This window comes from Hypomesus nipponensis, chromosome 20 (assembly GCF_054491055.1).
Source record: "Hypomesus nipponensis isolate SF chromosome 20, ASM5449105v1, whole genome shotgun sequence".
In the NCBI taxonomy this organism is placed as follows: Eukaryota; Metazoa; Chordata; class Actinopteri; order Osmeriformes; family Osmeridae; genus Hypomesus; species Hypomesus nipponensis.
Window position 1 is genome coordinate 2,479,257 of NC_140380.1, and position 285,130 is coordinate 2,764,386.

At 45.1% G+C, this 285,130-nt stretch overlaps 16 protein-coding genes, 3 long non-coding RNA genes and 2 pseudogenes across 36 annotated transcripts; 11 read left to right on the top strand and 10 right to left on the bottom strand.

Moving 5' to 3' along the window:
- Positions 1-4,912: 4,912 nt before the first annotated feature.
- Positions 4,913-5,836, bottom strand: LOC146245132 (uncharacterized). Its single transcript, XR_014734597.1, has 3 exons — positions 5,707-5,836; positions 5,487-5,611; positions 4,913-5,366 (listed from the first exon to the last, which is right to left on the bottom strand). It is a non-coding gene; the product is annotated as an uncharacterized LOC146245132 (long non-coding RNA).
- A 10,111-nt stretch (positions 5,837-15,947) lies between these two features.
- LOC146245133 (uncharacterized) lies at positions 15,948-17,041 on the top strand. The gene is made up of 3 exons (XM_084683427.1): positions 15,948-16,487; positions 16,570-16,852; positions 17,038-17,041. The coding sequence occupies exons 1-3, from the start codon at positions 16,061-16,063 to the stop codon at positions 17,039-17,041; spliced, it is 714 nt and encodes a 237-aa protein (XP_084539553.1). The 5' UTR covers positions 15,948-16,060.
- A 31-nt stretch (positions 17,042-17,072) lies between these two features.
- LOC146245134 (uncharacterized) lies at positions 17,073-23,410 on the top strand. Its single transcript, XR_014734596.1, has 4 exons — positions 17,073-17,105; positions 17,265-17,324; positions 22,325-22,444; positions 23,350-23,410. It is a non-coding gene; the product is annotated as an uncharacterized LOC146245134 (long non-coding RNA).
- Positions 23,411-26,673: 3,263 nt separating this feature from the next.
- Positions 26,674-29,642, bottom strand: LOC146245135 (uncharacterized; annotated as a pseudogene).
- A 3,341-nt stretch (positions 29,643-32,983) lies between these two features.
- Positions 32,984-35,101, bottom strand: LOC146245136 (CD209 antigen-like protein A; annotated as a pseudogene).
- A 25,223-nt stretch (positions 35,102-60,324) lies between these two features.
- Positions 60,325-75,517, bottom strand: LOC146245137 (uncharacterized). The gene is made up of 2 exons (XR_014734542.1): positions 74,973-75,517; positions 60,325-60,602 (listed from the first exon to the last, which is right to left on the bottom strand). It is a non-coding gene; the product is annotated as an uncharacterized LOC146245137 (long non-coding RNA).
- Positions 68,548-72,331, top strand: LOC146245138 (zinc finger MYM-type protein 1-like). Its single transcript, XM_084684105.1, has 4 exons — positions 68,548-68,634; positions 69,013-71,801; positions 71,944-72,110; positions 72,197-72,331. The coding sequence occupies exon 2, from the start codon at positions 69,337-69,339 to the stop codon at positions 71,116-71,118; it is 1,782 nt and encodes a 593-aa protein (XP_084540231.1). The 5' UTR covers positions 68,548-68,634; positions 69,013-69,336; the 3' UTR covers positions 71,119-71,801; positions 71,944-72,110; positions 72,197-72,331.
- Positions 74,180-77,870, top strand: ttc1 (tetratricopeptide repeat domain 1). 3 transcript variants are annotated; one of them, XM_084683611.1, is made up of 8 exons: positions 74,180-74,306; positions 74,989-75,528; positions 75,770-75,830; positions 75,984-76,096; positions 76,388-76,424; positions 76,722-76,870; positions 77,035-77,089; positions 77,314-77,870. In XM_084683611.1, the coding sequence occupies exons 2-8, from the start codon at positions 75,004-75,006 to the stop codon at positions 77,448-77,450; spliced, it is 1,077 nt and encodes a 358-aa protein (XP_084539737.1). In that variant the 5' UTR covers positions 74,180-74,306; positions 74,989-75,003; the 3' UTR covers positions 77,451-77,870. The 3 variants fall into 3 exon arrangements, with proteins under 3 accessions (XP_084539737.1, XP_084539738.1, XP_084539739.1); XM_084683612.1 differs by having other exon boundaries at positions 74,288-74,306; positions 74,986-75,528; XM_084683613.1 differs by lacking the exon at positions 74,180-74,306 and adding an exon at positions 74,319-74,337.
- Positions 77,871-77,978: 108 nt separating this feature from the next.
- Positions 77,979-100,708, bottom strand: pwwp2a (PWWP domain containing 2A). Of its 3 annotated transcripts, none has more exons than XM_084683610.1 (3): positions 99,559-100,708; positions 82,815-85,065; positions 77,979-79,312 (listed from the first exon to the last, which is right to left on the bottom strand). In XM_084683610.1, exons 1-3 carry the CDS (start codon positions 100,647-100,649, stop codon positions 79,223-79,225), a joined length of 3,432 nt encoding a protein of 1,143 aa, XP_084539736.1. In that variant the 5' UTR covers positions 100,650-100,708; the 3' UTR covers positions 77,979-79,222. The 3 variants fall into 3 exon arrangements, with proteins under 3 accessions (XP_084539736.1, XP_084539734.1, XP_084539735.1); XM_084683608.1 differs by having other exon boundaries at positions 82,786-85,065; positions 99,559-100,706; XM_084683609.1 differs by lacking the exon at positions 77,979-79,312 and having other exon boundaries at positions 79,337-85,065; positions 99,559-100,705.
- A 4,272-nt stretch (positions 100,709-104,980) lies between these two features.
- Positions 104,981-106,483, top strand: fabp6 (fatty acid binding protein 6, ileal (gastrotropin)). The gene is made up of 4 exons (XM_084683614.1): positions 104,981-105,104; positions 105,410-105,585; positions 105,865-105,954; positions 106,343-106,483. Exons 1-4 carry the CDS (start codon positions 105,038-105,040, stop codon positions 106,391-106,393), a joined length of 384 nt encoding a protein of 127 aa, XP_084539740.1. The 5' UTR covers positions 104,981-105,037; the 3' UTR covers positions 106,394-106,483.
- Positions 106,484-107,650: 1,167 nt separating this feature from the next.
- ccnjl (cyclin J-like) lies at positions 107,651-113,673 on the bottom strand. 2 transcript variants are annotated; one of them, XM_084683898.1, is made up of 6 exons: positions 113,450-113,673; positions 113,021-113,130; positions 112,185-112,395; positions 111,374-111,673; positions 110,873-111,032; positions 107,651-109,376 (listed from the first exon to the last, which is right to left on the bottom strand). In XM_084683898.1, exons 1-6 carry the CDS (start codon positions 113,454-113,456, stop codon positions 108,974-108,976), a joined length of 1,191 nt encoding a protein of 396 aa, XP_084540024.1. In that variant the 5' UTR covers positions 113,457-113,673; the 3' UTR covers positions 107,651-108,973. The 2 variants fall into 2 exon arrangements, with proteins under 2 accessions (XP_084540024.1, XP_084540026.1); XM_084683900.1 differs by lacking the exon at positions 113,021-113,130.
- Positions 113,674-116,644: 2,971 nt separating this feature from the next.
- LOC146245143 (uncharacterized) lies at positions 116,645-123,848 on the top strand. Of its 2 annotated transcripts, XM_084683857.1 has the most exons (5): positions 116,645-116,731; positions 116,945-117,051; positions 117,212-117,271; positions 118,040-118,083; positions 118,167-123,848. In XM_084683857.1, exons 4-5 carry the CDS (start codon positions 118,054-118,056, stop codon positions 123,165-123,167), a joined length of 5,031 nt encoding a protein of 1,676 aa, XP_084539983.1. In that variant the 5' UTR covers positions 116,645-116,731; positions 116,945-117,051; positions 117,212-117,271; positions 118,040-118,053; the 3' UTR covers positions 123,168-123,848. The 2 variants fall into 2 exon arrangements, with proteins under 2 accessions (XP_084539983.1, XP_084539982.1); XM_084683856.1 differs by lacking the exon at positions 116,645-116,731 and having other exon boundaries at positions 116,739-117,051.
- slc23a1 (solute carrier family 23 member 1) lies at positions 123,710-137,926 on the bottom strand. The gene is made up of 14 exons (XM_084683858.1): positions 137,847-137,926; positions 130,038-130,184; positions 129,723-129,880; positions 129,343-129,431; positions 128,919-128,986; positions 127,873-128,054; positions 127,570-127,690; positions 127,199-127,355; positions 126,902-127,049; positions 126,633-126,738; positions 126,207-126,336; positions 125,369-125,512; positions 125,088-125,183; positions 123,710-124,478 (listed from the first exon to the last, which is right to left on the bottom strand). The coding sequence occupies exons 1-14, from the start codon at positions 137,868-137,870 to the stop codon at positions 124,195-124,197; spliced, it is 1,854 nt and encodes a 617-aa protein (XP_084539984.1). The 5' UTR covers positions 137,871-137,926; the 3' UTR covers positions 123,710-124,194.
- A 5,805-nt stretch (positions 137,927-143,731) lies between these two features.
- pfdn1 (prefoldin subunit 1) lies at positions 143,732-145,357 on the bottom strand. Its single transcript, XM_084683909.1, has 4 exons — positions 145,243-145,357; positions 144,629-144,795; positions 144,398-144,482; positions 143,732-144,015 (listed from the first exon to the last, which is right to left on the bottom strand). The coding sequence occupies exons 1-4, from the start codon at positions 145,273-145,275 to the stop codon at positions 143,932-143,934; spliced, it is 369 nt and encodes a 122-aa protein (XP_084540035.1). The 5' UTR covers positions 145,276-145,357; the 3' UTR covers positions 143,732-143,931.
- A 4,349-nt stretch (positions 145,358-149,706) lies between these two features.
- On the bottom strand, positions 149,707-158,493 carry hnrnph1l (heterogeneous nuclear ribonucleoprotein H1, like). Of its 6 annotated transcripts, none has more exons than XR_014734537.1 (11): positions 158,337-158,493; positions 157,652-157,748; positions 157,375-157,530; positions 157,131-157,274; positions 156,435-156,573; positions 154,904-155,100; positions 154,548-154,657; positions 154,174-154,309; positions 153,609-153,692; positions 153,413-153,500; positions 149,707-150,421 (listed from the first exon to the last, which is right to left on the bottom strand). XR_014734537.1 is itself a non-coding variant. In XM_084683584.1 (11 exons), exons 2-11 carry the CDS (start codon positions 157,734-157,736, stop codon positions 150,324-150,326), a joined length of 1,236 nt encoding a protein of 411 aa, XP_084539710.1. In that variant the 5' UTR covers positions 157,737-157,748; positions 158,337-158,493; the 3' UTR covers positions 149,707-150,323. The 6 variants fall into 6 exon arrangements, 5 of the variants coding, with proteins under 5 accessions (XP_084539710.1, XP_084539711.1, XP_084539708.1 ...); XM_084683584.1 differs by having other exon boundaries at positions 153,413-153,508; positions 154,913-155,100; XM_084683585.1 differs by having other exon boundaries at positions 153,413-153,508; positions 153,630-153,692.
- Positions 158,494-158,659: 166 nt separating this feature from the next.
- On the top strand, positions 158,660-167,379 carry LOC146245147 (deoxycytidine kinase 2). Of its 2 annotated transcripts, XM_084683588.1 has the most exons (7): positions 158,664-158,851; positions 159,475-159,590; positions 160,578-160,771; positions 164,020-164,167; positions 164,730-164,845; positions 166,316-166,415; positions 166,704-167,379. In XM_084683588.1, the coding sequence occupies exons 1-7, from the start codon at positions 158,764-158,766 to the stop codon at positions 166,728-166,730; spliced, it is 789 nt and encodes a 262-aa protein (XP_084539714.1). In that variant the 5' UTR covers positions 158,664-158,763; the 3' UTR covers positions 166,731-167,379. The 2 variants fall into 2 exon arrangements, with proteins under 2 accessions (XP_084539715.1, XP_084539714.1); XM_084683589.1 differs by lacking the exons at positions 166,316-166,415; positions 166,704-167,379 and adding an exon at positions 164,980-165,215 and having other exon boundaries at positions 158,660-158,851.
- A 569-nt stretch (positions 167,380-167,948) lies between these two features.
- Positions 167,949-201,695, top strand: ankhd1 (ankyrin repeat and KH domain containing 1). Its single transcript, XM_084684287.1, is given in 37 exon segments — positions 167,949-168,393; positions 171,850-172,003; positions 173,368-173,524; positions 174,753-174,915; positions 175,115-175,262; positions 177,646-177,879; positions 178,103-178,197; positions 180,967-181,204; positions 181,574-181,765; positions 182,008-182,117; positions 182,255-182,342; positions 182,529-182,656; positions 183,039-183,182; positions 184,117-184,219; positions 184,351-184,607; positions 184,865-185,558; positions 185,671-185,733; positions 185,736-185,797; positions 185,932-186,043; positions 186,163-186,308; positions 186,508-186,650; positions 186,939-187,152; positions 187,272-187,447; positions 187,631-187,793; positions 190,294-190,389; positions 190,600-190,716; positions 191,310-191,714; positions 191,999-192,330; positions 192,444-192,599; positions 192,823-192,972; positions 193,111-194,090; positions 194,093-194,695; positions 195,375-195,551; positions 195,661-195,915; positions 200,517-200,722; positions 200,830-200,991; positions 201,122-201,695. Coding segments are annotated over 37 exon segments (7,959 nt in total). The 5' UTR covers positions 167,949-168,117; the 3' UTR covers positions 201,182-201,695.
- A 287-nt stretch (positions 201,696-201,982) lies between these two features.
- eif4ebp3 (eukaryotic translation initiation factor 4E binding protein 3) lies at positions 201,983-205,013 on the top strand. Of its 5 annotated transcripts, none has more exons than XM_084684291.1 (4): positions 201,983-202,364; positions 203,531-203,686; positions 204,017-204,095; positions 204,550-205,013. In XM_084684291.1, the coding sequence occupies exons 1-4, from the start codon at positions 202,235-202,237 to the stop codon at positions 204,551-204,553; spliced, it is 369 nt and encodes a 122-aa protein (XP_084540417.1). In that variant the 5' UTR covers positions 201,983-202,234; the 3' UTR covers positions 204,554-205,013. The 5 variants fall into 5 exon arrangements, with proteins under 5 accessions (XP_084540417.1, XP_084540414.1, XP_084540416.1 ...); XM_084684288.1 differs by having other exon boundaries at positions 202,032-202,364; positions 204,017-204,156; positions 204,547-205,013; XM_084684290.1 differs by having other exon boundaries at positions 202,034-202,364; positions 204,547-205,013.
- Positions 205,014-206,811: 1,798 nt separating this feature from the next.
- On the top strand, positions 206,812-215,339 carry mat2b (methionine adenosyltransferase 2 non-catalytic beta subunit methionine). Of its 2 annotated transcripts, none has more exons than XM_084684178.1 (7): positions 206,812-206,982; positions 208,484-208,678; positions 208,856-208,970; positions 209,814-209,969; positions 213,945-214,138; positions 214,326-214,439; positions 214,602-215,339. In XM_084684178.1, exons 1-7 carry the CDS (start codon positions 206,953-206,955, stop codon positions 214,776-214,778), a joined length of 981 nt encoding a protein of 326 aa, XP_084540304.1. In that variant the 5' UTR covers positions 206,812-206,952; the 3' UTR covers positions 214,779-215,339. The 2 variants fall into 2 exon arrangements, with proteins under 2 accessions (XP_084540304.1, XP_084540302.1); XM_084684176.1 differs by lacking the exon at positions 206,812-206,982 and adding an exon at positions 207,181-207,382.
- An 804-nt stretch (positions 215,340-216,143) lies between these two features.
- LOC146245151 (uncharacterized) lies at positions 216,144-219,904 on the top strand. Its single transcript, XM_084683443.1, has 3 exons — positions 216,144-216,536; positions 218,596-218,923; positions 219,299-219,904. Exons 2-3 carry the CDS (start codon positions 218,596-218,598, stop codon positions 219,415-219,417), a joined length of 447 nt encoding a protein of 148 aa, XP_084539569.1. The 5' UTR covers positions 216,144-216,536; the 3' UTR covers positions 219,418-219,904.
- A 3,137-nt stretch (positions 219,905-223,041) lies between these two features.
- On the bottom strand, positions 223,042-244,101 carry LOC146245152 (teneurin-2-like). The gene is made up of 26 exons (XM_084683429.1): positions 244,092-244,101; positions 243,294-243,494; positions 243,024-243,209; positions 239,352-239,498; positions 238,786-238,996; positions 238,525-238,644; positions 237,572-237,833; positions 236,793-237,060; positions 236,001-236,141; positions 234,492-234,744; positions 233,033-233,280; positions 232,501-232,655; positions 231,839-232,114; positions 231,170-231,571; positions 230,832-231,028; positions 229,646-229,821; positions 228,417-228,652; positions 227,918-228,214; positions 227,287-227,534; positions 226,888-227,026; positions 226,410-226,694; positions 224,916-225,485; positions 224,416-224,794; positions 223,944-224,071; positions 223,225-223,782; positions 223,042-223,110 (listed from the first exon to the last, which is right to left on the bottom strand). Exons 1-26 carry the CDS (start codon positions 244,099-244,101, stop codon positions 223,042-223,044), a joined length of 6,162 nt encoding a protein of 2,053 aa, XP_084539555.1.
- Between the last annotated feature and the right edge of the window lie 41,029 nt (positions 244,102-285,130).

Genomic DNA, 285,130 nt, shown 5'->3' on the forward strand with positions numbered 1-285,130 from the left:
ATCAAGAAGCACATGGGCCTTTGCTAAAGACCAAGGAATGAGTGGGGGCTTGGTCAGCCCACACTCTCCTGAAATGTTGCGTGTGCGTCTTGGCCGCGCGTGTGTCAAGGGAAGGCTGAGTGTGTGTGAGATTTTGGAACACGCAGGGGGAGGAGCAGGGGAGACATTCATTGGAAATTTGCCTAGAAATTAGCCAAGCAAGCATGTTTCAAATATTCACCAAAAATCGACCTTTCATCTTACAGTCAACTTTTTCACAGATTTGTGTTATGAACATTCTCAAGAGTCTTCATATGAACTTGTGATTGAATCAAAGTATCAGTTTTTGACTGGCTGATGTGTAAAGCATTATTTTAGCGTTAGCGATAAGTTCAATTTGCTTTATATCAATCATTTTTTGAGATATGAATTTGCCTTTGCACATGGTAACATGTTGTAGTGTCTTCCTCCGATCTACCAAGTTTAGTGTTGATATCTCAAAGATTTGCTGAGACATGACTTCACATCCTGTTTGGCGGCTTTTCTGATTAATTTGATTGGCTGTACCGGACAGACGGTTATGAGGATCAAAATTCCTTTGAAAAATTTTGTGAGGCTTGGTTTGAAGATCATCTCTGGTGATTTTGAAGAAGATATGACAAAAATTGTAGGAGGAGTAGGCTTTCAAAGGTTTTTGATAAAACCGGAAATGGCGGGAAATCTATATAAACGGAAATTAACGCCATGGTGTGCGTTGAACTCGGCTTGATCCAGGGAATCCAATGCTACCTCATTTTTGAAAATGAGTCATACGGTTCAAAAGTTGCGTGTGTAAACACAAGTCCAACTTTGACCCATTGGTGGCGCTAGAGTGGTCTAATGGGAGACATGAAACTTGGTGTAGGTATAGAAGAAACTGTCCTTAATGAGTGTGCCAAATTTCACAAAAAGTTGTCGATGGGGTCTAGGGGCTGCCATTGACTCCCATGGTACAAGAATTACAAATAATAAAACCACCAATAACAATAGGTTTCCTCCTTACGGAGGAATCCTAATAATAAAACCACCAATAACAATAGGTTTCCTACTTACGGAGGAATCCTAATAATACTACCAATTACAATAGGTGCCTCGCAGCTTCGCTGCTTGGCCCCTAATAAACAAAACTTCCTCTGCAAACAGCGATATCTGCCCCTCCCCCAAGCGTTTACCGTTTCCATAGAGATCTGTTTTACTCGCAGATTAAAGTTGCTCTCATTGGCTAGCAGAGTACTGGGCACACGGATGCACGCTAGTAGCCTGTGCTTGTGCCTCGGCCATTAATTATATATGGTGGGACAAGTTATCCCTGACTTCTTAGCGTGAAAAATACAAAGTTTTGCCTGAAATATAGTTGAAATGTTTCAGTCCTGTTTCCCTGTTCTGCAAAATGTGTAGAATAAGTAGCAGCTTTGTGACAGGGGTTCGTACGTAATACTTTTGTTTATTTCTCAGTGGATAAAAGGGTGTCCAGGGTAAATACTGCAACAATTACAACCATCACTTTACCAATAGAATTCATTAGAGTTAAACCTACATGAGCAGGAATATAAAGATGTTATATTTCTACAACATGCTGCACTGAGAGCTCTGAGATAGTCAGCTGCTAATAAGAAAACTGCATGAGGAAGTGTTTGGACATGTTGCTGACCTGAGATCAAAATAGATCAGGGCCCGTTCGTCGTAAGGGTTTAAGCTAAGTTAATCAATTGTCCCTTTAGCCCGTTAACATTAGCGAGCTAACTGAGAACCGCAAATATCGGTTCGTCGACGGCTGATCCGCATCCAAATCATCTGGCTAATTTCAATCAGGCTAAATTTATCAGGGCAAGTGCACGAGCACGTCCTACTTCAAAAGGCAGGAAAGGTCGATCACCAAAACCGTGATATTGTAACGGTATAATGGCGGAAAAGACGAAAGTTAGAGCGGTGATATTCTCGCCATCTGAGCAAACTATTATAATGAGTCTCTACGAAGACAATAAGCATATTATCATGGCTAAGTCAAACACCGCCACCGCTGCCAGAGCAAGACAGGCAGCGTGGCAAAAAAAAATACCGATAAACTAAATGCGTATTTTGGTAAAATGTATAGGCTCATCTTTAGTGCCTTATTACCCCAATCAATCAGATCACATTTCTTTAAATGTGCCTGCTGGCAGTAGGCTTAATGGAAATTAATCATCGATTGAGATCTTGCTAGCGAAAATAATGATATCAACTCTTTCAGAATAAGTATAAAAACAAGGCCAAAGAGTATCTAATTGATACGAATTCATAGACACTTATGAGGATATATGTAGGGTGATATCAGGTAAAATGGGCCACTTTTTGGTAAATCTTTGGGACAACAATACAATACCATATACCTTTTCCATGTGTTTTTATTATTACTTATGACTGTTTTTGATAATTTTTTGTTGAAATGATGTAATAAAATATAATTATTTAGGCCCTACAGTTCTTGAAACATCAGCTGTGCCAACTTTTTTTGCATGAGCAGTTTCAGGTAAAATGGACCAGCTGTTCAGGTAAAATGGGCCAGTGAAACTGCAAAGGGAAATTGTAATTTATCATAAATTTTAATTTTAAAACACAGTTGCTTATACAGCCACATAACATTTAAACTGCATTAAACAAACATATTCATATGTGCCATAATTTAAAAAAAATGATCCTGAAGCCCGACTCGTCACAGTTCCATATATATGTGACGGTGGGCCCTCAATACCCAGCTCGACCAAAAGGCTCTCATACTGGTTAAACCACTGGCTAACCACCTCTTTGTTGAGTCCAGCAGCCCGTGCTGCAGACAGGACCTCTGGGTTGCGCATCCCAAGCTCTGGATTGTGCTTTAGGAAGTTCTTAAACCAGTAAAATCCGGCCCTCCCTGCTGTCTTGAAGAAACCAGATATGTTGTTCTTGGCTGCAAAATCAAAGGCCACTTGCTGGACATCACGTTTTGTGAAGGGAAACCCCCTCTGCGCCAATGTGTTGAGGGTGGCAGCAAGCTACCTTTCCGCCTCCTGTGGAAGGTAGGGCTTCCGCCCTGACACATGTTCACTGCCAGTCACCTTTCCACTGATGCGTCTTTGCAGTGTGGATCGCGGCACACCCCATGCTCTTGATAAGAGGTGCACACTCACTGTAATTCCTTTCTTCTCTCCCTCCATGTATTCATCTAAGGCCCCCTTCATCCTCTCCTCTTTCCACAGATTGTAATTGTTTGGCCTTCCTTTCCATCCCTGTTTTATCTTTGTATCTTTTCCTCTCTGGTCCTTGCTCCTCCTCTCTTTTCTCTCCCTTTCCTTCTCCCTCTCTCCTCTCCTCTCGCTTCCTTCTCGTTCGCCATACTCACTGTACATAAAATATCTACTACCATTATTACTGTTGGGGGGTCATGGTGTGACACACACACCCTCACACCCTCACACACACTCCAACACATGTGTATGTGTGTTTGTGAGGGACACAGATGATGGCCCATTTTAGCTGAAACCATGTTGCCCATTTTACCTCAGTGGGTTAAGGTAAATTGGGCCACCAAAAAAAACATAACTTTTTCAAAAAATATGTTCATATCCCAAACTAACAACATTATTTCTGATTGATGCAATCAAGACAGATATTAGCATTTTTTTTTATCATCCTTATAATAGTTTAGTTAGATTTGGTATGCCAGGCTACTTACCATGCAGCTTTCTGGTGCAGTCTTGTTTGAATCATTGGCCCGCCCACCATAGCAACCATAAAGCAATCAAATCCCCTGTTACTTGTCAGGGCTGGGACCCTCAAACCTTAAATGGCCCATTTTACCTGATATCACCCTATATGTATATGCATGTAGGCCTATGTGTAAATCCGTCTTTGATTTCATTGACTGGGACATGCCAGCTGGTTAAGCGCCAAGTAGGCCTACACTTTTCTTACAGCAACGCATACTGCGGCTTTGCCAATGTTTTCTGCATCGCCTATACTGTATAAAAATGTAGCCTACCTGACGCGAAAAACCTCAAGGCTATGCAGAGAGTCTGAAGCACAGTAAAAGTTTCAAGTAGCTTTATTGTCAACTTCTTCACGTCAAGACATAAAAAGGAATCAATATGACGTTTCCCACTCTCCCACAGTGAAACATAAAAAGCACAGGCACAACAGATAAGACATTTCTTAAAACATAGCGTTACATATTCACATACAGCAGCATAAGCTCATAAATCATAGCTTGCTGCGGCGTGTGATATTTGCAATGTACGGCCCGAAAAGGTCTTGCAAATAAATGAGTCCTTGTCGGCTGAATCGATATCGCTCAAACAAGAACTAATCCGTGTGAAATAAAGGATTGGCGATCGCGAAGAACTCTATTGGTATGGAAAGCTAATCGAATTATATATCTCCTTGGTCAGCTGGGTCTCTCAAAAAGGGAGCTGCCAATTATTTTCCAGGGGTGTGGCAAGCTTATCCAGCTACACTTACGTTAGCCTGCTCTCGAGCAGGTTAGTGCTAATTGATATGTTACTATGGTGATTTATCTAAACTTGCTTCCACGAACCAAAAAGAGGGGCGTGTTTTATCTTAGCCTGAAAGTTAGCTCGCTAAACTGCTTAGCGAGCTACGACGAATACCCCCCAGGGGAAATACCCCACACACACCCTGTGGGGCGGAGCTACAGCACACACCCTGTGGGGCGGAGCTACAGCACACATCCTGTGGGGCGGAGCTACAGAACTACAGATACCTGCCAGGTGTACGGGGAAGAGACAAGGTTGACAAACAAACAAAGTCAGCTTGTTTAATAGCATGTGAATAGTTTCAATTATTACAATGTGATCATTGTTAATTGATAATTGATAGTTTGATTGGATAAAAGAAGCTAATATGAATCAAATGTGCTTAACCTAACTATGTCACAGTCACGATTCTCTGTTTTGCAACAATGTAACAAATTACTCAAATTTGTAAATACATTGTGAATAAAGAAAATACTTCTGTTGACCAGTAAGAATACAGAATAAAATGTATTGATATATTGTACACAGTATTCACTGTGAGACAAAGATCATGTAAGCAGGACCTAAAATCAAATACAAATTTAACCAAAGAGCATGAAGGATGTTTGATTGAAACAGAGCCATCAAGGAAACCTAGACAAGACTGAACTGCTGATTAACTGCGCGAGGAAGAATAGTGACCTGAAATGTATTACAGGTCACATCTCACACACATAGTAGAAGTTCCAGTGGCATGGGGTGTCAGCCAGGCTTCTGTCAGCCGGCTGATCAGGTAACCATCGCTCTACACAGCTGGGACCATAGTAGGAAGGGATATTGGGTTCTCCTGCTGCCCAGTATCTGCAATCAGAACAGGCTCAAAACACTTAATACACAATTAGTTTGAGTTGCTGTCGTGTTCCGCTGAGTTTAGGTAGAACTCTAACTTATAGAGACAACCAGACAGGATGGGGTTCTTACGTTCTGGCCGGATCCAGACGTGTTCCGTCCACCCAGGTCCACTGACGGTAGAACGTTGGTGGAACGTTATCAGTCAGACCCAACCAGACACTGCCTAGGTTTCTGGTTGTAATGTGAACAAATTCCTGATGGCAGAATGAATAATGTCAACATATTTTACTTGATATCACAATGTCACTCCTCCCCTGACACACACACACCCTCTTTCTTCCTGTCTCACCATCTCCTCTCTGCTGTTAATGATCACCAGGTATGCCCCTCTTCTGATACAGTCCGTTCTGCTCTCCTCCCAGCTTTTCATCTCCGTGGAAATGTAGTAACAGCTGCTGTTAAATCTGCTCCATCCGTATTCACCGCTCTCTGTTTCCAAACACACAAGCGCATGACGCAGCAATGTTGCCTACATTAGTTTTCATTTAAGTTTTAAGTTTTGTAAGAACTTTGGTGTTTTTTAATATCAAACATTATAATGCTTTATAAAACACAATAAATAAATGCAATTAAAGACGATGCAATTAAAGATTTCTTTCAGTGTTGATTAAATTCTATAACTGACAGCTGCACCTCCTCTTACGGTAACTGTGTCACAAATACCACAGCACATTCTTAATTTTGTCCACATTATACATTTTGTCCACTTTAGTTATAATTTCAGTGAAATTAGTGTTTGTTTTGTACCTTATCGTCACAATCCATTTTCAGTAACAAACTATCTCAAGCCTTTTACAGCACATAGTTTCTGCTGGTTAAGTGTTGATGATCTTAAACTTACCACACAGCCTCCTCTTAAGCTCATCTCTCTCTCTCTGATCAGGTTGGTGTTACTGGTCTGTAGTTAGTCTCTCTCTCTGGTCAGGAGGGTGTTACTGGTCTGTAACTGGTCTCTCTCTCTGGTCAGGTTGGTGTAACTGGTCTGTAACTGGTATCTCTCTCTTGATAGATTGGTGTAACTGGTGTTCAGCTGGTCTCTCTCTCTGGTCAGGTTGGTGTAACTGGTTTGTAGTTGGTCTCTCTCCATAGTCTTTATAGTTTTGTCTTCATTAACTCTGGTGACTGTTATGGAATGAGAGAGAATCATTCCTAATGTTACAGTCATCTACACATAAATAAATATATAATTGGGTGTGCCTGCAGCCGGTAAGAGCACAACCAAACCAAATATATATATCTCACATATATATTATTGTTTCTCTTCACACCCCTAAAACTTTGTCAATATTTGGACTACATAGACAACCTAGGTGTCAAAAGTTTCGTCTTGGTAGCGATTGAGTTGCTTGCATTGGGATTTACGTTCCGTTGCACGGTTTAGTAGGAATTACGTTTTTGTGGCGAAAAGTGAAGCTAACGGTGGCTAACTTGCCAGCCACAGTCACTGACGCCACTAACATCACTAACGTCACGAAAACTTGCGTGACTATCTCTAGCAGAACATTAGTTTAGCAGCTTGTTAACTTCTGGGAGATGGCTAGGCTAACTGCTTTACTGCAAGGCAGCTGCAGAAACGCCACAAGCAAAGAGGCCTGGGGCCGGTTGCACAAAGCACCTTAAGTTAAGATTTTCCTTAAAGACAGAGTTAAGGTTTCCTTAAAATATAATCGGTTGCACAAAGCACCTTAAGTATTTTCCTTAAGGTTTCCTTAAATGTTCCCTTAAGTATTTAAGGTTTTCTCCTTAACTTCGTATTATACTTAAGGAATCCCTTAAGGAGCTTTGCACGAAAGACCTTAGCAAACAAAGTAAGGAAGAAAACTTAAGGTACCTCAGACTTATTCTTTACTGCAACATGGCTGCGTTTATGGAGATACATTACCCATCCCACACCTATGGCACTCTGTTAAGCTACTGTGCTGCAGTCTAAACATGAATAGCTACTATTTATGCGTCGGCTACTGCTGTAAATAAAGTAGCTATAATATAAATATAGTATAGACTCACGCCGGTAAATGCAGTGTAACTGTTGATCTTATTTTGATCTAGTTTGATCTAGCTACCTATACTGTAGCCTAGCGCTCACTTTTAAAAAACGTTAGGCTACTGAGTAGCAACAAGACCTATGCTATCAGTAAAGTTGAAATCTCCTGTTATATTGGACTCCCTCCTGAAATTGGTTATCTCTTATTTGGACATAACAGTCAAGTTATCATAGCTAGCTCTAGCATATATTTTTTATTTCTTGAATTGACCGCTTCACCAAACTTCATGAGGTTTATTTTTGATGCAATTTCGATGCAATTTCGTCCTGTAATCGTACGTTTTGAAAAAACAACGTTGTTTTTTGTTTGCAGTTATTTGTGGATCAAATTTACGTTTTAGTGTGTGCTTTCTTTTTTGTATTCCTGTAGAAGCACAATATTTTCCTCCTCTGACCAATTTGGTTTTCTTGCCTTCTTTTCGTAGGTCTATAAGCTAGCTACTAGCTAGCTCTAGCTACGAAGGTGATGCACTAGATGTGACAGGTGGGAGGGGGATAAACCAGGGAGCCATTTGGTTCACCTGGTTCTGTCACATGACCACCTTAATTTCAATTAAATGCAGGTAGATGGCATACCACAGTTAGTGTTGTTTTCAATCAGAGCTGGCCGGCGGTGATAAATTGGAAGCGGGTAAGGACAAGCGTCACCACGTAACCCATGTTTACAAATGTTTGTGTTTTAATTGAGATTTTAAGACGGTAAATGTGAGGTGAATTAAACAGTAAATTGTGGAAGTAAATGAGTAAATGAGTAATGTTTATACTGTTGTATTGATTATGCATTGATTGTTGTTGTAGTGTCCTGTGCTAGAAACGCATGGTTCCCATCTGAAATCTGACCTCAGCACAGACGTAAAGGTATTAATTGACCAGTGTAATTATGTAAAATCAGTATGTTTTGATACACAAGTGGCTAAAATAATGTCTTCTATTTTCAGGGATCATTAGTAGCCACTGTTTTTCCCACCGTAGAATTTCACTAACACAAACTAGTTAAAACATTCGCTGTTCCCCAGCCTAATAGCCTATTACAGGACAGCAGTTCAGGGCTTGCAGTTTGCCGTTGAGTGCCTTTGTTATGTAAACCACCTCCAAGTTTTGTGTGTCATTTATTTTATTGGACGGGCGTTATTCTGTCCTTTAGTTTCTTTGCAGTGAGAGTGCCCCCCTTGTGTTTGGATTGATTTAATTATATTAGTTTGATTTGACTATGTAACAGGCAACGTAATAAGATCGCAGCCTTGGTGCAGCTTGTTGTGCTAGTGGCTCGAGGGAACACCAACTGTACCATAAATAAAGTGCATTATTTTTGTACGCCGCCTCCTCCCCTTTTCATTTAATTGAACACACCTTCGTGATAACTACTGTTCTAGCTTACCGCTGGCTCTTGGTGAAGAGCCAGTAGGGTGTAGGTTACATTTGGCGCTTGCGAGTAGGGTTGGAGGTGGTGTGAAATTTTGCCTGGCTACTTGTGTATATTTTGTTGTTTGTTAGATACATATATTTATTTTCTTTGTGGAGGTGGTTATTTTAAAAGGCATTAGATTGGTGGGGAAAACAGTGGTTACCACGAGGAAGATTCATCACACTTCGCTCTCAAGGTTGGCTTCTCATCATCAACATGTCTGATACCTTGGAGGAACAGGTTAGACAGGCTTTGACAGAGCTGGTTAAACAGCTTCAAGCTGATAACCAGCAACTTAGAGGACAGGCAGGTCCTTCAAATATATCAGACTCTGACCAGGATTCTCTCAACAATCCTACTAGGCGAACCTCTGTTGAGCGTCTGTTATGTCTACCTAGAGAAAGAAAATGTCCAAGGTTTTCTGGTAAAATGTCTGTTGACAATATGTCTGTAGAAGACTGGATGGAGGAGGCAAAGCGGTCATTGGCGGTCCGTCCTATGCCTGGACTTGAGCAGGCTTTGTTTCTGTATGATTTATTGGATGGAGAGGCTAAGCGGGAGATTAACTTTAGTCCAGCAGCTGATCGCAATGACCCACAGAGAATTTTTGCCATTTTGAAAAATAACTTTCGTTGCTCCAAGTCTCTTAATGCTTTACACCGCCAGTTTTATCACCGCCGGCAGTTTGAAAGTGAATCTGTGAGGGAATATTCCCATGTTTTAATGGAGTTAGTGGAACAGATTAAGGAGAGGGATGATGATTTAGAGCAGGGGTGTCAAAGTCAAATGGACGGAGGGCCAAATAAAAAATTTAGCTACAAGCCGAGGGCCGGACTGTTCGAATGTTCATTGAAAATTTTTTAAATGACGCATATAGTCTAGTGAACCTAATTGAACCTACTGAAAACCTAACAAATATATTCCAATATGATCAGATAAATAAAGCAATATTTTCTTATGGCTCTGTCAGTAATCTTTAATTTTCAACAGACACAAAAGACAAATTTCCTTTATATAAAAATCCCCATAACATGAACATTAAATGAAAGAAACCGGTATTCAAGGCACCATCAGTAGCCTATATTTTCTATTTTAGCAAAAGTGGGCTAAATTTACTTCAAAGAAAAAAACAATAATAGCAATTTTCTATCATCCACTCAACTGAAATATTTTTAAAATATAATTGGATTGAAATACAATAAAATAAAGTGCAAAAATCTATTAATCAAAAACAACACTTTGTTTAAGGAGAAGTAACATGCAGTGAAAACAAATATTAAACTTTAACTTTTAAACTTGAACTGAGTAAAAACTCTAAATATGTGATTGCACAGTAATGTTCACTTGTTTGAGGTTGAGGGTGATACTTGGTGGTGTCCCATCTTTTCCACAAGTTCATCAATGTTCGGGGTAAGGCTCTGAGCTGAGGAAATCCTCAGAATTGAGTGGAGGTGTTCAGCAGTAAGTCGACTTCTGTGTGATGTTTTGTTCAAGTTCATCAAAGAAAACAGTTGTTCACACAGGTATGTGCTGCCAAACATAGACAACGTTTGAGCAGCATGGATGCGCAGCTGGGGCATTGTGTCCGGGAGGAAACGGGCGAACTCCGCAGCACCCACTGCCGCATATTTTGCCCTCAGTGCATCATTGCATTGGAGGTCAATCAACTCCATTTGGAGGTTTGGTGGTGAGCTTTCCACGTCAACAGCAAATGGGTTACCGAGCAGTTCCAACCTGCTTTTTTGTGCTTCAAAGTCAGCAAATCGGCGTCGAAAGTCAGCGGCAAGCATACCTATTTTATCAGCCAACTGTGCGCTCGGGAACGCACTGGTATAGAGAGCTTCTCTTTCATGGTCTGGCAGCTGGGAAAGTGGCTCAAATTTTCTTTCCGCATCTGCGTCTCCCACAGAGTCAGTTTGGTTTTAAATGCCTTCACTGTACTGTACATATCAGAGATGACACGATCCCGACCCTGCAGCTGCAAGTTCATTGCATTCAGATGACTCGTAATGTCACACAAAACTCCGTCAGAAATGCCTTGAACTGGCGGTGATTCAAACCTTTGGCTCTGATAAAGTTAACTGTGCGCGTGATGATGCTCATTACCATGCTCCATTTTCAAGGCTTTACCGCACAACGCTTCCTGGTGTATGATACAATGATAAGCTGTCAGCTCACCTGTCGCGTTTTCCTCTTGCATCTTTTCCCGTATCTTCGCCACCAGTCCGCTCCTGTGTCCACACATCGCAGGTGCTCCGTCGGTTGTCAAACCCACGAGTTTTTCCCAAGGCAGCTCCATCTCATTTACACATCTTGACACCTCTTCATACAAATCATGCCCCGTAGTTGTGCCATGCATAGGACGTAAAGCCAAAAACTCCTCTGTCACGCTTAGGCTGGAGTCCACTCCGCGGATGAAAATGGACAACTGGGCAATGTCAGAAATGTCGGTGCTCTCATCCACAGCCAAGGAATATGCAATGAAATCTTTTCCCTTTTTCACAAGCTGCTCTTTTAGATTGATGGACAACTGGTCTACTCTCTCGGCAATGGTGTTTCTGCTCAGACTCACATTTAAAAAGAGTTGCCTTTTTTCTGGGCAAACTTCGTCACAAACTTTAATCATGCAGTTTTTGATGAAATCCCCCTCCGTAAATGGCCGGGCTGATTTAGCGATCTCTTCTGCCAAAATAAAACTGGCCTTGACAGCAGCCTGGCCTTGTGATTTGGCTTTTTTGAACAGAGCCTGTCGAGATTTGAGGCCTCGATTTAATTCCTCTGCCTTTTGTAGCCTTTGTTCCATGTCCATATTCTTGTTTTTGTCTGCGTGTTTCGTTTCATAATGTCGTCTCAGATTATACTCTTTCAGTACCGCCACACTTTCTCCACACAGAAGACACACAGGTTTTCCAGCTACCTCCGTGAACAAATACTCCGACTCCCATCTTGTTTCAAACCCCCGGTTCTCAGTGTCCACCTTCCGTTTTGCCATTTTTGATGGGTATCTGAAAGTTAATTTTACTGTGATGCTGACAACTGCTGTGCCAATAAATATTGAAATGAAGCAGCCTACTGCTCGGTGCGTCACCGTTGCATTGTGGGAAATGTAGTATTGGTGCGTGTAAAAGATCTGCGGGCTGCCGGCTTGCTGCGGTCTGCGGGCCGGTTCTAATAATAAATCAAGATCATCCCAGGGGCCGTAAAAAACCTTCTCGCGGGCCGGATGTGGCCCGCGGGCCTTGACTCTGACATATGTGATTTAGAGCATTCGGATCGCGTCCTCCGTGACCAGTTTGTCGAAGGTCTCCGTAATGATAAACTGCAGGGTGACTTGCTGGATAAAATCTCAGCTAACCAGCGGTTACTTTTTAGGGATATACGAAATGAAGCCCTCGATTGGCTTAATAGGCGTACACAAACCACCCCCCGAGCCCGTGCATATTCCTGCAATTCCTATGAGGCAGACACTAATGCCGTTACAGCCAGTCCCTCCTCTGAGTTTACAGAACTGAAGGAGTGTTTTCGCAAACAACAGTCTCAGCTTGATGTAATTTTAGCCCAACTAGGACAGTCACGCAGTCTTACCAGTTCCACTCACAGACCGGCAGCAGCTCAGCCTAGGCCCTACAAGTTTCAGGCAGATGGGAAGCCCATATGCTTACGTTGTAACCAAGCTGGCCATATAGCTAGAATGTGCAGGGTTTTCATTCCAGGAGGTCAGGGGGTAGCAACACGGAGTGACTACCCTGGCGGGGTGCAGACTACGGTAACCACCAACAGTGTGATGCAGCCGGAAAACTAGCGCCCTCTGGTGTTGGGAGCTTGACACCGGGGGGGGGTTTGATGGGCTCAAAACAGAAGACTTCATCTACTAACACCCGTCTTATCGGAAGTTGTCCAGTCATTGACATTCGTCTTGGGGGTGTACTTACACGCTGCCTCCTCGATACTGGCTCCATGGTAACAACGGTGACTGAGAGTTTTTTTCGGCAGCATGTACAACCTCAGACCACTGAAGCGATGCAGCCATGTGATTGGCTACAGCTTAAAGCAGCTAATGGGATAGCCATTCCCTACCTGGGTTATCTTGAGCTTGACTTAGAGGTGCTGGGCAAAGCCCTCCCAAAAATAGGAGTGTTGGTGGTTAGAGATGCACTGGACCCCACCACGCGGCAACAGAAGTTGGCTGTACCAGGCTTGCTGGGAATGAACGCTATTAGTCCCTGCTACCAAGAACTGTTCAAGGAACATGGGCAGGATCTCTTCCACTGCCCGCCAGTACAGGCCGCGGAGAATGGATGGAAACAAGCGTTATCTGAATGCCAAAGCTTGGAGCGCATCTCTGGCTCTGGGTGCATTGGGAAGGCAGTAGTACAGCCAGGTCCCACTCTTCGTATACCGGCTGGGTGCCTTAAGTTTGTGCAGGCCACTTGCTCGCTTGTCCCAGGCTCTATTGTGTCATGCTTCCTCGAGCCCCTACCCTATGGAGAAGGGCAGTTGCCTGTGCATCTCCTTATCTCGTCTGCCTTATTGCCCATTACTCAGGGCAAAGTGAATGTACCAGTGGTTAACGTAAGGATAGAAGACCAGTGGCTCCAACCCCGCAGTATACTGGGAACCCTTCACATAGTAGACTCCACCTCTGGTGATGGTACAGGTAACGAGCAGGTAGCTCTTGTTCAAGCAGCAGGGGCTAGCACCATAGCCCCGGTAGATTTCGGGGGGGGTACCTTGGCCAAACCTTTCATGTTCACAACAGCAGGAAGCTAGGGCCCTTCTAGAGCAGTACCGAAGGGTATTCAGTGAACACGACGGGGACTTGGGTTGTACAGCACTAGTCCAACATGAGATACACTTAGTAGAAACAACCCCAGTACGGCAACGTTACCGGCGTCTGCCTCCATCTCAGTTTGCACAAGTCAAGGCTCATGTACATGAACTGGTAGGGAAGGGGATAGTTCAACCTAGTTGTAGTCCATACGCTTCACCTATCGTAGTGGTCCAAAAGAAAGATGGTACAATCCGCCTTTGTGTGGACTATAGACAACTTAATGCCAAAACAAGAAAGGACGCATACCCTTTTCCAAAAATAGAGGAATCCTTGGATGCTCTAACGGGGGCCACACTGTTTTCGACTCTAGATCTGGCCTCTGGATACCATCAAGTTCCCATGGCTGAAAAGGATAAAGATAAGACTGCCTTCTGTACACCCTTTGGGTTATTTGAATTTATCGCATGCCCTTTGGCCTATGTAATGCCCCGAGTACATTCCAGCGCCTGATGGAAAGAATCTTTGGCGACCAAAGTTTCCACTCGTTGTTGTACTTGGATGATATTGTGATTTTTTCATCCTCGTTTCAACAGCATTTACAACGATTACAAGTGGTATTGGGTAGACTCAAGGAACACAACTTAAAACTTAAATTGAGCAAATGCCATTTTTTCCAAGAGGAAGTACAATATTTAGGACATGTTATATCAGCTCGTGGAGTGGCAACTGACCCAGATAAGATCCGGACTGTCCTGCAGTGGAAACGCCCTTCCACCCTGACTGACCTGCGTTCATTTTTGGGGTTTGCCTCTTATTACCGCAGGTTCGTGGCAGGCTTTGCCAGGCATGCAGGGCCTTTACACAAGCTCGTTGCAGCAGTCCAAGGGAAAGGAAAGATAAGGGGTGGATCTAACGCTATGCTGGGGAATCTCTGGAATGACCACTGTGAACAAGCATTCGAAACACTGAAACAGAAACTTGTAAGTGCCCCAGTTCTCAAGTATGCAGACTTCTCAAAGCCATTTATCCTTGAGATTGATGCCAGTCACCAGGGCCTGGGTGGGGTCCTGTCTCAGGAAGTGGACGGAAAGAGACGTCCCATTGCCTTTGCCAGTAGAACCTTGCGACCATCTGAAAGAAACATGTCGAACTACAGTTCGATGAAGCTAGAGTTTCTGGCATTGAAATGGGCGGTGACGGAGAGGTTCAGGGAATATTTGCTCGGGGCCAAATTTATTGTCTATACAGACAACAATCCCTTAAGCCACCTGCAGACTGCCAAGTTAGCTGCAGTTGAACAGAGGTGGGCCTCCCAGTTGGCAAGTTTTGACTTTCAGCTGAAATATCGCCCTGGTACAGCAAACCAGAATGCCGACGCCCTGTCACGTCAAAATCGTGATTTGTCTCCACAGCTTGTCACAGCAGTCGTCTCTGGCATCACGGTCCCAATGGAGTTGAGGGTGCCCGAGGTACTAACGGAACACCTGGCACGACAAGCAGTGATCGCCACCATCGATGCAGCTCCCATCCGCTTGCCAGCAGACCTACGAGCACTCCAGGCAAAAGACGTAGTGATTGGGGCCTTTTTGGCGTACTGGAGGAGGGCCCGGCCGCCAAATAGACAGGAGAGACCACAGGAAGCCACGATGGTACTGGAGCTAGCTCGTCAGTGGTGCAGAATCCGAGAGCAGGATGGCATCTTGTATCGTGAGATTCAACGACCCCCAGCGCGGAACCTTAAACTACAGCTACTACTACCAAAAGTTCTGCTCAAGGAGCTATTAACAAGCTTGCATGACAATCATGGCCACCAAGGGGTGAAAAGAACTACTGAACTAGTCCGTCAGAGGTGTTACTGGCCTAGGATGCGTCGGGACATTGAACAGTGGTGCAAAGAATGTGAGCGGTGTTCTCTAGCCAAGGGAGTGGTTCCTACTGCACGCACCTATGCAGGCCACCTGTTGGCCACCAAACCACTGGAAGTTGTCGCTATTGACTTCTCAACCATGGAAAAAGCAAGTAATGGCTATGAAAATGTTCTAATTGTTACAGATGTGTTTTCCAAATTCACCCAAGCTTATCCAACTGCTAATCAGCAGGCAAAGACTGTGGCCAAGGTCCTTACGGAAAAGTGGTTCTACTCCTTTGGGGTGCCAAAAAGAATCCACTCAGACCAAGGCCGGTCCTTTGAGGGAGAATTGCTGAAGCGTTTGTGCAAGTTGTATGGGATCAACAAAAGCAGAACCACTCCCTATCATCCGCAGGGAAACGGGCAATGTGAACGTTTTAATCGCACACTCCATGACCTTTTGCGGACCCTGCCCCCTGAGAAGAAGAAAAGGTGGCCCCAAGCCCTCCCACACTTGCTGTTTGCATACAACACATCTGTGCATCAGACCACGGGTCATTCCCCATACGAACTCATGTTTGGGCAGAAGCCCCAACTTCCGGTGGATTTCTTGCTGGGGCTGGGAGCAGCAGATCCAGATGATACACCCCCAGCCGATTGGGTCACTACCCACCAAGAACACCTTGCTGAAATTTACGCTGACGCCAAGAGCCGTCTGGAGGCAGCAGCGGCCACTAGAGAACGTTACAGTCACCCCCCACCCCTTCTCCCAGTGAATACCAGGGTGTATCGTAGAAGCCATCCACTCGGCCGGTACAAAATCCAAGATTTGTGGGATCCAAGAATATACCGAGTGGTGAAATGCCGGGACGACAAGGGTCTTGTGTACCATCTTACACCTGAAGATGGGTTGGGTCCAGACATGAATGTCCACCGCTCCGAGTTGCAAGCTCTGCCAAGCCAGGATAAACCACCGGTGGATGCTCCTTGGGACATGCTATGTGGCACACCAGAAAATGAGACAAAAAATTAATGAAGAGGATGAGGATGAGGTGTGGTTTCAAGCTCTACCTAATCTGCCAGATGCAAGGCCAGGCTGCAAAGTTGGACAAGATGGGACAGTGACTGGACCACAACTGGACAACAACTGCCCGCCACAAGTTGACCAGGCAACCCCAATGACAACAGTAGTTGGCACAGGTAGCTCCTCTCCAGAGGTGGAGTCAGACCCACCCCAAGAAATGATGCAGTTGGGAGAAGACCCAGTGAGACGCCCAAGACGGGCACGAGCAGGCCAACACTCCAACCCCTTCCGGTTGCCACAGTCAGTTACCCAACACCTAGAAGCCCAACAAAACGCCATTCGGTCAGTAAACCTTACCCCCAGCTACTATTTTAGGCCATGGCATTAGAAAGAATAGATCAACGGCACCGGGACAGTGACCTTTTAAAGTGGGGGAAATATGTGACAGGTGGGAGGGGGATAAACCAGGGAGCCATTTGGTTCACCTGGTTCTGTCACATGACCACCTTAATTTCAATTAAATGCAGGTAGATGGCATACCACAGTTAGTGTTGTTTTCAATCAGAGCTGGCCGGCGGTGATAAATTGATAGCGGGTAAGGACAAGCGTCACCACGTAACCCATGTTTACAAATGTTTGTGTTTTAATTGAGATTTTAAGACGGTAAATGTGAGGTGAATTAAACAGTAAATTGTGGGAGTAAATGAGTAATGTTTATACTGTTGTATTGATTATGCATTGATTGTTGTTGTAGTGTCCTGTGCTAGAAACGCATGGTTCCCATCTGAAATCTGACCTCAGCACAGACGTAAAGGTATTAATTGACCAGTGTAATTATGTAAAATCAGTATGTTTTGATACACAAGTGGCTAAAATAATGTCTTCTATTTTCAGGGATCATTAGTAGCCACAGTTTTTCCCACCGTAGAATTTCACTAACACAAACTAGTTAAAACATTCGCTGTTCCCCAGCCTAATAGCCTATTACAGGACAGCAGTTCAGGGCTTGCAGTTTGCCGTTGAGTGCCTTTGTTATGTAAACCACCTCCAAGTTTTGTGTGTCATTTATTTTATTGGACGGGCGTTATTCTGTCCTTTCGTTTCTTTGCAGTGAGAGTGCCCCCCTTGTGTTTGGATTGATTTAATTATATTAGTTTGATTTGACTATGTAACAGGCAACGTAATAAGATCGCAGCCTTGGTGCAGCTTGTTGTGCTAGTGGCTCGAGGGAACACCAACTGTACCATAAATAAAGTGCATTATTTTTGTACGCCGCCTCCTCCCCTTTTCATTTAATTGAACACACCTTCGTGATAACTACTGTTCTAGCTTACCGCTGGCTCTTGGTGAAGAGCCAGTAGGGTGTAGGTTACATAGATACAACCAAACAACGCGGTCACCGTGGAAACGGTCGAATTTTACTGCTGTAAAATCACGTTAAATGTAGTAAATCCCTTAACGTTTCACCTTAGCTAAGGAAATCATTTAAGGGATTCTGTGCAACCCCCTTAAGTAAATCCCTTAGCTAAGGAGATATGTACCCTTAAGTGTCATACTTAAGGAAAAAACTTAAGGTGTTTTGTGCAACCGGCCCCTGGGTCATAACTATTTGCTCATTTTACTTTGTGATATGACACACAATTGTGATGTGTAATGTACAATATAAGGTAATATTACTTTTTATAAGGTAATATTAAGGAAGTACATCTACTTTCGGAAACAGTAGTCTACTATATAGTAATATATATTTCATTACGTTAAATCAAATTCAACCAACGCAATCGCTACAGTACCAAGACGAACAGTCTATATGTAAAACAATTTACCGGGGCAGCTTCTCCACACAGCAGGGCTATATCGCATTTTGCCTTGTTACTGACAATGATCGCTACCACTGACATTTTTATGAATGAGGGATTTTCCCCTAAATAAATGTCAAGCTTATTTACGTTTTTGAGGGCATATTTTCAGTTAGCAGATGGTATTCTAACGTCACTGTGTCCAATCCCGACCGGTTTTTAGCTAACATTCTGATAAAATGCCACTTCAAATATTGATAAAAATGATTGTATCACGTTTTCAGCTGATTTACTGATTTCACGTTAAGCTTTAACTTCTTACCTTTCGAACTAAATATTGTTAAAAAAAAATTAGTTAGCTTGTCCTTTACTAGAGCCGGTAAAAAGACGCTGGCGCCGGTGTTGTATCACCCGATGCATGACTCTCTGTATTGGCAGCCCCTCGCGGGAGCGTGCGCGATTCAAAGAGTGAAGGATTTCGTCTTGATATCGCATCTAAAAGAAGCGGAGACAGAAGTCTCACATTATACCGTCTTGTTGTTGAATTCAAGAGAAGGATGTCTGTTATCTGTGTAAATATCAGATGCTATTTTCATCACAAAATCCTTAAAATTAGTCATTCAAACGGTATTGTAACTTACGGGAACCAACATTCTTGCTCCACGACATCGCATTCTGAGGAAATATACCAAAAGTATTTCACATGGCATGGCTCTTCATACTAATGTATAGGTTCAAAAGCATGCGATTTTAATGCAGTTAGCCTGTGCGGAGGGTGGGTTACTCAGACAGGTCGAAAACAACAGCCTTCTGATCCAGAATAGGCTATCAGCTGTCCTGAAAAGGGACCAAAGGTTCACATGCCTAACCTACAAAAGACAAGTACTAAAAACAATGTATCAACCATGTATCAACATCAAAAGAACCATCAAATCCTTTTTTAAGATAGGAAATATTATTCTTATTGTTTAAGTCAATGAAATAAATGAAAAAATAAAACATAATAATCCCTCACCGACCATGGACTATTCTGTTTTCAGACCTGTCCACCCTACACATACACATGTATTGGCATTCAATTTATGCTATTAAATGTACATAATGCTGGCGTAGAAGGTTAGAAACGTATGCGGGGGGAGAGCATTTCATGGGAGGTTTTCCATTAGATGTAAGTGCAATGCACCCCCTGCTAACACTGACTAGGAAAGTGTCACATGCCTGAAACTTACTGTGGTTACTCATACTAGTGCCCTCAGTGTACAGTAAGAATCATTTGATGCTGGGATATACAGAACAGACAATAGAGGGGGGGTGCATCTCACGACAGGCTTGTTGTAGTCCTTCTTGTCACTAAATGCACCCCCCGCTAACCCTGACTAGGAAAGTGTCACATGCTTTAGACTTACTGTGCTTACTCATACTAGTGCCCTCAGTATACAGTAAGAATCATTTGATGCTGGGATATACAGAACAGACAATAGAGGGGGGGTGCATCTCACAACAGGCTTGTTGTAGTCCTTCTTGTCACGAAATGCACCCCCCGCTAACCCTGACTAGGAAAGTGTCACATGCCTGAAATTTACTGTGCTTACTCATACTAGTGCCCTCAGTGTACAGTAACAATCATTTGATGCTGGGATATACAGAACAGACAATAGAGGGGGGGTGCATCTCACGACAGGCTTGTTGTAGTCCTTCTTGTCACTAAATGCACCCCCGCTAACCCTGACTAGGAAAGTGTTACATGCCTGAAACTTACTGTGCTTATTCATACTAGTGCCCTCAGTGTACAGTAAGAATCATTTGATGCTGGGATATACAGAACAGACAATAGAGGGGGGGTGCATCTCACGACAGGCTTAATGCACCCCCTGCTAACACTGACTAGGAAAGTGTTACATGCCTGAAACTTGCTGTGCTTATTCATACTAGTGCCCTCAGTGTACAGTAAGAATCATTTGATGCTGGGATATACAGAACTGCCTTGAGATGAAGAAGTACTTTGTGAAGATGTACCTCAATAAACATTAGTAACAAAGAAAATAACACAAAAAGGAGTCACGTATTTATGATACACTAGATTGTATTGGTTATGCATATAACTACAACAGGACGGTGGTTGTCCTGTCAGCTCATTTGTATTGTTTCCCAAAATCAAAATACCTACCAGCAGGTAATATGGGACTGCAACTGCATTGCAAATAATAAAAGGTTTTTATTATTTAATTTTATTCAATATCTTTAATTTTATAGTGTCTGTTATTCACAGAGTGTGTGCATTGCACAAGATGGGGCTAGTATGAGTAAGCACAGTAAGTTTCAGGCATGTAACACTTTCCTAGTCAGGGTTAGCAGGGGGTGCATTAAGCCTGTCGTGAAATGCACCCCCCCCCCTATTGTCTGTTCTGTATATCCCAGCATCAAATAATTTTTACTGTACACTGAGGGCACTAGTATGAGTAAGCACAGTAAGTTTCAGGCATGTGACACTTTCCTGGTCAGGGTTAGCGGGGGGTGCATTTCGTGACAAGAAGGAATACAACAAGCCTGTCGTGAGATGCACCCCCCCTTTACTGTCTGTTTTGTATATCCCAGCATCAAATGATTCTTACTGTACACTGAGGGCACTAGTATGAGTAACCACAGTAAGTTTCAGGCATGTGACACTTTCCTAGTCAGTGTTAGCAGGGCGTGCATTGCATTTACATCTAATGGAAAACCTGCCATGAAATGCTCTCCCCCCGCATACATTTCTATCCTTCTACGCCAGCATTATGTACATTTAATAGCATAAATTGAATACCAATACATGTGTATGTATAGGGTGGACAGGTCTAAATACAGAATAGTCCATGGTAGGTGAGGGATTATTATGTTTTATTTTTTCATTTATTTCATTGACTTAAACAATAAGAATATTTCCTATCTTTAAAAAGGATTTGATGGTTCTTTTGATGTTGATACATGGTTGATACATTGTTTTTAGTAGTTGTCTTTTGTAGGCTAGGCATGTAAACCTTTGGTCCCCTTTCAGGACAGCTGATAGTCTATTCTGGATCAGAAGGCTGTTGTTTTCGACCTGTCTGAATAACCCACCCTACGCACAGGCTAACTGCATTAAAATCGCATGCCTTTGAACCTATACATTAGTATGAAGAGCCAAGCCATGTGAAATACTTTGAACCTGCTACACAAAATACATTTTGTGTAGGAATAATCATGATCATACTGGGGTATATTTCCTCAGAATGCAATGTCGTGAAGCAAGAATGTTGGTTCGCGTTCGTTACTATACCGTTTGAATGACGAATTTTAAGGATTTTGTGTTGAAAATAGCACCTGATATTTACACAGATAACACACATCCTTCTCTTGAATTCAACAACAAAGACGGTATAATGTGAGACTTCTGTCTCCCCTTCTTTTGGATGCGATATCAAGACGAAATCCTTCACTCTTTGAATCGCGAGCGCTCCCGCGAGGGGGTGCCAATCCAGGGAGTCATGCATCGGGTGATACAACACCTGTTTTCCCAGATTCGTTAAGAAGCTCTTAACGCTAAGAGCTTCTTAAGAACGTTCTAAGAGCGTTCTAGAGCGCTTTTCGAACGTTCTTAAGAAGCTCTTCGCGTTAATAGCTTCTTAACGAATCTGGGAAACCCGGCCAGACGTTTAAATCATAGAGATTAGGTCAATTTTTACACCGGTCTGCCACATGTATTCGTTCTGATCCAAGGTTGCTGATCACCATTCCCTCTTGCACGGGAAATGAGAAGACAACTATTTCATTCTACTCTTCACTCTTAATATTTTGAGTTGTAAATGAGCAGAAAAAATTATGCTTTTAAATCTATGTAATCTTTATAAATAATAAGTAGGCTATGCATTTTTATATAAAATATACAGAAATATCAGTTGTAAAATGTAATGTGCAACCAAAATAAGCAAGCACACCCTACAATTTCCCCAGAAATTTTACCCTCTCTAGTTACAATTAATAATGTGTTTTTTACTAGAAGTACTCACAGATGACTCCCAGTGCTATGATCCCAGCCAGTAGGAGAGCACACAGCAGCCCCAGACACACTGCTGCAGCTCTCCACGATGAACTCAAAGGAACAACTGAAAACCACAAGGTTCATGTTTTGCTCTTAAAGTAGGATGCAGCTGATTCATTTATGTTCACAATCAAAATGTCACCTTAAATATAATGTCCACCAGTAACTAACCTGTACTGTACTATAAGCTACTGAGGAGGGTAAGTTAGTGCCACTAGTACACTAGGAATCTGTCTCATCACCATGTACAGTGTAAGAGAAAATAATGACCTCTCATATCATAGCTATATATAAAATACATAACTCAATGTAAATTCAGTTATCCATTAATATATGCAATATGTGGGTAATAATCTATCTACATACAGATATTATACAAACAATGTTTCATTATAGATAGTGAATATAAAGTAGTAGAAACAATGTGGGGGACATTTAAACATTTACATTTAGTCATTTAGCAGACGCTCTTATCCAGAGCGACTTACAGTAAGTACAGGGACATTCCCCCCGAGGCAAGTAGGGTGAATTGCCTTGCCCAAGGACACAACATCATTTGGCTCGGCCGGGAATCGAACTGGCGACCTTCAGATTACCAGCCTAATTCCCTCACCGTTCAGCCACCTGACTCCCCCTGAAACATAGCTTTGTAACGATATGTATATGGTCCATGTAAAATAATTGATGTATTTAAAACATGGGCTGTGAAAACATTAATATGGTTGGTTTGTTTGTTATGAGTATGTCATGTATGTAAGTTAAGTTTATAAGAAACACATCTTAGATCTAGTAAAAAATACATCTTGGATCTTAGCTATACTGTTATGTAAGTGTTTGTTAGGAGTGTGTGTGTGGGTTACCTGCCCCTGGTCCTGGTCCTGGTCTTGACATTTCCTTGGTGGTCATGCTCACTACTTTATGTTCAGGGGCATAATAACTGTCATTATCATATTTCTTGTCCTGTATTGTCTTGTCCCCCACAGGTAAATGGGGATTCAGACACCAAGTCTTCACTGGAGTACATCACGATTCCAGACATGTCCATGTTGTGAGTGTCTCTGATCTTACCTGAGAGGCTATCTCTGTGTCTGCACACTTATATTGAAAAGCAGTTTTTCTAATAGTCTTCTTCCTCATGGCAGTGTCACCTGATTTTTGTGTGTGACCAGGTTGGTGACCAGCATGAGGAGGTGCCAAGCTGTTGTGGCTGTGCATGGACCTTCCACACGCTACTGAGGTCCCTGACAGTGTAAAATGAATAAATTGAAAAAAGGCCAATATGTGTTGTTTTTTCCTTATTACTGTGGGAGAGTTCAATTATCCAATCCACCAAGCTACTCAAAACGAGAGTGAATACCAACAGAAGAATATTGCAGGGGATTTTGGAGATTTGTTTTGGGCCGCTACCCACATGGTTAGCTGTGTTGCTCATTCCACGAATGCACGATCCTTACAAGTTGTACCTCGTTGTAAAGGTGACTAATCAGGCTTTCCAATTATATGAAATACAATACCAATTGGTATTATTGAAGGGGTGAAATAATCGACCGAAAAACGTTTCCAAACCTTTTTTGAGGGGTTTATTTTCATTTGATATCCCAATGTCACTCTTCCCCTGACACACACACTGTCTGATCTTACCTGAGAGGCTATCTGTGTCTGCAGACTTATATTGAGAAGCAGTTTTTCTAATAGTCTTCTTCCTCATGGCAGTGTCACCTGATTTTTGCTCAGAGCCCTTTAGAACAACATTTTTGTGCACATTTTTCTTTAGGGATTGGTGTACCAAATGCCATCTCAGAGATTTGACAGAAAAAAGGACAAACATTTGGCAGGAAAAATGTCATAAATCTACTTCCTAGCCATGGGTCATCTAGGGATAAACACTGCAGCACAGGTCCAAGCTGCTTCCTAGTTTCTTATGGTTACTTTAAGTGGAAAACATGTAATACAAATATAAAAGATACATCTTGGGCTCATTACTGTTATGTGAGTGTTTTAGTATTTATAACAGTATGGTGTTATAATGTTAAAACATTCATACTGTCTATGTACTGTATGCATATATATATATATATATATATATATATATATATATATATATATATATATATATATATATATATATATATATATATATATATATATATATATATATATATATATATATATACATACATATATATATATATATATACATACATATATATATATATATATATATATATATATATATATATACATATACATATATATATATATATACATATAAAAGGACTGATATGCAATCATACAATAAATAGAAATACAGTGTAAATGGTTGGTACAGTACAAGATGTACAATAATGAAAGTGTCAGTGTGGCATTAATGTGTTAATGTTTGTCAGTGTCAAGGTGTCCGGGACAATGTCGTTGGGATAGCACATGTGTAGCAGCTAAGGTGTTTGATGTTTCACAGCCTCTGGAAGGGGCTTTCTCTTGAGACTAGATAGGGGTGTATGTGTGAAATTCCTTCCCGTGACACAGTCCTAGGGGGGGAGTCACTCAGCCGGAGTGACAGCGTAATTCTTGTCCCCCGCTTCAAAGTGAGCCTGTAGTTTCCTCATAGTTTGTGAGTAAAAAAAAACAAACAAACAAAAAACAAAACAAAACAAGGACAGGAGCCCATAAAGGAACCCATCAAACCAGCACAGGAGCAGGAAGATGTAGATGCTAAATATCTACAACATGCTGTACTGAGAGCTCTAAGATAGTCAATCAGAAAAGTCATGAAATGCATGAGGGAGTGTTTGGACCTGTGTTGGGATTGCTGGTCTGAGATCAAATTAGATTTAAGGAAATACCCCCCACACGCACGACTGAGTGTGGTGACACTGAGTATTTAGGAAGTTTGTGCAAGCTACAATCAAGTACAGAACTTTACGAGATTTAATCATTTCTTACTGTGCCAAATTAGGAGGGAAATATATCAAAGAATCAAACTAAAGCTGTAGCTTTTATTACACTCACCACTGGACCCTCACAATGTATTTGTAACTAATTTAGTATCTACTTTAAATGTTTTTTTTGTGCTTATTGTAGGTACTTTTAGATGTTTATATTTTAAATTCCCTTAATTATAAAGAATCTCTAATCAGAATGTTGTTAATCCCCCCCAAAACCGCTCACTTTTTAGCTTTGTCATGTTTTTGAAACATTCTTCCTGTGCACTTTGTGTGAACTCACGACAAAGTTCCAGGTTTGGTGAAGTGTCACTTGATTTTGATACTAGAATTCGGTCTGCAGACAAGTGTTTCCTCATGTTTCATATGCAGCTAAATGAAAACAGAAACTCCACACTCACTGTCCCTAAACCTGTAAAAATGGCACCTGGTGAGGTTACATGACAGGAAAGGTTTAAACAAATCAAAATTGTCCAGTGTATCTCCACGCAGTCCACATCAATTAATTATCAGGTTGTTGTTTCAATGCTGTGGCAAAGAGGGTGAAATAACAAACTAAAATAGAAAAAAGTACATGATGGTGTTGTGTCCACTCAGGTGCAGCTCGCTTCTCTCTCTGTCAGTCGAAATAATCCATGCTTTCTTGTTCAACGCAACTCTCACCTGTTCTTCCATGCTGTTTGTGATTACCTCTCCCTCTACACACTTCATGCAATCCAATATTTGTGAGCTCTACTCTGACACAGATGAACTCAGACAACAGACATATGACACACTGAAAGCACCAGTAGCTAAATGACTCTTCTCTCAAATCTCTTCAGCTCTTGTTTATCCTGATTAAGTTTCCTATTGAACTCTATGATCAAATCAACAAGTAGAAATTACTCTACCATGATCCATAGCTAGCACTAAGCTCAGTAGCAGCAGTGTAACAAGCTAATGCTGGTGTGCTACCTCAGAGCTGGATGACTTGCAGTCAGGTAGTCAGTATTTCCCACACTGCCCCAGAGTCACTGAGCAGGGGCTGGTACACGGCTGATGTCATAGAGACAAACTGAAATGCAGGGTCAATTAGGATTCCAGACAACATGACCGAAGGACTGTTTTATTTAAGAAATAACATATTTTCTAAGTAGGAAAACCAAGCTAAGTGGTAAATACAACTAAACAGTAATAACATGTTTGAGTCTATGTAATTCATTCTTACATCATGTACTTCATGTTAGCCATAGGAAGGGAATGCTCATGATCACAGTTCTTTCATTCATGCAGCTATGACAGGTATTATTCACAAGACAATAATGTAGCTGGAAAATAAAATGCATAGGGAAAAAATATACACATAGAAAACCCACAGTAGATCTGTTAGATACCTCTCTCACAGACCCAGGAATTATTAAAATCACATCTGTTATCATTCCATGTCTTGGGAAGAACAACATGTGTATCAGAAGGAGACGGGTAGTATATCTCAGCACAGTCCTCACTAACGTTGCCTTTGTAAAGGTGATTATCAGGCTGAGGTTTGTACCAGTACCTACAGGGTTAAATAACAACACACAACCAGTCACACACTGAGGTCCACGTCTGGGTCATACAGTATGAGAAACCATTCTGTATCAGAGTTGTTGTATATGTAGGTACGATATATTTCTCATCTAGCTTAATGTTGATGTTAATGTGATTGGTTGAGTCTATCTGAAAGGATTTAATAGGGCGATGCTGCTGGTTCTAAGCAAAACAAAATTGAAATGTATAACATTTACAAATGGTTTGTTTTGAGTAAGGAGAATACAGAAAGTGTAGTTTTCTCTTACAGTGTGGTCAATGGAGTTCCATCCACCCAGGTAAAGCTCCCTTCTGTCACTGTGTCAGTCAGACCGATCCACACTCTGTTGATGAGGTTATTGAGGAAAACCTGTCAGGATTAAGAACAGTTTTAGTACCCTGATCAAATTAGACCCTGTACATTTATGTTGTTCTCAGTCTCTTACTTCCCATCCATCCACCTCTCTCTCTCTCTCTCTCTCTCTCTCTCTCCCTCTCTCTCTCTCTCTCTCTCTCTCTCTCTCTCTCTCTCTCCCTCTCTGTCTCTCTCCCTCTCTGTCTCTCTCCGTCTCTCACCTGTTCCTCTGGGCTGTTTATGATCACCAGATCTGCTCCTCTGTCTCTACAGTCCTATCTGCTGTCAGGCCAGGTTTTTTCCTCAGTAGAGACGTAGTAACAGCTGCAGCCAAACCTCCTCCATCCATCTAGACCCTCTGTTGGAGACAATTATTTAATTTGAAATATTTCCAGTAGTAACAGCTACAACTAAACAGCAGCCAGCGATCAGGACATGAAGTAACCTCTGGAAAGACAACAGTTAGATATTGTTTCTTCTTGACTTGTATCAGACCCACGGTAACAGCTGCAAGATAAATGGCTCAATCCCTTGGTCTCTCCAGAATCAGAATCAGAATCCGAATGGGATTTATTCGCCATGAATGTTTGCACAGACAAGGAATTTGCTTTGGCAGGAAGGTGCATACAGTAAACATATAGGAATCTTAAATTTAAATTTAAATATGTGGTCTAACTATACTAAGGATACATAAACTAGCAATACTAAGTGGAATACAGTTAAAATAAAATATACAATAAAGTAAAAATATAAGTTGCCATTTTACAATATAAAATACAATATAAAATACAAATAAATTACTCCACTACTACTACTACTACTCCACTACTTTATGTTTAAAAGTAAATGCTTTAAATTGCAAACTTCCTCAAGTGTTTACAATAGCAATACTTCTGAGTTCAGCACACTACATTAACAAAAGATGATCTAGACATTACTTTATTAATTAATTAACTCCCTCTATTCCCACATTGCCTGTCCTCTCCAAAACACACACTATTTTGATCATAAATAATAAAAGAAGAAATCTCACCAAAAGTACATCTTAAAATATATATATATATTGTAACACCATGAGAGGCTGTTCCTCGATATGTCAGGCGTTAGTAGTGTCACGTGGTTGCCAAGGAGAACACAAGGTTTCCAAAAAAGAAAAAAAGTTTTAATATCCACAGTGTAACTCAGGGTTCTTTGGTACACAAATATTACTCAATAAACAGGTGAAAAATAGGAGAAAGGTTTTTTAAATGGTTCTACTTTTCCCCCAGTGTGCTGCTATCAGACCACAGATGTACTCTTCTCACCGCTCCTCTCTTGCCTCCCCTCTGGAGCCTATGTAGCCCTCCTGTGTGGCATCATGTCTTGATTCTCCTCAGGTGTGCTAATGCTCACCCATCTTGGGGATTGTAGTTTGGTCAGCGGCCACCATTGGAATTTGTAGTCCCGCATGACCTCAGGCACTGGAGGGGGACATGTCTGCCTTCTAGCACCCAGCCTCTCATGGTGTCACAATATGAATTAAAATGGTCATTAAACTTACCGCACAGCCTCCTCTTAAGGTCATCTCTCTCTCTGGTTAGGTTTGTGTTATTGGTCTGTAACTGGTCTCTCTCTCTGGTCAGGTTGGTGTAACTGGTCTGTAACTGGTCAATCTCTCTGGTCAGGATGGTGTTACTGGTCTGTAAATGGTCTCTCTCCATAGTCTTTAAGGTTTTGTCTTCATTAACTCTGGAGACTGTTATGGAATGAAAGAATCATTCCTGGTGTTACAGTCATCTATATAAATACATATATAATTACAATTAATTACGTGTTTTTTTAGTAGAAGCACTCACAGATGACTCCCAGTGCTATGACCCCAGCCAGTAGGAGAGCACACAGCAGCCCCAGACACACTGCTGCAGCTCTCCACGATGAACTCAAAGGAACAACTGAAAACCACAAGGTTCATGTTTTGCTCTTAAAGTAGGATGCAGCTGATTCATATGTTCACAATCAAAATGTCACCTTAAATATAATGTCTCCAGACATGACTAACTTGTACTGTACTATAAGCTACTGAGGAGGGTAAGTTAGTGTCACTAGTACACTAAGCATCTGACCTATTGTGTTGAAAACTGTTTGCGGGTAAATTAAAAAAGTAGCTGTGTAATGATAAAGAGTTATCCATGTAAAATAAAGGACTTATTTAGAAACATGGGATGTGGAAACATGTATATGGTTTGTGTGATTGTGTTTTTATGTTGAACTTAAGTCAATAATAACAAACTAATCTTAGATTAGTTATACTCCTATTTGAGTGTTTGTTAGGAGTGTGTGTGTGTGTGTTACCTGCCCCTGGTCCGGGTCCTGGTCCTTTTTGGATGGTCTTGATCGCTACTTTATCATTACGGTAATTAACGCTATCATTTACATACATATCTTCTCCCATATTGTCTAGTCCCCCACTGCTAAATGGGTTTTCATACATAGAGTCTTCATTGGAGTACGTAGCGTTTCCAGACGTGTCCATGCTGTCAGTGTCTCTGATATTAGATTACCAGTTAGCCTGTAGTTTTCTCATTCTTTATATTTGCTTTCAAAAATGGGAACTGGTCTAATTAAGTAGCCCATCAACCTTTAACATGTAGATTTTTTTTAAGATATTTGAATGTGGCGTGACAACACTTGTGCTGTGTAGACTCCATGTTCCTCTTGATTCATCAGGTTACAGAGCCCTGTTTCGCTCTTCTGCAAAATATGTAAAATATGTAGCAGTTTTGTGACAGGAGTTTGTATGTAACACTTTTGTTTATTCCTCAGTGGATAAAAGGGTGTCTAGAGTAAATAATGCAACAATAACAACCATCACTTCACCTATACATTACCATGGGGAGTTAAACCTACATGAGCAGTATAATAAAGATGCTAAATAGCTACAACATGCTGCACTGAGAGCTCTAAGATAGACAGCTGCCAATCAGAAAACTCATGAAATGCATGAGGAAGTGCAATCATGTCACTTGTAGAGACAGTAATGACAAACACTTGCTGTTGCCTTTGTTGTTGTTGTGCAAAGAGGTGTTCCTGTAACACAAATCTGTACAACAATCAGAAAAAAAGATATTAAAGAATCATGGAGAAGCTGTATCTCTGTTTAGTTATGAACTGTTTAAACATTTAATTCCCTTAATTAGAAAGAATTGTTAATCATAATTTTGTCAATCCCCCCCCCCAAAAAAACTCACCTATTTTGGGGAGAATTCACTCACTATTATTTTGGTGAAACATTCTTGCTGTGCACTTTGTGTCAACTCACTACAAAGCTTAAGGTTTGGTGGTGTCACTCATCTACGTTGACGTAACGTGCCTTAGGCCTCTTTGTCTGGATACTGGGTCATACGTACAGTCTGACTTCATCTGTGTCAGAATAGAACAAATATCGGATCTTAAGAAGCATAATTAAGGTCCTAATTGTAGTGTGTGTCGGTGTGTGTGTAGTGTGTGTGTGTGTGTGTGTGTGTAGTGTGTGTCGGTGTGTGTGTAGTGTGTGTGTGTGTGTAGTGTGTTTGTGTGTGTAGTGTGTGTGTGTGTGTAGTGTGTTTGTGTGTGTAGTGTGTGTGTGTGTAGTGTGTGTGTGTGTAGTGTGTTCGTGTGTGTGTGTGTAGTGTGTGTGTGTGTGTGTAGTGTGTGTGTGTGTGTTACTTTAACATCTGGTTTCAACTTGCAACAGAGTACACACAACCCCTTCCCCTTGCCACCACACCACCATTACAACACAATTATCTTCCAATTGAAAAATATTGATACTTCACTTAGGTTCTTGGTACTCCCCCCGCCACCCTAACTCCCTCCCACCCTACCTCCCCCTCCCCCCACCCTCCCTCCCGCCAATCATTCTGGCAATGCTGATCCCACAGGGTGTTGCAGCCTGCAGCCTGGGAGGCTGGAGCCTTGGAGAGTGAGACTAAGCCAAAAGGAGAACTACACACACTACGTAGTGAGGCTGATGATGCCAAAGGGAAGTTGTTGGTAAACAATCATTGAAATAGAGGGAAATGCAAACAAAAGATTAAAACTAAAGCGGAACATTTATAGGTTATTGGGAAAAAAACCTGCCCAGTTTAAACTAGCACACTGATTAATACATGTAAATTAGGTCACGCGTGAATTAAGGTCACACCAAAGCAGCATCATGTTCATGTTTGTTGTCTGTGGCCTTATTAGGTGTTGAACAGCACATGGGTGTACGTTCTTTAAAGGCACAGCACTGTCAAAAAAGTTTAAGATGTAACTTTTTATCCTGTATAAGAATAATACTGTGTTCAGCATTCTTTGTGTGCAAAGAGAGGCCTACCCCCAAATCTGAACTCTGGGTACACTAGGCTTACGTAAACAAGGTGACCTGGGCTGACCAGTATCTTACTGGAGAGTTAATCATATGGTCAAGCTTAGAGGGGTCAGAGAGCGCACACACGCACACACTCAAACACGCACACACACGCGCAAGGTCTATGCAAGGGAGCCAATGAAAGGAGAGCCAGGTGACAGTATGAACCAATGTCTGTGATTTGTCGTGGACAGGATCCCAAGTTGAACAATTAGGCCTACCGTAAACGTATCGTTCACTCAAAGTGTCATGTCATGTGTCATGTCATCGTTCATTGTTTATAGAGGGTGTTTATAGAGGGTTTATGGATGATTGTAGTGTTCCATTGATAGACAGTGGTTCTGCATGTCACTGGTAGGTTGTCTGGTAAACTCCTCTCCTTCCTCTCCAACACGCCTCTTTCACCAGTCAACCAGACATCATTAATGATAGAGTCAGTACAATCTTCTGACATTCATCCAGAATCCAGAAAACTGCATGAGGAAGTGTTTGGACATGTTGCTGACCTGAGATCAAAATAGATCTGGGGAAATACCCCACACACACCCTGTGGGGCGGAGCTACAGCACACACCCTGTGGGGCGGAGCTACAGCACACACCCTGTGGGGCGGAGCTACAGCACACATCCTGTGGGGCGGAGCTACAACACACATCCTGTGGGGCGGAGCTACAGCACACACCCTGTGGGGCGGAGCTACAACACACATCCTGTGGGGCGGAGCTACAGCACACACCCTGTGGGGCGGAGCTACAGCACACACCCTGTGGGGCGGAGCTACAGCACACATCCTGTGGGGCGGAGCTACAGCACACACCCTGTGGGGCGGAGCTACAGCACACACCCTGTGGGGCGGAGCTACAGCACACATCCTGTGGGGCGGAGCTACAGCACACATCCTGTGGGGCGGAGCTACAGAACTACAGATACCTGCCAGGTGTACGGGGAAGAGACAAGGTAGACAAACAAACAAAGTCAGCTTGTTTAATAGCATGTGAATAGTTTCAATTATTACAATGTGATCATTGTTAATGGATAATTGATAGTTTGATTGGATGAAAGAAGCTAATATGAATCAAATGTGCTTAACCTAACTATGTCACAGTCGCGATTCTCTGTTTTGCAACAATGTAACAAATTACTCAAATTTGTAAATACATTGTGAATAAAGAAAATAGTTCTGTTGACCAGTAAGAATACAGAATAACATGTATTGATATATTGTACACAGTATTCACTGTGAGACAAAGATCATGTAAGCAGGACTAAAAATCTTTTTTTTTATCAAAGAGCATGAAGGATGTTTGATTGAAACAGAGCCGTCAAGGAAACCTAGACTAGACTGAACTGCTGATTAACTGCACAAGGAAGAATAGTGACCTTGTATCAAAAATGTATTACAGGTCACATCTCTCACACATAGTAGATGTTATGGTGGCATGGGGTGTCAGCCAGGCTTCTGTCTGCCAGCTGATCAGGTAACCATCGCTCTACACAGCTGGGACCATTGTAGGAAAGGATATTGGGTTCTCCTGCTGCCCAGTATCTGCAATCAGAACATGTCCAAACACTTAATACACAATTAGTTTGATAAAGTTGCTGTTGTGTGGTAGAACTTGTATAGAGACAACCAGACAGGATGGGGTTCTTACGTTTTGGTCGGATCCAGTGGTGTTCCGTCCACCCAGGTCCACTGACGGTAGAACGTTGGTGGAACGTTATCTGTCAGACCCAACCAGACACTGCTTAGGTTTCTGGTTGTAGTGTGAACAAATTCCTGATGGCAGAATTACTAATGTCAAAATGTTTGACTTGATATCACAATGTCACTCCTCCCCTGACACACACACACACTCTTCCTTCCTGTCTCACCATCTCCTCTCTGCTGTTAATGATCACCAGGTATGCCCCTCTTCTGATACAGTCCTTTCTGCTCTCCTCCCAGCTTTTCATCTCCGTGGAAATGTAGTAACAGCTGCTGTTAAATCTGCTCCATCCGTATTCACCGTTCTCTGTTCGAAAACACAAAAGGGCATGACGCAGCAACATGGGCGTATCTAGCCCATTTTTGGAGGGGCTGAAGCCCCTCCAAAAAAGTCTCAATAGCCCCCCCCCAAAAAAAATATAATAAAAAAAATATATATATATATATATATTCTGGGGGAACATTCCCCCAGATCCCCTACTTGTGCTGGGTCACAGGAAAAATAATAGGTTTTATCTAGGGGCTTAGCCCACCCAAAAGTGGGAACCTAGATTCGCCCCTACGCAGCAATGTTGCCTACATTAGTGTTCATTTAAGTTTCGCTTTTTGTAAGTACTTTGTTGTTTTGAATATCAAAAATTCTAATGCCTTGAACATATATTGTAGAATTTACAAAACAATAAATACATACAATTAAAGATGATTGCTATTTTATTTCAGTGTTCATAAACTTCTATAACTGACAGCTGGACCTCCTATTAACGGGTCACAAATACCACAACAAATCATTGATTGTCCACATTATTCATTATTTCAGTTTAATGAGTGTTTGTTTTGTGTACCTTATCGGTACAGTCCCTTGTTGTTTTCAGTGGCAAACTATCTCAAGCCTTTCACAGCACATCGTTTTTGCTGGTTAAGTGTTGATGATCTTAAACTTACCACACAGCCTCCTCTTAAGCTCATCTCTCTCTCTGGTCAGGTTGGTGTTACTGGTCTGTAACTGGTCTCTCTCCACAGTCTTTATGGTTTTGTCTTCATTAACTCTGGTGACTGTTATGAAATGAGAAAGAATGATTCCTAATGTTACAGTCATCTACATATATATAAATATATAATAACAATTAATGTTTTAGTAGAAGCACTCACAGATGACTCCAAGTGCTATGATCCCAGCCAGTAGGAGAGCACACAGCAGGCCCAGACACACTGCTGCAGCTCTCCACGATGAACTCAAAGGAACAACTGAAAACCACAAGGTTCATGTTTTGCTCTTAAAACCAAGTAGGATCAGGCTGATTCTTTTCTGTTCACAATCAAAATGTCACCTTAAATATAATGTCCACCAGTGACTAACCTGTACTGTACTATAAGCTACTGAGGAGGGTAAGTTAGTGCCACTAGTAGACTAGGCATCTGACCTTAACACTTATTGTGTTAACAATGGAAAATTTAAAAAGTAGCTGTGTAATGATAAAGAGTTGTCCATGTAAAATAAAGGACTTACTTAGAAACATGGGATGTGGAATCATGTATATGGTTTGTGAGTGTGTATTTATGTTGAACTTAATTAAGTTAATAGTAACAAACATATCTTAGATCTTAGCTATGCTGTTATGTGAGTGTTTGTTAGGAGTGTATGTGTTACCTGGTCCTGGTCCTGGTCCTTTTTGGATTATCGCTACTTTATCATTTGGGTCAATAGAGCTGTCATTTACATGAGTATCGTTTCCCATATTGTCTTGTCCCTGACTGCTAAATGGGTTTTCATACACAGAGTCTCCATTGGAGTACGTAGCGTTTCCAGACGTGTCCATGCTGTCAGTGTCTCTGATATTAGATTACCAGTTAGCCTGTAGTTTTCTCATTCTTTATATTTGCTTTCAAAAATGGGAACTGGTCTGATTAAGTGACCCATCAACCTTTAACATTGAGATTTTTTGAAAAGATATTTGAATGTGGCGTGACAACAATTGTGCTATGTGTAGACTCCATGTCAACTTCATTTTTTTAGGTTCCCGAGCCTTGTTTCCCTGTTCTGTAAAATATGTCAAATAAGTAGCAGCTTTGTGACAGGGTACATTACACTTTTGTTTATTCCTCAGAGGATAGCAATAACAACCATCACTTCACCTATACATTACCATGGAGAGTTAAACCTACATGAGCAGGAATGTAAAGATGCTAAATAGCTACAACATGGTGCACTGAGAGCTCTAAGATAGTCAGCTGCCAATCAGAAAACTGATGAAATGCATGAGGAACAGGGGGACTGAAACCCAGAAACAGCATCACAGGAAACTGTGGGAAGGACTCTCAGTCAATTCAACTACAGCAGCACATCTAGTGACCCATACACAACTTTCCTTCCTCCTTTCTTTGGAAAATAAGCGATTTGATGTGTAATTGTGATTGACATCATTTGTGTAGTGGAGCTCATGGTTGGACTGGAGTTTCAACAAGGAAGGAAGGAAACTCAGAAAGTAGTTTAATAGAACTACTTATTAGAAAACCTAAAAACGAGAAATACGCATTGATGTCACAAACACATATGCCTGTGTGTGTGTGTATGTATGTGTGTGTGTGTGTATGTATGTGTGTGTGTATGTATGTGTGTGTGTATGTATGTGTGTGTGTATGTATGTGTGTGTGTATGTATGTGTAGCTGGCTACCCATCAACGCCCGTATCAGATTCAAGACCCTGGTACTGACCTTCCGAGCAGTGAACGGGACTGCACCCATCTACATCAAGTCTCTCCTGCAACCTTACACCCCCACCCGTCACCTACGGTCTTCTTCAGACAACCCACCGCTCAAGACTGCCCGGTCCCAACACAAGCTCTTCTCCTGCCTGGCGCCCCAATGGTGGAACCAGCTCCCCACCTCCATCAGGGACACTGACTGTCTCCCCACCTTCAAGAAAAGGCTCAAGACGCACTTGTTCCGGGAGTACAACAAGCACTTAAGAATGCTTGGCTGGACTTGTTAGTTTCCTCCAGGATCACTATGACTCTTATTGAGTGACTTGTTGCTCTTGTAGGTTAGATATAACGAAGTTAAGTCTTGTACTTGCTGTGAAATATTTTACTGTTGATTGTTCTTTTACAGGTACAGTCCTGCACTTTTGTGGTTCATGTTGTTTTAATTTGTAACTTGTATAACTACATGCTCTTATGGGTCTTCCCTTTTGGCACTTGTTTAGCTTTTTCACAATGTATGCTTCATGTTTTGGCTGCTTGCAATGTTTGGGACTATCTCGTTGTTATGATCAGTGACCTATGCTCTTTTGTAAAGCTCTCTCTTGGAAGTTGCTTTGGATAAAAGCGTCTGCTAAATGAATAAATGTAAAATGTAAATGTGTGTGTTGCACAATACCATTGCCTGGGCTGCATTGACCCTGGTTGCGCGACACACCCCTGACATTGGCATACAAGTTCTCCTCCTTCCCCATAATCCTTTGCTGTCCACAGCACCACACTGCTCGACCTCCTCACTCTGTCTTGACCAGGTTATATCGCCACAATATGATTTTCCATTCACCTGAGTTACAGGGTCCTACAGTCCACAACCACACTATGTTCCAAGTAGCTCTGTTACAGTATATACTGGACTGCTCTGGTTCTCCTTACGATTATCTACGTTTATATATATATATATATATCTACCAAGCAGGGGGTTGTGGGTAATAGAGGGTGTGGGGTAAAATGAGGTTGGAGCAGGAAGACAATGTCTACCTAACTTCTGAGAGATTGTCTATTGTGGATTGTGTTCCACCAGTGAATAGACTGAGGTACCTGGCTATTTAGTTCATATTATTCTGGTACAGTTGACTGGGCCCGATACTGCAAACTACATTTGGTGGAAGTCTCATTCACTCTTCTGTGAAACTGATGCAAAAATATTTGAGTGTTAGTCATTAAACTTACAGTTATGGATAAGTATTGAACTTATGTGATTATGAATGTTAATGGTAACGAATGTTGGTGGTCGTCGGAGGGGTCGTAGGCGCTGATTGGCAGCCACGCTTCCGTGCCACTACAGGTTTGACTGTGTCTGAATGAATGTTGGACTCTGTAAAGAGACTTTGAGTACCTTGAAAAGCGCTATATATATAAAATGTGTTATTATTATTATGGTTAGGTATTAAACGTGTGTGCTTGGGTTTGATTGTGGTTCTGGTTAATGTAACAAGATGAGGTGTTGAAGACCACAGAAAGTACCAGAGAGGCTCAGGACAAATTATTCCTCTTTATTAAAATGCTGTTTGTTCCAAAAGGTATTTTCAAAACAAAGAATGTTTACAAGAAAAAAAGTACAAAACAAATAATATAACTGCAAGCAGTAATGGCGGATTCCTCCAAACACTGCGAACCATTAAAAAATGTTTATTTTTGACAAATTGTAACTGTATAGAAAGATTTATGCTGCAGAATTACCAATGGCATACCAAATCTGAAATGCAATACCATCAAGATCCACAAGGGCCTTTATTTCAAGCCAGTAAGTGAAGGAAGGGGGCTTGGTGAGCTTATCCATTCCAGAAAGCCTTGTATCTTTATGCATTAAGGCGTGGCCTGTAGCGCCACCTATGGGTAATGGTGGGCCATTTGTGGTGTGGTAGTTACTCTTGGCCTATACTATTAATGTTTCAGGATTTTAAAAACTTTTTACCATTGCATATAAAATCGGAAATGCAATACCAACAGGATCCACATGGGCTTTGGGTAAAGTGTGGTAGTTACTCTTGGCCTGTACTGTCAATGTGTCAGGATTTGGAGACCTTTTTACTATTGCATACAAAGCAGGAAATGCAATGACACCAAGGTCCTCAAGGGCCTATGCTGATATTCAAGGAATGAGTGGGGGCTTGGTCAGCCCACACAGTCCTGATATGTTGCGTGTGTGTCTTGCCAAGCCCGCGCGTGTCAAGGGAAGAATGAGTGTCTGAGAATTTGGAGCATGCAGGAGCAGGGGACACATTTCATTGTAAATTTCCCTAGAAATTAGCCAAGCATGCATGTTTCAAAGATTCACCAAAAATCGACCTTTCATCTTAGAGTCAACTTTTTCTCAGATTTGTGTACTAAACATTCTCAAGAGTCTTCATATGAACTTGTTTGACTGGCTTACGTGTAAAGCATTGCGAACCATTGAAAAATGTATATTCTTGAAAAATTGTAACTGTATAGAAAAATCAATGCTGCAGAATTTCCAATGGGATACCAAATCTGAAATGCAATAACATCAAGATCCACAAGGGCCTTTATTTCAAGCCAAGAAGTGAAGCGCTTTAATCTTCACAAGAAGTGAAGTGCTTTGTGCTTTAGGGCGTTGCCTGTAGCGACACCTATTGGTAATGGTGGGCCATTTGTGGTGTGGTAGTTACTCTTGGCCTATAGTATCAATGTTTCAGGATGTTTTTAACTTTTTACCATTGCGTACAAAATCGGAAATGCAATACCAACAAGATCCACATGGGCTTTTGTTAAAGTGTTGTTGTTACTGTTGGCCTTTACTATCAATGTTTCAGGATTTGGAGAACTTTTTACCATGGCAAACAAAATCTGAAATGCAATACCATCAAGATCCACAAGGCCTTTGCAAAAGACCAAGGAATGAGTGGGGGCTTGGTAAGCCCACACTCTCCTGAAATGTTGCGTGTGCGTCTTGCCAAGCCCGCGCGTGTGTCAAGGGAAGACCTATGGGTAATAGTGGGCCATTTGTGGTGTGGTAGTTACTCTTGATCTATACTATCAATGTTTCAGGATTTTTATAACTTTTTACCATTGTATACAAAATCGGAAAAGCAATACCAACAAGATCCACATGGGCTTTTTGTTAAAGTGTTTCTTTGCCTATACTATCTATGTTTCAGGATTTTGAGACCTTTTTACCATTGCATACAAAATCGGAAATGCAATACCATCAAGATCCACATGGGCCTTTTTTTCAAGCCAATAAGTGAAGGGAGGGGGCTTGGTGAGCCTATCCATTCCAGAAAGCCTTGTATCTTTGTGCTTTTGGGCGTGGCCTGTAGCGCCACTTATGGGTAATGGTGGGCCATTTGTGGTGTGGTAGTTACTCTTGGTCTATACTATCAATGTTTCAGGATTTTTATAACTTTGTACCATTGCATACAAAATCGGAAATGCAATACCAACAAGATCCACATGGGCTTTTGTTAAAGTGTTTCTCGGCCTACACTATCAATGTTTCAGGATTTGAGACCTTTTTACCATTGCACACAAAATCGGAAATGCAATACCATCAAGAAGCACATGGGCCTTTGCTAAAGACCAAGGAATGAGTGGGGGCTTGGTCAGCCCACACTCTCCTGAAATGTTGCGTGTGCGTCTTGGCCGCGCGTGTGTCAAGGGAAGGCTGAGTGTGTGTGAGATTTTGGAGCACGCGCGGGGAGGAGCAGGGGAGACATTCATTGGAAATTTGCCTAGAAATTAGCCAAGCAAGCATGTTTCAAATATTCACCAAAAATCGACCTTTCATCTTACAGTCAACTTTTTCACAGATTTGTGTTATGAACATTCTCAAGAGTCTTCATATGAACTTGTGATTGAATCAAAGTATCAGTTTTTGACTGGCTGATGTGTAAAGCATTATTTTAGCGTTAGCGATAAGTTCAATTTGCTTTATATCAATCATTTTTTGAGATATGAATTTGCCTTTGCACATGGTAACATGTTGTAGTGTCTTCCTCCGATCTACCAAGTTTAGTGTTGATATCTCAAAGATTTGCTGAGACATGACTTCACATCCTGTTTGGCGGCTTTTCTGATTAATTTGATTGGCTGTACCGGACAGACGGTTATGAGGATCAAAATTCCTTTGATAAATTTTGTGAGGCTTGGTCTGAAGATCATCTCTGGTGATTTTGAAGAAGATATGACAAAAATTGTAGGAGGAGTAGGCTTTCAAAGGTTTTTGATAAAACCGGAAATGGCGGGAAATCTATATAAATTGAAATTAACGCCATGGTGTGCGTTGAACTCGGCTTGATCCAGGGAATCCATTGCTACCTCATTTTTGAAAATGAGTCATACGGTTCAAAAGTTGCGTGTGTAAACACAAGTCCAACTTTGACCCATTGGTGGCGCTAGAGTGGTCTAATGGGAGACATGAAACTTGGTGTAGGTATAGAAGAAACTGTCCTTAATGAGTGTGCCAAATTTCACAAAAAGTTGTCGATGGGGTCTAGGGGCTGCCATTGACTCCCATGGTACAAGAATTACAAATAATAAAACCACCAATAACAATAGGTTTCCTCCTTACGGAGGAATCCTAATAATAAAACCACCAATAACAATAGGTTTTCTCCTTACGGAGGAATCCTAATAATAATACTACCAGCTTCGCTGCTTGGCCCCTAATAATACTAACAATAACAATAGGTTTCCTCCTGACGGAGGAATCCTAATAATAAAACTAACAATAACAATAGGTTTCCTCCTGACGGAGGAATCCTAAATATAGCTGCAAGCAGCAATGGAGGGGCCAAGCAGTCCAGAGCAGGACATGGCCTCCATAGCACTTGCGCAACAATTAAGTCACAATAACCTGTTGCACTCATTGCAACACACCAAGTTTGGTTGAAATATCTGTCTGCGTTCAAGAGTACTGAGTGTTCAAACTGTTTTTTTTCTGGTATAACACCACAGGCCTCCTCTGCCCCTCGTGGGAACAATGGAACCCAAGTTTGGTGACAATCGCACAAATGGTTGCTGAGTTACGGTCTCACGTGTCTTTTGCGGCTTCGCTGCCGCCTTTGATCGGCTCTACCGAACAAACGGTTTTGAAAATGGAAAATCCATCTAACACCTTTTTGAAGCTTGGTCTGAATATCATCTGTGCCAAATTTTGTAAACATCGGACAAAATCTGGGGCGTGTAAAAGGTTTTTACACTTTTCCATTAAATCCAAAATGGCGGCCGCGTCAATTCGGTTGTTATGAATATTATCAATGGTCAAGCTTGATAACTCATAAGACATCAACAGACAAAGAAATTACTTTATTAAGGTAAACACTTAAATAGTTATTAGCCAAAACACGTTTATGCTTCCGGCCACGCCCCCTTTTAGTCACATGACACAATATTTGGAGGACATCCTTAGAATAAAGTTCCGAGTAGGCCTAACAACTTTGGTGTCACTGCTTCAAAGAACTGCTGAGATATGGCTTCACTTCCTGTTTGGCGGCTTTTCTGCATAATTTGATTGGCTGTACTGGACAAACGGTTTGGTAAATCAAATATCCTTCGATACATTTTGTGAGGCTTGGTCTGAAGATCATCTGTGGCAATTTTGAAGAAGATTCGACAAGAATTGTAGGAGAAGTAGGCTTTCAAAGGTTTTTGATAAAACCGGAAATAGCGGAAAATCTGTATACCGGAAATTGACGCCATGGTGTGCATTGAACTCGGCGTGATCCAGGGAATCCAGTGGTACCTCATTTTTGAAAATGGGTCATACGGTTCAAGAGTTGCGTGTGTAAACACAACTCAAACTTTGACCCGTTGGTGGCGCTAGAGTGCCAAAGCATGGGACATGAAACTTTGTGAATTGGACCAGGGGACTGTCCCCAATGAGTGTGCCAAATTTCAAAACTTTCGACCAAGCGCTTATGGGGGCTGCCATAGACACCCATGGCGGAAGAATAATAATAATAAAACTAACAATAACAATAGGTGCCTCGCAGCTTCGCTGCTTGGCCCCTAACAATCCTTCCTCCTTACGGAGGAATCCTAATAAGAAAAGGTAGAATCACTTATGTGGCTTCGCCGCTTCGTGGCTTGGCCACCAAATATGGCTGCAAGCAGCGATGCGGGTTCCTCCGCAAAATGGCAAAATATTATAAACATGTACACTGTGGAAGATCGACACTTAAACAACGAGAGCAAAACGACTTCATGTTTGGCCAACAACAATAGGCTGAACGGGGATTTGAACTCATGAGCATAAGGTAACAAGTCAGTCTCTCTAGCCTCTCTACTTTAAACCAACTGCTGAGACTGTATAATATAATTACTGAGGGCTAAGTACTTTCTATAGGATATTGAAACTCTTCTTGAATTGATCTCTTTCCAGACTCTCAGTCAATGCACAACTAACAGTAGTCATGTAGGCAACTGGGCTAGAGCAGCGCTCATACGCTCAACTAACCAACAATAACATTACAAACATCTAACCAAACGAACACAACAATTGAAATCCCTCGCACAGCTTTTGTAACCAAACTATTTTCCACAAGTCTTTGCGTTTTTTGACATGCCGCACTGCATGCTGGGTACTCAAGGGTGCTGACGCTGATTATCTAGCTGTGTTCCGACTGCATGATATGAGTATTAGTTTTTGATTAGCTTTGGGACAAAGGTTAAGAAACGGTTGACATTTCAAGGTGAAATTGCATGAAATTGCGCATGGTATTTCAGAAGGATGTCTGCCTGTTTAACTAAACAAGTAATCAAAATTATGACAGGCCAAAAGACTGTGCCTGGATTCGAACCTGTGACCTCGCGCTGAGTAGAAAAATGAGGCATGCACACCAAGTTTCAGAAGAATTGGAGCAATGGGGTGGAAATACAACCACTCTGAAAAGTGGACATTTGGGCGTCGCCTGTGGCGCCCCCTATGGTCTGATCTGGGCCAGTCTGTGTTTGGGTCGTAGTTGTGGCATGTTGTATCAATAAGCCAAATTTCAAAACTTTTTACCAATGTTTTCATTAGATAAATTACAATAATAATAATAAATATAGCTGCAAGCAGCGATGCGGGTTCCTCCGCAAAATATTATAAACATGTACACTTTAGAAGATCGAGAGTTGGACAACAAAAGAGCAAAACGACTTCATGTTTGGCCAACAACAAGCTGAATGGGGATTTGAACTCATGAGCATAAGGTTACAAGTCAGTCTCTCTATCCTCTCTGCTACACACCAACTGTTGAGATTGTATGAATAGAAAGGGCAGAGTATTAGCTTTGGTCAGCTTTGGGATAAAGGTTAAGAAACGGTTGACATTTCAAGGTGAAATTGCATGAAATTGTGCAGGGTATTTCAGAATGATGTCATCCTATTGAACTAAACAGATAATAAAATGATGACAGGGCAAAAGATAATGACTGGATTCCAACCTACTACCTTATACTTTACAGGTCACCATCCCAGCCCATTGAGCTATTCTCAGTGTTGAATATTGTCATGTTCAGTTCCTGTATTAAAAAGTAAGCTGTTTCTCCTGTGGTAAGCGTTGTTAGATTCAGCCAAAGTTGAAACTGCTTGTACATTTCCTATAAAAATGAGACAACGGGATGACTGGGTTGCTGCTGTAAAGAATAACTTTTAGTTTTTTTAAAAGGTTGTTTGGAGTGCCCTAACTTGTCATGGAAGGGAATTTAAAATCATGCCTAGCATCAGTGGGGATGTGTCCTGGCTTAGGTTACTGAAATGAATTTGTGCAACAGACAAGGGATCCACCTGAACACTCAATTTACTTCATCAGAGATAACCATTAGCGTTATCTCTACCATGCGTAGACTACAAGTAACTAGCTACTGTGGTGAACCTGACTTGTTTTGCAGTGGTTTACATAGTCACGCTAAATAGATGATTGGAGTGTTGTGATGGGCTCAACTAAACACGCATTGCAATGTTTTACAACCGGAGGATTTATCTGAAGACTAGAAACCGTTTTGTCAGAATAAAAAATAAAAAACAATTTCTCTGACTGGTTTTGAACCTACAACCCTTTGCTTACCGCCATAACATCTCAGCCAATTGAGCCATTCCCAGGCATGGAATACACAAAGTTCAATAACTGGATAATTTAATAAAGCTGTTTCTCCAATGGCGAGCATTGGCAGATTTGGTCCAAGTTCAAACAGCTGTAATTCAGTCATATTTTGACATATCAAGGTGAAACTTTGGTACTTCAGAGGCATGTCACCTCTAAGCTTATTAGGTTTGAACCATCCTTCAAAAATACATTTGATTTAGTGACAGATACATATTGAGGCAATGTGGACATTTACATAAATACACCCATTTCAGCCATTTTGTACTTGATTCAATTGCCTTAAGTAACGTTTTTAAATACGTCAATGATACATATATGTACCAAATTTCAAGTCAATTTCACCCTTGGTTCAAGAGAAGAGGAATTTTGAAGGTTTTCCCAAATTATCACAGTACAGGAAAATCCATCATGGCGGACCTTATGGGTCCTTGAAGCTTTTTTGTTCCTCATGAAAAATGAGGCATGCACACCAAGTTTCAGAATAATTGGAGCAATAAAGGGGGAAATGCCATCACTTTGAAAATTGGACTTTTGGGCGCGGCCTATGGCGCCCCCTATGGTCCGATGTGGCCCATATTTGGTGTGGGGGTACCCACTTGGATGTAGTATCAATGTGCCAAATTAAAAAATGTATGACCAGGGACTTTTTGAGATATTGGGGCGCAAGGAGAAGAAAAATAATAATAAGAATACCAACAATAACAATAGGTTCCCTCCTACCGGAACAACCTAATAATACCAACAAACACAATAGGGTCCTCCTGACGGAGGAACCCTCAATATAGCTGCAAGCAGCAATGAAGGGGCCAAGCATTATTCGATATGGAAATTCAGTAGCTAAAGAAGCAAATCATTAAAAAACGTTCATGTCATTTTGAGACAAAATGCACTTGGCTAGATGTAGCAGCGTTATATCTACAAAGCACAATAAATCTGACTCTTCTTGAGTATAAATGTCCTGAGAATGAAACGTTATAGTTACCATTATGATTATACTGCTAGACAGCTACTGTGGCATACCTGGTTTCGCTAAACAGATAATCCAGCGTCACGATATGCTTGACAACTGTGGCTGGATTCGATCCTACGACCTTGCGTTCCAAAGCAGCACATCTTATCCCAGTGAGCTATTCTCCCTGCTGGAAAATGCTGTGTTGGGTTATATTATAAAAAAAAGGAAGCCATTTCTCCTGTGGCGCGCTTTGTCAGAGTTGACCCAAGAATAAACAGCTGTAATTCAGTCATATTTTGACATATCATGGTGATTGTGGTAGGAAGATGATTACATGACATGCTCGTGATGACATTATCAAAGTTTAGTCTCCATACGGTAAACCGTCGCAGAGTCAAGGCCTCATGTCCGCTTTGGCGTCCTCTTTGTCAAAATCGTTTGCGTGTTACTCGTGAACGGTTTGACTCATCGACAACATTTTGATAACTTTTTGTCGGCATGGTCTGAAGATGATCTGTTGCAATTTTCATGAAAATCGGAGCACCGGCCTAGGACTTGTTTGAAAAAGTTGGCATTTCTTAAAATACAAATGACGTAAAAACCATCATGACGACAATGACGTCACAGGGTTCAATCGAATTGTCTGCATCCAAGGAATCCAATGATACCTCAATTAAGAAAAACGGTCTCACAGTTCAAAAGTTGTGGGCGTAAACGCACCTCCAACATTCACGCCTTGGTGGCGCTATAGTGCTTCAGGGATCGACATGAAACTTGGTGACGATAATCAGGAGACCGTTCCAAATCAGTGTGCCAAATTTCAAAACTTCGCACCAATCGGTTCTATGGGCTGCCATAGAATCCTAGTCCTAAGTATAATAATAATAAAACTAACAGTTACAATAGGTGCCACAGCAGCTTCGCTGCTGCTTGGCCCTGCTTGGCCCCTCCTGACGGAAGAACCCTAAATATAGCTGCAAGCAGCAATGTGGTGGCCAAGCAGGTCAGATGACCCAGAAGAAACTTTCAACATGTAGTGACTGCGGTGTACCTGGCTTCATTTGCAGTGGCTTATAGTCTCGCTAAACAGAGAATCAGAGACATGACAAGCTTGTCCGCTTTGGCTGGATTTGAACCTCTGACGTTCCAGGTTGTTGCCAGGTCACCAATTTATCCTAGTGAGCTATTCTCAGTGCTGGAAATCAGATTTCAGAGACTGCGTAAAAATATAAGGAATTGTACCTGTGGCAAGCGGTTGTCGGATTGGGTCCAAGTTTAAACAGCTGCAATTCAGTCCTATTTTAATATGACAATGTGATTGTGGTCTGAAGATAATCTGTGTCAAATTGGTGAATATTTGATACATTGTGATTACATTCAAAATGGCAACCTCATCAATTCATCTGGTATCATGAGTTAACATGGGTCAGACACGGGATCTCCTAAGATATCACGAGACATAGGAATCACTTAAATACAATAAACAAATCAACAGTTATTTGTCAAAACACAATTTTGTCCTATTGTATCGCCCCCTAGCTCAAATGACACTACCTTTTTCGGTTTGGAGTCAATGCATCAAAGATTTGCTAAGATATTACCTCACTTCCCTTTTTCCGGATCAGTTTCTGAATTTGATTGGCTGTAACAAACTAATGCGAAAATCAAAGCTCCAGGGGATAACTTTTGTGAGGCTTGGTCTGAAGGTCATCTGTGGCAATTATGAAAAAAAATTGAAAAGAATTGCAGGAGAAGTACATGCGTAAAAGTATGAGTAAAATGTGGCATATGGTTCAAAGGTAACGTGTGTAAACACACCTTCAACTTTGACCCATTGGTGGCGCTAGAGGGTTGGAATGGGAGACATGAAAATTGGTGAAAGTGATGAGGGGACTGGTCCCAAAGAGTGTGGGGTGTTTGGCTGTTCCAGTCAAAACGTGTAGAAAATCAAAAAAACGTGATGTCTTTTGTGAGGCATGATCTGAAGATAAATGGTGCCAAATTTTTGCCTATTGCAGTGCCACCTAGAGGTGAAATGGCATGACCTAGGTTGGACTTATTTAGAACAGGGTCCCTATACCAAATTTGTTGTCAATGCAGTAAAGAGGTGCTGAGATATGACCTCACTTCTTTTATGGTGGCTTGGTTGATGACTTTGATTGGCTGATGACTTTGATTGGCTGTTCCAGTCAAAAGGTTTAGATAATCAAAAAAAGGTGATGTCTTTTGTGAGGGATCTGAACATCATCTGTGCCAAATTTGGTGAAGATTGGACAAACCTTATAGGACAGGTAGCGAAAAAACGTTATACATCCACATCCATTCAGCCACATAAATTTGATGTGGCTGTAACTAAACGGTTGCGAAAATCAAAGCTCCAGGTAACTTTTGTGAGGCTTGGTCTGAAGATCATCTGTGGCAATTTAGAGGAAGATTCGACAAGAATTGTAGGAGGAGTAGCGAAAAAACACTTTTCCTTTACATTCAAAATGGCGGAGAATCTATATGACTGGGTATGATGTCATAGAGTGCGTTGAACTCGTCTTGATCCAGGGAATCCAAAAATACCTCATTTTGGACAATGGGACATATGGTTCAAAAGTAACATGTGAAAACACACCTTCAACTTTGACCCATTGGTGGCGCTAGATGGATGGAATGCGAGGAATGAAACTTGGTGAAATTGACGAGGGGACTGGTCCCAATGAGTGTGCCAAATTTCACAACTTCTGACAATGTGATTCTAGGGGCTACCATTGACTCCCATGACAGATGTGTAATAATAATAATAAATATAGCTGCAAGCAGCAATGGAGGGGCCAAGCAGTCCAGAGCAGGACATGGCCTCCATAGCACTTGCGCAACAATTAAGTCACAATAACCTGTTGCACTCATTGCAACACACCAAGTTTGGTTGAAATATCTGTCTGCGTTCAAGAGTACTGAGTGTTCAAATGTTTTTTTTCTGGTATAAAACCACAGGCCTCCTCTGCTCCTCGTGGGAACGAAGGAACCGAAGTTTGGTGATGATCGGACACATTTTTGCTGAGTTATGCTCTCACGTGTCTTTGGCGGCTTTGCCGCCGCCTTTGATCAGCTCTACCGAACAAACGGTTTTGAAAATGGAAAATCAATCTGACATCTTTGTGAAGCTTCGTCTGAAGATAATCTGTGCCAAATTTAGTAAACATTGGACACAAATTGGGGCATGCAAAAGGTTTTTACACTTTTCCATTAAATCCAAAATGGCGGCCGCGTCAATTCGGTTGTTATGTAATATTATCGATGGTCAAGCTCGATATCTCACAAGACATCAACAGACAAATAAATTACTTTATTAAGGTAAACACTTCAACATTTATTAGCCAAAACACGTTTATGCTTCCGGCCACGCCCCCTTTTACTCACATGACACAAGTTTTGGAGGACATACTCAGAATAAGGTTCAGAGTAGGCATACCAAATTTGGTGTCACTGTCTCAAAGAACTGCTGAGATATTACTTCATTTCCTGTTTGGTGGCTTTCCTGATGACTTTGATTGGCTGTCAGGGACAAACGGTTGTGGGGATCAAAATGCTCTACCATAAATTTTGTGCGGCTTAGTCTGAAGATCATCTCTGGTAATTTTTAAGAAGATTTGACAAGAATTGTAGGAGGAGTAGGCTTTCAAAGGTTTTTGATAAAACCGGAAATAGCGGAAACTCCAAATAACCGGAAATTGACGCCATGGTGTGCATTGAACTCAGCTTGATCCAGGGAATCCAACGGTATCTCATTTTTGAAAATGGGTCATACGGTTCAAAAGTTACGTGTGTAAACAGAAGTCCAACTTTGACCCGTTGGTGGCGCTAGAGTGCCCGAGTATGGGACATGAAACTTTGTGAATTGGACCAGGGGACTATCCCCAATGAGTGTGCTAAATTTCAAAACTTTCGACCAAGCGCTTATGGGGGCTGCCATAGACACCCAGTCCTAAGAATAATAATAAATATAGCTGCAGGCAGCAATGGCGGGTTCCTCCATAACATTTCAAACCATTACCAAATTGACATGACACTGACATGTATTGAGACGCGGCCTTACCTATGTTTCATCCGTTTCAATTGAAACGGGCCCCGCCCTCCAAGGGGACCCCCAACAGACCGGCAAAAGTCCCGTTCATTCTCTCAGTAAGATATTGATTGTCTGCCACAATGTCTACTCTAAACCATCCAAGGCAGACTGACCACGAACTACGAGGTTGTGAAACGAAAGTTTCTGCTCAAGCCACAAGTCCGTAAATCAACCTTGTTATTTGCGATCTTTTGTTGAAATACTACACTACCCACAATTCTAAGCAAAACAACACTGACTGATATCTCTGATTGGTCGAACTCGTGGTTACCATGGCAACGTTTACCGCCCCCGCGACCAAGGTTAAAATGTTAGTTTGAGCAGGAAAAGAAATGAAACGTACATATGCCAGTGTTGCTGAAAAACTAAAAATATCGGACAAAAAAAAAAAGCTTTATTCAGTTTACAAAAAGTGATCTCTATCTTTGGTTCAGCATCTGTAGATCCTACTACCGGCGACAGCAGCGGTGCGCCCGGTGAGTGCATCGTTGTAGAGCTAGAGCTAGTTTATGATAAGTTCGGATCAGTGTCACGTCAGACTATTTTTCTTCTTTGCTTTTTGTTAAATAATTGAAGTTGACGGGATATTTGAGCTGTTTTTTTTTGCCAAGTCAGCTGAACATATACTGCGCTAGTCAATTAGCAGTGAAGTTGCCGTGCGTGAAAGGGCGAGCCTTATTTCAACTTAAAACCCTGTATAATTAGATATCGTTTTAATCAAATAAGGTTGGATTATTCCGATGTTGAGCTGCCCTGTTCATGAAGCTGAAAGTGCACGTAATAAAATAAGATACCATTGATGGAAACCGACAGGAATCCTTGCCTTTTCTGCTCTATTTTGTTTATGTTTTGGTAGGGCCCCATATTAGTTTTTGAAACGGGCCCCCAGATGCTTAAGGCCGCCCCTGCATGTATTTCATACATGTACACAACATTTCAAGACAACTGGATCAATGGCTGATTTTAAGTCATTTTCTGAAATTCTTCACAAATTGTCACTGTAGAGAAATATCCATGCTGCTGACATTATGGGTTCTTGACACTCTTTTGTTCCCCATGAGCAATATAAGGCATGCGTACCAACTTTTAGACATTTTGGACGAACAGGGTTAAAATGCCACCCTTTTGAAAGTGACAACTTTGAAGCGTGTTCTGTCAGGCCACCTCTGCTCTGGTCAGGCCCATCATGCAGAGATCCATTCTTTAAAAGCTTTGATTACAACAATAACTTTATGAAAGGGAAGATACAATGTAGTAAAGGACGTGTATGTAATGGTAGGCCGACAACTACGTTAAGGCCTATAAGTATAGTTATATATGTATTATATGTAAAGTAGCCCAATATCTGTTGGGTGCACAACAAAGGAGTAACCACTAGTTCCTATAGATGCCTCCATATTTAAAATGTAAAAATGACTGGTGGATTAATATTTTCCTTGTTTTCTGCTGTTTTTGGGGACTTTCCACATCAGCACCCATTTCCCAGTGTCATGTAACTGGAAGTAGTTAATGGCGTAATGTTATGGGCATGGAGATGAGGCTACGACGAGGGGCCGGGGAGCAGGGCGGTAGGATAAAGCAGGGCTAGACGTTATATACTGGACACACACCACGAATAAAAGGAAACTTCTCAAGTTTTATAAAACATGTCACGAAGCATTCATTCCGCAAGCAGAAGCTTGTACACCCAGTTCCTCTATTGTACATTACTACACTTTGACTTTGAAACTTTCATGTAGTCCCATACTCTACCAGTTACAGAAATAAAACACAGATGAGAGTGAATAAGAGATAATGGTAGTGAGATGGTGTTCCACTGTTCTGCTTCTCTTTTTCGCCACTCCTGCGAAACATTTCTGGGCACCACTGCTTTTGTTAGTGCCTGCAATGCTGGGAAAAAAAAATAATTTGACAACAATAATGTTTAATGTAACTGGCCTTTCTAACAGTACAACTGGGCCCAGCTTGGCACCCCAATGATCTAGAACCTCCCATAATTGCATTGCAAATCAAAACAAGAGCCTTTTCATTAGACCCAGTGGCAAACTCATTCTGTTTGAGGTTGTCAAATATCACCAGACATGGACTTCTGCCTAAAATGACATGCACCAACTCAGAGCAATGAATTTCAACAACCATTAGCACAGTTATTCAATTCGTTGACTCTACTTTTAATGCAAGACTACGTTTAAGTTATTGTCTGAAATTCTTTGTCGGCAACAGTTTATGGAGGAACCCTCCCTCACCAAATTGCTTTGGTCATGCTTTCTTAAAAGTCTAGTCCTTAGTTTAAATGTGCCAAAGAAGATGATAACATGACCAAGCTGCGTTTGGTTGATTCAACTGTATAGTTCTGAAGAAGAAGACCTTCTGTTTCTTTTAACAGTAGAATTAGCTGTGGCCAAACTAATCACAGAATGCCTACTAGTCTAAAATGGCTACTAGACTAAGGAGTGAAGGTGGGAGCTTGGTACTGTTGGGGCCATGTACTTTTATGATTTTTGAGTCAAACAACTTGCTAAATGATTGAATGTCTGTTAAATGTCAAATCCAACTTTAAATGTATAAAAGAGAGAATTAAACCTAGAGGTTTAAAAGGCTACGTTCATTTAAACAAATTACAGACAGGATTTGGGGAAAAAGCTCTAGAAATTAGCCAAGCATACATATTTTAAATATTCACAATGAATCTACTTTTCATCTTACATTGAACTATTTTTCAGATTTGTGGGGGTGGTCATTATAGGTTCTAGAGCCTTTTTTGTTCCTCATGGGAAATGAGGCATATATAATGAATTTCAGAATTATGGGACAAATAGGATGCAAATGGAAGCACTTTGAAAATGGACAATGGTGGGATGGCCGTAGCGCCACATATAGATAATGGTGGGTAATTTGTGGTGTGGTAGTTACTCATGGCCTATACCATCAATGTTTCAGGATTTGGAGAACTTGTTACCATTGCATACAAAATCGTAAATGCAATACCAACAAGATCCACATGGGCTTTGTTAAAGTGTTTCTTGGCCTATACTATCTATGTTTCAGGATTTTGAGACCTTTTTACCATTGCATACAAAATCGGAAATGCAATACCATCAATATCCACATGGGCCTTTATTTCAAGCCAAGAAGTGAAGGGAGGGGGCTTGGTGATTCTATCCATTCCAGAAAGCCTTGTATCTTTGTGGTTTAGGGCGTGGCCTGTAGCGCCACCTATGGGTAATGGTGGGCCATTTGTGGTGTGGTAGTTACTCTTGGTCTATATTATCCATGTTTCAGGATTTTTATAACTTTTTACCATTGCATACAAAATCGGAAATGCAATACCAAGAAGATCCACATGGGCTTTTGTTAAAGTGTTTCTCGGCCTATACTATCAATGTTTCAGGATTTTGAGACCTTTTTACCATTGCATACAAAATCGGAAATGCAATACCAAGAAGATCCACATGGGCTTTTGTTAAAGTGTTTCTCGGCCTATACTATTAATGTTTCAGGATTTGAGACCTTTTTATCATTGCATACAAAATTGGAAATGAAATACCATCAAGATCCACATGGGCCTTTGCTAAAGACCAAGGAATGAGTGGGGGCTTGGTCAGCCCACACTCTCCTGAAATGTTGCGTGTGCGTCTTAGTCGCGCGTGTGTCAAGGGAAGGCTGAGTATGTGAGGATTTGGATCAGGCAGGAGGAGCAGGAGGAGGTGAGAGAGGATTTTGCAAAAAAGCTCTGAAATTAGCCAAGCATGCATGTTTCAAATATTCACTAAAAATCGACTTTTCATCTTACATTCAACTTTTTTTCAGATTTGTGTGGGTGCCGTTATAGGTTCTAGAGGCTTTTTTGTTCCTCATGAGAAATAAGGCATATGTTATGAATTTCTGAATTTTGGGACAAATGGGATGCAAATGGCAGCACATTGAAAATGGACAATTGGGGGGTGGCCGTAGCGCCACCTATGGATAATGGTGGGTCATTTGTGGTGTAGTAGTTACTCATGGCCTATACTATCACTGTTTCAGGATATGGAGAACTTTTTACCATTGCATACAAAATCGGAAATGCAATACCAACAAGATCCACATGGGCCTTTATTTCAAGCCAAGAAGTGAAGGGAGGGGGCTTGGTGAGCCTAACCATTCCAGAGAGCCTTGTATCTTTGTGCTTCAGGGCGTGGCCTGTAGCGCCACCTATGGGTAATGTTGGGCCATTTGTGGTGTGGTAGTTACTCTTGGTCTATACTATCAATGTTTCAGGATCCACATGGGCCTTTGCTAAAGACCAAGGAATGAGTGGGGGCTTGGTCAGCCCACACTCTCTGTTGCGTGTGCGTCTTGGCCGCGCGTGTGTCAAGGGAAGGCTGAGTGTGTGTGAGGATCTGGAGCACGCGCGGGCAGGAGGAGGGGAGAGAGGATTCAGCCAAAATAGCTCTGAAATTAGCCAAGCATGCATGTTTCAAATATTCACCAAAAATCTACTTTTCATCTTACATTAAAAAAAATTCAGATTTGAATACTAAACATTCTCAAGAGTCTTCATATGAACTATTGATAGTATCAGAGTATCCGTTTTAGACCGGTGGATGTGTAAAGCATTATTTTAGCGTTAGCGATAAATTTGATTTGATTTATGTCAGTCATTTTTTAAGATATTAAGTCAATTTTTCACATGGGAACATGTTGTATTGTCTTCCACCGATATACCAAGTTTGGTGTTGATATCTCAAAGATTTGCTGAGATTTGACCCAACTTCCTGTTTGGTTCCTTTGTTGATGATTTTGATTGGCTGTACTGGACAAACGGTTTTGAAAATCAAAAATCCTATTGATAACTTTTGTGAGGCTCAGTCTGGAGATCCTCTCTGGCAACTTTGAAGAACATTTTAACCAAAAATGTAGGAGGAGTAACGAAAAAACGTGTTTCCTCAATCTTTATTGTACAGAAAAATCCAATATGGCGGCCGTTATAGGTTCTAGAGGCTTTTTTGTTCCTCATGAGAAATAAGGTATCTGTAATGAATTTCAGCATTTTGGGACTTATGGCCTGCAAATGGCATCACTTTAAAAATTGACATTTTGGGGCGTGGCCTGTAGCGCCACCTATTGTCTCACATGGCCCATGTTTGGTATGGTAGTTACTAATGGTCTGCAGTTTCAACATGCCAAATTTCACAACTTTTTACCATTGTGCTCTAGGGGCTGCCATTGACTCCCATGGGTAAAACATAATAATAAAACCACCAATAACAATAGGGTTCCCTCCTACCGGAGGAACCCTAATAATACCACCAATAACAATAGGGTTCCCTCCTACCGGAGGAACCCTAATAACAATAGGTGCCTCGCAGCCTCGCTGCTTGGCCCCTAATAATAATAATAATACTAACAATAACAATAGGTGCCTCGCAGCTTCGCTGCTTGGCCCCTAAATATAGCTGCAAGCAGCAATGGAGGGGCCAAGCAGTCCAGAGCAGGACATGGCCTCCATAGCACTTGCGCAACAATTAAGTCACAACAACCTGTTGCACTCATGCAACACACCACATTTGGTTGAAATATATCTGTTTGCGTTCCAAAGTAGTGAGTGTTCAAAGTGTTTTTTTTCTGGTATAACACAACAGGCCTCCTCTGCTCCTTGTGGGAACGATGGAACCCAAGTTCGGTGACGTTCGCACAAATGGTTGCTGAGTTACGCTCTCACGTGTCTTTTGCGGCTTCGCCGCCGCCTTTGATCGGCTCTACCGAACAAACGGTTTTGAAAATGGAAAATCCATCTGACATCTTTGTGAAGCTTTGTCTGAAGATAATCTGTGCCAAATTTAGTAAACATTGGACAAAATTTGGGGCGTGTAAAAGGTTTTTACACTTTTCCATGAAATCCAAAATGGCGTACGCGTCAATTTGGTTGTTATGAAAAATTATCGATGGTCAAGCTTGGTATCTCACAAGACATCACCAGACAAAGAAATTACTTCTCGTCTCTCGTCTCGTCTCGTCATCTTCCGCTTGTCCGGGGATTGGGTCGCGGGGGCAACGACCTAAGCAGGGAGGCCCAGGCTTCCCTCTCCCCGGCCACTTCCACCACCTCTTCCTGGGGGACCCCGAGGCGTTCCCAGGCCAGCCGAGTGACATAGTCCCTCCAGCGTGTCCTGGGTCTTCCCCGGGGCCTCTTCCCAGTGGGACGTGCCCGGAACACCTCACCAGGGAGGCGTCCAGGAGGCATCCTAATCAGATGCCCGAGCCACCTCAGCTGGCTCCTCTCGACGCGGAGGAGCAGCGGTTCTACTCTGAGCCCCTCCCGGATGACCGAGCTTCTCACCCTATCTCTAAGGGAGAGCCCGGACACCCTGCGGAGAAAGCTCATTTCGGCCGCTTGTATTCGCGATCTCGTTCTTTCGGTCACTACCCATAGTTCGTGACCATAGGTGAGGGTAGGAACGTAGATCGACTGGTAAATAGAGAGCTTCGCCTTTCGACTCAGCTCCTTCTTCACCACGACGGACCGATGCAGAGCCCGCATCACTGCGGACGCCGCACCGATCCGCCTGTCGACCTCGCGCTCCATTCTTCCCTCACTCGTGAACAAGACCCCGAGATACTTGAACTCCTCCACTTGGTTCAGGATCTCCTCCCCTACCCGGAGATGGCACTCCACCCTTTTCCGGTCGATAACCATGGCCTCAGATTTGGAGGTGCTGATTCGCATCCCAGCCGCTTCACATTCGGTTGCGAACCGCTCCAGTGAGAGCTGAAGGTCACGGCCCGATGAAGCCAACAGGACCACATCATCTGCAAAAAGCAGCGACCCGATCTTGAGGTCACCAAACCGGACCCCCTCAACACCCTGGCTGCGCCTAGAAATCCTGTCCATATAGGTAATGAACAGAATCGGTGACATAGGGCAGCCCTGGCGGAGTTCAACCCTCACCGGAAACAAGTTCGACTTACTACCGGCAATGCGGACCAAACTCTGGCACCGGTCGTACAGGGACCGGACAGCCCCGATCAGGGAATCCGGTACCCCGTACTCTCGGAGCACCCCCCACATGAGCCCCCGAGGGACACGGTCGAACGCCTTTTCCAAATCCACAAAACATGTGTAGACTGGTTGGGCGAACTCCCATGTACCCTCCAGGACTCCGCGGAGGGTATAGAGCTGGTCCACTGTTCCACGGCCAGGACGAAAACCACATTGCTCCTCCTGAATCCGAGGTTCGACAATCCGGCGGACCCTCCTCTCCAGGACCCCCGAATAGACTTTCCCAGGGAGGCTGAGGAGTGTGATCCCCCTAAAGTTGGAGCACACCCTCCGGTCCCCCTTTTTAAAGAGGGGAACCACCACCCCGGTCTGCCAGTCCAGAGGCACTGTCCCCGATGTCCACGCGATGTTGCAGAGTCGTGTCAACCAAGACAGCCCTACAACATCCAGAGCCTTAAGGAACTCCGGGCGGACCTCGTCCACCCCAGGGGCCCTGCCACCGCGGAGCTTTTCAACCACCTCGGCGACCTCGGCCCCAGAGATAGGAGGGCCCCCCCCGATGTCCCCAGACTCTGCCTCCACGTCGGAAAACGTGTTGGTGGAATTAAGGAGGTCTTCAAAGTATTCCTTCCACCGATCCAGGACGTCCCCCGTCGAAGTCAGCAGCGCACCGTCCCCACCGTATACAGTGTTGACAGAGCACTGCTTCCCCCTCCTGAGTCGCCGGATGGTGGTCCAGAACCTTTTTGAAGCCGTTCGGAAGTCATTCTCCATGGCCTCGCCGAACTCCTCCCATGCCCGGGTTTTTGCCTCCGCGACCGCCAGAGCCGCGTTCCGCTTGGCCTGCCGGTACACATCAGCTGCCTCAGGAGTCCTACCAGCCAATAAAGCCCGATAGGCCTCCTTCTTCAGCTTGACGGCATCCCTCACCTCCGGAGTCCACCACCGGGTACGAGGGTTACCGCCGCGACATGCACCGACCGCCTTGCGGCCGCAGCTCCGGTCAGCCGCCTCAACAATGGAGGCCCGGAACACGGCCCATTCGGACTCAATGTCCCCGGCCCCCCCCGAGACATGATCGAAGCTCTCCCGGAGGTGGGAGTTGAAGCTCCTTCTGACAGAGGGTTCCGCCAGCCGTTCCCAGCAGACCCTCACATTACGTTTGGGCCTGCCAGGCCTGACCGGCGTCCTCCCCCACCATCGGAGCCAACTCACCACCAGGTGGTGATCAGTTGACAGCTCCGCCCCTCTCCTCACCCGAGTGTCCAAGACATGCGGCCTCAAGTCCGACGACACGACTACGAAGTCGATCATCGAACTGAGACCTCGGGTGTCCTGGTGCCAGGTGCACATATGGACACCCTTATGCTTGAACATGGTGTTCGTTATGGACAAGCCGTGTTTAGCACAGAAATCCAACAACAGAACACCACTCGGGTTCAGATCGGGGGGGCCGTTCCTCCCAATCACGCCCCTCCAGGTCTCACTGTCATTGCCCACATGAGCATTGAAGTCCCCCAGGAGGACGAGGGAATCCCCGGGAGGAGCGCTTTCCAGCACCCCCTCCAGAGACTCCAAAAAGGGTGGGTACTCTGAGCTGCCGTTTGGTGCATAAGCACAAACGACAGTGAGGACCCGTCCCCCCACCCGAAGGCGGAGGGAGGCTACCCTCTCATCCACCGGGGTGAACCCCAATGTACAGGCACCGAACCGAGGGGAAACAAGTATTCCCACCCCAGCTCGACGCCTCTCACCAAGGGCAACTCCAGAGTGGAAGAGAGTCCAGCCCCTCTCAAGGAGACTGGTTCCGGAGCCCGTGCTGTGCGTCGAGGCGAGGCCGACTATATCTAGCCGGAAACTCTCTACCTCGCGCACCAGCTCAGGCTCCTTTCCCGCCAGCGAGGTGACGTTCCACGTCCCTAAAGCTAGCTTCTGCAGCCGAGGATCAGACCGCCAAGGCCCCCGCCTTCGGCCGCCGCCCGTCTCACACTGCACCCGACCCCCATGACCCCTCCTGCGGATGGTGAGCCCACTGGAAGAGGGTCCCACGTTGTCTCTTCGGGCTGTGCCCGACCGGGCCCCATGGGAAAAGGCCCGGCCACCAGGCGCTCGCCATCGAGCCCCACCCCCGGGCCTGGCTCCAGGGGGGGGCCCCGGTGACCCGCTTCCGGGCAGGGGCAACTGGGAACCATTGTTGTGTTTCTTCATGGTTGGTTTTTTTGAGCCACGCTTTGTCTGGTCTTTCACCTGGAACCTGTTTGCCTTGGGAGACCCTACCAGGGGCATAAAGCCCCCGACAACATAGCTTCCAGGATCACTAGGACACGCAAACCCCTCCACCGCGGTAAGGTGGTGACTCACGGAGGGGCAAGAAATTACTTTATTAAGGTAAACACTTCAACAGTTATTAGCCAAAACACGTTTATGCTTCCAGCCACGCCCCCTTTTAGTCACATGACACCATTTTTGGAGGACATCCTTAGAATAAAGATCCGAGTAGGCGTACCAGCTTTGGTGTCACTGCCTCAAAGAACTGCTGACATATGACTTCACTTCCTGTTTGGCGGCTTTTCTGCAGAATTTGATTGGCTGTACCTGACAAATGGTTGGGAACATCAAAATTATTTTCAAAAACTTTTGTGACGCTTGGTCTGAAGATCATCTCTGGTAATTCTGAAGAAGATTTGCCAAAAATTGTAGGAGGAGTAGGCTTTCAGAGGTTTTTGATAAAACCGGAAATAGCGGAAAATCTATATAACCGGAAACTGACGCCATGGTGTGCATTGAACTCGGCTTGATCCAGGGAATCCAATGGTACCTCATTTTTGAAAATGGGCCATACGGTTCAAAAGTTGCGTGTGTAAACACAACTCCAACTTTGACCCATTGGTGGCGCTAGAGTGCCAAAGTATGGGACATGAAACTTTGTGAATTGGACCAGGGGACTGTCCCTAATGAGTGTGCCAAATTTCACAACTTTCGACCAAGCGCTTCTAGGGCCTGCCATAGGACCCCATGGCGGAAGAAGTATAACAATAATAGAAAAACTAACAAGCTTCGCTGCTTGGCCCCTAATAATAATAATAATAACACCAACAATTACAATATGGTCCTCCTGACGGAGGAACCCTAATAATAATAATAATACCAACAATTACAATAGGGTCCTCCTGACGGAGGAACCCTAATGATGCATGGTGCAGGGTTGCCGACGTCGTCGGTGCTCCTGTGGGTTTTTTGTTCTCTCAGATTCAGTCTCGTCACATTATGTAACTTCATTCTGTGGTAACTAGCTAGCCCGGCTGGGACTCCCTAGTTGTATTGACACATAAGCAGACTTCGAGTACAGTAATATAATAAAACGTTTTTACACATGTCAACGTGTATTAAAAAGTTTTGAGTTGTAGAGTTGTTTTGATTGATATTGCGAGTATGTAAACCCAATTCTGCACACTTTGCCATGAAGTTATACGAACTACAACATTGACTTTACAAAACTACAACTCTGCATTAATCTGTCTGACATGCTCCCAAGCGTGGTGCACTGTGGGAAGGTGAGCGATGGCAAGCGATTCGTGTTGCTGCAGTGTGAATGCATCGTTACGCTGTGAGACCCAAAAAAGTGTTTCCACTGTTGTTTTTTCATAAAAACGTGCTATAAGCTGCATCGAAACATAAAAGCCGATTTATACTACTCCGACTCCGCTACATACAGACAGACGGAGTTGGACGGATTTGTTGAATTTGTTGCGTTTATCGTTCTCTGTAGGCTGTGGGTGCTGAAAACAATTCACCGCCAGAAGAGTAGGTGGCGCAACGTTTTTTTGTCGAAGATGACCTTTAGAGAAACTGTCTTTGTGTGGAAGTCGATGTCGTCGAGTGTTTATTTACCTAGGTTATTGAAAAGTCAGAGCAAATTTAGAAATTACCTGTTTCCTCAATAAAATAAGCGAATTTTCAGCAAGTACACTGCCCATTTCTTGTCATGTTTTAATTCAGATGCTGATTTACATGTACTGTTTAGCTGAAATATGAATTGTAAAAACTTACAGAAATGGCGGTCAAAGGATTCTGTTTGTCTGGTTGGTCATGGCAACTGAAGGATTTAAATTGTTTGTGTCTATTCCAATATGTAATGATGGTATTCAATGACACAAATATGTTTCTAGAAAGAGTGGTCTGGAGTCGCAGAGGTCCGATAATATCAGCTTTAATGCAGCAGTATGGAAATCAACAAGTACAGAGCTCTGGGGCGGTCTACACATCCCTACCCGCAACAGAGTTTGGGTTGGTTCACGAAGTCCAACTGGCTATCTGTCCCTGCCCCAGTATATTATACAGTGCAATTGAAACAGAAATATCAAAAAAGGGTTGAGCTTGTTCTCTCGTGTATCAGGGAGTTTGTTCTTCCCCATGCATCCCACCTGCTCGGGTGCTGTCTCAGCCCGGATTCAAGGTTGCTTCTGAAATGGAAAGATAACAACACAAAATACAGCCTGTTTCCCACACCCTTTGTGAGACACAATGTTTTAAGCCTGAGCACACTTCTAAGTTCATAAGTCATGCATTTAATAAGCACAATACATAATTTTAATACATGCATCCTTTATAAAGTCTTATGAGCATTGTTCCCGTTGCTATATAGTGCACAGTGCCTGTGATGCATTTGGTGATTAAGTTACCACAAATATTAATAACTGGGATTATAGATAGTGCCATGCCTGTGATACAGCTAATGATTATAGTTCTAGAATTGTACTGTAATGTATTATAAAGACTTTACAACCCCGCCCCTGACCCATTTTTTTAAAAGTCGCCTTTCTGTTCTAAAAAGCCTTTGAAAATGTAATTTGACTTCATACACATCGTACAACCAGAGCTACGTCTTGATGGCAAAATCTGGTTACTGCCACTTTTCTCTCGAGGCATCGACAACCAGTGTTGGGTAAGTTACTTCAAAAAAGTAATTAATTATAAATTACTAATTACTTCATCAATATTGTATTTAAAATACTTTTGTAATTACTCTGTCTGAAAAGTAATTTATCACTCAATAAGTAATGTAATGCATTATTTCTTACAATCCCTATAAACCTTGACTGGATAGACAACAGAAAGTAATACTAAAAAAGCTTAGAATTGTATTTTGGATGTCAAGAATTCGAATTTTGGATATCAAGAATTCATTGGTTAAATGATAAAACGGCTTGCCATAACAGACATCCTTGAATTTAAATAATTATAATAATTAACCTTGCTTAGTGTGCACACTGTTAGATCCCGTGGAGAACAATTCCACTGCTCATCTTACTGGTATGATGTTGCACCGATGCACCTGTGCACCGGTTGCTTTTCGCTTGGACATAACTTGCGTTCCTGTTGCTTTCCTAATTGTGTCAATTCTGACTGCACACGTCACTGCTGTTGCGTGCCCTTATAAAGAGCTGTCGGGGTGTGTATGTATGCAAATTCAGGAGCACGAGGACGCGCTTTCAACTTAAGAAAACTCTTCCCGGGGAGCACAGCTCAGCAAACTTCTGATGTGTAGGAACACATTTTCAAGCGTTCATGAATTTGGCGGATGTCTTTTTCTTACGTTGTTTTTCCGAAGCCCGTAAGAAACAATTCAGAAGAAACTTAAGAAAATGTTCGAGAATGTCATTCACCAATATCTTCCGAAGTTATTTCTTAAATTTGTTCTTAAGAAAGTTCCTAAGAAAAATCTACGTGTGATTCATGAAGCGTTCTAAACAGCAGAATTGTTCGCAGGTGTGTTCTTAGAATGATGAATCCCAACATTTCGTAAGTTGAAAGCTCGTGCCCCGTTGCTCCTATTTAGCATAGGTAAACGCCCTGTTAATTCCCATAAAAGGGCATGATATGGCAGGGCCGTGTGCACACCCAGAGAAATGTCAAAACGACGTGGTAAAGACGGTGGAGGACTCGACAAAAGACAGAAAAACTTTATAATAATTCTGAAGTGGAAGTACAGCTGCAAGAAGTTAGCGACAAACGACACATCATATTTACGTAATAGTGTCGGCTGTGGATACAAATCAGTAAATAAAACCGATGCATGGTATGCAATTACTCATGCAGTGAACGCTGTATCTGGAGAAGTGCGCAGAACTGATTAAGTAAAAAAATTAATGGTTTAACTTAAATCTGAATTCTTCAGCAAAAAAACTGAAAAACAAAAAAACTTTTGACTGTTACAAATATCCATGAGGACTGCTCTTGGTAGCCTAAAGCGTTCCAACAGGTAGCCTACTTGTCGCTCTGCAAATAAATCGGTATGGTCAAGGAAGATGTGATCCCTCCTCCGGGAACGATCTGCAACATTTTGCAGCAGCAATAAATACGCCATTGTGTGGTGTAGTCCTAGTGTACGGAATAAGCCTACTTTGGGTCTATAAATACAGTGATAAGTAACTTATTGTTTGATGGCAAAGTTCCCTGTTAACATAATTGATTTGAATTGAAGGCAAAGCAAGGCTAGTTTAAAGTTTTTTGAATGACCCATCTCAGTTTCAGCTTTATAGAATGTACTGTTACTGTATTGAAAAAAAAGACATATCATAATTGCTGCAGTAAAGGCTTCATTTGCAACAGGACAAGAAATATGCAATATAGCTTCCATTTACAGTATTACCTGAGCTCTGGCCCTTCTCTGAGCGCCACCACACATTCTAACTCCTCTCCCTCTCCCTTGTCCCTCTCCCTAGGCCTGGTACTTGTCTTCCTTTCCCTTGTCCTGGTACTTGTCTTCCTCTCCCTTGTCCTGGTACTTGTCTTCCTCTCCCTTGTCCTGGTACTTGTCTTCCTCTCCCTTGTCCTGGTATTTGTCTCCCTCTCCCTTGTCCCACTCCTCTCCCTTGTCCTCCTCTCCCTTGTGCAGGCATTACTGTATTCTTACTTTCTTTTGTTGCTCTATAGTGTTCTTTTCCCACATCAGAACCAAAGAGGTTCTCTTTACTGTCTATACCATATGGTCATGCAATTGAAAGAACCTCAACACTTGAGTGTTTCCTAGTTGGGAATCAGCTGTGATGTACAGTATTTGCATAACTTAAGCTGTTTCTCAGTAGCAATAGAATAAAATACAGGGGATATATTTCTGTTTCAATTCACAATATAAACAGCTGTTCACTTTGACTTTAGCCAATAATTTAGGTTTTGAACATGATGTTATCTGTTTTGCTGACAGTGTGAAAGCATTGGTAAATTGGGCAGTAAAAATCGATTGTTTTGGTCTTGGTTGAGCTTTTGTGTAAAATAAGTTCAAGCATTTAAAATTTGTGTTTACTCTATGCATTTTGTGTATAAGCAACAAGAAATGTGTTCATTGTACAGCCTACACAGACGGATGTTGTGCTCACTGTGTTAAGAGTTTAGGAAACTTATTAAAGGTATTGAAAAAACTTTAATAGCGATTGTAAAATACTGTATTTATATAGGCCTAGCACAATTCATTCACAATGGAAATTCCAAGTGCATTACAAATGAGCAGAAGTGCAAGTGTAGTGTGTATTTATTAAAACAAAAACAAAAAAGAATAAAATTATGAAAATTATTAGTTCGAAAATTATAAAGGAGAAAAAAATATTCAATTTTAAATTAGAACGGACGAAAAAGGTATAACTATTTATTTTGCGCAAACATGTCAGCTCTCAATTGTGCGTAAGAGTGCTCTTGGGTGTGCGTAATTTCTGTTCTTACCTAAGAACAAATCCCAAATAAGAAAACATTGGTGAATGCCAGAATCTTCGTGAAAACTGCGTAAGTGGGGTTTGAGAACAAATTTGTTTGTAAGAGTATTTGTTGAATGAGGCCCAATGTTTTGTTCCTAGAGAATGTAAATGCCCTACACTTTCTGCCAAAAATACTGGTGACACGATGTCTGTTGAGGACTGGATTGAGGTGTTATTGTTAAGATGGGGAAGCAAAAGATGAGATGACATTTTACTCTGTTAAAGACGGCAACACACCCGGATAAAGTGTTTTTAAGGTAGGCCTAATGTGGGACACATTTTGGTAGAGGCTCCAGTAGACTTACAGAAAACAGTTAACTGTTAAGTGGTGTTTCTGTAAATGGTTTTAGGGATTAGGAACATTTTCATGTTGGAATGAAATGGGAATACACAGTATTTTAAGAGCTGCACACTTTCAAACATAACATGACTCCCTCTTTCACTCAGGTAGCATTTTCAGGTAATGTGGGACAGCTTGTGTGCTAAATTGGGACAGTCATCGTCTGTCAGCCTAGTCTGCTAATATTAATAATAATGAGTTTATATACAACAATTCTAGGTGCAAGGGTGTGGCAAGATTCATTGAGTTTTGGAGTTTGACTTTGATAGGGAGGTTTCTGAAGAAGGTAGACCGGAAGGAGTCACGACAACGGAAAGGAGTTAGATTTTTTGGTTTATTAGTCGAGAACCCGGATCAAACAATCAGTTCAAGACAAACTGATGGCATGAGTGACAAACATCTCTCTTCAGAGAGCTTAAATACAGTTGCTGGACATGTTCAGATATAGAATGCACAGAATTGCTTCCTTAACGGGTCTTCAGTGGTCAGTTCACTGATACACTAGAGCATACTGGTGAACTGGTCGTTAATCACATAAGATTTGTTTTGTCCATAATTGGCCTCACAGTCTCCTAACTGTCTGGACTGTGTGCTATATTCTGATCGGTGGGAGTCTCGCTTCACGACCTTTGACCATACAGATACTTAGGCTACACATGTACACAGAAAATCTGCATATCAGACTTATACAATAGGCATAAAGTGTAACTGATGTAAACCTTAGTGATATGCAGTCTATGTGCTAGCTAGCTAGTCACGATCCGTTAGCATTTCGTTGGACTAGCGTTAGTGGTCACGCTTACAAGTCTGAAAGCGCTGGTTCAATGACAGTGAAAGTTGTTATTTAGTTGGGAACTTAAGTGCAGTGTGATGCATTGGTATTAAAAATGTGAGAACTGTCGAATTAAATTAACTTAATTTAAATTCCTTTGCCAGCCTTATGAGGAATAGAATCCCATATGCCGCTGAACTTTCGACGCGTTATTTCTGTACGGACCTCCTGTTAAGCCAGTTCACGCATACTCACGATGATGTCAGACAAATAAAAACCACTGCATAGTGACTAGAAGTGCGAGTCAAGATGACCTCTGGTGATTGGATGTCGGTTTTGCACATAGGCCTATTAAATTATCAAAATGCATAACTGTCCCGCTTTACCTGATGTCCCCCTAGGGCTGGGCAATAAATTGATAAAAATAACCATCGAAGTAATGACTTCCCTTGATAAAGATATCGTAACATTAATTAATTTTCAATAATGTCGATAGAGAATAATTAGGAACATCAGTCCATTTAATTTCTGTGATGCAGCAGGAAGTTGCGCAGAAATGGTAGCCTATGCTCACTAAAATATACTGAGCACCTCGAGTGGAGTGGCTAATGTTAACCGCGGAAAATTAGTCTTATTGCCGAAAACAGTGGCAGCAATAGCCATGGCGAGGGAGCAACTTCCAATGAAGAAATTATTGATAAAAAGGGTTTGTCATTTTCAGTTATTTGGAAGTTGTTTGGCTTTTTGAAATCCAACAAAGAGCAGAGCAATGTTCGGTGCAAATTGGTGTACTGTAGTAAACAAACAGGTGGCTACCAAGTCTGGTAATACAACAAACTGCAAATGTGACTTCTTGTTGACCTCGACCTACGGTCTCGGTTAACAAACGTTTTAACAAATCTATGCTTACAAAGGTGTTGGTTGCTGTTAGATTGTTTTAAAGTCGTCTTTCTGTTTTAAAAAGCTTTTGAAAATGCCATTGACGTCATACATATCGTACGACCAGAGCTACTGCTTTACGGCAAGCTCTGGTCACTTACTTTTTTCTCTCAGGGCATCAACAACACAGCTGACAGGCTGTCCCTGTCAATACACATGCTAGACAGTAGGGATGGAGATTTGAACTGATTTCACTATTCGAATAGTATCCGAAATTATTTTCGAATATCCGGATAATCTATTTTGTTAATGTGGTTCCGTTATGTAATTAGCCTGACGTGACGCAAAGCATACAGTAAACACATGAACCACCACACATTCTGGCAATAATTGGGACTGTTAAACTATTAGATTAAATAAGGGTTGAATAAAGAAAACAAATGAAAGATCAATTTATTAACATGACGAAAAGACAATGAACTTGAAAAAACGCTGCGTCTTCAGACTTAGGCTCTTAATTTGGCGGAAAAGCGATTAGCCTATTATTATGTGAAATAAAAAGTAGGCTACATTGGACTAAATTAAACACATTGGGTAGGCTATCCTCCATAAAAACGAAAGACACACTGAGAAATATTGCATATTAACTTGGATATTAACTTGGAACCGGAATCCTATAGGATACGGTGCGCCACCACACAATGCAAACATAAACAGCCGATTACGCTAGCTCTACATGGCTACTGGTAAGAAAATAAATAAGCCACAACTGCATTAGCCATACGCATTTTTATTCAGGAGAAATAGCATGTAAACATGCTCAGGGGAGAGGCGAGTACGGAGTCGATTTACGAGCAGGCCGGCGTAGAAAAGACTGCAGGAACTGATGTTGCTGCGAGGTACTGCTTGCCAGGACACTATGCTCCTTGTAGCGCCAAATGAAATGAAAGGAGACTCGCAGCAGAACATAGGCGTAGCCTACCTTTTTTGATGGTTTTCATCATTTTCTAACGTCACAACTATTAGAATTCACAACACGACGCAACGGTTTTTCAATAAAACATTTTTTTAAATCAAACTACGCTCATAAGTATTCGAAAAAAGTATTCGAATACTAACTTACTTTAGGATATCCGGATATTCGATTAACCACGCCCATCCCTACTAGACAGAGTTTTGGCTTGCTAATGTTGTTGCGAATGTTGCTAATGCTCTGACATTCTGATTCCGCTTAGGATGCCATCAAGCGTATCAGCTTCTGGTCGTATCAGTCCTTCACTAACCAATCAGCATTCATTAGCAGAATGCTAGCGTGTTATGGGCAACAACGACTCACCCTGTAAGAAATCAAAAGGACATAAGTACTCGTTCGACCTTTCGACCTATAATCCATGTTGAACATGCAAAAACTACAATCAAATCAAAGATTTAACAATGACAATCAGGCGAAAGAAACAAATGTAGCCGTTTAGCTCCATAGACTCCCATTCAACATGCACTCGCTCGCGATCACCCCCAGTGGAACTCTGGTGGAACTGCAGCCAAATTCGGTACAATGGGGCTTAATAGGGAGTGGCAAGGCTCTCCTTAAACAGGCTCTGTTGAAACCTACAAAGCTAGAAATGTTTACCATGGTTCAGGGGTGGACTAGCCATCTGGCATACCGGGCATCGTCCCGGTGGGCCGTTGACCCAATATGGGCCGGTCCGGTCTGCAATGTATTTTTCTTTTATATATATAAAAAAAAAAAGACACTTGGGTGGGACCTCCGGCCCATGCGATGAGGTCCCGGCCCGCCCACCCTAGGCGGACGCTGGTACCTGTCATGGCATGGGCCGGAGTCGCGGGACGGAGCTGAAAATGGAAAACCGTAAGAAACGCCCGGGTGACGCTGAAAAAATGCGACTTAAGAAGCTGAAGTCTCTGGAGGTGGAAGCTGCTAAATGTACTAAATTGACAGACCTATTTGGTGCCGGGGTCACCACCTCAGCATGTGCTGCTGCGCCAGAAGACGAGCGAGTGGAGGCATATATGGTTAGTAACGTTAGCCTGGGGCTAGCTAGGCTACATGTTGAGACATGTCCAAAACTAAATAGAAAACGTTTTTACATTGAATGTGACCTAATTAACTGCATACTTGTGACAACAGGGCTGTGAGTTTTATACCATATCGTTCTTACTGAAGGCATTTAATGGTCAAAATATTATTAATATATATTCAAATATTAATATTAATAAACAAAATAACTTTTAATATGATTTTTGGGCAAAAGTCAAAGCCCTGTTATTGTGGTAGTATTGTATATTTTTTGCCTGATATGCATTGAAACTTGAGTGAGATGGAAATGTTATGAATTTGATCTTAAAATGCACCGTATGTTAATGGCAGACATGTTAAATAAAAGAGACATTGAACTTTAAAGTCTATGATGTCTATTATTCATGGGTTAACTCATCTGCCAAAAATGTTCTTGAATTCAGTTATTTTTAAATGTCAGTATATGATTCATTTAGATTAATTAATCACAGAGCCTGTAATTAATTCGATTATTTTTTTAATCGCTTGACAGCCCTAGTTATTATTGTTCAGATAATTTAGCTAAGCTAGCTAACAGCTGCTAACGTCAGCAGTCTTTTGTTGCCATAGCAACAGTAAACATTACCATGGACTAATGAGCTGTCAATAGAGATGCAGAATCAAGCTGTATTGTAAATACAGATAAGATACTTTGAATATTTAGCACAAAATACAGGTAAACCTATAGGAAATAATTAGTTTAATTTGCAATATTTGCCATTGTATTTATTGTAATCTTTCCATTCATTTATTGTTTACTGAGGTGATAACTATTTCGTAGGTATAATGTGTGTAACTTTAATTTCTGTGTAAATGTGTTACTTTTACTATCGTTTTCAAATGGCTGTGTTTAGTGCTGTCTTAAGCATTTTCAGGTATTGTCACTTTTTTGCATTGGAAAACACTACTGTCATAATGAAAACGTGACACAGCCATTAGTGTTGTTACGCTCGTGAACGTTTAGTTCAATATTAACTAATCTTTTATCTTGTACATTATTCTGTGGTTTTGATTTATTTCCCCATCCAATGATGAATGCTTTCCCTATGTCCAGCCCAGACAGGTTCAGGGCAAGTCCAGCTGGTCAGTTCAGGGAGAGAGCCAGACCAATGCAGGCAGCCCAAAGACTGTACCACCTGTAGAGAGTGAGGAGTGTGTCAGCACAAAGTCAGGATCACCTGAGAGAGAAGCTGTAGGGAGTGAGGAGTGTGCCAGTCAAATAACGGATTTCTTTTCACAACCTAATCAGAAAGATCTCCAGTCATTTTTAAATTTCCATCCTCAACAAAAAAGTAACAATCCAGTGGTGCAGAAAGTGTTCTGTAGCAGAGACGGCACCACCAGTAGAAAGTGGCCGACGTACTGTCCAGAGCGTCAAATGATGTATTGTTTCGTCTGCATGGCATTTGGTAAGAGAACTGATAGCAGTCTGTTCATCAGCGGAATGTCAGATTGGAGGCATATACACCAGCGCACAGAGGAGCATGAGAGAAGCATCGCACACACAAACTGTGCTGAAGCTTACCTCATGAAATCTGCCAGTGCTGATATCAGCAGTGTGTTTGGCGGCAGTCAGATGTCAGCGCACAGAGAGCAGGTAAGAAAGAGAAGGCAGGTTTTGGAGCGCATCATAGATGTCATCAAGGTTCTTGGGAAGAGGGGGCTTGCATACAGGAGGTCAGAAAATGAGGCAGCATATACCTTGGAAGACCACACAGTTGATCATGGTACTTTCTTGGAGCTCATACTTCTACTGGGAAAGTATGATTTCTGTTTAAAAGAGCACCTGGACAGCTGCATTGAGAACAGCAAAAAGTTGCATTTGTCTGGTGGCACAAGAGGCAGAGGCTCCCTTGTAACTTTACTCTCCAAAACCACAGTCAACTCAGTGATTGATGCAATTCACCATCTGATTCAAGAAAACATCTCCCGTGATATCAAGAAAGCAGGAATGTTTTCAGTTCAACTGGACACAACGCAGGACATCACCTCTCAGGATCAATGCTCTATAATTATGAGGTATGTTACTGATGTTGTTCATGAGAGGCTTGTTGCAGTGCTGAAGTGCAATTCATCCACTGGACAGGCCTTTGTTGACATGCTGTCAGAAGTTCTGGACAAAATGGGCCTCAGCAAGACCATGTGCATTGGAAATGCGACTGATGGGGCATCAAACATGCAAGGCAAATACAAAGGATTCTCCTCACTGTTGTCTGCACAATCTCCAAACCAGGTGCATGTATGGTGCTACGCACATGTACTAAATCTGGTGCTTGCAAACACAACCCAGATTGTTATTGAGAGTGGGTCCCTGTTTGCGCTCCTCAATGGCATTGCGGTATTCATCAAAGAGTCCTATCAAAGGATGAATCTGTGGGAAGAGTCAGGCCGAAACAAAAGACGCAGACGCCTTGCTCCTATTGGCGAGACACGCTGGTGGGCCAAGCATGAGGCCCTGAAGAAGGTGTTTGGCTCCTTTGGAAAGCCTGAAGATGGTCTGTACGTTGATGTGCTGTTGACATTATCAGCTATACAGAAACAGGCAACAGTGAAACCAGGTGTCCGTGTCATGGCCAGAGGATATGCAGAGTCATTGCTCAAGCATGAGACGATCTTGACGGCTCAAATCTTCCTCCGCATATTTGAACATACCTCTACATTGTCTAAATACCTTCAGACGGCAGGATTGGACATCCTCTCTGCTCACAGAATGGTGGCATCGACACAGGATACGCTGAAAAGCTTGGGAAGAGATTTTAAATCTGTAAAAAAAGCAGCGGACACATTTGTCAACTGGACAAACACAGAAATCCAAGAGAGAGATGACACAGACATTGAAGTGGAGGCCACACTGCCACAAAAGAGGAGGAGGATGAAGAAAGTCTTGCCTGGAGAGATGGCTCAGGATGAGACCCTGGATGATGCAGAAAAATGCTATGAGGTGAATGTGCATAACCAGATCATGGACACAGCAATTGAAACCATTCATAGGCGCTTTTTAACACACGGCAATCTATATGCTGACTTGGCATGTCTGGATCCCAGAAACTTCCCTCAGCTCTGCACCAGTGCTCTTCCCCCGTCTGCCCTTCAAGACGTAAGCAAGTGCTTGCAAGGATTTGACAGCAGGGCCACCAGGAAAATATGCAGGCTGAGTTGAAAAGCTTTGCACTCCAGTGGAACAGGCTGAAGGCATCCCCATTGGCAGAGTACAAGGCAAGAACGGTAGAAGATGGATCAGGTGGTGATGAGGACAACACAGAGGTTGAGATAACTCCCATAAGCTGTTGCTCCTGCAAAGAATGCCCTCTGTGCTGCTACCAGATACTTCGCTGTTTCAACATGCTAACAGATGCATACCCTGTCCTAGGCCTTGCTTATAAATACCTGCTTACATTATCCCTCACGCAGGTGGCTTGTGAGCGCACATTTTCAATTTTGAAGTTTATTAAAAACAGACTCAGAAGCACCCTCTCATCTGATAAATTGGAGGCATTTATGTTGATGGCCACAGAGAAAGACATTCTCACGGCCTTGGACTCTGACTCTGTGATAGACAGACTTGCAGAGAAGACGAGCTGCTTAAAAAGCTGCTCCACTGATAAGGCGAGAAATATTTACTATTATTGTTATTATCACACATCACACATTATGGATGTAGTAAATAATTATTTGTCATCTTAATGATGCTTTTAGAAGTTTTATTGTGCTTATGTGTTGATCATGTACACTAAATTATCAATTATTCTCCATTACAGGTTGTTCTGATATATGTGAGGAGTCGTTCTCCCTCTGTTCTATATGTTGACTTGTTCTCTCATTTGAGACCACTGTTAGAATTTGGTAAGTTGATCATGTATTTTGGTTATATAAATTCATACTTCATAATTATAATATTTTAAAAAAAGTATTAAAAGAAACGCACATCCAAAACGTTTTCAACTCTAGGTGCAGGACAGAGGAAAACATTTTCTTTATTTTTCAGAATTAATAATGTAGGCCTATCCATGTCCCTCTCTGGTTGACCACTTGACATGCGAGAGCCTGAGGAGTTGTTCCCCCTCCGTCCATGTTCGAGGACTTGCTCTCTCTCTGACTCCACTCTCTGCATTCACTGCACCAAAGTTTGGCTGTTGAGTCTCCTCTAGTCTGGTGAGTTTATCATTTTTTATGTTTTATGAAATCATACTTAATTTGTGATGATTAGAGACTTAATAATGTATCCATTTCCCTCTCAGGTTGACCACTTGACATGTGAGAGCCTGGGGAGTTGTTCCCCCTCCGTCCATGTTCGAGGACTTGCTCACTTTCAGCCGCCACTCTCTGACATGACATAACTCTGTTGTGATTTGACACTAATTAATAAAGAATGATTGATTGATTGATTGATTGCTATAGCTGTCAATTGTTGTCCTTGAGTTCAGTTACGTGCTTTATTTGTTAACTGCTATCAAGGAATATGACTCTCCTTTGTAGTATGCATGAGAGGAGATGCTGCGAGATTTGTGGACTTATATGTAGTGTCTGCTGATAATGTAGTGGGCTGGTCTGGACAGAAAATGCCAGGGCTAAATTTTGGTCCCAGTCCACCCCTGCCATGGTTGCCACGTTACGAGAAACAAGAAACTGAATATTGATCCAATATACCATTTACTTTCTCAAGTGGAGGTCCAAGATGATCTCTGTCTGCCTACTCATTTTGGGGGTACACTTCTGAGTTGTGTTTACCACTTGCAACACAGATGGCGAGAGTGTGTGAATGTGTGGCTGTAATTGAAGTGTCTGTGGTGACTTACTAATGGTGGTGGTCTCAACACAAGACACAAGTCCTTAAAGTGCTCATTTCAAATATGACTCAATTGATTAAATTGCTATGGTGTTAAACTCAGCAGGAATAGGAATGTCTTCCTCCCCCTGAGCGTAGGGCCTCCACTTCAAAGCCAAGACACAAGCTATAAGCAATGAACCTTGTAATAGTCAAATGGACACCTTCAACTTTGACCAAGTGTGCCTTGGAAAGGGACAATGTTCTTTTGTTTCAGGTTGGAGCAGACAATGTGAGGGGCCCTGTATAAAAAAAACCTGGAGCTCGATTATAAGAGGCTTTTAATAATAACGAAACGCTATGCATACAGTCAGTCTGTGGGACTGAGTGCACAGCTTCAATGTGTCGCATTGGCAACATACGGCTCAAGAAGCTGGCAATATACGTAATTCCCTCTGCTAAGAATCTATATCATTCAGAAAGATACTCATGAGGGAATGCGAAAGGGTTTTGTTGGTCTCTAAATGTTCTGGCTCTTCTGAGCGCACCTCTCACTATCCGCGCACGAAGCTGCACAGGATCCACTGTGAACGGTGACGACATTATCGTCAAGAATGAGTTAGTGGGCGGGGTTTTTATACCGGTTGATCTCTGATCTCCAACTTAACCTGCTCCCGACCAGGTTAGCCGTTCAGCATGTTACCATGGCGATCTACCCCGGTAACAAGTTATCCACCGTCGTAGTACAGAAAACCCTGGGTTGAACCTGAAGTTACCTCGCTAACACCAAATCTTGATTCGTAGTACAGGCCCCTGAACTCACCCTACACAAACACATTTCGGATTTGAAACTTGACTGGACCCCTGAGAGAAGTTAGCATTGGTGCAATGTTTTATTGTTTGTATATCATGTTTTTTGGGGTTGTTTATGCATTTCATGTTTACTCACGTACTGTATGTGTAGGCTACCTTGTGTAAAGGTTTATGTTTGCAAAAAAAACATTTTCATAGAAATGAATGGGGACGCCATCTTGGAAGACAGAAGTAGCTGTGTCTATTTATAGTCTGTGGTCCAACCAGAATTCATTGTTTCAAGTCGCTGCATGAAGTCAGTCAGTGTCGAACGCACCTAATGGTTAAGATGGAGCATCCTAGAACTATATAGATAGAAGGGTAGACAGGAATTAAAACTATCAGGCTCATAAGACGTGTAACAATGCGGTTTTCAGGGTATACATTTCATATTTAATTTTTGAAATGAGTAACGAGTAATTAGTTCTATATTATTTGAATCATTCTAAACAGTATTTTCGGAAAAACACCAATACCACCCAAGTAAAGGAAGTCAATAGGTGCGCTCGACTTCATGCAGCGCCGGCGGCGCCGACATTCGGCTGCAGTCGGCTGTTTTGAACCTGAGAATGCCATTGGCTGCTTCAATTCAGCCGGGCTGCAGGCGCCACCGGCGCTGCATGAAGTCGAAGGCACCTAATGACTTCATTACCCAGAAACCCTGAACAGAGTGCTGTTTTCTCATTGGACATATAGGCGGATGAAGTCGACTGTGGAAATTCTGCTAGCAGGTAGGAATTTCTCAGCTAAAAATATTTTTTGGTACGTAAATAAATAACTTTGCATGAACTACAAACCTGATATACTCGTGATAATGATATGAAGTTGACAGCACTGTTCCTCTGATAGGTTATTTTCTGTGTTTAGATAGGTGGCACTGTGCTAGCATGGTAGTAGTAACACTAGTAGTGTCAGCAAGCTCGTCACTGTCTGAAGTGAACAACAACATTAGCTAATGTACCGTAATAACTGCTGTTGAAATAACTATTACGCTAGCTACTATCTTCGTCTGGCAGAAAGCTAGGCTAGAAAGGTTGCGCTACTTGCCAGGGATGTTTCTTTGGCTAGTTAGATAGCATTACGCACCAGGCAAAATTCGTAAGACATCCATACACTGTCTGAGTCAGACGAGGCTGAAGTTGACTTCTAACTTGTCGAGACAGTATATAACAAATAGTAGCAAACAACGACATATTCTGAAAATGGGTCTGGCTTGCTAGCCAAGGTTTGCGTACCAAGTTAGCCTTTTTCTAACGTAGGCTATCCTCATCATTGTAATTATTCCACCATGGCATATTCCTTTCCATGTCAGATAGTTAGCTAACTTTACATGATTGGTCAAGAATTGCATTGTGATGACGCTTAAATTGATTTAGTCTCACATGTGGTCCCATTACCTCCATTGGTAAGCAGTTGGTGCCGTTTCCAATGGACTCCTCAGCTGAAACCGATTTCCTCCAGGACAGAGTGAGGAGCTCCTTGAGAATCTCAGAGGGTCAAAGAGGAGCAGGGGGGGGAGGAACAGGGCTACCCAGGGCCCCAGACCAGGAGGAGGACTGCTTCTACGACTGTGAGGAGAGCCTGGAGTCAGCACTGGGGTCGGTAGATTCAGAAGCCAGGCCAGGCAGTCCACAGGACCCTTTTAGGAGTGCTGAAGCTGGAGGAGTCAGCCAGGTCACAGAGACAGACGGACAGACTGGCACACAGGACCCAGGAACAGGAGCGGGCACCCTGGGGGACGGAGGAGCTGGGCTGGAAGGAGAAGAGTTTGACCAGGAGGAGGAGGAGGAAGAGAAGGAGAGATGGGATGAGTGTGGAGGTGAAGAAGGAGACAAGATGCCGGACGGTGGGAGAGATTCAGACTCAGAGTTAAAAGAGGAGATCACAGCTGCAGAGTTTGATGAAGAACACTTGAGAGAGGTGGAGAAAGACTTGACCGAGGAAGAGAAGGAGGTACATCATTCTTAGCCTCAGTCACTTTTGTAGACAGTATTTCATTATCGGATGTGTTTTGCTACATGAAAACCACTACATTGCTATAGAAAATGTCATACCCACAGACTGTGAAACAATGTCAGATACAGTCTTTCATGTTTTAGCCTTGGTAAGAGGGGTGCCTGTCTGGAGTAAAGTTTTTTCTGTATTCTGTTTTTGTCAGTTCTAACCTTGGCTGTTGTGTGTTTGTGTCTTTCAGAAGCGTAGAGAAGAAAGTCTCACACTGAAGGAGAAGGGCAACAGTCACTTTAAGAATGGAGGTTAGAAGGCCTGCCTTCACGACAACTGTTCCCTGCTGGCCCTGCAAACCAACACATGTTGTTTTCATTGTTATTAACAAGTGTGTTCATGTCTGTCTGTCTGTCTGTGCTGTATGTGTATGTTTCTGCTGTATGTGTGTGTGGTCCTCTCAGAGCATGCTGAGGCAGAGGAGTGGTATACGTCAGCATTGGGGGTGTGTCCTGTGTGTTACAGCAAGGAGAGAGCGGTCCTGTTCTCCAACCGTGCTGCCGCCAGACTACACCTGGTAATGCACTACGCACTGTAACCATGACTATACCTGATAATACAATACGCACAGTAACCATGAGTATGCCTGGTAATGCACGACGCACCGTAACCATGACTACACCTGGTAATGCACTACACACCATAACCATGACTACACCTGGTGATATTCTACATTTTGTAACCATAACTACAGGAGATTTAATGTGTCACTGTAAAATGCCAGGGTTCTGAAGGCTCATGTGACATCTGACCCCAGCAGGAAGTGTTTGTTGTGTTTGTGTTGGTTAACCTCCTGTCCTCTCAACAGGAGAAGAATGACAAAGCCATCGCTGACTGTACCAAAGGTGAGTCACCCCTGTGCGATTGTGTGGGAAAGAGCTTGTGTGTGTGTGCGCATAGATGATTAGGGTGTGTGTGTGTAAGAGAGAGGGAGCTTACGTGTGAGTGTGTGTGGGATGCTGGTACACGCTGCCCTACTTTCCTGCTGTCCTGCTGCACTTGTTTGTCCTGGTTGGGGTTGGAACTCCACACACTCTGAACACCAACCTCCCTCTAGCAAGAAGACATTCACACTAAAACATATGGTGTGTGTGTCTGTGTGTGTGTGTGTGTGTGTGTATGTGTGTGTGTGCGTGCTCAAGCCATTGAGCTGAAGCCGGACTACGTGCGGGCGTTGGTGCGCCGAGCCGAGCTGCATGAGAAGACAGACAAACTGGATGAAGCTCTGGAGGACTACAGGGCTGCCCTGCAGCTGGAGCCTAGCCAGTCTGCAGCCAGGGACGCCTGTCTGGTGAGGACCCCCCTTCAGCACCAAAACACCCTGGGGGCACGGTGGCGCTTGAAACTTTGTTTAAACATTAGCTTTTTATTTGAACAGTTCATTTAAAAACCCAGGTAGTTCTCACTCACTTCCTGACTAGATCTCCTCTCTGTTTCTCCTTCTCTTGCTTCCAGCGGTTACCTCAGCAGATCCATGAGAGGAACGAGAAGCTAAAGGAGGAGATGATGAGTATGTTCTGTACTGTATACTCTTCTGGGTATTATGTTCCGAGAGAGAGAGAGAGAGGGGGAGGGGGGGGGGGAGAGAGAGAGAGGTGTTGGGTTGTCTGTAGGCTGCTGCTGTATTGAACCTCTCCTTATCGACTACACTGCAGCACAGCCTAAAACTGCCTCTACTCTGCTGTTCTAGGCGGGAACAGTTCTAACCTTGTGTGTGTGTGTGTGTGTGTGTAGGTAAACTGAAGGACTTGGGGAACATGTTCCTAAGGCCGTTTGGTCTGTCGACCTCCAACTTCCAGGTCAACCAGGACGAGAACACAGGCTCCTACTCTGTTAACTTTGTCCAGGGCCCCAACAACAACAACAGATAACAACAACATAAACACCAACAGATAACAACAGCAAACAGGACCAACATATTCCATGAACTTAACCATGGATACCCAAACCACAGCTTCACCACTAACAACATGACCACGAACAACTACAAGACTGACCTCCCCCTCTTCTCCCGCTCTTTTTCTCCCTCTCCTCCGTCTCATCCTCTCCTACTTCTCATCTCCTGCTTCTCTTCTGTCATCTGGTCTGACCTGGTCACATCACCTACCTACTCTTATAACCCACACTCGCGGGTGGGTGAGAGCGGTGTGTGTGTACATGAGCATGATGTGTGTGTGCTGGTGGTGGTGTACACAGGCATGTGGGCTGTCTAGAATGTTCTCTCAGACTACATGCTGCTAAGCCTCCTTGTGTTCCCTGAATGTTGAGCCATTAAAGCTTTCCTGACTTCCCTGTAGCTCCCCGTGTGGTCTGTTTGAATCTTGGAATTTAAGACCTGTAAATGCGTGTCCACTCCTTCAAAAGGCAGTGTCACATACACTGTTAAAGAAACACACAAGTACAAAGGCAAGAAGCAGATTTACTGATTGGAAGAGATATACAGAACAGATAGTCTATAACCAAACTGTGCCACCTCAGTCTGCATGGCGAGGAGATTCATTGATTGTTCCAAAACGCACGTATGTACATGAGTTGGGGGCCAGTGTGAGAGACAGAAAGTGAGAATGTAATGTGCACTGCATACTTTCATCTGCTTCACTAGGTGAACCACTGACAGGAAGGGAAATCCAAGGGGAGGTGTCTGGAAAGAGACTGACCTCAAACAATGTTTGTGTGCTGTCCTTTATCTGCCTGTGACTGTACTTCTCTGTGTGACGATTACTGTCTCCACAGCAACAGTCTACCCACTGAAGGTCATGCAGGTCTGGTGACCTCTGGGGGGGGGGGGCCGCTTTGAAAACAGCTTGAATACAATGAAGCCCATTCCTTGACCACTGCTACAGCATAGCACATGCAATCTTTATTGCATTTATAATCTTTTTGTGTACATTAATATATATATATATGTGTGTGTTTTTAATTTATTTAACATCATAGATCAACATACCCTGCTGGGTCCTACATCCTTTGTGTGTGTGTATGTGAGCGCGTTGAGATGTGGCAGATACCATTTGGATGACTGAATTATATCTCCTCACACACTCCCACACCACCTCTGAAGAGCCTACTCCAGATCAGATCCAGCCTCCTAGAACGGTGAGTGGAGACAGTTACCCTAGGATGGGAGTAGGCATGACCTATTGTTACACCCCTTGTCTGGTCGGAGGTCCGTGGAGGAGGGTGTGTGTGTGTGTGTGTGGGGGGGGGGGTTGGACAAGTGAAAGAAGAAAAACAAGCAGGGCGGATCTTCTGGGACGTGCTACCCATTACAACACAAAACCAGACCAATCACACTGTGCTATTCAGCATGATGGACAGTTAGCAAACCCCATCTCCAACTCAAACACTCAGGTACCTGAGGCGCATTTGATTTACTTTAGTTACAACCTAGTTCCACCAATGAATACACTGTTCCTATTGGTTTGTGTGTCCAGGAAACCATATGGAACTCAGTCTGACCGTCTGACAATATATGTTAATGATATTTGAACCAGATGTGGCAGGAGGCCTCTAGGCATTCTGCATTACCTTATAAATATAAAACTCTTCATTCTTCTGTTCTTCTTAAATAAGACTAATTATGTCCATTATATGATCCCTTCCTCCCCCCCCCCCCTTCTCCATGGTGGCCAAAGACGTCCTGTCAGTCATGTTGCACGCATGTCTCTCCACCAGTGGCAGTGTGTGAAACGCAGGGCCCGCCCACCATCAACAGCCTTTCAATGTTGCAGCACTGGGGAGGAGAGAGAGAGGAGAGGGGGTGATGGACAGAAGGAGGGAGAGATTTTGAGAGAAAGGGAAAGAAAATAGAAACAGATTAGAATTCATCTAAAATAGAGAGCAGGTTTCATCGTGTCCCATAGGATGCATCCACCACAAAATAACATGATTTCAACAGTCATAGTGACCATAGAAACACCAGCCAGACTACCCCATCCATCAGACACAGTCCCACTCCCCTCCTTGGACAGCTGTCTGCCTGCAGGATCAACTGGAAACCAGCTAGTATGGGTCCCCCTGGAGGTGTGTTGCCATAATTACAGATTAGCCAAACGCATTTGAGATGAGTGGACATTAACGGAGAAGGATTCTATGGTTCTAGGGTTTAGGGGGTCAGTGCTGTGTTGAAGGTGGCCCTGCAGTCTAGGCTTAGAAACATAACCTTTCTTCCTAGTAATATCTGAACGTGAGCCTCCATGGAAAACGTAAGGGTGCTTTTTCAGCTACTGACATTCATGTGAGCTGTCGGGATCATTTATATCTGTGATCCTCCTGGAAGGAAAGTAACCTTTGTCAGCGGAGTCCAAATTTGTCTTGAGGTGCCTGTGTTGCCTCAGTGATCTATTCATCACAGGTGAGGAAGCACGATCGGAGGTTGGTATTCAGAGTTCCAGTTTTGTCATACGGCCGATGTAAACCCGTGGGCCTTTTGACCTGTTCCAATACTGTGGCTTCCTTCCTTCCTACCTTCCTATGTAATGTATAATTGATGGGACAAGGCTCCACTGGCAGCAGTTATTCAGGGAAGCATCCGCTTTCATCAGTCCACTCACGTTCGATCAGAGGAAGCGAGGAAGGAAGGATGCAAGTTGAGAGTATTCAAACAGGGAAATTGTATCTGTTTGCAGGTGAGAAAATCTGTCCAATAGAAGGATGAATAATCTCCATCTTTGTCTCTTTGTGTTAATACCTATGGCTAATCAATAGCAATGGAACATTAGTAACCAATTGCTGATAAAACCTATAGCAGAGCAACTTCAAAAAGCAACCCTTTTCCCCTTCAATATTCTAAACATAATATGGTCAAACCATGCCCCTTTTAAGAAGACAGGGTTGTTGTCAACTTAAGAGTTCAACTGACTTAAAGACGATTTAGATGATAAAATGAGAGTACGCCCAACCTCCTACTGCCCATGGATTCCTAAACCTCCTGTGATTGGTCAAGACTGAGGCCCTGTCACTGGTCTGGCACTGGGAGTGTTCGAGGAGACATGACCACTAAAATGATGAGGACTTGGTACGGATTTCCTTGAAGTTGACAGTTTTATTTATATACTTCTTAAAACATCAGAAAACATTTACACAAGTATTTCTTCAACTGTTTCGGGTGTTTTTTTTTGTAAATTCTTCTTTTTTTCCTTTTTTTATTGGCAGCGGTTTACTTGTCATCCCCTATAGTACAGCATTTTCTGATCTGCAAACAGACAGGAAGTTCCACCAACAAAAGGCAGAGGAAACAAAGAGCCAACCGCCATCAAGAGAATCATCATCATCATAATAATAAATCAGGATAATACACTTTCTCCCTGTCCCGAGGCCTCCAGACAAGCATGGACGCTCACTCTGTACTCTGGGTGGGTGGGTAGGAGAGAAGGGGTGGGGGGGCTTTTAATTGAACAGCAACATTGTAACAAGAAATGCTGATTGGTCTAATCTGTATTCAAGAACTGTCATCACTGTACAGTAAAGGTAAGGTACCACCAATCTCCTCAATCAAAAAAACTAAACAAAAAAACGTCCTTGTCCATTTCAGCTGTCAATCAAAACGAGTTGTGTGTGAAACAAGGCAGTAGAAACAGACGGAGCAGGGTTGTGACCAACGTTCACAGTCTGAAGGAACAGCCTGGTAGTGAAGTTCTAGAAACAGGACATAAGCCAGTCAGTAAGCCAGACACACACACACTTCTCATATGTCACAGGGACAGCGGAACATTGAAGACCCAGAGACTCAGGAAGTCCGAACAGGTACAGCATGACCAAACCAGGGGTCAAAGATTGGGCTTTAACAGGAAATAAAACACAGCACCCTCTAGTCAGTGTATGGACTGCCACAGAAAGACTGCTAACGTCAACAAAACATTCCTAAAAAGTGAAAAAACAATGTCTTTACACAGACAATATAGAGATTCAAAAAAGCATTTGACCAGCTGACCCATCGTTTTTTAACAGGCCTACTGTACTGGTGGGTCTCTAAACTACTGAAGGAATAGTCTTAGAACAGTCTTACGAAGAGAGGCATTGAGAGAGACTCTCAAGAGAGAGAGCAAAAGAGAGAGAGAGAAGGGAGTGGAGACAGAGCGAGGTAGGGTAGGGTGTCTAGTCTCTCCGGTGAGTACTAAAATAGCTCAGTCAGGACTTTGGAGGTTTAAGAGGAGCACAACGATAGTAGACACTCCACTAGTTCCCTCTGATAGGAATGGGTCTATCCTCACTGTGCTGAGGGGGCTACGGGTCGTTTCTCTACCCCCAAGGATCTCACTGAGCCCTGGAGGTGACCTGGGGTCACCAGACCGCTTTAATAATTACTGCTCTGACTAACACAAAGGCTAAAAGGTTAGGCGGCAGCACTTAACTTGACTGACCTACAAGGCTTATACACTAGCAAGCTAGCTAGCTGGCTAGCTCTGAACTTTACTGACCTGAAGGCTAGCGGGCTAGCTTTGAACTCTCCTGTCCTGAATGCTAGCTGAAAAGTTACCAAGCTCTGAAATCTTGTGTCCCGAAAGCTAGCAGGCTAGCTCTGAACTCCCTGCCAGGTAGGCTGACCAGCGTGAAGGTGTTCTTTCTCAGAACTGCTGGTTGCATAGAGACTGAAGAACATTTCTTCTTTTTTTAAATGGTGATGACAGTTGCCTGGGAAACTAGAGAACTCAAGAATACGAATGAACCCTGGATGTGAAGAGAGGAACTCCTTCTCTAAATAAAGAGTTCAAAGCACTCCCAAAAGGCCTCAAATTCAAAAAATATGGACAACATTGTACAAATATTCAGATATTTAAAATCACAAATGCAGTCAGGTAAAGGAAAAAATTATAAAAATCTCCACCGCTTGGAGGGATATTTTAGGTTAGGTAAAACATAAGGGGAGGATAAAGACACTGTTTTTCTACTGTATAAAGGATGCCCGCTGTGTCTGAGTCTGTCCCCCAGAGTCCTAGCTGCTCCGCTCACCCACTCAGCCGCTCTCCCCCCTCAGAGGAGAGTGGCAGGGGGAACAAGCATAATATGAGGTTAACAGCGTTGCAAGGGAGGGGGGGGTACTGTGGATGAGGGGTTGGCGGCGGGAAGGGCAACAGCAGGGGGCAGGAAGCTAGAGAGGGCGAAGCATTTTGTTTGTGATTTTTCCCTAATTTCCTCAGCCAAAGCGCACGCGCACACACACAGACACACACACACACAAACCCTCTAAAAGGATTGCCTGCTCACGTCTCGAACTGCGTAAGCAAGGCGCGGACCTCCGGGGTGAGTTGCTTGGCGGCGCGGGCCGCCTCGGTGATGGCTTTGCGGTACAGGCCCTTCCTCTTCTTGTCGAAGCGCGACTGGAAGCTCTCCAGGAAGGGAGCCAGCTGGGTAAGGGGGAGGAAGGAGGTGGTGGGAGAGCCGAACCAGGAGACGCGCGCCTCCTGGCGGACCAGGAGCCCTGTGTCCCTGCGGCTGATGCTGATGCCCACCACGCGGGCCGGCCACCAGGGGAAGCCATATATCTTGGCCCACACAATGTCGCCCACGCAGGTGGTACGCCCCTCCACCGAGACACACTTGGAGACGCTCTTGGAGAATACGCCTGCTTTAGACGACTTGCGCCTCTTTTTGGCGTCTCCATCTTTTGGAAGGGAGGCGGGAGGCAGTGGGGTGTCAGCATCCTCTCCGGGCCCGGAGGAGGAGGAAGGGCCCGGGGCGGGAGGAGGAGGTGGGGTGGGGGAGTTGTCCCCAGGGGGAGGGAACTCGAAGGTCTCCGTGGAGCTACACTCGGAGGAGCGGGAGGACTTGAGCTCATCCGCGCTGTCCACGCTGCACCTGGAAGTGGACGAGTCCGGCAGGGGGAGCGGGGGCCGGGAGTCGAGGGTCATGAGGACGACCAGGTTGCCGGACGTCGACACTTTGCTCCCACGCACCCCCCGCCTCTCCTCTGGCCCTTCTTGGTCCTCCGCCCCCACCCCAGGGACGCCAACCTCAGGAGAGGCCTGCGGGAGGAGCTCAACCTGGGGCTCAGGCTCACCAAGGGGGCTCTGGGGCTGAGAAACAGAGGCTTCAGCAGTGCAGCTGGATAAGCAAAGGAAGCTAGTAGTGGAGCAGCGGGCCACATCTGTGGCCAGGACATGGGAAGGAGCAGGGGTAAGAGTTGGGGAAGGGGCTAGGGCTGAACTGAAGCCTGGGGTTGGGTCTAAGGCTAGCAAAGGGTCTGGCAGAGGTGCAGAAGCAGGGTCTATGGTTGGGACTGGAGCTGAAGCCAGGCCTGTACCTGGGGCTACGGCCGAGGCGAGGCCTGGGCCTGGGGTGGCGACTTTAGCCTGGCCGGAGGCAGGCTTAGGGGGGCTTAGGCGGCTGCCTGCCTGGCCTGCCGGACCCTTCTCTGGGCCGGGCACCTTAGGAGGGGACGAGGCCTGGTTCTCCTCGTTACGGTACCTTTGAGGCTTGATCCGCATCCGGGGGGGGAGGGGGGCGGCGCTGACCGGTCCCATTCCACTGATCTGCTGGAGCCGGCGGGTGAAGTGGACCTTCTGGTTCTGGTGGGCCTCCTGTAGAGCTGCAGAGCGCGTCATGGTCTTGGGGTGGGCATTGGTGGAGACAGCGCTGGCCAGGGGGGTGGGGGCGGTGGCGGTTTCCCTCTGCCTCCTCTGTACCCGGGCCAGTTTCAGAACCTCCCGGGCCTTGGTGTGGTCCACAATGGCACTCTTACCCTGCAGAACCTTCTTGGCGTTCAGCTGCGCCCGCGAGCTGCCACTATTGGGCAGCGTGGACGACGATGGTGTGGATGACACGCCCCTCAGGACACGGTTCCCAGAGGCTCCTCCCCTGCCGTGTGCCAGAGAGGAAGAGGAGGAACCGGAGTTGGACGTTCGTACGTTCGAGGACGCCGCCCCATGCCGTTTTGTTTCTGCCCCGCGACCTTTCTCCTCACGGGGGTCGTTCCTGGGGCGTTTGCTAACCGGTGTTGCCATGCTGTCGCTGCGTCTCCGTTTGGCATCGTCCCCCCGGGAGTCAGACACCGGCGCCCTCCTCGGCGCCGTCTCCCGCTTGTCCCCGCCCACCACACCTTTACACTTATCGCACAGCACCTGGCGGGGGCGGAGCTTGATGGCGTTCATGATGGAGGTGGGCTCCTCGCGGTACAGGCGCCTTTTGGGCCGCCTGATCTTGCGAGGGGGGGGCTGAGGTAGGGACTGGTTGTATGTGTCCCTGATGAAGAGAGGAGGGGGATAGGGGGCCCCCTCCTGGAACAGAGGGGGGGGGCGGGAGGTCCAGGGGTGAGGCAGGGCTGGGGGATGGGCGACGTGGGGGGAGGGGTCAGAAGTGGCCCCTGCCGGCTTAGGAGGGGCGGCAGGCTCGGCCTGGGAGGGGGGGCTGTCGTCCTGGCTCTGGGGGCTCTCCTTCTCCGGCTGGGTCGGTTCTGCTGGAGGTTCTGTCATGATCTGCATAGATTCTGGCTTGTCCTTGTACTCCCTCTTGGGGAACACTGTGATGGGGATTCCATAGGGTCCAAACCTGGGGACACACGCAGGTCAGATCAGAGATGGCAGGGTACACATACACAGGTCAGATCAGAGATGGCAGGGTACACACACACACGACAGAGCCCGACAAAAGTCCTATAAAGGTATTTGAAAGTACAAATGTGAAATCAATATAGGGGGATGTTGCAAAACATAGCTGTATGCTATGGTGTCATATCAACGCATACACACTTTCAGTGCAGGTCTATCTGCTGTGCTGGGGGTTGCAGATCTGTCTGTCTGACCTGCAGGATCATGTTTTTTCACTACAGTATTAGTATCACCCTCCTCAAATATCCTGCCTGTCACACAGATAGAGAGAGCGAAAGTCAAAAGGAGAGAAGGGGAAAGAGCAGGAAAGAGAGACAGACAGAGAGAAAAAGAGAAAATCCAGACGTTGATAGAAAATGGTAGTGGTCTTGTGGCTCCCTAGCCCTTAAATCAATGAGAAAGACAGAGCGAGACACAGAAAGACGGAGAGAGGGACATGTGGAAAGACTTCCACCATGAGTTTGGCTAAGCCTGCTCCAAGCCTGCATGGAGAGACAGTGTTGAGATCTGTGCTACTCAGTTATAAAAAAACACTACTGGACAATAGGGCTGGCAGCATATCTGAGGCTTCTGCTGTACAGGGAGGACAACACAATTACACCAGCACTTAGACACAACCTTCATCTCCACAAGAAGGAAGGGCAGAAGGGGGGGGGGGGCATGTTGAAATGAGTAGTTTCTTGAGTCCTTACATAAGCAAGTCCATCATGTTCCAGGCATTATTTGGACAAAAAGCCTCAATCCAGAGTCTGTTCCAGCCCAGCCCAAACAACCCTGTTTCTCTGTCTGTCTCATTGGCACAAGAGGAGAAGCTCCCAACGACAGCTTATGATTCCTCCCCACTGCCAGACTGACTGATTTCACACCCAGTCACTGTCAGTCTGTATCAGTCATGCACATCACTTTCTCTCCCTCTCTCTGAGTTAGTCTCTCTCTGTCTTCCTGTCTGTCTTCCTGTCTGTCTTCCTGTCTGTCTTCCTGTCTGTCTTCCTGTCTGTCTTCCTGTCTGTCTTCCTGTCTGTCTTCCTGTCTGTCTTCCTGTCTGTCTTCCTGTCTGTCTTCCTCTCTGTCTTCCTCTCTGTCTTCCTCTCTGTCTTCCTCTCTGTCTTCCTCTCTGTCTTCCTCTCTGTCTTCCTCTCTGTCTTCCTCTCTGTCTTCCTCTCTGTCTTCCTCTCTGTCTTCCTCTCTGTCTCCCTCTCATCATCCGAAGAACGCAAGTACAATCTTTTGAAGAACGTTCCTGCAAGTGTCCTTGCGAGAATGCAAGAACATTTACGGGTATTTTTGGCTTTCTTGGTGACTTGTGTTCTTTGGATTGGAACCATACTTGGGCAATGAAAGTCAAACGAGTTTGCAAGAACGGAGAAAAACGTGGATCGATAAACAGCCTCTGTCTTCCTCTCTCGGTCTCGACCCAATCTCTGCTTCTCTCTCCCCTTTCTCACTTCTCTGTGGCCCCCCTCTCTGTTTTAACAGACAGTGTGTAACTGCATGTGAAAATGAATACTACAAGATCTACAATACTTAAGCAGTTTATTTAATCTCAAGTCTCCATGAAACACTGACACTTTCTCTTTCTCTCTTATACATACACAAACCATGAACTGATATACATTTCATTAAATGAGTAGGGCAGATTTAACAACAAACTAACATTCTTCCACCCATCCTCCCCACTCCCAGTACAATTTACTTCTGCTCATCAGAATCAGATTCTGGAGTTTCAGAGGTGCTTTCCTGAGCGTTGTTCTTCCACGACAGGGCGAACAGCACCCAATGCGAAGCAGAGGGGTGTAGCTATGCTCTGAAGGGGCTTATTTTCCCGATAATGACAACGGCGTTCTATACATTATCTCGCTTATTACAAGGCTAAGTTACCGGACTACTTGTGGAGGGTTACGAAAGACGTGAATCCGAGGCAAAAGGCCACTTCTCTTGACAGCGGGCAGTAATACATAGCAACGGTCTGTTACTGAAAAATAATTGACCGCAGAACGTTGGGAAGCCCCATTCAAGTGAATAACGATGTGTTCACACTGCAGCGACGCGATGCGAGCGACAACATGTTTTCCATTCATTTTCTATGGAGCCAGGCAAATCGCTTGCGTGGTGCATTGTGGGTAGCGACACGACAGAGTTGAGATTTTCTCAACTTTATGCAAATGAGGAGCGATTTTCGCTAGCGATGACCAATCGAAGTGTTTTCTTGTTTCTCGTAACGTAGCAACCATGGTACACATTTCTAGCTTTCTAGGTTTCAAGGTGGAGGAGAAACTAATAGTTTGTGTGGCTGCTTACCCAGTCCTGTATGATACATAGCTGTATGGGAGTCAGGTGGCTGAGCGGTTAGGGAATCGGGCTAGTAATCTGAAGGTCGCCAGTTCGATTCCCGGGCCACACCAAATGACGTTGTGTCCTTGGGCAAGGCACTTCACCCTACTTGCCTCGGGGGAATGTCCCTGTACTTACTGTAAGTCGCTCTGGATAAGAGCGTCTGCTAAATGACTAAATGTAAATGTATTCGTACAGAGATGTTAATTTTAAAAAAACGAAGCATGGCGCAAGGTTGCCGAAGTTGTTGGTGCTTGTACTTTCTAATTCAGTTAAGTGACATTAGGTAACTTTGTTCTGTAGTAACTAGCTAGCTAGCCCGGCTGGAACTCCCTATCGTATCGACAGATTAGCAGAGACTGAGGAATATAGTAAAACGTTTTTTACACATGTCAACGTATATGTCTATTAAACTGTTTTGTATTTTGTATACAAGTTGTATTTTGATCGATGTTGCGAGTACATAAACCCAAGTCTGTACACTTAGCCATTACAACTACAACAGTGACTTTAGAGAACTACATTCTACATTAATCTGTTTGAAACGCCCCCGAGCGTGGTGAACTGTGGGAAGGCGAGCGATGGCAAGCGATTCGCGTCGCTGCAGTGTGAACGCACCGTAACAGTGCGTGTCCACTGCAGCGACGCGAATCGGTTGCGCCATGCATCGTTTTTTTATTATTAACACCTCTGTACAAATACAGCTATGTATCGTACAGGACTGGGTAAGCAGCCACACAAACGATTAGTTTCTCCTCCACCTTGAAACCTAGAAAGCTAAAAAAAATGTACCATCGTTGCTACGTTACGAGAAACAAGAAAACACTCCGATTGGCCATCGCTAGCGAAAATCGCTCCTCATTTGCATAAAGTTGAGAAAATCTCAACTATGTTGCGTCGCTACCCACAATGCACCACGCAAGCGATTCGTCTGGCTCCATAAAAAAATGAATGGAAAACATGTTGTCGCGTCGCTGCAGTGGACACACTGTAAGGCATTCTACAGCATTAAGAACAGCCGCGTAATAATTGTATTTACCTGCCAATGTGGCCGGTAAGTGAAGCGAGTTTACCCGCCACAACACGAAATCACCCGCATTTGGCTGGTGGCGGGTGTTAATTTCCATCCCTGAAGTGTTAATGATGTCTGAAAATAACACCAGTGGGGTTGATTTGCCGGACGAGGAAGAATTGGTATAAAAAAGGGGGCCTCTTCTGTCGTTTGGAAATGGTTTGGTTTCAAGTTATCTGACATTGATCAACAAACAGTAGCCTACTCTGTCAGTTGTGTCGTTGAATTGTGCTCGCCAAAGATGGAAACACTAGCAATCTTTTTCAGCACCTGAAAGCCATGCATGTGTGCGAATATGAACAATCTACCAGAATGCGTTTAACAAATCAAATGGCGGGTCGGTTAGAATTGTGAAATGTTTATTGTAGGCCAACAGAATCGAGTATTCAGCTATGTAATAATTGTTCATAGCTAACTCACTAAATATTTAATAGACTTTTCATGCAATCCCATAAACGTAGACTACTGTTGAACGCTAAAGTCGCTCTTAGTAAATCGCCAAATTAGCACGCAAACTGTGTCCATATGCTATCAAAATGTGTTCCTACCAGTGTAAGTGCGCATCTTACTGTCATTTGCAATCAGGAATAAAAAATGGACAGCAAATATACCATTGCTAGGAAAAAACTTAAACACTTGTAGTTTGGAAATACATAATCATTGTTAGAAAAAAAAAAAAAAAAAAAAAAACAGTCTGTTAAAAATAGGGATGGGTATCGAGAACCGGTTCTGTAAGGACCTGGTTCCAAATGTCTCAAAACCCGAATATCAATAAGGTCCAAGCTTATCGATACCGCTATCGAGACCAAGTAATATAATGTAACGTTGACTTATGTCTCGAGAAATAAGTAATGTTATTTAAATCAAATCGCTGGTGCACAAACATACAACGTTTGACTAATAAAATGACTAAATTCAATTGAATGGCCTGCCAACCGCTTTAAAACTAAACAAAGAAGAATGTTATTGCCTCACGTGCATCCTCGCTTCATTTATCATTTTGTTCCTAGCTACGATGGCAGAACGCACGAAACGGTCAAAGGCTTGGCATTTTATTAAAGCCAAAGATAAAGACGAAGCAAAGTGCAATATATGTTCTACAGTAATTTCTTGTAAAGGGGGGAAAACAACTGCGATGAAAAAGCACCTCAACGTTGTGCATCAGATAAAGATAAAAAGCAGTACTTCGACTGTCTCCGAGTCGCAACGGTGCAAACTCCAGCTGCCTTTGCAGGACAATCCTCTGGTGAGCGCACCACAACTTCGTAGCGAGTCTCCGTCGTTGACAATAATAAGCCAATTCAGGGCTCAACAGTGCAACTATTTCACTCGCATATGCCCCTAAAATTTGATGTGTGCGCGAACTACAAAAATGATTTACGAGCACAGTGTGTGAGTATAGACTAGCCTCCCCCTCACTGTTGATCATTCAAAACATAGCCACCGCGAGCATGTCTCTGTGAGATGCTTAAACATCGTGTTAAACAAAAACAGAGACAGAAGAAAATAGGGATAAGATAAGGAAGGTTTGGGTTTGGTTAGCTGGTCATTTAGCTGTATCAGGTGCCTTTAGTTGAAACGTGTTCAACTTTTCATAAAGTCGATGAGCTTGACAATGTCACTTCGTCAACCAACCAATCACAGTCTAGTTACTCATCCAGGTTGTGGACAGATTTAGATAAAGCCAGAGTCAGGATCCATTGTGCCTATTTGCTCCTTTTAGCCAGCCTCCTCCTGAGAACAACATGTTCCCCTTGTTCTATTTTACATCTGTTTTACTTAAGAAATAGAAAAGTATCGATAGTGGTATAGATAAAGACTCGAATCGTTAAGCAATCTCGAAAATTGTATTGATATCGATAAAAATTAACAATACCCATCCCTAGTTAAAAATATATGGTAGTACTTTTCTTCAAAAACTTAGTCAACATGACTGCAAGATAACATGAAAACCACTGGAAATACATGAAAACCACTGGAAATACATAGTTATTACAAAGTAAAAAAAGAGGCTGTCTAGTTACAAACATACATGTACTAGTACTATCACTTTTCCTTAAACAGCTTACAGTAAACATGACAGCCACTACCAAAAAAAGCTTTGCTGGTAAAATACTTCATTGCCTGTTGCTTGGAAATATAGTTACTAATCTGTCAAATGACAAACATGCCATGACTACTGGTATACCTCAACAAACTTATAGTAGACACGATTGCCGCGCAGCACAATTGCAGGTGCTATGATATTTCTAATGACATCATCTCGCAGCACCTCATATCCCGCGTCTTGTGCGGCATACAATCGTGAACTTGCACCAGTACTAGTTACACCTTCAAAGTATCTACTGTACTTGAGTTCGCAAATATAAAAAAGTAAATACCCTGGGATTTTTATTTGACGATGAGAGGCTCGTTGTCTATAGGTTGTGGCTGTCATGCTGGTGTGATGAATGGGAACTGTTATGAGAGTGTACAGTAGTTAGAGCTAACATCAGAGCCATAATAAGGCTCTGGCTAACATTTACTAGCTTGCACTGACAACCAGTTGGTAGCTAACGTCTTTAGCTAATGTAAGCTACTTGCCAGTATCTAGCTAGCTAAGGTCCCTAACGTTTTCACAAAGAGTTCAAATTTATCTTTCCTTCCTAAAAAAATGCATGGAATTTTCTAAAATTATGTCTCAATTTTCCCCCAAAAAATAAATGTACCGTCCAAAATAAGAATGTAGCGGGTGGATTTTTCGGGAAAAAAAAAAAAAAAGAGGTACGTTTATTTGGGAGATAATAGTTACCGGTGCAGTGTGGATTGCATTGTCATGACATTTTAAGAATAACCAATATATCGTGATATATACAGTTACCGTCAGTGTTTACGAATTATACCGTGATAAACATTTTAGGCCATACCGCCCAGCCTTAATGTCAACACACAACTTCTCAGAATTAGGGATGGGCGATATACATTGCAGCCTCTTGCAAAAACGATATATATCACAATATATACATTTTAATAGAACCATTTCAGAACACAGGGCTCGACAATAACGATGGCCCGATGGCCAGTAATAAGTAACGTTGGGACAGTTAAACTAGCAACTCACTGGCCCGATTGGACCACTGCAAATTATTGATTGAAAACAAAATTAGCATTGTAAAAGTTAACATCCTTCATATGTTTTGCTATCTGCTAAATGCATAAATAACTTGCATAAATAAAGGAGAGCTACAAGCTCAAACGGAAGCAACTTTTTTTTAATGGAACAAAGATGCACTGTGTCGCCTGTCGTATGTTCCCGTTTAAAGCGGACAAAAATAGGTCGTTTTACACAGGCACCGACAATTTTCGAAAACAATCCCTGACCAGCCGTTCGCCTCATTCCCCCAGCCTACTGAACTGCAGAAGAATGGTGTTGACTTGGGTACTTAGTATCATACTGATGAAATGCTATGTAAGCTTTTATATATTAGCCTTGCGGGACCAGAGGTTTCAGTTTCTGTTGTGCAGAGATGGCTGTCAGCAGGAAAGAGAGCACGTCTTGTTCGAGGTTAAAAGTCAATTGTTTTGCTGACTATTACCTTTTTATTTTTTATCACTAGAAATGTGATTAAATTTTTGTTCTTTTTATATCCAGGATCTGTTTACAGAATAACACAACTAAGAAGTATTTTTGTTGTAACAATGATAAATTACAACTTTTGGAGGGTGGGCCAGTAAAAATTGGGGCCTGTCTTGGGGCCAGTAAGTTTCAATTTTTTTTTAAATGTTGAGCCCTGGAACAGGTTACATAGACCAGCGATTCCCAACCCCTGTGCCGCGGCACACTAGTGTGCTGTGAGATATCGCCAGGTGTGCGGTAAGAAATTATCAAATTTCACTTAAATAATCAAAACAATAATAATAATAATCATCATCATCATTTATTTGGGCTGCAACAACGAATTGATTAAATAGATTAAAATCGATTATTAAAAGCATTGGCAAAAAAACAAAAACACGAAGCGTATTCGTTCAGCTGCATTTCCTTTCCCTGCTCTCCCTCCGTCTCTCTGTCACTTACGCGTCTTTCTCACATACATACAGTCACAACATCTGCACATATTAGCAACGATGCATACATACGCCGTTCTAGTAAGACAGACAGCTATATCAGCGAGCCTTCTGCATTAGATCTAGGAAAGTTGAGGCTACTTTTTGCTTCGTCCCTACGAACATGTCTTAATCGAAAGTTCCCCTTTGTTTTTTGGGTGAGAAGTCTCAGGAGCTAGCTACTTACCGCATCATGGAGCTGACCAGTTAAATAGTTATTTAGCACTAGTGTTGCTACCTGCATAGGCAGAAATTATTTGTTTGTTGTTGATTTTGTGAAGGTGTGAATCATTTTGGATGAATATTTAATTTAATAAAGTTCTGTGTACCGACCCCCCCCCCCCTCCCCCGCTGCCACAAATAGCTTTCTAATCTGTGGGAAACACTGTTCTCTCCTCCCTCTCTCATCCTCATCTTCTCTCCTCCCTCCCTCATTCTCTCCTTCTCTCCCTCACCCAGTACCCCCCCAGTGGCGGCTGCTGGTCTTTCAAAGAGGGGAAGCTCATTGTCGGCCTATCACTCGCATATGCAAGCAAATTTCACGCTAAGCAACTATAAATTATCTTTAATTAGCCAATAGATAGTAAATGTTCGATTTCACTTGCTTGTGACTGAGTTAGAGGCTATGAGAAGTTTAGCGCAGATTTCAATGATGCACCGTCGCTTGACTGTGAGTTAACATGATTGGCTGCTATGACAACAGACGTACAATTAATTATTTTGCTGCTGCTCAACAACGAAAACGGAGATTGCCAAAGTAACGGAAAGTCACTAGATTTGTCACCTGTCGCAGAAAGCCCAGAGCTTCAGCAGTAAGATCCATCATCAGCTGGAGAGGTGGCTGAAGTCAAGTGGCAAGAGAAAGCCATTTGCTAAAGAAATTGTAGATTAAATCCATATGCAACATAAAGAATAATTCAGACATGTACAATGTACTTTTCAGTTGCAATGTTCATGCATTTCACGTAAAAAGTCTTGGTGAGTAAAATAAAAAAAATGTACAACCCAATGGCGACTCAAGCTTCATTGTGTGGGAAACACTGAAAAGTATACCGCAGTTGAAACGGTATAGCCAAATCTCTCCCGGTAGACATTTGTACCGTCGCACATACGCCCAGCCCTACTTCACCCTGTACCCCCCATCCTATCCTTCTCTCCCTCACATTGTAGCCCCCCCTTCCTCCTTCCTCACCCTGTAACCCCCCCTCCCCCATCCTCTCTCTCTCCCTCACCATGTAGCACTCCCCCCTCCACCATCCTCTCCCTCATCCTGTAGCCAACCCCCTCCCCCCACTCGTACAACACGAACCAGGGCTTTAGAGTGCGACCAATTTGGTTGCATATGTGACACATTTCTACGGGTGTGGCAAAAATGTTTCCCAGATCGCACCGGTGCACCTAACCTCCTTGCACCTGCTGCCTCTCCAGGAACAAAGCATATCCACCTCAGACATTCAGCCAGATTTCGATGCACTTGTTGAAGCCCATTGGATTCTTCTCACAGAACAAAATTAATTGGGAAAAAAGTATTGCTTTTTGTATAAAGTTGATCATTTGCATTTCTTTAACATACTGCAAAACAACTTTTCAGTGTTTGTGAAGATTAACTAGTTACAAATAAAATGAAACACTGATGTAATGATTATTTTAGTTGTTACTGTTACTTCGATAGTCTTTTCCTAGTTGACCAACATGTAACATATTTATATAGATATTTACAGAATATCCTTATTCTTCTGATAACCAGTAGTAGCTAATCAAAATATATACTTTTTACAATGGGGGGGAAAATGAATAGTGAGCAGAATTAAGTTCTAGTTATTGTTGATGCAGCCCTCCAACACATTTCAAGTTTTCATGTGGCACCATGTCAAAATTAATTGTCCACCTTTGAGTTACAGAGCTGGGCCATAGAGCTAACCCATGGCGCTAGGATTTTGATACTAGGGAGAGTGTGGCAAGCTGGTTTAGCCAAGGCCAAAGGGCAAGAAAGCCAAATTACAGGTGTTGGCCATCTGAAGGGCATGCAACAGCAATGGGGGACCCGCTATGAGACTTTGAGCCATGGAATGTTAGGTCAGTAGCATGTTCTATTTTGAAATGTTTTATTTTGCTAGCAATGTTTTAGTTTGGCAGCTCAGTGAAGCACTTCAAAGATTGTTATTTTTATATGCAGTTTAATTGTGCTTCAAATAAAACCAAATAAAACCATAACACCTTATTCTTGTTTAAGATCATTTACATAATATATATGAATGTATATGGAGTGTGATAGAAAGGTGACCTTGAAATTGTGGCGACGCAAGAAAAAATTTGGGTGTACCTACATTTTGTGCTGGTGCACTAAATAAAAAGTTAGGCGCACCAGTGCAACCAAGAGAAAAAGTTAGTCTGGAGCCCTGCCAACATATACTGCTAAAAGTTGACACAGTAACAGATATCTAGCAGGGCACAACAGCACGACAATAGTGCAACAACAAAACACACTTTACAGCCATCTTAAACAGGAAACCCAAAGGTGTCCCATTTCCTGTTTATCATCCTAGTCAAGGAGGACTGAGGCCCAATCCCAATGTCCATCCAAACCAGGGATGGAATTTAGCACCCGCCACCAGCCAAATGCGGGTGATTTTGTGCTGTGGCGGGTAAACTCGCTTCATCTACCGGCCACCGTGGGGGGTAAATCAAAATATTACCAGGCTGTTCTTAATGCTGTAGAATGCCACATTCACTTGAATGGGGCTTCCCAACGTTATGCAGGTCAATCATTTTTCAATAACAGACCGTTGCTATGTATTACTGACCATAGACATTTATATGTTACTGCCCGCTGTCAAGAGAAGTGGCCTTTTGCCTCGGATTCACGTCTTTTGTAACACTCCGCAAGTAGTCCGGTAACTTTTTGACCCCAGTGTACTCCGTTGCTTAGTGACGTCAGCTGATTTGAAGCCTTAAGAATGTTCAACGTCTATGAAGTTCAACGTCTTTGGTGAACAATTTTTCTGCTGATCAACACTACGAATGGTAACATATAAATTGTAAAAAGACACTGTGTTCAGTATTTTTTTTGGCAAGGAGCAATGTAATAAGCGGGATAATGTATAGAACGCCGTTGTTATTATCGGGAAAATAAGCCCCTTCTGAGCGAAGCTACACCCCTCTGCTTCGCGTCGGGATGCGGTTCGCCCTGACGTGAACATAAACAAAAAGAAATAAAGGCAAGTACCATTCCAATTTATAGCATTTTGAGCCCTTGCAGGCTCTTGCGCAAAATAACTTACTCGGTGACATCAAGCAAGTCTGTGGGTTCAAGGCTTTGGGTTTAGGGGGGACATTGGGATTGGGCCTGACTGACACCTGAGGCCTAGGGATGCACAATAATATCTGCACGACATTGGTATCGGCAGATAAAAACTTCAAAACTTAATTATCGGCATCCGCAGATATGAAACTTACTGCCGATGTACCTGGCCGATAAGGTGACGTGCAAATTTTGCGCACGCAAAGCAAATGTTTAATGAAGCAATAAGCCCGTCAAGTCGTGCCTAACAACTCCCCTTACCTGTTCTAAAATCAGCGCAAAACACAGACTCGCGGGCCTTATTGCTTTTCTAAAACTGTTATTACAAATATTTGATATGGTTTCATAAATAAAGACAATCAAATTTAAGAAACAAAATAGTTAAATAACAAACCGTCATTCTTCCGCCACTACAAAGTATAGTTTCTACATAAATCGTTGCCACGCAACAGATTGAAAACAGTGGACGGCCCATATCGTCTTTATAGTGCCGGCTACATTCCTTGCTTTTGCTAAAGCTTCGATTTCAGCCTCTGTCTTTTCTGCATGCCTGGTCTTTTTAAACTCTTTCTCCTCCATTCTGTCAATTTTCTCCCACCACTCGTCAAACGTCAGCCCACCCAGCAAATCAAAATTCACAACAAATTCTGCCATTCTCTTTACGACGAGGTTGCTTGCTACAGTGTAACTTTGTAACGTCTTTTTTTATTTGAAATATTCAATGCGCAGTAATATGGAATGTTATGTTATGAGGACAACTTAAGTTTATGCTGGATTTTACGCCATGGAACGAGATATAGCCAATCACAAAGGATTGGAACAATCAGTTTTAGAAGTTACTATGAGCGCCAACAACATGATACATGTCAGCTGTGTGGCAGGACTTCACAGTATCAAAGGAGGATGACAAAATGGCTATTTGCGGAGTTTGTAAAGTGTCAGTGATGCAATACATTTTAAGTTTACAGAGTTACAGCTGCATTCTGTGCATATGTGTCAAGAATGTGTCATTGTCAACAACACAGTTTTAAGGAAACTGTAGTTGTTCAAGTTCAAGGAGGTACTGTTCAAGTATGAAAATTGTGACGTGAAAATATAAATAAATCTTCCATATTTGAAATTATTTCAATGGTTTTCATGAGTGAATGTCTATTTCTAAAATGATACAAATCAAGTTTTTAATGTCCCGTATCTACAGCGAGTACCCCAGAGGTGTATATATCGGTATCGGCAATCGGGCAAAACGAGCTTGTAAATATCGGCATATCGAATATCGGCTAAAATTCAATATCGTGCATCGTGTTAGTCGGACTAATTTCTAGTTCATTCTGTTCCATAAAGCTAGCTCAAGAACTCAGTCACTATGGGAACTTAAGATTCAAAACTAGCCTGGTCTGGGTCAGGCTAATTGTTAGGCTTAGACCGTGTTGTTGTTTAACCAGACGTTCCTGTCACACTGACCCAACGGGAAAACAATGATTTACCACGGACATTCACATTTTCTTACTCTCATTAGTTCAATATGTATGCTAAATTTATAGAAAATCAACTTAAATAGCCTACATAGGCTTCAACATTTAGCCTTAATTATGCATTAAACAATGATGAACAATGATTTGATACACAATATAGCCACGTTAAATGTATGGCTATATGGTAGTTGGGATTTCAAATGTTTAGGCATGAGGCATAGGCCTATCTAAATCTAAATTGTCTGAGTATAATTATCATAGTGATAATTGTTAACAGTAGTCTACCATTGCAAAACGAACCTATATCTATAGGCTACATCTATCCTCCATTTTCACAACCATGTTAAAAATTTAGGCTGCTGGGTATTGATTAATCGTGGGCTATTTATTTAAAACAATGTCAAAAAAAGTCAATTGAGATGTGTTTAGAGGGTGTCTGTTTTTTAATCAACGAAGTAAAGGTCTAAAAAAGGACCTTGACCTGCGTAGCGTATCGTCCAGGTCAATCACGGCGTGTAATTTTAGTTTGATGAAGAGGTGGATGAGGGAGCTGTCATAGTACACAGCTTAAGGCCAATTTATACTGCTGCGTTTTTACAGACACGCACACAGGGAACGCCCTCTCCGTCAAGGAACTCCCTCTCTGTGCCCTCTCCGAGCCCCTCGCAAAGCTCTGCGTGCACGTCCTGATTTTCCTGACTATCCGTCCGTCCGTCATTTTACGGATACCCCTTGACTGTGATTGGTCCGTATTAAAACTGCTTGAGTACAGGGCGGAGGCGGGGTTGCCGTGACCAACAAGAAAGCTGAATCCTTTGACCGCCATTGTTGTAAGTTTTTACAATTCATATTTCAGCTTAACAGTACATGTAAATCAGCATCTGAATTAAAATGTGACAAATAATGGGCAGTGTAGTTGCTGAAAATGTGCTTATTTTATTGATGAAACGGCTCATTTGTAAATTTGCTCTGACTTTTCGATAACCTAGCTAGCATCGCAGTGCAGAGCTATCTACTGTTCTGGCGGTGAATTGCTTTCAGCACACAGAGCCGTCGGAGTAGTATAGATTCAACCAATCCCTCCGACTCCGTGCGTGCGTCTGTCTGTAACGGAGTCAGAGAAGTATAAATCGGCCTTTAAAGGGAATGTTATTTCTGGAAGAAGTCACATGGCTGTGTCCATTGTTTTTGCTGTGGTGGATTGTATAATCCATGTTCTACCTTTCGGGCTGCTTAAGAATAGGGTGCATGTGCAATTAGCTTGACTACTTAAATCTGACTTTAATTAGTAGGATTGAGTGAAATTGGCCTTTATGGATCCGCTTTATCCCCGCTTGACTAATTAAACTGATTCAAGTCTGGTTTGGGACTTTAAGTCCAGCTTTTTTGAGCGGCCTTTATGGAACAGGTCTCTGTTTAGGTTCTGGGTTGTTTATGGGTGGACTTGGGATCCCAAATATAGACTACTAGACTGCACCAGCAGCTGGAGAAGAGGGAGGACCAGGAAATTACAGAAAAGGTGTTGATGAGTCTGAAAGACTATGAGTGAGAGAGTGAGAGTGAGAGAGAGAAAAACAGAGAGGGAGGGAGGGAAAGATACTGACAGAGAGAGAACAAACAGGAGAGAGAATCACCAAGAGAAGAGAAAGTTCAAGTAGAGAAACTAGAAGGGAGGGATTGTTGACAAAGCAGCACAGCAAAAAATTGCTCCAGGTTGTCTTACCCATAATGCTATGCTCTCTGCCATGTTTGGCCTAACAGACAGGCCATGTGACCATCCTGTCTCAGTAAAACACTACCCTGTAGTGTCCCCTCCTCCACTCCCCTTCATGGACTCCATAGGTTGTGCTGATGTTGTGGGCTGCCTAGGTATCAGCCTAGGTAGTATTGGTATGAGAAAGCGTATTCATGCTATAGCTGGCCAAGCTACATCAGATGTGAGTGTTGCACTAATGTGCATCTAACCTTAGTCCCAGAGAAGAGGACTAATGCACAGGAAAGCTAGCAGCCAAACACTGTAGCAGAACTGGACTGCAAAACTGTGTCTGGAGCTGTGTGAAGTGTTATACCAGCCAGGGGTGTCTTACACAGTGATGATAGTATGCCCCACAATGTTAAATAAACACATTACAGTATGGATTAATATCATGACTCCTAAACATATTTGTTTACCTTTTTGACAGGTCCATCAGCACCCCCGAGAATATCTTCTCCCCCAAACGGAAGGACACCACTAACGCGTCATCGATGATGTGGTCCAGACAGACTCGAACCTCGGATCCTGGTGTGAGCTGGTCCACCGACCCGGGCGGAATATCCGTGGTCTCGACATGACACGGCACGGTTGGTTTTGACTCAGCTTGTCTTTCCTGCAGGAAGTTCGTTGGCTCGGCCGGCTCGCCGGAGTTCTGCGGCTCAACGCTTGAAAAGTCACAAATGTAATTCGTTTCCATGGATGTTCCGAGAGACGCCTCGCTCTCCGAAACCGGTTCCGGTTCTAGAGCGTCGTTCATTGGCTGAGGGTGCTCGAGCAGAGCATCCTCAGAGGGCGCATCCTTGTATTCGGAACCGAGATGAACGTCATCACCTGACTCGGGCTCCATCTCCCTGTCCAGAGTCGGCTTTATTAAAGCTCTATAGTCACACTCCAAATCGTGTTGGGCTAGTTCTGGGTTCTGGTAGTAATCGATGGTGGGTTCTGCCGGTTCTGCCGGTTCTGCAAGAGAGAGCTCAACCTCCGTCGCGAGAGGATGCGCAGGGAACAAATGCAAAAAGACAACGGAAGGTTGCGAGTCTGAGATGGAGCCAACGTTAGTCTGGTGGCAGGCGTAGGGCTCGTGCTTGTTACTGACCTCGTTTGCGGCTTCAACCACGGGCGAATATCGGTCTATTAAACGTTCGCCTATGGCTAATGTGTACCCTGTCTCGTAGACCTCGAGGGCGTCGTGTTCGGTAGTCTCTTTCCCTCCGACCCGGAGACATCCTGCCTCGATGTGTTCATCCTCAGCATGAGCTGCAAGCGCGTTTCCCGCTGCTTCTCGGTCTGGCCTGCTCACTAGCTTCATTTGGACCTGGTCGCATTCCTGAACTGCATCTCCATCCTTGAGTTGGTGAACTAGGTCCAAGACTGGCACATACTCCTGCGTTTCGTCGGATACGATGTCTGTCCCCGGCACGGGTGGCACCGGGTCAAGATCTCCCACGTCCCCCGCGGTTGTTGTTGCTGCAGCAGCAGCTCCTGGCTCCGCAGCCACGGCCGCCATTTTCTTTCCGCTTTACTTCTGTAGCCAGGTTCTCTTCTCCCTGCGATAGCGCAAAGGCCCGCCCACCCAGAGACAAGAACACTTGGGATAGGCCAGTGAAGTACAGAGTTGTAGTTGTGCCGTCGTTGTTCACGCCATTCAAGAGAAACCCCTGGAAACACCATTGTAATTGGCTCCTTTTGTCTGCCTTTGTGACCCTTTACCGCAAGGGGCGACATTGTATTGTCTCCAGACCCTCATTGTTAAGACATCAGATAGGTCTTAGAGCTCATACTCATGGTAATGATTGTGCCATAATGAGACGAGGAGGTTGAGTCTTGAACGGGAGTACGTAAATACTACACGACCCAAGGTGCTGCTGCACGGCTCTAGATCTATATGTATGAGGGATGTGGACAATGTTCTATTCTAATCTGGTCTGGTATATTTTCGGAACGTAACTGCACGGCAAAATTGAACTAAGACCAAATCAATAAAATGCTACTGAGCGACCCAGTGTTACGAGTTACACCACGTTACGAGTTACAACACTAAATCGTAATACAGAATACATTTTTTTTTCAATTATTATAAAAAATTTCGCATCGCAACATTCACACTTCATGTCTTCAATCACTTAATTCATCAATAAGATTAACAGTTCGCAACACAGCACTCTTGTCATCTTTTAATCCCATTGACTACAAAACTCTGAAGGAAACCCGTTCAGCAGTTTAAACTAACTACATGCTGTCTGGACCTCTTACCCAGCCACCAGCACGTTTTAGAAAGTCTGTTTGTTAAGCCACTTTTAAACAATTTGGATGCCTCAAGAGTTAATAATTTAAGCATCCTCTGTTATCAAAACCTTCTAGGCAAGATTTGGGGGGGAAATTGTCTAGCCAACTGAGAAGCTTCCTAATTCTATTGTTTGCTGGAGACATTTCAAACAGGTTTCTGTCCACATCACAGCACTGAAACTGTCCTCAGAGGCTCTAAATGGCATGCGCTTGAACATTAAGAAAGGTTCATATGACAAAAAATATCAGTCCTAGTAGCCTATTGCTTGACCTCAGTAATGCTTTGGACACTGTGGTCCATAAAAATCCTCTTTGCATGATCAGAAACATGGGGAGGACTATGAGGGACAGACCTCTGTTGGTTCAGATCTTACTTAAAAGGCAGAGGCTACTTTTTTGGCACTGGCAACCATGAATGTGAGAGGACAGCTATGACCTGTGGGCTCCCTCAGGGCTCAGATCTCACTTCTCTTGAATCTCTACATGCTCCCACTGGGCCAAATCCTACAAAACAACAACATTGCTCATCACAGCATGACAGATGATACCCAGATAGCACTCTTGCCAAACAACTACAGCCCCATAGACTCACTGTACCAGTGCATAGAGGAAATCCACCTCTGGATCAAAATGTACTTTCTCCCTTTGTCAAGGTCATTCTTTTTGGCTAGCCAGAGGAAATTCTTATCTTAACTCCAAAACTATGAAGACTAAATGTCAAGTCACAAACTTTGGTGTTGTCTTGGACTCAGTTCTCTCCCTCAATCGCTATATCAAAGCAGTAGTCAAATCATCATATTACCGTTTTAGAAACATAGTAAGAGTAAGGGTACTCCTTTTCAAAGAAGATTTAGAGAAACTCTTCCAAGAGCAGGTTTTGATGATAGATTATTGCAATAGTCTCCTGACTGGCCTTTCCAGAAAGACTACTAGGCAGTTGCAGCTCATCCTGAATGCAGCAGCTAGAATTTGTACCAAAACCAAGATAACTGACCACACATCTCTTAGAGACCTACACTGGCTTCCAGTTTGCTGCAGATTTGTGTTTAAAGTATTTTTTATTCTATACAAATCACTCCAGGACTCAGGACCAATATAATTTCACATGCTTCTAGAATGTAAGAACTACTTAGATCCTCATTTGGCTCATTTAGTAGTGACGCTTACTAGGCCTTCGCATGGTTGAGGCAGCTTTTAACTACTATGCCACCCACTGCTGGAACTAGCTCCCAGAGACTTCTCTGTTAATCAAGTCTAGAATGAAAACCTACCCGTTTTCCTGTGCCTTGGACTTGTAAATCATTGCAATGCACTTTCACCCTTGCTTAATCTTTTTTGGTCATTTATCTATTTCTTGAAAAGTTTGATTGTTTTTATTTATTTGAAATAGTTTTTGTGGCTGTGTAAAGCACAGTGTGTCTGAAATGTGCTACGCAAATGAACTTGCCTTGCTTGCCCGAGTGCAAAGTCCTCCCCTGTAAGTCAATTTGAATCAAATTAATTCATCGTTATTTTTACGATTATTGATATAGAGGGAAAAAGTATATTTGAGTGCTAGTTGACGTTGAAGCCCACATCACAGCCATGAGAGCATCATTAGCCTATGTATTGTTCTACTTTTCACTATGTGGGGAAAGTACATGGTTATCTGTTTTCCCAAATCTTTTACATAGTAAAAACATATGTCCTTAACAGGTTATGTCATACGTACACTCAGCACATATTCTTACTACTTGACATGAAACAGTAACTGATAGCTACTCATTCTCTATAAAGAACTCTCTATAAAACATGAGCTGTAGCGGGCAAAGGTGGAGCCTGGGCAAATATAATATAATAAGCTGCCAGAGGGTAAAGTCAATAGAGGTTGTTCCAAGGGCCCTGTGGTCGCCTTCATCACCAGCACCATGACGTGTCTTACTCTGTGTTGGCAGGTTGCCCAACACCAATGCCCTGATGCCAACACAGCATACTGTTCAAACCACGGTAACCTAGAAATAAAGTGTTTTATTTGTTGTAAGTCAAATCTGATCTGACTCTGAGTTTCCAATCTGCAAGCACCTCAGCGAAACAGGTGTGTTCCTCTGGTTAGAGTTAGGCCTCACCTGTCCCTGGCCAATACCTCACCAACCTTTATCTCTCTCTGAGGTTGAGCAGTGCATCTGTCCCCAGTCCAGTGGAGGGTGACTATGAGGGTATAACTGTAAAAGTTGATGTTTTACTCTGTTTTACGTTCTGCACATTGATTTAACCTTGAGAGGGAAATAAAATGATTTAGCTGTGACCTGAAGGACACTAGCAGTCATGACACCACAATGTTCATTTGTTCTGGTGGTGTGACAATGACACCTGTGATGAAATCAAAGGCAATTAACAGCATTTTGGCTAGATGAGTAAATGATTAAACCGAGAAATTACTTCATTCATTGATGTACTCTGAGTCCAGAAGATTGATTTGTAGGGGTTTTTCAATGAGACTACTAATTCTGGTTCAACATGTTGAATTTGCTACTTTAAAATAAAAATGCAGTGTGTTACAATCATTTTGATATTACTTTAAATGTAGACGGACAGATAGTCTTCAAACGGCCAAGACCTTCTGTAACACTATTACAGTAACACACAGTTTCATATCAGCTAGGTGTGCATGTGAGAGATTTCTAGTAGCAGTGTTTTTGACTGCATCTTTGGTCTTGATTCATATTGACAGCTGAGCTGGGAAAACTAGCTCAATATGGTGTTAAACTGACATGGGTGGGGGTTTGTGTGTGTGTGTGTGTGTGTGTGTTAGTGCAGTTTAGGGTGTCTTGCTCTGTCAACGTGTCATATCCTCATTCACACTTCCATGCAAAGCAACAGGCTGATCTTGTTAAAACTTTGGTGTATGTGTATGAGTCAGGGAGGGTACTTATTGTGAGGATAATCTAAATATAGGACTTGTGGGATGCTGCAGTAGGTGTACATAAGTGTTTCATGGAAAGCATGTCTTGGAAACAGGTATGTGTGTCATTGTGTGTCCAGGTCTGATCCTATGCGTGGTTTGAAGGGACCACGGCCCAGATACAGGAGTAATACTAGATATCCAGGAACTACAATCCCACACAACCTCCCAGCCTCTCTCTCACTCTCTGGCCCTGTAACACTGCAGCCTCTACACTACCTCTGATTGAACCTCAACACAGTCTCAGTACACAGTCCCTTCAGTCTGTCCAGCCAGCCACTGGACCAGAGACTTCCAAACTCATATTGTGATTGTCAGTTTGACCGTCAGTGAAAGTGATCTAATCCTCTGGATAGATCTCTGGTGGGAATCTTCCAGACCTAACTATAAAGAAAGAGAGGTGAACAACCTCATGGTCACACACGCACACTAACATGACACAACGGCCACTGGTGGTGTCCTCGTAAAGGTTTACAGCCAGTTAGATGCTGCTCTACACAGCAGGAAGGGGAGGGGTGGGGGCGTGTGAGGATGGGAGGGTACACAGGGCCAAGGTGTGTATATAAGTAGGCACAGGTGCATCCATCCATACCTTACTTTTCCCTGTTTGCCCAGGAAGCTCTCTGACTCTCTGTTCCTCTCCTCCATCTATCAGACTTCTCAGCATCATGGCCTTTGCAGGGAAATGGGAAACTGAATCCCAGGTGGGATATGACGAGTTCTGCAAGCTGCTTGGTGAGACCAGCCTTCGTACTCACATTCTGGAACTCTCATTCCAGAACTCTATTCTGAAAACTCACATTCTGGAACTCACATTCTATAACTCTATTCTGACCACTCACAGTCTATAACATCTCTTTCAATATGATTTGTCAAAAGTAAAGAAAAATACTATGTTTTGTAAAGCAATGACATCCCACAGTAGGCTGCGATACTGGTCTGCACATTTATTCATGTTGGAATTCAAGATAGAATGTGAATTCACTTGTTTGCTTGCCTGCCTGCTTGACTTTCTCTGTCCATTTTCTTGCGGCCTACAGGCATCCCTGATGACATCATTGAGAAGGGGCGTGATTACAAGCTGGTCACGGAGGTGACACAGAGTGGCAACGACTTCTCCTGGACCCAGGTGTACCCTACCAACGCCAAGGTCTGCAACAAGTTTACCATTGGCCAGGAATGCGACATGGAGACCATAGGAGGAAAGAAGTTCAAGGTGGGTCGTGTATTCCAAAATATTTCCTTCCTTCTTCCCTACTGCCTGTACTTCCTAACTTAATTCCTTCCCTCTTTCCTCCATACTACCTGTACTCCCAAACTTCCTATCTTCCTTCCTTCTTCCCTACCACATGTACTCCTCAACTTCCTTCCTTGGAGAAATCCCAGATGTGATGCAGTATATGCAGCATAGAGATAAACATAAAAAAGATTGAACGTTCACTGTACAGGTTACAATGTGTACAGTTTAAAGTAAAGGTCCCTCCCTCCCTTCCAGGCCACGGTCACAATGGAAGGAGCCAAGCTGTGTGTCCAGTTCCCCAACTACCACCACATGTCTGAGATCAGCGGAGGAAAGCTGGTGGAGGTGAGCAGCGCCTGCTCTCAGGGCTGGGCAGCAGGGCAGGCTATCGTCCATGGTGCCCACCATCTCCGTACCTCCATAACTAGCGAATCTAACTGTGCCAGCGTTGAGGTTGGGGTTTAGTGATGACATTAGTGTCGGAGTTAGTGTTAGTGTTGTCTTGGGTAAACACATATACTGGGAATAGGCAGGTAAAGCAGGAAATGACATCATCAATCTGCCTCAGGTGTTTGGAACATACAAGAATATTCTATGTTCCTACTTATACCTTCTAATATCAGAGTCAAATTATAAACAACTATCACATTACTCATATGTTGCAGACATTATCTTATGAATATATCGTTATTTCTGTGTATATGTATATTTACTGTGTGTTGTCTTGTCCCAGACTTCCACTGCTGGCTCTGTGACTCTGAAGAGAACCAGTAAGAAGATCTAGATACTCCCATTACAACTCCACAAAAACAACAACCAGTGACCTCAAACTACTGCCAAGTATACAGTTGAATAAACTAAAACTGTACTTCAACCTGTCAGGCTCTCTGTTTTCGTGTGTAAAAAAACAAATTGTGACTTGTGCCAAATCATCCTGGCTACACTAGGGAGCACTCCATCTTAAACCTCACCCAAGATAATATCTTCTCTCTAATTCTTTTCTAGACTAATTCAGTATAGTGTATAATAATAATAATAACTTAACTATAATGGTTCAAAACGTTTCTGTCACTGATGGTAGAATCTGTGATTCAAGTATTTCCTAGATCCCACACACATAAACTCAATCCCTCCCTCCTTTCTGCCTTCCTTCTCTCTTTCTCAGAGCATATCAGAGGAGAAGGCTGTTCACTTTCTGGGAGAGCGTGAACAACTAGGAGTGTCAGAGAATAGCTTGTCCGCTGAGCCAACAGATTTCAGTCAGTCTGCATGAATATTCACTGAGACAGTCTCGTAGAGACAAAACAAGACGCAACTCAATGAAACAATGGAGGAGATGGCTGAGGGGTAGTTTTGGATAGAAAAAAGAGAAGGAAGGGAGGGAGACAGAAAAACTGCATCCTGCCCTACCCCTGGCCCTGTTTCTGTAAACAATGGCAGTTTAAAATGATCTAGTAAGCCGTTCACTGTATTTGTTTAGAGGTAATGTGGGAGAAAGGGGGTGGGGTGTCATTCCTATTGTCTAAAAGGAAGGTGACTAGTTGTCTCTCGTGTGGAGTTAATTGATTAGTTGACTCTCTCTCCCTCCATCTTCGCCTCTCCTCCTCATTGGGGAGCTTTTCATGTGCAGTGACTTGAGACATTTACATCCAACCACTCCTCCCTCGGGAATTTGAATTATCACCTTTATCTTCCAAACAAGCTTTCCACAGCTCGATCCTCTAGCGGTAAACATGCACAGACACACACACAGAGGCTGTAATGCTGGAACATTGAAACACAACAGCCAGGTCAGATAGCTGAGTGGTCCGGGAGTCGGGCTGTTAATCAGAAGGTTGTTGGTTTGATTCCCGGCCCTGCCAAATGACATTGTGTCCTTGGGCAAGGCATTTCACCCTACTTGCCTCCCTGTACTTACTGTAAGTCGCTCTGGATAAGAGAGTCTGCTAAATAACTAAATGTAACAGCACTTTAGAAGGCAAAGAGGATTTATGTGGGATGTGTAAACGAGCAGTAGAGGGACAATGAGTGAAACAGAAACCTTGGTCAACTGTTGGTTTATTCCATTTAATTTCCTGCTCAGATGTTTGTCCTTGGCATGTCCCCCAGAGGGCTTCTGCAGCAGAATCCACTGTAACCCTCACCCTCCACTGCAACCCTCACCTTCCACTGCAGTGGTTCCCAACCCTGGCCCTCAATGCACCCTGCCCATTTTAGATGTTTCCCTGCTCCAACACACCTGATTCGAATGAATGGTCATAAGCAAGCGTCTGCAGAGCTGGATAACGACCCATTCATTTTAAGCAGGTGTGTAGTAGCCGGGGAAAATCTAAACGAGGCAGGACAAGGTGCCCTGAGGATCAGGGTTGGGAACCACTGCTCCACTGTAACCCTCACCCTCCACTGCAACCCTCACCCTCAACTGTAACCCTCACCCTCCACTGCAACCCTCACCCTCCACTGTAATTCTCAACTTCCACTGTAACCCTCACCCTCCACTATAACCCTCAACCTCCACTGTAACCCTCACCATCCACTGTAACCCTCACCCTCCACTCTAACCCTTAACCTCCACTGAAGCCCTCACTGTCCACTATAGCCCCATCTCCCTGTGCCAGCTCTATCAAACAAATGTAATATAAATTATAACCAAAATAAAGTAAACAAACATCAGGAACAAATACCACTACTTGGTCAAAGAACACACAAGAGATTGAGAGAGAGAAAGAGAGAGAGAGAGAGAGAGAGAGAGAGAGAGAGAGAGAGAGAGAGAGAGAAAGAGAGATAGAGAAAGAGGGGAAAAAGAGAGAGGGGGAGTGAGAAAGAAAGAGAGGTAGGTAGAGAGTACATAAGAGAAAGTGGGAGACAAAGTAGCTAGTGCATGACGAGCATCACCCCTTGCCCTTCCATTATCCCTGTTCTAGAACTAGAACACAGCTGTGGTAACTGGTCAGTAGAGCCTGTTCTTCATCCAAAGACGAGAGAGAACCTCAACAGTTGCTATGGCAAATAGCATCACCATTAACCTTATAGGGAAGGAGAAAGCAGCCACCTCACGATAACAACTTTAGTATATGTGTGTGTGTATGTGTGCTGTGTATAAAGGGTTGTGAGTTGATGCATGTGTGTGTATACATGCGTATGAGTATGTGTGTATAGTGTGTGAGTGTGGTTTGTGTACATGTGTGTGCCTGTAACAGCACTTATTAGATCTCACTTATTAGACATCTGAGATCTGATGGTAGTGTAAGTGAAGACAAGCTGTACCAACCAACAGACCTTTTGGAGGGTTCTGATTGGCCAAGAGTCCTCTGATCCTGCTAGCTGATTGGCCCACGGTTCCTAGGTCCCACTTCTGCTGGTGTCACCAGTCAAAGCAGCCGCCCACAAAGGTGTTATGGGAGGAGCTTAGGTAAGCGCCACTATAGGGTAGGCTGAGGCATTGGCCGTGGCGGGACTCAGAGGCCACCTGCAAGCTGATTGGTCCCTGATGAGACTGAGTACCCAATTCTGAGGCCAGGATGGGGAGGAAGGGGAAGGTTGCCTGGGAAGCGGATCCTGAGATGAGTCCACTCTGGCAGGGCTGAACGTGGTAGTGAAACCCAGCAGGCCTCCAAGCCTGGTACTCTCCGAGCACACGTGGCTGGAGCAAGGGGGCAGAGGAAAGGCAGGGAACAGAGGAGAAGGTCCTGGACTGGACAAGGTTCAGACTGGCTCCAGACCTGGGCTTAGACTTATTGGCCTGTTTCACATCACTGTCATGAGCTCTGGAAGAGACAGAGAGACAGACCATGTTTACAGTGCGGTGGTAAGGAATTTCCCCTTGGGGACAATAAAGTATATTATTATTTATTATTAATGAGGGGCCTGTGTGTGTGTGTGTGTGCGTATCTGTTTGTGTGGGTGTGTATGCATATGTGTGTGTCAATATGTGATTGTGTGTGTTTGTGTACATGTGTCTGTGTATTTGTGTGTATTTATGTGTGTGTGTGTGTGAATGCCTTTTGTATGTTGTGTGTGTGTACGTGTGTGCGTGTGTATGTTCAAGTCAAGGAACAGGGGCAGTTCTACACGGGGGCCTACAGTGGCCAGGGCCCCTGTAAAAATGTCTCTGGCCCCCCCTGTGGCCCCCCTGAGCTGACTGGAAAAAATGAAAACTTTTTTTTTTTTACGTTTTTCTTCTTCTAGCTAGTAGTCATCATGAAACGAGGAAGGGACATTGCAGCTTTTTTTGCCCAAGTAAATAAAAAAGTTACAGAAACATCAAGGTATTGAGAGAGCTGAGGAGCTGGAAGAGGGAGAGCCAGAGCTGTTTGTATGATTTTAATGTAAAGCACGTATTTAATGTTTAAATATCATTTGTTTGTTTTTAATGTGCCCCTCTGGCCCCCCCTGTAAAATTTGTCTAGAACCGCCACTGTCTAGGAGGTGTAATACGTGTCACCGGTTCATATGCAAAGCGCACAGTAGCGCCTACACACGCCTGCACGATGATATCAAACCTCTGAACGCACACGAGAACTTGACATTGACTTCCAATGGACACAGGCGTTCACACACACGTCAATTAGGCGTCACGCTGGGGATGTGCACGTGTACACTACACCTGACATACGCCTCAAATATGCAAGACCTACGCCCAACTGTTTGATAAATATCTAGGCGCGCGCACAGGCAGGTGTCATGTGTGCTTTGCATACTCTCACTTTTACATTTTACATTTTAGTCATTTAGCAGACGCTCTTATCCAGAGCGACTTACAGTAAGTACAGTGACTTTCCCCCCGAGGCAAGTAGGGTGAAGTGCTTTGCCCAAGGACACACCGTCATTTTGCACAGCCAGGAATCAAACCAACAACCTTCTGATAACTAGCCTGATTGTAATCAGGCTATATCCCTGTATACTGCTCCCCGTATACTGCTTGTCTTCACTTACACCACCATCAGATCTACACCACACTGATGTCTAATAAGTGAGATCTAATAAGTGCTGTTACAGGCACACACACACACGTACACAAACCACACTCACATACTATACACATATACTCATACGGCCTCCACTTTTGTACAGCGCAGCACAGAAACGCCTGCAAACACCTGCCCACCTAGACGCATTGGCTTGCCTTGGGTCAATATGTTATTCATGTTTGTGTTGCTAGTCGGTGATTATTGCCTACTACAATTTTAGCATGGTGGATGCGAGTCCATACATGTCTGTGTGTGGGAGTGTGTGTTCATGTGTGAGTTCATGTGCGTCTTACAGCAGCATCATCTCTACGCAAGCTGTGAGCTGTCCGTTGGAGTAGCCAGTGAGCGTGTGCAGTAGGGTGGTCCAGTGGGGGCTGATGTCCAGACATATCCGAGACGCGGCGATGCTGGCAGATGCCACGTGGGAAGGGCCGAACTGCAGGAAGAAGTGGTCTGGATGGGGAGGACATTATTGATAACAGATTATTTAATTTACATTTACATTTAGTCATTTACCAGACGCTCTTATCCAGAGCGACTTACAGTGAGTACAGGCCGAGGCAAGTAGGGTGACACAATGTCATTTGTCACAGCTGGGAATCGAACCGGCAACCTTCGGATTACTTGCTTGATTCCCTAACCGCTCAGCCGCCTGACTCCCACTTAATAGTAGAGATAGGTACACTGGGGTATCACACACACCACCACCTCCTCCTCCAATACCTCTTCCAAAACCACCTCCAAAACCACCTTCTCTTCCTCCTCCACCTCTAAAATCACCTCCTCCTCCTCACCTTGTAGGGAGACCTCTAGGAAGTAAAGAGTGTATTTGTCCAGGAACTTCCTGGTCCGGTCCACAGAGGCAAGTGCTCGGCCCCGGTGGCGGTCCCCATCCCCCAGCGCCCCCTTCAAGTAGTAGTCGACAAAGTGGGCTGCCGTGGGCAGACACAGGTTCCAGCCCAGGATGTCTAGGAGCTGGAGCTCCAGCCTCAGCAGGTCAGCTCTGGTCAGGACCACAGCTTGGCTCTGCATGAAGCCTAGGGAGTTGAGCTGGTTCAGCCTGGGAATCCTTTCCTCTTTCTCCTCAAACTTACCTGGGGACAGGGGAGATGGGAGAGGGGGGGGGGGTAGAGAGAAACATTGTTATAAGAGAAAGAGAGGAGGAAGTGAAAGGGGAAAAAAGGGAGTTGGAGTTGAGTGAGGGAGAGGAGGAAGGAAAAGGGAGAAAAGAAAAAAGTTGGTGTGGGGGTGAAGTGGATTAATCTAAAAATAACCAGAGGACTTGTGCTTGAAGGGTGCAAGTCTATTGCGACTGAGAGGAGAGGGGGTTGAAGGGAGTGGGGGTTGGAGGGGCCGGGAGGTAGGGAGGACAGAGGGTCACAGAACGGAGTGAGGCCCGGGGAATGGGACAAAGAATACAAAGGGCAAGGAGCAGGGGGGAAGGGCATGAGGAGAGGGCATATGCTATCCCATACAGCTGTCAACAAGCCAACCCAGAAACTCATTCAGAGATCTCTCCGGGAATCCATGACTTTCCCTTAAAACAAACCTGAACTGACACTAGAACAAAAACTGAAACGTGTGTGAAACAAGAAGTGGACGTACAGGCAAGGAGGAGGCAGGAGAGGGCAGATGCGTAGAGCTGGTGGAGGGACATGTCATAGCGGTCCATGAATAGGTCCAGCAGGTACACAGCCAGGTGATGGGCAGCCAGACACAGGCTGTACTGCTCACTCACAACAGCCAGCAAGTCAGCGAAGTAACGCCGCATCCGGATCTGGGGGGAGGAGGCCTTGTAGGAGGGCAGGGTCATCTCCTAGGAGAGGATGGGAGGGGTAATTATTTAACACATACGTTGTGGAATTCTTGCCGAAAATAGGCAGAGAGAGAGACAGAGGGAAAGAAAGACCAATTTTCTTTTTCTTTTTCAAATGGATCTATGTCTGTCTGACATCACCAGGAATGCAGAGGTAGAAGAAAAGCCAGGCCAGCCACCATGACAACAGATCAGGGTTTGAGTGTAAACCTATGTAACAGACGTGGTATTGCAAGTTCCATCAGAGGTATACGGGCCACTGTTCACTCCACCAGGAGTGGAGCCGAACCGACCACCTCTGACTTCCCAAGCGCCCCCACTACCAACTACGCCAACAAAAAGCCAGAAATTTGTTGACGCGGGTGGCCTGTTACATACTTGAGGAGTGAGTTTCACCACATACCGGCTACACCTACAGGAGGGTATCTCTCCAAGAGCAGGGTTGGAGTGTAAACCTACAGGAGGGTATCTCTCCAAGAGCAGGGTTTGTGTTACCCTACAGGAGGGTATCTCTCCAGGAGCAGGGTCGGATGGCCCAGGAAGTTACGTTGGTCATCCCTGGCTTGTTGAGTGCATGAGGTGTTAAGTGTGAGAAGTGTTTCTGAGATGTTAAAAGTTACTCAACCTTCTTCTTCAGAGTTTGGTGAATGTCCACTGCTAGCTGGCTCTTCCACCACTGTGCCTCTGACTCCATCTCTCTTTCTCTCTCTGCTTGTCCTTGAAAGGCTGTATTCCCTTGTGAACACATTTACATTTTAGATAATAAAATTTGACACAAGTGGGGAATATTGAAGACTGAACTATGTTATTTAGCCTACCGTTTAAATATGGCACAGAGCCTATGATCGTCACTATAATCTTGGATGACAGATAGTCATCTCTCTCTTTAAACATAATTTAGCCATTGCTATCCCTAAAATACCAGAGAATAGTGTACTAGTAGAATGTTAGTAGGCCTACGCTATTCTGACAAAATTGCAACTACAACACCTGTTCCGTATGTGAGAACGTGGCCAGCTGGCCACACGCAGGGCTAGGTTAACGAGTTATTTACCTTTCATCTGCTCATACCCGGAGCTCCCGACTCCTGTCTAATGTTGCATTTCAGCCAAACCAAGAGCATTCTGAGAACATCCTTCACTTTGTTAAACGACTCTTGGCAAAACCTTACATTCAGGCAGCGGTCATGGAACTATTCAACAAATTCTATTGTTCCGCCCTGGAACCTGTGCTAGACAGTCCGGCGTTGTTGTGGCAGCAATGAGTTTACGGGTGGAGATTCGGGGGTAGTGTAGCGTGGACTGTGTGACCGGGACAGCGCCCCCAACAAGCATTGTCAATCTATAAAATTAACACTTTCTGGTCCATATATACACACCACATACTTCAACTATAAATTCTTGTGTTCGAATGATTAAAAACTAACGTAGTTCAGACTGGGCAAGCTGAACTAATTCTTGAAACTTTTACTTATACAAGCAAATAGGCTACATAGTATAGCCGCTTTAGCCAACAACGTAGACCTACATTATTTTGATCAATTGTTTTTCATGTCTGAAGCTAAGCATTTGCTAAATACCATAAACCACTTATTTGGCCAACAGATGGCGCATGAACTCTACATTTGGGATATAGGTTTTGGCTGCCTACACCATTGTGTACGTGAGCACGCGCGTGGTTGTGTGGGTGTCCATACGTGTGTGGGTGAATGGGTTCAAGTTTGTTTTGATATCCACAGCAACAGCAAGGTTTCCATTGCAGAGTAAAATGATGGTATCTGACAGGCAAAACAGACAGAATTCAGTCTCAAGTGCTGCTGAATCTAATCACTGAAACATTATGAAAGTTTGTCCGCCATATTCATTTCCCATGGTGCTTGAAATTCAAACCCTAGTTAACCACAAGACAAGAATGCAGTCATAGCACCCACTGTACAGAACGGCATAACTGAATGGCCCTGCGCTGGTGCCAGAAGCGCGCACACACACTTGCGCACATACACACACAATATAAACATACACACATGCGCACACACACGCACACATTAACACCTGGCAGTTACAGCTGATCCCCATTGATCTGCAGGGACTGAGGCTATACACATTCAGACATACTAAGCACACACACACATACACACATACATACACTAGCAGACCCATACCACACCACCTGTCTCCATCAGCACTGTCTGTAACATGCTGTCAAAGTGGCAAAGCTCTGGTATCTTAATACTGGACCAACTATGTTCTTGTCAACTTGGCGTTCTGGTGTCCCACGAGACATAGAGTGTGTGAATGTTTGTGACAGAGTAAAAGAGTGAGAGAGAGATAGAGAGAGAGAGAGAGAGAGAGAGAGAGAGGGTTGGACATTTGGCCCAGGTTAAAGTTACAGGATCCAGGACACATATACCCCAGGACGGGCCAGGTCAGGGGGCAGGTATACTGTATGGGGTGTCTCCAGAACAGTCAGTGTGCCACAACAGCCAGCCTCTTACAGTAACAACTATAAAACACATCCCTGTCACTGTAACAGTTGTGAAACACCCACTTTTAAATTTAGCTTTACACAATGACATTTTCACACAAATTGTAGCAGGTTGCAAATTGGATGAAACAAAATGTCCATGCAACTTGACAGGAAGGAATTATACATAGACAAGTAAGAGTTTATGTGTGAAGAACTAAGGAAGAAACCATTTTCTGTTTTATTATTTCGTTCAATTTGGCGATAAGCCGTCGTAGAGTTGAAATCAGTTGAAATGACAATCATTTTTGCAACGGTTGTGTCTAAGTTTCAAGTAAGTTTCAAGTGCGTTGCAGAGGGCTTTACTCACCATGCAACTCAGCTGCAACATAATTTCACCTAGTTCCACCAAATAAAGTTGTGTAAAAATGTCACCATGGAAAGCCAGCCTACCTGTAAAAACTATAAAACACTCATCTGTTGCTACAACAGTTTACCTAAACACACTTGTCAGATTCTCCTAGCTGGTCAGAGAAATTAGTCAACAGTTGTAGGAATCAAACCTGGAGCCTCCTGTGCCAACTTAATAAGCTAAAGTCCTAAAGCTGGTTTAGTCATCAAGCAAACATGGCTCAGAACCACATCCTGTGACTGCCAAGGATATGAGTTACGCACACGCAAGCTGATAGCTGCCCTGCAGCCATGACCTGTCCAGTATAGGACCTGTATAGGATAGGACAATATACAGTATAGGGTCTGTCCTCACTGAACACAGTATAGGACCTGTCCTCACTAAACACAGTATAAGGTCTGTCCTCACTGAACACATTATAGGGTGTGTCCTCACTGAACACAGTATAGGGTCTGTCCTCACTTAACACAGTATAAGGTATGTCCTCACTGAACACAGTATGGGTGTGTCCTCACTAAACACAGTATAGGACCTGTCCTCACTGAACACAGTATAGGGTCTGTCCTCACATAACACAGTAAAGGCTCTGTCCTCACTGAACACAGTATAGGGTGTGTCCTCACTGAACACAGTATGGGTGTGTCCTCACTAAACACAGTATAGGACCTGTCCTCACTGAACACAGTATAGGGTCTGTCCTCACATAACACAGTAAAGGCTCTGTCCTCACTGAACACAGTATAAGGGTGTGTCCTCACTGAACACAGTAAAGGGTCTGTCCTCACTGAACACAGTATAGGGTCTGTCCTCACTGAACACAGTATAGGGCCTCAAACACATGTTCCAGAAAAGGAAATAATTGGCATTCAGTTGCTAAAAATCAATGATGAAATTTCGTGGATGTTTGCACTACTTCGTTACCGCAAGTGAGAAATGATGTACTGTAATAATAATGTGTTCAAATAGCAGACACAATTGTCAGTGTGATGAGAGGGATTTGAAACTGCCACCTCTAGATGAGCAGTCAAACGCTCTACCACTAACCTATACTGATCCCAAACACCTCAGGAAAAGTAGGATTCCAATAGTGTGAGATACATCTTAGTAAACATATTGCATTTGACTGTTTATTCCTCCTTAATTAATAGTATATTCATCCTACTTAGTCTTTTTAATCATTTTTATCTTATAACTACACTTAGGCCCAGGCCTACTGTAACCTGCGTGGACACATTCTGTGTGCTGATCAGAGCAAATTTTATCTTCAGCAACATATCTGGACCAGCTAATCTTTCAGGCTGAGCTTGTGTCCGTCCCTCTTTCACCAGCCTCCACTCCCCACACCTTCCCTGTCCTATCAAGTTGGTGATAGGGCTCGGCTGTATCTACCCTGTCGCTATATTTAGCCCAGGGTATGGGACTGGGACTGTCCCAGCAAACGGAGAGAGGTGGATTCCAGAGGTCTGATCCCAGCAGGCAGAGTATTCTCTCTCTCTTTCTCTCTCTTTCTCACCCCCCCTCTCTCACTCTCTCCTTCTCCTCTCTCTGTCTCTCTCTCTCTCTCTCTCTCTCTCTCTCTCCCTCTTTCTCCTTCTCTCTCTCTCGCTCTTTCTTTCAGTCCACACCTGCTGTAGCTGCTAACCACCACCACCTCCGCCATCTTCTCTCCCTCAGGCCCTGGCGCGATCACTATCAATAACATACCTCCAGACCTAGACCCACCCAGAGGCCTGGACCTCGTGCTTCTGCCCGCTGACAGAGCCCTAGAGACGGGGAAGAAGGTCAGATGGTCGGCCTGGCTCATGACACCCATCAGGCACAGTTGTATGCCCAGGGGGAAAGGGCTTGACCTAGATTTCTCCTCTGCTTTCTATTTTCTGCTGTTTGGGATATATAAGCAGTCATTTAAAGGGGTATTCTGTGATGTCTATGTGGTTTCAGGTTCGAGTGCATATGAAGATGTATCAGTCCTGATTGTTATCTGTCTTTGCTGGATATAAGGTAGGTCCTGACAAGCGTTTCCTTTTCAGAAAGTTCTGGGCTCTGAGTCTCAATAATCCCTCCTCACTTCCTCATCTCCTCCCTCCTTGTTTCCTCCCTCTAATGTTGCTGTGGGAGAGGTCTGACAGTGAGGGGTGAGGTGGCGGGGTGGGGGGGGGGTGGGGAGGTGTAGGATTGTTGCAGGGATTGTTGCATACTCTTACAAGATAAACTTGCCTCCTTCCCTTCATTGAATATTAATGGTTAAGATGAGAAAGTAACTGTGTAGCAGAGCACAGAACATCCACCTATAAATCAATATTAGGTCAGAGAATATTTTAAGGAAGAATGGAAGGAAGGAAGCATGTTCAAAGTATTAGGACAGAAGCCTTGTGTCGAGGGCCTCTTCAACATGACATGGAGGTAACAGTAGCTGTCTGTTGGAAGTCCACGGGAGCCTGACTGTCACACACCCTCGAATAACCTCACATATCACCTGAACACACACACGTTTACACAGACACATACATTAGTGCACACACACACAGAATGTCTTCATGTCAGATAATGTGCCTGCACAGGTCTCTTCCACTGACTTGCATAACCACCATTTACACAACACACACTTTCAAAACATCTCACACAACAAATGACAAACATACTTTCACAACCTGTGTAGAAATATAGCATGGAAAAACAAGGAATTGGTTTGAAAACCAAAACATTTGTTATCCATTATTGAATCTTGAGGTTGATATAAAGATGTTTTCTGTAATTGTCTTTCATCAGTTCTGGTCCAGCAAATGAGACGTGAACTCCAGGCCCTGTACTCTGTAAGCATATGATCTCAATCTTTACCCTTGGAGTGGAAACAGTCCTCTCCATAGTGTTTAACCAGCCCTAACTCTGTTGCAAGATGACATTACCAGAAAGGACACCGTGCTCTGAGCAGTTAAAGGATGAGGAAGAGACAGAAGTGACAGTGGGAGATGAAGAGGAGAAGGATGATGATAACTCCTCAGCTTCCTACTACTCAGCCGTTAGCTCTCTGAGTAACCAGGATGACCTGCCAGAGGAGAACAGGATAGACAGAGGGCCTCAAACCCAGGTCTCTACTCCTCAAACCACCCCACCACCCCGGGTCAGAGAGTCTCCTCTCTCACATGTGCCTTTTCCAGGGGCTCTAACCCAGGTTGCCTGGCCTGAAACTACCCCAGCACCTCAAGACAGAGATGCTGGCCTCTCAATTACGCTCTCCTTTGCGCATGAAACCCACGTCTCCCCTCTTCGATGCACCCCACTACACCAGGACAGAGACGCTACCCTTTCTACTTCTCCTCCTTTTGGGTCTCAAACCCAAGTTGCTTCTACTCGAACCACCCTACTACCCCAAATCAGTGCACCTGTACCTTTTCCAGGGGCTCTAACCCAGGTCCCCTCCCCTGGAACAACCCCACTACCCCTCGGTACAAATGCTGTACATTGTCAAGCCCACCAACAGACCAAGGGGGGTATAGATACAGCTGGAGAGGCTTCCAGCTCACTTGCTCTGTATCTCCCCTGCAGGGCCAGGGTGTCTGTGTCTGTCAGTGGGACTCAAAGTAGCCTGGTGGGCCGCCCACACATGCCTCTCTGGTTCACCTCCAGGGCAAACCTCCTGCCCAGAAAAGGCCTGCAGGGAGGGCCAGGGGGAGACAGAGAGACAAGGGACATCCAGGAGACATGCAGAGAGACCAGGGATGACCAGGAAACTAGTCAGGTGCCAACACAGGAGAAGAGATGGCAGAGACATAAAAGACCGGGAGAGTGTCAGGAGAGACAGATAAGACAGGAAGAGAGACAGAAGGAGAGACAGGAGAACAGACAGGAGGAGAAGCCGAAGGATGTAAAGGAGGAGAAGGGGGAAATGAGTCAGATAAGACTGGAGGAGAGAAAGGAGGAGAGGTGCGAGGAGAAGCAGAAGGAGAGACAGGAGGCATGGCATGAGGAGAGGCAGGAGGATAGGCAGGAGGAGAAAGAGATAAAACAGGAAGAAATACAGGAGGAGAGACAGGAGGAGAGGCAGGAAGAGAGAAAGGAGGAGAGGCAGGAAGAGAGGCAAGAGGAGGGACAGGAGGTCAATGTGGAGCAGAGACAGATGGGACTGGAGGCGAGGGAAGAAACAATAGAGAAGAGACGAGTGGAGAGACCAGAGGAAAGACAGGAGGAGGGACATGAGGATGGACAGCAGGTGAGGCAGAAGGAGAGACAGGAGGAGAAACAGGGAAAACAGGAGGAGAGGCAGGAGGAGGCACAGGAGGTAAGGCAGGAGGAGGGACAGGAGGAGAGACAGGAAGATAATGTCGAGCAGAGACAGATTGGACCAGAGAGGAATCAGGAGGAAAGACAGGAGTGGAAGGAAGAGGAGATAGAGATAAGGCAGGAGGTGAGGCAAGAGGAGAAACAGGAAAGACAGGAGGAGAGACAGCAGGGGGAGGAGAAACACAAGGAGAGACAGGGAGAGAGACAGGCAGATAGAGAGACGTTTTTTCAAGGGTTGAAGCGGGAAAGGGTGGAGGAGAAGGAAAGGGAGGGGGCAAAGGAAGGGCCAGGGGAGGGGGCAAAGGATAGGGAAGGGGAGGGGGAGGGCCTGCAGCTCCAGACTGGCTTGTCACTCAGATCCAGGAATAGAAAAGCTTTTGCAAGCTGCAGCTCCACACTCTCAGTCGTCCGACAGCCACAGTCAGGAATCTTACCCTTGCTAACGCAGACGCCGCCGCGCACAACATCGCCCTGCTATTCACAGGGTTCCCTCGCAACTGGACAGCAACACCAGACATACCGGCAGCACCAGGAACACCAGCAGCATCGGACACACAGCCCTAGCCCTCCCGCTTCCATCACCCACATACCGGACTACCGGACGACTTTTTACCCACCCAGACCCAAACTCGGACACAGACCCAGAGTAGTACCCCGTCAAGGACCCGGATCCTTTTGGTTCCCCCGGCAGCCTTGCCTGCCCCCCCAAGAGCCCCACAGAGCAGCCCCCCTGTCCGGCCCACCCCCCAGTATGACCGCCAGGCTGTACCAGCCAGACAGGGAGCTGGGCCAGGGGCGCCACTTCCTCAGCAAGCACCGCTGCCCTGAGGCCGACTACCTGGAGGTGTGTGACAGGGACCATTGTCCGTCCTCCAGCCACTCAGCCCAGCCCTCTCCGCTGCCCTCCCAGGAAGGCAGCGCCTCCCCCTGGTCGGAGGAGGACCTGTCCCTCCACTTGCCCGGCGGCAGCCTGCTTGGCGACGCCACCCCTACCCCCGCCTGCTCGGACACGGGCAGCTTCGAGTGTGTGGATGTAGAGCTGGAGCAGCGGGAGGAAGGGGGGGAAGAGCGGGGGGGCAAGACTGTCCCCAAGCGTCAGATTCAACTGAAGAGGAAGGACCAGGAGGAGGGGGAGGAGGAGGAAGGGGGAGGAGGAGATAAGGAGGTGTTGGCTGAAGCCTCAGCCCCCCCCCGACTGCTCCTGCGCCAGCACTCCACTCCTGCCACTTTCAACCAGCGGTCACATGACCTTCCCACGTCACTGGACCTCCCACTGCCTGGAACCTCCCTGGCCGAGCGGCGCCAGCGGCTGCACAAGTCCCTCTCATTGGATGAGACGGTCTCCCCCAGCAAAACCAAGATGGCGTCCTGCATCATCAAGAGTGTCCTGTCAAAGAAGATGCAGATCGAGCAGACCATGCACAACAGCTCGGGAGATCGTCAGGAGAACATTCAGGAGAACCTTTTCTCACCTGCTGAAGCGCACAACAACAGCTCACAGAACAACAACAGAAACTCTCTCTACCATGGCTCCCTGGCCATTAAGTTCCACGTGGCTGATAAGAACTGCATTACACAGTGTGCCCTGGGCCTTGGAGTGCCTCAGCAGCATCCCAGTGTGAGCACCAGAACCCAGCAGAAGCCTCCTTTCAAACAGAACTGTGTGTCCGTCTCTGCCAGCAGCCTTCCAGGGTGTCGGTATCAGAACACTGGGAGGAGGTGGTCTGAAATAGCCAACACTGCTGGAAAGAAAGAGGGAGAGGGGGAGGGAGAGGGGGAGAGGGAAGATGGGGAGACAGAAGTAGAGGGAGAGAGAGAGAAAGAGGGAGCAGACAGATTGAGACACCATGAGGCAGGAAAGCAGTGTGTTAACTGGAACTCAGGGGCAAGACTATCCTGTGACTCAGCTAAATCCGCCAGCAGGAGCACGTGTGTAGGCCAGGGGACCCGTGGGGCTCCAGAGGGCAGACAGGATGATGGAGAGAGAAACAGAGGAGGAGAGAAGGAGGGGAAATGCCAGAAAGGGCGCCAAGGGAACAGTAAACAGCAACCGCAACCCCTCCTCACTCTTCCTGCAGAGCTGCAGGGGGCAGATGCAGGCTGGAGCAGCAGGAACATAGAGGGGAGGGAGGTAGATAGTGGGACTGGTGCTGGATCTGGGGTAAAGGCTGGGACTGGTGCTGGATCTGGGATAGGGACTGGAGCAGGGCTAGGTTCTGGGCCATTGGCAGGAGCAGGGACAGGGGATCTCAGGTTTATAGGCCAGTGGGCCAGTGTCCAGGGGGCTGCTGGGGTATTTAAAGGTATGGCTCCAGTTCACATGGTCAGAGATATGAGAAGCCTGGTGAAGACCACCTACAACCTTCCCTTCAGAAATACCCCTACAGATGCCGGGATTGGGCGAGAGGACAGCCCCCCGTCGGCCAATCAACAGCCTTTGCGTGACATCCTGGGCGTGAGGAAGGTGTCGCCCCCGGTAACAAAGACGCAGGTCCAAGAACACGTCTCTCACTACAGAGGGTACATCAACAGAACCCCTCTCAACCAATCGCATGACAGGGTTCCAAACACTGGACTTACAAACTCCGCCTTCCAGGTTCTCCCACTGCCTTTTGGGAGGAGAGGCAGCCAGCCAATCGTCAATCAGGGATATGCCGGGTCGACACCCCTGACCCCTGCTCGCCCCCCCAGGAGTGAGGGCACCCCAGCCCCCCAGCGCTGCCAACCGAGCAGAGCCGGGCTTGACACCAACAAACAGATATCACCTCCATCCTACATGTCCTCCTCAGCTCCATCTACAGCTCCATCCTACATCTCCTCCTCAGTAGCATACCAGCACCAGCCAGAGTCTGGGCCAGGGAGCTCTGGCACCAGAGACACCAATAGCCAGGGACTTTACCAGGGACTTGACCAGCCCCCCAGATCCCAGCCTCAGACCACACTTCTGGGATACCTTCCTTCGTCCACTCCTGCCTGTCCCCCCCAGCAGATCCTCTCTTCCTATTTCTACACCCCTAGCCCCCTGGGCTACCAGGCCCTCCAGACTCCCACACCTCTGGGCTACCCAGCCCTGCACACTCACCTGGGGAAAGTCAGCTATATCCAGGCCCCTGTCCTTTTCCAGCCCCATCAACCTCCAGATAGCTACAAAGAAGTTACATTCTCCCCAGCTCAGCCAACAGTAAGTGGAAACAGCGGAGAAAGGGGAGCCAAAATGGCCACTCTGGAGTCCCAGCAGCAGCACTTCCTGTCCAGTGTACAGGGTTTCCCAGCCACAAACTCAGAGCTCCGAGGGCAGGGGAACGTCCCTGAGTTGCCCGCCGCCCATCTTTATGGCCACTCTCCCCGCCACATGCTATTGGACCCAGAGAGTGGTCGGTGCTTCCTTGTGGACACCCCCCCTCAACCTCAGCGTAAGATGTTGTTTGATCCAGAAACGGGTCAGTACATAGAGGTCTTTCTGCCCCAGCATAACATGGCTGCTACTGGCCCTGCAGCTATCTCCATCCCCTTCCCCTCCTACCCCTCCTATCCCTTCCCTGCACTGTTTGCCCCCCAGTGTCTGCCCATCTCCATCCAGACCCATGCCCAGAAGTTGCCCCACAATGCACCCTGAAGCAGAACACAATCGATACCTTCTGTTCTCTTCCTCCTCTCTGACCACCAAGACATCAGTACTGTGGATAACTAGGATCTAGCCTTCATCACACACTCTCCAACAATCTTCCCCAGTCTCTAATTGTCTTCAACGGTCTCCGACAATTGTCCTTAAAGGTCTTCACTAGCATGTAAAACCAAGCTTCATGGTTTCAAATCTCAGCATTACTCCTCCATCTATCACTAGCAGCTTGGGGGCATAGCTGGCTATAGCGGCACGTTGTTTATGAGAGGAGGAGAGCAGCCTGAGTGGGGTCCTGAGACCCCAGAGACAGCTGCTCACCCTCCCACTGCATGACTGTCATACTCTCATACTGCACAGTGCTTCCCCTTCCTCAATAATTTACTGATTCAACTATTTCATATTTTTACTTCACAGTGAAATGTTTTCTAAGGATCCACAACTGTGTTTTTACAAAGACAGGATGTTAGTGTTTGCTTGCTAACATTTTCTTTTTTGCCAACTATATTTAAGTAGTTTGTTCATAATCTAAACAACCATTTACACTGAAAAAAAGTGTTTTTATTACATTTGTTTTGTATCATCAATATCCTCACATTTGAGTACAGATCATCAATAATTAAAACATTTCATTAATTACTTGTTTTTGTACACAATAAAGATATACAGTAACAAAAACATTGTCTTGTGGTTGCATTTACAAATTCATACAGTTTAAATACAGCGTGAAATCTGTAATAAATAGCATGTCATTAAAGTAAAAGGCTGTGAAAATACAGCAGTGTTTAAAAGTAATATAATGACATTTCAACTATGAGTCAAAGTAGAGGCATAGGAGTGCAGAAAGCTAACAGGCTAACACGCTAACATGCTAACTATATCTTGGTGCAGGTCAAGCTGGGCTAGCATGCACACACTAGCTACAGCCTGCCTTACTGCAGGTCAGGCTAGCCTAGCGTGCTAAGGCACTAGCTACAGGTTACCTGGGTGCAGATCAGGCTATGTTAGCATGCAAACATCCAAGCTACACCTTAGTGCATGCCAGGCTAGCTGAGGTGTCTGTGTTTGCTGCTGCCCCCTCCGCAATCCCACCAGCCCCCTTGCTGACCTCCTCTTGGAGGCTGGATCTGTGGCCCCCTCGGCCTCCCCAGCCCTGGAAGCTGGGGCAGATAGGCAGGTAGCGTAGCCAGCCGGTCTTGCGGACACAGCCCATCCCCACGGGAAAGTCGTAGGTGCCCCGGCTGGCAGAGGAGCCCTCTGAGGCAACCGTTGCCTTCCAGTCCAACAGGCCACGCTCCTTCCTCGTTCCTGGCCGACAAACCACATTGGGTCACACCCACTGGGTCACACACACAAACCTACGACTACACTGGTTCACACACACACACACACACACACACACACACACACACACACAGTCCTACAAACACACTGGGTTACACACACAGACCACACAACCACAATGGGTCACACACACACACACACACACACACATAGATCTACAAACACACAGACACCGACACACAAAAGTGTACCATATACTTTATACACTGCCAATAGATATTATGCAAGCACAATCTCCCCCTAACCCCCCCCCCCCCCACACCACACACACATAACACAGACCACCTTGAAAACAAACAGTGGTAGTCAAGGGCAACAGCTGTTGTACTGTGAGTGATTGATGTGTTCCTTGGTGATGTGATAGACAAACACCAACAAACAGACAGAAAGTGATAACTCCTCTCTGATCAGCTCTGCTTCATGTGTGTGTCTTTGTGTGTGTCTTTGTGTGTGTGTACATGGTTAAGTGTGTGAGCACATGCCTCTGCATATCTATGTGTGTGTGTGCATGTGTGTGTGCATGTTGGTCATGTGTTAAGTGGAGCAGCCAGGTCGGTCACATAGCCGTCATACCGGGGATGGTGTTGTCGAGAGCGAAGGCCAGGAAGCCACCTACGAACATCTCCGTGGTCAGAAGCACGGTTAGGATCTGATCCAGCTCTGACACTCCTGTCCACAGGGAACCAAACCATGATGGATTCACTGATTGATTGGTTGTATCTTGATTATTTTATGTTGTATTGTAAATATACACGTCAAGTTCCATCTAACCTTGGCCCAGCCCAGGTATAACACAGGTCAAACCACCTTCTGGGTGCTGCCTTTGTATGAGTGTGTGTGTGCGTGTGACCCACCTGTCTGGATGCTGCCAGGGTGTGTGTCCAGGTAGTTGGGAAGCATGAGGCCAAAGAACAAGGAGAAGCCGAGAACGAAGAGGTTCCTGGAGGAGTTCAGATCCACACTCTGCAGGTTGGACAGTCCCACTGCCGTGATCATACCTGGACACACAAACACACTCAGGACACATACACACAGTCAAGACACACACACACACACGAGTATATGAATACTATATGACAATATTCTGAGACTTCATTTTGAGACTGAGAAGGGAGTTGTCTGTCATGTCACTGCCCCATGGTGGTGGATAGGCAACACTGCAGGCCAGAGCTCCTTTCCATAAACATGCATGGTTCTCTGTGTTTACATGGAGGGGACATGGAGCAACTGTAGGGGGGTACAAGGAGATGAGTAGAGTGCCAGTTCCTTGCTACAAAAAAGATTATTCAAGTGAGGCGAGGTGGATTAAATTATATTTTCAATTTCAAAAGGGTCCGGACTGGAGCAGAGTAATTGTCGACCAGTATGTAACTGGTGCTATGTTCTACCGCCAGGTGTCATGTTCTACCCTCAGATGCTATGTTCTACCCCCAGGTTCTACCCCCAGATGCTATGTTCTACCCCCAGGTGGCATGTTTTACGCCTAGGGGCTATGTTCTAAGAGCAGGTGCTATGTTCTACCCCCAGGTGGCATGTTCTACACCCAGATGCTATGTTTTACCCCCAGGTTCTACCCCCAGGCGCTATGTTCTTCCCCCAGGTTCTACCCCCAGGTGCTATGTTCTACCCCCAGGTGGCATGTTCCAACCCCTCTGGACCAGGGTGTAGCTGTTTTTATGTTCCACCACTCACCAAACAGGGTGCAGAACATGCCCCCCAGGATGGGGTCGGGCAGGGAGGCAAAGAGAGCCGTGAACTTGCCCACGGTGCCCAGGAGGAACATGATGACTGCCCCATACTGGACCACCCTCCTGCTGCCCACCTGGGGCGGAAGGGGAGAAGAGAGAGAGAGAGAGAGAGAGAGAGAGAGGATAAAACCCTGAGGTCAGTAATCACTAGCTGGCTCAGAAAGCAAGGCATGCATCAAGGTCCTCCCATCCTTTGTTCCTCTCTAAAGGTTCTAGTTCCTTCTCTGGCATTGATGTCTAGGCTAAGCCCTCTCAGAACAATACAAAGTGATTTGATTGGTTTTGGTGAAAAAAGCAAGGACATGTGATTGGGTGTATCTGTGGCAGAACTCCACCAATTTTGGACTCCAGAGGGGTGGGGCTTGGTTACCTTGGTAATCCCCAGCACACCTATGTTGGGGCTGGAAGAGGTGGATCCATTACCAGTTCCCAGCAGTCCTGCGATGATGCAGCATACCCCCTCTGTGAAGATACCCCTGCAGCAACAAGAAATGACATACATTACCATGACGCAATGCGACGTAATGTGACAAAATATGAATACACAACACAACAAAACAGACCACACAACAAACTAGTCAAATAAAACCCACCATTACATGGTAAAATAGAATGCAGTGACAAACCAGAAGCTCACACCTGTTGATAGCGTGTACGGGTGGTGGTGGCGCCCCCGAGAGGCGGGCACAGGCATAGTAATCTCCAATCGACTCCACGATGCCCGCCAGGGTAGCACTGAACATTCCCAGCACCCCGGCAACAGTCACTGTCGGCAACCCCCACTGGCCTATCACAAGGACGTAGAAGGGATGTTTGTAATGGATGTGTTTGTAAGGGGTGTGTGTGTAAGGAGTGTGTGTGTAAGATGCATATGTGTATGCGTAAGAGCTGTGTGTGTGTACAAGGTGTGTATGTAGGCGGTGTGTTTGGTCTTACAGGGGTAGGGGACCCGGAACCATGGTGACAAGGTCATGATGTCACCGCGGGCATCTGTGCGAGCTTTGTATCCGTAGTGACTAGGGTCGCTAGGCAGCACATCAGTAAGTGTGAGGATGTAGCACACCAGCCACACCAACATGATCGCCATGATAATCTATCACACACACACAAGCATACATAAACACACATGCATACACAAAACACACACACATTAACACAGATATAAAATCCTATTATTAGCAGTGTCAATTGCTTCACTTGACATTCTTGTTACTGTGACCCAGTAACACTGTTAACTCATTGTGTGAGTGCGTGAGTTTGTTTATGTGCGTGCGTATATGTGTACGTCTGTGTGTGTGAGTCCTTACAGGAAACATTTTGAAGATGTGGACCTTGGTGGTTGAGAAGCCCCTCTTCCTGGTGTAGGTGGGCAGGGGGAGGGGCCAGTTCCTTAGGTACTGGGAAAACAGAACAATGAGGAAGATACACCTGGGGAGGAGAAGAAGAAAACAGACACAAGAAGTTGTTCTGCAAGTGCCACATTTTGAGATGACAAAGAATCTACACTATTTATATGAAGTGTGTGTGTGTTTATGTGTCTGTGTGTGGCCGTGTGTGTGTATGTCTATATTTGTCTGTGTGTGGCCGTGTGTGTGTGTGCGTTTTCCCACAGTGCAGACAGCCCCCAGTGGGAGCCGGCCCGGTCTCCAGCGGTGGTGATAACAGACAGGCCAATGAGGGACACGGTGGGGGTGACGGTGAGCGGGCCGATGTAGTCCAGCACCAGGCCTGGGAGTCCAGCCAAACCCATCAGCACCTCCACCAGGCTGGACACGATGATAGCCCCCTGGATCTGGAGCGGGGAAAGGGTCACTTGGGGGTTTAGGACAAACAGGGGGTTTGGGGGACAGACATGGGGTTTGGAGGACAGACAGGAGGTTTGGGGTTTGGGGGACAGATACAGGGTTTGGGGGACAGACAGGGGGTTTAAGGGGCAGACAGGGGGTTTGGGGGACAGACAGGGGGTTTAACCCATTAATTAGTAGCGTCACATATATGTGATCGTTCGAAAGCGGGCCCCACAGAGTACCGTCACACGTGTGATTCTGAACATTCCAACCGACTATTTTCCGATAGACAAAAACTATATGACAAATGCTATAGTATGGCTTAAAATTTACAATTAGGAGGCTAACAAGTAACACTAGCAGGTAGTAGCATTGCTACGAGTATTATGCTAGGTTGCTAGGTAACGGAAGCTAACTAAAGCTAGCTAGCTTTCGTTTTGAAATGATAACTCACTCTGGTGGCAGCGTCGGTAATATTTAGAACTCACTCCTCTAAAGGTTAAGGGGTAGACAGGGGGTTTGGGGACAGACAGGGGGTTTGGGGGACAGACACAGGGTTTGGGGGACAGACAGGGGGTTTGGGGACAGACAGGGGGGTTTAGGGGGACATTATCTTACAGGGAAATTTGGCAAATCTTGTCATCCCAGTTACCCAAAGTTGGCCCCATATTGGTGTACATGAGCAATTTACTTTATTTACCTACAAAATCTGCAATCCACTGAGCTATCAATGAAAACGTCTTATACTTCATATATTCAACAAGGGTGTAGATGGATATTTCCCTTCCTGGGTATGAGCGTCAGAAAAGACAGGCCGGTGTGAAAGACAGGCCGGCTGTCATTGGCCGGTGTGCTGTGGCCCCACCCACCTCTCTGATCCTGGGGTTCCATATATGGGAGGTGTTCAGGGGAAGACTCCAGTTCCCATAAATCTCCTCTGTGGAACAACATTAGAATTATAAGTTTTATGTAATGAAGACTTATTGGAGAAGCCATCAATGTAGGTTCAGTGAGGAAGCTGGAGAGACAGAGGGATGATGAGATAGAGAGAGGAAGTGATGGAGCAATGTAGCGATGGAGAGAAGAAGGGGTGGACAGAGGGGCAGAGGCACAGTGGTATGGTGGAATGGACAGAGGGGGAAGAGGGAGAGAGAGATGGATGGAGAGAGGGATGGCGGGAGGGAGGGAGGAGTGGAAAGAGGGATGGAAAGAGACAAACGGGTGGAGGGAGAAAGGATGGAGAGAGGGACGGAGGGAGGAAGCAGAGGAGAGAGGGATGGAGCAAGGACTGACCATCAGGGGGGCATTTCCAGCGCTCCAGCCCCAGGATGGCCTGAGCTGGGACGAGAAATGCAAATGCACTGGCCTGGAACAGAGGCAGTCTGGAGGAGAGACGAGGTTACACACACACACACACACACACATGCTGACAGACATACTGACACATCCTCACACATACTGACACACATATTGACACATCCGCACACATAGTGACACACATAGTGACATACACACACACATACTGACACACCGACACATCAACACACACACATTCTGACAAACATACCGACACATACACACACACACACACACCCATGTTGACACATACAGACAAACACATGCTGACACACAGACACATGAACACACCCACATATTGACACACATATTAGTACCTGATTCCGAAGGTGGTCTGTATGAGAGTGGTGATGCCCACACAGGTGAAGATGGTTCCCACCAGCTGGCTGACTGCGTGCTGGTCCTGACCCACACACATGGCTTCCGCAAGGAGGAAGGGCACCGCGATGGTCCCGCTGAAACACGTCAGGTAGTGCTACACACACACACACACAAGCACACACATACACACAAGGTAGTGTGAACGTGTATGAATGTGCAAGAAAATATTTTTATGTGTTTGTGCAAGTGTAATTTGTGTGTGAGTGAGTGAGTGAGTGAGTGAGTGAGTGTGTGTGTGTGTGTGTGTGTACCTGGAGGCCCAGTAGTACACAGAGATACCAAGGCGGGACATCCTCAATAGTGTAGATCATGTCCAGGGCCTTCCTCTCTCCGATTGTCTCCTTAACCCTGCCCGTCTGCTGACCCCACCCCTCTGGGACTTCCAGAACATCATGACTCTGGAGGAGGGGCATCACACGGTGAGGTCACACACAGAAAGCGAATCATACAATGACAATTGGGGGGGGGTCAACTTTATCCAGTACAGAGCCGACACAAGTGTAAAACCAGAGACGCCTGCCTACATTTTTTCCCCGCCTGGAACATTTTTTATTTGATGGCAGGGTGATTGACTTGTTACAGTTTTTTTTCGATTGCTAGACGGTGGGCACAACTGAAGCCACATGTGCAAAACTCAAACTACAGTCTGCCAGCAGCAGTTCATGTGGACCAAACTAGTTCATTTTTCATCGCTTGAACACAGTTTTCAAAACTCTACACACTTATCCCATGGCTTTAACCACAATGTGCACAACACAGTGGATTCACAGCACTTTGTTCAAATACTAACACACTGCTGTCAAAACTGTAACCACACATTCAAAACCGAATGGAATTCAGCCTGGTGCATTTCAAACACTGAAAATCCTGAAATCCTAAGCAGGTGTTTTGTTTACAGTAAGACTTGTTACTGAACACATATATATATAAGTAGAGCTCATAAAGACTTATTTTGGAAATGGAACAAGGAAGACGGGTTGGTAGAAGGAGAAGAGTGGCAGGGAGAGGGCTGCGTGGAGGACGACAAACAAGACAAAGAGCTGTTATTTCAGATGAAATAAAGGCTACACTTATAGACCATGTCGGTGCAACCCAATCTGCAAAGATCCACAATGGCATCTCTAAAGCGAATTTTGTGCTGCAATGGCCAATGATGGTTTGCTTCTCAACACACCACTCATTGGCCCATACAACACAGAAATAGCTTTCCTAGAACAACTCTATGCTGAGCTAGTGCCAGCAGAACAGGGGGAGCCAGTAAGAAACTCCCAAGTTTTTGTCATAGTTTGTGATAATGTTGCTATTCACCGCTTTGCAGCTATCACAGATTGCAGCACATTGCAGATTTCTGGTTTTGTACCTGCCTTCATATTCACCCTTCCTCAACCCAATAGAGGAGTTTTCACCCCCCACCTAATCAAATGTCTCTTTTGGAAGCCATGAGGGCCGGATGTGAGGACACGAGTCCAGAGGACTGCCAGGGATGGATAAGGCACTCCAGAAGGTTCTTCCTCAGGTGCATGGCAAGAGAAAACATTCTTCTTATTTTCATTTACCTCAAAGAATTGTTATGTTCTAAAATTAAAATAAATCATGTGAAAGAATGTCATTTTATATGAAGTCACTCAAATTATTGAAACTGCAAAAATAAGTTCGTATTTTCTGTTTTGGTGTTTGACGCTAGTGTTTTTACACTCAATGTGTTCTGAGTGACAGTGTGTGTTATCTCAGTGAGGATTGTTCGTAGTGTTTATCTGTGCTGAGCCTGTTTTGAGACGTGTGTTAAAAGTTGTGGTGCTTGGGAGTGAGTTTTAGAGGTGATGTGAACTGTTTAACTCAGGTGACTGTTGGTAACGCGGACTGGTTAGAGTTTTGCACATGTGGCTTCAGTTGTGACCACTGTTGTCTAGTAATCGAAAAACTGTAATAACTGCAATGATATGCAGTTGCAAATCATGACCACAAGCTGTCAGTACTAGATTTAAGTTATGAGGTAGTTCTTCAGGAGACAGGAAGTTCTGGTCAGAGACTTGGAAGCATGTGAATAATTAAGCTAGCTGTTAATAAATATTAGATTTCTTAATTGAAACATTAGTGAACATAACAATAACTAACTCTAATTTACAAAAATGTGCATAAACCGTTACCTGTAACCTTGACCGCTAAATGGTCAATGACATGAATCTCGGACGTGGGTCAACCCTAACTAAAAAGAAGTATTCTAAGTATACTTAAGTATAAAAAGTATACTATTATCATGGCACTTGAAGTATACTAGCAGTGTACTTATTTATATACTATTTTTGTACTAAGTAAACTGAATTGGCCCACTTTTTAGGTCATTTAGTACACTTTAAAGTACACTTATAGTGTATTTGAGGTTTTCTTTTGAATACTGTAAAGTAGCCTGTGTAGTGCACTTGCAGTTCATGACGTATACTTCCTAAAGTACTTCAGAGTATACCTTGAAATATTCTAAAGTAACCCGTGTAGTGCACTTTCAGCTCATGAAGAATACTTCCTATAGTACTTCAAAGTATACCTTCGAATACTCTAAAGTTACCTGTATAGTGCACTTTCAGTTCATACGTATACTTCTTAACATACCTAAAAGAATACTTTAGAATACTTTCAAGTGCACTTTCAATTAATGTCAATATTTCAAGAAGTTAACTGAACAATTATCATTAACACGAGGAACTAGATTTCTGAGTATGCACTTATGAAGTGAAAATTGATATTTTCTGATCTAACGTAACAGTTATTTAGTCATCATAGCTATACCTGCTGGGACAAACACCCAACAGAATCTATGCAGAATTCTGCAGATACATCTTACATGTTCACAGAAAGACGCCAACAAATGCATGTAGAGCAGAATTAGGCAGATACCCATTGATAATTAATATCCAAAAGAGAGCACTAAATTTCTTCAATCACCTTAAATCCAGCCCTCTAGACACCCTCCATTCCAAAGCCCTCCAAACCCAAGAGCTGAACCCAGATAAGAGTCCCCTATGTCAGTTGGTGCTGAGACTAACCGCCCCCATTCAGACACACCCTGACCAGTCTCACACCAACACTGCTTTCCAGACACCAATCAGAGTCAACCAAATTATAACACAATGTAAAAAAAACTACCTGGAACATTGGAAAGAAGAAACTAAAAGCCAAAGTAGATTAGAATGTTATCTGGCCTTAGAAAGAGATTAAAAAACTGGCAGAATATCTCTCTACTGTCAGAGATAGAAAGCAGAGACAGATCCTAACCAAGTACAGGCTCAGTGACCACCAATTGGCAATTGAAACAGGACGTCACCAAAAATCATGGCAACCAAAAGAAAACAGAATATGTGGTCACTGTTCGACAGGTGAGGTTGAGACAGAGGTGCACTTCCTCCTACAATGTGAAACATTCAGTGATGTAAGAAATGGTTACTGGAACAAATTCCACTCTGTAACCTCAGATTTCAAAGGTCTTAGTGGCCTCTCAAAGGTAAAAATACTCCTAGGAGAAGGAGACAGAGCATACCTTGCTGCCCAGTATGTATCAGTATGCCACAACCTGAGAGACAGTGAGTGACCTGGACACACAATGCACACACACAAAGCACAAGCACAACATATACCGTGTGTGTGACTGACGTGTATGTGTATATATGTATATATAATAAGGTACTTAAGGTTATGGTAAAGTTTCCTTTAATCTTTCAATTCAATTGAATTTGTCATGTTTGATTGATAGTATACTGACATCAATAGTAACGATATGAATATTGTTTTGTGTTTTAATATTGTGTTCTGTGGTTCCACCGTTGCTTTGGCAATATGAACATTTGTTTCTTAATGCCAATAAAGCCAATTGAATTGAATTGAAAATATTTAACGCATGGTTACAATGGTAAATCAGCACAACAATGACAATTACCATGCAATAAAATACTACATTCTAAGCAGACATATATAAAAAACGAAATTCATGAAGTTACATTTGTATTAAATGAGCCACGCTATCTTCATTTTTTCACGTCGTTTTTTCGTTCTTCAGTCAGTTTGACAGCATAACCTTCAAATGCATAATGCAACTCTACTTGCTGCTTCTTTCTCAAGTAGATTTTTCGTTTGTTCCATTAATACTCCAATTGATAATTATTAGTATAATGGGGCGGCTGTGGCTCAGGGGGTAGAGAAGGTTGTCTGTCGCAAGAATCGCAAGGTTGGCGGTTCGATCTCCAACTTTTCCCAGGCCATGTGCCGAAGTATCATTAAGCAACAATCTGAAACCCAAGTTGCTCGCGATGGGCAGGCCGACGCCCGGCATGGTAGCTCGCTGCAGTCTATAAGTGTGAGTATATGGGTGAATGAGAGGCAAGGTAGAAAAGCGCCATATAAATGCTGTCGATTTAGAATAGGATTATAGGGCTTCAAAATGTTTTGGCAGCTTCAGTACCAAAAAAGATTCAATGTGCAATGCATAATAGATATTTATATACATGAATAATTAGAATATACAAGATGGATCTACATTTTCTTTCTTCTGTAATGTACTTAAAAAGTATTTTGACTTTGGTGTATAATAATAGAAAACATATCTTACTCCAGAAGAAAGTATACAATTTTCTGTTTCTAAGCATACTTTTTAAAAGTGAACTATTTTCTAAGTATACTTCTTGAAAGTATATCAAAAGTGAACTATTTTCAAAGCATACTCCATAAAAGTATATCAATGGTGAACTATTTTCCAAGCATACTTCTTTAAAGTATATCATGGGTGAACTAAAAGTATTCTATCAATATTTGAGTATACTTAAAGTACACTTTAATATACTTATTTTATGTAAGGGAAATCGTATGTTTGATCAGGGCACCGACCTTAAAGTAAGCTTAAACTAATCAGCCGTTTACAGTATCTCTACTATTATGGATATGGACTTAACCACTATCACAGTATGCAAACTGACCCCCAAAGGCTACAATATTATCATCAGCATGGAAAGCTCTACTGTAACTGACCAGGGGGGTGTTCCATCAACGTCGCTAACGAAAGACGCATTTAGTCGTAAAAGTCTCACTTAGGGCAAGAAAGAAGATCTGGCAAAACATTGTTGACCGTTTAAATTCGTAGGACTACCAAATCTACTTAACATAACTAATGCATTTAGGCCTACTGATAATTAGCGTAATTTGATGAGCTGTCTGAAACCGTTCTGACAGTAATCACTGGCCGATATTCCAGTAGCAGTTAGAAACAAAACTGTATCCTGTGGTACGTGCCAGTTGAGCGAATAGTATGTGTCAGTGCCTCCACTGGCACGTGACAGTAGCTAGTGGTACATGCCAGCGCCTCTACTGGCATGTGCCAGTGGAGCTAGTGGTATGTGCCAGTGGAGCTAGTGGTACATGTCTGCGCCTCCACTGGCACATGACAGTTGTTGCTAGTGGTACTACTGCTGCCAGTCGTACCTGACAGTGCCTCCACTGGCACATGACAGTTACCGTTCTGTTGATAGTGGTAGGCAAGTGTCTCGTGGTAGATGCAGTGTATTGCAGCTTTTGTTTACTGTCGTGTAACTGCCCCACTGTCATTTTAGAATAGGAAAACAGACTATAAACTTTTATTTTTGAAATACAAGTTTAACTGTTTGTGCTAACAGACTCCAAACCATACTTTTGACATCTCACTACAAGCTCACCATAAAATTGACTACTTTGTCTGTATAGCCTGTTCTTCTATTCTAAAATGCAAGACACCAAATGCATCTGCCACGGTATACTTGCGTACCACTGTCAAGAGAACAGTAACTGTCATGTGCCAGTGGAGGCACTGTCATGTACGACTGGCAGCAGTGGTACGTACCACTAGCCACTGTCACGTACCACTCGCTCCACTGGCAGTTGCCACTAGCCACTACTGTTGAAGTTTTATGTATGTAGACTATTGTAGTGCTAATATTCGTGGGTTGCTAACTTAATCACTGTTTATTACATATATACACGGAGACGAGGATGCAGTACAAGTCAGTTCTTTACTGGCGGCAAATCACACAACTAGACCTAAAAAACTGTCAATCCTCGAACCCAGTAGTATTGACAGTCCAACACAGTCGAGCACCGAGTGCTCGATCCAATATACCACAACGTACCACTCGCTCCACTGGCACGTACCACTAGCTACAGTACAGTACAGTTTAGGTAACCGCCTCTCCAATAATCTCAACAGGAGGTTGAGAATAATAGCCAAAAAAAGAACATGACACCAATTGAAAATTGTATTTGGAGGTTAAGTATAAATTCAAGACACTGCAGAAGGCCATGGTTTGGACTTGATGTGGGTTAATATTGTTTTTGTGTCCACATCTTGAACAAAAATATTAAATTACTTCAAAGTAACTTTGCCACACACATGTATTAACTGATAAGCTAAATGCTGAGCTTTAAAATAAGAGGGAAAGATAACCATGACTAAAATGGGGATTCACTGAAATACGTATTATTGCACAGATTCAGCACAGACTTTCAGATCCCTTTCAGTGACCCAAACTGTAGCACACTTTGCTTGGCAGAACAGTCATTTAAAATGGCTCCATATTTTCAGATTTCCAATTAACATAGTCTGCCTCCACAGGTCCAGATGGGGCTTGGACAGTGGCAGACTGGCTGTTTGAAGGGTAGGGGCATAAAAATGTAAAGGGGCTGCTACCGCACGACATGGGCTCTCACCCCAAGTGTTGTCACAGCCTCACTTTGGGAAAGCATGCCCTAGTGGGCACATTGTAGGGGAGACTGTTGGGCCCAGCATCTAATTGTCTTCTTTGGAAAGGGCACCATTTAGGACACGTAGGGGCAGCATAAAGGGCACTTCATAACAGCACCCTTTTCCATTGGAAGTAAGGGCACGGGAACAGTCCCATTTAGACCATTGTACGGGCACCTTATAGGGTACTGTGTCACAATTCCAAGGGCCCCAGACTGACAGGGGCCCAAAAAATAGAACAACTAAAATAAATGATTAACCTTTTTTTTTTTTTTTATCCGGCCCAAAATTCCTGGTGGCGCCTGCAACACATTTCTGCTCAAACACAGACCCACACGATGTTGCACCAGAACCACAGACACTATCAACATGCCAAAGAGGTCGACAGATGTGTTACTACTGTAAAGCATCTAGGCCTGTACCTTTCTTAACATTAAAGGCATATGCCATACAATCATCTAAATGTGTCAACTGTTTCAGTAGACCTAGTTGTCCCTATACCAAAATGAAAGGATAACGTAGGACTCAGATTATACTATAGACTTTATATTTTCCAATAATTCAGAAGGGAAAACACTTGCCCCCTATGGAAAAGATCCTGTAAATGTAGAATATGGATTTGTTTTTCTACTACACAATTTTTAAGGTCAGAAAACAGTTGACAAAGCTAGAGTTTTGGGTGGTCTATGCCTGCAGGATAGGCTAATGTTTTGGTCTTCAAAGTTGCTTAATGCAAAATGTTATACATACAAAAAGTTAATATTTAGATTTCTTCATAAATGTGAACTTTTTCCAGTCTGAGGACCACTGGGTTAAGTAATCACCATGCAAAATCACAATTTAATTCGAGAATTGTATCCAGCTAGCCATTTAGGTGCCCTTCGCATAATTCCTTTATGGTGCCCCCACACCCCCCTAATTTGGATTTGGAGCCTTCCATCTTACCCTGCAAGGATTCCCACCCTCAAAGAGTTCAATCTTCTTGTCATCCTTCCATCCCACACCAGCCCAACTCTATTCATCCCTCCATCTCTCAATACCCAAGTTATATTTACATCCTTCCATCATCCATATATCCATCCATATGTCCATCCATCCCACCCCATCAGAAGAATCCTACAGCAGTAATAAAGACCTGGTTCCCCACACAAACAGAGCCTGTTATACATCTGTGAAGCTGCAGTTTTCTGGCAGCTAAGTCTATTTCCGATGAAGAATTTCCACCAAGGTGTCATTCAGCAGGCATGCTGTCAGAACGTGTGGTTGTGTGTCAACAGGTGGGAGTGTGGGTGTGAGGAGAGTTTACCTTGGGTTCCACTGTCGTGTCCATGTGCTTCGGTTGGCCTCCTGACACGCGTGTGAGAGAGTGAGCATGTGTGTGTGAGAGAGAAGGTGAACGAGCGTGTGTGTAACGGGTCAGGCTGTCTCAATGAAACACGTGTGAGGTGATAGTCGGTGCTGTTTTAAGGGGCGCTAGGAGACAGATTACCTTTGGTTAATCATCTGCCCTGTGACGGACTTTACCCCCCCCCCCCCCCTCAGATCAGGAGATCTGGGCTTGGAGGCCTACTGGGACAGGAGACCATATAGAAGGCGGGAGAGCAGATAAGAGAGGAGTTAGGCAAGGAGTTGGAAGGCAGGAGAGGAGATCAGAGGTAGGAGAGGAGGCAGGAGAGGAGGTGGAGGGAAGATGGGAGTGGAGATAGGAGACTGGAGAGAAGATAGGAGAGGAAGCAGGAGAGGAGATAGGAGGCAGGAGATAGATGGCAGACATAAAAGGATATAGGAGACAAGAGTTGAATGCATGAATGCAATCAGAGCAGGGAGGAGTCAGAGTCAGGGTTCAGTCTGGTTAATAAAGAGCTTGATCAGTGACTAATAACTGCTTTATCAATGTAAAAAAACAACAAACAGAATGTGTGGGTGTGTGAGAGTCGATATATTTATGACACAGAGTGCATCCATGTGAGTGTTCTAAGTATATCAGTATGTGTCCTCACATGTGAATGCAGCCAACCGTGTGTGTGTTCCTGGAGAGACAGCACTTGAATAATTTGATGACTCAGCTCTTGTGACACTATCAAAGTCATTGTCATATAACACATACATCTGGGTCACTGCACACAAGCCCCGACATCTCTCTGCTGGTCTGAAGCACACTTAATATAAGGTGTCATGGCTCTGTCCATCCTCTGGAGCCCAACACATGCTGAAGTGACATGAATCAGCACCCCGAGTTTTTGAAAATTCCCACAATGCATACATTAGAGACAGATGGATTGCCAAAAATATAAAGATGATCCTACTCCAAAACAATTTTGTCTGTTTTGTTTAAGAAAGACTGTTGTGTATTGATATTAATTTAAGTTTGTTCCCTCGGGGCATCCGTAATGCCCACTGTCAACCCGCTTTGAAGGCTGGGTATCTTTATCCTTGAAAACGTACACTATAAACACGTTATTTCCATCACGGTCTCCTGTCATTACTTATCATTACTTAGCTGTATGAGTATCGAGTGTGCTACATAACAAACTGGCGACGAGATATTAGATGTTCTCACGTTTGTGTAGATTTTTTTTTCCGGAAAAGTACGAGTTTAAAAGTTTTATTTTCGCGGTAAAAAGACGCGAAGAAAACGAGGAGGTAGCTAGTGATGACTGAAGCTAGCTAGCTTCCAACGGTTTGTCAGCGAGAGTGAAAGGAAAGGGGCAGTGAGTAAAAGTGAGACGATGGCTGCACTGATTGGAAATATAGGACCATTTGAGGAATCTGTGGAACAATGGAGTTTATACACAGATCGTTTTGAGTACTTTGTGTTAGCAAATGGAATCGCAGCAGATGTGGTTGTGCCAACGTTTTTGACGGTCATGGGAGGAAAAACGTTCAATCTACTGCGCAGCCTAGTAACACCTGAAAAACCTGGTGACAGAGGTTATGATGAAATAGTGGCTATCTTAAAAGCACATTATTCTCCCAAACCACTTATCATTGCTGAGAGATTCAGATTCCACAAGAGAAATCAAGAGGAGGGGGAGTCAATCTCGCAGTTTGTGGCTGTACTGAAACAGTTATCTGAACACTGTGAATTTGGACATTCTCTAAATGACACTATACTTGATAGGTTAGTGTGTGGTATGTGCAGTGGGGCAATTCAGAAACGCCTTTTGACTGAGAGTAACTTAACTTTGCAAAAAGCAATAGAAGTGAGTACTTAAATGAAAATGGCAAACAAAGATGCACAGCAGCTAAGTACATCAACCCCTTGTACATAAGGTGTCTACGGATTTTAGACACAAAACTGTAGGTGGCAAGCCATGCTATCGCTGTGGGAAAACAGGTCACCAAGCAGAGGAGTGTTGGTGCAAAGACTTAGACTGCAGAAGTTGTGGCAAAAAGGGTCACATTGAGCGTGTGTGTAAAAACAAAAAGGGACAGTCAACCAGAAATACAGAACTAAGGAAAAGTGATTTCAGGAAGTACAAAAGGGGAGTGCACAAACTGGATCACAGAGAGGAAGACCAAGGTGACACCCCATCTGAAGGGGAAGAGGCTTTGCATGTTTTGTCTTTTTCAGATGATGGGCATGGATACTGGGTTACACCGCTACTGGACGGAAAGGCAGTACGGATGCAAGTGGACACAGGGGCAGCTGTATCCTTGGTGTCTGAGGTTGTATACAAAGAGAAACTACATCACCTCACGCCACGGCCAACAAAGATCACCCTGAAAACGTACACTGGTGAGACTGTACCAGTGAGAGGTATTGTGACTGTCACAGTGAAGTTCAACAAACAGAAGGTAAAGCTACCACTCTACATTGTGAAGGGCAGTCAGCCAGCTTTGCTGGGACGCACGTGGCTGGAAAAGATCAAATTAAACTGGCAGGAAATTCATATGGTTGCAAAAGTTGAGGACATAAACCTACAAGGAATATTGAGAAAACATGCTGAAGTGTTCATGGTAGAACTTGGAAGCATGAAGGACATAACAATTTAATTGACAGTGAAACCAAACAGCAAGCCAAAATGCTTCAAAGCCAGGCCTGTCCCATACGCCATAAAGTCAAAAGTCGAAGCTGAACTAGACAAACTAGTCAAGAGTGAAGTACTGGACCCAGTTAGTGTTAGTGATTGGGCTACACCTGTTGTTCCTGTCATGAAAAAAGACGGATCCATCAGACTTCGTGGCGACTTCAAAGTTACGGTTAATCCAGTCTTGACAGCTGAACAATATCCATTACCCCTCATTGGCGATCTGTTTGCTGGTTTAGCTGGAGGACAGAAATTCAGTAAGATAGACTTATGTCAGGCCTATCTTCAGATGCATGCTGATGAAGAGTCACAAAAACTGCTGACCATAGTGACTCACAAAGGACTGTTCAGGTATCGGAGGCTTCCCTTTGGGATCACCTCAGCCCCGGCCTTGTTCCAGAGAGCTATGGACCAGATACTGAGTGGGCTCACCGGTGTCCAGTGTTACCTCGATGACCTACTCATCACAGGTAAAGACAAACAGGAGCACCTGAGAAACCTTGACGCCGCTCTACAGAGACTGGAGGACTATGGACTGCGGGTCCGGACGGACAAATGTGAGTTTTTCCAGTCTTCAGTTGAGTACCTGGGACACATTATCGACGGTACTGGGCTGCACAACGCACCATCTAAGGTAAAAGCTGTAGAGGAAGCTCCATCCCCACAAAATATGAGTCAGTTGCGATAATTCTTGGGACTACTAACGTACTACGCAAAGTTTGTGCCGAACCTAGCAAACATGCTTAAACCACTGCGGTCATGGGTCATGGACATTGTCACTCATGGGAGAAAAGGAGAGCTGTCAGACAGCCTAAAGCCTTACCTGGTGAAGAGGAACGAGCTCACAGTTCAGGCTGGTTGCTTATTATGGGGTTTTCGAGTCATCATCCCGCCGCCACTGAGAAAGCAGGTGCTTGAGGAACTCCATTCTGGGCACTGTGGCGTGGTGCGAATGAAGAGATTTCCCGCAGCTACTTTTGGTGGCCAGGCTTAGACGCAGCTATCGAAGACAAGGCCAAGTCATGTTCTGCATGTCAAACGATGAGAAACATGCCTCAGCGAGCGCCACTACACCCATTGGGTTTTCCCAGAGGAGCCTTGGCAGAGAGCTCACTGGTGTCTGGAGAGTTCCAGTCATTCATGGAAGCGAACGGAATCCTGCAGATCAAGTCAGCTCCCTATCATCCGGCCACAAATGGCCTAGCGGAAAGATTTGTGCAGACAATGAAGCAAGCTCTAAAATCATCACAAGGAAACGGATCGCTGAACAAGCGCCTGAGCACCTTCCTGTTGACCTACAGAAACACCCCCCATGCTACGACCAAAGTGGCCCCTTCGTCGGCCATGATGAAAAGGCAACTGCGCACACGACTCGACCTTCTGAGACCACTGAAGACGAAGCAGGTCGTACAGACACAACAAAGTGCACAGGTGGAGAGACGGAGCAAAACGAAAGACAAAAGCTTCAGAGCTGGAGAGAGAGTTCTTGCTCGGAACTACTGTAAAGGTCCAAAGTGGATACAAGCAACAGTTGCCGCACAAACAGGCCCTGTGTCCTACACAGTTCCAACACCAGAGAACATCATCTGGAGGAGACACGTGGATCAACTGTTGCCAGGAACCAACCCCAGTGATAACTCAGGTAAAATGGCAGACCCAGAACAGCTACTGGAGCCATTCCATGATTTTGAGCCATCATCTGAACATCCACTGCAGCAACCTGGAAACATGGAAATTGTTCCCTACTCACCTGAAACAGTGGGTGTACCTACTCAGGGTACTGATGCACCCCAGTCTGGGCATACACCATCACCACTCAGACTCATAGACAGTGGGACTGTAGACTTACCTGTACGTCGTTGTTACCCCACAAGAGACGACGGCCCCCAGACAGATTGAACATGTAATCTATAGACTAACCTCCAACAGTGGGGCAGAATACACCCCAAGGTTAAGTCTGGGAATTGAGGCAGTCTACCCTCTTTCCTTAGTTCAGAAAATGTTATGTAGATGTTATCTTGTAACATTGGTACAAGTAAACAGGGACTATTTTATTAAAAGAAGATTGAGTTTCTTAAAAGTTAAGACTGTTAGAAGAGAATAATCAATACAGTGAATATTACTTTTACTTATGGGGATTTAAAAGTAAAGGGGGAGGAATGTTGTGTATTGATATTAATTTAAATTTGTTCCCTCGGGGCATCTGTAATGCCCACTGTTAACGCGCGTTGAAGGCTGGGTATCTTTATCATTGAAAACTTACACTATAAAGTATACACGTTATTTCCATCACGGTCTCCTGTCCGATCATTACTTAGCTGTATGAGCATTGAGTGTGCTACATAACAAAGACAATAAACATTTAACTAGCAATAAACTAGTAATAAACTTGTGAACCATTCCCTTGCAGTATCTGGGATCATGAAACAGAGGACAGATTATGCACCTTGTTAACAGTATTTGTATAATGTGCATGTTTAGCCCACAATGCTCCCTTGAAGATGTGATCAGGTTGCAAGACAGTGACTCAGCCCTTAGTTCTAGAAATTTGAGCTCCCTTCTCCTTTACTATGTTCCCAGGTTCTTTTACTATGCATTTATGTGTGTCTATGATTGGTTATCTGTATTTATTGTATTTGTTTATGATGAGTAGTTTAGTTATTTGCGAGTGGTTTAACGGGACCTCGGTACCTAATTTCGTTCCAGCTCATGTACCATGTTTTTGGAATGACAATAAATTATCCTTATCCTTGAGGATCCAACCTGCTACACAATACATGTTCAAATCCATGCATAAATGCATGTATGAAATGTCCATATCAATGCATAAATCAAAAGAATATGTAATTATGGATTAACAATTATTTTTGTCTTGGCTCCATATTCTCATTCATGTATTTTTATGTGCATTCATTTATTCTATTATTTATTTCCATATGTATACATGGACATGGACATTTATTAATATGGCAGGTTTGGTCTTGTCTTCCATTATCCACTCCTGATCGGAAATGCAACACTTGTGTGCTGCTTAAATAACTAAATGTAAATGTGTGTGAAATAGGCCAAAGGTCATTCCAGAAAATTTTCAGATGATTCTGGATGTCTCGAACCTTTTTCCTGGAACTCCCACATGTTAAACACGCACACACACACACACTTTGCTGTTTCATAACTTTATTACCTGGAAAGACCAACAGGAGAAGAGCTTGCAGAATTGGTTGGTGATTTACAGACACGTGGCCCCTTGGGTAATGTGGGAACACACTTATTACATAGATGTAAAATTGTATGTGGGTGTATGTTAGCCTGCTTGTGTGTGTCTGTCAGCAGGTGTGTGTATGCGTGTGTGTGTGTGTGTTACTGAGCCCTCCTGGACATCAGCATTTCTCTGATATTGTCTTCAGCATCCTTCACACTGCGCTCAAGGTAGGTCTTCTTTTGCTGAGGGAGGAAAGGGGGGACGGGGGGGGACGGAGGTACAGAGGTTAGTGGGAAGAAAATGAGAAAGACATTAACATATACATAACATCTTACTGAAGAAGAGATGGCGAGAGAGAGCCAGCAGATAACTAAGATCTCAACACCAGCATGGAGACATGCAACAAACACTGTGGTCATGATGAACTCAACTGGGATATCATTAGCATCATGTGCACACATTTCTAGTAAGATCGATGTGGAATAAAGTCTATGTAATGTTAAAAGCAAAATGCCCCCCCCCCCAAAAAAAAATCAGTTTTGAACAAATGTATTCGAATGTCAATCAGAGTCCTGGTGTGTGTGTGTAACTGTTGGGGGGCAGACGAGGTGTCTGCATGCCCACCTCCAGCTCTTTAATCTTCTCATCTGCTGTTTTCTGTTTGTCTGTGAGCTGGGTGTTGATCTCCTCTTTAGACTGCAGGATGAACCTAAGAGGAAGTGAGAGGGAGAAGGAGCAGGGAGACAGAAAAAGTTTATTCAGAAAACCAAGCAAGGACAAACTTGCGTGCACACACACAGGTTATAGTGGTTGAGTGTTCCACAGTTGTGTACCAGTCTAGAGAAGGTTACTCACATCCGCCCCACACCCTCGTACATTCGCGTGGTCCCTGGCAATGAGGCGATCTCCGTGTGTGTGAGGTTAGCATGTTTCTTCATCCGGGTCAACTGATCGATCTGCAAGTCAGCTAGCTTAGCCTTCTGTTGTGTGTCAATCATCTTGGCCTGAAGCTCCGCAAAGGCCTGCGCGCAATCAGATAATAACAGCAGTCATTAATGTTGATCATGACCTGTAAGTTATACTAGCACTTTAATCTTCATCAACTTAATAAAAGTAGCTAGGTAGTTAGGATGCCTACATTGATCATAGGCTTTTGTTTAGCACAGTTTGTAATTTTTACTTCGCTGTTTGATGCCTATTCATGAACAGTCTCTACCGTGACATCTACCGCTAGCTTGATACCTCTTACTGCAAGATCAGATGTCAGTTTGCTGCGAGATAATGTTAGCTAACTAACCTGTGGGTACCATGCACGAGCATTTTGTGCCATACCCTCAGTGGCGTTTATTTTTATTTGTACAGCTTCAGAGAATATTAGACAATTAATTTGAGTGATATTTACTATGGGACCTTTAGAATACACCCCATGTGTATCTTTAATCGCGTAGAAAATACAAAATAAGATGTACCTTTTTCAGCTCGAGGTCTATGGGCGCGGCCATGATGGACTCAGCTAGGGCGTCAGTAGCGTCATGCGCACAAACGAGTAACGTTTGTGTACTTCAATGTACTTATTTTCTTTGTTGCAATACCCAAAATCCCCAAACATTAATTCCAATAAATAAACATTGGTATTATATTTAAAATGTAAGAAAATTTGATGTAAAATAAAAGACGAAATCCCCTTTTTTCTTTTTTTTTTAAACGTACAACCATCCTGGCTCAAATTTATATTTTCCCACGTTTGTAACTTAATTGCACAAATGAAACATTTTTTAAAACACATTTACAGTAATGAGTGATTGGCAATTAATTCACTCATTCACTCGCTTGTGCTGTATTCCCTACTGCCAAGTGTTATGTTGTGCTGGGATGATGAGAGCAGTATGTGCTGCAGCATCAGGCTTGGTATATGTGTGACTTATCATGGAGATTAGAGACCAGAGCTCAGTGGTCTCAGCCTCGCAGCTGCAGGAGCAGGATTCACATCAGGGGCGTCGTTAGACTCTTTTTACTGGGGCACGTGCCCCAGTATAAATCTGCTGTGCCTCATTAAAATCTAAGTTTGAGTTTTAACAATTTACTTTATTTGTCAGTGGATTCATTTAGATTGCTAATCCCGTAAAGAGTAAACACAGTATCCCAATCAAAGCTTGTAAAACTGTCTTACCGAAAACACACAACCGATGCACGCAGAATTCCATGTCAACACGCACATCTGAGCTTGCCAAATAGCTGAACCAACGGGAAAATGATGATTTACCACTAATATTCTAATTGTCATGTTCAACATTGATAGAAAATCAACTTAAATAGCCTACATAGGCTACAACATTTAGCCTAATGCATTAAATGAAGATGAACAATAATTTGATGGCCTACACGCCACGTTACGTAGCCTAGTTTGTGATTTCAAATGTTTAGGTATCAGGCATAGACCAATCTCAATCTAAATTATCAGAGTATAATTATCATAGCTATATAGTTGTTAACAGTAGTCTACAATTGCAAAACAAACTTAAATCCATAGGCTACATCCTCCATTTTCCCGACACAACCATGTTAAAAAGTTAGACTACTGGGTTATGTATTGATTAATAGTAGGCTATTTATTTAAAACAATGTCAAAAAAGTAAATTCACGTGTTTAGAGGGTGTCTGTTTTCAAGGAAGATCAAAGAAGTGACTAAAGGTCTAAAAAAGGACCTCGACCTACGTAGCTTGTCGTTCACGTCAATCATGGCGTGTCGTTTCATTTTGATGAAGCGGTGGATGAGGGAGCTGTCATAGTAGCCTTAAAGGGAACATTGTTTCTGGAAGAAGTCACGTGGCCGTGTGCATTGCTTTTGCCGTGGTGGATTGTATGATCCATGTTTTACCTCTTGGGCTACTTAAGAATAGGGTGCACGCGCAATAGCTTGACTACTTAAATCTGACTTGAATTAATAGGACTGCGTGAGCTAAAATTGGCCATTATGGAACCGCTTTAGCCCCGCTTTACATGTTAAGCTAATTCAAGTCTGGCTTGGGACTTTCTGTCCAACTTATTTGAGCGGCCGTCATGGAACAGGCCCCAGGTGCCGGACTCAGCACACAACTCAGAATTGAGGTAGGCTAAGAAAACATTACAAAACTAAAGATAGTTTCTAAATGATAGGCCTACCAATAATCTTATTTTGACTAAAACATTAAAACAATATGACATGAAGCTCAAAAAAACAGTTTTTGCGCCAAATGAATGCCAAAAAAATGTGCCCGCTTGCATTAGCTATTGATGTCCCTGCCAAATCTGATATCAAACTTGCGTCCCTGAACTGTTGTATAGTGGGTTAAGCAAGGGGAGTTTCTATAGCCTAGTAGTACATTGTGTGCATCAAGCTTGAAAGAAAAAAGGGATATGAATAGGGGCCTGTACCCCAGTAGAGTTTTATGTCTAACAACGCCTCTGATACACATCCGAGGGAAATTCCTTGGCGGCAGTAGAAGATTGCTGCCACCGAGGTTAGACCACATTAATATGCTGACACGCAAAATGTTTGCCAGCAATCTACAGCCAAAGCACAACCCCAGATTTTAGTTTGTTTGTGCCAGGATATGAATAGCTTATGGATGTTATTCGTCTCACCCTGTTAACATATAGGCATACAAAACAACAACTGATAAATAGGTGAGACCAATGCTACAAAACACTTCTAGCACAGTGCTATTATACATGCATGTAGGAGTACAAACAGCTTATTTTTGTTTAAGATTGAGGACATCTCTCCCGTTCGGTTACAATGGTTTCACAGACAGACCCTAGGTGGATAGACTTAGGCCTAAATCAAACGTTATTTATATTGCGCATTTCATACCAGAAGGCAACACAATGCACTTCACAGAGGGGGAAAGGATGGTGGGGGGGTTATCCAAATACTTATGTTTGACACAAATTTCCAGAAGGAAGCAAAACACCATTTCACTCATTGGGGCTAATATAGGAGAACTGTACAAATTCCTCCCTGACTTCTCTGAAATGAGAAAATGAAGGACTCCTGGAGAATGTGAAGTGCTAAAATATTTCACACACACAGCATAAACAAATACTACATCATAGGAAACATTACATATTATACAAACAAAAAATAAATTATGTGAATAAATAAAATAAGTACAGCATTTTGCAATGAATGGCAGGCGAATATATTTGCTTTAAGAGTATATACATTTCAAAACACTTAATTTAATTTAAAAGCAACTACTGGAAAACATTGGACTAATCTGCCTAAAAGGATCTATATTACCTGACACCAACAGCAATATACAGTGCTCAGCGTAAATGAGTACACCCTCTTTGAAAGGTAACATTTTAAACAAAATCTCAACGAACGCAGGGCAGTATAGAGTCCCAGTAGTCTTTATCTTTCGACAGATGAAGACTACTGGGACTAATACTCTTGAGTGATGAGACCAAGATAAATGTTTTTGGAACTGATGGCTCCAAAACTGTATGGCGTCGCAAAGGTAAGGAAAACAAAGCATGGTGCCTACAGTGAAACATGGTAGTGGCAGTATCCTTATGTGGGGCTGCATGAGGGCTGCTGGGGTCAGGGAGCTGCATTTCATTGATGTCATCATGAATTCACAGATGTACGGCTCTATACTGAAAGAGAAGATGCTACCATCACTCCGTGCCCTTGGTCGTCGTGCACTTTTCCAACATGACAATGATCCTAAACACACATCTAAGGCCACTGTTGGATTTCTGAAGAAGAACAGGGTAAAAGTGATTCAGTGGCTAAGTATGTCTGATCTGAACCCAATCGAACACCTCCATCCAGCACTCTTCATCCAGCATCCAATTTCTAAAAGAGGTCATTCTTGAAGAATGGAAAAAGATGGATGTTGCAAAATGTCGCCAGCTTGTTCATTCCATGCCTAAAAGACTTGGTGCTGTCATTGTCAATCATGGAGGCCATACAAAGTACTAGATGTAGTCTACTTGTTGTGGGGTGGACTCATTTTTGCATCACCCTAATTTGAGTTAAACTGAAAAATGCACCCAGCTCTTCTGGTTGTTTTTATTTTATTAACTCCAGTCAACATTTACAAAACTATCTCCCCCAATAATTTGTGTTCGATTCTCAAACCTGGTTCATACTACTAGATTTTTCATAGAATAATTTTTCCAGATTTTTGCTCAATTTAAAACCAGTCCGAAATGGGTAAACTAGCACCCCATTTATTTGCTTATGTCAAGAAAAGTTGCATTAGCGGTTAGAACCAAAACTGTACTGTACTGTAGCTAGTGGTATATGCCAGTGGAGAGAGTGGTACGTGTCAGCGCCTCCACTAGTACGTGACAGTAGCTAATAGTACGTGCCAGGGCCTCTTCTGGCAGGCTCAGGCATACTGAGAACTGTCCCAAGTTATACACAGTAAAAAGCCAATCAAATCATCACCAGCACCTCCAATTTCTGCCCAAACGTTGACAGGTATCAGAATCTCGTGCCAAACTTATAAAACTTGATTCCTGCTAATGTTACTTTAACAACTATGAATAAAAAATACATTTGTCAAACTGTCAGGTAGACATTAATATGGTGTTACAAACTCACCATGGACAAAAACAAGCACAAATACATCCATAGCAGCTTTGTTTTGTGTGAAGTGAATGTTGCCAAGTTAATATTAAGAAATATTTCAGGTTCCACCGCGTCTGCCAGCCTCAGACCGCTATATCTGCCTCTTCGCTCGATCTGCATTGTTGGAATAAGCGATTCATCTGTTTTATTTATCCTCCCAGAACCTGATTCACCGCTCTGGCCACACCTCACGGAGACCAGGTAAAAAGGATGTGCACTACTGTTAATTGTTACTCACTAATGCCAAAATATACATGTTTTTGTATTTTAGCATTGGCAGCATCTGTAAATAAACGAAAATTGACAAGAGTTCTGTGAACAAGTTTATTTAGAACACCTGTAAGCAGAATCGAAACGAAGATTGTGGGACAGGGTCATACGACTATTACAACAGGAGATTTTAAAACACTAACAGTTCGTAGTCGGTCAACCAAAACATCCGTTTATTTAAAAAAATGCCTTTTTCCACATGCTCTTTCACATTATAAAAACCCTTCTTCATACCAAGCATACAGAACTTACGGAGCAAAAGAAAAAAAATAAACAAGAAGCTGAAAATGTTCCCTGACTCTGAAGGAGTCTCACAAACTGACATGATATTTACAAAAAGCACCCCTGGCTTATTCTCCAATCCCCATCCAGTCAATCAGGTGCATGAATTCTACCTGTTTAGAAGTGGGAGTTAATAACCCCTGCTGCTTCCTGTAATGTAATGGATTGACAAACAAAAACAAAACAAGTAACATCAACATAACACACTGACTCCAGTGTCAAAGGTCAGGAAACTTGATCACTCCCCTCTCCTCTCAGACCAACCACAGACTGAGACTGGTAACCTTATCCAAACAGAACATCTTACCCCCCTCCCACCAGCCAAAATGCAGTACAGAAGTTGTTTAGCCCCTGTGGCTCCCCCCTTGGTTGCCCCTACATGCCCCACCCCCCTCCCATACTCATGCTGCCGTTCATGCCCACAGAGCCTCTGCTGTTGCCGTAGTAACTGCTGCTCATCCCGCTCTGGTTACCTGACAGGAAAGAGGAATATCAACGTCAGGATCAGCGACACACACACACGCACAAGTGAAAACTGCAGCAAGAGCGCACTCTAGTGGCACAAATGTATTTTTTTTAAAAAAATTCTCTACACCAGGGGGTCCCAACTACAAGGCCTCGGACCGGTGCCGGGTCGCGGGTAGCTGAAAATAAAACTGCTTCCAGAATTGTCTGTTGCCTGATTAAGGAATTTGTGAGTAATCTATAGGAGGTTGTAAACGTTTAATCTGTGTTCGATGCATCCATTACTCTTTAAAATTATACGTACAGACGTAGCAATGACGATGACGTAGCAATGTGAGCATGATTTTGTACCAAGTGGTACTGTGTGGCTAAGCGAAACATTTCTAATATAAAAGCAAACACATTTGATGAGTCCGATTCCAGACACAGCTAAAACATGATTTTATTGGCATAAACTAGTCACTGGAAAGGTTTGACTTAGTTTGGAGCTTTGTTGTAGTAGTCACATTCATTTATTTATTTGCTGACTGGAAAAAGAATAACTATTTGGAACAATACCCCAACTGGAAGCCTACCTGGGCGAGTTAGCTGAATGGACATGCTACCAGGTCGCATACATTTTTCAAACATGCATACCGGTCCATAGTCCAAAAAAGGTTGGGAACCTTTACACAACATGTTGACGTGGGAGCCGGTTATGTCAGGGCTGTACACTAACCTTTTCCACTGGTGGCACTAGGCTACTAACTTTCAGTTACTGGTGCAAAACATGATTTGGTCACACAAATGATTTATAGTAAGCTGTTCTGGATAATAAACAAAAATGAACCTGTATTGCATACAGATGTGGACTCAAGGTCCCGTGGCATGAAAATTTCACTTTTATGAAGTTATTTAACATTAACCCAAGTTCCCCTAGCCTGCATTTGGTCCCCCAGTGTCAGAAATTTTTATAGGTGTAAACCAAGCCCTGGGTATTTTTATTTGCCTTTGAGAATTTAAGCTCAAATGCTAAGATGAAAAAAAATTCTCCTTATGTCATCATAAGGGGAAATATTACCTCCCCTTTCTCCGGTTTGGCTGCACAGAGAATTTGGCCCACCAATGAGAAAATGAGCTACGACCGTGCAAGTGCGATATTGGTTTTCCCTCAAGAGACATCATGGCTTGCAATGGCGGTTAGCCCCACCTCTCTCCTCCTCATAGCCTTTAAAGCTACAGACACAGAAATGGCACGTCCTAAGGAAAGCTCACTGTGGGACCACTCGTAGTGGCTGTACACTGCACACTGTCTCCCCACCTTCAAGAAGACGCACTTGTTCCGGGAGTACAACGGTACCGGGAATAGTTTGCTGGACCCAATGTTAGTTTCCTCAAGGATCACAATGACTCTTGCTTAGACTTGTTGCTCTAGTTGGTTAGTGGTAACCGATTTAAATTGTTATACTCGCTGTGAAATCTCTTTTATTACTGTTGCTTGCTTTTCTACAGGTACACTCGCACTTATAGCGATTCATGTTGTTTAAGTGTAACTTGTTTAACGACATGCTCTTATGGTTCTTCCCTTTGGTACTTTTTTTGGTTGTTCACAATGTGTGCTTCATGTTTTGGCTACCCACAATGTTTTTGGGGCCATCTTGTTATTATCAGTGACCTATGCACTTTGTAAAGCTCTCTTGGAAGTCGCTTTGGATAAAAGAGTCTGCTAAATGAATAAATGTCAATGTAATTCTGCACCAAGGCTGAATTTTGGGAAAAACTTCAGATACAGTATTAGGGGACCACTAAGGCCTATATAAAAGCATCCAAAAACAGCATTCTGTGGGACCTTTGATTACTTGCCATCTTCTAAACCACATGCCTTGTTTTCTTCAATATTGATTGGGATAGATTTACTGCAATAGAAAACAGTAGGCCTACATTATGAAGTGCAAAAATAATTTATTTTAGATTTCCACATGCTATGGTTGGGGCACAGATGGGCAGACTCCTGAACTCTTAAGGAGAAATAATGCAGAAATGCAAATCGGGTGCTGCTGTGCTACGGGATATGTAGGCCCTACCTGTCTCTACACTTTGCGTGCTTCACACCGTCATTGTGAAGCTTCAATGTTTCATGTTTTAATTGTTTTGACGCTGTTACAGATTGAAAGTCCAGCAATTGAAGGCCCACAGAATTTACAGTACACACAGTGCAAATTGCTCCGTCTTGGTAGACTACCTTAACCATTGCCACCGCCGTTTGAAACAAGTATTGCCTCATTTGCCTGGCAATAATACTTTTTTGCAGACCGTATGAGGTTTATTTAATTTGAAAGACTTAAGTAAACTAATGACAACCATATTTTATGTAGTGAGGAATCTGAAGCGATGCAAAAACATTACTTTTCAATAGGCTACACGTTAAGCTGGCGAAAAAGTTTGGCAATACTAATACACTGGTGATGGCACCTATGACTGCTGGTATTCTTCGAGCAACTGGTGTCGAAATTCATATGTCCGTATCATTCTTCTCACATGCTCTGTTTAACATGGCGTATTGTCCGCTTCACTGTAACACGTCAGATTTGAGTAGCCTATATATGCGATTGCTACGTGTGTCTTGACTAGAGGTTGATCGCGGGGCTGAAGCCAACTTGATCTGTTGAATGCTCAGAGCACGTTTTAAAATGTGTTCTTAATACACATTACTGTTTTAATAAATGCTCATAATAAATCATATATTGCTAAAACCTAAAGGTAACCACTAAAATAATCAGTGATACATTTGCGACCCATTAAAATTATGGTCGCAATGGCATTTCATAAGGTCGCAAATGCAACCATTTAGGTTGCAGTGTAGTGCCCTGTATGTGATTATTCAACAGACATCAAATGCAGTGATAAGAGCTGAATGGATGATCACGTGATTCATCACGAGCTCTATGGCCGCAACACCAGTTTGTGGACCACATGAACCAGTGTGGCAAGGGTGACTGGGTGGTAGAGCTGAGACTCACTGTAATCGTTGTAGCCCCCCATGCTGGAGCTGCTGCTGTAGCCTCCAGAGTAGCCCCCGCCCATCTGCTGGCTACCCCCGTACGAAGACTGGTTACCTGGGGAACAGGGAGCACTGTCAGTCACGCTCACTTCACCAGGAAGGGGAATGCCCTTGGGGGCCTGTGTACTTGTGTGGATGGGTGGGTGGGGCCTCACCCATGGACCCCATCATCTGACCTCCGTAGCCGCCGTTGCTGCCTCCCGATGTCGAGTTGAGGAACAGCTCCACGTAGCGGTGCTCTGGAGGGAGAGAAGAGGTGAGTTCAAACAGGTGGTAAGGGCCGTGCTATAGAGCTCCATACTGGCCCGCTCTGAGGTAGAAGAGCTAAGGGACAGAGACAAAGGGAGGCGGACAGACAGACAGAGGCAGACACAGACAGACGGGAGGGGGACGGACAGACGGGAGGGGGACGGACAGACGGGAGGGGGACGGACAGACGGGAGGGGGACGGACAGACGGGAGGGGGACGGACAGACGGGAGGGGGACGGACAGACGGGAGGGGGACGGACAGACGGGAGGGGGACGGACAGACGGGAGGGGGACGGACAGACGGGAGGGGGACAGACAGACGGGAGGGGGACAGACAGACGGGAGGGGGACAGACAGACGGGAGGGGGACAGACAGACGGGAGGGGGACAGACAGACGGGAGGGGACAGACAGACTGTACTCTCTCGACCAGAGAGAATAAGACTGTCGGGGCAGACGTTCAGGACTCACGCATGTTGGCCTTGTCTTTAGACATGGCAGCCACGGCGTCCTCGTGGGTGGCGAACTCCACATCTGCCTCCCCAGTCACTCTGCCGTCCGGCCCCACCTCAATGTGCACACGCACCGGGTTCAAAGGAGAGAAGAACTACGCACACACACACACAGTCAGGTGTATTTCTGGGCAATGCCAGATTGATATTACATTGACTGAAGCATCTATAGTATGTAGATGAGTAATAGTTATTATTATTATTTAGCAGACATTTGTATCCAAAGCGATGCACAATACAGGGGGGTGGATCTGAGCCGGCACCCTCTAAAATCAAATGCTCTACTGCCGAGCTACAGTGTGTGCATGCGCACGCACGTGGGGCAGGACTCACGCTGTAGATGTCGGTCTCTGTGGCACGGTACGGCAGACCCCTCATGTGAACGCAGTGGCCTGTCGTGCTCTGGAAGCTGGAGCCCCCGTCGCCATAGCGATCAGAGCCCCCTGGGGACCAGACAGACACGTCAGCACGGCAGAGAGATGGAGGGAGAGGGAAGAGAGATGTAAGGGGGGGAGGAAGAGAAATGGAGGGAGGAAGAGATAGATGATGGGGGGGGGGGGGGGGGGGAAACAGCAAGAGAGATGGAGATAGAGGGAGGGACAGGCAAAGAGAGGGAGAGAGGCAGATGGAGAGGAGACAAATAGTCACCCAGGGGAGGAGACCGTTCACGGCGGGCTGTCTATCCTCACCGTTCTCACCTCCTCCGTAGCCGCCCCGGCGCATGCGATCGAACGAGCCCCCGCGGCCCCCCATGCCGTTGTAACCGCGGCCCCCGCCGCCCCCGGGCCGGTCGTAGGGCCCCGGGCGCTGCATGCCCATGGGCTTCCTGGGGGGCTCGTAGTTGGTCCTGACCTCCGCACGGCTGCTCTTGAATATCTCTATGTACCTACAGGCACACACACGCGCATCAGACAGGGCCCCGGTATGGCAAGGGTAGACCACTACGGGGGGGACGGGGGGGTCTGTGATGGAGATATGGGCAGGGCTAAGGACAGCTATGACTGTAGCATGGGGGTCCTACAGCCATGCATGGCCATCTGGGTTTCTGCTAGCCTGCTAAGTGCTGCCTCGTGGTGATCATGATGGTAGCTGGGACTGGGAGAGCTTACAGGCCCAACTGCTTGGAGGTTACAGAGCCCCAGGTGTGCTAGGACAACGTGGCCGTAGCTAAGACAACTACACTAAACGATCCAGGCACATACACAGTGCAGGACTGGTGAACAACTTGATTTGTGTGGAGGTTATACTGAGAGGAGCCAGAGATGGGCTGGTTAGGGGGGCCAATGTTGAGCCCAGCCAGAGAGCTTTCCTTGGGTCAGGCAGGCAGACACAGGGGCAGGCAGCTGGTTCCATGGTCCAAGGAAGACTGGTTCTGGGGCTCCTCTATGACAGCCTGCTGGGGTGTAGTGCTGAGTGATGTCTGGTGTTATGGTACCTCCACACTACGGACACTGGTTTTTGCCTTCCACAGGGAATTTTTATAAATAAATGCCCAATTTGCAAAATGTAAGTGCTCGTTTTAGGCGGAATAATGTACAATAGTGTCTGTAAAAGAAACACTTAAAATCTGATCATTTCAGTTATGAAGTTCATAGGCTTTTCTGGACCTCTTTGGACAAGTATACCCATAGCTTCCTTTTACAACCAGGAAGTCCCTCAGCACTACTGCCCACTAAAATAGATATCTGAGGACTCTACCAGGGCTGAAGGCCACAATGATCTGATGTGTGCTTGCTACATGTATAATGCATGTCCTGGTAGCACGTGCTAGCTACATGTATAATGCACGTCCTGGTAGTGTGTTAGTGACATGTATGATGTGTGTCCTGGTAGCTTGTGCCATCTCCATGTGATGCATGTTCTGGTAGTGTGTGCCATCTACATGTATGATGCATGTCCTGGAAGGGTGCGCTAGCTACATGTATAATGCATGTCCTGGAAGGGTGCGCTAGCTACATGTATAATGCATGTCCTGGTAGTTTGCGCTATCTACATGTATGATGCATGTTCTGGTAGTGTGCGATAGCTACATGTATGATGCATGTCCTGGTAGCATGTACAGAGATGGTCAGAGCCTGGCAAACGGTTACCACAGTAACAGATCAGACACTGGCTTTGTGATCATTTGAACGTGGTGAATCAATCAAATCATAAAATCAATCAATCAGTACCAATGATATCTGAAAAGCAGCTTGAAGCCAGCCAACCATCCATCCCCACCTGTGCCCTATTCTTTCCTTGTGTTTCTTTAGAGCCTTTTCAGCTATATCCTGTGAAGAAAACTGCACGAAGGCCTCCCCCGTACTCCTCCCCTGGAAGTCCACCGGCAATGTTATCCCATTTGGCACGATTTCCAACCCTTCAACCCAAGGACAGATAACCCCAGCGGGGGACACATTAAATCACATGCCCACATGATGTCACTTCACGTTACAAACACTCCACTCTTCTCTTTAAAAAAATAATTTAAAAAGGTAAAAAAAAAAAAAATAACAGGTCAAGAGCATGTTTTATAAACAGCGTACCAGAAAAAAAGTGTGGAATGATTTATTTACTGATGTGGGAATATAGCATGATTTTATAAAGATGAATAGAAGCATTAAAGATGCCTAACTGGGTATCTTACAGTAAACCGAGTCAAATCTGTTTAGATTGAGTCAAAAGTAAAAAGTTGGTCTGAATGTTGAACTGATTACCCATTTGTCGATCTGTGTTCCAATAATATTTACAGTTAGAAATAGGACAACTGTTAGCCATCCCTTATAATCAAGAGTTCACAGATAATATACCCTGATACTATTCAAGAGTGGTCTGTGTTGACCTCTCCACCCTACGAACCTGTGTGTCTACGTCTGCTTACAGCAGGGTGGTGTTGAGGAGGAAAGCAAAGGAGCATGGTGAGGAGGGAGAAATTACCTGAGAAGAATTGGACGATTTCCTCCTTGCTGCAGCCGAAGGGCAGGCCTCGCAGGCGGACCAGGCCGTCCCCCTCTGTCTCTGGGCAGTTGGGGCCTGTGTGCTTCATCACCCAGTCCATCTCCACATTGTTGGACTTGAAGACTGTCACACACAGCAAATATGGGATTTTTATATAAACATCAGTGTGTGGGACAAACTTAAAACATGCCCTTCCCTCCCACACAAATACAGTGGTCGGTACCTTCCACATATCTGTGTCCCAGGGTCTCTCTGTCCTTCTTAACTGCGATCTTCAGGTCTTCCTCGGTCTCCAGCTCCACAAACGCCTCCCCACTTGGCCGCCCCTCCCGTGTGTAGGTGAAGTGGATGCTTGTTCCATTGTTCGCAACTTTACAATCTGGAGAACCGAGAGCATTAAACGGTTTACTGCAACTACATCTGAATAGATTAGCAATTTCGCAACAAGACCTCGGCCCGGGTCTCGTGTGATGTGGAGTGTGGAAGCCCTGTCAACCTACCTGAGAAAAACCGTGACACCTCGTCTACGGCGCAGGACCACGGCAGGCCGCGCACTCTCACCACGTATCCTTCACCGTCAGCCATGGTCGGTCAGCCCTAACACACACAGAAACACACACGCTGGTAAGATTGGTTTTTACAAAAAAAATTAGGTGCCTCCTGAGGCTCTTAGGCTATATTTCAACATTCATGGAACACAAACTGGACAGTTAACACGTTTCTGTCGGAACAAAAAAGGCGTGCGTAAAAGCGATGAAGTCTGGCTAACGCAACCAGACCAGGCGCCATTTCAGAGTCTACTAGTACGCATACAGCTAACTAAGCTAGCTAGCAAGCTACTAAAACAAAAAGATCAAATTAAGATCAATACAATCAATTCAAATCCATTTGAAGTTAAACTGCCAAATTAGAATTAATAAAACCGCACTGATATTAGCTGACTTTCTAATATGTCTCATTCATTATTTGTCTGAAATGAATAAGACAGCAGCTGGCTGGCTATCCTGACAAAGCATAGCCGCACGCAGACAAAGGCGCAGGCCTCTCCTGAATACATTACTTCAGACAAAAGAGGTTTGGCTAAAAAACATAAATTCGTGTATGTATTTATTGGATTATGCATCTTTACAATAGCATAAGCCACCAAATTGAATATAACCAAATTGCTTTAAAATATACAATTACCTTTATTTTTCCTTCTCAAATAATCACGTATTCGGCGTGGTTGCTCACGAATTTGTTCCCCCAGGCCGGTTCTTATGAGTGCATGCGCAATGGCGCACTTTAGTTGTAGGGTTGCCAAGTTTTTTTTTACACGGTTTAGCTATTGAGGTGCCTAAAACCCCGTTATGCAATTTTGTAAGACGTCCTGTAGTTCACCGATGTTTTAAAACAATTGATACAATACCATATAAATTATTTGTAAGGCTAAAATCAGGACATTAGAACACTTTTTGACAACTATAGGTTTCAGTATAAAATAACACAGAAAGGGTTGTTCCTCAAAACATGGCAACCCGAGGTATAGTCCTGCCCTCGGGAAAAAAACACTGAAAGTACAATTTTTGATCTCGCGTGCCACTTTCAGATACTTGTCTAACTGTCCGTCAGAATGGCAACCCCCCCTAAAAGAGTATGTTCAAGCTTAAACAACAGCTTTGAAAAGAGAACCAAGAAAATATCAATTGAAGGAAATATTGGTGAGTTTCTTCACAACCATCTGTCTTGTGTCCTATCTAAAGTTGATCAATAAGTTGATCGATATACAGGAAACAGTTCATGTTAACAAGAATTAACAACTAATGTTAACTAGCTGGCTGTCCTCTCCTTCATAGTTGTGTGTAGGTGCTGCTGGAAGGTGTCAAACTTATAGCTAATATCCCTCCATATCAGCTTTGGCGCCAAATCTGTTCCAACCATGTATTTCCGACAGCTGCATCAGTGGCAGATCTGCTATCAATTTTTTTTTTTTTTTTTGGGGGGGGGACGGACAATTATATGACATCTTTTCAAGAGCAATTCCTGAGGGTACACACAAATTACTGCTGTAACACACAGCCTATATTGTAATATGTTAAACGTATATTATTAACATTATTGCAATGTCCTTATGTTTACAGTGATTTCTTGGAGGGGAAAAAGTCATATTTTTCCAAGGATGGGGGGGGGGGGGGGGGTCGTGTCCCCCCTGGGATTTCCGCCTATGAGCTGCACTGAAAACAACCCAAGTGCTTTGATTACTTGTCATTTATGACAAATAACTATTGGGATTGGGAAAGTCTATACACCTAGAAGTATGAATGTGCATTTGTGTGTGTTTTAGCTGCGGGAAAGTCCACCTTCGTGCGGCTGTTAGAGAAAGCCTCCGAGGAGTGGATGGTGATTCCGGAGCCAATTGGAAAATGGTGCAACATTCAGAACACCGAAAACGATTACGAGGTACTAAACTCTGCATCATGCAGACTGCATGTCCTTAAGGATTTTATACATACATATCTGTGTGTGTGTGTGTGTGTGTGTGTGAGGCAGACAATGTGACAGACCCTTGTTCTGAAGACTGCTTATATTTTTTTATTAATTCTGCATGACTATGCATATATTCCAGTGTTTCCCCTATGTTGATTTTGTCGTGGTGGCCCGCCACGGCTAAATTTCTGCCGCCACGGTATCAGAAATAGGGCTGTACAAGATTTTAGGCCGTCTATCAGCAGTGATTGTTAGAGTGCATGTCGGAGAATAGCAAGGACACGCGCTTCACAGCGCAGTTGAGATTGCGTGTGTGCGTCTTTGAGAACTGTAAGTCGTATAACTTGCTTTCAGTTCATTAAAGCATGTTATTGTATTAGTCTACAGTTATTGCAAATTTAATTTAACTGGTGAATAAAACAACTGGCGTTGTTTGTATTCTTCCCCTGCTAGCATAATTGCATGCCTGTTGATTCGATAGCGATTGCTGCCCTTGCTCACGTTTGTATTTTAGGTGCATTATTATGCTGAAGTAGTTTTAATTAATAGGGTATATTGTTATTATTTGCTAAAGAATGCTTAGCCTATCAAGATCAAATGAAGCCGACAGTGTACATGCTTTCGAGTACCTTGATCGATAGGCTAGGCTACTGACCATTTACAATAGGTGGTTAAGTCAATTATTAATTGGCAGCATATTTCTGCCATTTAGAACATACTTTGTAGCCTAACTGTATTCCTTTACGGAAAATAGAACAAACATTGTAGTCTTTGTGTATGAATGCTGTGTTCATGTGTGTGGTGTGCGTGTGTATGTCTGGTGTGCGTGTCTAGTGAGTGTGTGTGTCTGATCTGTGTACCCCTGGCGTGTGTGTGTATGTGTCTGGTTCATGTGTATGTCTGGTGTGTGTATGCTCAAGACCCGGCCCCTGATCACCATGTCTTACTCATCTCACACAGGAACTGAGCACCTCTCAGAAGAGCGGAGGCAACCTGCTCCAGATGCTGTACGACAAGCCTAGCCGCTGGTCCTACACCTTCCAAAGCTACGCCTGCCTCAGCCGGGTCCGCTCCCAACTGCAGGCCCCCTCCTCCAAGCTGCTCCAGGCAGAGAGCCCCGTGCAGTTCTTTGAACGCTCCGTCTACAGCGACAGGTGCGGCCAAATCCGGCAGGGCTGCTCCCATCACCGTACATCACTCTGCAGCTACCTGAGCTGTAGCTGTCACTGCTCTCACTGTTACTCAAGCACGTGTTTGTGTGTGTATATATACAGTTAGGCCCATAAATATTTGGAGAGTGACACTATTGACACATAATTTTGGCTTTGTATGCCACCACAATGGATTTGAGATTAAATAAGAGATGTAATGAAATTACAGACTGTCAGATTTATTTCAGGTCAGAATCAGAATGAAGTTTAATTGCCAAGTAAGTGTACACAAACAAGGAATTTACTTTGGTGGCCAGGTGCATACAGTAAACATATAATAAACATATAAGAATCTTAAATGGGTTGAACAAAAATATTGTATGAACCGTTTAGGAATTGCAACCATTTGTATACACATTGCCCTTATTTCAGGGGCTCAAAAGTCATTGGATAAATGATCTTAACCATGAATACAATTTTGCTTTGTAATACTTTGTTGAGAATCCTTTACAGGTAACAACTGCTTGAAGTGTGGAATGCATGGACATCACCAAACGCGGGGTTTCCTCCTTTGTGAGGCCTTCACTGCTGTCTTCAGTTGTTGTTTGTTTGTGGGTCTTTCTGCCTGAAGCTTTGTCTTCAGCAAGTGAAATGCATGCTTGATCGGGTTGAGATCTGGTGAAAATCACACTACAGTGGAAAAAAAACTAAACAAAGTAAACAAAATCAAAAATGTTCCCCTTCATTTTGACAAGGGTACACAAGTGGGGGAGCAGTTCCCCCCTCAGCCCCCCTTGAAGTCTTCTCTTCATGGTAGACTTGGATGATATGCCTACCTTCTGGGAAGTGTTCTTCACTTGGCTTGATGTTGTGAAGGTTTTTTTTTTCACAATGGAAAGGATCCTGCGATAATCCACCACTGTTGCCTTACTTGGACATCCAGGCCTTTTTAATTGCCAAGCTTGCCAGTGCATTCTTTTTCTCAGAATGTACCAAACTGATGATTTGGCCACTCCTAATGTCCCTGCAATCTCTGAAGGATTTGTATTTTTTTAGCAGCCTAATGATGGCCTGTTTTACTTGCATTAAGTGCTCCTTCGACCGCATGTTGTGAGTTCACAGAAACAGCTTCCAAATGCAAATACCACACCTGGAATCAACTCCAGACCTTTTACCTGCTTAATTGGGTGTGCTCACGCCTTCGGCGAGCACAACCATTGTTCTCTCACATATATATTATTATTATTATTATTGTTTATTTTTGCCCCCCTAAGGATCAGTCAATATTTGGACGTTGCCTGCAAAATGTTTGTCTTAGTCACGATTGCGTTGCTTCTATTGGGATTTACGTTCCGTTGCACGGTTTAGGAGGTTACAACGTTTTTGTGGCAAAAAGTGGCTTTAGTCGACGAAGGGTACTCATTGCTAGCTACGTCACCACGTCAGGACACGTTAGCAACGATGCATGGATACATCGTGCATAGATGTGCGGTTACACAGCCAGTATCATGCCGTCCCTTACAAAAAAGAAGTATACTTCAAGTTTATTTTGTAAGTATACTATTATCATGTTACTTAAAGTATACTAGCAGTGTACTTATTTATATACTATTTTTGTACTAAGTAAACTGAATTGGCCCACTTTTTAGGTCATTTAGTACATTTATAGTGTATTTCAAGGTGCATAAGCATCAATGTTTTACGAATTCAGCTTTTCTGATGAAACGTAACAGTCATTTAACACATGGTTACAATGGTAAACCAGCACAACAATGACAATTACCATGCAACAAAACACTACATTCTAAGCAGACACATTTAAAAACGAAATTCATGAAGTTACATTTGTATTTCAACAAACAGCAAACTTGTCAGCAATTTTTTACACTATTTACCGCCTTGCATCATGTCAATTGACTAGCTAATGAGCCACACTATCTTCATTATTTCACGTTGTTATTTCGTTCTTCAGTCAGTTTGACAGTATAACCTTCAAATTCTCAAGTAGCTTTTTCTTTTTTTTTCATTAATACTCCAATTGATAATTATTAGTATAAGAATATAGGGCTTCAGAATGTTTTGGCAGTAATTAAGGTTACAGCTTCAGTAACAAAAAAAGATTCAATGTGCAATGCATAATAGATTTTCATAGACATCAATAATTAGAATGAGATGGATTTAAAAAATGTAACCTGTAATGTACTTTAAAATTATTTTGACTGCTTTTGCTGTATAATAATAGAAAACGTACTCCAGAAGAAATGTATACCATTTTCCGTTTCTAAGCATACTTCTTTAAAGTATATCAAAAGTGAACTATTTTCTAAGCATACTCCTTAAAAGTATATCAAAAGTGAACTATTTTCAAAGCATACTTAAAAGTATATTAAAAGTAAACTATTTTCTAAGTATACTTCTTAAAAGTATATTAAATGTGAATTATTTTCTAAGCATACTTCTTTAAAGTATATCAAAAGTGAACTAAAAGTGCACTATCCATATTTTAGTATACTTATAGTATACTTTAATATACTTATTTTTTGTAAGGGGTGGAGTACTAGCAGCACATGTAGTCTACATTTAAGCAAATCAAGTATGTACAGTAAGTAATGTCACATTAAATAATGTATTTAAACTCAAGCTTGTGTGGTTTGTCGCTGTTTTCAATGCCACAGCCTAAACTGTCAAAAAAACATTCTCATTTCTGGCGCTTTAAAACAAACGGTTATATGTCTATGAACAATCCGCTCAGTGATGTTTGGCTAGCAACAGCAGCTTGCTCGTAGAAAACTTCTTTTGAATCAGCCATTTCCCCCTAAATTAATGTCAAACTTATCAACGTTTTTGGGGGCAACATAGCTTGTTTCAAAGGGGGTTCGCCTGTTTCAAAGGGAGTTCTTGAATTATGAGTAGACTAAATGCATGAAAATATCATTAGAAGGAAAAAACGTAGGGGACGGACCCACCTGCAAGCGAGCACACCCTACAATTTCCGCAGAAATGGTACCCTCTCTAGTTAATTAAGAAATAACAAAGAAAACCCCAATAGAATATACTAACTTTATAATAACTTTCCATCCAGGATGAAGAGTATTCTTTCTTTGGCATTGCCTTCCATTAAAAGACACGTACAGTATATTGTCCACTCACTAAATACATTATGTTCATTCTGTACATTCACTAACACCTTAAAAGACACAAAATGATCAAATATATCATGTCTGTTGGGGGACTACCTCTTGTCTTCATAGGTATGTGTTTGCCTCCAACCTGTTTGAGTGTGGGGACCTGAATGAGACAGAGTGGGCCGTCTACCAGGACTGGCACGGATGGCTCCTGGCCCAGTTTGAGAGCCAGATCGAGCTGGACGCCATGATCTACCTGAGGGCGGACCCCCAGGTGAGCACCCTGCAGGGACCCCTTCCCCCTGGAGGGTATACGTCCAGGTTGAGACCACAAGAATGTTCTGATTTCAGTGGGAGCCTAAGTGAGCAAAACGCCAACAGTTGTTTCTTAAAATATGTGATTGATCGTAAAACCTAGTTTCACAATTTGTTATAGAAAGGTTTTTATTCTAGTGAAGTTATACATGATGACAACCAGTGATGTTGATCGTTTGCCAGAGCTTGCACCATGTTAGTGTGCATCAGCAGTAATGGGTAATCAGTCGACTTGTCTCCTTGATGTATCGTTCCCATCGCTGTCCTGAGTCAGACATTCTGGACCTCATTCCCTGTCATGCACTTGTGGAGAACTGTCCAGATACAGTGCCTCAGTTGAAGCTGCCATCTTGCTTTGACCTCTCAAAACCACATAACATTTACCAATACGCCTTGTGTGTGACTTCTGTCTCTCCGTTGTCTCAATTGTGTGTCTTTGTTCTTGCACACATGTATGTGTGCGTTTGTGTGTGCGTGTATGTGTGTGTGTGTGTGTGTGCGTGTCTGTACATGTGTATCAGAGGTGCATGCAGAGGCTGCATCTGCGAGGACGAGAAGAGGAGCAGGGGATTCCATTGGAATACCTGGAGCAGCTCCACTACAAACACGAGTGCTGGCTCCACCATCGCACCACACAGTATGTATCCCCAGTGTCTCCACAGTAATAGTTCCTGTCTCCACAGTAATAGTCCCTGTCTCCACAGTAATAGTCCCTGTCTCCATACAGTAAGGGTCCCTGTCTCCACACATTAAGGGTCCCTGTCTCCACAGTAAAGGCCGATTTATACTTCTGCGTCTCCGTTAACGGACAGACGCACGCACGGAGTCGGACGGAGTCGGACGGACTGGTTGAATTTATACTACTCGGACGGCTCTGCGTGCTGAAAGCAATTCACAGCCAGAACAGTAGATGACGCTGCACTGCGATGCTAGCTAGGTTATCGAAAAGTCGGAGCAAATTTACAAATGAACCATTTCATCAATAAAATAAGCACATTTTCAGCAACTACACTGTCCATTTCTCGTCACATTTTAATTCAGATGCTGATTTACATGTATTGTTTAGCTGAAATAAGAGTTGTAAAAACGTACAACAATGGCGGTCAAAGGATTCTGTTCTCTTGTTGGTCAAGGCAACCCCGCCCCCCACCCCTGACGCAATACGGACCAATCATAGCCAAGGGGTATCCGTAAAAAGACAGACGGATAGTCAGGAAAAGCAGGAGGCGCACGCAGAGCTCTGCGAGGGCTCTGCAAAGACACGCAGAGGGCGTTTCTTGAAGGAGAGGGCGTTCCCTGTGTGCGTGTGCGTAAAAACGCAGAAGTATAAATCGGCCTTAATAGTCCCTGTCTCCACACAGTAATAGTCCCTGTCTCCACAGTAATGGTCCCTGTCTCCATACAGTAAGGGTCCCTGTCTCCACACAGTAAGGGTCTCTGTCTCCACAGTATTAGTCCCTGTCACCACACAGTAAGGGTCCCTGTCCACACTGTAAGTCCTTGTCTCCACAGTAAGAGTATCTTACTCCACACAGTAAGAGTCCCTGTCCACACTCTAAGTCCCTGTCTCCATAGTAAGAGTCCCTGTCTCCATAGTAAGAGTCCTTGTCTCCTCAGTAATAGTCCCAGTCTCCTCAGCAAGAGCACCTGTCGCCACAGTAAGAGTCCCTGTCTCCTCAGTAATAGTCCCTGTCTCCACAGTAATAGATCCTGATGTTGCTTCTGCTGTTACAGCTATCATGTACGGGACTTTCATGTACTTTCATGTGTGTGTGTGTGTGGGGGGGGGGGGGTCAGATGGCTGAACGGTTAGGGAATCGGGCTACCAATCAGAAGGTTCGATTCCCAGCCAGGCAAGGCACTTCACCCCACTTGCCTCGGGGGAATGTCCCTGTACTTACTGTAAGTCGCTCTGGATAAGAGCGTCTGCTAAATGACTAAATGTAAATGTGTGGGAGGTTGCACTGAACTGGTCTTTCACCCAGGTAGTCAGGACTGGCTCCCTGGTTAGTGTGACACTGGAGCAGCTAACATGCTACCTCCTCTCTCTGGGTCTGTGTCCAGGGTGGAGCAGCTAACATGTTGCCTCCCCCGTCTGTCTCCCCAGGGTTGACTTTGAGTACCTGAAGGACATCCCCATCCTGATCTTGGATGTGAACGAGGACTTCAAGAACGATCGCATCAAGCAGGAGGCTACTATAGATAAGGTTAGTGGTGGAGGAGGTAGAGGAAGAAGGGGGGGGGGGGGTGGAGGCGGGAAGAGGTTGAGGAGTAGAGAAATAGGAGTGTGGGGGAGGGGAGAGGAGTGTGGAGGTGAGGGAGGTAGGTGGTGAAAGAGGAAGGTGGGGCAGGAGCAGGGTTGTTGGGCTGTGACGTCCAAATGTATAAATGACCAAGGGAGGCCCCAGGTTATTTACTCCATAACCAGCATGTACCAGCTCCTGCTGGGTTGTCAGGTACTCACCACCATGTTGTTTTCCTGTGTCTGTTCACAGGTCAAGGAGTTCCTGAGTACTCTGTGACCTAGGGCAAAGACACGCTATCAAACCCAGTGGGAACGCCACCTCCATCTTCACCTCCACCCAATGAGACTGTTTCATCTTCACCTCCACTTAATAATAACCCTCCATCTTCACCTCCACCCAATGAGACTGCTCCATCTTCACCTCCATACAATGAGACAACACCACCTCATCTGTTGACCTGCTGACCTAACTAAACCTCTCACATTCCAAACTTACAGCACAACCTTGTCTCTCCTCTCAGTCTACCTCCCTCACCCTGCATAAATGTGGAGCAAACTATGTTCGCAGGTCTACTTGAAGTTAAGTGATTTTAGTAGTAGTGAAATGTCAGGTTTAAGTGGGGGATTGCAAAGTTTTCTGACTAGTTATTATAACATGACATTGTATATGTTAGCAATAGAGGTTGGAATTGTACATATTCTTGACTTTTTAGATATAAACATGTAATGTGTTGTTGTTTTTTCGGGTGGGATACAGATTTTTTTTAAATGTAAGCCCAATTGTTTTGATTTTTGTACAGAATTTAACAGTTATGATCTTGTGGGAATGTATGCAGACATGTTCACAGACTGTCCAGCGCAGAAAATCAATGCTTGATATTGAGTCCTGAAAATCTGTTGAACAATAAACCATGGCATTTCATAAACTTGAAGATTCCACATCTATTTCAATGAAGCATTCCTCTACGCACAAGTGGATCATGCCATGTTCTTTCATTACAGCCATACGTTCTTTTGTAATGTCAACCACTTATGTCAAAGTTTTATTTGTCATGTCATGGCCTTGGGGATCTTTTAAATTGCTATTACCACATTGCTTGAAAACTTACCAATTAATCATGGCTCATAATCATAGTGCCAGCATGGAGATATTGTGTATAAGGTATGTTTGCTTGTTTTTTAGTTTAAAAAAACAAACACCAACCCCTAACTTCTATTGATTTTCGACCTAATTCTACATTCTAACATTTTTATTGATAAATACAGGCGTTATTTTAGGGGTGGGACTTCACTTCATGACAGGCAGGCAAGGGCCCAATCATCAACTTGCTAAGCATTAATCGCCAAGCCCTCTCGTAAACCTATCTTGACGTCGCTTGCCTTGCCTTGACACGCATTCATTCAGGCCAACCGTTTTTCACTGTTCGGATGCTCTGGCCAATAGCGTGTATAGAAACCAAATAGAGGTGGGTAAACGGAGAACTGGGACGAAGTAAGTTAGGTTGTTAGAAAGTTAATGGCTTGGGGGAAAGAGAAGCTCTTCTCGCTTCAGGAGAGTTACAGGATTTTTCTGAAGTGTAAATATAATATATAAATACAGTCCAACCTCAAAGAAAGTTAAAGACAACGTTGCGACTATTGGTACACAATTTAGACAGTGAAGTATGCAGGATGCAGTAGCCGGGACAGCAATGCTGACGGACGGCTTCGAGGACGAGATTGACTCGGTGACTCCGCGTTCCCCTGCCGTAGGAATGGGGGTCGGGGCCACATCAGGAGCCGGACTCGGGGGCCTAGGTATCGGTGTCGGTGGAAAGAAAGTCCGCTTGTTCGGCGAGGCTGGTGGACCCGTAGCAGACAGACTCGATTTTAAACTCGCTGCGGCCGCAGTACTTTCCTCCGGACATGGATCTGGTAGCGACGAAGACGAGGTATCTGAGGTGAGCCTTTCAGACAACTAGTAGCTACGACTCGAGCACTACGAGACTAGCCCGTGTAGCTTCATGCTATCTTAGCTAACCACTGCCAACGAGCGGGCTAGCTAGTTCAGCTAACAAATGTTAATATTGCCTAAGATTGTCTCCTTCGACGATAACACTAACTGTTCAAAACAAAATGTTATCAGAATACTAAGTAATTTTCCCATTTGTAACGTTTCCTGTATAGCTGGTAGGCACACCTGGATCTTAAGTAAGGGGTTTATTACGCAATTTGGCTTAAGAACAACAGTATTTTGCAAGCTAGCCAAGTTAGCTTGCTATGCTAGCTCTGTCGGAGGCTTCTATCCCAGGCCTAGCCAGCTAATGTTAGCAATTTAGTAAGCTACCTAGCCTAGCTAAACTAGCAAGTGCACGTCGCAGTTCAACTGATATTTAGTTAGCAAGGAAAGCCACAAGTTTCAGCCGATACATGGCATAGCTGTGAATATCTGAAATATAGATGGATAACGTGGAAAGCAGATGCAATTTATCAAGAAAATACTTAAAATGGTAAGGTGGTTATCAAATTAATGTTCACACTTGGTATGTAAGCGTACTCATTAGTGCCCACGTCCTCATTAAAAGGGGCGTCAGTCCAGTTTGTCAATTCAGCTTCAGCTGTCATTACAGACTCGCCCAGATTAAACGGCTAAGTAGCCAGAAAGCCATCGATGGACTTCACACGCAGTTCATGTAACCAACGGCCAGTAACCCAGTAGCATACAGAGTTCTTTGAGAAAATACGTTTTGTTAAAAATCTAGTTTTTTATTAAATGTAGGTACAGCAGAGATGTCGTGCTTGTTTATGTTGGAGAGAGGAGAGATGTTGACACTTAGAGACCAGCGTGTTTGGGCTTCACACTGACCTGCCTTATTCCTGACCAGACACCAGAGAACTTCCGAGACTGCAGTCTGCCTTCACACCCTCTGCTGCTATACAACTGTGTGTGTGTGTGTGTGTTGGCTGTTTCTGTGGGGATTGTGAGTAAATGTGTGCCTGAGCTGTGTTGGTAAATGTGTGTGTGGGTGTCTGTGTCTAAGGCTTCAGGTGCTCAGGAGACAGTTGCTGCTACTCAATAATAGAAGTGCTGGTGTGTTGGAAACACAGCGGCTTGTGGCTGTCTTCAGGTTCAACCTCATTGTTATTAATGTGGACTCTGACTCTGTTCACCCTCCTAGCCAATCACAGGATACCATGTTGATGTTTTCCTCGGTTAAGTACAGTGGAGGGAAGTGTGCCATTGAGATTAGATGGCACAGGTGAGCACTGGAACAGCAGCAACACCCAAGTGTGACCACACTAGCGCAAGGGTGTGGGAGGCGTGCCAATATTTGGACATTTTGGACAGGGTCTGCAGAGAGCTTTAAACAACCATAGCTAATGAGTAAAGCTGGATGGAAAGGCTCTTTAGGCGTGGAATGCCATTGTTGTTCCATGTGCTCCTCACGGAAAAGAGAGATGTTTTAAAAGGAGCTGCTCCAGGGGCATGGTCTAGTAGAGAACTAACTGGAATATAACAGAACTGTCTTGTTTTAGGTAGTATCTGGTGTAGGGTCAAGTCTATAACTTGAATGTACTCTCCCTCTCTCACGCACACCCACTCTCTCACGCATACACCCATTGAGACACATGGATGAAGTAATGGGAGTCACTTGTTTTCACGTCTGCTGCGCCACATTTACTGTTTCAATCCAGCTTCTGTGTCAAGTCTCCCTCTCCCAGCCTTAACCCCAGCCCTAGTCTCCCTCCTGGCCTCAAGTCTCCCTTCCAGCCCCAGCCTCAGCCCCAGCCTCATTCAATCCCCAGCCCCACTTTCAGCCTCTGCCCCAGCTTCACTCCCAGCCTCCAGCCTGGTTTTCACCCTGCTGTGTGCTCTCCAACAACAATGTTTCAATATGGTTTCAATTACGCTCACCACCGCATTCGTTTCATTCTTTTTTTTCTCCCCAAAGAGATTTGTGAAAGAAAAATGAACATGGGAAAATTGCTGTTGTTGACCACACCCTATGTCTTTCTCTCACTCTCTCCCTCACACTCTTTCTCCTCTCTCATTCCTTCCCTCCCTCCTGTTGTTCCTGGGGTCAGTTCATGATGGGAATACTCGGGGGTGGGGGGGGGGATTAGATCAGTAACATCATCCAGCTGGGGACCAAGACCCGTCTGATCTAATCTGCATTCAAGAACAACTCTCGTGTCGAGATGTGTCTGGAAGTCCTGTGTTTTTGTGCGTGAACAGATTGAGATACTTAAACTCAGGTCTCCTCCTGTGGTCTCACACGCGCGCGCACACACACATTGGTCCTGTCAAGGAGGCTGCTGTCGGTATGTCTTCCGCTGACACGAGCCTCCCCACCCTGAGGAGCTTCAGGGGACCGCCCCCTTATCTTTACCTTCAAGCACTTTAGGTGTGCTCGATTTAGCATCCTGTCGAAGGCAGGGTGGGCAGGGAGGTGAAGGGCTTTCCTCTTGGGAAGCCAGATCCAGTGCACTTAAAGTAAGCCTTTGTAATGTAAAAGCTCTGTCTACTTGTGGTGTGTGCTTGTCCATGTTTGGTGTCCCCATCCAGCAGGAGTAATAGAGGGCTGGACTGCCCTTTCAGCAACAGGTGGATGCAGGTCAAGGTCACACTGGCAGAGGTTGACGGAGGCTGACACTTTTGGAGAGAGAGATTGAAGAAGAGCTGGAGAGGGAAGGACAGGTGGAAAAAGGAGAGATGGGGAGCGATAAGTGAAAAGTGAGGGAGGAGGAAAGACGGAGAGGGGAAAGAGAGAAGGAACAAGAGAGCGAGCGGGTTGAGCTGAGCTCTTGGTGCTTAGTGACTGCAAATCCACCCAGGCTCAGGCCCTAAGCACCAATCCGTCTCCTGGCAACCACCAGGGGGGGCGGGGCAGGGGGTGTGGCACGGGAGCTGTTAGAACTTTGTGGTTGGTGCCCTGGTGGGACAATTCTCACCTCTGGCCTGGTAATGTGCTTGGAGATCCATTCCTCTTATTAGGTTAAGTAAGTTACTTGTCATAGTACAGTAATGTAAGTCCTTGACTGCTGTAACTTTACTGTATTTGGTGTAGAAACAAAACACAAGTGGTTTTGTAACTTGCATGATGATGTTTGTTGAAGAAGTATATGTTTTAATGGGGTACAATTATTAATCAAATGGCATGGTGAGTACTCATTTCTGTAAGTACTGACTTTGAGACAACTGTACTCGTCCACATTTCTGTTACTTCTGTTTCGGGTCCTTACACATGTTGGCTTTCACTGATTACATTTGGTAGTCGGCAGTGCTCTTCTAAATACTAGCTAGCCTGGCACTAGCTGACCAGTTCCTGGTAAAGATAATACACAGGTTTTCAAACATCACCTGACTGTTTTTTTCTATTTCCTTCCTTTCTCATGTTGTTCCTCCCATCCACCAGGTGGAGTCGTTCATCCTGGACCAGGACGACCTGGACAACCCCATGCTGAAGACAGCCTCTGAACTCCTGCTGTCCAGCGCTGCGGATGGAGCCGACCTCAGGACGGTGGATCCAGAAACACAGGCCCGCCTGGATGCCCTGCTGGAGGCCGCCGGTACTGAATGCACACACATACACACACACACACACACACGTGTTGCTAGCACTCCTGTTAGTCGAGGAAGGGAGTGTGTTTAGCCTAGCAGAGCTACAGTGTATAGACTTGGCTGGCATACAGAGTGAAATACCTTTTATATGGAAAGCTTGTGCTCAGAATAGACCCTCAAATTCCTGCTGGCCAGGGTTATTTTTACTGGCCCTACATCCTGTTGTGTTTTGGTGATGGAAGGTCACCTGCTTCCTGGTCTGTCTGTCAGTAGCCCACTGACCAGTAGATAATCAATAACTATCCCAGTTACACTCAGGCCTGGTGACCAGTATAACAGTAGAATTCAGGGCTGGTGACCAGTTTAACGAAAAGACTCAAGGCTGGTGACCAGTATACCAGTCAGAATGATGAGAAGAGTATGGTTTATGCCTGTGTGACATGGTTCATGTGCATGCTGTGGATGCTGGTTTGGTGTGGAACGGCATGGTGAGCTTATGAGTTAGCTAGCCTAGCCATGGCTAGTGTAACACAGCTAACCTGTTGCCTAGCTAAGGGTTAGCAGAGGCTAGGTTAGCATATACATTTGTTAGTGATAGAACACTTACACTTAAATGACACTTATCAGGCTAGCCCATATCAGTATAATGTATATATGTGTGTTCGATAGCTGCTAACACGCTAGCCCTGCCTAATCCACATGATACTGGTGGAAGCTAGCTTGCTAGGGCACCGGCAGGGAGATTAGTATCAACAATGGATTTCCATACAGGATCAGCAGCTCCCATCATGACTCAGCAGTGGCCTTTAGTACACTGTGTGTGTGGCTAACTACCCTGTCTCTGTGTTTACACTGTACGTCTGTATTATTGCCTGCGTGTGCTTTTGTTTAGACTAGTTCTGAGCTAGGAGTGTCACACACTGGCTAATCCTGCCGACTGTCTCCCAAGTTTACCCACCTCTCTCTGTCATGTTCGGAATTATGAAAACAGTCAGTTAACTCTGTTACGTCAGAACTGTCCTCCAATATCTATGTCCACGTTGGGTTTAGCTTTCAGACTGAGGTCAGGAATGGAAGGGGAAGTGGTGTAGTGTGATCATGGCTAATCTATGCTTGCGTGTGTGTTTTCTGTGTGTTTACTGCATGTGTTTACTGTGTGTGTTTACTGTATGTTTCCTCTGGCCTGGTCCTAACTCTGGCACTATAATGTGCCGTGGTACCTGTCTGTCTGCCCACCTGTCTGTCTGCCCACTTGTCTGTCTGCCCACCTGTCTGTCTGTCTGTTTGTCTGCCCGCCTGCCTGGCTGCCTGTTTGCCCACCTGTCTGTCTGTCTGTCGACCCGTGTGTGCGTGTGTGTGTGTGGTGCTGAAGGGATAGGTAAACTGTCCACTGCCGATGGTAAAGCGTTTGCAGACCCCGAGGTCCTCCGCCGCCTCACTTCCTCTGTGAGCTGTGCCCTGGACGAGGCTGCCGCCGCACTCACACGCATGAGGGCCGAGAACACGCTCAACGCCAGCCAGGCCGACAAGTATGTTTCTCTGCTTGCATGCACGCACACACAATCAAACACACACACAGGCGATCTCTGTCAAACACACACACAGGTAATTTCACACACACACACACACACACACACACACACACACACACACACACACACACACACACACACACACACACACACACACATACACACACACAGGGTCTCACACACACACACAGGGTCTCACACAGACACACACACACAGGGTCTCTCTCACACACATTCAGATACTGATACAGTGTTGTGGGTTTGTTAGGTTATGTTGTTTGCCTCTTTCTGTCTTTTCCTCTCTCTCTCGTTCTCTCTCTGTCTCTCTCTCTCTCTCTCTCTCTCTCTCTCTCTCTCTCTCTCTCTCTCTCTCTCTCTCTCTCGTTCACTCTCTCGTTCTCTCTCGGTCTCGTTCTCTCTCCTCTTTCTCCACTTTCTCGTTCTCTCTCCACTTTCTCGTTCTCTCACATTCTCTCTCTCACTTTCTCTCTCCACTTTCTCGTGCTAAATGATGAATGTTTTTTTTCTATTTCCTGGGAATTAACTAATTAGCGTTATTTACCTTTAGACGCGTGAGTTCAAAATGTTTCCAAAGCGCAAGTTATTTTTCAGAAACGGTAGCGTTAGTAAGCTTCCGGGCTAAGTTAGCTAGCATAATACTCGTTGCAATACTACTACCATGCTAGTGTTACTTGTTAGCTTTCTTATTAGTACATTTTGAAGCCATAATAAAGCTTTTATGGCATAGTTTTTTTCCATCGGAAAATATTCTGTTGGAATGTTTGAAATCGCATATATGCGAAGTTACGCAGTGAAACCCGCATTCAACCGATCACATGTGCGACGCTACTCCTTAACAGGTAAAATAGCATTCACAAAAAGTGTTTCCACTGTTGTTCTGTTATAAAAATATGGCATAAGAAGCATTGAAATATAAGCCGCATCACCACAAGAAAAGTTTTTGGTATAACCCGCGGCTTTATTTCCCAAAAATACAGTCCTGCTATTTCTACCCTAACAAGGGTTAAGGATTAATTAAGGATTGATTAAGGATTAATGATTAATATTCCTACTCTGTGTGTGTGTGTACTGCAGGCAGGTGTGTTTGTACTGCAGGCAGTTGTGTGTGTACTGCAGGCAGGTGTGTGTGTGTACTGTAGTTGTGTCCACACTGTGTGTGTGGCTGTGGTGGTCTGTCCTGCTACAATGCCAGTAACTGTAGCAGTCTGGTTGTTTTCAGCCGGAGCTTGGCGGAGGCGTGCTCGGATGGAGACGTGAACGCAGTCAGGAAGCTGCTGGACGAGGGCCGCAGCGTTAACGAGCACACGGAGGAGGGAGAGAGTCTGCTCAGCCTGGCCTGCTCCGCTGGATACTACGAGCTAGCACAGGTAACACACACACACTCATTCAATCAATCAATCACACACGCACACTGTGAGCTAGTATAGGTAACGCATACACACTATGAGATAGTGTGCATGTGTTACCTGTGCTATCTCATAGTGTGTATGCGTTACCTGTGCTATGAACAAGCACAGGAGGAACACAGACACGCACAGCGGTTGAGGGCGTAGTGTTGTCATGCAGGTGCTGCTGGCCATGCACGCTAACGTGGAGGACCGGGGCATCAAGGGTGACATCACGCCTCTGATGGCGGCTGCCAGCGGAGGCTACGTAGACATTGTCAAGCTGCTGCTGGTGCACGGAGCCGACGTCAACGCACAGTCCTCCACAGGTGCTCATACACTCAAACACACGCTCTTCACAGTTCTCCACAGGTAATCACACACTCGTATACACGCACATACAGTCCTCCACAGGTACGCACACTTGTATACACACACAGTCCTCCACAGGTGCTTACACACTCCTCACAGTCCTCCACAGGTGCTCAAACACACACACACAGTCCTCCACAGGTACTGTGGTAATGTTTTTGCCATAATCCTCTGCAATATTCTTCTGTTGGTATTCACTCTCATTTTGAGTTCCTTGGTGGATTGGAAAATTGCATTCTCCCACCGTAATAAGGAAAAAACAACACATATTGGCCATTTTTACACTTTATTAATTTTACACTGTCAAGGACCTCAGTAGCGTGTGGAAGATCCATACGCAGCCACAACAGCTTGGCACCTCCTCATGCTGGTCACCAGCCTGGTCACACACTGCTGTGGTATGACATCCCATTCCTCAACCAGGATTTGTCGCAAGTCAGCCAACATGTTTGCGTTGGTCACTCTGGCACATACAGCACGCCCAAGCTGATCCCCTTTGGAGCTCAAAACGAAAGTGAATACCAACAGAAGAATATTGCAGAATATTTTGGCAATTTTTTTTGGGCCGCTACCCACACGGTTAGCGGTGTTGCTCTTTCCACAAATGCACGATCCTTACAGGTTCTACCTCGTTGTAAAGGTGACTAATCAGGGTTTCCAATGATATGAAATACAATATCAATTGGGAGTATTGAAAGGGAGGAATAATCGACCGAAATAACGTTTTTTTAAGGGAGTTTATATATACACACATACACGTGATGTGTACTTAGGGACACATCTGTGGAAAATGGAAAGGCACCAACCAAGCATAGATGGTCCAAACGTCTTGTGACGTTTGAAACAGCTGCTTTAAAACTGCAATTTCTGTCATCCTTAGATGATGGACAAATGTGTCGTCTTAACACAAACGCTACATTTTTCAAACGCGAGTTTGTTTTATGTAACATAAACATTACATTGGACTCGTAGTGTTATTCTTTTGTCAAACATACAGTTGTACGTTTGTTACATGTCTGGTTTGTTTACTGTGAAATTCAGTGGGAGAGTGATCCTCATCATTAGCCTGGCTGCCAGCCCAACTTCTCCCGCCCACAAAAAAATGTGTTCGGGAAGTTGGGTCTGGAGGGTCTCGTATTGGGGACAACTACAGAAAACCCAGAATCGGGACGGACCAATTAAATTGCCAGGGCGGGCTTTATACGATGATGGACAGATGATCAACAGTAACGTAATCAACAACGTCACGAAAGAGCCCTTGGGTTGAATTCGTTTCCAACAAGTAACATAATACGTTGCTCTGATTGGTTGTAGGTCTATCCAATTGAGCGTAGAGTCATTTGTTTTACGAGTTCGGTTGAAACACGCTCCGTACTCAAAGCCCAACGGAGAGTTTTCAGACTCTTATTCTGACTAGAATTATTGAGCCATGATTAGGCTACCTCATCATGGCTCAAACAACATTTTAGGCTGCGCGGTGTGAGAGAAATGTTTGCGGCCAGGGAGCACGTACCTGGGGTCAAGTAACTTCAGCTTTTTAAAAACTTGCTTTTTATCAATACCTTGGCGCCAACTCACACTTTCTGCATGTTCCAACGAGTGATTTTGCTTCAGGTGGTAAAAAAGGTTTGTCATATTACCAGACTTGGTAGCCATCTGTTTGTTTACTACACAATTTGCACCGAACATTGCTCTGCTCTTTGTCTGATTTCTAAAAGACAAACCACTTCGTAATAACTGAAGACAAACCCTTTTTATCAATAATTTGAGAAGTTGCTCCCTCGCCATGGCTATCGCTGCCACTGTTTTCGGCAATAAGACTCATTTTCTGCGGTTAACATTAGCTACTCCACTTGAAGTGCTAAGTCAGTATATTTTAGTGAGTGTACATAGGCTACCATTTCTCTGCAACTTCCTGCTGCATCACAGAAATTAAATGGACTGCTTTTCCTAATTATTCTCTATTGACATTATTGAAAATGAATTAATGTTATGATATCTTTATTGAGGGAAGTCATTACTTCGATAAATCGATAAAAACAATTATCGCCCAGCCCTAGTTGGCGCATACCTCTTGTGAAATGTGGGACTTAATTTTTTACGGTTCGAATAGATTACGGTAGTTTGTCATCTTTATTCGCACACTGCTCATGAAAAGAAATTCCGGTTCCCACGTATCTATTTTTAAGGGCAAATGTGAGTGAAATACTCTCACTATGGAGCCCTGCATATATACACACAGTCCTCCACAGGTACGCACACTCATGCATGCATACATACACACACCTCACAATCCTCAAAAGGTTTACACTCACATCCGTGTCCGTCCCGATGCTCCAGGTAACACGGCCTTGACGTACGCGTGTGCGGGAGGCTTCCTGGACGTGGTGCGCGTCTTGCTGAAGGAGGGCGCCAATATCGAGGACCACAATGAGAACGGACACACGCCGCTGATGGAGGCGGCGAGCGCCGGCCACGTAGACGTGGCACGCGTGCTGCTCGAGTATGGAGCCGGCATCAACACACACTCCAACGAGTTCAAGGAAAGTGCACTTACCCTGGCCTGCTACAAAGGTATGACCATGCTAGCTTTCATTTGACAGCAATTCATTTACATGACATTTTGTTCCATTTTGTAGATGTATTTATCTAAAGTGACATTGAAAAAGTATGTAAAGAGAACCTTGTGATTGTTAGCTACCCCTGCTAGCATTGTCCCTCAAAGCCCTACTATTATTAGCATGGTAAACCTTGTCCCTTTTAGCATTAGCATGCTAAGCCCTGTTATTCTCCCCAGGGCACCTGGACATGGTGCGCTTCCTGCTAGAGGCCGGGGCCGACCAGGAACACAAGACAGATGAGATGCACACAGCGCTCATGGAGGCCTGTATGGTGAGTAAACTCACACTTAACCACTAGATACCACCACAGGAGCTCCTTTACATAGTGTCTCATTGGTCTTCATAACCGCTTATAGCATCCTCCTTTAGTGTGACCAATTTGGTCGCACATACAACCAAAATTTGTAAGGGTGCGACTAAAAATGTTCCTAGGTCGCACCGGTGTACCTAACGTCCTTGCATCCGCTACCTCTCCACAAACAAAATGTTTGTTCTCCTTTGACGGTACTCACACTCATGGTTGGATCATATCGTGGTCTAAAGTTTAGACTCTAAAGACAGAGAGGGGTGGGTCTTTGCCTCTGATTGGCTGTAGTCCAGATATTTCTGTAGGCCTACACCACTCCGTGCTGTGTGATTGAGATTGCAACCTGAGCACCAGAGAATCAGTTACGGCAATCAGCATCAGCAAAATAAACTAAAGAAAAAACAGATGACGAACAATGAAAATTGTTCAATGGAAATTAGACCCATGGAGTTTTTTTCTTTAAGAAAAATAGGCATGCCTGTTTTCCCCCCCAACACTCTCCCCGGTCAATGATCCGACAACAGCCCAGACATGGAGCTACTTCAGCCACCAGTCTCCCCAGTCCCTGGTAAGATGCCACGCCCTGGTCCTTCGTCGGAGATGGCATCCGACTCTGAGGTAGAGCCTACCAAGCCTGAGCTAGAGAAGGGAAAAACATACATTTTGTAAAGACTGGTTAGACCAGTTTCCCTGGTTAAGGTTTAATAAGAAAGAGAACATAATGCACTGCATTTATTGTTAAGTAGGTGGCCAGAGCATGGCAGGGCATTATGTAATCAGTGGCATGAAATGGACTGAAAATTAAAATTGACGTGTGCGCTATAATATTGTTTATCGCAATACATTTTGGTGCAATATATCGCACAAGAAAAAGTAGTTATCGTGACAGCCCTATTATTTAGCTACTTAAAAGTATCACAAACTTCCTAATGCTGCGGAATACAAATAGATTTGATACATTGCATGAGCTTATCTGGAACCAATAACCCAAACAGGAGTTTACATTTACATTTATTCATTTAGCTTTATTCATGACACTTTTATCCAAAGCTACTTCCAAGAGAGAGCTTTACAAAGTGCATTGTCGGTAGTCAAAACATTAAGCACACATTGTGAACAACCAAAAATAAGTGCCAAAGGGAAGAACCATAAGAGCATGTAGTTAAGTAAGTTACAATTAAACACATGAATCGCTAGAAGTGCATGTGTACCTGTAGAAAAGCAAAAAAAAAGTGGAGAAAAAAAAGCTACATATATTTCGCAGCGAGTACAACAATTTAAATCAGTTACCACTAACCAACAAGAGCAACAAGTCTCTAAGCAAGAGTCAATGTGATCCTTGAGGAAACTAACATTGGGTCCAGCAAACCATTCCTAAGTACTGTTGTACTCCTGGAACAAGTGCATCTTGAGCCTTTTCTTAAAGGTGGAGAGACAGTGTCTCTAATGGAGGTGGGGAGTTGATTCCACCACTGGGGGGCCAGGCAGGAGAAGAGTTTGTGTTGGGACCGGGCGGTCTTGATCGGTGGGACCACCAGGCAGTTGTCTGAAGAAGACCGTAGGTGGCGGGTGGGGTTGTAAGGCTGCAGGAGAGACTTGATGTAGTCGGGTCCAGTCCCGTTTACTGCTTGGAAGGTTAGTACTAGGATCTTGAATCTGATGCGGGCCGTGATGCGTAGCCAGTGGAGGGAGATGAGAAGCAGGGTAACATGGGAGTGTCTGGGTAGATTGTAGACCAGGCGGGCTGCTGCATTCTGAATCTTCTGAAGAGGGCGGGTTGCGCATGCTGGGAGACCGGCGAGCAGCGAGTTGCAGTAGTCCAATTTGGAAGAGGACAAGTGCTGGACTAGCAGCTGGGTGGAGGGCTCAAACAGGTATCTCCTGATCTTCCGGATGTTGTAGAGGGTGAATCTACACAACCGGGAGACTGCAGCAATGTGGGCCGTGAGGGAGAGCTCGTCATCCATGGTAACCCCAAGGTTCCTGGCAGATCGCCTATAACATCGCAAAAGAAGAGCTGCCATTCACAAAATTTAGATAAAAAATTCTTCTGAAGAAAAATGGATTACACTGGAACATGAAGTACAGCTATGATGTTGCATGTACCCAATTTATTGGGGTAATAGCCCAATAAATGTTTTATTTTGCTTAATATGTTTTAGTTTGGCAGCTCAGTGAAGCACTTAAAACATTTTATTTTTGTGCTTCAAATATATATATATTTTTTTATCTTCAACTTATTCTTGTTTAAAATAATTTACATAATATATATGAATGTATATGGAGCGTGATAAAAAGGTGACCTTGAAATTGTGGCGTTAAAGGAAAAATTTGGGTGCACCTAAATTTTGTTCTGGGGCACCCAAATAAAAAAATTAGGCGTACCAGTGCAACCAAAGCAAAAAGTTAGTCTGGATCCCTGATCCTTTAACAGTCCATGACCGATGACTGTTGATACGTTTATGGCTGCCTATCATCTCTTGTAACAACTTATAACAGAACCAGTTCTTAACAGTATATGCTTGCTTATAACAGTTCATGACCGATAAATCAATACGTTTTATAGCTGTCTGTAATGGTTTGAGTGATTGCAGCAGCTTATAACAAACAGCATAACTGTTTCTAACAGCTAATAAGAGCTTTTAAGGGTTCAAGAAAGAAGACAGATAATAATCCTTAACAGTTTAATACAACTATTAGCGTTGCCAGCTGGTAACCCGTGTCCCCCTGCAGGATGGCCATGTGGAGGTGGCACGGTTGCTCCTGGACAGCGGGGCGCAGGTCAACATGCCGGCTGACTCCTTCGAGTCACCACTGACCCTGGCAGCGTGCGGGGGCCATGTGGAACTGGCGGCGCTGCTGATCGAGCGCGGCGCCAACCTGGAGGAGGTGAACGACGAAGGCTACACACCCCTTATGGAGGCCGCCAGGGAGGGACATGAAGAGATGGTGGCCCTGCTGCTGGCACAAGGTAGCGCCGGTCCACATCATGTCTCTCGGTTCTTTTCCTTTTCCACTTCCTGTCTTTTCTCCCTCTTCCTGTCCTGTTGCTCTTCCATGTTTTTTTTCCTTTACTACTGTCTTTCTTCTTCTCCCACTTGCTGTCTCTCTTCCTGTCACTGTATTTATTTACTGGAACTGGGTTGGTCTTGTGGGCAGCAGTACGTTTTGTAAACACTTTAGAGTGTGTACTTTAATTTCTTGTGACCACTGTTACCTTGTCTCTTTCCCCTCTCCTTTTCTCTTCCCCTGCGTCTGTCCCCCCCCCCCCCTTGCTGCTCTTCCTTCTGCTCCTCCTCCTGTCGGCTCCGCCTTCTCTGACCTCCTTCTCCTCCCCCAGGAGCGAATATCAATGCCCAGACCGAGGAGACTCAGGAGACGGCTCTGACACTGGCATGCTGCGGGGGCTTCCTGGAAGTGGCTGACTTCCTGATCAAGGCGGGGGCGGACATCGAGCTGGGATGCTCCACGCCCCTTATGGAGGCGGCCCAGGAGGGCCACCTGGAGCTGGTCAAGTACCTACTGGCTGCAGGTGAGGAGAGAGGTGGGGGGAGAGGGGGTTTGTGGGAAGGGAGAGTGGCGGAGGAGCAAGAGAGGGGAGGACGGAGGAAATGTAGTAGTAGTAGTAGTAGGAGGAGGGGGAGGGGCAGGTACCTGCTACCCATAGTAGAGGAGAGTAGGGGACCAGAGGGTAAAGAAGAGAAGAGGGGGAGGAAGGGAGGAGTAGGGCCACCTGGTTGTGTTAAGGGTTGTTAAACTGTGACCCTCCCCAAGGAGCCAACGTCCACGCTACCACGGCAACCGGGGACACGGCGTTGACGTACGCGTGTGAGAATGGACACACTGACGTAGGAGACGTGCTGCTGCAGACTGGAGCTGACCTGGTGAGAACTGACCCCTGACCCCTGATGGACACAAGCTGTCACTGACACTCTCTCTCTCTCTCTGTGTGTGTGTGTGTGTGTGTGTGTGTGTGTGTGTGTGTGTGTGTGTGTGTGTGTGTGCGCGTGTGCGCGCGCAGGAGCACGAGTCAGAGGGAGGCAGGACTCCTCTGATGAAGGCAGCCAGGGCAGGTCACCTGTGTACCGTCCAGTTCCTCATCAGCAAAGGTACGACCCCACTCTGCTCCCTGGCTGTCCAGTGACTGTGTAGAGAGTAGGACTGGAGGCTGTATAACAACAAGGACTTTGACTCTGTCTCCCTCTCCTCCTCCTGTTTTGTTTCTCCTCTTCCTCCCTCCTCTTTATCCTACGTCCCCTCCTCTTCCTCCATCTCCTCCTCCCTCTCCTTCGCAGGTGCGAACGTGAACAGAGCCACTGCTAACAACGACCACACCGTTGTCTCATTGGCCTGTGCCGGTGGTCACCTGGCAGTGGTGGAGCTCCTATTGGCTCACGGGTCTGACCCAACCCATAGGCTCAAGGTCAGCTCATCTGTCCAGGAAAACACATCCTGATTGGCTAACAAGAGTCAGACCAACATAAAATACAATGTACCAAAAAACTATGTACTGTAGAGTAGAATATCACTTTGTACAGTAAAGCCAAATATTCCACTGTACAAAGTAGAATAGAATGAGTTAATTAAATATTTTCTTCAGTCATGGACCATTATCTTACACACACAAGACAACGTATGAGAATGGAAGGATTTACGAATCGTCTGTTGATCACAATGTGCACCACTCAGCTGACTTATAAAGTGGTACCTAGACAGAAGCCACTCTGTTGGTGAATCATTTAGTTAGTCATGGCTGCAGTTTGTAGTTAGTGAGCCTGACACTGTGTTTACCTGTTCCCCCACAGGACGGCTCAACCATGCTGATAGAGGCAGCCAAGGGGGGGCACACCATTGTGGTGTCCTACCTGCTGGACTACCCCAACAACATCCTGTCAGTGCCCCCCCCCGACTTGGCACAGCTCACCCCCCCTTCGCACGACAACTCCCAGGTTTGGAGCACATGCACGCGCACAAACACACATAGATGTATAGATGGGGACTGAAGCATATCCCCATTTATTGACTTTTTAAATTCATTTAAAGCAGTGTTTCTCAACATTTTTGGGGCCTGCCCCCCACTATCCATTCTCCAGATCCCTTGCCGCCCCCTATCCTTAAAAAACAAACAAACATTTAATTGAATGCCAAATATCAGATTTGATTTAGCTAGACAGTTGGACTATGATTAAAATCCATTTCCCAGGAAGCACAAAATGCCACGTGAATAGAAATTACATTTATTGGTGTTAAACAAATGCAACAATTGCATTGTTGCATTTACATTTAAATTCCAACTTTAATTCTGACTGGCTGCCGTTTCTGACAATAACTAATCTGAAAGCGGTTATATGCTGTCTGTGCCGCGTAAAAAGCAAACGAGAGCAGCCTACCTAGGAAAACGTATTTGCTTACTGGGGGGGAAATGCAAGCCAATTTATCTCAACTTTTGGAGGAAATTAGCTAAATTGCTTTGAATGTTAGTGTGAGCCCTGTACCCATGGTTGTCTGCCAGTTTCTTCACAGTGGGTTGCAGAGAAGTTAGTTTGAGCCTGGAAACTAGGCTTGTATGTGAGATGGATACAAATAAATCTGTGACCATGCTTTACCCGTCTAACAAAACAATATGTAAAGTAAGAATCTGTGATTACGTGAATGAAATTGCAGATCAGTGAAGTCTAATGGTAAAATTATGAAAATGTGTATAAAAAATAAAGTGGTAAGGGAAGAACTCGCCCGGGGTGCCAAATGTACTAGGACCGCCACTGTTGATGTACTCTGAACTACTGCCCCTGTTGAGAAACAATGATTTAAAGGTTCATTAAAAGAATGTTAATTATATGAACATGTTTCACACGTGTGTGTCTGACCCCCCCCCCACTCCAGGCTCCCAGAGTCCCCTTCCAGGCGCTGGCCATGGTGGTGCCCCCCCAGGAGCCAGACAGAGCCCCCTCCAGCCTTGTCGCCCCCCCTCCAGTCACCAGCAAAGGTTTGTTCACCCTGTTCCCACCAGCCTTGACCTGCCTGACTAGCCGGGTCCTCATGTTAAATAGCACCCCAACTAACTATTGAACGTGTGAGTTAGGAACTTGGCTAGCCAGTGTTATACTCCCTACCCAGGTGTGTCCAAGCAGCGCCCTGGCCCCCTGCAGGCCAGCCCCAGTACTGCGGCCAGCCCCGAAGGGGACCCTCTGCCCACCTTCCACCCGTACCAGCCCCTGGAGTGCATCGTGGAGGAGACGGAGGGCAAGTTGAACGAGCTGGGTCAGAGGATCAGCGCCATCGAGAAGGCCCAACTGCAGTCCCTGGAGCTGATCCAGGGGGAGCCACTCACCAAAGACAAGATCGAAGAGCTGAAGAAGAGCAGGGAGGAACAGGTGAGGGTGAGGAACGTCAATCTTAGGGGAGATGGGGGGGGAGGGGGGATACAGGAGGCAGTTCAGACACACAATGTACACATATATGTACACACACACAAATGCTCTTAAACTTAAATCAGACACTTAAGCATGGTTTGGGTGTAATGGGAGTATCGGGGGTTCCATACAGGACTCATGGGATGGGTTTTGTGATCTAAACAGATAAATGGCTAAGTGTGCAGGTAGCTGTAGTGATTGTGCTCCCTACCCCCCAGGTGCAGAAGAAGAAGAAGATCTTGAAAGAGCTGCAGAAGGTGGAGCGGCAGCTGCAGCTGAAGACCCAGCAGCAGTTCACCAAAGAGTACATGGAGGCCAAGGGGCTGAAGGATGACCCGGGGCAGCCCGCAGGGGTGGAGTCACCCGCTGCCGGCCCGGCCAATCACCCGCATGCCGGGCCCCTGCCCAGCGACTGCGAACAGGAGGTGGAGGGCTGTTGTGACGACGAGGACGGCCTTCCCCGCTCTCCAGTGGGGGAGGAAAGGGAAGAGGAGGAGGATTATGATGATGATGATGATGAGGAGGAAGAGCTGGACTTTACTAAGTTGCCCCAGGTGGACACCATCCTACACAGGGAGGCTCAGCTACAACCCCCTCCCCTGCCCCCGCCTTCCCACACCCCCCAGTCCCACCAGAGCCCCCCTCCACCACCCCTCCAGCCCAGCTTCCCCCCCCTCCAGCCCCTCGCCTCCCAGCAGCAGTCTACAGACTTTGGTTCAGCGGGCTACTCCAGCCCTGGGCCAGGGCCCGAGGGCTGCGGTTCCAGCCCCGAGCTGCAGAGGGCACTGTTGAGCCAGCAGCAGATGCTGTGTCAGCAGGCAGGGGGGTTCGTCACGCACACCGCCCCTGCCGGGCTCCTGGTGGCCACGCCCGCGCAGACACTCACAGACACGCTGGACGACATCATGGCAGGTGTGTGTGTCGGAGAGCTTATGTCGATAATCATAGCTCTTTTTTTTTTTCTTGTTGTTCTTGATGTTCTTACTAAAGATGTTTTATGAACTCCTGTATCTCTGGCATACAGCAGTGAGCAGCCGAGTACCCATGATGAACACTACCACGTCCCCCCAGCCCCCCTCCCAGAGTCCCCCACCTCGTCTACACCCCCCTCCATGCTCCCCCTCTACCCCACCGTGGACATCGACGCTCACGTGAGTCTTCTTTACTCTACTCTCCCTTCTACTCTACTCACCTAATTTGCTCTACTTACCCATCTACAGATTAACTAGTGTCCCTGTCTCTGATTAGCTGTGGTTAACATGTCTCCCTGTCTCTGATTGGCCAGACGGAGAGTAACCACGACACAGCGCTGACTCTGGCATGTGCCGGAGGACACGAGGAGCTGGTGTCGGTCCTCATCGCACGAGGAGCCAACATAGAGCACCGTGACAAGAAAGGTAGAGAACAAGACGTACGCGGACACACATACACAGACACACACAGGCAGTGGTATTAGATGGTGATGTAAAGCCTGCCCCTCAACACCACCTCTCTCTCTCCGTTCTGTCCACTCCAGGCTTCACTCCTCTCATCCTGGCTGCCACAGCAGGCCACGTAGGCGTGGTGGAGATCCTATTGGACAAAGGAGGAGACATTGAGGCCCAATCAGAGCGGACCAAAGACACGCCCCTCTCCCTGGCCTGCTCCGGGGGCAGACAGGAGGTGAGTTTAGCTGTGTGTGCGTGTCAGAGTACATGTATGCTTGGGAGTGTGTGCAAGAGCGTGTGTGTGTGTATGTGAGTGCTAGCTCGGCATGACTCCGATTTTAGTGTGAAGTGACAAGGTCAAATGGTGCTCTGTTGTACTGAGGTGTCCTGCTCTACCCTGCTACTCTGAGAGCTGCTGGTCCCTTCCCTTCCAGGTGGTGGAGCTGTTGCTGCTGAGGGGGGCTAACAAGGAGCACCGTAACGTGTCCGACTATACGCCCCTCAGCCTGGCCGCGTCCGGGGGCTACGTCAACATAATTAAGATCCTCCTCAACGCCGGCGCTGAGATCAACTCAAGGTGGCCCCCAATGTCCTAGCTGTCTCCTCAGTGATTTCCCTTGCTGTCTCTCCTCGCTGTGTCTGTTTGCTGTCTCTCCTCGCTGTCCTTTCACTTTGCCTTCCCCCGCTGTCTCTCCTTGATGTGTCTGGTAGCTGTCTCCTCGCTGTGTCTGGTAGCTGTCTCTCCTCGCTGTCTCCCCATTTTGCCTTTCCTCGCTGTCTCTCCCCTTACTTTCTTTCTCCTAGCTAGTGTCTCCTCGCTGTCTCTCTTTGTAACTAATCTCACCCTGCACGTCCTGTCCTCCAGGACTGGCAGTAAGCTGGGGATCTCTCCCCTCATGCTGGCGGCCATGAACGGCCACGTCCCTGCCGTCATGCTCTTGTTGGACATGGGCTCTGACATCAACGCGCAGATAGAGACCAATCGCAACACAGCGCTGACACTGGCGTGCTTCCAGGGGCGTGCCGAGGTGGTTGGTCTACTGCTCAACCGCAGGGCCAATGTGGAGCACCGCGCCAAGGTAACCCCCCCCCCCCCACCCTCTCACACACACACCTACAGAACAATTCCCTTACCAGAGACAGACCCAGTCACACACGCCCGTGTCTCCTGTTTGACATTTGACCCTGTGTGTGTCAGACGGGGCTCACCCCCCTGATGGAGGCGGCGTCTGGGGGCTATGCTGAGGTGGGTCGTGTCCTGATGGACCGCTGTGCCGACGTCAATGCCCCCCCGGTCCCCTCGTCCAGAGACACTGCCCTCACCATCGCTGCCGACAAAGGACACCACAGGTTCTGTGAGCTGCTGATCATCAGGTAGGAGATACTATGTCATAACTGTACCAAGCCTCTGATGCTATAACCGTACCCAAGCTATAATGTCGGAATCATAACTGCAACTTTGCTATAATCTTGCTTACGTTATGATGTTGTACCTGCAACTATGATGTCAGAATTCAACATAATGTCAAACCTACTGTCTGATGTCCTGCACACCAGGGGTGCACACATCGACGTACGGAACAAGAAAGGGAACACGCCACTCTGGCTTGCGGCGAACGGCGGCCATTTCGACGTGGTCCAGCTGCTGGTGCAGGCCGGAGCTGACGTGGATGCTGCTGACAACCGCAAGATCACCCCGCTCATGGCCGCCTTCCGGAAGGTAGGGAAGGTCACTCACTCACTCACGCACACAAACACACTCACTACTCGGGGTGCAAAACCGAACCGCTAAAAGAACAAATTGTTCAAAACACAAACCACTGTTTGTTTTTTACATGTAAACCGCGTTTTTTGGATCTACGAAAAAACACAGCCTAACACCCTTTGTCCATTTTCCGGAGAGTACCTGTCCAATGAACTGTCAGTATATCAATGACGAGTCACGTAGGGAACTGGAGAGCAGTGATGCCAACTTAGTGACTTTTTCGCTATATCTGGTGACTTTCCAAACCTTCCTGGTTACTTTTATTGTCAAAAGCGACTACCGACAAATTTAGCGACTTTTTCCGGTGTTGTTGGAGACGTGCTGGTGTTTTAGAGACTTTGACATGAAAGCACGGATCGTTTTGCAGTACTCTCCTCAACGAGCAGCGGGTGCTGCCGTCCCAAACACTCGCAGGCGGTCATCTCACTAGCCTCGCGCAGCACTGCTACTTTCCTTACTGAGGAGTTGGCAACACTGGAGAGAGGCAAATCATATGAAGCCAGGCACGTGTAAAGTATGCGAACGGTAATACATCTAACACAGTGGTTCTCAAACTTTTTACACCCCGTACCACCTCAAATCTTTGACTCTCCAAGTACCACCATTATGACCAATGTTAAAATACAGAAGCCTACCCTACTGAGCTACACACAGTTCACACAGGATGTTTGCATGTGCCACTACCCAGGAACAAACAGGTAGTAGCACGTGCCAACATTTATATTTGATTTGAAACAAAAATAATATAGGAAAAGCTAAACTTTGTAAATCACATTTTAATGATAACATATTTAAATATTTCTGATCGGTGTACCACTACAAGGGTATAGCCATAGTTTGAGAACCACTGATCTAACACAATCATCTACGCCGGATATACAGAAAATTCACCGAAAATACAGAGAACTGAAATGGTAATGTTTTTTTTTTCTCCCCCCTAATGTTCTAAACAAACCAAACTGAAACCGTGACCCATAAAACCAAACCGTGGGCTTGTTGAATTGTTGCACCCCTACTCACTCACTCAGACTCTTCTCACTCTACTCACTCACTCTCTCACTCTACTCACTAACTCTACTCTCTCACTCACTCTCTTCTCACTCTCTTCTCACTCTCACTCATTCTCTACTCACTCTCTCACACACACACACATACACTCACTCTCTACTTACTCTACATTTACATGTGTTCATTTAGCAGAAGCTTTTATCCGATGCGACTTCCAAGTGAGAACTTTACAAAAGTGCATAAGTCACTGATCATAACAACGAGATAGCCCCAAAACATGAAGCATACATTGTGAAAAGCAAATAAGTGCCAATGGGAAAAACCATAAGGGCATGTACTTGAACCTCAAAAAGTGCAAGACTGTACTTGTAGAAAAAGAAAGCAACAATAATATAATTCATAGCGAGTACAAGAAGTTAAATCAGTTACAACCAACCATCAAGAGCAACAAGTCCCTCAATAAGAGTCATTGTGTTCCTAGGAAACTAACATCAGGTCCAGTAAATCATTCCTAAGTACCCTTGTACTCCCGGAACAAGTGCGTCTTAAGCCTTTTCTTGAAGGTTGGGAGACAGTCAGTGTCGAGGGTGATCGTGCAGACCTGGTTGACGGGACAGAGAGTGTCAAGTGATGCAGTTAATATGGATAACAGGGTGTTTGTGGCTGTGTCAGTGTGGTGGGATGTGAACTCGACAATGGGAGGGAGGATGTTACAATGGAGAAATGGGAGGGTGTAGGGAGTGGAGGTTGCGACAGAAAGTAACGAGGGGTGGGGAGACAGGAGAAGTTGGAGGGAGAGAGACAGAGAACTGGATAAAGAAGTGATCAGAGATGTGTAGTGGGGTTACAGAGGTTAAGTCAGTGATACAGTTACGTGTCAGGATGAGGTCGAGCTGTTTGCCTGCCTTGTGGGTCGCTGGTGTGTTCAGCAGCGTCAGGTCGAAGGAAGTCAGGAGAGACATGAATTTGACGGCCTGTTCCTTCGAGATGGATGTTGAAATCCCCAAGGATTATCAGCCGGGTTCCATCATCCGGGAGGATGCTGAAGAGCATGTCCAGCGCTGGAGATGCTCGGCGCTCGGTGTTCAGATGATTTGGCGGTGACAGAGAGTGGGGCGGATGTGTATTTAATATGTGGGGAAAGAAGCAAACCTGTCCCACTACCTCGCCCGGTTGAGCGAGGTGAGTGAGAGAACGAGTGGTTGACGGACAGAGCAGCTGGAGTTGCAGTGCTCTACTCACTCACTCTACTCACTCACTCACTCACTCACACTCTCACCCTCTCACTCACTCACCCTCTCACACTCTACCACGCTTTCTCTCACTCTACCACGCTTTCTCTCACTCTACCACGCTTTCTCTCACTCTCACACACTTTCTCTCACTCACACACACACTCTCTCACACAGATATGGTCCCAGATTGATCTCTGACCTCTGTTCTCCAGGGTCATGTGAAGGTGGTTCAGTACCTGGTGAAGGAGGTCAACCAGTTTCCCTCTGATATCGAGTGTATGAGATACATTGCCACCATCACTGACAAGGTGAGAACACAAACACATACATCCACCCTTGATCACATTAGGCATTGAAACAGGAAGTCTCTTCAGTGACTGTTATAGGAGTAGATGAGGGTTGCTAGTTATTTAAGCAGCTTATAGGTAGAAAAGAAACCTACTTGCCGATGTCAGAGTTCCAACTGAAGTCTGTTGTATTGAATAACAATCCTCATAATAATAATGTGCTGTCCTCAGGACCTGCTGAAGAAGTGCCACCAGTGCATGGAGACCATCGTCAAGGCTAAGGATCAGCAGGCAGCAGAGGCCAACAAGAATGCCAGTATCCTGCTGAAGGAGCTGGACCTGGAGAAGGTAGGGCTTGCTGTATGGACGTAGGGCTTTCTGTATGGACGTAGGGCTTCCTGTATGGACGTAGGGATTCTTGTATGGACGTAGGGCTTCCTGTATGGACGTAGGGCTTCCTGTATGGACGTAGGGCTTCCTGTATGGACGTAGGGCTTCCTGTATGGACGTAGGGCTTCCTGTATGGACGTAGGGCTTCCTCTATGGACGTAGGGCTTCCTCTATGGACGTAGGGCTTCCTGTATGGACGTAGGGCTTCCTGTATGGACCTAGGGCTTCTTGTATGGACGTAGGGCTTCCTGTATGGACGTAGGGCTTCCTGTATGGACGTAGGGCTTCCTCTATGGACGTAGGGCTTCCTCTATGGACGTAGGGCTTCCTGTATGGACGTAGGGCTTCCTGTATGGACGTAGGGCTTCCTGTATGGACGTAGGGCTTTCCGTATGGACGTAGGGCTTCCTCTATGGCTTAGGGCTTGCTGTATGGACGTAGGGCTTGCTGTATGGACGTAGGGCTTCCTCTATGGACGTAGGGCTTGCTGTATGGACGTAGGGCTTGCTGTATGGGTGAGCCTGGTCCTAAGCCCTCTGTTTGGTCTCCAGTCTAGGGAGGAGAGCAAGAAGCAGGCCCTGGCTGCTAAGAGGGAGAAGAGGAAGGAAAAAAGGAAGAAGAAGAAGGAGGAGCAGAAGAGGAAGCAGGAGGAGGAGGAGGAGGAGGAAGAGGAGGACGAGGCCAAGGGGAAGGAGGTTTCTCCTGAGAGCCAGGAGCAGGATAAGGACTCAGACTCCGAGGGGGAGGAGGACCCCAGCTCAGAGCCGGAGGTTCCCATCGACCCCCCCAGCGCCACCACCACCACCACCATTGGCATTTCAGCCACCTTCACCAACGCCTTCGGCAAGAAACGCCAGGCCGCCGCCGCAAATACACCCAACGCCAACCGCAAGAACAAAAAGAACAAGACCAAGGACCCATCGGTCAGCCAGCCAATAATACTCCAGGATTCCCAGGTAGGCCCACCTGTCGGGTACAGTAATGTTGCTTGTTGGATGTTTTAGTAGTACATTTACATAAGTGCTTTCAATTATTTATTTTCATGAAGCTTCTTCCTCCCTGCCTTTTTCTCCCCTCCTTTCCTCCTTCCTATCTCCCTCCTCTCTCCTCCCTCCTGTCTCTCCTCCTGTCTCTCTCCCTCCTGTCTCTCTCCTGTTTTCCTCTCTCCTGTCTCCCTCCACCCTCCTTCCCTTCCTTCCTCTTCCTAACCCTATCCTGTCTTCCTCCTCCAATCCTGCAGGTGGCACTGGCGCAGCAGCGAGCTGACAAGAACAAGGTCCAGGGAGAGCCCCGGGGTGGGGGGGCCCCTGGAGGGGGCAGCGACTCGGACCCCCTGGACAGCACCGACTGTACCAGCGAGAGCAGCGGGAGCGGGGGTGGGGGAGGCCGAAGCCAGGACCTGGCCTTCCTGCCCGACCTGCCCTGCTTCTCCTCCTCTTCCTCCTCGTCCTCCTCGTCCTCCGCCCCTCAGCCTCTGCAAAAGGCCCCCGTACCGGAGAAGAGGCAGTGCACCTCGCTGCACGGTTTCCGTGACGACAAGCCCCTGGTCAACGTCTCCAAGCCACACCAGAAGTAAGAGGACGTAGAGAGCATGGTTTAGTAGAACAGAGAATGGAGTAAAAGCAAAGCTCTCAAACGGAATGTGTGTGTGTGAACACGTGTGTGTTACTCTCTGCTTCTCCCAGGTTCCATGACATGCTGAGTGAGCGCCCCCCCAGCATGCTGGCGGCACAGCTCAAGGCCATGGCCCTGCCAGGGTGCTCCCCCAGCAGCAAGCCCAGCCTCACCAGCCCCAAGAGGGGCCAGCGCAGGGAGGATGGCTGGAAGGAGGTGGTGCGCAGGTGAGTCCCTGTACTGGCACCCTGGGACATAAGACTTCCGGTATGGATGTACAGCTTCCTGTATGGAAGTACAGCTTCCTATATGGGCGTAGGAATTCCTGTATGGATGTTGGACTTGACACACCAAGGAGATGGGGGGGTGAGACGTGTAAGTGTAAAAATCTGTATGTTCATCAATTTTAATTTTGTGTGTACGTACGTGGTGTGTGTCCACCGCCCCCAGGTCTAAGAAGCTATCCGTCCCGGCCTCCGTGGTGTCCCGTATCATGGGGCGCGGTGGCTGCAACATCACCGCGATCCAGGACGTGACAGGGGCGCACATAGACGTGGACAAGCAGAAGGACAAGAACGGAGAGAGGATGATCACCATCAGGTACACCTCACACTTCCCTAACCCAACACAACACAACACAACCTAGTATAAAATGGGTTGCTGTGACAGGATTTCAGTGTCTCGACTTGTTTCAGAAGTGTTTGAGAACTGGGGTATTAACGTCTTCCCGTCCTGCAGGGGTGGTACCGAGTCGACCCGCCACGCGGTGCAGCTGATCAACGCTCTGATCCAGGACCCGGCCAAGGAGCTTGAGGACCTCATCCCCCGGACTCACATCAGGGCCCCTGGGGGCTCCTCCTGCAAGTTGGGCCCGACCTTCCCTCCTACCGCTGGGGCCCTGGCCTCCACAGCCTCCTTGGGGCCCAAGAGCCTGGCCCCTGCCGGTCCCTCCTCCTCTATCCCCTTCCAGACCTCCAGCAGCCAGCCTGGGATAAAGCCAGGGAAGGGGCCGGGTGCTGGGGTGAGGCCCCCTTTCGTTTCCCTGCCCCTGGCCTACACCAACCCCCATCTGGCCCTCTTAGCGGCCCAAACCATGCACCAGATCCGGCACCCCCGCCTGCCCATGGCTCAGTTTGGAGGCACGTTCTCCCCTTCCTCCAGCACCTGGGGGCCCTTCCCGGTGCGGCCGGTCAGCCCCGGCAGCTCAAACGGCTCCCCCAAACACAACGGCAGCGTGGCTCCCAGACCGTCGCCTGCCTCCTCCACCCCCGCTCTTCAAGATCACATAATCACCACATCCCCGGCCATGCCCTCCTCATCAGGCTCTGCCCCTGGCCCTGCCCCCTCCTCCGCCAGGAAGCAGCTGTTCCCCGAACCAAAGACTACAAACATGGCCACCCTTGTTTCAGTGGTTGGCTCTGGCCCAGCCCCTCAGTCCATCCCAGCCCCCCTTAATGCAGCCCCGCTTACCACTGCCTCCCCACCCCCCCAGGCGCCCCTTGCCCCCCCAGCCCAGCTTCCCGTCTCCAGAACGGACCCCCCCAGCTCCTCTGCTGCCCCTCCATCGAGAGAGAAGCCCTCCCCCGACACTGCCGCCCCTCTTATTGGTGGAGCCAACGAAAGCCCCGCCCCCATGCACTTCTCGGCCCCTCCCCCCACCGCCCCCCCCTCCCAGCCAGATCCCCAAAGAAAGCAACTGCCCCTTCCCTTCCCCCCAGCGCTGACCCCGCCCCCCCTTCTGCCCCGCCCCCCAGCTCCCGGCCACAGCCAGCAGGGGGCAGCCCAGCCAGCACCTCCACACCACACTACCCCCCCTCGCCCCAGGGAGCTGGAGCCCGCATGCCACCCTTCTATCCCCCCATGACACACCCCCAGGACCTCCCGTCTGTGTATGCCCCCCCCTTGCAGGAACACCCTCTCAAACATCAACAACAGCATCACCATCACCACCTTCACCATCATCATCAACAACAGCAGCAACAATCAACACAAGCCCAACAGCACTCAGCGCTACAGATGCCCCCCCCCTCCATGATGAACGGCACCCAGATGCCCCCACATGGGCCCAAACCGCAGATGGCCCCGCCCAACTACGGCCACTCTTCCGCCGCACTCTTCAACCACATCAGCAGCATGTTCGACTCCACCCAGGGGGGCAGTAGCCAGGTGTGGGGCTCCTGCCATATGCCCCCCCGCGCCCCCCCTGAGCAGCCCTACAGTGCCCCCTACCTGGGGGGGCAGGGGGAGAACGGGATGGGCCCAGACGGCTCCAAGGCCCCTGGGTACCGCTGCCCCTCTCAGAGGATGGTCCACAGCCCCATCGGTGAGGACACAAACAATATATTTATTTACATACTTATTTCGTATATCTCATATTATATATACTAGGGGATGGGAATCTTTTGGTACCCCACGATTCGATTCACATCAATTCTTATTGTCACGAATTGATAGAAAATCAATTGACAAAATCGATTCATGATTTTTTTGCTATTTTTAATTATCAAAAAACAAATGTACGAGATAACATTTGTGAATCGATATGAATCGCTAGAAGACTGAATCGTGATTCAAATGTGAATCAATTTTTTACCCAACCACTAATATATACAGTACTGTGCAGAATTCTAAGTCAAGATTTGACATGATATGTCTCTTTACATTTTCGTCTGTGCAGTACTACAAAAGTGCAATTTCATTAAAAAATATTGTTTTTTCTGCTAACATAATTTCAAAAAAGTCATATCAGCACAGGGGAAAGTGTAAACTAGTTCTAGCCAGGTGAAATCACTATCTTTCTTAATGGATTTTAAGAGCAGATTGACTGCTCTAAAAGAGGGGACTATTTGCATAAATTAAAAATGTTCGCCCCAAAAAGCTTTTAAAAATAGGAAATGTCTCATTGTATTCCAGTATTTTATAGAAACATGTGAAAACTTATGGCCACGACTGTACAGACACACACACACATCAGTAACGTCCAGTCCCCTCTGTGTTGCCAGGTTTGCACTCTCTGGACCCCTCTTTGAGCTCCATGTCGTCCTCTGGCCCGTCTCTGACCAGTTTCTCTTCCTCTATACCTGGCAACCCAGTGTACCTGCAAGGACATGCCCCCCTGGGAACACCTGCCTTCAGCAGACAGCACTTCTCCCCCCACCCCTGGAGTGCTGCTTCCTCCTGTAAGCACACACACACAAATACAGCCTCAACACAAACACATCAGATATAGGTTTGCATAATTATAGTTATATTTTCTTCTTCTCCTCATTTCCTCCTCCCATCCCCCAGGTGAGTCTCCAGTTCTTTCCGTGTCATCTGGTAACTCCTCCCCTCTCTGCGCGTCTGCGGTAACTGCAACCATGGGCCAATCCAAGCCCAGTGGAGGTGGGCAGCAGCCCGACCGGAAGGTTCCTCCACCGATTGGGACGGAGCGTCTGGCTCGTATAAGGCAGACAGGTGCAGGCAGCCAGATGATGCACAGCAGCTACACCCCCTCGGTGGGACAGGGGGGCATCTGGTCATTCAGCCTGGGGGCCGGCTCTGGTGAGGACCCTGCTCCACCTGGACACTGTCCATCTTTAGGACAGTTGTAGAGCCTTGCAGAAGTATTCACACCCCTCAGTCGGCTAGGCCTTTTTCCTATTTTACAATTACTAGTGCAGTGCCCGTGATGCAACCTGTGTGATAGTAGATAGTTAGTTGATTTGGTGATATACAGATCAACACACACAGATTCCTGGAATTACAGTATGATGGTGTCAGTGATGCAGCAGGGGATTAATGGGGTGAATAGCATACTCAAGTTTGGTTTGTTTTACAATCAAATATATGTTGCTTCTTCAAAGTTATAGACATGTAAATCAAATAGTACAAACCTCCCCAAAATATACTAAAATTACAGATTTTAGTGCAAACTACAATCTGTGGGGGGGGGGGGGGGGGGGGGGGTTGTGTTTTGCAAAGTTTGATGGTTCAGTATTTAAGGAAAATGTTTTCACGTTTCTATAGAATACTGGAATACAATAAGGCACATAGTAAAAATACATAAAGACAGTAAAGGCACATGCAAATGGTCCCCTCTTTTACAGCAGTCAATCTGCTCTTAAAATCCAATCAGAATGATGGTGATTTCACCTGGCTAGAACTAGTTCACACTGTCCCCTGTGCTGATGATATGACTTAGTGAAATTGTTAGCAGTCATTTTATGCCAAGGCCCAGCAAGCTTTGCAAACACAAAATGTATGTGGCTCCAAAGCCTTGGGTCAACTTGCCCCTTTTATCATTATCAAATGAGGATCATAATTCCTGGAGGGCAAGCGATGCCATCCAATAGCTAACATGATTTGTTACAGAACTTGTAATTGAACATATCTGCAATTATTTCTCCCAGTAGACCTGTAGAAATGGAAATTATGTTTCGTTGTTTTGACATGAATTCACTTTTACAACTATCAGCTGCTTTCAAAGTGAACAGAACGACATTATAAAGTGGATATACTTTCAGAATAGTTCAGTGAATTTTGTTACATACATTAATGTGTTTACTAGGGCTGTCCCCGACTAAAATGTTCTTCGGTTGACCAAGTCTCGACTAAAACGTCTGAAAATTGGCACAAAAAAAACGTACAAACATTTTCGCAATCTGACTCTGTGATTCTTATAATAGTGAAGGACTTTAAATTGTTGTGTCTATTCCAATATGTAATGATAGTATTCAATGACACAAATCTGTGTTCTAGAAAGAGTGGTCTGGAGTCGCAGAAGTCCGATAATATCAGCTTTAATGCAGCAGTTGGAAATCAACAAGTACAGAGCTCTGGGGCTGTCTACGTTTCCCTACCCGCAACAGAGTTTGGGCTGGTTCACGATGTCCAACTGACTATCTGTTCCTACCCCAGCATATATTATACAGTGCTGTAAAACAAAAACATAAGAAGAGGGTTGAGCTTCTCCTGTGCAGTAAGGAGTTGTTCTTGCCTACGTGTCCCACCTGCTCGGGTGCTGTCTCAGCCCGGTTTCAAGGTTGCTTCTGAAATGGAGAGATAACGACACAAAATACAGCCTGTTTCCCACACCCTGTGTGAGACACAATGTTTAAGCCTGAGCACACTTCTAAGTTCATAAGACTTAAATTTAATACGCACAATACAAAACTTTAATACATGCATCCTTTATAAAGTCGTACGAGCATTGTTCCCATTGCTATATTCACTAGTGCACAGTGCCCGTGATGCATTCGCCGATTAAGATGTCACAAATATTAATAACTGTAATTATGGATAGTGCCATGCCCGTGATGCAGCTGGTGATGACAGTTCATGAATTGTAATGTATTATAATAATATAATTAATAGGCATATTCATTTTTCAACCCAGCGCGTTAGCATGAGCGAAGTAGGGCTAGACCAACTTACGTTTTTCAGGTAGTAGGCTACATAATATTCGACGTAGAACTATGAAAAATAAACCTTTGTTGGCAGTGTTTGCATTCAACGTTTTTCGAGTCACCCGGTACTTTGTAAATGTTAAAAAGTAGGCTATGGCAGAGTTTGGAGTTCTGCAGCCAATTGTGCTCGTACCGTGTGCAAAATACCAAACCAAAACAAAGCGCAGATTAACGAAAGGGAAAACAGTAACACCTTTTCTTTTAAATATATATTTTTAGAGTTGGTTTATTTGTCTTAAATAATATAATCTACAATTTCTGTTGAACATTTAGTTAATTCCGCAATGATGACACGAGCGGGAATCAGATCTCACACTGCCATATGGCAACTCAACTAAGAGTATATCGACCAGAAAATCGACTACTCCACTAAGTGGGGACAGCCCTAGTGTTTACTGATGTCAGAACTGCCAGCACATTGCAAATCTACATGCACGTGCTGCATGTTGATTTAGGCCTACAATTAGGACAACTGTCTCAGCCATTATGCATGTAATGACTTCTGTTATAAACTAAATGTTTAGATGTTTGTGGTACCTTTACGCATTTAGCAGACGCTTTTATCCAAAGCGACTTCCAGAAGAGAGCTTTACAAAAGTGCACAGGTCACTGATCATAACAATGAGATAACCCCAAACATTGCCGGTAAACCAAAACATAAAGCATACATTGTGAAAACTAAATAAGTCCCAAACGGAAGAACCATTAGAGCATGTAGTTAAACAAGATACAATTAAACATGATGAGCTACAAAAATATATTACACAGCAAGTATGATAGTTTTAAGTCAGTTACAACTAACCAACAAGAGCAACACGTCTCTCAATAAGAGTCATTATGATCCCGGAGGAAAAATCAGGTCCAGACAAACATTCCTAAGTGCCGTTGTATTCCCGAAACAAATGCGTCTTGAGCCTTTTCTTGAAGGTGGGGAGACAGTCAGTGTCTCTGATGGAGGTGGGGAGGAGGGAGATGAGGAGTGGGGTAACATGGGAGCGTCTGGGTAGATTGAAGACCAGACGGGCTGCCGCATTCTGAATCCTGTGGAGGATGGGTTGCGCATGCTGGGAGACTGGCGAGCAGCGAGTTGCAGTAGTCCAACTTTGAGAGGACAAGTGCTTGGACTAGCCGCTAGGTGGAATGCTCGGACAGGTATCTCCTGAATCTACATTACCGGGAGACCGCAGTAATGTGGGCTGTGAGGGAGAGCTTGTCATACATGGACACCCCGAGGTTCCTGGCAGAGGATGAGGGGGCTCACCGTCGCAGATCCCAGGGTGATTGAGAGATCGTGGGAGATGGAGGGTTTGGCCGGGGTGATGAGGAGTTCTGTTTTGGTAAGGTTCAGCTGAAGGTGGTGCATGGTCATCCAGGCGAAGATGTCTGTGAGGCAGGCCTCAATCCTAGCTGAGATCCCCGGATCAGTCGGAAGGAACGACAGGTACAGCTGCCTGTCGTCAGCGTAGTAGTGGTAGGATAGTCCGTGGGAGGTGATGATTGGTCCAAGCGAGGTGGTGTTCAGGGAGAAGAGGAGGGGCCCTGTGGGACGCCAGTGGAGAGCTGGCCTGACACTTTGCCACCCCAGGAGAAGGATCTTATAGGATCTTAGGATCTTCCCGACGGGTAGGATGAGATCCACTGAAGTGCAGTGCCAGTGATGCCCATCTCAAAGTCTGGCAAGCAGGATTTGATTTTTAACCCTTGAAATTCTGACGCATGACCTCGCAGCCGCTCTGGCAGACTGAAGGGCAGTGGTGACTGACAGGAGGGCGGTTTCTGTGGAGTGGCGAGTCTTGAAGCCCGATTGGTTGGGGTCAAGCAGGTTGTTCTGACAAAGTTTGACAGTTGGTTAGATACAGCACGTTCAGTTGTTTTTGAAAAAAAGGGTAGCATTGATACTGGTCTGTAGTTCTGGAGAACGGCTGGTTTAAGGGAGTTTTTTTTTTTTTTGAAAAGGGTAGTAGGACAATTAAACAGAGAACCAAGTCATAAGCCAAGATCGTACATTTTGATCAACATAACCAAAGCTTTTTATTATGTAGGAAACGGCAGACAAATGAAGGCTACATAATCATTTGCCTGAATGTAGGCTACCACAGCATTGCCAATTTGATCACAGTTGATGTGGAGGTTGGACAAGAACTTCAAGAGAATTTGAATTGAGATCTGAGAGATATAGGTACCAAAATCACCGAGAAGAACTGTCATCACCAGCTGCATCACAGGCACTGCACTATCAATCTATAACTCCAGATGTGTGTGTGTGTGTGTGTGTGGGTGTGTGTGTGTCACCGACATAGTCGTGGGCAAGTTGCACGATCCATAGTCCAAGGAATCTTTAGATGTGTGTTTCACTGACATTGTAATCACCAACTGCATCACCGGCACTATGCACTTGTTTTATTATTTCTACAGATAGTACAGTAGAAGACCAAGGATCATAAGTTTATAGTTACAGTATTACGATGGTCAGAGTCAAGGAACATATACCATCCCTTATTGTGGTATATAATCAGTCTGTTTGTATAGACGCTGTCCTAGTTGTTGCTGTCTTGTGTGTAGACTGTTGTGGGCGTGTAGACTGTTGTGGGTGTGTGTATGTGGTGTGCGTGCATGCGCTGTTCCGTGTTTGAGTGGATACTAACTGGCCTCGGCCCGTCTCAGTCCGCCCCTCCTCTTACCCTCCTCCCCCTCCAGAGTCCATCTCTGGCTGGGCCCCACCCCTCATGGCCGGACACGTCATGCACCCCCACCACCAGCAGGGAGAGCCCTCCGCCTTCTCCCAGCACCAGGCCCTGGAGAGGGACGACAGTGGCATGGTGACCCCGGCTAACAGCTTCCACCAAGGGCAGCACCAGGCCCAGCTCCAGCCCATCCCCTCTGGCTTTATGGACTTCCCCAAGGTGAGGGAGACTGACCATAAAACCAGGGGGAATATTCTAGACAGTACTGTGGAGAGGCCCAGAATAGCTTGTTAACAAACTTTGCTCTGATGTGTGTGTGTGTGCAGGGTCTGCCCATGTCCCTGTACGGGGGTGCGATGCTGCCCCCCCACCCCCCTCTGGGGGACGGTCCTGGGGGGCCGGTGTACAACGGCCTCCACGCTGCTGACCCCTCCTGGAGCCCCGTCCTCAAGGTCGTCTCCAACACAGACAGCACCGACCCCCAGCAGGTAGTGCGTGTGTTTGTTTTCTGTTATTGAGGTGTTCTGGGTGTTTGTCTTTTTGTGTCTGTGATTTGAGTTTGTTGTGTGTGTGTGTGTGTGTGTGTGTATTTGTATTCTAACTCCTCTCTCCCTCCAGGTGTGGCCAGGGACTTGGGCTCCTCATATTGGCAACGTACATCTGAACCACGTCAACTAAACACACACACACACCTGGTGTTGTAGTGGACCGATCACAGCACCAGTAACACAGATAATAATATAGAGATATTAACCTAGACATGTCCCTGACCTGAGAGAGAGAAAGAGAGAGGGGACACCATGCTGATGTGCCTAACACAGGGAGGGATGGAGGGCTGCAGCACTCTGTCCACCTGTTCAACAGGATCCTGTCTGCCTAGCTAGCGTAAGCATAACCATGACGTCTACTTCTAAACCTTCCTCTTAAGTCCTCCTCCCCGGCCCTCTGGGGTCCACAGTAGGGTCTGCTACTGTGCTATTTATCCCAGCCTAGGCACGACTTGGCGATAACCGATACAGAGAGAAATCTGAACCTTTTAGAGTGGTATAAACATGTATAATTGTTTACATACTAAAATAAAAAGGGTTCAAATGAGAGTAAATTTCATGTTGTGTAGTGGCTCTACTTCACGTAGGCTGTATCCATGTGAAATATCTACCTTAATATTCAATAAAAAGATTAAACTATCAAATTGTCCTGTACTTTGTGACTTGTGTAATCACTTTTCTGTCGGGAGTTGTATAGTACACAGCATTTGGCTGGGACACGCTGGTCATATTTGGGGCAATGACGTTTGTTGTTTACAAGTATGACGTTAAACGATGTGAATCCAAACACCTTTGAACGGTTTAAGCCGCTCATCTCTGATAGGCGATGATCTAGTCTGTCATGGTGCTGATTGGTTGGTTTGATGCGCAAAGACGCATGAAGGAAAGTAAACAACTGGAGGACAACCTAGCAGTGCACACGTCAGTGTCTCCAGTTGAGATTGGGATACCAACATGCCACGCCCACCAGCTGCCTGTACATAAACATGTGCACGTGGCTATCAGTATTCGTCGTGCAAGTTCAATCTCGAGGCTGAACGGTCCTCTAGCGATCCTTCCTGCTCCACTTCAGCCTTGGTCTCGGTTTTACGGCAACCATTATAGTAACAGAGCTTGCAAACCTTTCAATTTTTACTAGAGTATTTTATCCGCAAACTAGTCATATTCTGTGCAAATTGCAAGTATGCCTGTTAACTGCCAGCAGAGCAGCAGCTGTCCTATTCCCAGCCGCTTCGGTAACTCAGACTGGCCCCTGATCCCCGACTCCTACAGCCAGACTCCCAATGGAACGCTCTTCTCCACCACGCCCGGAGGTGAGCTACGTTACCGCTACCGCTTCAGTTACGTACAATGCGCCGGTTGTGTTATTGTATTTTACTTGCTGTTAACGAATCCCTCCTTCGGGGCATGGTAAAAAAAAAAAACAGTAGTGGAGTGCATAGCGTACACGTGCGTAATGGCTGTTCCAGCCAGGGTAGGGTGACCATATCCAGGTTTTCCAAAAAGAGGACACTTTCTCTCGTCGAAAGGGGTGGGGGGTGGGGGGGATGATGGGGTTCTAAACGGTGTTACGATAAATATATATATATATATATAGTTTGGGCACTGTTTCCACTCAGCTGTCATTTGCTGCTACTATTAAACAACTATTTGATGCCGAAAACAGATTGCTACAAGCTTCTTATCGACCAATTGGTGTGAGAGAAGGCGAGACTTCTAAAAAGCATTGCAAATATGCGCGCGCACACTGAAATATTAGACCAGATACACATCATAATATAACTAAAACCGAATTCCGAAAAACAGGACAAATGGTCACCGTATTCCAGGTTCTTTGGGTGATGTGTGGGGTAGGAAAGAGGCCATTAAGGGGGGAGACGGTAAAAGCCAGAGGCCAGTCTCGGGGGAGTAAAGGTAGAGCACCAGTTTGGGGGTGAGAGAGGGAAGGAACGGCCTGTCCAATGGTAAGAGGGGGGAGGGTGTCTGGGAATGAGGGTGTTTTCAGTGATGTGAGGAGATGAGGAGGGAGCATGGACATGATAGCTGCTGTAACCTAAGGAAACAGTGGTCTGAACTGCAGAAGTAGGTCAGCCTTGTAGTCCCATGGTGACAACTCCATATAATGTGTTCATTAAACAGACGCCTTCACCTCTTAATCCACAGGTCAAATGCTCTGTCACTGACAACACAGACACAAATTCTCATTCACAAACCCATTCACAGATGTTGCTTTACTTGTTTTTGCTGATTCAAATGGGCGGGTAAAGAAAGTACGTGCCTTGAAGGAAGCTCTAACACACAGCTTTTTGTGCCTCTGAAATACACACAAAACCGTAAGACAATAGTGTCCCTCGTGACTAAAGTTGTCTAAATCCTGCTCTTCATGCCAGGTGCTCACCTGATCTGCTTGCAGCTTGTTTGGTGTGCAGTCCTTTTTACCTCAGTGATATCACAGGAAATCCCCCCTCCTCCGTTCCAGGAACTAAGATCATCTACGAAAGGAAGTTCTTGCTGGAATGTCGTAACTCTCCCATTGCCCGTACCCCCCCCTGCTGCCTCCCCCACATCCCCGGAGTGACTGCGCCCCCCCTGGGAAAGCTGCCTGAGGGGATGGAGAATAGCCCCCATCCGGCAGGTGATTCTTGACCCCTGAGACCTAACACCTGAGTCTGGGTCAAGCGTCTTAACTGTAGCCCTCATGCTGTTTCTCTGTGTCTATATTTCTCTTATTTATAACTTCCCTTCCTCTACACCCCCACCGCCTGCCTGTTTCCCTCTTCCCTTTCCCTCTCTTTATCTTTTTCTGTCTCTCTCTCCCTCCATATCTCCCTTTCACCTACTAACCCAAACACCCAACATTGTTCTCACATGGCTTCAGGTGTTTAGCTTGTCATGTTCAGCTCTTCCTCTCCTCCCCCTCTTTCTCTCTTTCTTCTCTGTATCTCCTACCCTCTACATCGTCCAGGAGTTACCTTTTGCTTTGTCCTGGTCCACCCTGAGGGAGAAACAGCACTGCCAGGGCCGAACCATTCAGGGCTACCCAGGCACGTCCTCGCATTTTCAAGGCAGATGTTCTATGCTGAGCAAGCAAGCTGAAAACAGACAGTATGTTACCAGTTAGCCCAGGGCATAGGATCAGGGACTAGGATAGTACCAAGACTAAGACTAGGAGAAGACTGACCTGCAGATCACATGCTGCATTACTCAGCCCCATCATTGATGATGACTTCTGGAGGTTTAGAATAAAAAAAATGTTTGCTTTTCTTTTTTGGAAAGTAGAAAGCACACTTTAGTGCTCACACACACAAGCGCGCGCACACCTACACACACACAGGAGTGCACACACACAGGCTGGGCAGGTTCAGTGAGTTCAATTTGCTCAAGGGCAAACCCTAAACCTACTGTCTAATCCCCTTCTCTTCCCTCCTTGTTCCCTGTCATTCAACCTTTCCTATCTCCTTGCTTCCTGGGGTATAACATCTCCTCTCCTTTCAGCAGATGATGACCAGTTTATGATTGACATCTGACCCTCCAGACCTTCTCCATGGTCGAGGTTTGGTAAAGGTTGACCACGGCGGTTGACAGTCTCTACATGGCCTGCAGACACCCCTCCACCATTTTAATCCCCATGATTCTAGAATTCACCGTTAGAACCCTCGGACAAACTTGGTTCTCTGAGGTGGGAGGTGGATCAGTGGCAGTTTTCTGTGAGAGCCTAGAGAGTGGGAGGGAGGGAGGGTGATACAGTCTGTTCAGCTGCCTTTATCTTGATGTTCTTTGTCTTTTGTACATTTGGTGCTAGGCCTTGCCCTTTTCCCCAAGAACAAAAAGTATGGTTCGACATTGTGGGTGTTCAGAATGTGTACAAGTTTTTCTATATGTCTAACTGCAGGTTGAGTTCCAGGCCAGTGTCTGTGCCAGTGAGAGAAATACAATGACATAAAGTGACGTTTGTTATTAAAGCTCTCTGTAATGGTCTTCTTTAAAGTGTGTGTGTTTACAGGGTAATCCAATAAGTGTTCCGGTTTAAAGGTCAAAGCCCTATACCATGAAGCAAGTTCAACACGCCCGGGATAAATTTGCTTCACTAGCTTCACTAACCCTAACAACCACAATCATGCTAAACAGTATCACGATGGTGGTTATCAAGTCCTTAACTCAACCCAGGTTTCCCCACTTGAGCGATGAACGTGTTCACATAAAAAGGGGCGTGTTCGCCAAAAATGACCAAATACAAACATGGACATGTCTAGAGGTCTGTACTTCACACAAAAAGAGCAAACATTCATTTTAAACAAATACAAAGAGTTTAAGAGCACAATTCAAGCGAAGAGCAACACTGTTGCTACTGAAAACGTCTTTAAAAAAAGTACCAAGTCAATGAAGGGAGTATTTAAAACAAGTTCAAGATAAAATCAACGTATTTATTACACAAATGTAAGGCGCAGGTGTCTGTGACACTCAAGTTGAGTCCCACAGAAGACTGGACATGAATACAGGAAATCAAGGGAGTATATGGTATCACAATATAGGAGGCTACAAGATGATTAGGATAGCCTTTGCATGCACTGAAAAAGTACACTGTATGCTAAATACGTTGTGTTTAGCTCTTTAGATAGGGCTACTAGAAATGGCCTTGTCACTCCTTTTATTTTCCTCATTCAAAGTTGCTTGGCATTATACACTTTCGCAATATTGTGACCTCTGACTTACATTGATAGGCGTTTCCTAGTCGCACCTTACAAAGAACTAACTTATGGCTCTGCAGGCATAAGAAAACATCATAATGACAGTTAATTAGATTAATATAGCAAGGTATAGATAAAACATTGTTTATTATATTCAGAACATTTCAAACTGTATACGGGAGTACAACGGTACTTAGGAATGATTTGCTGGACCTGATGTTAGTTTCCTCCAGTAAAACAATGACTATTATTGAGGGACTTGTTGCTCTTGTTGGTTAGTTGTAACTGATTTAAATTCTTGTACTCGCTGTGAATTATATTGTTGTTGATTGCTTTCCTACAGGTACACTCTTGTACTTTTGAGGTTCATGTTGTTTAATTGTAACTTGTTTAACTGCATGCTCTTATGTGACACTGAAAATCCAGAATTAAACCTGAAGTTACCTCACAAACCCTAAATCTGGCTTCGTAGTATGGACCCCAGGTCTGGGGTGAAGTTGTTTCTTGCTGAATCAAATCCCTGTTTGTGTATGCACTGCTGTTCTGACACAACTCAGTGTTTGAGCCGTCTGGCGGTGGGGGCTCTGTCTCAGGGTACTGAGATGGCAATCAGGAAATGGGGCCAGAACCAAACCCAGGACCCTGCGGTAAGGCTTTAGCTTTTGTGGTATGTGCTCTAGCCGGTAAGCCTCTTACGATTGCTTTAAGAATATTCAGGTGTATTTTTACTAGTCTGTGTGGAATTATCGTTAGGTTACATTGTCATAGATTAGCTGGGCACTCATCATTGAAACCAGGACAGGAAAGTATTTTCTGCTTAATAATCATAGTCACTAATTCCACATGCTGGCTTACTGAACTGTAACTGACTACGAGAGACACAACATCAGGATTGGTACTCTAAACTGTCACTCAACCCTCCCCCTGACCTATTCTGGAAGAGGTGGACCCAAAAAGCTCTTGTTGATCGAAGCTTTCTGGTTCATCATAGCGCGGGCACTGGCGCCATCTAGTGGCGATGTTTTATAGATTTGAAGTAGCTCAGTAAGGCAACAACCTCCCCTTTAAGAATGTATCTTGTTGATTTGCCAGACAAATATTCAAATAGTATCTTTCAGGACTAGCTGGCTAGTTGCCCCTGGTGGTTATTGTGGTGGTCAGCAAACTAACAGACAATTGTATTTATTTTAACGTTAGTTAATTCCTAAAGAGGATGCCAGGATTTGACTATGGCGATTATGAGGTAAGATATCTTGCTTGTCAAATTAAATAATGTCTGTACGAAGTCCATTGAAGTAGTAGCCTAGTCTTGCGGCATATAATTCGGGAATGAGATGGCATTATTGATGCATTTTGGAGACTAAGATGGTAGACATTTGTGTTTTACTAGTGCATGATTTAGCTTTTTTCCAATTAATTGGCGCTGTAACGATGTTTCATTGTGCGACAATTGTGCATGCTGTACGGCAAGGCTGCATGAACCATCTGCTAATGAAGAACAAACAGAAGTTGCGCATCTAGATCGACAGTTGCAGGGACAGAATGAGCATATTCGACGCATAATCTATATTGGCGTAGAAATGACGTATAGGGAAAAAGGATTTAAAATCAATTTTACTCCAGGACACGTGAAGCTGGTGGAGGTAACTTAAGGAACGAGAACGTGCCTTTTTCAATATCTGAAAGCATCATTTGCTAGACATTTAGCGACTAACATTTTAAGAAAATACACAATATAAGTAAATTCGAGTATAGTCGGATGACTAACACCTGTATGTTGATTATGTATGTTGATAGTTGATTGTTTATTTGTACGATAACTAGTTGACTACCTTTACTGTAAGCGGTTTAGGCTCGCGTTATCGACACCCATTTTGTCTTTGGTCTTTATCACGTATATGCCCAACCCCGCCGTGTTAAAAATACGATTATAACAATCTGATTGACGCATATGTTGCATATTGTACAAAATGATACATGGAACAAGTTGAAAAGCAGTGCAATGCATGTAGACGACAGAATACTCGTGTTTCCTAACCTCTATGCGTTGGTAGGATTACATTTAGCACGTATGATGGAATGATTACAACTACAGATCTTGCATTGACCTGGATTTGACAGGTGTGTGTTGGGATGAATGCATGCTATGTGCACGCCACAAGGCCTGCAGTGTTGCAGGAATAGGTTGAAGATGGTGTTCAATTAACTAACATGGTTTACTCGTCACATTCTGATGTGGCTGTTGTGAATTTCCGGTCAGGAGGTTGACCCAGAGACTTCCGAGAAGGAAGTGATCAGAATGAGGAGGAACTGAATTTGTTGATGGGGAACAGAATATGAGATGATAAGGGGACAATAACCTTGTCCAACTTTACTGCAAGTTTATCTTCTAAGCTTTCAGTACCCCAGCCCCTTTCCTTGATGGATGTATTGATCGACAGGTTTATAGACTTATCTACATTTGTTAATTTAGCAGATGCTTTTAGCAGATGCTTTTATCAAGTGACAAACAAAATGTGCAAATAGAAAAGAGCAGAAAATGACGGATCACAGGTGCATAGTTCTAACCTTATTTTGAACACTGCCTGGTATAGACTGATGTCTATAAAACTGATCTAGGAACAGTCTATACTAGGCAGTGTTCAAAATATAATCTCAGCTACCAGGCATGGTGCAACAGTTATCAACTGATCTACAGAGTGAGAGATTAATTGGTTGCCGGGCATGTTGGGCTGTTCCCCCAGGAGGATGTGTCCATCCCCTACCGGCGGGTTCTGGTGACAGGCGCCACAGGCCTGCTGGGCCGGGCCGTGTATAGAGAGTTCCAGAAGAATGCGTGGCAGGCGCTGGGCTGTGGCTACAACCGCGCCCTTCCTCGCTTCCTCCGCTGTAACCTGCTGGACGAGGACGCCGTCAGGACCGTCATACTGGACTTTCAGGTGGGGTGCAGGCATGTCTAGGGAGCCATGAACTGGATCTGTGGCTAGATCTGCTGTCTCTCCCCAGCCTGATGTGATATGGGTCTCCCCAGCCTGATGTGATGGGTCTCTCCCCAGCTTGATGTGATGGGTCTCTCTCCCCCCTCCAGTCTGATGTGATAGTTCTCTCTCCCTCAGCCTGATGTGATAGTTCACTGTGCAGCGGAGCGGCGACCAGACGTGGTGGAGAGACACACAGAGGCAGCAATCAACCTCAATGTCCACGCCACGGGGAACTTGGCCAAGGAAGCAGGTAGGAGGCCCACACTCTGGTGAAGACATGGAGATGTTACAGTGATACACTCTGGTGAAGACAGGGAGATGGTACAGTGATACACTCTGGTGAAGACAGGGAGATGTTACAGTGATACACTCTGGTGAAGGCAGGGAGATGTTACAGTGATACACTCTGGTGAAGACAGGGAGATGTTACAGTGATACACTCTGGTGAAGACAGGGAGATGTTACAGTGATACACTCTGGTGAAGACAGGGAGATGGTACAGTGATACACTCTGGTGAAGACAGGGAGATGTTACAGTGATACACTCTGGTGAAGACAGGGAGATGTTACAGTGATACACTCTGGTGAAGACAAGGAGATGTTACAGTGATACACTCTGGTGAAGACAGGGAGATGTTACAGTGATACACTCTGGTGAAGACAGGGAGATGTTACAGTGATACACTCTGGTGAAGACAGGGAGATGTTACAGTGATACACTCTGGTGAAGACAGGGAGATGTTACAGTGATACACTCTGGTGAAGACAGGGAGATGTTACAGTGATACACTTTGGTGAAGACAGGGAGATGGTACAGTGATACACTCTGGTGAAGACAGGGAGATGTTACAGTGATACACTCTGGTGAAGACAGGGAGATGTTACAGGTACCCTGGTTAAGACAGAGAGATGTTACAGGTACACTCTGGTGAAGATGGAGATGTTGCAGGTACAAGCTCCAAGGTTACTACAACTACATTTAGTGGTAGTTGTGTGTATTACAGTAAGACTGACTCAAAATGTGAAATGCTGTCTATGGGAACTGTGTGAGTTTGCGTCAATGCTCACTGTGTATGTGTGTTTGCGTGAATAGCATCCAACCAGGGCATCTTCCTGATCTACATCAGCACAGACTATGTGTTTGACGGGAGGAACCCCCCCTACGGAGAGAACGACACCCCTAACCCTCTCAACCTGTACGGCAGGTCCAAGCTGGAGGGAGAGAGGGAGGTTCTCCGACACAACCCAGGTAACACACACACACACCTGTACCTACCTGTACCCAGGCAGGGCTCTACACTAACTTTTTTTGCTGGAGCACATGTGCCCCCAAGTGAAAAACCTTAGGGGCACAAACCAAAATTTAGGGGCACAGTTAGTAGACTTTCTGTTCTTAAAAACTTTAAACATTGCATCATTATTAGACTATTGAACGAATTACACAAAATTGACTGGAAATGGGATAGGTTACTTATTAATTCAATAATATTCATTTATTACTTTTTTCTATTCATTGTAACATTGTGTCAAACGGAATGGCTTGGCCAAGCTTTGTAGCATGGGAGTCAAAAAATGTTTTTTCCCAGCTGACAGGGACATTTACAGGCATCAAAATCAAAAATTTTCAACACATTTACAGGCATCAAAATTTCCGCTGAGGTCGCCTCTGTACTGATCCGAATGAGGTCCTCTGTGGTGGATGGATTCAAACTTCTCATTAATGGAAAATGTAGTTTTTATGTTGTATTTGCACCGGTTTTCATGTAGGGTCGCAACTGCGCTCTTGGTTTTCAGCATGGCTTTCTGTAGGACAGAAGGGGACTCAGCAATCACCCTGCTAATGCATGCAAATTCTGTGCCTGATGTGATGCTAGTTACGGTGTGTTCACACTGCAGCGGAGCGGGCGGCGCGTCGGCTTCCAATTAATTTTCAATGAAACCAGGCGTTGACGCTCGCGTAGGGCATTGTGGGAAGGCAAGCGCTTCTGGATTTTTCTCAACGTTATGTAAATGAGGAGCGTTAAACGCTGGCATTGGCCTATTGACCAATCACTAAGCCCCGCCCCCCTTAGTTACTGTTGCTAACTCGGACAAGCTATCGCAGCTGACTAGAGTTTTAGCCGTCAAAGGGGACTTAATTATGCAATGAATGGAGGGATACGTACATAATTTAAAATAGATGGATGACAAACTTAAATTGGAGGCGAGAATTTACAAATCTCAATTCAAGAGGGAGAAGCTATATCTCACGGTTATTAACGAATCAGGATTTTTTAGGGCTATTTGAGCGAAAATTTGTTTTTGGAGCTTTATGTAAAACAAACAAACAGCTGTTTTTTCAATTGATAAATGTAATTACCTTCACTAGACAATGTTTTAAGTTTCTTTGCCTGGTTTTCCATCTTTATATTGTCTCTACTAGCTAGCTTTCGATCCGTCAGTGTCACTGTTGTGTATAAGCGGCACTAAAGGCTGCATAGACGTTCATTTGGAAGAAGAGACCAACCGTCCTGTGGGAAAGGGGGGCCGGTGGTGTCGCCTAACTGGTTGCCACGCTAACTGGTTCCCCTGCTGTGCGTTCACGTATCAGTCTTCCTCCATAACCAGATTCGTCACAAATTCACCTAGCGAATTGGATAACCATGGACCGGAACAAGATAATCAATATTTTCCTGCAGTAGTGAATGTAGGTTACGGCTCATTAAATTATAACAAGAAGAGGAAGTAGGCTAATGTAGGCTAGCTTGTTTCATAACAAGATGGACGACAATCGGAGTATAAGTAGCTCATTTGAATCACATGTGGTTATGTATCAAACGATTCTAGAGTCTTGAATTGGACAATAAAGTACGGTAAAAAAAACAAAACAGTAGCTAGCTAACTTCAACTGTGCAGTCAAAAGTCCTTCAAAAATTTTCTCTCAAGAGTGGTTGATGGGGTGGAGGGAATAAGAGATGGATGGAGCGATGCAGGTGTTATTTGGTGGATGGATGTGATAGTGCAATTGTTATTGTTTATTATTGTATGTATATTTTAAATATATCCATATCTGAATGATCAAATTCCCAAGTTGTCCTTGTTACTTGCCTCTTTCAAACCATTTAAATAGTCTAATCTTTTTGTAATCTAGTGACACGTACTCAATAGTATATCTCGTCTTCCAATTCGCTAGGTAGCGCTGTTAGATAAACCGAGGGTCCTAGAACTGCAGTCCTGAAACTGCGGTCCGCAGTTTCACCTTTTTTCGGCGCCCATGTTATCAAATGAGACCGACCACACTGGCTGCGAAGCGCTGCGATTGCCTGCGATCTGCAGCGATTGTTTCGGCAGCTGTTTGAATTTTTTCCCAAGGCGCTTCAGAAATCGGCTGCAGGATGATAAAATACACAATATTAGGTGATATATTTGAACAAAAAACGATGTTAAGATTTTACTACATTGGTTGTAGACGTAAGATGGTACGGTGAACATTTGTAAAGTGGTAAACTTTATAATTATTTTTTTAATATTACTTTGGAGGCCTACGTACAATATTCACTCTATAAAACCTAACTATACAATGTTGGTAACGAACGGCCTTTCCATGTACTTACCCTGATAAAAACAAATGAAAATAAACGGATTGATCTGTTGAGCCAGCATGCCCTTAGTTGTTTTGTTTGTTTGAGAGAAACGAGTTGTCACACGTTGCACACAACACACACATGTGCAGACTCATTTTAGTCCAGTCAAGTTTCAGTTGACTAAAAGTCGAGCATTTGTCATTTTGGGCATCAGAATCAGAAAGGGTTTTAATTTCGTTTGCACAGACTTTGGCAGGAGGGTGCATACATTCAACATATAGGGTCAGATGGCTGAGCGGTCAGGGCGTCGGGCTATTAATCAGAAGGTTGCTGGTTCGATTCCTGGCCGTGCCAAATGACGTTGTGTCCTTGGGCAAGGCACTTCACCCTACTTGCCTCAGGGAGAATGTCCCTGTACTTACTGTAATTCGCTCTGGATAAGAGCGTCTGCTGAATGACTAAATGTAAATATAGCAGTAAATCTTAAATAAGTGGTGTAGTTATAAAACACTTCTAACTATACTATACAAAAGGTGCAATATCTAACAAATACTAAAGGGACAGGTATGTACAATAAAATAAATATAAAGTCAGATGGCTGAGCGGTTAGGGAATTGGGCTATTAATTAAAAGGTTGCTGGTTGCTGAGTGTCTGCTTAATGACTAAATGTAAATGTGGGGAGTGGCTGGAACAGAGTGTGTCCAGGGTGGTAGTCGGCGGCAATCTTCCTTGCTCGCTTCAGGATCCTCGAGAGTAGGCAGATTGAAGCCAATCACAGCCAATCACCTTTTCAGCAGTGCGGATGATACGCTGCAGTGTGCTCTTGTCCTTGGGCATAATTATCCATGTCTATTTTAGTCTAGTTTTAGTCAACGAAAACTGATGACATTTTGTCTAGTTTTATTCAATGAAAATTGTATTTTAGTCTATTTTTAATCAAAACAGAAGTAGTCTAAGCAGTGATCCTGGGAGGCATGGTAATGCCAACAGCCTACCATGTGTTTAAATGTATGTATTGGTCTAGAATAAGGTATTCAAAGTCATGTTGTTGATGCCAAATTCAGTTCAGTGTGATTGTTATGTGAATAACAAAATTAGCTACAGTATTCGGCAAACAAGGGATTCTTAGTACACATAGTCAGTCAGATAGAAACTAAGAACCCACTTTACACTCTCACACACAAATACACACACACACACACAGTACACGTCACACATGTTAACCCACTTTACACTCACAAACAAATATACACACGCTAGTCACACACGTTTGTCTCAGTGGTTTTCAGCTCCAGTGGCTAACGTTTAATGATAACGTCTAAAGCTAACGTTAAAATGAGACATTAACCACAGCCTCATGAGTTGGCTAATAATAATAATGCGACTAAACAAGATGAAATAACGTTATAACATTTAATCTCATCTCGTTTTGGTCAACGAAAATGAAGAAATTTTAGCATAGTTTTTATTGTATGAATCCCATTTAGTCTTGTTTTTATTTGTCAACAATATTGCATTATACATTTAGTTATAGTCACATGACCAGCATTTATGTTGCATCTCCTCTCGTTTTTGTCACGTGATAATGGTTCGTTGACAACAATATTTAGTCATAATTTTCGTTGACGAAAGCAACACTAGTGATCACCCCATCCCCCAGATGCTGCAATCCTGCGCGTGCCCATCCTGTTCGGGGAGGTGGAGCGCGTGGACGAGAGTGCCGTGACGGTGCTGTGGGACAAGGTCCAGGAGGGGGCGGAGAGCTGCACCCTGGACCACTGCCAACAGCGCTACCCCACATATGTTAACGACGTGGCCCGCGTCTGCAGAAACATGGCCGAGAGGAGGATGCAGGTGTGTGTGTGTGTGTGGAGGTGTGTGTTGGGTTTGGAGCATAGGAGAATGATACCATCCATTGAAATGTAAAAAACAATAATGTAATTGTGCTGAACTGTTGTGTAGTCCTATTCTGTTGTGGCTAGTGTTCCTAGTCTTTGTTTAAATCCGTTCTGTCCTTTTCTGTTGTCGTGTTCTCCCCCAGGACCCGTCCATACGAGGGATCTTCCACTACTCAGCCAAGGAACAGATGACCAAGTATGAGATGGCGTGTTCCATCGCTGAGGCCTTTATCCTGCCCAGCGGACACCTCATCCCGGTGGGTTCACATGACACGTTGTCACACATTCTGACACTTCCCTCTGCCTCCTAACTCAACCTAACTTTCTTCGTTCCCCTCTGTCATCTCTCTCCTCCCCCCTCCCTCTCTCCTCTTCTACTGCTACTGCTCCCTTCTCTCCTCCCCCCTCCTCCTCTCCAGCTAACAGAGCAGCCTGCAGGTTCGGGGGCCCAGAGGCCCCAAAATGCTCAGCTGGATTGCTCTCGTCTGGAGTTACTAGGCCTCAGCACCGAGCCCCACCCCTTCAAGATCGCCGTCCGAGACTGCCTCTGGCCTTTCCTGTACGACAAGCGCTGGAGGCAGACTGTCTTCCACTGATCACGCCCCCTGAACCCAACCAAGCACCCCACACCAGTGACCAAGCCCCCTGATCCCAGCCAAGCCACACACCCCACACCAGTGACCACACCCCTGATCGTACCTAACCACACCTACAGTACTGACCTAGCTATAAAAACAACATACAAATACACCTGTGTTCTGAACATCACATTCCATGTCATCTGGAATAAACCATGTTGTGTCACCTACTAGACCATCTTCTGGACGATAATTGTCTTGTCCTGGTGGCTTCTGTGTGCACAAAATTGTGATTGCTTGCCACATCAACTTCTGGTTATTTCCTTCCAACATTCCCCTGTTCTGCTGTTTCAGTGGAAAGATTAGTAACCAGTAGTCTGGTTGCCATGACAGTGAGTGAGGTTGCCATGACAGCAAAATTGCATCATTTAATTTCAGTCCAGAACATCCTAAGCTTCATTTGACCTCTTCTTCTCTGGACTGTCCACAGAGGAGGGAATTCCCATTTATTTCTGTCTGAAATGATTGTAAGAAATTGAATTTGATTGTGATAAAACTAATTAATAACAAGATACATAATCTTTTTCATGGTATTTCAATTCCTGGTATTTCAATGACTCTACTACTGAAATTAGTTTATATGTTACGTTAAGTTGGCCTATGTGTGCTCATTTGGGAACTTAAACCTTTTATGCATGTGAAAGGTAAATTAAGAAGCACGTAATTCAACAACTTACATAAAATATCCAGAATTAAAACTTGCACTATAGGCCTATAGAGACTGTTGTAAAGTAGCCTATTTTTTTAAAATTTGTTTTACCTAGCTACCTTTTGTGAAAATCGATGACAAGCATTGCTGGCATAACAATGTTGCCATGTTAATCAGTGACTGTAAAGTTAGAAGAAGATTGAATGCCGTCAACTAGTCTGCAACTGCACCTTGCAACTGCACTTAAATAAAACCTTTGGTCTCCTATCCCTCTGGAAAACTTTGAAACATTTTATGCGATTCCTTATGTGACATTGTGATGTTGTAGTAACTCACCTTTATTACTAAGAACGTGTTATAGCGACGGAAAACCTTCCAATGGAGTTAATGCTGCTGATGATCTGCATTAGATATTCGTCTACGTCCTACAGATCGGAAAATGATCTGGAACGCTTTAGTGAGCGTTATTTTGTTACAAACCGCACATTGTTTTTCCCCACGCAAAGATAGACAGGTATGATAAAGGGATTTAACCACTAATTATGAAACGATTAACAATAATCTCAATATGTTTACACCTATGGTTTAATCATTCGTGAAGGATGAGGGCGTGATGTAGGGAGTCGGGAGTCAAAAGGCCACGAGTTGCAAATTTAAAAAAAGTCAGGTGACAGGACCCCGGCGTCCGGCACATTCACTTCGGTTTTCTCTTCTGTTGAGTTGAGCTAGTCCTCATTATCGTTTGTTTAATTGAAATATAAACTTTACTGTCATTGTAGACCAGTAGACTGGGCTATAATTTACATTTGACCGGTTGAAACGCAAAGAGCAGTGGAAGAAACTTCTTTCGCACCGCCGCGGATCAGCTGTCTCTCCGTAGTCGAGTTACCGATCAGCAAGTTACGGCAACGGAACTCCCCTGAGCGTCTGGGATTAGAAACGCAGTCTGTCAACTGTCGATGGAAATGTTTATTTTTATATAATTCAAATCAAGAAGAATAAAAAAGGTGATCTTGTCTTCAGTCGGAACGAGGGGACACCCCAATTCAGTTCTCCAGCCCCAAAAGGTAAATTGTGATTTATTTATTTATTTAATGCATTATGTAGTTTTCTAGACAACTAAACTGTTGTTTCCAACCTATCGGCCGTGTAGGCTGTGTTTGGCATCGGGAGATGGGGTTAAAGTAATAGGCAATCTCCATCAATGATGATCAGTTCTAATTTATGGCAGTGAACATGAGAACAAGATGCCATTGGAGAGCTACTGAAACAGTCGCAAAATTACCTGTGGAGCCGCTGCTGTAATTTTACACATGTTCCATGTAGCCTATGTTCCCTGCCAACGGTCAAATTAGAAGCAGGAATGTGTTCTGTTTATTCTCCTCTCTCTCGTCCTTTCTCACACATACACTCACAGTGTTGGTCACAAGGCAGAGCAGGCAGTCTCTGTCTTGGCTTCCACAAGGCGTCCATTCAGACCGTTTGCAGCCGTCAGCAGAGGCGCTCAGACGCTCTGTATAGCTTATACACATCCAGCCCAACGACTCCTAGTGACAATAAACCATACAGATTCACTTCTGAACGACTGTGGTGAGCAGATAGAAGATTCCGTCAAGCTCCAGTAGTTATCCCTGTCACCAGATGGAGTAATTCCATTTAAAGGCCTGGTTGTGACCAGTGTTCCAGTCTCATGGTGTTTCTGACACATGACAGATTATGGACACTGTGCCTTGACTCATCACATTTGTCTGCTGTCTGTCTGTATACCTGCTTTCCTCTCTGTCTGCATAGCTCTGGTTCCCAGAACAATATGTTGACGCAAGACTCCTGACGGTGACTCCATGATTGAGAGAGAGAGAGAGAGAGAGAGAGAGAGAGAGAGAGAGAGAGAGAGAGGGCCAGAGAAAGAGGGAGTGAAGGATGCAAACAAAATATTAACATTATGCATTTAGCAGACGCTTTTATCCAAAGCAACTTCCAAGAGAGAACTTTACAAAAGAGCATAGGTCACTGATCATAACAACGAGGTAGTCCCAAACATTGCAAGCAGTCAAAACATGAAGCATACATTGTGAAAAACTAAACAAGTGCCAAAGGGAAGACCCATAAGAGCATGCAGTTATACAAGTTACAAATTAAAACAACATGAACCTCAAAAAGTGCAAGACTGTACCTGTAGAAGAACAATCAATAGTAAAATATTTCACAGTGAGTACAAGAGTTAACTTCGTTATAACTAACCTACAAGAGCAACAAGTCTCTCAATAAGAGTAATTGTGATCCTGGAGGACACTAACATCGGGTCCAGCCAGTGCCGTTGTACTCACGGAAAAAATGCGTCTTGAGCCTTTTGAAGCCTTGAAGGTGGGGAGACAGTCAGTGTCCCTGATGGAGGTGGGAAGCTGGTTCCACCATTGGGGGGCCAGGCAGGAGAAGAGCTTGTGTTGGGATTGGGCGGTCTTGAGCGGAGGGACCACCAGGCGGTTGTCTGAAGAAACACGTAGGTGACGGGTGGGGGTGTAAGGCTGCAGGAGAGACTTGATGTAGTCGGGTGCTGTCCCGTTCACTGCTCGTAAGGTCAGTACCAGGGTCTTGAATCTGATACGGGCTGTGATGGGTAGCCAGTGGAGAGAGATGAGGAGCGGGGTAACATGGGAGCGTCTGGATAGATTGTACACCAGGCGGGCCGCTGCGTTGTGAATCCTCTGAAGAGGGCGGGTTGCACATGCTGGGAGACCAGCGAGCAGCGAGTTGCAGTAGTCCAACTTGGATAGGACAAGTGCTTGGACTAGCAGCTGGGTGGAGTGCTCGGACAGGTATCTCCTGAGCTTCCGGACGTTGTAGAAAGTGAATCTACACGACCAGGAGACTGCAGCAATGTGGGCTGTGAGGGAGACCTTGTCATCCATGGTAACCCCAAGGTTCCTGGCAGAGAATGAAGGGGTCACCGTCGCAGATCCCAGGGTGATTGCGAGATTGTTGGAGATGGAAGGTTTAGCCGGGATGATGAGAAGTTTTGTTTTGGCAAGGTTCAGCTGGTTTACCTGCTTGTTTTATAAATGAAGGCTGAGAAATTCCCCCCTTGTTTCAATTACTCTTCCTCCACATCCCTCCCTCCCTCCCTAGATGAACTACGAGCAGCCCCCCCCCTACGGGGGTGTGCCACCCCCCACCGCCCCGGGCTACCCTGGCCCCATGGCCCCAGCCTACCAAACCCAGCCAGGGTACCCAGACCCAGCCTACGCCCCCCAGCCACAGGCCTACCCCACCCAGGGATACCAGACCCAGGCCTATCCAGCTGGCTCCTTTCCCCCCGGGCCCCCAGGAGTCTACCAGGCCCAGCCGGGGTACCAGGGGTACCAGGTGCCCCCCCCAGGGCCACCCAACCCCCAGTACGGCTGGCAGGATGGCCCCCCTGGGGCTCCCATGTACGGAGACCCTGCTAAGAACACAGGTGAGCAGGATGCTTGGAGGATGAACAAATGAACAGATGCTAGGAGAGATGGCGAAAAAAGAGGTATGGAGTATTAGGAATAAAAAAGACAGGGTAGAGGGAGAGGAGGGAGGGGCAGAGAGAGGAACAGGTAGAGGGAGGGGAGAGTTGAGCCAGGGGCTGGGGAGACGAACAAATGAGAGGACAAGATGTACTGAAGAGAATAAATTAGAGGGGAGGAGAGCGGAGAGAGAGATGGAGTGATAAAAGTAAACAGGAAAGAGGGCAGCAGAGAGAGAGAGCAGGAGCAAGGGAAGAGAGAGGAGGAAGAAAGGAGTACCAGATGTGCGAGGTAGGAAGCAGAAGAATATTCCTGTCCTCCTTTGTGTTCCCCAGTGTATGTGGTGGAGGACAGGCGGTCAGAGGGAAGAGGAGGAGGAGGAGGAGGGGAGGCCTGTCTCACCGCCTGCTGGACAGCCCTCTGCTGCTGCTGTCTCTGGGATATGATGACCTGAGATACCACGACCCCTGACCCCCAACAAGACCCTACCATGACCCCTGAAACCTGACCCCCACCAAGACCCTATACTCTTATCATGAACCCTGGCCCCTACCATGACCCCTGAACCTAGACTTGATCCATTAACCATCACCCTTGAACCCTGACACCATCATGATGCACCATCATGCACCATCATGCACCTTCAATAGTTTACGAGATGGATTTCCTGAATGGTCCCTGACTCCAACCCTCAACAAGCCATCCGTTCTCAAGTGTTCGTTCTTTCCTTTTTATTGTGACTCACATAGAGACCTGTTGACCTTTCAGCCCTGTTGAACGTGTGAGAGCTTACATGCAATAAGGTTAACACATTTTTCATCTAGATATTAACACCTCATATTGATGTATTTCTTTTTTCATGTTAGAGGTGTGTTTGAATTATAACGGTGTGAGATGTTTTATGGTTTTCTGCCAGTAATAAAAAATATTGTTTCTCCCTCCACGGAATCTAGTTTACATTTGTAAGTATAGAGAACTTAACAGTACATGGGCATGTTAAGAGTGGGGTCAGTACTGACAGTGAATTAGACATATCAGTTAGACTGTGAGGTTTGTGCTGAGTTTGTCCAACAGCTAATTTTGGTCTGTAAATTCTGCCCCACTCTTCCTCTCCCTCAGAGCCTAGCTTATACATGAGGGGCCCGGGAAGGGGAGGGGGGGGGGTAGAGAAGAGCGGATAGGGGAGTTGAGTGTGGGAGTTCGGGTGTTTGGTGGTGGGAGGGCCCGGTTTCTATTTCTGAAAGGTCAGATGTGTGTAGCAGCAGCAGATCTACTAGTGGGAAACAGCTGCTGTTCTACCACACCGACAACCACACTCTGCTGACACAAGCCCTGCTAAAACACAGGTAGACAGATAGGTCCTGTGGACACATAGGTTCTGCTAACACAGGTCCTGCTAACACACAGGTAGGCAGACAGCAGGACATGTCTGTCTGTCTGACACACAGGTAGAGACAGGTAGACAGAAACCTTTTTCCTCTCCACCTCCTCTCCTTTTTCCTACTGACACCAGATAAACACATGCTAAAATGTTCCTCCAGTCCTGGACCTTGTTATCCAGGCTGGTTCAAGGTCCTAGGTGGGTACAGCTCTGTGTTAGAGCATTTAACTGCAGATCAAGAGGTTGTACGTTCAAATCCTCCCCTGTACGTCTCTTGGATAAAAAGTGTCTGCTAAATGAATACATTATGAATATATTATTACCCTGCCTCACTTCACACCTCCCCGAGGAACAGGTGTCATAGCCTGCCGTGTGTCTACAGGGGTCAGAGGTCAGAGATGTCGCTAGCAGATGCTAATTACGCTAGTAAAAATAAACCTGGCTGCCATGACGACCCTGTGCATTTATCACAGATAAGATCCTCTGAGCAGATAGGAGAGCACCTCTCAGAGTCTCTCAACACCAGCCCACCCGCAACACGTTCACCACTTGTTTAGGTCAAAATAACAATAAGAATTATTCCCATAGGCTACATAAGTGGTTTGGTTTCATATTTCAGTTGCAGGAGGGGGGGGGGGGGAGAGTAGAGGTTACAATAGAGTAGAGGGCTGGGTGAGAGTTGAGGGCAGGAGGAGAGAGGGCACGAGGAAAGAGTAGAGGGCAGGAGAGGAGAGAGTAGAGGGCAGGAAGAGAAGAGATAGGGCAGGAGGAGAGAGGGCAGGAGGAGAGAGTAGAGGGCAAAAGAAGAGAGACTAGAGGGCAGAAGAGGAGAGAGGGCAGGAGGAGAGAGTAGATGGCAAACAAGAGTAGAGGGCAGAAGAGGAGAGAGGTCAGGAGGAGAGAGGGCAGGGGGAGAGTGTAGAGGGCAAAAGAGTAGAGGGCAGAAGAGGAGAGAGAGCAGGAGGAGAGAGGGAGGGGAGAGTGTAGAGGGCAAAAGGAGAGTAGAGGACAGGAGAGAGGGCAGGAGGAGAGAGGGCAGGGGGAGAGTAGAGGGCAAAAGAGTAGAGGGCAGAAGAAGAGAGAGGGCAGGAGAAGAGAGGGCAGGGGAGGGAGTAGAGAGGCAGAAGAGAGTAGAGGGCAGAAGAGAGTAGAGGGCAGAAGAGGAGAGAGGGCAGGAGGAGAGAAGGCAGGGTGAGAGAGAATAGGGCAGGGGGAGAGGAGAGAGTAGAAGGCAGGAGGAGAGAGGAGAGAGTAGAAGGCAGGAAGAGAAAAGGGAGTGCAGGAGGAGAGAGTAGAGAGGAAAGAATAGCGAGCAGGGGGAAAGAGGAGAGAGTAGAGGGCAGGAGGAGAGAGGGTAGGGGGAGAGAGTAGAGGGCAGGAAGAGAAGAGAGAGGGCAGGAGGAGAGAATCAAGGGTAAAAGAGGAGAGAGGGCAAGCGGAGAGAGTAGAGGGCAAGGGGGAAAGTAGAGGGAGGAGGAAAGAGTGGAGGGAGGAGGAAAGCGTAGAGGGCAGAAGAGGAGAGAGGGCAGTAGAAGAAAATCGCAACCAGAGCATCATGGAAAAAAAGTTTATTCAGAATAATTTTCCCACAAAGTCCTCTTCACCCTAGACTGAAGAATCGTCATGACAACAGTAGGTATCATCATCATTATCATAATGTACATATGGATGCATGGACCGACCGAGGACACTGGACAGACTTTATACACAGTCGAGCAGTTACACCCATACACCACTAGAGGGAGCAAGAGGATCAAACAATGTCCCCTTCACAAGGTTATGAATGAGTGAAGAACGAGTGGTCAGTTACGGATGCCTGATTACAGACGCCCTGGGACCACACAGGTCACAGGAGAAAGGTTAAATCTTTTGAGAAAATTGGACAGTGTTTTACATTTGTAGACAGTGCTTCATGTTTCTGAGTTATGTATGGTGAAGGTTAAAGCCCACATTAGAACTTGGTCTTGAAAGGACCAGGAAATATATAAACAAAATCAAAGCACGACTTACATTGATTTGACATTGGTTTTCAATATCTGTACAGTAAATTCAAGTTAATAAAAAAAACATTGAGATCACTTTTAGAAGAGAGTGTTTTACAAAAAGAAAAGTCATCCTTTATACAAACTGTTCATGATTGTCGTTTAGTGCAAACTAAGAGAACAACTACAATAACCTTGGAGTTCATTCATTAGTTTTTTTCTTCCTTCTAATTAGTCAGAGTTTGTTGGAGTCTTCTGCAGGAACATTATGTACATACTATCCCCACCTTCGCCCACCTGGTCACAGCTGAACAGACACCTGCAGGTCTCCAAAGGAGTTCTAGAACCTTCCAAGGTTCTTTCTGAAGTCATTTGGATTTGAAGGGGAGGGGGTCGCCAAGTTTAAGTGAGGAGGGTGGGTGGCACTTACCTTCACCTTTTTCCAGAATGATCCCTCCGGAACAAAACAGAAAAAACTAGTGAAAAATGATTTTGAAAGTTTTAAAACGCCATATAGTTAATAGTAAATTCAGTAGTAGACAGCAGTAGAGGAATCCCTCCCATAAGAGTTTCCATCTGTCAGGATAGTCGTCCAACATTACATCACGTCTCTGACACGCTCAGCCCTCCCAGGATCCCCTATTCCCCTCCAGGTGTCCCAGTGCTGAGCCCAGAGCCAGCCAGGCCTCAGGGGGTGTTGTGGGTTCTGGCTCTGTTACCTCCTGCCCATCTCGTTCTGCCTGAGGAACTGGATGTTGCTGCTGCTGTCTGCCAGCTCAGGGTACTGTTCCACCGGCAGGATGTAGTAGCCATCGTACCCCGGGACCCTGCCTGTGGCTAGCAGCTGCTGCCTCTCCCCCTCCTCCCACAACCTCCCCCCCTCCCTGCCCTCCCGTGCCTGCGTCTGCTCCCTCCCCCATGCCCCCGCCAGCGCCCTCTGGTGGGCGGCCTCCAGGAGGCGCGCACGCTCCTTCTCTAGCACCTCCCCTGCCAGCCCATAGCGCACGCTTAGTGACATGGCCGGCGTGTGGATCTCCACGGTGACGCCACGGCGGGAGCGGCCGCTCACCGTCACGTTGACGCCATTGTCCAGTGTCTTGCGGCCGCCGCTCAGCCCCAGCGCTTGCAAGTCTCCCTCTGCCGCGCCCAACTTCACCAAATGGTGGCAGTCACGTCCATCCAGCGTGTAGTGTAGCCCTTGCAGGTAGAGAGCGCCGTTGAGCACCTGCGCCAGCTTGCGGCCGTCCTCCCCCGCCAGCGCCGACACGGCCGCATTCACGTGACCCTCTCGGACGGCCAGCTGCTGGCCCTGCCCTATGATGGCGGGGGCCCGGGAGCCGAAGCTGAACCCAGGCTTGTCTCTGCCGGAGGAGAGCTGCTTCTCCAGAACACGGCCCTCCAACGCCATGAAGGCCTGGTTGAGACGCTCTGCAGCATACTGGACCCCCGTCTGGGCCTGCACACACACACACACACACACACACACAGACAAACACACACACCATCCAGGTCAAGACGAGTGTGGGACGTGTGTGTTGTGTGTGTGTGTATGTGTGGTGTCTGTATGAGTGTGTGGTGTATGTGTGTGTATGTGTATGTGGTGTGTGTATGACCTACCTGTACGGTCTCATGCTGGGTGGCCAGCAGCTCGTAGGGAGGGTCGGAGAAGTAGAGCGGTTGCCGTGGGAACCCTGGGATGATGTTGCTCAGCTGAAACCCAAACATCACCAGCCAGCTCTTCACATCTGCAACAGACAAACACAAAATCATGTACATCAACTATGCACAGACAAGCTATGTCATGATGATATGCGATATTGCTTTTTGCTTTATATGCTTTTCATTTCAACATTTGATAATGTTGATATGCTGTTTAAACCAGCTCATGTAACTGACAGAGCAGTAAACAGGAAAAGGCTGGCACAACAGGAAACAGGAAGAGCTACGAGAACGGAAACAAAAAGAGCTGCAAAACAGAAATGCTGGGAAACTGGAAACAGGAAGAGCTGCAAAACAGGAAGTGCTGTGAAACAGGAAAAAGGAAGTGCTGTGAAACAGGAAACAGGAAGTGCTGTGAAACAGAACATACCCGTGACGTAGCTGTGCATGTCCGCTGGGTCACTGAGCGGGTTGTTGTTCTTAAACATGTACAGGTTGAAGGGGGCAGGGTCTCGGCCAACCTTGGGCAGAAGGGTGTGGTCGGGGGCGGTCCAGCGGCCCGCCAGCACATCGTAGTCCCGGTGGGAGAAGTGGACCAGCTTGGTGAGTGGGTCGTACAGGCCGCCATGGAAACCGATGACCAGAGGGAAGTCCGGGTTGGAATCATGGAACAGCTCCCCGTATGCCGTGTACTGCAGCTGCTTTACCATCTGGCCGTTACTGCTGAAGATGGCGAGCGGCGTGCCCGTGTTGTCTGAGGCGATATAGTACTCCTCGCCACCCGTCACCTCCATGGCAAACAGGTGACCCTGGAGGGGGGGGGTGAGGGTGTTAGTTTATACATCTGGATGGGTGGATGCAGAGAGAGAGGGAGAGAGAGAGAGAAATGAAGATAAATAACCAACCAGCTAACCAGCCAGCCTGTCCTACCTGCAAGTCGTAGTAAAAGGCCGTGATCTCCCCTCCAGAATGGTTGTACAGGTGAGTGATGCATGTTGGATAGTTGAGGTCGGCGTAGAAGAACTGCATGTGCTCCCCGTCTGCGGTCCTCCGCGCCACCCTCCTCCCAAGGCCATCGTAGCGGTAGCGGACGCTCCACCCCCCTGCTGCCCGACTGTACGCCCGCTCCAGCAGGCCATTAGAGTTGTACTCAAACACGTCGGCGCCCCGCTGACTCAGCACGCCATCCTCATCCAATCGGTACTGGATGTCGCCCAGCCGCGTGATGCGGTCACGCAGGTCGTAGCGGAGGGGGAGGAGCCTGGCGCTGTTGCCGGGGTTGAGCAGGTGCAGGTTGCCGTTGAGGTCGTAGCTGTAGCGCCAGGTGGACCAATCGTTGACCTTGACGCTGACCAGCTGTCCATCTCCGTCGTACTCGTAGCGGTACTGCGTGGTGTTGGCGTACGGGCCAATCTTCAGCTCCCTCTTGATGACCCGGCCCATGCTGTCATACTGCACCGTCATCCAGTACATCAGAGAACGGAATATCTCATACTGCACCTTTAACGTGGAAGGAGACCATGCAGAGGGGGTTACACAGCAGACCAGGCAACCGGCCTTGATATTTCTTTCTTGCCTAAAGTAAATTTCATTTGTTATTTGTTTAGACGGCTGTTTCGTTTTGTACTCTCCAGTGGGGGTTGACATTTATTGATTCATGGATGGGTTGCTAGGCTACCTACATACTCGTCTATCAGTCATCTTTAATTTCCTTCTGGATTAATAAACTGAATTTAATTGAACATTGAACTGATCTGTCATTGAGACCAGCAGTTGTAGAACACATGGCGTGTGGTAAAGCTTCCATCTAAAGGGAGAGTTTGTCAATAATTACACCATAAATAAATCAAGAGGGACAGCAACACCATGTGGCCAATGATGTCAAGTTTCAAATACAAGGAGCGCAAAAAAATTATATGGTAACAGTGTCTTATATTGTCCTCCTTTCCAGCCACGTCTGTCCTTCCTCTTTTCCTTCTTCTTCATATTCATGTTTATCCTTCCTCTCCTCCATATCCATCCTTGCTTTCTTCTCTCCTCCATGTCTATCATTCCTTCCTTCCTCCATATCTATCCTTCTGCTCATTTCTCTCCTCCATATCTATCCTGCCTTTCTTATATCAATTATTTCCATTTCTCATATCAAGAGTCAGATGGTTGAGCGGTTAGGGAATCGGGCTATTAATCAGAAGGTTGCCGGTTAGATTGCTGGCCGTGCAAAATAATGTTGTGTCCTTGGGCAAGGCACTTCACCCTACTTGCCTCCGGGAGATGTCCCTGTACTTACTGTAAGTCGCTCTGGATAAGAGCGTCTGCTAAATGTAAATGTAATGTAAATATCTATCCTTCTTCTCATTTCTCTCCTCCATGTCTATCCTTCCTCTCCTCCATGTCTATCCTTCCACTACTTTTCTTCTCCCTCACCTCCTTGATCCTCCCGTGGGCGTCAAAGTGTTTGGACAGCGTCATGACGGCCGTGGTGATGATCTGATTGACGTCGTAGTAGATGATGCCAAACTTCCCAAAGTGCTCCACTTTACCGGAGATGTCATCGTAGCGATAGAGGTCGACAGGAAGTGAGGTCTCTCCAATGACGGGCTTGAGGCTGGCCACGCGGAAGCTGCTGTCATGGTAGGTGTAGTCAAAACGAGCGTTCACCATACCCTCCTCTGAGAAGCGATACATCTGTTTGTCCACCAGTGGACCCACCTGACGAGGAGAGCAGGACCTGTTAGTGGTCGGCCAGTCAGCCAGCAAGCCAGTCAGCCATCCAGACTGAAAGTCAGCAGCTAGACAGACAGCCAAACAGCCAGCTAGCCAGCCAGACAGCTTTGTGGTGTATACAGTAACAGTGTGTTAACCCATGGGATATCCATGGTGATGGGTATCCATGGTGACGTACCTTACGATAGCGGATGGTGCAGGAGAAACCCCCACTCTGTAAGTTGACCATCTTTAGCAAGCCTGACGTCTCATCGTAACCAAGGGTGACCGCTGTCCCATCATATAATATCTCTGTAAGCTTCGACAGTTTCCCATACCTGGAGGACAGGAAAGGAGGATGAGAGGAAGATAGGAGAGGATGGAGGGAAAGGAGAGGAGAAAAGAGGGGAGGGATGAGGAAAGGTGGGAGGACGGGAGGAGAAGAGTGAAGGAGAGGGGGAGGGATAGGAGATAAGGAGGAAAAGAGGAGTTGAGGAGAGGGGAAAACAGGACAGGAGAGGAGATGTGGTGTCATACATACACAATTTAATAATATAATTGGATGGATTTTATCCTCCAGATAATCCAGGCATCTCACCTGTAGAGGACCCGTCGACCGGTGCCCAGGTAGAGGGTGGCACAAGGCCGTCCATCCTGGATGAAGTCATGGATGATGGTGGCATTGCTCTCGGGGGGGTTGTAGGTGTTGCGGATGAAGCCCAGAGACACATGTGTGGACATGGTGTGACGCGCCATGCTGGGGACGGTTACGGAGGTGACACGCCCCAACGGGTCAAACTCAAACACGTACTGCCTCTGACTCTGCTGGAGGAGCAGGACCATGGACTGGAGAGAGGGGGGCCAAAGGGGGAGAGAAAGAAAGAGAAATTATGTCACAGTGTTTTGTATTGTTTGTAGATGGCGTTGCTGACATTACTGTTTATTTGTTTAGTCTTTTAGCCAAAGCATAAACCAATAGTGCATTAAGATAGTACAGCTTATAATCAAACATCAAAACTTAGTTGTAAAAGTAGTTCAGGGGTCAGAGTCAGGGAACAGTCTGTATTTACTAGGCACAGTGCAGAATAACCACATCTCAGCTACCAGGCAGAGTACACAAAACATCTCAGCTACAATTGAACAACTAAAGGATGGATTTCCATCCTTGACCCCAGGTGGTTCAGGGTTTGATTGACAGATGAGGCGACCAGTCACAGACTCTATCTCACCTTGTCCAGGTAGCTGAATTTCCAGACCTTTCCGTCTACGAAGGAGCGTGAGACGATGCGTCCGAACGTATCAAACTCGCTTCTCTGGCTCATGCTGCCGCGCTGTAGACCAATCAGACGGCCTGTAGAGGAGTATGACACATTCACCACCGCCAGGCTGCTGCTCGGCAACCAGGTGACGGGGCGCCCCTGGACATCGTAGATGATCCTAAGGGTGAACTTCCTGTGATCGTCATAGATCTTCTCTGTCCTGGTGGTCCGGTCAAAGTCCACTGACAGAAGGTTCCTCCCATGGGCCTGGGGGGGAGGAATGGGAAAGGGGTAGCAATGACAGAAATGATGAACAAACTGCAGATGAGCACAATCTTAGTCTATATATCTCTCCATCCCATCCCATACCTCCCTCCATCCATCCATCCATCCATCCATACACCCACCTCCCCCTCTAAACCCCTCCCCCTTTCCCACTCCCCATCCTCCCCCCTCCCCCCAGCCTCACCCTGAGCTTGCGTCCGAACACGGTGACCTTGTTCTGGACCAGCTCCTTCCGCGTGCGCCACTCCAGGGCGTTGAGGCCACTGTCGGTGGGCAGCGAGATGTTCCGGCGGCCCACGCTGGAGCCCAGCGGCCCTGCCACCACGTGGGGCTCCATGTGGAAGCTCAGACCCATCCCACTGGCGTACGACACACGCACGCTGCCGTTAGAGAACATCTGGTAGGTGTTCCTCACCTGGTCTGGGGGGGGGAGGGTGATAGGAGGCAGAGGGGAGGAAGAGGAGAAAAAAAAGAGTAAAAAAGGAGAAAAAATAAGGTGTATGGGAGAGATTATTATAGGTAAAGAAAGGGAGATTAATAAAGAAAGATTAAGAGAGATGAATAGAGGAGAGAGAGATTGACATAAATTGAGTGAGATAAGAAGGAAGTGAAAGTGTGTCAGAGAGATTATTATAAAGACAGAGTAATAAAAAGCGATTAAGAGCAAGATAAATAAAGAAATAGAGATTGAAAGTGATGGAAGGAGAGGGAGGGGGAGAGAGAAGGAGAGCGATATTGGACAGTTTTCTACACAAGAGAACAACTACAAAGAGATTAAATTAGAACATTCGACCTGATGGAATGTAGCAGTGGATATATGTATTTTGAGACAGTACCAGTTTCCTCGGACAGACTGGGAGAATTAGAGAGCTTTAAACACCGAACAAGAACTTCATATCACATTAGCATCCCATAATGAGATCAGGTACTCCATTCTGAGGGAGAAAGGTATCTCCCAACCAAATAATCAACCAATCTGAATCTCCGTAGAAGGTTCCGGAAGAAATCTAACAAGAGGGGAGTAGTCAGCTCCCCGTTCCTGCGTTTCTCAAACTGGTTTATCTGTATGAAACTGGAGAGGCCAGTCCTGCCAGACAGATTTACTTATAGGGGGGGGGCTTTCTGAGTCAAACCCCCCACATTAGAGGAAATAAAGTGCTCATTTGGAGCAAGCCAAGCTCATTCAGGAGACCCCAGGGCAGCTTTCTAGATAAATCTACCCAATATTCACTTTCACTCCATCCTCTATTCTCCATCCTCCACTGCTTTTCATCCTCTCCTCTCCTGCTTTTCATCCTCCCCTCTCCTCCCCTCTCCTGTATTTCAGATCGGAGGGCGGTTGCTAAGGCACACTCTTGACCATTCACCGCTGGGCGTGGTTGTCACGGCTATCCCTTAGGCCAACGTAGTTACCTTGCACCAGGGTGTAGGAAGACTCGGTGGAGGAGAGGTTGGTGATGAGCGTGATATCATCGTCGCGGCCCGAGCTCTCCATGTCGATGCTGGTTGCCGTGTCAACCTGACGTCGCAGGCTGGTGACCACGCCCGTAGGGTAAGAGACATTAGTCACACGCCCCTCGCCATCGTACCTGGTGAAGGGGATGATTACTGGCTGGTTACTGGCTGCTTATACCATGGTTATTAGATGGTTAAACTCTGTTTACTGACTGGTTATACCCTGGTTACTGACTGGTTATATCCTGGTTATACCCTGGTTACTGGTTGGTTACTGGCTGGTTATACCCTGGTTCCTGACTGGTTATACCCTGATTATTTACTGGTTCCTTAGCCTGACGTTGTCATACTCATAATTCTAGTCAGAATATGAGTCTGATAACTCCGTTGGGCTGTGACTATGGGGCGTGTTTCAACCGAACTCGTAAAACAAATGCCTCGTCGCTCAATTGGATAGACCTCCAACCAATCAGAGCAACGTAATATGTTGTTTGTTGAAAACAAATTCAACCCAAGCACTCTTTCGTGACGTTGTTGATTACGTTACTGTTGATCATCTGTCCATCATCGTATAAAGCCCGCCCTGGCAATTTCATTGGTCTGCCCAGCTCCTGGTTTTATATAGTTTGTCCCCAATATGAGCCCCTCCAGACCCAACTTCCCAACCAATTTTTTTTGTGGGCGGGGCCAAGTTGGGCTGGCAGCCAGGCTACTGGTTCCTGACTGGTTATATCCTGGTTACTTGTGAGTTATACCCTGGTTACTGACTGGGTATACAAGTTATTACTGGCTGGTTACTGACTAGTTTCCAGGGTTGGGCTATGTTATGGTAGGACATACTACTGACTGGTTACAGGATGTCTGAGGGACAGTAACTAAGTACACTCTAAGGGGCGTTAGTGGAGCGTGAATATTATTATCTCTCTAAAATGACTAATTCCTCCATTCATTCTGAATGAGTCATTAACCATTCTTTCCTTTATGACCCAGCATCACACTTCCTTTCCAACCTGTCATCTCTTAGACTCTTAGTCTCTCTCTCTCTCTCTCTCTCTCTCTCTCTCTCTCTCTCTCTCTCTATCTCTCTCTCTCACAAACACACACACTCTCTCTCTTTCTTTCACACACACATACACACACTTACTGGTAGAAGTTGGTCCAGCCTGTCTCGTCAGCCTTGGAGGCCAGCAGGCCTGAGGAGGCGTGGTAGCTCATGAGCGCCACCTGCTGGTTGAGGGCTGAGACAGAGCGGAGCCAGCCTGCAGGGTCCAGCCCCAGAGATAACACCTGGTTCTCAGGTAGAACCACCAGACGCACCTGGCCCGAACCGTCTCTGCGCACCTGCAGCGGAACACACAGCGCAGTCTACACTTTACACACCACGCTGTACACTCAATTTATTCTCTATCACCTAACCATCCCTTCCCTTTACTCCTCCCCCATCTTCCCCTCCTCTGCCCTCCTCCCCTCCCCCCTCCTCACCCTCAGGCTGTTGTTACAGTTGTCGGTGACGGAGGCCAACTCAGTGTCGGTTCCGTATGTGAAGTTGAGCAGCGTGTCCCCGGTGATGAGGCTGACCGTGTGCCGGTGACGCCCCTCGCCGTCAAACACGTACAGCTCCTGATCCCGCGGCGACCCTACCTCGTACCCGCCCCCTGCGGCCGTCAGGGGCCGCTGGGGTCGGACGGCACGCACGCGGATGTTGTTGAGGTCGGAGATGAACAGCGTGCCGTCAGGCGAGGTAGCGAGGGAGGACGGGGCATTGAGGAGGGCGTCGGCCGCATAGCCGTCGTCACCATAGTAACAGTTGCAGTTTACGTCGTTCTTGCAGTCGCAGTCGGAGGGGGCGCCGGCGAGTAGAGAGATCTCTCCAAACGCACTCACCTGGAGGACCAGGGCACCAGTCAATCAATTATTATTATCAATTTATCAAGTTATTCATTAAATTAGTTAATAAACAAACCAATCAACAAACCAATCAACCAACCGATCAACCAATCCATCAATGGATGAATCAATTGGTCAATCAATCATCCAATCCAAAACCAATCACTCAATCAACTGATGACATTGATTATCTGCTGCCTCTAACAGTTTTGTTGAGGGATCCACGATGGCTGACAGTCCTGGCCCCCAGCACCCGACCCTTACCTGTCGCACGCGGTTGATCTTCTTCTCATCGGTCTCGGCGATGAACAGCGTGCCGTGGTGGTCGAGGGCGATGGCGGTGGCGCCCTCCAGGGCGGCGTGGATGGCGAGGGGGCTGAGGGAGTAGTCGATCCCGGGGACCAGGCAGTGCATGGGCCGACCGGCCACGATGCTGACCTGCAGGGTCTGGCTCACCCTCAGGACCACGTTGTTCTCCAGCACGTACAGGGAGCTGTCACTGGGGTCTACCGCCAGGTCTGTGGGCCACTCCAGGCGCACCTGCACACACACACACCACAACAGTTAACACAAACATACACACCCACACTCAGGTACACAAACAGATACACAGACACTCACAGACACACCTGTGTACACACACACAAGTTAACACACACATACACACCCGCACACAGATACACACACACACACAGATATACAGATACACACACGCACACACAAATGCAGGTGTACCCTCCCCCCCCCCACACACACACAGAGACACACACACAGATATACACACACACAGGTCACACATATAGACAGGAAGGTACACACATACAAACAAATGGTTAACAACAGGTCTGGCTTCAGATGTTTAAGACGTGTGTACCAGTGTGTGTATGTGTACTTCTCCTTCCCTGCCTACCCCTCCCACCACCCACCTGGCTGACGTCCATGCTGGTGTCACAGCTGAGGGGTCGTACTGCGGTGAGGTCGTTGGTCCTGATCACCGTGGAGATGATGCCATTCCGGTCCACCTTGCGGATCATGGTGGCGTCTACAAAGTAGAGCAGCCCCTCCTGGTCCACCGCCACGCCTGCTCACAAGGAGGACAGGGAGGGAGGGAGATGTCAGATTATATTTCTGCTCTCCCTACAGTACCCTAGCCTAAGCCTCCTCTCTTACCTCTCCCCCTCCTCTCTTACCCCTCCCTAACCTCTCTTACCCCCCCCCCTCTCTTACCCCTTCCCCTCCTCTCTTACCCCCTGCCCCTCTTATCTTACCCCCTCCCCCTGCCCTCTTGCCCCTCCCCCTCCTATCTTACCCGTCCCCCTCACCCTATCCTCTCTTACCCTCTCATACCTCCTCTCTTACCCCCTCCCCCTCCTCTTACCCCCCCTTCTTTCTAACACCCCCGCCACTCTTACCCTTCCCCCATTCTAACCCTGGTTCTCTTGCCCCCCCCCCCCTCACCCCGGGGGCTCATCAGGGCGGCCTGGGTGGCCTGGCCCCCGTCCCCACAGCGGGCGTCGTCGAAGGGCACACACTGCTCGCCCGTCCCCGCCACCACCGGGGCGTCCTTCAGACGCTGGCGACCGCCCGCTGCGCTCGCTGCGCCCGCTGTGCCCACACGGTAGATTTGCCGGGAGTTGGTGTCGGACAGCAGCAAGTCTCCCGTCACTGGACACACTGCCAGGTAATACTTATGGCTGGGGTTGTTGCTACGGAGACCGGAGGAGAGGGGAGGGTTACAAGTTTGTAAACCATAATGTCCATGATGAAGATGACGGTGATGAGGATTTTTATGATAATGAGGATTTTTATGAAGACAGAGGCTGATGATGAAGATAATGACGTTACCTACCCATGTCTTAGGTCCTTGTTCCTAAAAGAAGAGAAATCCAACGCTGTGAGTTTTCGGTAAAATTGAAATTTTTCTTTTTATTGTGTTTTTTTAGGACAACTTTGGTCTTATTACATTGATTTAAGGAAAAAAATTGGAATATCTGATATGTGAAATAAACAAACTGAGTAAAAACTAAAAAATAACCATAATAACATAAAAATATCAATATACTAGGAGTGTAACAATATATCGCGGTACAATATATTGCATTGCAATATGATAGGATTGTATCATATTAGTTGAGCCACCAACATGCAACCTACTCTGCACCTGCATCAGGCATGCATTCACTGCCTTCACAGATATCGCTTTGCATTAACTATGTTGTATGTACAACACAGAAAGTAAAGATGCACCGAATGTTTGGCAACCAAAATGATTTGGCCGAAAAAAGACTTTCGAAGTTCGTCCAAACAAATGAGACTGAAAACATTTTACCGAACAATTAAGCTACATTTTTTAAGACCCAATCAAATAGCACAGTGTAGAGTGAGGCGCTCGATTTGTAAATATAACAAACATAAGGCCTGGGACACACTGGCTAATAAGTGGCTGGTAAGTGTTTCATTTTGTTCGGTTTCCGTTTTGGCCAAAAATTTTAATTTCAGTGTGTCCCCAAAAGAAAGTTATTGAATGCTGTTAATGTTTTGGAAATAAATCTGTTATTTGAATTTCGGTGAAATGTTTTCATTTTGTTCAAAATATCGAGATACGTATCGTATCATGAACCCAGCATTCTGACGTTTGGAATTGAATCGTGAGCTGAGTGTATCATTACACCCCTATTGTATACTATACAAATACGTACACACACATACATACATACATACACACACTTATTTATCCATATGTTGACAAATATACACACACATAAACATACACACACATATATATATATATGATAATACAAAACTGGACAACAGGGAACAGAGACAAGTAACTGGGGGAGGGGAGGATGGTGCAGAGTGGTTGTGGGAGAGAGGGGAGAGGGGAGGAAGGGTTAGTTAAAAACAGACACACACACACCTCAGCTCTAGGATGGCGGAGGTGTTATTCATGGTGGGGTAGATGCGTCGTACGAAGTTCAGGTCGCCCACGTACAGACTCCCGTCGCCGCCGCAAGCCAACGCCACTGGCGCTAGCAGCTTGTTGCCCTCGGCAACGCCGCTGCAGCTGGGGCAGGAGATGCTCCGCCTCCGGCCATTACCCATAATGCTGCTGATGAGCGGGGGCTGCTGGGACAGGAAGATGTTCTCTCCACTTCCTTTATGCAGGATTCCTGAAGAGAACACCACAGTCACCGTCTACAGGTGTTCAACATGATTAACACTGTCTACAGGTGTTCAACATGATCAAACCTGTCTACAGGGGATCAACATGATTATCAATGTCTACAGGGGGGTATTCCAGAAAGTGGTTTCAACAAACTGTGAACCTAACCCTGAACTCTGATTTGATTTACTCTGAAATGGGAAACCCCGACTTTTCGGTTCCAAAAAAGCTGATTTGAATGAGTTAAATCAATTTGGAGTACGTCCACTCTGAGTTAAGCATGAGAACTTTTAAAAGCCAACATCAATGGAACTCCGATACTAGCATCCACCATGGCACCCAAAAAACGTTGTCCTACTTCACCATACTTCAGATAGAAGTATTAATACGTGTTTATGGCGAATCTGAGCACATATTCCGTAAAAAAGCGATACGGCTGTAGCAGCTTATGGCGTGGGAGACAATTGCTGGCCGAGTCAAAGCATACATTTGAATTCAGTAGCCAGTCCATACATAGGGAGCAGGTTAGGGAAACTTACCAAAGGTTTTCGTTACCTTTCTTTCTGGAACGGATAACCCAGAGTTTGCCTCATTTTACGATTACCCTCAGGGTTTTCACTAAACCTGCTTTCTGGAATACCCACTGGTGTTCAACATGATCAACACTGTCTTCAGGTGATGAACATAATCATCACTATCTACACGTTATCAACATTATCATCACTGTCTACAGGTGATCAACATGATCATCACTGTCTACAGGTTATCAACATTATCATCACTGTCTACAGGTGATCGACATGATCATCACTGTCTACAGGTGATCAACATGATCATCACTGTCTACAGGTGATCAACATTATCATCACTGTCTACAGGTGATCGACATGATCATCACTGTCTACAGGTGATCAACATGATCATCACTGTCTACAGATGATCAATATGTTCACTGGTTATAAGTGATCACCCTCCCTTTCTCTATCTCTCCCTTACTCTCTCTAGCTACCTCTTTCTATCTCCCTCTCTCCCTGGGACACAGAACTGTTATGATATCCAATCCTGCTATTCCTCCTGTTGCTATAGGAATGGCGTGGTGGTGTTATTAACTGCTGTGCAGCAGCTGTCTGTCACTGTTTTAGCAGGGGTAATAGTAAACCCTCAACCTGTTGAACAGGAAAGTGTGTGTGGAGTGTGTGTGCGTGTGTGTGTAAGTCTGTGTGTGGTGTGAGTGTGTGTGTGTGAGTGTAAGTGTGTGCGTACCGCTGCGGGTGTTGAGGGCGTGGTGTTTGTCCAGGGACCAGCCCCCCAGGTTGGAGGGCAGGAGCTCGTACCCCTGCAGCACCACCACCCTCCTCTCCCATAGCACCCTGGGACAACCGTCATACTCGTACCCCACCGACACTGAGGAGGAAGAGAGAGGAGGAAGAGTACGTCAGTCCCAGTAGGAGGCATTATTAAAGAAAGAGAGACAGAGAGAGAGAATGAGTGAGAAAGAAACATGTGAGCCATCTCAGGGTGCAGATAGATGTAATCTATCATACATTCCCACCAGTAATGCATTAAATATATGCTACATTGTCATGCATTGTAACCCCCCTAACCCAGCTCCACTGTTCTTTCTCTTAATCCCACTTGTCTGTGCTGCCCACAAACCCCTTCCCTCACTGTTGTCCCTTAACACCTCCCCCTATGCTGCCCCCCTAACCTCTCCCATCTGTGCTGCCCCCCTAACTCCTCCCCTCTGTGCTGCCCCATAACACGTCCCCTCTCTACTACACTCCTAACCCCTCCCCTCTGTGCTGCCCTCTTAAACCCTCCCCTCTGTGCTGCCCTCTTAATCCCTCCCCTCTGTGCTGCCCTCCTAACCCCTCCCCTCTGTGCTGCCCTCTTAACCCCTCCCCTCTGTGCTGCCCTCTTAATTCCTCCCCTCTGTGCTATACCCCTAACACCTCCCCTCACTGCTGTCCCTTTACACTTCCCCTCTGTGCTACACCCCGAACACCTCTCATTTGTGCTACACCCCGAACCCCTCCCCTCTTTGCTGCCACTCACCCACAGCGTCCGTCAGACCATACACCCTCTGACGGTACGCGTCGGTCTTGTCCCAGACATAGGAGAAGGCCAAGTTGGGCGAGGCGTGGAAGCCCTTCTGGAGCAGCTGGCCCTCCACAGCCACCATCAGGTGCACTCTGGCCAGGGAGAGGGGCACCTGGGCCGGGGTCAGGGTGACCCGGAGCAGGGCCTGGTAGCCCTGGGTCCTAGAGCTCAGGTAGCTCAGCTTCAGGCTGGAGCCTGGGAGGTCCAGCTGCTCATGGACCACCTGGAGGACACAGAGACGGATCTCAGGTTTGTGTGTGTGTGTTACCTGGGTCTCAGGTGTGTGTGTGTGTTACCTGAGTCTCAGGTGTGTGTGTGTTACCTGAGTCTCAGATGTGTGTTACCTGAGTCTCAGGTGTGTGTTACCTGAGTCTCAGGTGTGTGTGTGTGTTACCTGAGTCTCAGGTGTGTGTGTTACCTGAGTCTCAGGTGTGTGTTACCTGAGTCTCAGGTGTGTGTGTGTGTTACCTGAGTCTCAGGTGTGTGTGTGTTACCTGAGTCTCAGATGTGTGTTACCTGAGTCTCAGGTGTGTGTTACCTGGGTCTCAGGTGTGTGTGTGTGTTACCTGAGTCTCAGGTGTGTGTGTTACCTGAGTCTCAGGTGTGTGTTACCTGAGTCTCAGGTGTGTGTGTGTTACCTGAGTCTCAGATGTGTGTTACCTGAGTCTCAGGTGTGTGTTACCTGGGTCTCAGGTGTGTGTGTGTGTTACCTGAGTCTCAGGTGTGTGTGTTACCTGGGTCTCAGGTATGATGTGTCTCAATGCAGGCTTGGAGCTGAAGAAGGAGGAGAGTGGTGATGTCACCACCAGGGGGTCGGGTCGGGTGGAGCTGCTAAGGTCACATCCTGTTACGCTGGTCTCCTCCGTCCGCAGCACCACTGTCTCCACGGCGACAAACCGGTTCCACGGCAACCACATTGTGCGTTCCTGGCCGATGAACGGAGCACGCTCAAAGCGGAGTGTCAAAGACATGCCACCATTGGCTACCAGGTCAAACCTGCACAAATAAGGAGGCTGGGGTTAGCCTTTGATTGGCTGATTGAGTTAATTGATTACTTGATGGGGCCTATCAGCATGACTAATTGTAACCACACTGAGGCTGGGCCCCGGTGATACAGCTGGCTGGTGTTGTAATGGCATCCCAGTGGAACAGCTCTTCACTGTCCTAACAGGAACATCCATCCTCATCAGCATCTCTCTGGGATCCATTGCTTTTCAGATCAGATACAGCTGTGCTCATTAAGGCTGCTCAACCAAACGCTGTGATGAGCTGAGTGCTGACATGTTGATTTGGGACTACTTATGGAAAAAACCCTGTGTGTGTTAGTGTGTGTGTGTTGTCATGTTGACTGTAGTAGGAAAAGGCTGACGGGCTTGTTAACATCTGTCATCATTAGCAGATGTAATCAGCTGTTTAGCACGTAAATAACTCCTCCAAAATCAGTTGTTTCAATTGAGCTCCTCATAATTTATGTTAATAATTGATTATTTTCTTATGTGACGACAGTATCGTTAGCATTGTGTGTCTGTGCACATGTGTGTGTGTTTGTATGTGTGTAGGTGAGAGTGTGTATGTGTGTCTGTGTGTGTGCAGGTGTGTCCGTGTCTTTGTGTGTGTGTGTGTGTGCGTGCGTGTGTGTGTGTGTAAGTGTGTTTGTACGTGTGCAGGTGTGTGTGTGTGTACATACATGCCGTCGGGCCTTGTGAGTGTGTATCCGTAATGAGGGGATCGGAGGAACGTCACGTTGACCCCCACCAGGGGCGTTCCATCTGATGTCACCACCTGACCTCGGATCAGGCACACCAGGCTGGGGGCAGGGCAGGGTAGAGTAGAGCAGAGTATAGTAGAGTGTAGAGTATAGTAGAATACAGTAGAGCAGAATACAGTACAGTAGAGTGGAATACAGTAGAGCAGAGCCCAGTAGAGTACAATAGAATCAAGTTGTTACCTGGCATTAAAGGGGTTGTTTCCAGGAATTATGTGAGTGGCGTCCTTTCCCACCAGTGACCTGACACGTTCATAGAATGACCTCACTTTCTGGCCCCCTGATTGGCCCTGCTGGAGGATCTGGAGGGGGTCCCGGGCACCTTGGCACAGTGGATTGGTCAAACAGGGGGTCTGGGTGCAGCAGTCAGGGTCCATGCAGTCTGTCAGGCCATCTGGGAGAGGAGGACACTGTTAGCACACACACACACACACACACAAACATGCACACACACTTGCAGACATTTACACACAAGTTTGTTTTTATATCCTAGTGGGGTCAAACCTTTCACTTCCATTCAAAATGATGTCTAACATTAACCCTTAACCCCTAACCTTAACCTTTAATGTAATTCAAACAGATAAAACCCCCTGAAACAAAGTTATTGGGAGCAGCAAAGACCCCACAAGGTCATATTTTCATGTTTCACTATACTTGTGAGGACATTTGATCCCCACAAGGGTGGTTAAGTAAGACCACACAAATACACACACATGCAGACCCACAAACACACACGCACAGAAACAAACCTCCTTCGTTGTCCTTATTGTCGGAGCAGGAGATCTCCATTGCGACGCTACAGCCAGATCCCCTCCAGCCTGTGTGACAGTCACAGCGCCACATGTTCTGTCCCAGAATGCACTGGCCATTCCCACTACACAAGCCTGGACACCCGTCTGGGGGGGAGACAAGGGGAGGAGACAAGGGGAGGAGACAAGGGGAGGAGGAGGAATAGAGGGAGGTAGGAAGGAAGGCAAGGGGATTGCAGAAGGAAGGGTTTTCAGAGGACAGGAAGGAGGAGATAAGGGGAGGTGGGCAAGGGAAGTAGAGAGTGGGAGAGAGAGATGAGGAAAAGGAAGACAGAGAGATAGATATGTCTTTAATGAGCGTGATGCAAGGTTGTGGGATACAATGAACCTTAGTAACAGTCTTAAAAACCTTTTTAGAGTATTCTCCAACAGCCCATAATAACCACGCTAATGAGCAGAGTATTGATTCTACAGTGGAGAAGTGGAGCTGTGGAGTTGTTGCTATGGGCTACAGATCCAGGAGAACTCTCCTCTGGGACACAAGCCCGCTATCTTCAATATCCACTCACTTTGAAGTGAGTATTCAATAAACAATATACATCCACTCACTGTTACAGTGTTCGATAAAAATATTTATATCCACTCACTGTTAAAGAGTACTTTTGAGTGGATATAATGTATTTCACACAATTCATTAGTGCTGGATGATGTTCCTTCTGGGGCTGGGGTGTTTGAGCAGTAAGTGTGTGTGTCTGTGTAAGCATAGTTTGTGTAACGTGAGTTAAAGTAAAGCTTGTTGGTGTGCTTGTGTTCAAAACACAAAAATGCTGCCAGAAGAAAAAGAATCCTATCGAGGAAATGGGAGCAGAACTTCATAGCTTGTGGCAACACATTTTCAAGGCTTTCAAGCCTTGCTCCCGCTTTCAAGGTGGAAGATTTGTGGAAGAAGTATTTGAGCTAAAATAAACTCAAAAGGTTCCTGATTGGAGGCACACGAAACCGGTGTATTTGGCCGACATTTTTAGGTGTCTGCTTGTGCATCACAATAAACTGAATGCTAAAATGAAAGGTCAATTACAAAATCTTCTCACCTCGTCTGACATATTGCATGACCCAAGCTCACACTCTAACAGAGCAGGCATGAGACGTTCCCCTTCATTCAAACAGCAGCAAACATTTGTACCTTATCTCTCAGCATGTGAACATTATCAATTACAGATTTAGTCACTACTTTCAATCAAAAAGTTGTTTTACACAGTTTGACTAGGTCTGTGACAGAGTCCTTGTGCACTGGAAAGCTCAATATACTTGTCTCACTGCTGGCTCGGGAACAACTGGCAGACATCATAGTAGATCATACATTAAAAATAAAACTTCCAAGACATGGTTTTGGATAGGTTTTGATTATCAGGGGAAAAGGAGAACCCAATGGTTTTGAGTAGCGCCATTGCAATCCTGCTAGCCTTCTCAATGATACTTGTGGGAACTGAGTTTTTCGAGCTAAACTTGTATCAAGATCCCTGACAAGACAGTTGTGTGCATCGTTCCAGGATCATGTTTCCCATTGCTAACAAGTCACATTTGTCCCCCAACTCTTTCATAAACCACTTATGGTATCTGTGTGTGTGTGTGTGTGTGGCCATCTGAAATATATAGAGTGCACCCTTTTTAAGATGTTTTTGACTGTGACTTGAGATTTTGCCTACTTTTAGATGGTGCCATGGCTGAAATAGCGTTGAGAAATGCTAGTCTAGAGCTCCCTTGTGTATAGGATCAGAGGATGTCGATGAAATTACCAGCCTGACGAGATCAACTCTGAGATGAAGACGAAGAAGGTGCTGGTAGCACAGAGAAGTGGCACACACACCAACAAGCTTTACTGACACACACACACACACTGCTAACTGACCACTAACTCACACACCAGCACACCCCTGTCTCAGACACACTGACACACATACACACCCTGACACACACAGACATACTGACACAAACACTGACATACACACACTGAGACACACACACAAACTCACACACAGCAGTGTGTCCCAGTCTCATCAGTATTCTGGGAGTCAGTAGTAGTGTATTAGCAGTGCGATCGTGGCCTGCTCTGGTTAGTTAGCATGCTGCCCAGCTGGCTAGCCTCCTCAAAGGCCAGGGACATTCAAATTTCTCAGGGGTCAGACACACACTACTAAAACTCCCCGCTTCATCTCGGCCTGTTTCACATGGAGGAACACACATAGACTCATACTCACACACTCACAGACACAGATTTGCAGGCAGCTTGTTGAAAACACAGAGAGATAGACAGAGGACACGATATGCAACACTATGCTAGCTTTGACGAGAGGAAACATTTACACATGGGGGACTTTGTAAAGTCAAAGGGAGACACTTCAACATGGACTGCTGTCACTAGCACAGACGCTACCATATCTAACAACGCTATACAGTGGAAACAACACTAAGTTTGCTAACAACTCTACAAATGCTACCAGTGACGATAGTAATGCTGTTCATGAAGCTAACAATTCTAAGAGTGTTAATAATGAATAATAGTACTAAAAGCAAATGAGGAACCTGTTTCCATTACACTGTAGTAAAAAGATGACTAATGCTCTTTCCACAAAACTAGATGGGCCAGTGTCGTGGCTTAGACAGAAAGTAGGGGGGGCTTTACTGGGTGAGGAATATGTTTACCTGGCTCAAGGTTATCCCAGTGGTCTGCAGTAAACACACAAACACAGAGCATGCTGAGAGGGTGTGTGTTTGTTAAAATGGGTTAATACAGAGCCCTGGAAAGAACAAAAGGAAGTAGGAAGCAAATTCTCTCTCAACGAATGGGCGCAGAGCCGAAGAAAAAGATGGAGCCCTTCAGCTGAGGAGAGCCCTTGTGGATGACGAGGGGGTGGGGATGGTGTATGTGTGAGTTTAATTGTGTGTGTGAGTGTGTGTGATTGTGTGTGGGTTTGCCTCAGAGGAGATGGACAGGTTGACAGGCTGAGTGACAGTTTAGTAGAGTGAAGAGCCTCTCAATGAAGTGTGTGTGTCAGTTCACTGACTGTGTGTGTGTTAGTCCAGTGTGTGTGTGTTAACTCAGTGTGTGTGTTAGCTCACAAGGGCTCTCAAGTTTTGTCAAAAGTTTGGCGTGAGATTACCATACCTGTGAACCTTTGGGTACTAAAATCCTGGAGACGGGAGGGGGGGGCTGGTGTTTCTGATTGTCTGATAGGTGGGATTTAACTCTCTATAACTCGAGACAGCTCTCAACTCAACAGTTAACCTCCGTATACCTGCGCCTCGTCCATTAATTGTATATTAGCGGGACAAATTATTCCTTACTTCTCAGTGTGAGAAATACAAGGTGTTGCGTAAGACATGGTTGAAATGCATCTCACGGCAAATGCGTGAGGCTTTACAACCAGGGCTCACTGTCCGTGTGTGTGTGTTAGCCTGATGCGTGTGTATGTATGTTTGTCTGATGTGTGCATTTTAACCAGGTGTGTCTGCGTTAGCCCAGTGTGTGTGCATTAGCCCACTGTGTGTGTGCTGAAGCGAGGGTTTACGTGTTAGCTTACTGTATGTGTATCGGGGCGTGTGTGTGTGTGATAGCCCGGTGTGTGTATGAGTTAACCCAGTGTGTGTGTGTGTGTGTGTGTGTGTTCATACCAATAGAGCAGTGCTCTCCGTTCCAGCCCTGCTGACAGAGACACTTCCCGTCGCGGCAGGTGCCATGCTGCACACACAGAGGGTTACACACACGCTGGTCACAGCCTGTGCCCGTCCAGCCCTCCTCGCAGCGACACACTCCACCCACACACACCCCGTGGGCGCCGCAGTCCGATGAACACACCTCTGGGGAGAGAAGGACGACACACATACACACAGGCATGAGCGCCTGGGTACAATGTATTGTGTGTGTGTGTGTGTGTGACCTACCCATGGAGCAGTCGGGGCCCGTCCAGTTGGGGTCACAGTTGCAAATGCCCGTGTCGGATACGTAGGCTCCATGACCGTGGCACTGGTCAGGGCACTGGGCCCGCGCATGCTCACACTGCAGCCCTGCCCAGCCCGGCTTACAGTGGCACTGCCCGCTCACACATGTCCCATGACCAGAACAACCCGGGTCCACACAGTCCACTGAGGGGGGAGAAATAGAAATGGAGTGAAAGACATAAAGAGAGAGGGCGAGAGACAGAGTCAGAAAGAGAGGGAAAGAAAGAGAGAGGGTGACAGAGAGATATAAATGGAGAGAGAAAGAGAGAGGAAAAGAGAGGGAGATAGAAATGGAGGGAGAGATGGAGATATAGAGAAAGAGAAGGACAGAGAGATTGAAGGGTGGGAGAGAGATTAACACACTGGCACAAACAGAGAGAGACAGATTAGCACATGCACATTAGTGCATGGATGTGTTAGATGCACTGGGACACACCAATGCAGATGCATACACAAACACACATACATAAACACACAGACGCACACACACACAAACAGATGATAATGGGTTCTATTGGATAAGAGCCTTGTAAGAGGGCAGAATAACATAAGAGAAACAAGGTAGTATGAAATCCATGAACTTCTCTGTTCTTCCTCTCATCACCTCTCCTTCCCCCCACCTCCCCTCTCTCTACTCCATCCATCCCTGCCTCCAATCTCTCCTTCTTCTCCCCCTCCATCCCTGCCACCCCTCTCCTCTCCTCCTCCCTCCATTGACACCTCCTCTCTCTCCTCCTTCACCTCCCTCCATCCCTTCCTCCCAGCAGAGTAGAGGGTATAAGAAGGTAAGTGAATGATTTAGCTGCAGAGCTATTCTTTAACTGGCAGATCAATACAGTCTCTACATCTCCTTAATATCACTTCTGCTGTATGCTGTGTGTACTGATGACTGACTGTTTGGATGACTGGATAACTGACTGGCTGACTGACTGGCTGGATATCTGGGGAACTGACTGCCTGGCTGGATGAATGGCTGACTGACTGGCTGGCTAGCTGGGGAACTGACTGACTGGCTGGATGAATGCTGGCAAAACTGACTGGCTGACTGGGTGGCTAACTGACTAGCTGGCTGGTTTTCTAACTGGCTGGCCGGCTAGTTGGCTGGTTAACTGACTGACTCATTTACTGGATAACTGACTGGCTGGATGACTGGCTGGCTGGCTAATTGACTGACTGGCTGGGGAACTGACTAATTAGCTGGCTGAATGGGTGGCTAACTGATTGGCTGACTGAATGGCTAACTGACTAGCTGGCTGGTTTGGGAACTGGCTGACTGGTTGGCTGGCTGGCTAATTGACTGACTGACTGGCTAACTCACACTACCTCTAAATTAATCTGTCTCCCAGGAGGAGAAAGCTGAGATCCTCCCTGAAGACATATTCACAAGTGCGAGTGAGAGAGGAAGAAGTAAATGTGTGTGTGAACAATAAGTTCTGTTGAAAAGAGATAGGGGGTAATGAGTGAGTGAGAGACACAGAAGAGTGCTCGTTTGTATGAGTGTGTGTGCACATGATTGAATGTGTGTGTATGTGTGTGTACATGTCTGATAAGTGTGTGTGTCAATTTTTATATAAGTGTGTGTGTGGACATCTGTGTGTGTGACCCCTGACCAGTCTCACCCTCTTCGCAGCTGTTGCCGCGGTAACCCGCAGAGCATGTGCAGGAGCCCTTGGAGCAGGTCCCGTGCCCGTTGCATTCTGGGTCGATGCATTGGCCGACAGGAACGTCACATTCAGGCCCCTTCCAGCCGCTGTAGCAAATACAGGTGCCCTTGTCATACTGTCCGTTTCCCCCACACAGCACCGGACACGCCGCTGGGGGGGCAGGGCATTGGGAGGGGGGGGCGGGGGTAGAAATACAGAGACAGTTACTATTCGGGAATACTTTGTGACTTCCTGTTTAGTAGGGAGGTGGAGCAGGAAGTAGGAAGTACCTTTGGAGCAGTCTATCCCGTGAAACCCTGGGAAACAGTGGCACACACCAGACGTGCACTCTCCGTTGCTGTGGCAATTCTGTGGGCACTCCTGAACAGAATCTGCAACCACATGGAGTAATCATTATCAGGCTGTCATCCAATCAACAGAGAGATGAAGAGAGTTAGAGAAAGAAAGACAGAAAGAACCAGAGAGATAATTTCTGAATCAGAATCAGAATGGGCTTTAAGGGGTGTGCTAGCCTTTGGCAAGGGCAAACCTTTGTTCTCTCTCATATACAGTATATGTATTATTTATTGTTTTCCCACCCCTAAAATATTTTGAATATTTACATAGACAATGTTGGTGTCAAAATGTTTGTGTTGGTCCCGATTGCGAACATTCCATTTGACTGCTTACGTATAGTTTACGTTTTTGTGGAGAAAAGTGAAGCTAACGGTTGCTAACAAGCTAGCCACAGTCAGAAACGTCACTAACTACCATTACGAACACACACGTGACCACCTAAAAACATTAGTTTAGCAGCTCGTAACTTCTGGGAGATAGCTTACTACCTAAAATGGCAAGACAAATGCAGAAACGCCACAGGCAGAAGAGGCCAGGGTGATAACTATTTACAAATTTAACATTGTGATAAAAAACACAATTGTGAAATGTAATGTACAATTTGATATAAATTGATATTAATAAGCTAGTACATTTACTTTCAGAAACAGTAGTCTGCTATTTCACTGAGGCATTAGCATCATGACATTAGCCTCTGTTGCCCAACACATACGACAGTGCAGAGGAAAACGTTTATTTTAAAGTTTTCAATCGTTAAAATAAACATTTCTTCACAAATAAATGTTTTTTTTAGGATTTATTATGACATTAGAAAATTTAGAATACAAATAAAGGTTTTGATTGTGAAATTATCATTACCTGGGGTTTAAAACCATTGTAGCTCACTGCGACGCTGTACGCAAGAAACTTCACTTAATAAGAAAAACTATTCCACCGTGGTTTAGCGTAAACTTTAAGAAGCCAAATAGCAACTGAATTTTTGGCACTCCCTTTACTTAAATCAAAAGTCCCAGATGACTGAGGCCACATAGACGATCACCATCCCCTCTTGCAGGGTATGAGAAGAATCACAGGGAAATGCGAAAAGAACACTTTCATTATACACTTCACACTTATTATTTTGAAGTGTAAATGAGCAGCAACTAATTTAAACTTTAAAATGTAATCTATGTCATCTTTATAAATAATATGTATACATTTATTTAAATTACCAAAATACCAAATACCAAAATGCAACGGACGCAAGCACACCTCACAATTTCCCCAGAAATTGAACCTAAGTTCACACAAACAAGGAATGTTTGTGGCAGGAAGGTGCATACGATAAACAAACTTACTTAAATGTAAAAAGAGGTAGAGAGAGAACCAGAGAGAGAGAGAGAGAGAAAGAAAGAGAGAGAGACCGAACCAGACACAGAACCAGAGAGATAGACACAGTGAAAGAGAGAGATAGATAAATAGCATATATATACAGAGAGAGAGAGAGGACCCACCCAGAACTACAGTGCTGAAGGAAACAGTCTCTTTCTCCCTGCCGTCGTTGTAGAAGGCCAGGTGCCAGGTGCCAGGGTCCAGGTACTGGACAAACACGGCCTCATTCAGAACCACCGTCTGGATGCTCCTCCTCTCCCGGGGAGACTCCACCACGCTCCACTTCTCCTTCCCATCCAGACGCTCCATGAAGTCATACTGGGAGATACACACAACATATATACTACTACACAATACCCCATATGAAGTCATAGTATACATATGATCTAATTATTGGTGAGGAAGAGCCCCTAGTTACCTGTGCGTGTGACAGGGATAGGCCCTAGTTACCTGTGCGTGTGAGGGGGGGCAATCCTTAGTTACCTGTGCATGTGAGGGGGGCAGGCCCTTGCGTATGTATACCCCAAACAGGGCGTCCTTCCCCAGGGAAATGTTGAACTTGAGGAAGAGGGGCTGGCGCAGGTGCAGCAGGGTCCTCCAGAACACCCCCGAGGGAACTTCCTGACCTACCCTCCTCCCAACTTCCAGCTCCCCAGACACAATGCTGCTGTTCCTGTACACCCAGGGCCCTGGGGGGGGAGGTGGGATGAGGGGAAGGAGGGAGACAGGGTGGGGGGAAAGGGAGGAGGGAAGGTGGGATGAGGGAGGGGTTGGTGAGGGAGGTGAGGGGGAGAAGGGTGAAGAGAAAGGAAGAGCGGGTAATTCAAGTGCTTATCCCACAGCAACACTCAGTCCTGTATTTTTCCTAAATCTAAAATCATCAGAAGCCGAGAACATTTAATTTCTTAATTTCATGGTCTAAATATAGTAAACCGTCTTAGCCTGGACAAGTTGAGCATTGTGGGTGTTAATATTTACCATGTTCCTGCCTCTGTATGTCTGTGACTGAGTGTGTGTATGTGTTTATGTGTGTGTGTGTGTATAGAGAGAGAGGTTAGCAACTCCTAAAAAACCCCAATCACAGACGTTGGGCTGTTGGAACAGCACTTCAGAGGACAACATCCCAGATCTCTGCTCCTTCCACGCACCACGCTCCCCACATCCTCCCCACATCCTCCTCCACATCTGCACATCCTCTTCCACCATCCCACATCCTCTTCCCACATCCTCCCCTGCCTCCCTACTAGGGCTGCAACAATTCAACAAGCCCACGGCTCAGTTTTTATTGCGGTTTATGGGTTTCGTTTTCGGTTGGTTGACAGGTGACTTGAAATACTTTTTCGCCAGCGCAAGGCGCAACGTGTAACAGTCTATTGACAAGTCTAATGTTTTCGTATCGCTTCAGATTCCTCAATACATAACATTTGATTGCCATTACAGTTTACTTAAGTCTTCTAAATTAAATAAACCTCATAAGGTCTGCGAAAAAGTAGTATTGCCAGGCAGTACTTGTTTCAAAAGTAGTATTGCCATGGCAATACTGACGGCGGCAGCAATGGTACATCCTCAAACGCTAACCTTTTGCCTCCACATGCCATCTCCATTCTCCACACATTCTTATCTTGCCTAGCTTCGTATAATTTGCCTCTCTCCAGTTCCTTCCAGTACGTGACTCGTCATTGATATACCGACAGTTCATTGGACAGGTACTCTCCGGGAAAGGTTATGGAAAAGGGGAAGGACACTTGGTGTTAGGTTGTGTTTTCTCTATCCGAAAAACCGCGGCTTACATGTAAAAACCAAACCGTGGTTTGTGTGTTAAACAATTTGGTAACTGTGGTTTGGTTGGGCACCCTTACTCCCTACAACCTCCCCTAACTTCCTACATCCTCCCTTAACTTCCTAGATCCTCCCTTACCTCCCTATATCCTCCCCTACCTCCCTACATCCTCCCCTACCTCCCCACATCCTCCCCTAACTCTGTACATCCTCCCCAATGTCCCTACCTCCCTACATCCCCTCTAAATCCCCCTTAAATTCCTACACCCTCCCCTAACTCCCTACATCATCCCTACATCCTCCCCTACCTCCCTACATTCTCCCCTAACTCTCTACACCCTCCCCTAACTCTTTACATCCTCCCCTAACTCCCTAAATCCTCCCCTATCTCCCTACATCCTCCCCTAACTCCCTACATCCTCCACCACCTCCCCACATCCTCTTACACCTCCCTCCCTTCACCCTCCATACCTCCTACCCTAACTCCCTCCACCCTCCCCTTCCTCTTTAAAGTGACCAGTGTGTTCTGAGCAGATGTGACAGAGCTCAGGCCAGCCCCCAGCCCCAGACAGGATGAGCTGCATTGTCATATGATGCTACACACAGCACATCTCTTGATGGGACAGGACTTTCAAACCAGTCTGTCATGTTCACTGTGCAGGCTGTCAGTTCCTACCTCTGCCTGTTGAAGGCACTGTCGCCACATCGTTGTTGCCAGGGAGACCGGTGCTCAGCGCCGTGGTGACCAGGTGGCTGTCGGCTGGACGGAGCTTCCAGGTTAACCCCAGCACGTTCAGAGCTGGGGGGGAGAGAGCATGAGAGAGGAAGAGAGAGAGGGTAGAAGGAAGGAAGAGAGCGAGAGAGAAGAAGACGTAGCGAAAGGAGAAAGAGTTAGAGAGGAAGGGAGAGAGGGCAGAAGGGAGGAAGAGAGCGAGAGAGAAGAAGACGTAGCGAAGGGAGAAAGAGTTAGAGAGGAAGGGAGAGAGGGCAGAAGGGAGGAAAGAGAGTAGGAGGAAGCCAGAGAGAAGAAGGGAAATGAGAAGGAATTGAGAAAAGGTAAAGAGAATGACCCAGCAGTAACAGTATTTAGTTATTCAGAGGCACAGCAAAATCTAAGGGACAAGCTCAAGTGCACGTGTCTGTGTGTGTCTGTGAGCATGTATGTCTGTCTGTGAGTGTATGTGTAGGATATTCATATTCTGCCCAGTTACTCATAGCTGACTCCACATGGATACACTCCAGCACACACACTCTGACATTGCCATGTGCCCTCACATAAAGTATGCGTATGTACATGCACACTACACTACACTACACTACACACACACACACACACACACACACACACACACACACTTTCACACACAGAGCAACAGACGTGGCCAGTCCCCTTCATCTAAGATGTGCTATGTGCTGCTAGGACTCCTTAATCTCAACCCAGAAAATCAATGGTCGCTCAGTCCCCTGCTCTCTCTCTCTCTCTCTCTCTCTCTCTCTCTCTCTCTCTCTCTCTCTCTCTCTCTCTCTCTCTCGCTCTCTCTTTCCCCTCTGTCTCTCTCTCTCTGTTTTGCTTTCGTATTTGTCCTCTCCCACTCCTTCCCTCTGTGTCTTCTTGTTTTCTGTTACTCCTCTCTACCCCTCTCCTCTTTTGAAAATTCTACGTATACTTTTTAAAAGCAGGTGTAAACCAGGATGCGCATATGCCTCCTGGTGAAATGGCAGCCTAACCGAGCAAGAAGACAAAGGCCAAAGGATTTTTGCCACAAGGATCACACTTTTTGAATTGAGTGAACACGAAATCATTACGTGATACAGATTAAGCAGTCATGCAATATTACAGTTACTGGAAGAAATCAAAGATTACATCAAATCTCTGACTCAGCGTTCACATTCCATTCCAGCAGTTGTTAAACTCCTCGCTACATTACAAATATTGGCATCAGGATCATTTCAAACAGTCATCACTGTTTCGACTTTGGTTGCTGATCCATGATAGAAAGAGAGAAGGAGGCCCATTCAATTGCGCGTTTAAATGCTTGCAATGTGCTGTATAGTGGGCGGAGAAAGGCGCTGATTACCCGATGACTTGCATGTTTCGTAAATACAACGTAAACTGAAGTATCACAGCGTGCGCAATCTGCGGGTTGGCCATGGCGCTAATAGCGTTATGTTTGCGAATGTACGTACATGAGGCCCTCAAGGCCTAGTCAGATTATCAACTGCTGATTGGTGAAAAAGGCTGGTCAATGAGGCTAGGTGACAGGAGGAATGAACACCAAATGGGCCCCTGGATTGATTCTGACCAATAAGGCTCCGGGGGGAGCCTGTGAAGGGTGACTATGAGTCAATTAAGTCAATAGCCTTACCCATCACATACACACTGGTGTTGTACAATCAGCTTGATTGTCCCCTACAACATGTGATCACCAATATGGGATTAGAAGCTAACCAATGGGACGCCTGCAAATGACGCAACAACTGTTTCTGGTAGAGACTAACTATATTCATTACCTGGCTTCAGCTGAGAGGAAGCAGAGGGAAAAGCCCAAACATTAATCACCTTGTAGAACAGCTGTGAGTGAGTGTGACTGATAGCGTTTGTGTTAAGTTGACTGCTGGATATTTCAGAGTCAGCGGTAAGGTTAGAGGCCAGGGCTAACGCGGGGTAGATGCTGCTTCTGAGGTCAGCACAGCTGTGTGCTCATTAACTCTGTTACAGCTGTCAGGAAGCCTCTGCACAGTGCCAGCCCACCTGCCACCAGGGCAGCTGGTTCTAGATAGGGTTCCACACTACCAACCCCAGCATCAGCAGGTTCTGATGGTTCTAAACAGGGTTCTGATGGTTATAGACAGGGTTCTGATGGATCTAGACAGGGTTCCACACCACCCACCCCAGCAAGACAGGGTTCCACACCACCCAGCCCAGTATCAACAGGTTCTTTATGGTTCTAAACAGGGTTCTGATGGTTCTAGACAGGGTTCCACACCACCCACACCAGCATCAGCATGTTCTGATGGTTATAGACAGGGTTCCACACCAGCAGGGTTGAGCAGAAGGGGCCCTGGCATGTCGCTAGGCCCAGAGGGTCAGGGGTTAACCAGCCTCAGACGCTCCCAAGCTCATTGATGTCTTGATCAAATTAGGAAGAGATCTTCCGCAAACCGCTCCGCCCGGCGCAACAAGTATGAATAATTTAAGAAGGAAATGCGTTGGATGAGAAATTCATGAGCACTTTATGTAATCTGAATGTATAATTCACTTATTCAAACTGCTGTATAATGTTATCTATGAGCGGGGAGGGGGGCAGTGGAGATTGATGGGGAGGGGTGGTGAGGGACGAGGGGAGGGGGATGGGAGGCAGATAGAGACTGGAGAATCCACAGGTCTACTGCACAGAACATCTGGTTTACACCCCTACCCTAGCTCAACTACAGAACCCTGTCTGGTTTACACCCCTACCCTAGCTCAACTACAGAACCCTGTCTGGTTTACACCCCTACCCTAGCTCAACTACAGAACCCTGTCTGGTTTACACCCCTACCCTAGCTCAACTACAGAACCCTGTCTGGTTTGCACCACTACACTAACTCAACTACAGAACCCGGTCTGGTTTGCACCACTACACTAGCTCAACTACAGAACCCTGTCTGGTTTACACCACTACCCTAGCTCAACTACAGAACCCTGTCTGGTTTACACCCCTACCCTAGCTCAACTACAGAACTACAGATATGGCTGGAGTGAGGCTGGGGCTAGAATGAGGCTGGGATACGACTGGGACGAGGCTGGGATACGGCTGGGGTAAGGCTGGGATGAGGCTGGAATGAGGTTGGGATGAGGCTGGGATATTGCTGGGGTGAGGCTGGGGCTAGAATGAGGCTGCTATGAGGCTGTGATATGGCTTGGATGAGGCTGGGGCTAGAATGAGGGTGGGATGAGACTGGGATGCAGCCTCTAACAGCTAATTAGTCATCAGGTGGAAGCACCCACTCCACATCACCTGGAGAGAGAAAACAAGCTGTGTGTGTGTGTGTGCGCTCCACAGGGGAATCTCCTGTGTCCTGGCAGACTGATGCAAGTCTGCTTCTCTTCACACCAATCTCAGGCCAAGATTGCAACAGTCAGACAACAGGTGGAACAACCCCCCCTGTCTCTCTGTGCCATTTAATACCCCCCAGGGACCAGGCGCCTATGCATAAACTGATGTTCTGTTCAACACACGTGCACACACACACATTTAAAAAGAGAAAATGTTCCTTTTACAACCCTTGGGCATGACTCTTTATAAAGCAGTGCACCTCTGCTCTCCTCTCCTTCCCCCTTCTTGCCCCTCCCCTTCCCTCCTCCTTGGACCTTCCCTCCCCAATCTTCTCTACCACTTTTATCTCCTCCTTCCCTCTCTTCTCCTCTTCTTTTCCACTCTTCCCTCCTCTCCTCCCTTGCTCCCACACTCTCCTCTGCCCTCCTCCTCTCCTCTCCTCTAACCTCTCTCTCGCTCTGTCTCTCCTTCGTTCTCTCTTGCACTCTTTTCTTCTCACTTTTTGTCTTTCTTCACTCCTGTCCTCTCTTTATCACATCATTATGATGCCACCCTGGCTTCTCTTGCATCAGGACCGCTCAGTGCAGTGGTGTCCTAGCAACGACTTCCCCCCAGCCCCAGGCTACTCCAGGAAGACTGAAGTAGACGAACAGATGGGGGTGAGAAAAGAGGAAAGGTGAGAAAAGAGGAGAGAAGAGGAGGGGATGGGAGAGGAGGGGTTAGAAGAGGAGTGAAGGAGAGCTGAAAGGAAAAGGGGGGAGAGGAAAGGAGTCTTTCCTGCTGGTAGCAGGTAGCAGTGTCTCCCAAGGCGTAGCTACTGGGGGCGGGGCTTCTACCTGTGACCACAACACCCCTCAGCCTGCTCAACCCAGACCCAAACCCACAGACCAGGTGAACAAACATTTATAAGCAAGTCCATGTCTGATTCACACTCTATATATTATATATCGAACAAGTTCTTACTTCAGTATGAGTACCTTGAGAGGGAAGCAGGGAATACAGTGCAGATAGTGCGTGTAGTTTTATAGTGTATTCATTGTGTATACAGAGTCTATAGTTTGTCTATAGTGTATTCAGTGTGTATAGTGTGTGTTCAGTGTGTATATACTACTGTATATAGTATGTAGAGGGAGTGAGCACCACAGTACCAGCTAAGGGTCTGGGATACAAGCTGTCATGACTAAAACCTCACACCACAAGAGGAGTATATTTCCAATCCACAGCTGTCTTTGTCAACAAGGCCAGGACACCCGCTGACACTGACATTACGTTATATTCACGTGAAATCAATAGACTTGTCTAATGTGTTAAATTAACACACTTCTTCTACTTACTATCTTGCACGATGCTTCTTCTTTCAACCTCATACTGTGACTTTGTGCATATCCCTGCACAAACGGTACTATGCATCCTTTATTTAAATAATAGTGACATTGTACATATTTTATAGAATTCTTTATTAATTTTCTTTTGTATCTTATTGTCAATGTTTCTATGTTGTATTATGCCTTTTCTTTACAGTGCTTGTTTTTTATATGTCTACTTATTATATTCATGTACCAACCTACCAAAGCAAATTCCTCATATGCGAGTTGCCTAAACTTACTTGGCAATAAACCGGATTCAGATTCAGATTTTAATGCTAAGGCACTGATGTGACCCTCACAAAATTACAATAATTTATTATTTTGCTCTCGCAATACCCTGGAATTTGGTGAGACCGGCTCCATCATGTGGGTGGAACATTTTCATAAATGAGTGGCTGGTGCCTACAACCAAGCAGTTGTCCGACAGAACGTGGGGTTGTGTGAAACAATGTGAGGGACTTGTTGCACTTGTTGATTAGTTGTAACTGATTTAACTACTTGTACTCGCTGTGAATGATATTATTGTTGCTTGCTTTCCTCCAGGTACACACAAGCACTTTCGAGGATCATGTTGTTAAATTGTAATTTGTAACTACATGCTCTTCTGGTTCTACCCATTGGCACCTATTTGCTTTTCACAATGTTTGCTTCATGTTTTGGCTACCTGTCATGAAAATCTTTTCTCAATAGTGCACAGAGTCGCTGACGTCAAGGCAGTTTATTTCTTGCTCATGGAGCAAGGAGACAAGTCGTCATGGTGGTACAAAGTGTCTGCTATCTTGTCTCCAAAACCTTTTATAGCACACAGCTCTCAATAGTCATTGCAACTGTCCCATGTCTCTTCTTTCATTGGCTATAGATCACGTGTGTGTGTGTATGTGTGTGCATGCGTGTGTCTTAACAGTGGAAAACTACTTCAGTTTGGAGTGGAAAGATACAATATGGAGTTTGACCCTGCTTCCAACACAATATATAGTTTGACATCTGTTTAGCTTACTTGCTAAGTGAAAAATCTTTACATGCTGACTAAAAGTAAAAGTCAGTCTGTTTAACTAATGGTCAGCATGTCTAACTTCATTTGGGGGGGATCTTTCTGCAATATATTGTACAACAGTATTCTTTTAGCTTGCATAATACACACATAGAAATATTTCTAACACTACGCACAATGTTTTTGGGGCTATCTCGTTGTGTATGATCATTGACCTATGCACTTTTTGTAAAGCTCTGTCTTGTAAGTCACTTTGGATAAAAGAGTCAGCTAAATGAATACATGTAAATGTAATGAGTAGGCTAACTATGCAGGGATTTAAGACAACCTAAATTCACAAGGCTGAGAGAGAAGTTTGTCGATGTAGTGATCCCCAAAATAAATAGTATTTTCAAGCAGCCAAATATTCTTTATATGACAACTTGGGACGTTGACAGCGTTGATTGAATGTGTAATGTGTCAGAAGGGACTGTGTACAGTATGGTGTGTTGAGCCAGGTTTCCTATCAGCACCCCTCCAGAGATTCGCTCTGGTGAATTATGAATTTCATATGAATCCTGTGCTGATCCAAGGTACCATATTTCTTTGAATAATTAGTAAGAGAGATTTCGTGAATTGTAGCTGCAGTGCAGCCATAGACAACGTTGTTGCTGGCATTGTGACAAATAAATCATGCAACTAAAAATGCAGGTTTCATTTACTACCGCTGACCTCCTTGTCTATTCTTTTTGTCTATGAGTGTGGCAACTCCCTTTCTCATTGGCTATCAATTAGGTGTGCGTTGGTAGTATAAAATACAAGTGCTCTACATTGCGTAGAAATCTAAAGCAGCATGCCGAAACTTTCATACACAATAGCTTTCAAACAGGAAGCTGTGCTGAAAGTTATGTATATGTGTAATAAATACTGGGGTTGAATTTAACCACATAAATAACCGTTTTCAGATTTTTTTGGTGTGGCGTTTATTCGAGGGTGGTGTTTATTTGAAGAAATACGGTAATACAGTACACAATGATTTAACCTTCTTGTGTCGCAAACAACCTGAACATTTACGCAACGGAAGCCCTTGCGATTTAAATGGCCGATGGCCTTTAATCAAATACTAGACACCTCCAGACACATCCTCTATACCCTACACTTCCTCCAGACAAAGCCTCGTCACCCTACACTTCCTCCAGACACACCCTCTCTACCCTACACTTCCTCCAGACACACCCTCTCTACCCTACACTTCCTCCAGACACACCCTCTCTACCCTACACTTCCTCCAGACACAGCCTCGTCACCCTACACTTCCTCCAGACACACCCTCTCTACCCTACACTTCCTCCAGACACACCCTCTCTACCCTACACTTCCTCCAGACACACCCTCTCTACCCTACACTTCCTCCAGACACACCCTCTCTACCCTACACTTCCTCCAGACACACCCTCTCTACCCTACACTTCCTCCAGACACACCCTCTCTACCCTACACTTCCTCCAGACACACCCTCTCTACCCTACACTTCCTCCAGACACACCCTCTCTACCCTACACTTCCTCCAGACACAGCCTCGTCACCCTACACTTCCTCCAGACACACCCTCTCTACCCTACACTTCCTCCAGACACACCCTCTCCACCCTACACTTCCTCCAGACACAGCCTCGCCCCCCTAAATTTTAGTTGTCCACTTCATCGCATGTTTTGCGGAATCAACGCAAAAGGCAGTATTCAAAATATTAAATGCTCGGGTCTGTACTAATTTGACAGTTGTAATAGACAAAAGCGTCAAAAGAAATTTGCCCATAGTGTATTTAGTATTGTATATGGACTGTGATGTACTGTAAATATTTTGTATATAGTCTGTCTATAGTGTATTCTGTGTATATACAATATGTATATAATTGCTCTAAAGTGTATTTATTGTGTATATAATGTGCGTTTATAGTGTATTCAGTGTGTATACAGTGTGTGAATATAGTGTGTCTATAGTGTTTCAGTGTGTATACGTGTGTATATAATGTGTGTTCATGGTATATTCAGTGTGTATACATTTGATCCAATATGAGGTGAATACCTATGAAGTAGGCCAGCAGCAGCCCCAGCAGCAGAGCGGCAGTGATGGCGGACACAGCAGCACACTTCCAGCTGCAGTACTTGGAGGGCTTGTTCAGCTTGAAGGAGCCCCTGGAAAAGGTGCTCCTGGGGAGGAGGCGCGGAGGGGGGAATACACCGTACCGGGGGCTAACGGGTACCCTGGGGATGCACTGCTGAACAGAGGTGTGGAGCCGGACGGAGTTTTGAACAGGAAGTGCCTGGAGAGAGAGAAAGGGAGAGCGAGAGAAGGATAGACAGAGGGAGAGAGACCAAGATAGAGAAAGAGATCTTTACGTTAAGAACATAAATAAATGAGTGAATTCCAAATCACACACACTCACACATTCTCTCTGTCTCTGTCTCTCTCTGTCTATCTCTCTGTCTATCTCTCTGGCTCTCTGTCTCTCTCTCTCACACACAAACACACACACAACCTCATTCCTTCCCAGAGTTGCCAGTGACAGGAGCAGATGAACAGACAGGGTTGGAGATAGAGAGACAGAGACAGAGAGCAGAAGATGAGTGGATGAAAGGATAGCTGGAATCAAGATGAGTCTAAACTAAGATGAGCAGAGAACAGAACAAGAATGAACATCAGAGAGGAGAGAGAGAGATTACAGGGTAGCTTTTCGAGAGAACAGGATTTTGAAGATAAAGATCTCTTTAAAAAGGAGCAAATAATATAGCTGACAGCTGGAATACGGGCTTTCTAATAGAGAGAATATGCATGACAGGATATGAGGAGGAGAAAGAAAGTAGAATCAGTTTCAGACAATACCACTAGGATCTGAGGATCAGACGGAATGTGGACATTTATCATTGAAACAGATTTTAAAGAATTAGACATACATTATCTCTTTCTCTCTTTCTCTCTCTCTCTCTCTGTAGAAAGATGCATTCGATGCTTGGTAAAGAATATTCCTCTCTCTCCGTCGCTCTATCTCTGCCTGTCTTGCTCTCAGCCCCTTTCTCTCCCTCTATATATATCTACTGTATACATGTCTGTCTCTCCCTCTATGTCTCTCTCGTTCTCTCTCTATGTTTGTCTTTCCCTGCCTCGATGTTGCTCTCTCTCTCTCTCTCTCTCTCTCTCTCTCTCTCTCTCTCTCTCTCTCTGTCTCTCTCTCTCTCTCTCTCTCTCTCTCTCTCTCTCTCTCTCTCTCTCTCTCTCTCTCTCTCTCTCTCTCTCTCTCTCTCTCTCTCTCTCTCTCTCTCTCTCTCTCTCTCTCTCTCTCTCTCTCTCTCTCTCTCTCTCTCTCTCTCTCTCTCTCTCTCTCTCTCTCTCTCTCTCTCTCTCTGTAAGCCTTTTTACACAGAGACCCCTCTTTATAGCGGCTTTGTGTATTTACTGAACACTGAACCAAACAAAGGCAGCATAATGCCCCTGTGTGTATTGCCGGCAGTCCGAATCAGAGGTTTAATGTCAGGGTCTACCTTCCTGTGACTACCTTTATGCCGGTGCAACTATCACCACCCATTCCGCGTCCGTACCTTTTATACAAGACTGCAAGGCGGCATAAAGGTGCAAAATTCTATCTCTCTCTCCCTCTATGTTGCTCTCTCTGTCTTCCTCTTGGAAAAGTCTATACAGTAACCCCTGTGTCCTGACCTGCCCTCCCTGTCCCAGTGCCAGAGGGCAGATGGAAGAGCAGGGGGAGGAGGGGATGGGCAAGGGGGAGGCAGCATGAGAGGAGGACCAGGGGGCAGATGGAAGAGCAGGGGGAGTAAGGGGGGCAGAAGGCATGGACAGATGACAGTTGAGCGTGTGGTGAAGCTTTGATGCCGTCAGACGAGCTCACAAGCTGCCTCCCTGCACGCCATTACCCAGAAACCCCTGCTCCCCTCAGATCTCTGTCCATCACTGCTGCCCTGACGAGCATGTCCAACACACACTCTCACACACACACTCTCACACACTGGCACACACTCACACACTGACAACACTAACACACTCAAACTCCCAATTCTCTCCTCTGCCACCCAGTCCCTCAGGAGTCAAGCTCTAACATGCCTTGACTGACCTCTCTTTTGTCATATCTCAACACCTCTCTCTCTCTCACTCACCCTCTCTCACTGATTTTCTCTGTTTGCCTCTCAGCAGGGGAAGTCAAGTGTAGAGGGGAGAGGCAGGGGAAGTCAGGAGAAGAGGGGAGAGGCAGGGGAAGTCAGGAGTAGATGGGAAAGGCAGGGGAGGTCAGGAGTAGAGGAGGGAGGCAGGGGAAGTCAGGTGTAGAGGGGAGAGGCAGGGGAAGTCAGGAGTAGATGGGAAAGGCAGGGGAGGTCAGGAGTAGAGGGGGGAGGCAGGGGAAGTCAAGAGTAGAGGAGGGATACAGGGGAAGTCAGGTGTAGAGGGTAAGTCAGGAGTAGAGGGGAGAGGCAGGGGAGGTCAGAAGCAGAGGAGGGAGGCAGGAGAAGTCAGGAGAACAGGAGAGAGGCAGGGGACGTTAGGTGTAGAGGGGAGAGGCAGGGAAGATCAGGAGTAGAGGGGGGAGGAAGGGGAAGTCAGGAGAAGAGGAGAGAGGCAGGGACGTCAGGTGTAGAGGGGAGAGGCAAGGGAAGTCAGGGGTAGAGGGACAGATGGATAGATAGTGCGAAGGAGGGAGAGAAGTCAGGAGCATATTTGACTGTCAATCTTCCTGTCAACACTCAATCACAGGTTGGTCTGTGTGTGTGTGTGTGTGTGTGTGTGTATGAGTATGTCTCTATGTGTGTGTTTGTGAGTGTCTATAATTGTGTCTCTATGAGTCTGTGTGTGTGTGTATGTCTGTGTATGTACCTCTGTGTGTGTGTGGGCCTGTGCCCGTGTGTGTGTGTGAGAGAGCTTAAATCAGCTCAGGTGAATTCAGATGGAACAGAAATCAGATGTTGATGGCAGGATAGATTGAGGAGGGAGAACAATAGAAACAGATAAAGGAAGGGATGCAGAAATTATAAAGAGGGAGATAAAAAAGGGATGTGAGGGAGCAAATTGAAGTACTAGGTTGATCATATCATAGAAACATACTAAAACCCAAGGCCAAAGCTCTCTCTCGTGTGTGTAATACATATTCACAAGTTTGGTAGCAAATGTGCTTTTTCAGGATAAACATTTTCATGAACACAATGAAAAATACATTTGCTGTGTTAATTGGTATAAAAGAACGAGATGATATGGAGTCAGGACTGATTTACACAATTACTGGCACACAATTTCATGTGTGTCAGGCCCGGTTCTAGCCCACTTTAGTAGGGAGGGCAATGAAACATTTCGTGGACGCAATGAAATGTATTTTTTTAGCAGCTTAAAGTATCAATTTGGTGCAATCTGAGAGAAACTTTTAGCACAATTTCATTGATCTTTGTATGGTTTGTATGGTCTGCCAGCCCTTTTGTTCTGAGCGGCTTGCGCCACGGTGGTAGCAGAACATGGAGTGTTTGAACTGGAGCGGGATGGTTGCGACCCGGGAGCTGTCTCTGAGCTGGCAGCGGCATTAGGGATAACTGGGCTGGGTGTGTGCTTAGCCACCCACAAGTGTGACACTGGTGAGAGTGCCCCCAGACTCTAAATACCACAACCACTATCAGACTCACTGGTGCTTTCACTTTTTGGCTTCGGAAGTTGAATCAAAACCTATGCATGTCTAAAACCAACAAGGTGAACAGAGCAAGCTAGCAAACCTGACACGAGTGCTGCTGCATCAGTGTGCGTTAGCCAGATGTAATACAGAAGCAAATTGCTTCTGCTTTTATGAATGGCTGAACTGAAATAGACAAAATACATTGAAGAAAAAAAAACGAAAAGAAGGAAACAAAATCTGATTTTTTCCTTCATTTTGGTAGGGGGGTCACAAGGAACAACCCCCTCAGCCCCCCCTTAGAACCGGGCCTGATGTGTGGTCTGTTAGGCCCTTTATGAACTACATAGCACTACTGGGGTGAAAGAACTGTAGAACCACTAGGCCGTTTCACTCACGAGTAGTACAACGTGATGTAAAGCCAGATGTGGAAGTGTTTCTGCAGACAGAACAGTGTCAGCACTAGGGTCCTGTGATTGTGAGAATGTTCGGCCAAGCAGACTGAGTTAAAGCAGTCCCTATTGAGGGACTATTCAGGATGTCAAAACGATGTCATGAACTGTTGTAACATGGAGGAGACTTCACTTCTTGGCTTCTGCCCTCCTTGCTGCTATGCACTGTGCTACTGTATACTCTGCTAGCTGTAAAGATAAAACCATTGAAGAAAAAATGGACAATTCCTGAACCTGTGTAAAAACTGCAAGTCTGAACACTCAATCTGACACATACAAACATGGACCCCCCACACCATGCACTTGATACACTTACAAACGCACACATCCATGCAACTGTGTTGTGTTGAAACGGTGAGTGATTATGTACTGGAGTGAACAGCTATCATTCAATCTTATGTGATAACAAAAACCGAAGCATACCATCACACACACACACACACAGTCAGAGGTAAGGACATCAAAGGGATAGCATCAAAGGGAGTGTTTGAAGTGAGTTAGCTAGTTCTCTGTCCTCTGGTGTGATAAACAGGATTGTGTCCAGCAGGGAGGGGGGGGCTGTCCACTGCCTGATGGTCAAGGCTGTGTGTGTGTAAGGGTGTATGGTTACTAGGGTTGGGTATCGTTTGGGTTTATACAACACTGGTGCCAAATCAATACTTTAAAAACGTTTCCAGTACCCAAACGATGCCTGTACCGGAAAAAAGAGCCACAAAACAACGTTGGATGACATTAAAGAACAGCTTTTTTATTGAAAGAAAACTTGCATTCACTTGCATATTCTCAGTCGGGAAATTATTTTTCTGATTATTCTGACACCACATGAATGCAGTAGGCTATAATTACTAAACTAAACTAGTGATCATGTGCGGTGATGTTGCTTCTTACCAAGCACACGGGCATGTGGTTAGTGCATGTGTGTGTGTGAGGGCGTGTGGTTAGTGCTTACATGTGTGTGAGGGGGCAGACAAGATTGAGGCCTCACCCCTCAATCCTAGTGACCCACAAACCACACACAGATACACCACACAAACACACACCACAGAAACACACACAGCCAGACACACACACTCGAAAACACAAAGCTAAGCAGGTGAATAGTTTAAGCAGAGAGCTCTGTGCTTCACATTAAAGCCCTCCGCTGGGAGAAGCAGTCGAAGCCAGAGCAATTAACCAAGAAATGGACATTCAACTGACACAGGAGACCCAAGACAGTCTGAATCCATTAATACTGTGAATATGCCAGGGCAGAGAACAGTGTGATAGTGTTTATGTGTTTGTGGGTGTGTATGTGGTTGCGTGTGGGTGTTTGTGTGTTTGAGTGTTTGTTTTGAAGCTGGTATCAGGACTAAAACAGGATTGTTGAAACTGTACTGTTTTGAGGACCCAGAGGTAGAGAGGGTAGAGAAGAGATGAGAGAGGGGGAGGGGATGAGAGAGGAGGGGAGGAGAGGAGAGAAAGCCCAGGGCAGTAAAGTAAATGCTGTCACTGCAACATGCTTCTTCCAGCACCAGGTGAAAAACAAAGAAATGCAGTATGTGTGTGTGAGTGTGTGAGCATGTGTGTGTGTGATTATGTGTGTGAGAATTTCTGTTTGTGTGAGAATGTGAGTCTGTGTATTTGAGTATGTGTGTGTCTGTGTGTGAGTATGTGTGTGTTTTTAAGAATGCATGTGTGTGAGTCTGTGAGGACTGTATGTGTGTGTGGGTGTGTGAGAGAGTATGTGTGTGTGTTTGATTATGCACGTGTTCGTGAGTACTGCATGTGTGTGTGTATGTTAAGTCAGGTCCATATGCCCTGACAGAAGCTTGATTAATCTGCCTGGTGGGACCAGACAGGGAGAGGGGAGGGGGGGAGAGGATGAGGCAGGGGTGGTGAGGGGAGGGGGCATAGAAGGGAGGGCTTCCTGACCCAAGCCCAATGGGACTCAAGGAACACATCATCTTGAAAATAGAATTGTTGGAGATGATGTTTGAGTTTGGTCATGTTGGCAGAGACTTGACTTGGTGCTTCGACTTCTGTTTAGAGAAAATGTAATAATGATAAAGATGGTTTAGTGCTTCAGCTTACATTAACTAGGTTGGGATCAGGTTGGGCTCGGTTAGAATACCACTCATATTTGGGTTTGGTCAGAAATATGCGGCACTACATCCCAGTATAACAAATATTTGGGTAACACTTTAGAATAATGGTCCGTTGTTCCTTGGTAGGTATTTGATTATTACTATATAAATATGTCCTCATTGAGAACTACTTGTGAACTATGACCAATTAAGACAGAATAACCAACTAATTACTAATCACAAAAGTAACATCAGCTATATATCAGCTTATATGTATAAAGTAGCAGCTATATTTGTACATTTTATTTTAAGTCTAAATCTACTTAGTATTTGCTGGACTATGTACCTTTAGTATAGTTAGACCACATATTTAAGTTTTTAAGATTCCTATATGTTTAATGTATGCACCTTCCTGCCAAAGTAGCCTAAATTTCTTGTCTGTGCAAACTTTCATGGCGATTAAAGCCCTTTTTGATTCTGATTCTGGGGGGTATGATCAAATATTAGGGGGGAGGTCTTATAACGTTAATATTCATAAACTGGTTTCCACAAAGAACTCCAGTGTTTCCCACACATAGACTGATTTGTGCCACAGAATCAACACCGGCCGCCACATATTGCGTTTCATTATTATAATTGTTTTAATATTTAAAACACGCTGCATATTCGTTCAACTGCATTTCCTGTCCCTGCTCTCCCTCCGTCTCTCTGTCACTCACGCGTCTCTCACATACACACACACACACACACAGTCACAACGTCAGCACACATTAGCCAGGACAGTATGCAATATCAGCGAGCCTTCAGCATTAGTACCGTGTAGGAAAGTTGAGGTTACTTTTCGCTAGGTACCTACGAACATGTCTTAATCTGCTAGACAAGTGGGTTCCCCATTGTTCTTTTGGTGAGCAGTCTCACAAGCTCTACTTACCCGGCGTCATGGAGCCGACCAGCTAAATAGTTATTTAGCACTAGCGTTGCTACGTGCATGCAGAAATTGCTTACAGGCTTCAACCAGAAAGAGTAGGAGAAGAGGATAGCATCTAATATAATACTTAATTGGTCATAGTTCACAAGTTGTTCTTAAAGAGGATATATTTAGTAATCATCAAATAACTTCCAAGGAACTACCTTTGTATTAAATTTGCTATTGCTTACTGCTTAGTTAATCCTGGTTCCATATGAGTTAATAGTATTAAGTTCGGTGTTAATGTATTACTACCTATTACTTCCTGCATAGCTATTCGTTAACAACGGACGATTATTCTAAGGTGTTACCAATATTTGTATGACATATATATATACTTTTAACCATTGCAGCTAAACAATAGGGAAAAAGCAGAGGGTGGTCACCACGTCGCACATCCCTAGGAGGAAGGAGAGGAGGATAAGGAAGAAGAGGAGGAGGGAGGGACTGGAGGAGGGGGAGAGAGAGGATGAGGAGGTAGAGCAGGAGGAGGTAGAGGAGGAGGAAGAAGAGAAGGATGAGGAGGAAGAGGAGGAGGGAGAAGAAGAGGGAGGGAAAGGGGTAGAGGAGGAGGGAGAGGAGGGAGTGTGTGTGTCTGTTAGTGTGTGTGTGAGTCTGTTTGTGTGGGGGACAATTATGTGTGAGTGTGTGGGTGGGTGGGTGACTCCTGCAAGCGTGTGTGAGTCTGTTTGTGTGTGACCCCTGTGAGTGTGTACATGGGTGATTATGTGTGTGCGTGACTCCTATGTGTGTGTGTGTCTAACCTGGTCTCCAGGGGAACACTGCTGTTCAGGGCCCAGCTGTCCTGGAGCTGGACCGACTCTGGAGTGGACGGGCCCTCCCCAGGGGCGGGGCCGGACGGGGCATGGGCGGGGTTTCGCCGGCTCGCCAGGGTGTTCCGGTTGAGGCTATTGGCTGAGGACTGGTGGTGGTTGAGGGTGGGCGGAAGAGGGGGGCGTAGGCTGGTCTGGCTTTGGTGGTTGGGAGGACCTGAAAGAGACCACACAAAGTTAAACAGCCAGACAGATGAGCCGAGGAAGCAGAAAAGACAAAGCCACCGGGCGGCTACGGGAAGGTGGAGGGTCACGAACAGTGGTAGCATGGACAAACTAAGCAGGGAGAGAAACATATTTAAAGGCATGACAGCAGTAGGATAGGCTAGTGGAGGAGGCAAGTCACTGTGCTAATTGGATACAAGGGAGCAGCTTATCGAACATAGAAACCCTGACGACAACCCAGATATTGAGGTAGAGGAAAAGCAGAGAGTGTGCGTAGCAGGGGGAGTGTGTAGTGAGACATAATGGTTGCGTGGCAGGAGCGTGGTCATCCTGACTTAACTTCTGCTAAGCCTTATTTGTGCGGTAGTTTAAAAGTGCAATGTTGAGAAAATGTTTAGTGCTTTTATCATTTTATTTTTCCTGTTATTTAAAAAAAATGGTGCCAAATACGTTTGCACACTAGGCTAATGTACATACTAACACACATACACGCATACAAGTTCATGCTATTTTTTGTTAACTACGTGAATGGGTCCTTGTATAAAAAAAAAACTCTGATGCAAAACCACTGTTCAGAGACATTTTTAATGAAAAAGATTAAATTAATAATTTGTGCTGAATAAGTTTTTTTGCATAACATTACAAACAATATTTAATACTGGTAAATATAAAAAATTAGTTAGTAATTTAAATAGTAATTTCAAATCATAATATAATAACTAAATAAGTATTAAAATATTTTTTCAAGCTCTGTATGGTGTAAGTAAGATATCCTATTTCCACTTCTCATGTGTTAAAGACTGGAGTTGCATTCGCATGACGGTTGAGTGACTGTCTCATTGCCAGTCATTGTCAACATATGTTGATAAGTAAGGGTCAAGATGTGGTGTGATGTGGTTCTTCTTGTGTATAAAGGGAATTATGATGCATTGAAGCTACTCCTTCTCCTTCCTCACCTCTTGCTTTCTCTGATTTACTATAGTAAATGATTATATATAATCATGATAGAGTAGGTAAGATCTTAATTTTGTAAACATGTTTGCCTTTTCATTGATTGTGACCATTCTTGATCTGATTAAATCCATACAGTCAAATAACTGCAATTTCAGCACATTTGGTTAATATTAAAACCCTGTCCAGTTTACCCCTCTTCCATTAGATCTAAGTTATAGTTTTGGTTCTTTGGCCAATATAACAACCATTACATTTACTTCCAGGTTCAATATTTCTAACAAAGCAAACCAAAGAGTTAAATCCTCAGTGAATCCCCTAAACCTGTTAACTTGATAACCTGTTTACTTGAATGTTAATAATACGACTACAATGTGTCATATAGATATGGACCAAGTTATATTATACTAATCATAAAATGTAGCAAATTTAGCACATACTCGTGTATGCAATTCTGAAATCATGTTTTATATATAAAAAATAAACTATTTAAATACATACACCATATAGACATATTTAATAAAATACTACAGTTTTGACGTTCTGTGTTGCTTATTATTGTGTCAGGTATTTACAGTATGTTCTATGTGATATGTTATATTTTATTTTGCTTAGCCACACACTAGCGTAGCCTTGCAAGATTAAGCCTGCAGTAGATACAGACAACCACAAAATCCAAATGTTATATTAAGACTATTAGAAAAGTAGAACTTTTAATTGCTTGTTATGGATGAAAGTAAAAGTTTTAATCACAGGCAAATTATCAAAATGATCCAATCTAAATATTTTCTCCCCAGTTAATCCTTATATCAAATTATGTAATTAACCATATTTTTGTATTTGCATATTTGTAGCAGCCGTGGATTTTATCCTCCAATTAAAAGATTAAATAGTTTAGGTAAATAATGTACTTTCCAGTAAATTATGTTTTATCTAAATTAATTATTATTATGTTATTATGGAGTTATTATGGAGACTCTAGACACATTCATTGAACTTAAACTTAACTTTCTGCAAATAATAGCATGAATAATAGAATATAATGTACAAAAACATTTTTTTTGACTAATTAATATCATAATTTGATTCCTTACAAATTCTCCAAAATACTTTATTTCTTAGATTGTCAACATGCCATTTGAAACAGTGGACAGCTTTTCACAGAAAGAGAAAAAGAAGAAAGAAAATATATTTTTTTATCTTGTTTTGACAGACTCATTATTATCTGCTTTCACTGAAATAAAAATACCCAGAGAGCTCCCTGGTGCACGCACACACACACACACACACACACACACACACACACACACACACACACACACACACACACACTCACATACACAAGCATCCACAGACAGTACTTAGTGACCCAGATTCATCAAAAAATACGAGACAGACCGACTGAGGCTGAGAAAGGAAAAAAAAATTCTAAACACCTACACCCGCCAGTATTCTCCGACGAGAGAGATTGAGAGAAAGAGAGAGGAAGACAGGGAGAGAGCTAGGGAGAGAAAGACAGAGGGAGGGAAGGAGAGAGAGCGAAGGACAGAGAGTTAGAGGTGCTGCTATGGATAAGAGGGCCAGATCATAATCTTGCCCCACACACTGACTCTGAACAACCATCCAGCCTAGCAGTCAACCAGCAAGTCAGCCAGCCAGCCAACCAGGGGCTGGGAAGAGGCCGGAGCAGGTGGGATTCCGAGGCAAGAGGGGGGGGGGGGGGACAGAGCTAAAGTGAGAAAAGGGTGGAAAAGAGAGAGAGGGAAAGAAAAAGAGGGAGAGAAAAGGAAGGAGAAAGAGGATTACTGGTCTTGAAGTGTCCATCTAAGCCTCTGGTCTTCACAGCTCCAGCTAAACAACAATAGCCAGTCTCTCTGTTGCTTTCCAACACTAAAGCCTTTTAATGGTCTCTGATAACCTTAACCTGCCTCTGTTAACATCCCCTCCTTTCTCCCCTCCCTCCTGCCCTATCCTCTCCCTCCCCTCCTCCTCTCCTCTCCTCTCCATGCTCCCTACTCCTCTTCTCAACGCTTCTTCTTCGCTTCCCTCCCCTCTCATTTTCTCTCCATCCACTCTCCATTCTTCTCTCTTTCAGGCCCATGGTTAAACCCTTTAATCGCCGTGACAACTGTGGAGCATGTTTACCCTGCTCAGCTTCGAGCCAGATCGGACCTGACATCGCCACGGCGACACTCGACTCCTGCGGCTCTGACTGTGCACGCTCACTCTCTCCAGTGTGTGTTGTGTGTGTGTTCTTCAGCACGTCCCTGCATGTTTGTGCCTATGTTTGTGTCTGTGTCTGTGCGTGTGTGTGTAAAGCTTCCTGATCAGAGATCCGAGCTGAGGTGAGTGTAGGGGGGTAGACAGAGTGAGAGCAGTAATACTGAGATTACAGCTGAAACCAGCATGCTGTCTTTATAGACCAGTACAGTAGAGGAGTCCAGCACTCTGTCTCTGTCCTCAGCTGTGTGTGTGTGTGTGTGTGCAATCTCCAGTTGGTGTGTGGGGGTGTGTTTGCATGTGTGTGTACACTCCAGTGGTGTGTGTGTATGTGTGTGTGGGTTTGCGGAGAGACAAAGTGTGTGTAAGCAGCATCCCCTTGAGTTAAAGCCACACACATATATATATATACACACAAAAAACATAATTTAAATGAAGTAATGTCTATTCAGACAACACTCTTGATCTTTAAGACTTTGATGAGCTATGTGGAGGCATGGATGGATGGATGGAAGGAAGGAAGGAGGGATGAATGCAACGAGAGAGGGAGAGAAAGAGAAAAAGGGATTGAGGGAAAGAAGGAGGGATGAAGATGGAAGGATGGATGGAATAAGGGAGGGATGGAAGGAATGTGGAAGGGTTGCTTAGCTGCTCCAGTAGAGAGAACAGTTTTTCTCAGAGTGGATGATATGGAGATTTACCTCTCGTAAACACTCACACACACGCTCACAAAGTCCCTGTGCAGGTCTGCTTTACGAGCGAGCAGAACAATGATCCCAGAACCAACAAACACTGTGGTTGTACGAGGAGGAGGGGGTGGAGGAAGAGGAGGAGGTGAAGGAGCAGGAGCAGGAGAGGAGCAGGTGGAAGGAGGAGCAGGGGGAATGAGGTGGAGCAGGAGAAAGAAGAGAAGGAAGAGGAGGAGCAGGAGGAGGGGAAGGCCAGCTCCACATGATCAACTCATGACTCATACTCAATACGAGGCAGCCATCTTGGTAAAAAACCAAGGACTACCCACTGAAAGAAGGAAACTTGTAAAGGTTAATTGCTTCTGTGTGTGAGAGGCAGCTGGGTAGACAGAGAGGCGGGGGAGGAGGGGGAGGCTTAGACTGTCATCTTTTTTCTCTCTGTATGAAACACTCGCATCAATCTCCCATTACAAATACAGGTCTGGAAACAATGGGCACCAACAATTCTCAATTAACCTGTTAACGAGTGAGTTCTAAATATTTCCGACGCTTCCAACAGAGTGAGTTATTTTTCACTCTGAAGCTTGCTAGCTTTAGTTAGCTTTTTTTACCTAGCAACCTAGCCTATTACTCGTACTATGCTACTACCTGTTAGGGCTACTTGTTAGCCTCCTAATTGTACATTTTAAAGCCATAATATAGCGTTTGTCATATAGTTTTTGTCTATCGGAAAATAGTCGGTTGGAATGTTCAGATTCACACATGTGTGACGGTACTCTGTGGGGCCCGCTTTTGAACGATCACATATATGTGACGCTATTAACAGGTTGATGGCAGGAATAAGCTAATTTTTATGAACAATGATAAAAATAAAAATAATAACAATAATTTCCCTCTAAATCTCTAGGGCGTTAGAGCAGTGTAATCACAGCAACATTCTCTGTGTGGTATTACCTGTCCCCTTCTCTGCGGAAAATCTGACAGTCTTTCTTCTCTTCTTCTTCTTAGATCAACACCTATTCTCTCCTCTTCTGTCTGCCTTCCTCTCGTCCTCTCCTGCCTGTCTGTTTGGCTGTCTTCCTCTCTTCCTCCCCTGTCTGTCTGTCTTCCTCTCTTCCTCCCCTGTCTGTCTGTCTTCCTCTCTTCCTCCCCTGTCTGTCTGACTTCCTCTCTTCCTCCCCTGTCTGTCTGTCTGTCTGTCTGTTTGTCTGTCTGTCTGTCTGTCTGTCTGTCTTCCTCTCTTCCTCCCCTGTTTGTCTGTCTTCCTCTCTTCCTCCCCTGTCTGTCTGTCTTCCTCTCTTCCTCCCTTGTCTGTCTGTCTGTCTGTCTGTCTTCCTCTCCTGTCTGTCTGTCTTCCTCTCTTCCTCCCCTGTCTGTCTGTCTGTCTGTCTGTCTGTCTGTCTGTCTGTCTTCCTCTCTTCCTCCCCTGTCTGTCTGTCTGTCTGTCTGTCTGTCTGTCTGTCTGTCTGTCTGTCTGTCTGTCTGTCTGTCTGTCTGTCTGTCTGTCTGTCTGTCTGTCTGTCTGTCTGTCTGTCTGTCTGTCTTCCTCCCATATCTGTTTGTCTGTCTTCCTCTCTTCCTCTCCTGTCTGTCTGTCTGTCTGTCTGTCTGTCTGTCTGTCTGTCTGTCTTCCTCTCTTCCTCCCCTGTCTGTCTCCTCCACCATGTCTGAACAGGGCTGCTCAATAATGGATTTCTTATTTCCTGTACAAACCCGCCTGTATGTGACACAGAGACAGGCTGTCTGTTTGGACAGACTCTCTGCATGTTAGCCCTGTATTAATATTGACAACCAGAAGCATGTGTCATAAATAGAACACTGGAATTTGAAATCAAACATGTAGCTTCGTATGGATGCTAAGCTCTGTATGTGTTTAGGGTTGAACAGGAGGAGAGGAGAAGAGGAGGGGGAGGAGAAGAAGGAGGACAGAGAGCCAATAGAGAGAAAGAGAAGGAGGGAGAAGACAAGGAGATAGGTGAGGTGAAGGAGAGAGATGGAAGAGACAGATTAGAGGAGAGATGGAGAGAGAGGGAGGAGAGATGGGAGGTGGAGGAGAGAGAGGGAAGAGAAAGAGATGATGAAAAAGAAGGGAAGAGGAGAGGTGGAGGAGAGGAGAGAGAGAAGTGAGAAAGGGGAGGAGGAGAGGAGCAGAGAGAGTCCAGAAGTGGAGGAGAAAAGGGGAGTAGAGGAGGAGAGTGGGGAAGAGTGGGGGAAGCTAGCTGCTGAGGGGTAGCTAGCTGGCTGTGTTAGCTGTGTTCAATGGATCGTGGAGGCAGAGCAGCTTGCTGGGGCAGGGTGACAAGGATTAGAATAAATAGCCCTACATGAACGCTGGGAACCTTGGAGAAACAATACGAGTAAAAGCATAAACGTCAATTTAGAATGATAAAGGACTCAATCTAGCACATGTAGGGGAGATGAGGGAGAGGGAGGCAAGAGAGGGGGGAGGAAGGGACAGGGGGAAGGGGGGAGGGCAGGAGACATGAGGTGTGGAGGCGGGTGGAGGAAATAAATGGAGGGAGAGGGGGAGACTGGGGAAGAGGGAGACAGGGGAGGAAGAAGGAGGAGGAGGAGGGGGGAGCCATGGTAGTGTCTAGTGTGATAGCCAGCTTAGATAAATAAGTTAGAATTTGGAGAGTGGAGCATTTTTCCTGCCCTCTCTTCTCTCCCCCATCGCTCTCTGAAAGGATGAGAGGAGGTGGAAAGAAGAGGAAGAGAGGAGAAAAGGGAGGGGGGCTGAGAGGGATATAGAGGGGGACAAGATAAATATTTGGACCACATTCTAAGTTGGGTCTCATTCCTCCTCTAATGACCTATCCATCGGTTGCAACTTCAGCTTGGAAACAAGCGCCTGCATGAGTGTGTGTTTGTATGTGGGTGAGTGAGTGACTGTTTCTGGGTAACTGTGTGTGTATGCATGTGTTTGTGTGTGTGTTTGTGTGTGTGTGGGTGACTGTGTGTGTGTGCCTTCAGATATTGCACTACTCACTAACCAACTTCAAACTGAGCTCCGCAGTGACAGGACCATCTATACTCCAAACACTTTATAATGCACCATATTCATATTTATTTCTGTAGCAGGAGTTAGTGTGAATGGGGCTACACTCAAGGCACACAGTGTGTGTGAGTGTGTGTGGGTGTGTGAGTACAAATCTGCATGCTCTTTGCCTGATAGAATGTGTTTTCTAAGACACCAGAAATAGCACTGTAGAGAGGGAGAGATGGAGGGAGAAGGGGAGAGAAGAGGATGATGAGAAAGGGGGGAAGGGAGGGAGGGATGGATGGAGAGGAAAAGGAGGGAGGGATGGAGAGATAGAGAGGGGAAAGGGAGGGAGAGAGTGGACAGAGAGGGATAGGGAAGCAGAGGGAAAGAGAGGTAGAGGAAGAAGAACAGATAAATAATTCAGTGGCAGCATTAGTGTGCTAAGAGCCCTCCTCTCCTCTCTCATACGTCTATCCCATCCCCCTCACTCCTCCTCCTCTCCTTCTCTCCTTCTCTCCTCTCTCATACGTATCACCCATCCCCTCACTCCTCCTTCTTTCCTTCTCTTCTCCTCTCCTTCTCTCCTCTCTCATACGTCTCTCCCATCCCCTTTTCTCCAGTACTCCTCTCCTCTCCCATCGTTTGCTCACTTCAGTTCTTTCTAGGAACAGTGACTGTCTGCTGATGCTCATATAGGAGATACACACACAGGCACACACACATCTAGCAAAACCAAAAAAAACTTTCTTAGGGGAAGCTACATGCAAAATACATAAATACAATTTCTGTTCAGTTACTGGGGAACAATGTTTCCTGACATTACTACATACACACGGATGAGGTGACAGAGCACACACACACACACAGATCCACTCTGGCACACAAGCTTTACCTTCAACTCTAGTCTACCTGGTTGTCATGTTTTCCAAAGAATTAGAAACATAAATATTCACACTGAATAATACACTTATTATACACTAACAATTTAGACAAGAACAAAGGCTTCAGGTTCAGTTTTCAACTCGAATACCTGTGCTGTATGTGTATGTGTGTGTGAGCACATGTGTGTGTGTATTTGTCTAAGAGCAACAAAGGCAGGAGAAGTCAGCCATGTTTCCTCCCTCATCTTGTATAAGAAATATGAGAGATATGAACCAGATGAGTGGTAGAACATTTGACATCAGATCAAGAGATTAAAGAAACAAATTCCCATGTTTACGTCACTTTGGATGAAATAATAATGAACACATTATTATTATTATCAGTAGTAGTATTGTATACCTTCAGCATGGGCCTTAAAAACGACAGGTCTCAGCCTTCACACCGTGACATGAGTGATCACACACACGTCATGCTGAATGCGTGCTGAAATGAAATGATAAGAAAGCCATATGAGTTTCATTCTATGAATTGATGATGTATTTTGTTTGATTGGCTCGGCAGCCGTCTGAGTTCCTCGTCAGAGAGGAGAGTCAATATTGAGGCGTCTCTGGGCGTAACTGCCGACAACACACCCTCATTTACAGTCAAACTCAATCAAATATTTAACATTAAAAATCAATTCGATGGGCTGCAAAACCCTCCTAGTCAGGGAAAATATAGTTAAAATGCAGAATAACCAACAAAAAAAGATGGGTTTATATTTAACAATTTTTTAATGTTTTTATCCAAAGCGAATTTACAAATAGTGCATATAGAATGTACAGCAGAAGATCAAGGATCTGAAGTGTATAGTTCTACAGTATTTCAGTGGTCTGAGTCAAGGAATAATCTGTGTTTACTAGTTGCATCTCAAAGTAACCTGGATTAATTAATTTAACAGAGAATATAAATTGACTGAATATATTCAGTCAATAATGAAGAATAATCTAATAATAATTTAGAATAATGTAGTGATGATGAGGAATAGTCTAGTAATAATGTTGAAATATAAGTATAATTCAGACTAAACTAGCAATAATGCAGAATAATTTATGAATTATGTTATCTAGTAATAATGGAGATTGAGGTTGTCATACTGCAGAAGCATCTTAGCTTGGCTGCCAGCCCAACTTCTCCCCACCCACAAAAAAAATTGGTTGGGAAGTTGGGTCTGGAGGGTCTTGTATTGGGAACAACTACATAAAACCAGGATCTGGACGGACCAATGAAATTGCCAGGGCGGGCTTTATACGATGATGGATCAACAGTAACGTAATTAAAAACGTCACGAAAGAACCCTTGGGTTGAATTTGTTTTCAACAAACAACATATTACGTTGCTCTGATTGGTTGTAGGTCTATCCAATTGAGCGAAGAGGCATTTGTTTTACGAGTTCGGTTGAAACACGCCCAACGGAGAGTTTTCAGACTCATATTCTGACTAGAATTATGAGTATGACAACGTCAGGCTAGAAGAATCTGCTAATAATGTAGAATATTCTAGTAATAACTCAGAACAATTAATTGACAAAGCACAATAATCTGTACTAAAGTAGAATAATATTTATACAGACCAATCTGGAAACAACGCAGAATAATCTAGTAATAATGTAGAATAATGTAGTAATAATGCGATTAATCTAGTAATAATAACCATTGTACATTGTGTGGAGATACAGAAATTTCAAATAAGCTTGGTCTCACTGTACAAAGTAAAATTCTGTTTGAACAAAAGACTGAAAATCTAATTTAGATTGACCATAAATATATTCAAGGCTGACATAGTCAACATTTTAATTTTGTGCCTTGAATAGAATAGAGGTGAATAGAATTAACAGAGCTACACCGATGGTCATAACCACTACTCATGACTGATTGGAGTCAAAGTCAATCTCATTAAGACCCCAGCCCACAGCGCCCTAACTCTACGCACTAGTCCACACAAACAATTAAAAAAAATACAGAAAACTTGAATAAGACTAAGAAATAAGAATTCCAACTATTAATTAAATATATATTTTTTTTACTGTGAGCTGCAACCACTGCAACCATGTATGTAGGCCAAAACTTTCCTCAGTACACAATAGTACAACATCAAGGTCTTGACTCTTTTCTTTTCTCCACATTTGTTTCTGCAGTTGTCTGCCATTCCCTAGCGTACTGTCATCCATGCTTCCTGCTCACTCATGTTCTCCTCCTCCTTCACCTGCTCCTGCTCTCTGCTCATCTGGCTCTACCTCACCCAACAAGAGAAACACCTCAGCCCAATTAAAACACCCTCCTGCCTTCTGAGGAGGGAACAGAAGATGAAGATAAAGGAGAGGAAAGAAACAAAGAAACAAAGAAAGAAACAAAGAAAGAAGCAAAGAAGGAAGGAGCGAGACCGAGGATGAGAAACGGGTGTGGAGCCTCAATGGAGTTGTCAAGGAGAAGAAGGCAGTGCACTCCTCAGGTCGGCTTTTCTCTTTCCTCACTGCTAAAAATACTGCAGCAGTGAGAGAGAGACAGAGGAAAGAGAGGGGAGAAAGAGAGGGAGGAGACAGAGGACGAGAGGGGGAGAAAGAGAGGGAGACAGGAGGGAGAGAGGTAGAGGGAGGGATATAGACATGAAAAAAGAGGGGGAAAGGGAGAGAGGGAAGAGAGAGAGGAGAAAGATGAAGGGATGGAGAGAAAGAGGAATGGTGAAAGGGACAGAGAAGGAGGAGAGATTGAGAGAAAACGAGAAGGAGAATGAGAGAAAGAGAAAAGAAAGCAGGAGAAGAGATAGAGTGAAAAGAGAGAGCAGAAAGAGAGAGTCTCGGAGGAGGCGCTGGGCTCGCTTTCTGAGGTAAACAGCCTGCCTCATATCTGTCTGACAATGTAGGTTAACAGTTTGCAGTCATGGCACAAAGTCTGATTCTGAATAAATGTGTGTGTGTGTTTGGTGTATATGTGTGTGTGTGTGCGTGCCTGTTCTCATTACAGAGTTTGTTTTGAATTAACTGGACAGAAACTTGACACAACATAGACATGTCATAGTATTACTCTGTATCACACACACTGAGCATCTGCTGAAGGTGACCAACATGTTGCCTGAATGAATAAATCCCTTTATTCACTTCCATGACTCTGCATCTTTGGGGTCCTCGAACAAATGGTTATTAAAATGAATCATGCTACGAAAAAAAATATTACACTTTGTTAAAATGTAAGTCATAGTTATTCTATAATTATTATGGATATTTCTCGAGTTTATTTTAATAAATGAAAAAAATAAAAAAGGGATCAAACAATGCACAAACAAAGCTTCAGTTAATATAATAGATAATAATTTTAAAGATTAAAAATATTATTATTAATTGAAAATGTATGTACAATTTTGTGCATAAAGAAAATAAGAAGATCAATTGATTAAGTGTCACCATTAAGCTGAGCTTTGAGAATGAATCTCTTTCAGAATAAAAAAAAACTAAATGTTTGTGAAATGTATTTGATAATATGAATAATTTGATAATATTATATTTTTTATAAAGTCTCTTTAAAATGAGGAACAATTCATTTCAGAACTTTGCAGAAATTGTATTTCTGAAGGACAGTTTTAAGTAGTGTATAAATGTATTGTACTTAAGTAAGTATATATGTATTGAACAATTCTTCATTGCTATTTAATACATTTTAACATTCAAATAATTTCATTATAACATTTATTTTAATTAGACTACTGACTGCATACCCGATTTCATACACAAATGACAGTCCAGGGATGGAAGCCAAGTTATCCACATACCAACCCGAGAGATACACAACCTGTACTCATCAACACCAACCCGAAAGGTACACACCCTGTACTCATCCACACCAACCCGAGAGTTACACACCCCTTGCTGTCATCCACACACCAACCCGAGAGTTACACTACTTGCTGTCATCCGCACACCAACCCGAGAGTTACACCCCTTGCTGTCATCCACACACCAACCCGTGTGTTGGTGTTGTTTGCTACGTTACCATACACAGATACGTTGGAGCCTGTATGACCCCCTGACCCCCCTGCCCTCCCTTGTGAGAGTCTCTGCTTACACCAACAGATAAAACGGCAGGGTTTTAGCAGGCCCTCCTCTCCCTCCGCAGATCTCCCGGCGGTGTTTATCACCATGTCAGACGCAGGAGACTGAAGGAGAGCTACAACCTAGTCAGCTCATCCGTTAGCGGATGATGGATGCCTTCTCCTGTGACAGGTAAACCAATTTGGGGCCGGATGCATAGTCGTTCCAGATTGGGCTGTAATCATGTTGGTGCAGAATTAGCAGAGCTACACCGATGGTCATAACCACTACTCATGACTGATTGGAGTCAAAGTCAATCTCATTAACACCCCAGCCCACAGCGCCCAAACTCTAGCGTTAGTTCACACAAACAAGATTTTTTTTTTTATAAACAAAGGCATCTCAATTCCTCCTGCTGCTTCATTATGTTGATCACTCACCAATTTGGATCGGTCCAGGAGAGAAGGAAAGAGAAGAGAAAAAGAGACGTGAAAGAGACGCAGAGAAAAAGACGAGGACATAAAAGAGAGCAGGAAAGAAGGAAAAAGGGAGAGAAGAAGAGGAGAGATGGTTCTGAGGGAGTCTTCCACTGGGAGATCTCCTCTGTTCCAGATCGACCAGAAGCAGCAGAACCCCATGATGGCTGCTTATTCCCAGTAGAGCGACTAAGCACACTACCACGAGTACCATTACTGAGGAGGAAGAACATAGACCCAGACACAGAGAGACAAGACCAAGACCCAGCCAGGCGGCACTCCAATCCCCTTCACAGCAAGCCAACCCCTGACCGCTGGACAATGGGAGCCTTCGGCACAGTAACTTCAAAGTTGTTGTCAGGCAGAGCAAGGAGGGCCCCCTCGAAAACAGGTCCGCTTCAAGCGGAGAACTGGCCGTCATCCTGACAGACAAACCCAAACCCCGGCTGAAGCACACATACAACACTTATTGTGTCACCAGCGCTTAACATGCCGACAATTTAAATTTAAATTTCTTCTGTTTAAATGGAGGAAGTGTGGAAGGTATCAGAATTAAATAAGGTTGTGTATGTTAAAAGGAATATTCTAGTGACACAAGGTTGTCTATCATCTCCTCCATGTAGCACGCCAATTTTCAATCATCATTTGGTGAAGTATATACAACAATATAGTGATATGTTAATGATTCAAATCCACAGAATGATTTGATGATGGTGTGGTACGTAGAGGAGCTCTAACGGGGTCTAACAGAAATATATTTTTAAATAACTCACTATATCATTGTATATTGTCTTCTTAGTAAATAATAAAACAAAACACACAAAATTATTGAAGATTTTGAAATATTTCTTATAATTTCATATCAAATTTCGTTTAGAAAGATTCCATTCTATGTTCCCGCTGTTTCATGCCATTAACAAGGGAAAGAGAGAGTGAGAGAGGACAGAGGAAGAGCGAGAGAAAGAGAAAGAAAGAAAAAGGAAACCAAGACAAAGGCTTCTTCTTGTCCTGTTCTGCCTCAAGCTGAGGCTCAGTGTGACATCCAGGTAATCATCTTCAATCCCTTCCTCACTCGCTCCTCTCCCACTGTGCCCAGCACCGACCAGCTAAGCACCAGCACACCTAGAATTACACTAGCCCAGCCTAGCCCACAACTAAGCTAGCCCAGCCTAGCCCACAACTAACCTTGTAGCAACCAACCAAATTAAATTGGTTAAACTCCCTCATCAGCATAAACACTGCCCACCCGTTCCATCAAAGAGTGAGCATTTTTGGTGGCGTTGCTAGTTTACCTACAGTATTTACAGGGGGTTTAGTAGGTGTTTGGTAGTACCTGTGGTCCCAAATTCAAACCCTGGTTTGAGAGGAAGCCATACTGATGGGAGCAGCAAGTACCCCTGTCACACTAGCTAGAACTAACCTAACCCAGCCTGGAATGACTCTAGCCCAGCCTATGTACAGTCCCTGGTGAAGGCTTGTCTCATTATCCACATCGCTGCCTTTACACTCATGCAACCGTACGCTGCATGGTGTCACACACACACACACTCACACACTCAAACACACACAGGTTGAGGTTTGTTCCCTGTTCGCTACTACAGTCTGGGAGAACAATCTAATAAACAGATAATAATGATTACTTTCCCCAAAATCATTTGAGGAAAATATTTATTTTTTAATTTTTTGAAATCTGCTTTTTGACTGGCAGGTGCCATGTTGTAGCCACAGTCAAGGGCAGTCTTACTGAGTCAGACTACATTGTGTTTCTCCTCTCAGCAAACTGCCTTAAATTTCCCATTTCACCAGAGCTCTCTTTCCACAGCATTGTGTAGTAGTGCCTTCATTTTAACCCAATTCTAGAAAAATATTTTATCAAAGTACCTGTGGCTTATTTAGTACTGTTTCTTTAAGGTTTTAGGAATCCAAAAAGAATGTAATTATAATGAAAAGATAAAAGGAAAAATGACATACAGTGGATTATGTATCTTATTTACAGGTTTATTTAAACCTGCTGTTGAATAATACAACCATGATTAATCAAACACTGTTTAAAAACCGTTTTATCCCAGTTAAAATGGGAAACACTGTGACACTGCCCCCGCAGTAACTAGGAGCTCTAGCGCTGTGAGCATTGCTGCCTCTCCAGCTCATTCAGGTCCATTAAAATGTGTTTTAATGTCTGATTTGAAGTGGAACTTAAAAATATGGTAATACATACTCATGATTTAAATTACCTCTTTGGAGATGGTCATTTTAGTGACACGATGGGAAAACAGTATGGAATTTCTATTTTCAAATGACAAATACCCATTATAATCCTGCCAAACGAATGCATTGAATGTTAGGATCTTTTACATATTAAAACAGGATAAGGCCTATTACAAATACCTATTGTGTCAAATTACTGATACACATTATCAAATGAGAATTGTTAAAAAAAATGTGTGTAGCTGAACACATTCATACGAGTACTTTCTAAATAAATAATACAGAAATTGTATATATAAAGCACATATTTTGCATTAATTACAAATATTATATTATATTATATTAAAATTATATTCTAGACAGTTGTGTGGTTTATTACAGTTGTGTGGTATATTTCCAGGACAGTGGTGTTGTATCTTACAGTGGTGTGGTATTTTACAGTGGTGTGGCATATTACAGTGGTGTGGTATATTACACTGGTGTGGAATATTTCCAAGACAGTGGTGTAGTATATTACAGTGATGAGGTATATTTCCTGGACAGTGGGTCTTACCAGAGGAAGAGGGGGGCTGGGATGGAGGGGCGTAGGCACGGAGGAAGTAAGAATTGGGAGAGAACTCGTCGTCCGAGGGGGGCTCCAGCATGGCGTGGGGGGGGCCACTGTCCAGTAGGGGAACCTGGCACTCTCGTATGGCCGGGGGGGCGGGGGGGGGCTGGCTGCCAGAGGAAGAGGGGGCGGGAGGGAGGAGGCTGGGGGGCGGAGGGGGGGCGGGGGGGAGGAGGCTGGAGGAGGGTGTGGGAGGTAGGGGACGACCTGGAGAGGGGGAGAGGTAGATTTCATTCATGATGAATGATTCAATCCAAGCACACTAGGTAGGATTCATCTTGGCACATTAGAAGAGGTTTGTATGTGCACACTAGGAGGGTTGTGTATATGCACACTAGGAGGGTTTTGTATACACACTAGATGGGCTTCATCTAAGCACACTACTGTAGAGTCTAAACTGAACTATACTGAGTGGAACAACAATTGGACATCCATGGCATGGAGACAAGTGAACAGTTTGAATATGTGTTTGTGTGTCTGAGTTGAACCATAAAAATGCTTGAGGGAGGAGCACCAGAGGACAAGGGCATAGACAGACAGAGTATGGAGAGACAGGCATAGAGAGAGAGCGAGTATGGAGAGACAGGCATAGAGAGAGTATGGAGAGACAGGCAGAGAGAGAAAAGAGAGAGAGTATGGAGACAGGCAGAGAGGGAAAAAGAAAGTATGGAGAGACAGGCAGAGAGAAAAAAGTAGAAGACAGAGAAGCAGAAATAAAGAAAGCTATTTGCTATTTAAACTAGAATGCAATTTGGATCTGAACAGACAGTACACAGTTGGAGACTACCTGACCACTGTGTCTGGTCAAAATCTAAGGAAAACGTTACTTACATAAGATAGTGACAGATTCAGTGAGCCCAGCCTGGCCGTAGAAACAGGCCGTCACAGGCTGACCTGCTACTCAGGGAGAAGAGCCTGTGCTCGCTCTGCTCACAGGGAGGAGAGGCTGTACTCTCCCTGCTCACAGGGAATAGAGTCTGTGTTCTCTCTGCTCACAGGGAGGAGAGGCTGTACTCTCTCTGCTCACAGGGAAGAGAGCCTGTGCTCTCTCTGCTCACAGGGAGGAGAGCCTGTGCTCTCTGCTCACAGGGAGGAGAGGCTGTACTCTCTGCTCACACGGAGGAGAGGCTGTGCTCTCTGCTCATACGGAAACCTAATGTGACCTTTAGAAAGAAATCCGTACTACATACTTCCCAAAAATTCTGAACAAATTATTCGGATGAATAAAATAATTTGTAACAAAAAAATAGTTAGAAAATTGTTTCTTTATTAGGAAACAAGCCTAACTGTTCATTTTGGTAGAAAGTATCAATCTGCCAAGACATTAGGAATTGCCAGTGGAACACATGGCGTAGGGCATGGCATTTTTTCAATTTGTATTCTATTTTAATTCAATTTCCTCTGTTTTATTCACACTATGTAATGACATGTATACTGTACAGAACGTTTGCTTTGGAACTTAAAGCATTTTGCTTTAAGAGACAGACACTTAAATTTGAGCCAGAGAAGCAGAGAGACAGATGTTATTATTTGTTTTTATTTTGATAAATGTAATTGCATCATCATTCATATTTTTGTTCAATCATATATGGCTTTGGCAACAATGCTTACTCATGCATGCCAATAAAGCATTATTGAATTGAATAGAGAGACAGGCAGAGTGAGAGAGAGAAAGAGGTAGAGAGAGAAAGACAGAAAGGCTGAGAGACAGACAGAGAAACCGGTAGAGAGAATAGAGAGACAAGAAGAAAGAGAGAGAGACAGGCATAGAGAGAATCGAGAGAGACAGGCAGAGTGAGAATATAGAGACAGTCAGAGAGAGAATAGAGAGACAGGAAAAGAGAGTATAGAAAGACAGGCAGAGAGAGTTAGTGTAGGGAGGGACAGGCAAAGTGAGAATATAGAGAGACAGTCAGAGAGAATAGACAGACAGGCAGAGACTTGGCTCTGAAGCGCATCCACCCCCTCTGATAAACCTGGCTCTTTCACAGTAGATCAACTGAAAGCAGGACAGCTTTGATGTCTAGCAGGCTTTTAAATTAACCATCATGTAAGCTCTTTTATTTGTGTTGGAAAAGAGGAAGAGAAATGTTTGACGGTGACCTTCAGGAACACAGAGCTGTAAGCCAGGGGACATTTCCACTTACATACTTTTGAGTTTGTACTGGAGTTTATTTATTTTTACCACCAGTGTTTGTTGACCTACTCAGAATGTATGACCTAACTCAGAATGGCCTTCCTGTAAGTTTTTACTCAAATCCCAGTCTAGCACACTTAGTTCAATTATACATGTTATATTTTTTCAACAGTCTAATACAGGTTCAGCAAAATAGCTGACAACAACCACCATATTCTATAGTCATCTAGACCAGGTTATAAGAAGTTGTACAGTCTACCAACTGAAAGCCAACTGACTTCAAAAAATGTATAGGCCGATTTATAATATAATATAAATTTGGGATTATTATTTTTTTTTTACAATCAATGATCCGTTTCCAAAGTAATACTTGTTGGTGATAAACTCAGCACATATTTTCACCCATTTTAACTTAATTAAAAACATTTAAATATCCAAAATAAGCTTTCACAGTCAGTGACAGTAACTTGGCTCTTGGCTCAACAGAAATGCTTTTAAAAATCTTTTGAAACTAAATGGCCGACTATATCCTCCTACAGATCTACTGCAATCTAACCGACTGCTTTTTAAATCGCAGGAAAACAAAAGAGATTTCCTGTCAGATATAACAGTTGCCATGTGATGAAGCAGCAGACTAGCAGTTCAATTTCAAATAGGGCTGCAACAGACGATTATTTTGATAATCAACTAATCTAATGATTAATAGAACGATGAATCGACTAACTGTTGAGAGACATTCACCCATGTCATTCACCACTTACTGTAATAACAATTAACCATGCAGTACTCTACCTAATATCTCCTTTTGTGTGTCATATGAAACTAAACCAGGGTGAGTGATAAGACCTTTTATTTTTGTATAACTATACATTTTTTAAGTCACAACATTTCTCTCATACCGTAGCAAAATGTCCACAGAGAGCGGTAAGACAGTAGCGCACAACCATTTTAATGACACTCGGAAATTAGACTTCCAGTACAACTGGAACGCACCTACTGTTAAATCTTTTTTTTATAAGTGAATGGAATAATAGCAAAAAAAAACAAAAAAAAAAACATTGATGCAGTAATGTGATGGTTTGCATAGATTAAAGAGATCTAGCTCAGGAGTCGGGGAAAGTTTGCTTATCGTCACACTAAGGTGTTAAATGGCCTATGCGTGAAGTAAGAGAGGAAACTAGCCCGTTTTATCAACGGGTGTTGCAAACAGCAGCTATATGCTAGTTGTATGTGTCCTCTCTCTTTCCACTTTAAATGATCCAACATGCACATTGTGCTCCCATGAAAGACATGTTCCGCCCTGCATGTATGCATAGCAAAGGTCTGCTAATTCGGCTTCGTTTGCACTCCGACATTCTTTAGTGTTACAGTCTAGCGCTAAAGTCACGCTCTGATCAAATTGCGTTATTGCAGGCCCTTATAATAGGTCAAATGATATCAAACGACTATCGACAACAGAAACACAAATCGTTTCAGCCGTATTTGCGAGGCCCAAACAACATAAGTGTCGACTGCATCGCATATGAGGGATACATGTTTTGAGCCTTAAATGCGGTTTATGGGAGTTTCACAAAATGATATGCTGCAAATAAACTTCCATGGCCTCAAGCAACCAAATAAAGTAACAGCTAAAACTGCAACATCCGTTTATTTCTAAAAAGAAATTGCCCATACATCCCTTCCTCGTAAGTGAAATTTGGTGGGGCCGTGAGACTGGATTTTTAAACCACATGTAAAAATAAATTAAGAAAAGATTTCCTTTCAGACATTTCAACTATTAGGTCAGGGCCAGTAAGTGACGGAGCATGTTGGATGATGTGTGGGGTGGTGAGAGAGAGCAACGTGAGGACCAGGAGGAGGGGCAGGAGAGAGGTAAGTGCAGCTAGTTCTGGGACGGGACGTTTGATGTTGTGAGAACGCAGAGGGTGAAACAGGAAGTGGCTGCTGAATGGGAGGAGCCACGCAGAAGCCCAGAAGATTGGCCACACTGAATTAACCACAAAGACTTGAAAGAGAAAGAGAGGGGACAATAGAGGGGATGGGAGAGAGGATAGCGGGAGAAGCAGGCGGGGGAAGCAGGGCGTGGTGTCACTCTTTATGCTTGACATTTTAAACTATTAAATTCCTCCTTTCAGCTTTGACTGAATCTCATCTCATCCTGTGCTCTGCGGTCTCTGGGTCTAATCCAGCTGAGACCCGCGTACCAACAAGGCTCCCTGCGCACCCACCCAACACCCAACATCCAAAATGCAACGAAAAACATCAGACGGGGATTTGCCTTTTGTCACATGAAGCGCGTCGCCTAGAATCGGTTAGCAACGGGAGTGGCGTCAGTACAAAGGAGGAGAAAGTAGGGAGGAGAGGAGAAAAGGAGAGTAGGAGAGGAGACAAGGAGACAATGAGAGAAGGAGATGAGGAGAGGAGACGAGAAGGAAAGGAGGTGATGAGGAGAGGGAACACACTTCTGAGAGTGTGTACACTCACACACCCACAGCACAGTAACGTCACCCTCCAGTTGTCCAGATGTGCTTTTGGCCTAATGATTAACAACTTGGTTCAAGGAGTGGTGACACGGTTCGATCCCCACTGGGGACAGTTCATACAGAAGTGATCTGAGTCAACAGAAACACTGAGACAGAAAACTACATGTCCCTACACACATACACACACTCACACAAACACTCCTCCACACACACACCCCTCCACAGACACAAACCCCTCCATGCTCACTCACACACACCCCTCCACAAACACACCCCTCCACACACACACACACACACACACACACACACACTCACACACACACCCCTACACAAACACACCCACACACCCACACCCACACACTCTGCATGGGGAAGGGGTGCTATCTTGGGATAGGGGGAGGGTTAGGTTTGAAGA

Coding starts and splice junctions, on each gene's coding strand:
- LOC146245133 (XM_084683427.1), top strand. CDS start 16,061: ATGTTTGGGCAGAAGCCCCAACTTCCGGTGGATTTCTTGCTGGGGCTG. Junction 16,488..16,569: donor TGCTCCTTGGGACATGCTAT/GTGGCACACCAG, acceptor CTAATCTGCCAG/ATGCAAGGCCAGGCTGCAAA.
- LOC146245138 (XM_084684105.1), top strand. CDS start 69,337: ATGATGTATTGTTTCGTCTGCATGGCATTTGGTAAGAGAACTGATAGC.
- ttc1 (XM_084683611.1), top strand. CDS start 75,004: ATGGACTCCTCAGCTGAAACCGATTTCCTCCAGGACAGAGTGAGGAGC. Junction 76,871..77,034: donor CAGCCAGGGACGCCTGTCTG/GTGAGGACCCCC, acceptor TCTTGCTTCCAG/CGGTTACCTCAGCAGATCCA. Junction 77,090..77,313: donor GCTAAAGGAGGAGATGATGA/GTATGTTCTGTA, acceptor GTGTGTGTGTAG/GTAAACTGAAGGACTTGGGG.
- pwwp2a (XM_084683610.1), bottom strand. CDS start 100,649: ATGGCGGCCGTGGCTGCGGAGCCAGGAGCTGCTGCTGCAGCAACAACA. Junction 85,066..99,558: donor CTGATGGACCTGTCAAAAAG/GTAAACAAATAT, acceptor GTGTGTCCCCAG/GTTTGGACCCTATGGAATCC. Junction 79,313..82,814: donor CCAAGCAACTCACCCCGGAG/GTCCGCGCCTTG, acceptor TCTCCTCCCCAG/TGCTGCAACATTGAAAGGCT.
- fabp6 (XM_084683614.1), top strand. CDS start 105,038: ATGGCCTTTGCAGGGAAATGGGAAACTGAATCCCAGGTGGGATATGAC. Junction 105,586..105,864: donor TAGGAGGAAAGAAGTTCAAG/GTGGGTCGTGTA, acceptor CCTCCCTTCCAG/GCCACGGTCACAATGGAAGG. Junction 105,955..106,342: donor GCGGAGGAAAGCTGGTGGAG/GTGAGCAGCGCC, acceptor GTCTTGTCCCAG/ACTTCCACTGCTGGCTCTGT.
- ccnjl (XM_084683898.1), bottom strand. Junction 111,674..112,184: donor CTCCTGCCTCCTCCTTGCCT/GTACGTCCACTT, acceptor CCCTGTCCCCAG/GTAAGTTTGAGGAGAAAGAG. Junction 109,377..110,872: donor TGCGTAGAGATGATGCTGCT/GTAAGACGCACA, acceptor TGTCTCTTCCAG/AGCTCATGACAGTGATGTGA.
- LOC146245143 (XM_084683857.1), top strand. CDS start 118,054: ATGAGACGTGAACTCCAGGCCCTGTACTCT. Junction 118,084..118,166: donor AACTCCAGGCCCTGTACTCT/GTAAGCATATGA, acceptor CTCTGTTGCAAG/ATGACATTACCAGAAAGGAC.
- slc23a1 (XM_084683858.1), bottom strand. CDS start 137,870: ATGGACACGACAGTGGAACCCAAG. Junction 128,987..129,342: donor CTGGAAATGCCCCCCTGATG/GTCAGTCCTTGC, acceptor GTTGTTCCACAG/AGGAGATTTATGGGAACTGG. Junction 124,479..125,087: donor TCTCGACAACACCATCCCCG/GTATGACGGCTA, acceptor TTTGTCGGCCAG/GAACGAGGAAGGAGCGTGGC.
- pfdn1 (XM_084683909.1), bottom strand. CDS start 145,275: ATGGCCGCGCCCATAGACCTCGAGCTGAAAAAG. Junction 144,796..145,242: donor TAGACCTCGAGCTGAAAAAG/GTACATCTTATT, acceptor GATTGCGCGCAG/GCCTTTGCGGAGCTTCAGGC. Junction 144,016..144,397: donor AGAAGATTAAAGAGCTGGAG/GTGGGCATGCAG, acceptor TTCCTCCCTCAG/CAAAAGAAGACCTACCTTGA.
- hnrnph1l (XM_084683582.1), bottom strand. CDS start 157,736: ATGGCTGACGGTGAAGGATACGTGGTGAGAGTGCGCGGCCTGCCGTGG. Junction 153,509..153,608: donor TCAGATGATGGGGTCCATGG/GTGAGGCCCCAC, acceptor CCTGTTCCCCAG/GTAACCAGTCTTCGTACGGG. Junction 150,422..153,412: donor GGGGGGCTACAACGATTACA/GTGAGTCTCAGC, acceptor CTTTCCTGTCAG/GTAACCAGAGCGGGATGAGC.
- LOC146245147 (XM_084683588.1), top strand. CDS start 158,764: ATGGCAACCCCCCCTAAAAGAGTATGTTCAAGCTTAAACAACAGCTTT. Junction 164,846..166,315: donor CTCCACCATCGCACCACACA/GTATGTATCCCC, acceptor CTGTCTCCCCAG/GGTTGACTTTGAGTACCTGA. Junction 166,416..166,703: donor AGGAGGCTACTATAGATAAG/GTTAGTGGTGGA, acceptor GTCTGTTCACAG/GTCAAGGAGTTCCTGAGTAC.
- eif4ebp3 (XM_084684288.1), top strand. CDS start 202,235: ATGCCTGTTAACTGCCAGCAGAGCAGCAGCTGTCCTATTCCCAGCCGC. Junction 202,365..203,530: donor CTTCTCCACCACGCCCGGAG/GTGAGCTACGTT, acceptor CCTCCGTTCCAG/GAACTAAGATCATCTACGAA. Junction 203,687..204,016: donor GAATAGCCCCCATCCGGCAG/GTGATTCTTGAC, acceptor TACATCGTCCAG/GAGTTACCTTTTGCTTTGTC.
- mat2b (XM_084684176.1), top strand. CDS start 207,320: ATGACGTATAGGGAAAAAGGATTTAAAATCAATTTTACTCCAGGACAC. Junction 214,139..214,325: donor TGGCCGAGAGGAGGATGCAG/GTGTGTGTGTGT, acceptor GTTCTCCCCCAG/GACCCGTCCATACGAGGGAT. Junction 214,440..214,601: donor CCAGCGGACACCTCATCCCG/GTGGGTTCACAT, acceptor CCTCCTCTCCAG/CTAACAGAGCAGCCTGCAGG.
- LOC146245151 (XM_084683443.1), top strand. CDS start 218,596: ATGAACTACGAGCAGCCCCCCCCCTACGGGGGTGTGCCACCCCCCACC. Junction 218,924..219,298: donor AGACCCTGCTAAGAACACAG/GTGAGCAGGATG, acceptor TGTGTTCCCCAG/TGTATGTGGTGGAGGACAGG.
- LOC146245152 (XM_084683429.1), bottom strand. Junction 237,834..238,524: donor CTCACAAGGCCCGACGGCAT/GTATGTACACAC, acceptor TTATTTGTGCAG/GTTTGACCTGGTAGCCAATG. Junction 233,281..234,491: donor TCCGCCATCCTAGAGCTGAG/GTGTGTGTGTGT, acceptor CGGTCTCCGTAG/CAACAACCCCAGCCATAAGT.